Genomic DNA, 238,470 nt, shown 5'->3' with positions numbered 1-238,470 from the left:
GTGGAGAGGGGGGAGAGCCGAGCCGCTCCGGCTGCCCACGGCAAGGCAGTGGGGGGGGTTCCATGGCTGGAACAGGTCCATGGCTCCAGGATGGCCGTGGCCCGGCCCGGCCTGGCCCAAGCAGGGCCTGGCCGGGCCCGCTGGCCCCCACACGGGGCCCGCAGCCACCTGTGCCAGCGCCGGAAACGAGAGAGAGCTTGGAGGGGGAGTTTGCCTGTTCTTAAATGTGGATCACAGAGGTGTTCACAACTTTAAGTGGCTTAGAGAATTGTCCATATTCAAACTGGCCAGCTGATAGGTTCTATCAGTTCCCAGAGGAAACTGTAAGCACCCCTTAGCAAGGACGTCCCTTCCGGGACTATGCTTGCTAACCTATGACAATTATATTTGTATTATTATTTAATTTATTACAAGGGGCTAGTGAGGGGGACTTCTGGCACCTGTGTCGGTGTTTCTTAAGCCAGAGAGGCTGCACTGTCTCCCTGCTGATGCTACAGCAGAAGAAACAGCTCAGTGACCTTTCTGGTGAGTGCTTTGAGGGGGATTTCCACCTCTGCAGTAGCAGCAGCAGGTGCACGATGTTTCTGTCAACAATAATGAAAATAGTAGTGGGGAGGAAGGAAACCATGGGGACCACAGATGGTGCTTTGCCCAGGACCCCAGACTTTCTGAGGAGGCAAAGGCAGTTGCACAAAGGCTTGGGATGCACAAAATTCAGCTGTGGTACATTACAGCTCTTCAAATCAGCTTTTTTTTCTGTGTGTGGCAGCTTTAAGTAACTCAGCAAAGGCTTAGGAAGCCCTATCCAAGTTTGGTGTATTACTTTTTGACGAGTAGCTGATGATAGGTAGCTCCTTTGGGCTAGTTCTGCTCTCAATTACACACCCATGGTCTAAATAATTCAGCAGCAGCTAAAAGGTGTGTTGCCAAGCTTCTCGCTGCTGCAGCTCCAAGCACTGCCCAGCCTCCTTGGTGAATTTGTGTTCAGAGCTAATTTTGGACTGGTGTCAGAAGGTGAAATGTCAGTGGAGATAGCTCCTTATTTTATACAGGCTAACATTGGTGTACAGACAGTGGAGAGGAATCTGAGTCACTGTTTTTATTTTAATCGTGTAAGGAGCACCTCTCTCAGACCCCTGAGCTGTAGCTCTTCTCTGGAGAACGCTTGACAGTGCCTGCTGTGGCACTGCCTTCATTCCCTCCGCTCACTTGATGTACGGTTTCTCAGCTGATTTATACACCTCATCCCGCCCTTTAAAGTCAGTGCCTTAGTGTATGTTTCTTCAGACTGTTTCTTAGGAGAGGGTGAACTTTTAAGGTGTCCAGACCCAGGTAGCAGGATGGGGATTTGCCACGGTGCTGCATTATTAACCCCTTGCAGTTTCTGCCCTGAAACATGGGGGAGCAGCAGGAAGTTGGGCGGGTGCTGTGTGCCCGTTTAAAGATGTTATCTCTCGCAGTCAATGTTGTCAAGTTTCAGTTTTCGGTAGTATTTTTACTCTCAGGCAATTTTTTTCCTGCTTTTTTTTTTTTTTTTTTTTTTTAGAACTTAAAAAATTACTGCCACACAAATCACTGTAACATTTTAAAGGCCATTTCTTGTTCCTGTCTTTCAGATCCAGCATCTGGGATACTTTTCTGAACACAGTTCTCTTGAGGGCAAGAAAATATAGGCATATAAATCGGGGTGTGGGTTTGTTTCTGGTGCAAGCCAATGAGAGATGATGGCTATTAAAGCGTATTTCAGTGCCTGTGGTGGGCTCAGTCTCAGCGCCCCAGCAGGCTGTGTCACGCTTCCAGGTCATGGCATTTGTATGCACATTCAGCCACCTGGGTATCTGTGAGGCTGCTGCAGCCCAGCCCAGCTCCTCCTGCCTTCATTTTTGTTCTCCATTTGACTTCCCTTTGCATCTTTGGTTTCTTTATCCAGGTTTGAGCCATTTCACCTGTGCATTGTATGTCTCCTTGCAGCTGGAGTCTGCTTCTTATCCTTTCCGGTCTGGTCCTCCTTTATCCCTCTTCCCTGGCTGCCTTCCTGCCCTCTTCCCCCATCAGTCTGTTGGGCCCTGCCAACCCACATCAGCCCACCCTCTAATTTTCTCCAGCTGTATAACTTGGTGCTCTCATCCTCTCATAAGTAGCCTCCAGCAGTGCTCTGGGCATCTGTATGGAACACTTCGATGCTGTACCACTCTTGGGGCAGTGTGCTGGTTTTGGCTGGGGCCTAAGTCTTGGACTAAATGAACTTAATGGACATTCTGTGGACACTATGGACATTTAATGGACATTTTGCAGGGGTGGTCCTAAGGGAATGATATATGTGCATTTTATCAAAGGATGGGAAGGGGGTGGTAGTTAATTAGGATGTACTGGATACTGTGGGACCTAAGCATGACATAAATGGTGTGGGATAAGGAGTGGAGAATGTGCTCATTTTGGCTGGGGTAGAGTTGATTTTCTTCATAGTACTAGGAGGAAGCTATGTTTTGGATTTGAGCCAGAATTGCTCACTGTGCCACCTAAGCCTTTTTGCCTCCAGCAGACAGCCATGCGATGGAAGAGGATAAACCAATTCACGTGGATTACATAAAACACGCCATGGGGCAGCCCTGAGTCACCTGTGAGGGGCTTTCCCCTGCCCCAAACACTGCCCTGCTCCTCCCAATGCTGTGCATGGAGCACAAGCTGGGGGGTGTGCAACCACCCACCCGCACAGCCAACGTGCCTTCGGGGGTACTGCACCTTCCCATGGGCTGCTGCGGTTCCCTGCTGCGCACAGAAACATCCCTGCTGGCACGAGGGCAGAGGACCCTGCAGACGAGGCCATTCAAAATGTCTTTCCCTAAAAGCTGTTTCCCCGAAGGCTTCCGCTGCCCCAGCACATGTGGTGTGACTCATCCTTGTATTTGCACTTTGCAGCTTCCTTTGACTTTTGCCATACTTTGCTAGAGAAAATGAGATCATTCCTGTTTTGCTGGAAGGCCTTACAGTGCCATGGCTCAGTGCATTTTGGGAGAATATTGCTACTCTGGTGACTGCTGTTTGGAGACACAAGTTTCTTGGTATCACAGAGAGACTTTATGAGTATTTGATGTTTATTGGCAGAGGAAAATTTACAGGGAAAATGTAATGGATACGCACAAGCAAAGCTGATACAAGACCTCTTCATGAGCCTTTCAAAGGGTTCTTCTAAAATGAATTACATAGAATTAATTATGTAGAATAATAGAATCTCCTGAGGTCGAAGGGACCCACCAGGATCATCGAAATCCAACTCCTGGCCCTGCAAAGGACAGTCCCAAGAGTCACACCATGTGCCTGAGAGTATTGTCCAAACACTTCCTGAACTCTGTCAGTTTTGGTGCTGGGAAAACTGTTCCCATGTTCAGCCACCCACTGTGTGAAGAAACTTTTCCTAATATTCAACCTAAACCTCCCCCGATATAGCTTCGTGCCTCTCCCTTTGGTCGTGTCACTGGTCACCACAGAGAAGAGGTCAGTGCCTGACTCTGCTTCCCCTCACAAGGAAGTTGTAGACCACAAGAAGGTTTTCCCTCAGTCTCCTCTTCGGCAGGCTGAACAAACCAAATGACCTCAGTCACTCCTCACATGGCTTCCCCTCCAGCCCTTTCTACACAGAATGAATAGTTCTAAAATTAATTGTGTGTAGATGTGGCACTTAGAGATGTGGTTTAGTAGTGGGCTTGGCAGTGTTAGGTTAATGGCTGGACTTGATGATCTAAGAGTAAATGATTCTATGACTAAAATATAAGTGCAAACTTTCTGAAAGAAAAAAACATGAAATACCAGTTTAGGATCTGTTACCTAGAGATCAACAACCCACTCTGCCATGTCTGGCCCCTCAGCTGTTCTGGGGAGGCTGCCTGGGCACCCACATGCCCTGTGCCAGGCTGAGCACACCCTCCCTTGGGGAATGGGATGCACCCACATGTCCCAGCCAGCTCCGGCCATAGTGAGAGGGTGTCAGCGTGGTGCTCCCCACTGGCACAGCAACTGGTAAATGTGAGCTGGGGAGTTCAGGACACTGTAACAGTAGGGCTTCCTTCACACAGGCAGGTGGCCACCTCTGCTGAAGTGATCCTCACCTGAACCTGTTCATTTTATGGTTTTATACTTTCAGGTTCCAGATGGGATAGAAGAGAAGCAAAACCAGAGTAGCACAATAAATAGTAGGGAATTATATTTATGGCAAGTCCACATTTATTCATGGGAATCTGATTAACTAGGTTCTAAATTGTTTTACTTAAATCGCTTAAGTTTCCATCTGAATAAAGCCCGTAAAAGCAGACGGACGACACAAAATCAAGTTCACTGCAGGCTTAGCTGCAGGAACAACAAGCTGTCCCTTCCCACTGATCCACTCTGACTGTCTGCAGCAAATGCTAATTTGAGGTAACATAGCCTTGATGAAGGTAAAAAGGGCATTAGCTAAAGGAGCATCCATCCTAGTGACTCAGGGTGATGTGATTTTTATTTAGATGTTTTAATTAACCAAACACCATCTTCTTGTGTAAGAAGCTTCTTGCTGCTCTGTGGGACTCAGAGCATTTAGGACAGTGGTATCTGAGGCTGCTTTGTTAGAATTATTGCCCCTCTCATTCTCTGCACGCATAATCACCACAGTCCTGCCAAGCTGAAACAATGTCCCAGGGGAAGCCAACAGGATGTGCACTGGCTTCCCTTCCCTTGGCAGCAGCACAAACAGCCCCAGCGGCACACCAGGAGCCGGTGCCCATGGCCAGATGCGCACTGCCTCTAGACAAGAGGTGCTTTTCTTTATCCTGTGCTAAATGACACACAATGCCAAGCCACTCAATTGCCTTACAAAAGAAAGACTGCTTTCTGCAGGCATGAAGCTGCCTGGGTTATTTTGGTCATTCTTTGGATGTTTCTTCCTGTGCTAACTTGAAGTAAGTTGTTACAAAGACAGGCTTCAGCTTGAAAGAGCAGTGTGAGGAAGAGCAGGCTGCCTGCCCCAAGCCAGGTGCCCCCAGTGGAAGAGGTGAAGGCCATCAGGTTTGGCAGTCAGGTTATCAGATACAGCTCCAAAGCCCCCAAATGGATCTGAACCCTGCTGCAGACCACGGATGGAGGAAAGTGTGCTTGAGGGTTTCTAGAGAAGTGCTGTCATGGGGTCTGGGGAAGGATGTCCTGCCCAGCACCTCTGCTGCTTTTTCCAATGGCTTTTGTTGATCTGGAGACAAGAACATGGTTTGTCCCTTAGAGCTACAACAGCTCTCGTGGTATATCCCTTAAGGTGTGCTAAGTAACCCCTCAGGTTCCTCATTAGGACAGAGACAGCAAAAATATCCTCCAGGCTATCCCCACATCAGCTCAGGTGCTGCTGCCTGGGGTACCTCTGCATCAGGGGTGCAGGTCCTGAATGGCCATATCCTGACGTCCAGAGGGCTCAGACTGTGGGAACTGCTGTAATTCACAAGCCAATTGCATTTTTCCTAGACCCCTCTCCCTGCAGCAAACCAGCTCTATTTGGCCAAAGCTCAGGTCACTCTTCCGAATGCTGTGTCAGTTTGAAAAGAGTGGGGACCCTCTTTCTTAGAAGCATAAATCATGCTCTTGGGTAAAAATTCATGCCAAATTTATGCTGAGAATTTCATCTGCCTGATAAAATTTATATGCATTGGTTGAGGCCAGTTCTTCTGGATTTTTGTCAGAGGCCAAACTGATGAAGACCTTACTCTTAGCAGTGTCTGTGGCCTTCGTCTTGGTTTGAAGATCTTTTACATGCTCCTTTATTGTAACAGCAGCACCTTTGACAAAGTTCAGAGTCCTTCATCCAGTCAGTAATGTCCTTCAGCTGACGATCTGCACACCTTCTTACGCACCCAGAAGATGCCAGTAGCTGTTCTTGCTGCAGTGCTGCCCTGGAAACTCACACTTGATTGTTTCTCCAATGGGAACCCCCTACCATCTATCATCTCCACTTTCCAGGATCCAGGGCAGAGCCTTCCACCTTGTTCCCAAGCTGCCCACCCTCATGCTTACAAATAAAACAGTATAAATACTTCAAAACTTTTTAAAAAATGAAATATTATTTCTCTCTGACCCCATTTCTATTTAAAATCCTGCCAAACTGGGTATCTCCTGCAAATATGGGCGCAGTTACTGTCAGATGGGCAGTATTGCCCGACAGCATGGAGCTCAACTCCATTTTTGTCGCAATTGGGCAGCAGTTTTGCATAAGTCCAATCACATCTTCCACTGAGACTGCACCCTCATGTTGCATTTGTATATCTCTGGCAGGTGTCTCTGCTCTGCTTGGAATGAAACTCCTTTTTTCACTGCTTTCCCTGACTGAGTAAATATGTACTCAGTGCCATGACATTGTTCTTTGGGCTTGGGCTGTTTCCAGCTGATTAATTATTACAGCCATTTTTACAACAGGAGGACAGGGATGTGCGTCAGATTGCTGGCCTTAATGGACCAGTATCCTGTCTCCAAGATTTTGGACAACTATTTGGACAAGATTATTGGAGGCAGGGCAAGTTTAGAGTGAATTTGTCCTTGGTAAATCCCCCCACCGTTTGCTAATCAGCATTTTGGAGAGTTTATGAGCTGGAGGCTGTATCCAAATACTTATTTAATCCCAATGGACACACCTTGCACAAATGGGCACTCTAATATTCCCTGACGATGAGTTTCTTCATCCAAATACATCTTGTGTAAAAAAGTACTGCTCTTCAACTGCTTCAGAGCGATTGCCTGATAACTTAACTAATAAAACAAGCATTCTGATTTTGTCAGATATACAGGCTAGGAAAGTGATGACACACTGTATGTTCACATTTCCCAGAACCATGCATTCATATGGTTTGGGCACATGATAAATCTCAGTTACCTGGACAAATGCATTAGCAAGTGACAGTGTTCAGTGACACTCTCTGGGCACACATTACTGGTCCCACCTCTGCAGGAGCCCAGATGAGAGCTACAACAACTGGGTTTAATGGGTCACCAAATGGAGACAAGCGGTTGCCATTCCTCAGCTCCCAGGAGAAGGGCACCCAGGAGGTGTGCTGGGCACCACAGCACTGTGGCCATGATGACTTCCCAGGGCACCAGCCTGAGCTGGGGCTGACAATTGTTTAAGGGACCCACGACATGGACTTGAGCAGCATAACCATACTGAGAGACTAAAAACAGCAGCTAGCTGATCAGTGCTCTGCTAGGAGTGCGGGGGTTTGTATGAAAGGTGGGTTGGAGGAAGCACTGCTGATGCTGGGAGGCTGCTGGCGTGAGCTGGGGTGAGCTGGCGTGAGCAGTGCTTTCAAACTTGAGCAGCTGAGCATGAGCCACTGCATAACCCATCCCTGCTGCTTCTGGAAGCATTCTGGAGCTGCCTGGATTGTGCTCCCTGCCCGACCATGGGCTATGGCACTCTGCAAAGAGACAGCGCATGCAAACGTCTTGCACATCTGTACTTCCAACCATGCAAAGAAAAAAAGCCCACTGTGTCCAATGAACAAATTAATTTTTGAGGGTTTTTAAAAAGCTTTTCTTTCAGACCATTGTCTGATTTTCACTGGGGAGCATCACTTTCTTTCAAAGAGGAAGTGAGGGCTTAGAAAGGATTTGGTTTTACAGTGAAGGGGAATTGCAGGACACTTGGCCATAGCTCGGCCTCACTTTGCCTCGTTCAGAAAGCCCCGTGTTCAGCAGAGTTGTGTGCTGAGCATCCCTCCCAGCCTGCGGGGTGGCTGCAGACAGAGTTCCTTCCCCTAGCAGCCCGGGGGCACACGTGTTCATCCCTGTGCATAGGTGTGCCTGCGCACAGGCTGTCTCTGCAGTGCGAAGGGCAGCAGGCTGTCTTTACCTTTTACCACTTGATAAAAAGCAGAGATAAACAAGAAGTTTCTAAGGGGACAAAACGGGCCTGGAAACAAGTGCCACTGTCATTCAGAGGCCACACATGGTATCCTGTTCTTGGAGATTCTTGCAAGCTTTAGCCAAAGCCTAGACTTGACAGGGATGTGAAGGGCGAGCAGAGGAAGGCAATATTGACTGTTTCTCTGTCCTTCTCTTTGGCTGCAGACTTCTTCTACCCTTTCTTTCCAACTTGAGTGAAAGTGCCCACTGGGTTGAGAAGCTTTGAGAAGGATTTACTAACTGCTATGCCACCTGCTTCTCCACAAACCTGGCGGAATCTTTTTTTTTTCTTCTTCTTATTCACAGGCTTTTCAAAGAAATAAACACAGGTAATCAGTTTTAACCAGAGATTTATTTCATCTCATTGCCTCACCGATACTTTGACCATTTCATAATAGTTGTGGATGAAATGCTGTTTCATTACAGAGGAATTCCTCACAAATGTGGGGAGAGTTCCCACTACCCACCCCACCTTCCATGACAGCGGTTTGCATGTGTGCTGAGCCAGGCTGGCCACGGTGTCTGTGCCCCAATGGATGCTCCATGTGCCCTTGGGAACTGGCAGGGAGAAGGAGCATGCTGAAGAGCAGCTGGTTCCCAGGCTGTCTGCTGACAAGTGACCCTCAGGGCAAGGCCAGCACAGGGTTGAGGAGCAGGGGTCCGCTCCCTCTCGACACCTGTGTCTGGTATTGCTCAATGCAGGGGCTGCCTGGGCATGGCACGGGACACAGGAGCGCTTGCCCCCCCTCCACTCCAGCAGCCCTTTGCACAGACCTGCTGAATGGAAGGGAGGAGAAAAGAAACAGGAACTTCTTGGAATCATGTCATCCCAAAACTGAGAAAAGAAGTGAAAGTTAAATATAAGGGACTGTTTTTAGCAAAGGCCGTTGAACTTCCTAACCTCACAGTGAGCAGTTCCCATGCTGCAGTCCTTGGAGGCATGGCTTGATTCAATTCAACAGTTTCAGCTCCTTATTTCCTGTCACTTATTTGTATTAATTACCAGCTGGCATTATATGAAACTTTCCCTTGGTGTCTTCTAATGCAGAGGGAAATCTCAGACTACCTCTAGAGTGAAATTTAGCAAAAAATTATTAAAGTCTCAGTTTCTGAGTTACTAGGGAAGCATTAAATGAAAGTAAGTGCAGCTTTCTACACCCTCTGTGGTTAGCCTGCCATATCACTTACTTATCTTAGCCCAAAAAAGAAATAGCACCTTGACTATTTTTCTGTGCCTGCATCCCTCAAAAAACTCTGGCCCAGTAAAAGTGTGGGCCTGATTTTCAGATGAATGGTTTATACAATTTTCACTTATGAGGGCCAAGATCAGCATAGTGGGAACTCACACCAGACTTTCAAAAGTGGGTGGGTGGTAAGGTTGAACAGCAAGTTGGGAAATTTTTAGCACCAACTTTAGTGCAAATGCAGCTTGAAATTCTATTAAACTCTAGGAAGACAACATGTTAGCAGGTACCAGTGACCGCACAGGTATCACCAGGCACTTGCCAACTCTGCTCCAGTGTTAAAAAGATCCTGATATTTCCTTTTGTTTCATCATTGCATCTCCCAGATGTGGTCAAAAACAATTTTGATCAAAAGAGGAAGCCTTTTTTTTCAGATAGCAAAAGGGAAAAAAATGGGATAACCACAAGCATTGTTCTGTAGTGTATATGACTAATCCATGAAAGATGCATGGAGTTACAATTTCCATGGGAAAACAAATGAAAACTGTGGCATGCTCCCCCATAGCCTCCATAAAGTAAAACTTCAGTGTGATCCAGGGCTCAAAAAGCAGCGTCTCCTCTCAGAGAGAGACTCAGGATAAAGAGTTTCTTGAAATATCAGTGAAAAGTACTGTACTGGGCACCTGATAAGCTTCTCATCCTCAGGATGACATTCACATCTGTTGCTCTGGGAATAACAAAACATTTCATATTTCTTAGACAAAACTAGGCTAAGATGGAATTATAGCTGGGAGCAGATTAATAAACTCCAAGTAAAATATATCACAGGACTGTAGCAATTATCTATCAAAACAAAGTATGTTAAAACTCTAGAAAAATCAGACTTGCAGGTAAATTTAAATGGAAATGTAAACACATGAACACAGAGAGACATAGGCAGCCAATCATGGCAGGGATGATGGTGCCTCTGTGAGCACAGTGGCAGTCCAGCCCCACAATTTCTGGACAGCACCTCATGGCATATAACCTGCTTCATCTGCTGTGTTCAGCTGAGGGCCCTGGGGCCTTGTTCTTACACTGTTTTACCTCCAGTTAAATGAATGTATATGTGAAAAATTGTGCTGATTTGTTTTCATCAGGTCTGGATATTATCCTGGAACTCTTTCCCCTTAGTTGGTACAGACACTAGAGTATGTCAATCCAAAACCCCAAATTAATTATTAGTTCTAGAAAAGGTCAGCTACAGCAGCTTTATACAGGAACTAGAATTATTTAAATATTCCCTTCATTTATGTGGCCCAATGTGAAAAAAGAAATTGAACAACAGAGCAAAGCTTTAAAGTTAGCCACCCACTACCAAAAGAGGCATCAAGACATACTACATAATTGCCAAGCTGCCTATTATAAAGGTGTATTTATTAAAATAAAGGATTTAAAATTACTTCCAACAAACTTTCTTACAGTCCACCAAATCACTTCAGCCTGTCCTTGGTCTAATGGAAATTCTCATGTGTTGAGCATTATATGCACACCTTTGTGCTTGCCAGCATACTGGCTTGTCAGAACAAGCACCACTACGGCAAGTGGGCTGGTACTGGTGGCACTGGTGCTGCTGAGAGAGAGCTGCAGGACTCAGAGGCAGCTGGTTCAGATGAGGATATCACACACTGTTCTCTCCTGGAGATGGCCAAAATTTTAATTTCTTACCAGACATTGTATTTTATCACACACTGTAAAAGGTTCCTGTATGACTTGTTCTAATAGTCCTGAGTATCCCCTTATGTACTGAAATAAGGAGTGGATTACATCCAAATAATACTGAACAAACTTGTCAGCAACATTTGAATTATACTGAGTATGCTGTAAATGTGGGAGGGGAAAATACAGGATTTACCATGTAATATAGCCCTGGAAATTTCATAAACAGAAGGACTAATTGATCGTATTGAAGACTAGATTATTTCCAGGACCATGACTGTAAATGCACTTGCTCATATCCATATGTTTCTATCTGACTGGACCAGTGGTCCATTTGCAATACAAAGCTGCACTGTGTGGCCAACAACAACACAACAGGGCTGGCCCAGTACTGGTCCAGTCCCAGCCATAGCCACCTCAGAGGGGAAGTGTGCAGAGGATGGCTTGGGGATCCAAGCATCCGGTGATGAGTTGTCAAACCCTTTCTGTAACGAAAGAGGCAATGGTGGGGAAACATCATGCAGGAGGGGGAAATCTAACTCAGGAAACTGCCCTTATTGATGAGTACAACTGTTTGCCTTTGGTGGCAGGTGTTACCTGAAACATTAAAAACTACCCCAAAACCAACAACAAGCTTGTACGGTGGCACTCCACCCTCCATCAAGGATTCCTTCTTCCCATGAAGATAATTTGTGATGCCTTGAACTTGGCGTCATGCTTCACTTTGCAGAGAGTAAGGCCAATACCCCTTACAGAGCATGGCTGGCTGAGCATAGCTAAGACTGATCAGAGAGCCCCAAATAGCTGTGTCTCAGTGTCACCACAGGGCTTTGGCACAGCAAAGCACATGGCAGAAAATAAAACAAAATGCTTTTTCTGGCTATAGAAGTAACAGGCTGAGGCTGGACAAGAATACCTTGCAATTTTTCTTTCATCCCTTTCTGGCAAGGAACAGCTTCCTTTCCCGTGAAGTCCTACCTTCTTCCACCACATCTGCTTAAAGAAAACCTAAAACAAACAAGCAAACCCACCCACCCCCAGAAGAAAAAAGCACCACCAGCAATGGAAAATAACCAAACAAGCAAATCCTAAACTTCAACAAAAAGAATGGGGAGATACTGATGCAACACAGCTGAAAGACACAAGGTTTAGCTGCCATTGCTCAGGAAAGCTTGCCAGCCAAAATGCAGCTCTGCATGCTGTTATAGCTGTTCACCTCATGGCATCAGGCCTTGAAGGCATCAGTAGCTGAAGTCACCTTGGAAGAAGGATGGCTCCTGGTGGAAACATGCTCTGCAAGCCAACAAGGGCACCAAGTTAAACCTTTCAGCTACAGCCCCACTCCCTAGGCAAGGGCCAGGGCAGAGAGGAGAACTGTCCCTGGCTGCTCCATGGCCAGCCATATCTCCCTTTTCTTTGCTCAAAGTTTGTAGCTGCTCTCTGTAATTTCTCCATAACCTGGTCTTTCTCTGCAAAATATGCCACCAATATCAGAGGTATATCCTTGGTAATCTGTTCCCCACACCTTTCTGTGTCTTTCTAGTGGTCTCCATACCACCATAAGACCCTGCTTTACCCTGCTGTTACCTTTCTCAGCTTGCTGACACATTGAGTTTTTATAAGTTTATAAAGCAGTTATATCATCTCTTCATCTTTAGAAGCAGCTAGATCCTCTGGTATTCACGGGAAGATAGATACCAAATCTCTTATTTTCTGATGTCCAGACCCAGCTTACAATTGGTTAGATGACATGCCTAGTTATGGCTCCCTCACCCAAATATTTACTCTTGGCTGTAGTTACCAACAGCAATCCCACCTAATTCATACCTAAGGAGCCAGAATCATGAGCCATGCCCCTAGCTCCAGTTCTGCCTGCTGACTGAGAAATAACCTCTCCCCCTCACAGAGGGATTTCTTTAAACCCAAGCCTGTAAACAAGCTACTTTGAGCTTGGAGTTTCATGTCATTTTTAGGACAGACTGAAAAATGCTTCTAGTAACAATAAAAAACCTCCCCACCCTCCTTTCATTTCAGCTGAGTTTAAAAGGGATCTTGTCCAAGTTTTTCATGTAAAGAACCTCTTACTCCCTCTCTCAAGTGGTTTGATGGGGTTTTACATCTCTATCTGATCTGCAGGGATGTTTTTCCGGGCGTGTACATAGTGCCTGCTGTCCCTGGGGCGGGTAAGCAGAGTTGCTTCTTGACTGTTGGGCTTCGCTTCAGCTCCTTTCTTAGAAAGTACAAGCCATGCAGGAAACCTTGCTGAAAAGTCACTTCATGCTTTAGAAAGTGAAAAACCTGCTCTTGGGCAGGGCCTGAAATCTGACTGTTAGCACCGCGCTCCGAAAGCTCGGAGGCGATGGAGCTCCCAGCAGCCCTGGGGAGGCAGTGGGTGGATGCAGGGGTGGCAGAACACCCCAGTCCCACCCCTCTGGCCTCCTGCAGCTTCACCGTAAGCAATTAGTGAGTAACCATCATGCAGTTTAATCTCACATTATGTTATGCAGCAGAGACAGTTTAAAAATAGGTTTCTTGGTGCCAGCCCAAGCTTCCCATCCCCTGACAAGTGTGTCTGAGTCTGGCTGTGATGGACATGGAGACAAGAGCTTTGCTCAGCAGAACACGAACTGAGCAACTTTTTCTAACTAGTTTCTGCAGATATTTTGAAGGGTGTCAGTGAAGCTGCTGCTGTGGATTCGTTTCACCTGTATTCTGGAATTGAAATTTATCTCTAACAAAAGGGTACAGGGAAAAAGAAACACAGGGACCTGCACTACTGCAAGCTCTTTTACAAAGTGGATTTAGATGCAAAGCAGGTGTGCGAAGGTCTGGACCAGAGTATACAGAAATGAATCATGTGACAGCAGCAACTCCTCTCCAAGAGTCCTCAGATGAGGTGTAAGGAAGAATCAGGTATGGCTGCCCTGAGGTGGGGGCATTTCCATCCCCCCTCTCCACCAAAACTTTTTTACCATTTCTGCTTTCAGGCTGTGCTGCTCAACTTTTGCAGAAACCAAGTTCTTGTCCCATAGCCCAAGGACATCTTACCGTTCCCTAGTAGGCTGAGAGTGTTAAGATCATTCTGGCAATGCATGTCCCCATGGGAAGGTTATCAGAGAATACTTGGTTTTGCCATGTGAGTGTGAGACTACCCCATGACCCACTGGCATGCACCAAAACCAGTATACAGTTTGGAAAAACTGGAGTTTGCATTAGACTGACTTCAATCAGATGGTTTAATGAGAACAACTCACAGACACCACCTGTTCTTTCTACCTTCCATATCACATAAAGGTTTGCAGATGGTTTATGAAATGTTACAGTCTGTGCTCTGACAGCTGCAAGATGTTCAGGTTGTTTATAGAGACTAGAAGAGAACAAATTCAGCCCCAGACCCTTCCCCACCTACATGTGAAGCTATATGTGGAACAAAGTGTCTAATGCTTGCACTGAACCTCATTTCCACTTGCAGAGCTGAAGACAGGAGGAAAGAAGAGCAGAAGACTGCAGGACCTGAATACAAGCGCAGAGGTTCACTGAGGCTTCCTTCAACACCCCACTCAGCAATATGGCTTTAATCTTTTCACTGTTATTCTGATTGATACTTCTTTCTGACATGATCTTACTAGGGAGGAAAGGCACTTCCTGAGGGGATCTACAGCTGTGCATCCAGAACAGACCCACTAAAGTATCTGTAACCTCAACATGACAGGAAAAAACTTTGCTCTGCCAGCACCAGCCATTCTCGGGCTTGTCATCACTTGGCAATTTTTGGTGTTCAGACACACTGCTGACAGAAATTGTGTGAGTTGCTTAAACAGGAGAATCTGTGCTCTGGATAATGCCAGTGAATCATCATCAAACTTCTGGGAAAAGGTTTTCACCAAGGTTAGCCAACAGAGCTGTAAAGTCACCTGCCTCAGTGAAAAATGTCACATTTAAAGCAGCAGCAGAGGGGAAAAGTCTTGGCTAAGTGAGGGAAAGGCTTAAGAATTGACATTACTCTCTGAGGGAAGGGATAACTATCATGTGCACTTACATTTGCTGTGAAAGAAATTAGACACAGCAAATAGTAGCATTTACAGAGAATTCTGCCTGGTCCTGCAACAGCTATGAAACCCAAGTCTGCCAGAAAAGCAAAATCTGGAGCTTCTGCTCAGTGTGTGCCTGAGGAACTGCTCCAAGCTGCTGTCTCTTATGGGTCAGCCTTTCCCTGCCACAAGGTGTGCCAAAAGCTTACACTGCATTGTGAAGGTTGGTGTGGCTGAGGAGCTTCATCTGCAGCTGAGAAGATGACCTAGCTGGCCGAAATAAGAGCAGTGATGTCTGAAGGCTTGTGTTTCATCCTCCCAGAAAAGGTGCTTTGGTGATCAGGGGCCTGCCAACAGGCTGTCATGCTCTGAAGCAGGTTTCCTGCAACACAATGGGACATGCAGAAAGCCTGGGGAGAATTCTCTCTCTTGGATTAAAGGAAAAAGTGATCTTCACAGTTTCCAGGAAATAATAGTGAATGGTAAGATCAGCTAGGTAGATTTTAATGAGCATTTATGTTAAGGACATCTGAGAAGAGCAAAATGTGATTGAAGACACATCAACAGAGTGGCTTGCTCAGGATTTTGTAAGGGGCATAGCTTCTCTTGGGACTGACAACAAAATAAAGATCAAATATAACAAACCAGGACCCCATCTGACTTCAGAGCAACTGAAAGGTCCACATGGAATTTTGAACCACAGAGGTCAGAGATAGATTTCAGGGGACTGTATGGCTGAAGCCATGAAGAAGTGTTACAATTAACAGACCTCAGAGCACAATACCACTGCTCAAGTAAGGGATCATGCTGCAGAGATCAGAAATGGCATAACAGGCAATGAGCTAAGGTCCAGTGTTTTGCCTTTGTGGGTTCTTAACTCAAAACAAGTGCAAGTCCTGGATTCCAGGAAAAAAAAAGGTGGGGAAGGGGGAGGGAAGGGGAAGGGGGAGGAAAAGGCAGGGAAGGCTGGGGAAGAAGAGGGGAGGGGAGGATTTAAAATCTAACCCAAGGAAATTTTGTTGTGCTTGTTGTAAGTTAAAAGCATAAGAAAGGTACAGTCACTAGAGGCACAAAGATCAATGCATTAATCTTTATGTTATTTGACTGGGGAGGCCCAAAATTTCAGATGCACAAGGCTCCTGTTTCTACGTCACAGTTATGAATTGCTATGATATGATATTATATTATATTATATTATATTGCTATGAACCATGAATATTTTGTTCACTTTTGCACTGAGCAGATGGCAAGAGACTGGAAGGGATTCAGACAGCAGTAGACATGGTTTAAGAGATGCTGGAAGAACTGGCTTGAGAAACAAGCAAAAAAATGTAAAACAGGATGAGCAATGGGCTAGAGCGCTTTAGAGAGTATAAAACCACTGAGAGAGGAACTACTTAGTTTTATAGAACAGAATATAAACAAAATGAATGTACTGTGAGTAACCAAGAGCTCTGCAAAATTAACACTAGCTGGTCTCACTGCACTGATTTAAGTCATCAGTCCTTTTTCTTGCATCTCAGCTCCAACAGGGGCAGCAGCAAGATGGGCAGTGCAGCCTCCCCTCCACTGGCAGTCCACTGAATGGTGGATTTAAATCCTCACTTCTTCCAGGCTAGAAGTGCACACCAAACTTGCGTGAGTTTGGGTGGCCAGTGCAGATCTGCGCCACTGATCCTGCCCCAATATCTCCAGCAGTGCAGGGATGAAGAGGAAACATGGTTGGCAACTTCCACAGCTACCCTAGCAAGAGCTTCTTGTTGCTGTGAGTAACCCCCAGCAGCAGCTTCTCTGTGGGGGCATTCAACAAATCCGTATGGAGGTGAGGTGACAAAAGCAAACACCTTGATCTGGTGCCCCGCACCAGAATCCCTCTTTTCCATACTGCCAGCTCTAGTATGCACTGTACAAAACTTCACTTGTTCCTTACAGCTGCCTGGCCAGCAGCTGCTGGGCATTGCTTTCCCCTTTGGCCTTTACCTGCAGTGCATCAACAGACCAGTGAGCCCCAACAACTTCAGATGATCTCTCCCATTCCTTCGCAAGCCCTGTGCACAGCAGGAGAGAGGACCAACAGGAGGGGTGGGCTGCCTTTTCAGAGAAGCCCACTTCTTGAACTCCTGGGTGCTGCCTTTGGCTTTATCACTTTCATGACATGCACATGCACAGAGAGCTGGCAGTGTGTCGAACATCCGTGCAGCTCCACCCCCTCCCTTTCTAGCACTCATCCCTATTTCTAAAGCAGGCATAAAGCTGCAGATGCCCATACTGAGCCCATACTGAGCCCATGCAAAATATTTCAGCCCATTCACATCAGAGCTTTTCTGTGAGGCATGGCTTGCCCCCGGCTGGTGGCCCTTTGTGGGATGCTCATGTCAGCAAGTGACCAGAGGGATGCTGGGCCCCCAGTGGGATGCCTGCCCTTGCACCCATGCACCTGTGCGCTCCCACCCCCATGCACTTATGCTCCAGTGCAGTCATGCACCTGCACACCGTGCACCCACCTACCCATGCACCGTGAATCCGTGTGCCTGGGAAGCCGCAGCAGCTCCTGCCAGCGCTGCTGCAGCGCTGTTTGCTGCCTCCACTTCAGTGGCCATGGCAACTGTTGTTGTGTAATGAAGTGTTGCCAGGATCCAGGCCAGGAGCAGAGCTTTGCAAAGGAAATGAAAAATAAAAAAATCAAACCATGGAAAGGCATGATGTCAAGCCAATGAAATCCACGTTCCCCTTCTGCCTGGCGTCACACACACTTTTCCACACTGGCCCCTGCAATCCAGCCTTGCCACGGCTGACCCAAGAACCAGCAGCTGAAGAGTCACTCCACAAACCAGTGCATGTGGTTGTTTGTGCTACTTTCTCCCAGTGATAATCAAGAACAAATTGTGTCCACCACCCATCTAGTTGTTCTTTAAGGAAGTGGTTCAGACAACGAAACACATCTTACCGAGCAGCTAAGCCAACAGAACAAGCTACCTACTGCAGGATACCAGGCTGGAGCAGCTTAAATACTTGTTCTTTTGACCTAGAATTGTTTGCATTTGCTTCGCTGAAAATCCCTTCATTGAGAGAAGAGCTGTTTTTAGAAGTGCCAGAGCTTGAAGGTCTTTCTAGGTTTGTCTCCATGAGGGGCAAATTCACCAAGGAAGCAGGAGGCCTAGATCAGGGATGCCTGAGTCCTTTCTGTGCCAGCCAGTTCAAATGCAGGAACCTCATCCCTGCTATGGTGAGCCTTGCCGGGTCAGGGGTGTCCCAAACAAGCATGTGGGAAATACACTGCACCCTACAGGGCTGCAGCTCATCTGGGTTTTGCCTGGGTGATTCCTGAATGCTTCTCACTGCATAACAGGACAGAAGGAAAGACAGGCACTGGACAGGGAAACTCACACACATTTTTTTAAAAGACAGAGGGTGGAAAAGCAGGAACAGAGGCGAAGGAGCAGATATTAACTTCCAGCCTTTAATCCCTGGGTTCAACAAGGGCATTTCACCTCCACAGCCTGTAGTCAGGCTGGCCTGCCAGAGTGTGAGTTTGGGAGAATGAGAGGGAAATGGGGAAGGAAGGCTGTTTTCTAAACAAGGGAAGGGGAAATTGTCTCTGTCCCCAGACAGAGTAGAAATATGAGGAAATGCTGTTTGCACCGGGCAATTTCTGTTTTTCTCTCAGGGTTTTCAGTCAACACTAGCCTTGGCAACTGGTGTCTGTGAGCTAAACACTCTGGGACAACAATGCTGTGAGGTGAAAAAACACCAGTGAAGAAAAAACACTTGCAGAAAGTACCCTGGTGAGTGCTGTTTCCCTGGCACTGGTTTCACTCACTGTAAAACCTAAAGTTTAGCCCCATCTCAGTCGGAGCTCAGGCGAGCCCACAGCTCCTGGCTTCTTCAAGGTAGCAGTCATAGCTGCTTTCCCTCTCAACGGCAGTGAAACCCTGCAGCTGCCAGTCTTCCCTGGCAGGATCCTACAGGACAGCCTCAGCCTGCGGGAGGTGGGGGCAGGGAAGGGGCAGCTAATGGTCTCCAGGCCATGTTAGCTGCCTTCTGTCATACCTGGGACAAGGGCAGGAACTTCGGGTGAAAGTTTTCACCCCTTAAAATGTGGCTCGTTTTGGCTTGCAGAAATGCATGTTTATTATAAAAGGGAGTTTGTGCAAAGACACGAGAGCTCACCCTTCCTTTCCCCCCTTGCCATTGCAATGCCACCGCTCCCCTCGCCGCAAGGGAAGGTTGCTGGCGTAGCCCAAGGCTCTCCCAGTCTCTCCTCCATGGATTTGCAGGAAGGCGTTTGCAGCTCGGAGCAGATGCAATCGCGTGCTTGGGCTGACATCTAGTGTCGGCATGGACGGGGCCTTTCCTCCCAACATGCTTACGGTGATCTGAAAGGAAGAACGAAGAGGACATTTCTTTGGCTTAGTACTAATCTGGTTAGAAACCTGACCCGTAAGCCCGCGAGTACCTTTGCTCCATTAAAGACCAAAGAAAATAATAAAAGAACACTCTAAAGTAGAATTAAATATTGTTAAGGAAACTTCTCCACCCTAGATTTCCTGCAGCAGAGTCAAGCATCTGATTTCGGGGGAGGGACAAACATTAGGTAATTGAGTGGTACAGCAGTAGGAGCGGCTCATCCTGGGTGGCTACAGGGAGGGACCACAAACAAAGGAATCCCTGGGCTTTTATACCCTCACAGTCTATGTAACTGTTTCAGTGGTTATTTTGGGGTCTGGGGTCTTCCAGTTGTTCACTGGCTGGACAGTTGTCACCCTGTGTCACCTTTCACCTGTGTTTTTTCTATTTTTGGCTTAGATCTGTTCTGACCTTTTCACATGGTACAGTCAGGAAAAAAAAGTTTTTCAGGCATTTTATCTGAAGCTGCAGAAACAGACTTCAGGCTTATAAATATGTGAAGGAAGAGGGAAAAGTGTTTATGCTCTACTTTCCCCACAAAACTGGAAGGGATTCTTGTGCAAGAGGGCTCCCTAGGCCCTGTTGGTCAAAGTCCATAGTGTTTATGCAGGAGTTGGCTTTGCTAAAAGGGTCAGATGGAGTCAGGGAGCAGATCTTATCATCCTGACAGAGCAGGCATCCTGCCATTGAAGTTTCCGCAGGAAGTTTCCTGTTGCTATTTAACCTTTAAATATGTGGTTTTTCTTGTCAGCTTTCCCATCAGATATCCCATTTCAGACAACCAGGGAATTCATACCTAAGTTCAGTTGGTGCAGGGGATATTGTGGAACCATAAACTGTTTGCTCTGTACACACACTTGAACTCCAGAATGTACATGGAGATACTTTATATTTAACTCTGACCCATTTAAGGACAAAATAGTCCCTCATATTGTTTTAGTTATAGTATATTTTACTTAATGCAGCACTCAAATATATGCATATATGCATTTATGGCCACTGTTTATGTTTGATACAGACCCTCTCTTTATCTTCATGGCCTCATTGCTGCCATCAGACCACAGGCAATCTGCCTCCCCAACATAAAACCAAAATAGCAGAGAGTTGATCTTGGCATTTAGAAACAGCCACTGAAGACAAACCTCTGGAGAAGAACAAGCCCATCACTAACCCCTGCAGTTACTGAAAGCATCCTTTAGTGACAGGTTTCCTCCTGGCTCAGCCACAATGCTAAGGGGTAAGGATGGTGGATCCTCTAGGGAGGAAATGGTCTGACATAGCACAAACAATATACATCAAGGGTAATAGCCAGGGTCTGGGGTTTCATAACCCTCTTCCATTACACCAAGGCTATCATGGCACTTGAAGAATTAGAGTTTTCTTCCAGAAGCCTTATTCCTGAGCCAGCTGCTTCTGGAGGTGCTCACTTGGGCAAACACTGCCTCTGCCATGGCAAGCCACAGCAGAAGGGGCTGTTTGGAGATCACACCTCAATTATTAAATCTGATGTGTCAGCTCAAAAGATGACAAAACCCACTTATCTGCTACAATGTATTTTTTTAGAGTCAGTGCTCTAAAGCATTGCTGCTTTCACATTTCATAAAACCATATAATGCTTTTATTTTGAGGAAAGGGATACTGGCAACTGACAAGGGCCACATAAAAAACAACAGCTTTGGATGAGTAATCATGAGTTTCTGCCTATGGGCTATCCAGAGAGAAATGTGGTTCAGAAACTGATGCTTCCCTTCTTCAGAAGAGCTTTTCCAAGCTCCTCTGATCAGTACCCCACAAATGAAGTTGCTCAGTCCCGTGTTTTGGCTGCTTGGAAATGCTGACTTGCTTCCAGGGCACTTTTGAGTCTTGCCTTTTGGCTGGTGGCAGCAATGCTCTGCCACCCGCAGACAGCTTCCTAAGAAAACTGTCTCACACTGGGGTATGAGCAGCATTAACCTTTCCGTTTCTTTGGCTTTAGATGTGCCATCAGTAGGAAAACATTTAAAGGCTCATGCAATGTATGTTTAATTACCATTTATCCAATGTCTTGCTGACAGATGGTCATGTCATACATTTTAAAATAACATGCTTGTAATTAGTATTCAGAAAGTATTGGTCCAATCTACCACTTGTAGGTGACTCTTGTGGCATATTCCACCATGGCAGCAGTGCTACTGCTGATGAGGACTGAATGAGCAGGGAGTGGTACCTCACGGCACTCCCAAGGGATGTGCCTGACCCCTGTGGAATACTAGTTCCCAAAGGAGAACAGAAATTGGAAATCAGCTTCCCAGCCTGCCATGCAGGCAGAGCCATGCAGGCAGAGCCTGGAGATGCTGGGCCCAAGAAAGTGCCTGGGGAAAGGTGTGGTGACTGGCAAGGGGCAGCGTGAGCTGCCAGCATTCAGGGAGAGTCAAGCTGGCGCCAGCCACAGTGACACTGACTCTTTGCCCCAGGGAAGGGATGGGATAACTCCAGTACTGTGCACACAGTGTGGAGAGTACATTGGCACAGTCTGTGCTTCCACAGCAAAGGACCATCTCCTGGATTTGGGCCTCACACCCAGGTGTGAGTACCTTAATACTTCTCCAGTCCAGCCAGGGTGGACACAGTTTGAGATGCCCCCTTAAAGCACGTTGTAAATCCTTGCCTGCAGTACTGGAAATATTCCTGGTTTTCCTAAGACTCTGCTGCCTCTGAGCTGGTGCAACCATTTCCAGCATGTGGAGGAAACACCAGCTGTGAGGGAGTATAACAAAATAGGCCAAACTCCAAACAAGCTGAGCAAACAAGTCTTAACCTTATTTCTTGGAAAAAAGATATCCATTTCAAATGTTTCTTGCACCTGCTAAATGCATTAGTAGAGGTGTTGTATCCTGAACGAGCAATCCTGATGAAAGAAAAATAGCTTCTTTGTTGTGATCTGGTGTGCTTGTGACAGCCATTCAGGAGATGATTAACAACTCTGTGCTGGAAGCTGGACAACCACACTCAGTGCTCACATGGTTGCTCTCCATCGTTTCCAAACTTCATTGAAAGAGCTAAGCACTTTGCCACCTATTTTCTCTTTCAAAAAAACATCAGAGTGAGGTTTTGCATGTGTTGGCCATTCCAAGGAAAATAAGTCCTTACTGGGAATTGGAGGCAGCAGGCCATTGGCCCTGAAGGTTATTGCAGGGTGTCCAGTTCCAGCGACTGACAGCACTGCAGGAAATCTCAGACGTATTTTGCTGCCATGCAGTGGATTAGCACATCAGCATAATGTCAGGAGGAAAAACACAGAAAATATGAGCCACGTGCTATTAAAACAGACTGAGCAAAGTGCTTGGTTGGCGTCAGGCTGCCCCAGGGGACTGGTGCTGGAGGAACAGCCCATGCTTTCCACTCTGAGCCACCAGCTGCCTCTGCTCTGCCTATGTGGCCTCAGCCACGGTTTTCCACTCCACTGCAAGAGAGATAGCCAAGGACATGCCTAACAGGATGCAGTCCCGAGCCCAGTACCACAGTCCTGGTCAGCCCTGACCTGTGACAAAGAAGCCATTTGTTTCAAATAGGTTTTCACTCAAAAAACATGTTGGGGGGGCTGAATACTTCTGACACAGTATATCAAAGGAAACAGTTGTGGCCTCCAGCACTCACAGGCACAGCACAGGGTTCCCTGGAAACAAAGTGAAAATGAACTTTGGGAACATGAACCTCTTTGCCATGCCTTTCTGTGGTGCCTACTAAAAGTGGCACCGAGGGAACGTCATTTTGTCAAGATGCATGTACTATTTTCATGTGCTATTTGTTTTGGTGGTAAAAGAGGAAGGATGACAAACAAAAGTTTTTACTGGTTATCCTGAGCAGGGGAAAGGGCACATTTTCAACTGCTTCTCTGTTGGGGGTCACTGTGGTGCCTTCCAGCCCATCCCACTCCTCCCTGCCCTGTGTCAGCCTCAGGTAGAGCTACAGGGAACAGTATGGGGAAAGAGGACCCTGAAGTGATTTGGGTTCATGACAACCTTCCTTGCCCCCTGAACAGGTGATAGATCAGGCAGCTGATCTTGGAGGGCTCCCAGAAGAAAAGCACGTCCCAGAAAGAATGCAAAGCACTGTGACTTCTGGGATCACTGGGATGATGGTTGCCCAAGAAGAAGAAGAAGTAAACTTCCTACTGTTTATTTCTCTTCATTTCATTTCAGGTGATCAGAGCTTTGTTTAGCTTCTTCTCCAAGAAAGCCATGAAACTAACTCAGCCTTAACCTCTCTGAGTCATTCTGGCTGAAGGGAGTACTCGAGCAGCACAGTGCAGTGCCCAGTCACAGGCAAAGGGGGCAACAGCATGCGCATACAGAGATGCTTCACACATACTCCCCCTTTGCTTGTTTGCCAGTGTCCAGATGGGCTTATCTGGCCTAGAGGAAAAGCTGTGACACCAGAAGATTTGTAAAACAGCAGGACAAGCAGGATCCCCTTGGCTGGAGGCAGTGAGGTATCTGCACAGGCAGGAGATGGCCCCTGGAGTCTGGAGTCATTTACAAAACAAGGAGAAAAGGAAAGTGGGGGTTCTTCAGGTTTTCAGCTTCTCCTGTCAGCATGAAGTGTTGCTTTCTAGGAAAGGTGAGGTTGACTGAAAACCTATTGACTTCAGGGTGTCCATGCAAACAGAAAAGCATGTTTATATAGCACTAAATAGGAGTCCCCACACTGGGGCATATTTCAGGGAAAAGAAAAGTATGATTTCATTCAAGTCTATGATAAGGGCCTTGACAAAGAGCAGAAGAATGTCAAATGACACACTGTCTTCACCACTGGAATTGGAACATGTGATTATAAATCTCAGTACTGTGGAGAAGAGCAGTAATATAAAGCCACAATCAAGGTAACGGAAATAGGATGCAGATGTGGCAGTGAATTCAGAGCAGATTAAACATCCTACCTGCAACATCCAGATCCCACTGAAATCCTGCTGAAGCCTGTGCTGGCTTGCAGGAAGAGACAATGAGGACAGAAATTAAGGGAATTTGTCTCAGACAGAGACCTCTGAGTACTCAGATGGAAAAATCAGATCAGGTACCCCAGGACTTAGGGCTGTTCTAGCTCCTGTCCTCAGATAAAAGATTCCTGCCATTGCTGAGACCAGCTCCAGCCATAAGTAATATCTTAGGATTTCCCAACCTGAGCACTCAGCTAGTGAGAGAAAGTAGAGCTGATCCTGATGTCAAGATATGACCTTCCTTACCTTCCTACAGGGAAGGACGTCATCCGTGGTGCTTGGACAGGGATGGGACTTTACCTGTAAGAAAATCTGATGCAGACAAGGCTTCGCTTGAGAAGTTGTAGCTTGTTGATGGAGGAACACCCAAAGCTGGGAAACAGATATCATGTGAGTATTTCTTTACCCAGAACAGTGGTTGGGTTGTAAAACAGCTGTCTCTTCTCTGTGGGAACAAATCCCCCAGAGATGACTCAGCAGTCAGCAAGATGAGAACCAGACACTCATAGTTTCTGAGCAATGGGCAAAGTTGAGACTTGAAGCTGTGTCCTCCAGGTGAGGATTTCAACCTCCAGCATAGCCTTACAAATTAATCAGATACAGTAATGAAAAGCCAGGACTGGTGAGATCAAAAATATGAAAGCCAAGCTGAACAATTTGCAGTGGCACACCAAAAAAAGTAAGGGCAATTGTAGGCAGCAAACTCTCTGCAGCACAGGGCATGCTTGCTGCAGGCAGCCTGCAGAGGCCAGCCCTTGGCGCCTAATTATAAATATTCTCAGGTTAGCTTAAATAACTACTGTCAGAATAAAGACCTGTTTCTTTGTTAGATCACGATGCAAGCCCAACTCCCTCAGTTCTTAAGCACTAATGTCAAAAGTTAAAGCTGAACTCCATATAACCTCCAGGCTATAAAGGATGCCAAATGCCAAATATTTTTAAAATGACATTTTATGCTAGACCTGGATAGTTTGCTTTGTACATATACTAAGTTCAAGCTAATGTTTTAAGTCTCTTGGTGCTCCATGTAGAAATCTAGCAGAAAGATCAAACACAGAATTCTATTTTATTCTTGGAAAGTAGGCACTGGAACACTGATTTGCCAGATATTTTAAGCTCTCAAATTACCCCTCATTTAATGGGAAAATCTGAAACCCAAATACTTTACTTAAATAGGTCTGCATTTGACTAGCACTAGATGGCTGTAAGATTGTGCAAGGTTGTTAGACTTTAATCTCATACTTTCATCCTTTAAGGCTGATGCTCGAGCAAGGTCATAAACTGGCTTGTGTCACACGGGTGTGTGACTCTATCATATACATCTGTACATGACTGACAGCAAGGCACTGGTGGACGTGCAGAATACCCTATTGTTTTCTTGGAGGAGCCATGGCACATGAATGGATACGCTGAGTTCAAGTCCTGAGGAACACGTTAGTGTCACGGCACGGCAGGATTAGTAACACCTAGTTTGTTTGGCGGATTATAGTTTTATTTTTTATACTAAATAAAAACTAAGCAATCTTGATCAACCTGCTTAGCTTGCCAAGTTTCCATTCCCACTCACACCATTACATGTTGACCCCTGTTTCTAGAATAGCAGTAAAATCCTTCACCACAGTCCCCCACCATACAAGCCATGACCACACAGCAGAGATGAAGTAGAATATACAGTATCCAGGTGCTTAGGACTGATTATCTGGGTTTGCTATATAGCAAACTAACTTCTCTGATTTTGACAGAGAAATGCATTGCATAAGGTTTCCTCAGTGAGGTAAAAATCCCTGTGGTACAGGACACCAACATTCAGACAAGCACGGCCTTGGGCTAATTAAGTAGTAAAGTTGCAGAGACATGGGTTATAAATGCTGGGGAAATAGTGGTGGTGGAGATGGGTTGATATCCAAGCAAAACTCAAATTCTTTGGAAGGGGTGAAGACTGGTTTCAGTCCAAGACAATGACACCCTCCCCTTGAGCTGGACAGTCCTGTGCTCAGGCTGACACATCATGGGGCGAGGGGGGAGGTGGTCTTGTGTCACATGCAGCCATAAGCTGGTGCAGGCTTCCCAGAGCTCCTACATATCTTTCAGTGACAGAGGTTCCCTGTGTAATGAGCTTAAGCCCACTGGTGAACTGTTTATTTGCATCCTCTCCTTCCCAGCTCAGGCGTGCAGATGTGCGGCCTCTCCTGCTGGGCAGCAGCTGGCTGATATAGGGGGCTGGCATCAGACAGCGCTGACTGTGTTCAGTCCTGTTGGAGACATATTCTCCCTGCTGCTGTCCCCCCAACCCTTTCCTTCTCTTCTTGGCTATGAATGTCCAGTGCAGCAGCTCAGATATCTGTGTGAAATGGGTGAGAGTGGGCTGCAATTACTGCCCAAGAGAAACCATTAAGAGAAGGGGATCTTGGAGGTCTGGATAGTGATCATATAGCACTGGGTTAAGAGAAGTGCTAAGCAAAAGACTTGAAAGGTTCTTCAACTGAATAAATACTGCTGTTCACTCTCTAAGAACATAAAGTTCTAGGATGGCTGGAGTCAGTGCTGTTTGTGTTTACCACCCCTGGGTGCACTTTCTTCCTGTGAACTTGCCCCACCTATGCTTTTAACAGTCAGGTCTCCAGGGGAAAGGCCTTGCACACCCAAATAGTGCTATGGTGTGAAGAGCCACCCTCTTTGTTCATTCTAGTCACACTTAATGAAAGCACAGCCTGTTCCCCAAGGAGACCATTGTCAGGGAGCATTCACAGAGCAGTGCTGACAATGATGCACCAAGCCCATGCGGCTCCTTGCAAGGAAACTGGGAGCCATTGAGGGGTCTCCACTAGTTCGTTAAGTTTCTTCATCTCCAAGAGATATTCTTCAACTAGAAAAGTTATTGATATGACGTGTGACTGCTGCAGTGAAGGACAGAGTAAGAGATTTGGAGAGGTGCTCTCTAAACATCACAATTACCTGAATCGAGGCACTTCAAAGAGCATTAAACAGCCCCTGGCTGTCAGTCAGGGTGGTCACTGTCCCACTTTGATGTACTCATTATCCAGCATGCGAATGTTTTCAGTAAGACAAATCTCATACCAGATGGGTAGGTTAGAGGAAAACTTTGCCTCAGGAAACAGTGAAGGATCACTGCTTTTCTCCAGGAAAGCTGGAGTTTCTAGCTTTGAAATGTTCTGTAGCTAACAGGCATGTGACTCTATCTTATACATCTGTACACGACTGACAGCAAGAGCAACCCACTTCTTATGTCTAGAATTCCTCGTGACTGAACTACTGCACACCACAAAATCACAGAAATAATTGACTTGACATAAAGTATCATCCAGGAAGATCTGAAGGAGCAGCAGATGCCTTGCCTAATGCACACCTCCATGCAGAAGCATTTGTGAGAATGCACAGGGCAGGAGCAAAGAAACTGATACTATACTCCTACAGCCAATGACTTCCACCAAGGTTAGACCTTCTGTCAGCTCAGAAAGCTGACATATTGCCAAAGGTTTTCTGTGGAAGTCCCCAGAGGGGCTAGTATCACCTGTGACTTTTTTATCTTGGGTTTGGTGGGGAGAAGAGGAAGAAGAACTTTAGTCCAGCAGAATTTAAACTTCAGACTGGCACAAATCCTCTTCCTCTTCTTCAAAGAAATTCAAGCAGCTCAAGGCTTTTATGTCTGGATATGGCCTGCCTTCTTCTCTAATGAGAGAAAAGAAACAACCAAACTAATTAGTCAGGCCATGTTGGCCAAAGCGTCCAACTACTACTGTGTGTGAAGGAGAACAGGAACTGAAAAGGCATTAGAAGCTGACGATGAGTCATGTTATGACTTATTATCTTTCTTTCAGAAGAGCAAGAAGGACAGGTTTTCCTCTTACATTTTCTAGTTCACTGGGGAAAAGGGAAACCGTGTTTTACTTTTAGCAGCTCTTGTTCTTGCATGTGCTCCTGGACCCAAGAGCACAGATAGAGTTGCGCTGTCAGGAAGGCTGGTACATCTGACAAGGCAGATTGAACTTTTGGTGTGAGCCCAGAGAATCTTCTTTCATTTCTATTGCCATGTTTGTGATTTCTGTAGGATTGTGAAAAAAAGAAAATTTATTCAAGGACACTAGAGGCAGTTTTTGCCAAGAAGATTTCTTGAGCAATCTAAGTGGTTGAGGATCTTTCCTCAAACAATTTTGGATCAATGGGATATCTCCTCATGTACAATTTGAGTTGAGGGATTTTTTTCCTTTATGCATGCTTCTTCCTAAACCCTGTCTAACAGCTGAGGACTGTTGTCCCTGGACACCAGCTCAGGCTCTGATAGCTTTTGTAAGAGCATTTGTATCAAAATATTGTTGTGCTGGAGTTTCCACGGCCAGCTGGGGCTTTGTGCAGACAGGGTGCTTACAAATGAATGTGAACCAAAGCAAATCAACATTGCTTGGCAGGAATGAAATGTATTGCTAGGATCTGTCTCTGCCAAGCTAGACTGCTTGGCTCCAGTCCCACTCTTCAGGGGGATTGTCTGTCAAAACACAAGTTGGTATTATACAGCGTCATAGTTACGTGGCTCACTAGTCCTTTAACCCCTCTCAGGCCTTACTCTTATTTGTTGAGTGGAAACCTGTGAATCTCCAATTCTTAAGTCAGACTTTGAGCTATGGTACCTTGCACCAATTGTCTCTCATGCCACTCTGTCAGCTCAGATAGAGCTTTCTCTTAAGGAGCTGTTAAATAGAAGATTGCAACCCTTTTGAAAGGAAGGCATTATTTCTTAATGCCTTAAAATGTTAAGAAGACATGTATTTTGTACCATCTCATGATGGAAGCCTGGCTTCTTGGACTAACCACCTCAAAAACCTGGTCGTCCTTTCAAGGTGAGAGTCCATCTTAGACATTTTACTGTCTCTCCTTTATTATCCCATTCCTTCATGGGTAGCAGCTGTTGTTCCTGCTGAGCCCTTCTGGTAATTCCAGAAGCCACCTATTAGAGGACAAGCCAAGACATCATTGTGAACGTCCTCATGGGTCTGCCAAGAAGTGCGTAATAATATTTCCCTCCCCATTTCTGGACATGTTTCTGAGCTCATTCAACATAAGTATGGACATAATAAATTACCACAGTGGTTTGGCCGTGACACTACAAGTGGCTGCAAGCCCAAAACATACAGTTTTTGCTATAAGGAAAATCCACAGTAAGCACTGGTAGAAGCACTGTCTCTGAACACACATTCCGCAGGGCCAACTCCCATCCTGGAAGTCCGGCCAGGGTCAGCAGGAGAAGGATGTGCATATTCCCTTCGGGAGGCAGACAAAGTGGCAGATCCTTGGCTGAGACCCCATGGAGTCTGGGGAGGGCTGAGAAGAGTGGTGGCTGTCCATAGGTGTGACACGCAGCGCGTGCCATCCCTCAGGCAGGCAGCTGCCCACGGCACTGCCCAGGCTGTCACGTCGCCCAGCAGCCTGGTGTGCAGCTGCAGCCCCGTCCCTGCGGGCAGGGCAGTGGCAGCCTTGCACAGGCTGGGACGCTGTCAGAGCACAGACTGACTGCCTGGCTCACGCAGCCTCGTGGCTTTCCCTTGCATGGTAGGATTTGTGTGTTTTCCTTCAAACTTCAGGTTAGAGCATGCCAGCACCACCTGGCTGTCCCAGGCAATGTCTGCTCAGGGGACCAGGACCTGTTATCATCCCAGCAGACTGGGGACCACAGTCCAGATGTCTCTCTTGTGGGCATGAAGTTTTATGGACGGCCCCAGGGCTCAGCTGTCTCTGACATGAGGCGCAGCTGTGTGACCCTGGGTTGGTTTTTGCTGAGAAAACTGCTGCTGCGCTGTGAGAAAATAAATTAACTGAAGCCAAGCAAGATAAGAAAAGTCAGAACAAAGAATTAAAGTTGTCAAGATGATGATAGCTAGCAATGTAAGGCTTCAAAAGTAAATGTTATGTGAAGAGGGATAAAGCCCTGAATGGCTAGTTCCCTATGTTGCTTTAAAGATCCCTGAGATGGAGCTTAGAAATGCTCCTTGGCTCACGTTTAACTGATATGAGCCTATGTCCCAAGTACTGGACTCCAAGATGGGAATGGAAAAAGCGGCACATGAAAACAAAGGGAAGAAAAAACATGGCTGGGCACATCACAGAGAGAGAGATGTCCATGAAGAGTGCATTTAGTCCACCAATAGGGAGGAAGCATGAGGAATTTTACTGAGAAGATGAACACAAGCACAGGGATCTGAAGGGCCTAAGCAGTTCTGCTTGGCTTCAGGCTCCTACTCCATCCTCTTCCGCCTTCCTGGAATGACTACCTCCTACAAAAAGTCCCAGCACCCCTTCCCCTGACAGGGCATCGTCTTTCTTGAGCTGGGAGACCTGTGGGAGGAGGGCAGGGACAGCATGTTTCCAGCCAAGTCCTGGGAGCGGTGACCTGCATGCAGCAGCTCTGGCTCACAGGCACCAGCACGCAGTACAACATTGTGCGAAAGGCAAGCCAGGACACGAGGGGGTTTGCAAGGGGGTAAATAAGTGTTTGGGGCAAAGGGGGCTGAAAGCTGTCTTACTGAGCTTGCATCAGCCCAGTGTTTGGTAAGAGGTAACTGGATGTGCTGGATGTGCAATGGGGAGCTTTGTAAGGAGCAAAGAGAAATTCAGATGCCCACACTGGAATGGTGGCCAGCTATCTATTACAACTTTCCCCAGGTGTAAACATCTGTAAAGGCCATTTCCCACAGTTAGACAATGCTATGAAATTCTTTTATTTGGGAAAAAAGAATTAAAGTAAAGCAAGTTAATGTGCAGTTATGGTGTACAACAGACTCTGGCATTACATTAGAGGTATAGCCAGGTTCCTGTGAAGGAAAAGAACCTGGTGGTGACTCGTTACTAAAATGGGAACATTTTTTCATTTTTAATATGAAATTAGGCACCACCCAGCACTTAATATCTAAATAATATCAACAGCCAGAAAATAAATGTATCAATTATTATCTTGCTGAAGCTAAATTTTTCTACCGGTGCATCAGGACCTAGATTAGTCCCAGGACAGCACAGAGGAAGCAGAGAGGACAGGGTCATTTGCAGGGACTCGAATGCATGTAGAGAGAGGTGAGCTTGCTCAGCTGGTGGTCTGGGGTACCGCCGTACCATGGAAGTGCTAGACCTCAGCTCACGCATACTGCACTTCCCAGCTGGGGAGATGCTTTTGTCTTAATCTCACTCTGAGTTCTATCAGAAGCCACTGCCGGAGAGATGAGAAGAAAGCCCGCGTTCGCGCTGCTGGAGATGTAAGTCTGTGTTTCAAAGAGTGCAGCCCCTCTCTGCGAGACCCCTGCGAGCCGCAGCCCCGGCGCGGAGCTGGGCTGGCCGGGGAGCGGGCTCCGCTCGCTGCCGGCGGTGGGAGCGCGCTGGCGTCGCGGCCCCTCCTCGCCGGAGGCCAGCGGGCAGCGTGCCCACACTGCCTCGGGAGTGTCTGCGGAGTGTCCTGAGAGGCTCCGGTTACTTTTATGCTGTGTGTTCCCCATCGCTGCGAAGCATTTTTTCCTGCAGCTGGGAAGTACTGAGCTCTTTCCTCAGCTCGAGGTTAATCATCTGCTTGCAATTAACCTGTGACCTCCCACGTCTGCGGCGCGGGGCAGCGCTGTAGCTTTAACGCGGGCGCTGGAAGCGGGAGTGGTACAGCAGTGCCAGGTCCGGCCCCGGAGCTGCCGCAGATCCCTCACTGCCTCCTGCCATGGAGAGCCGCAGCCTCCTCGCCACCCTCCTGGGCACTGCCCTCACCGCCCTCCTGCTGCTTCCCGCAGCCTCCTCGGCCCACCGTAAGCTCCTGGTGTTCCTGCTCGACGGCTTTCGCTTCGACTACATTGATGACAGCGAGCTGGAGGGTCTGCCGGGCTTTCGGGACATTGTGAACATGGGGGTGAAGGTGGATTACATGACCCCAGACTTCCCCAGCCTCTCTTACCCAAATTACTACACGCTGATGACAGGTGAGTACGTGTATTTCTGTGCTGTGATGCTCTTCAGAGCTGCCAGCTCCCAGTGCTGAAGTGGAAAACAGCTCCCTGTGACTTTTTCTTTTGAAGAAGATGTAAAAATAACCCAAGTCGTGCTTTTTTTAGCTGGAAGTTTAAAAGCACTGTGGTATTACAACCCAGATTTTTTTCCCTGAAACCTGTTCCAAACTAGGAAATGCCACTTGGAGCTAATATTTGAAGCTCCCCTTTGGTTATCCACAGTGTAGCCAGCTCCCTACCTGCTAACACCTCAGCATCATGGCCAGCTGGGGCTCCCTGGTGCGAGCATATAGAACATAAAAACAACTGGGAATGCATGGAAAATGAATACAGAGACTGCTCAGGGGCTTTAATAAAAATGCCTGTGTGTGCATGCATTGAGTGTGGCTACACTAAGAACTTATTTTCAGTCAGCAGGTCTGTTTTGGCAAGTTCAGCATTAAATTTCTTTTTAACTCAGTAGATTTTCTGTTTTCCTAACTTTGCTCTAAGTACTCATATCTGTAATAATTCAAAACAGCCAAATGGAAAAAAAGTCAGGATTTTTGCTTTTACTCCCCTGCAGTTTTTCAGAATGTCCAGGGCAGGCTTTCAGAAAATTGAGAGGGCAGTCATAGTTTTCATGGTGCCAATTTGCTTTTAATCTTATGTGGAGGACACATGATTACAGTGACACTAGGAAGGTGCAGAGAGTACAGCTGACCCAATTCCTTCAGAGACAGACACGAAGGAAACAACAGTTAAGTAAAAAAAACCAACAAAACCCAATGAAACAAATTTTTTTTCTGGAGTTTCTACTTGGATTTTTCTCTGGAGTTATTGAATAAACAAGAGTTTCCACCTAATGAGGAGGAGTAAGAAAATCTATCCTCTCCGAAGATATGTGGCATCTTCCGCTATCCTTGGAACAATGCAGTGCCCAGTGATTCATATACTGCTTGCTGGGAAAGCAAATAGATGCCATTGTAAGACAAAAATCTGACGTCAGTTGTGCCCAGCTTGTTTTGAAACTGCTTAACCCCTTCTTCCCTCTCTTTCAAGAGAAATGCTTTTCTCTTTGCTCATCTCTGATCAGAGTATAAAACCGTCACAGGGTTGGTTTTGGTTTTTTTATTTTCATTATTTGGTGCAAATATATGAATGCAGAATAAATGTCGTGACTGAAAACAGAGGTGTTCCACTCCAGGTCATGTTTCAGGTGTACATAGGCAAACCGACCTAATACCTCATAGGTGCAAAAAATCTTTGGATGGAGCTGTTAAAGAGAAGAAGAAAATTGAGCAACATTTCACTCCTAACCACATTTAGTCATCACTCCTACTAAGTGTGTGTACATATAGTGAAGTCTATAATCAGCCTTTTGAGGAGTTTTGAAAATATCCTACTTTGTACTCACAAAGAAAGAGTTTTGTTTCAGGTGATGAAACACCACTACTGGACTTCTCATATTTTTAGTAGAGTTCTGCACTTCAACCTGTAGCAGTAAGATAGTCTGTGAGACCAAGCTCAACTCTTCTTGCAAGTATGCCTGACTTTATGATATCAATGCAAATACAACTTAATTGCAAATATCAATTCACCTTCCTAACACATGAGTCACAGTAGTATTAAGTAGGTCAGGAACCAATTGAGGACTAAGTTTAGGTGATGAACACACCCAGAGGAAGACCCAAGACTACCCTTGAGCCCTTGGGGTGTTAGTGGACCCTAGAACTGTGTCCTGACATGACAGCAGAGTAAATCCCATAGCTTCACTGTTCTTACCCTTTGGGGCCATGGTGCCATTTCCACTGAAAGGAGGTTTTATGGGGTGGTGTGGTTAGGAGTGCAGAGAACGTGGCAGACGTAGTGTTAAGCTGTGTTGAGTCTGCATCCATTTAATTTGCAGAGTTGGGACAGGTTTTGAAGAAAATTCAGCAAGGCAGGGTGACACAAGCATCCTGCTCTAATGACCTGCTTAGGGAATAGGAGGCTACTGTCTCCCTGGTGCTGCTGTATGGGCATGGGGAAGCTTTCATCTCATCTCACCAGCCATGCATCCCCTCTGCTGCAGGGAGACACAACTGCAACTGGTTTTATTTCTGTTTGCAGCTGGGACGTATGGGAATTAAATGCTGCCACAGTTTCTTCTGGGAAATCAGGAACAAATTATTCTTCATGTCATGTCCTACACTGCTGTTTCATGAGCTGCTAAGAAATTCAAATTTTAACCTCCAAAACATTGTATTTGTCTTCATAGTATATTGGCTTCTTTCAACTAAATCAGTTGAAGAAATTTCTGGCTCTACCTGCACATTCCCACCCCTGGCTTGTTCATTCTATCCTACTTTGGTTTTTTGTTTGTTTGTTTTGGTAAATACTCCTGTCCCTTCTTTCTCTGCTCATTCACAAGGCCTTATGGTTCCACATCCATTCAGGAGCATACATGGCTGCCAGGTCTTGGACAGCATGTGCATAAAAGTGTTGTAGTTTGTGTATATCTGACTTGCCTCTATTCATTCTTGTGAGCAAGGCCTTTCCTTTCTGCCTACTGCCCTTCACCCCACATCCATGCAACCTTCATGACTACCGAGCGGTTGAGTTATTACTAAATGAGAGAAGTTCTCTCTCATTTCTGTGGCTTTGGAGGAGGGCAGTGGACTCTGCCCCTCAGATACCATCATCATTGGGACAGGTCAGTCTCCTCAAACACGAACTCACCACCTCCTCCTCCTGCCCAGACCTGCAGGCAGAGGTTATGGAGATCAGCAGCACCAGCCTCAGTGCAGATGCCGAAGTTCACCCTTTGGCCCTGCCAGAGCACAGCGCTCCTCTGCACTGACAGCTCACAAGTAATGGCACGCAGCACAGCTGCCCAACTATCTGCAGGATCTTCTAGTCATTATATTTTACTTAACCAATGATTTCAAGAGGGCAGCCTGACTGAATTTAATATTCATGGAAAATGGCAAATGTACCAAGATTTTAAAAGCTATAACTAAAGAGATGCAACTGTAACTGTTGACCAAGAGCCACGTACCTAAAAGCAACTATCTAATGTATACTAATGAGAATCACACCCCATTCTGCTGAGATGAGGTGCTGGGTGAAGCACCAACACCACAGGACAAATAGGGTCCAGCCTGGTAAACTAAAAGTATAAATTTTGGAAGGGAAACATGGGAGGGAGGTGAATTGCCTGTGGTCATGTAGTGCATAGTGGTCATGCAGAGCTCTTCATGGGTCCCCCTCCTGTTTATATCTGCTGCTGCTGTTAACCTGTGATAAGATATTTGCTGGAGCTTCCCCAAGTCACACAGAAAGCCTCAGCCCAAAGCCCAGAGCCTGCTTAGAGGTCTTTTCCTTTCCTGCAAACCTACCACAATTATGAGAAAGAAAACCAGAGCATAGAAACCAGAAAAATATTAATGGTTTGGCTTCCTCATGTAAAATCACAAAGTAATTCAGAGCTTGGGATGAAGCTTCAGTCTTCTTGCAGGCCAGGGCATGGCATCATGACCTGATAGTTGCATGAAGAAGCATCAAACAAAAGCAAAATCAGTGCTGGTGCAAAGGGATCTCACTGACAAGCAACCAGAGAAGCTGTTTTGTTACAAAAACCTGGTGCTGTGCATGGTAGCTCAAGGATGCGCTAGCTTAAAATCCAACTCTTTGAAAGTCTTCCCCAACAGTCTTCTCTAGCAACTTCCTTCATGCCACGTTTCTTAGTATTGGCTTCTACTGTGGCATAAAGACTTGTTTTCAGGTGGTTGGGTTGCTTTCTGAGCTGCTAGACTGAACCCTACCTGGTGTTCTTGCTCTCCATCGCAATTACGATATTGCAACTGTCGCCCTGAAAAACATGAAATGGAGAATTAGGTAAAAGGAGATGTTGCTGCTGTGACAGAGCTTTTGCAGGACTTTTTGTGGGCTTGGCAAGGGAGGGAAGAAGGAGTCCAAATACATCTATTCAAAAGGCTTCCTTAATCACGCCATGTGCTGTTTGTTTTGAAAAGGAAGGAATTAAGACCACAAGCCACCTCGGATTGTTATCCTGTGGGGAGTTTTTAATTTTTCCCTTTCCCTGTTGTGGCCTGGTTCTGCAGGGAGTGCTCATGCCAAGTTCAGTGGAAAGTCTGAGGTCTCCCCTGTAACCGCTGCAAGCAGGAGTTACTGCTTCAGACCACTTCGTGCCGTATCTGTCGAGAAAAGCTGCTCATGCTGTGGTTGGGTCTCCCTCACCTGACAAGCTGCAGGTGTTGGAGCGGTGATGAAGGACTCCTTGCAGTCCAGCTCTCCTGAAGTCCTCCCCCAGCTGAGAGCACTCAGGGGTGCCTCATATTTCCAGCCAGCATAAACATGGACAGTATCACATCTGAGACAGAAATCCAGAAAGGATTTCTTTTCCAGGATCATAGCTAGAATTGAAGTCTTTCTGGCAGGTCTTCCATGAGGATGTGCCAGCTGCCTATGTGCAGCCCCACATCCAAGATACGTATTTCACTTGGCCTCCATGGGAAGCAAAGGGAGCCCCTGATTGCAGAGATGGCTGGGGAACTGCTTTGAGAGGAGCCAGCAAGGATCTTCCATGTGCCTCTTTGGACAGGACCTGATCTTAAATAAGTGGCAAAGGGGCTGTGAGGTCCCATGAAGATTGAGGGATGGAAGAAAAGATAGAGGATATTTCAGTCTCCTGCACCCAGAGTGAGGACTGTGGCCTTTGCAGGGCTGTCCCAGACTCTCTGCAACACAGTGATGGCACATTTAGGGCTTGTCTGAAATACAGGGGTGGTGTATGGTGTTTCCTCAGCCACTGCTGCTCATCCCTGCATATGCCATCACCTCCTCCTCTGCATGGCAGTAGGGAACAGGGCAACATGGCCGAGGTCCCAGGAATAGGTGACATCAAGTTCTACTCTGCCAGACTGAAGGTTTCACCCAACTTCCATGTTTCAGCAATCTTCCCTTCACTCCTCACTCTTGATGTTGGCATACTTAACTGCTGAGGGGCTTTGGTGGATGATGCTGAAGTCTAACAAACAGTCAGTCTACATCGGTTTTCTCCTGAGCACAGGAAATCAACATACACTGAGTCCTGTTTATTCCGTGTTTACTGGGAGAAAATACCATTTGGGCTCCCCACCCTGGAATCTTTTGGAGTATGGCTGATGTGCACACATACTAGTATATTTATTGTTTGCTGTGAGAGGTTTTCTGATTTAAAGTACAGCAGCTTCAGGCTCCTTCCACTCAGTACCTGAAGGAAGCCCATCCTGGTGATGGTTCTAGTCGATGGCTCTTTTCTGCTGCACAGTTAATGGCATCCTGACACCAGCCTGGTCCAGAAAAGGATGCTGACAATTTCTGTTCAGCTGTTAAGCAAGTTCTTAACTATGTAAGCAATACCTGTGTGTTTTCTGAGGTAAAAAAACGTAAGGAGTACAACAGGGAAGTTTATTACATACACATGAACTAAAACTATCTCTACTTCACTGTCCAAGCTTAGAAAAAATCCAGAAGGACAGAGCGCATGATGAGTCACAAGGGAAAAGGATTTTTTCTTTTTGGTCCTCTTAAAGAGCTACAGATGCCAGCAGCAGTAAAGATTTAAAAGATTCTGTTTGTGACATACAGCTCTGAAATCAAGTCTCTTACTTTTCTTGGATTCATTAGCTTTCCATTTCTAAAACTCTGTGTTGGGAAGCAAAAGAATAAATAAATAATAAACAAATAAATAAATAAATAAAATGAATAAGTCTGTGGTAATACTATTAACTGGTAGGGAAAGGGTACTATCCCAGCAAGAACAGGCTGGAAAAGATAGTAGGAACCAGGAGGATTTTCATTTTCACATTCTTCCTCTCACTTTATTTACTCACCACCTGCAGAAAGGCTGCAATTCCAAGTGTCAAGATTTTTCTGTTTCACAAACAAAATATTGCAAAAATCTGTGTTTGCTTTCTACCAGTTAAAAAAATGGAAATGCTTCTGAAATGTAGAACAGAAAGTTTTTCCTAACACAAGTTCACAATGCTACAAATTGAAATACAGAGTTTTTTTCCTTCTTACTAGCTACAACCTCACAACTACTACCTACTACCAGCTATTACCTAAGTGGACATTCACGTACCAAGGTATTTCTTAGCCTAGAGCTGAAGTCACTGCCAGAGGCTCATACTCTGTCTAATAGTACAGGCAGCAGCTTGTCCATTGTTCTGTCCAGGCCCTCTGTAGTGCTTGGACCTTCAGTGCCCTTGAGCCACGCCCAGCTCTGGGGGTTCAGGAGTCCCAGAGTGGACCCTGAGCCCACCACAATTCAGGAGAGCAACCAACAGCTCAGAGTCCCTGCTCTTCAGGACACAAGACCTGACTTCCCACATAAGAAAGCATCTGCAAAACTTCAGCTGAATGATTTATAAGCAATTTTTGTGCACCCCAGCCCTGGCCCCATGATGAAAGCATTGAATTAAGAGTTTCAAGCTCTTACTAAATGAATCCCCTTTAGGGAAAAAAATAATGCTGTGTGTAGCAGAGATTTTTTTTTCTGTGCTTTTTGATGTGATCCAACTTGAATTGCTAAGTCTTACCTGGTGCAGTCTAATGTGTTTATGCTTTGGCTCTGTCTGGTATTAGAGGTCATAAAAATTTGGAAAGACTTTGCCAGCAAGTTCCTTTGAAACATGAATTGTCCATGCACATTATGCAAATACTGGTTTTACTTGGGCAGATGGCAGGGCCACTTTGCCCAGGCCAGCATTCCCCCAGACTTCTCATGAGCTCTGGCCTTCTCCAGGCTACTTCAGGTTTAGCACATGGGTTTTGTTTTCACCCTGTGATCTTTCATTTCAAAGCAGAGCAGATGAGGCCCATCAGGGGAACAGCAGAGTAGGGCCTATATCAAAGCTCAGTTCCTGGGGACAACAACTACTATATCTGCTCCAGAACAGGAATATGGTGCTGGTGCCTTCTAAGTCCTGCTTTCTTCATCCTTATGGCAGGCAGCATAAGCAGAGCAGAGCACTTCCCAAGGCAAGTCATCCAGCTGTTTGCATGGAGGAACTTAACTCTTCCCCAGCCTGTATAGCCCATTGGGAGCTTGTGCTTGCATCTGCCCCCCCGACTCTTGTCACTTTCTAGAGACTGGGGACATCATGGTGGGACACAAGAGGAAAGGTCTCATCATAATGGCAAGGCATATGTATAATACTTCATAGTACATTTAGCTAAATGGATGTGCTGATGTTCATCATCAGGTTACGGTACCTTTGCTGCTTCGGCGAATATGCACACTGTGGATTCTCTGATGAATCTGATTTGCTCAGTGCAGAGATGGCAAATGGCCCAGGGGTGCACGCTCTGGTCTCCGGATCTCAGGCGCAGCCAATGCAGGGTGCAGAGCACGCAGCGTTACTGTGCTGCTGTTGTGGCTGGCCAAGTGGCTGTGTGTTTTGCTGGTTTTTTAAATTTCGTCTTTGTTTTGCAGAGATTCATTTGAATGCTGACGAAAGTGCTTGGAGACATGGAAATGTGCTTTAGACAAATGCTGTATGAAGTGTAGTGTCCAAGTAAGCTGTAGCATGCAGACTTGCAAAAAAACCCCCAACTTACTGGCTCTCCTCCAGAAGGATAGAGCAGTTATCATATTCCTGGGAACTATACCCTCTTTGTTTTCCTCTCTTGCTTGAGGAAGGAGTAATTTTTACTACAATTACAGTGAGTTTAAATAATGACATCTGTATGCTGAAAGTGCTTTCTGCCCTGCTTCTATTTTTGGAACTGTTAAGATAATGTTTGATTACAGAGGAAAGTGGCAGTAATGGAAGAAATAATAAATCCAGAATGTTATGGTGACTCCCTAGCACCATGTTGCTATTCTGATAATGATTCAAAAGAAGCACACCAAACGTAATTTTCTTAGGCTGGAGAAAACAAGTAAAAACAGGGGATATAAAGAACTGGGGTTGTACACGTGACCCAAAAGAAACTTGAGAAATGGCCTTAATTCTGTGTACAAGTATCTTGTGGGGGAGGGGGCAGGGGCAGAAATGCCAGTTATTCCAGGGCTTTTCAATCTAGTGAGCAAGGCTCAGAATGACCATGGTTGAAGATTAACAAAGGTCAAAAATAAAATTAGAGGTCAGGCATACTTTTTGAACAGTGTTTACTTGTGATAAATATTGGGAGGAGCGACTCAAGGAAAAGATTAATTAGTTGATTATTGATGTCTTCCAAACAAGTCTAGGGTCTGAGATACAGGCCTCAGGTGAGCAGACGTGAATGGCATTAAATGGTCACGTCTTTTGTTCCGTTGCTCACCTGATCTTCTTTTCTGACCCTGTGAACCAGGCACATCTGCAATGAAAACTGATGCCTTATAGTCTTCTAGGCCTCTTTTTCAATATTAAGAAAAGGATTTGGAGCCCATAGAAAATTGAACTAATCTAATGCAGAGAACAGAACACTGTCCTCTGTATTAGTTCAAACAGTTAATTAAACTTCCCTACAATACTACAAAGAACAGTCTCCAATCTCTTCCTTAAAAATGTGGATAAACAGAGAGCAGACCTTAAGTCCTATAGGATCAGTAGCAGCTAGAGCCCATTGTTTGTATATGAAGACTACACAGTACATCATACAGATACCTAATCTGTAGGTTTCACACTGACAGAACTTCAGCACTCACCTGCAAGTTTCCCAGGCTGGCACAAATTGCCTGCTGCAGTTTATCAGGTTGATAGATGCTTAGGAATACATGGACTTTAAGAAGCTGATGTCGTCCTGTAAATTGTAGGCCTGTGTTTTTGATGCACTATAGAGACTTCCTTCCTTCCTATCTCTTTTGAGAGTTACAGCAAAGAGAGCACTTGACAGCCTGAAGAGAACAAATTACTGCCCATCCAATCTACCAGTTCTCCTATATTAAACCTGTTTGCTAAGTATGGTAAGTAGTGACTGTCACAAACTGGGACCACTTTTTTCCTCTGGGAAGGAGGAAATGTTTTGCATAATTGAAATACTTTTTAGTAGGGAAGGAGAGTTCAAAATCCATTTCAAGATCACATGCACCCAAAGTATACAGAGTCCTCTGCTTGAAATAACAGAATAAGAATACCAAGGTTATTTCAGTTCTGATCACCATGCTCAGGCTCAAAATAATCAAAGCATGTTATCTGGATCCCTGCAATAATATGACTCACCAGCTAATGAGGACCATGTCTAACACAATCTTCTGTTGCTTTTTAAGATATGGAAATAAGGAACTTCTAGTACAACTTAATCTTCAACATTTCTTTTCCCATTTCTGTTAATTCATCTTCAGAATAACTCCTAAAATATGGTATCTTCTCTTTGTCAATTACAAGAAGTAGAAGACATATCTCAGTTATTATATACTAGTTTCTTGTAATATGAAGTTGCCCAAGGGCCCCTCCGATACAATAAGGGGCCTGAACATGTCTGATGAAATGACTGCTGTGCCCACAACCAAGAAACAAAGCATGATCATTACAAGAAAAAAAAGAAAAGCTAACAATAATGGAAAATAAAATGTGTTTGCCTAGTTTTTGCCTGTTTGCAGAAAAACAACGTGCCCTATGGATAAAGGAAGAAGAAATGCAAGTTTCCCAATCTTTTTTCTATGATTCTAGATTGTGCTCTTATCACCTTCTGTTCACAGCTTGCTTCCCACAGCCCTCTGGTTGTGAGTGCTGATGGGTACCTTAAAATGGCCTCAGACTTGGCAGGTGTTGGGTGTGTAGAAGGAACCAGGTGTCAGCCAAACTTGTGGCACCCATGGGCTGCTGCTGACATGGTTTTTGTGTGGGGCTGAAATGTTGAGCAGGCCATGGGGTGAGAGATTTGTTTCTTCTGGCCTCAGCTGTCTAAAATTTGGCTGCCTGAAGCTGAGAAAAGGCTGTGATCTTTCTCTACCAATAATAGAGAGTATATGCACCTCCAGATACCTGAGATGCCTGTCTTAGGGTGGCATGAATTGCTTTCTAGACATGACTCTTCTCATCCATTGATTGTGAGGGGAACACGTGGGGGATGAAAAGCTTCAGCAACTAACTTTTGGGTGTCTGAACCGGGGGATTTAGTGAGCAAACTGGAGCACCTCAGTAAAAGGTAAGAGTCAGGGAGATTTTATGAATGGTCACCAGGTAAGAGATCTCTGAATTCAAGTCACGGCTTTCCAGCTGATTTGCTGGATGATCCAGTAGTAGCAATGGCAGTGCTGCCAGCATCCTTCTACTGAAGAACACCAATCTGATTGTGCTGCTTTTTTTCTTCACTTTCAAAGGTCGCCACTGTGAGGTCCATCAGATGACTGGAAACTACATGTGGGACCAGAAGGCAAATGTATCTTTTGATATTGGTGTGAATAAAGAAAGCCTGCTGCCTCTCTGGTGGAATGGATCAGAGCCTTTGTGGGTCACAATGATGAAAGCTAAAAAGAACGTTTCCATGTACTACTGGCCAGGTTAGTATGTGAAAAGTTGCTACAGTGCATCCTGACATCTGAGCACTCCATATGCTGTAGGAATGGTTCTCTAATACAGTTCTGAAATACAGATAGGAATTTTATGTGCTTTACTAACCACACATAGAAATGAATTAGCTCTTCTTCGGTCATGATAATTTGCATATGCTTAGAAAGGAGGAGACTGAAGTATCACTAGAGGCAGCTTTCCACTAAATGCTAGCGTCAGGAGGGTGCTGGCTTGAAGAGCCTCCCTTCCTCTGTCAAGTGCTTGTTCCTCTTTCCACCTGTAACTTCTGCTGTGCTGAGTGGTTGCTCCACGAATGGTTCATGGTCCAGTCAAAGTTAAACAGTAACCACCCTCCCCCAAAGGCTTCTTTGGTTTTAATCTGGAAATCAGTAGCTGAGAGCTGAAGATGATCTGCTCTGTGGGGACAAGAAAATCCAGCTGAAAGCAAAGCCTCCTTGTCCTCTGGTCCCCCTTCATTGTTAATTCATCTGAGTCCCAGTTGTTCTGAGTCTGAGACATTCATTTGGAGGGACTTGGCCTTTCTGTTCCTCATTTGTTAGATATTGGACTACTGGAATGACTAGGGATGTGCAATAATGAGTCCTTTTTAACAAACAGAAGTATTATATCCCCTTAGGCTATACATTTAGGGATTCACATGGAAAGAGATGTTCCAGCTGAGCAACCAGACCAAATCCCTTGCAAAGTACCCAGATTCTCAACTTTCTAACCTTCTGACTGCTACCTACCCTAAGCAGTCTGCAGTCTCAATGTGTAAGTGCAGGCTGGAGGACCACAGAGCTGTTAGAAGAGCTGTACTGAATACAGCCAGTGCCAGCAGGGCAGTGGCAGCTGACTCATGCCATGGGCTCCTGGCCAGCTCGTCTCTGCATCCCAATGCACATGTGCCTGGCCACAGTCTTTCCATGCAATGTGGCTAATGGTGCCCTGGCAAAAAGCCCACAATTCTAAGGAATGGGAAGAAAGAGTGAACCAAGATGAAAAACATTGAAAAGCCATCCAGAGTGTTTCTACAGTACTGAAGAGCAAAAAGATCTGACGATGACAGTATTGCCTTATAGACTCAGAGGCAGTCAAAGAGTTTAGATCAGCCCTTAAAAAATGGTGCTTCCTATTGAAGATGTCCCAAGTGATCTAACAGCAAGGCAAATAGCGGGATATAGAAATTATACAAAAATGTTGGAATTCTTCTAAAAATTTACAGAAATCTCTCTTTCTGTAGACTATTAAATTTTAACTACTATTGTAATTGCTCTCAATAGGTATAATTATGTACTGAATAGATGTAACAGCCTACAGAGAGTTGCTAAAATCCAAAAAAACCAGTACCACTTTCCATTAAATGCTTTTGGACTTTACCTAGCTCCTTCATGTTGCCCTTTGAGCAGTGTTTCCCAGGGAGAAGACGTATGAGGTGTGTATATATATGTATCCCTGTACACATATGTATACTCTTCACTCTGCCTGCTATTTCTAGCTGAAAATTGCAAGAAACAATAGAGCCCCCCTTTTCCTAGTGCTTATGCTCCCCAGTGTATGCATGGACCCTCTTATGACACAGAGGGGGAATTTTTTGCATGGATCTGGTATTTTAGCTATGGACTGTGACATGTATCTCTGTTGGTCCTTAATTATTTATCTGTGATGGCTGACCTTTGACAAAGCCATCAGGGCTTCAGTTCAGCAAAAGCTGAAGCACATGTTTATTTTAAGGGTATTCGTGGTCTCAAAGGACACATTGGCCATACAGGGTCAGGCACAGGAAGCAGGGTGCAATGTGGAACTATTGAACTAAAACACAGGGTTGTTGGGCTGCAGTAGAACTCCAAGTATAACTGGGGTGAACAGAAGTCACTCCAAATGCAACAGCATTTATTACATTTTCCCTATATATTTTTTTTTACCATTTTCTAGTTCCATAGTAAGGACAAAATTCTTTCTAAAAATTCTGATCTATCATTTTAAAGCTTAAATTCTTAACAAGCCAATTGAATGAGGAGCGATACCAAACAAAATGAAAATAAAAACCCAAGACTTAATAACCAAGGTGAATAGAGGTCCCACAGACATTTGCATCACATATGATCTGCTATTGGTGATTAGCTTTCCAGCTTAAAGATTCACTGCTGCTTAGTAATGAATCTTGCAAATACGATAAAGATCCAAACACGAAAAGTTTGGGAAACTCTCAACAGGAACTGCAATATATAGTCAAATTCATCACACTTTCTTCTGGAAGATGCTATTTTCTCTTTAGGCAGCAGTGAAGACAAACAAGATCAATCAACTGTAGCAGGAATGCATTGGAAATGCCAGAGTGCTGATTCCCAGGACTAACTTTTACCACTGCCATTTCCTCCTCAGAGAGAGTTCCAAGCTTTGCAAAGTCTGAACCCAAAATCTGCTGCTTCCTTTTCTTCCCTACATTCCTCTCTCATGTGTAGTCAGTGCTTAAAGAAATAAAATCCAGACCCCAGCACACAGGAACACAGAGCAGGAGGGCTCTCGTATGTGAACAGCCATCACAACAGCTTTATCTGTGAGCCTAACATAAACCCTGCAAAGACAACTCATGGGCAGACTTCATCTGGGATCTCTTGACTCTAGAAGCAAAGGAGACAAACTATCACCATGCTGGGGGTCCCAAACACCACTTCTGCCAAAACATAAGGCCTTGGCTTGTGGGGACATTTCTCTCCTTTCTTCATGCTGTGCATGGGATGAAGGGCATAGCCTCACACCCAGGTTGCCTCTTGGAAGCACTGCTGCTCCAGCAGATGGAGAATGCCCAGAGGAGTGCATGAGCATCCTGGCAGCACCGTTGAGGTCAAAGCTTTGGAGTGGTCCTCACCCTCAGCCCAGTAAGTGGTGTCATCCCAGATGCTCAAACTCCTTCATTTCCCAACAGCCTATGCCACTGCTTCAGCTGAAGTGCAGTGACAACTTCTCTAAACACTGAAATGAGAGACAGAGGGGGGAAGAAATAATACTCTAACTCAACTTTTGCCATTTAAACACAATTTTTACCAGACTGTACAGCCAGTCTGGAAAGTTTTCAAAACCTTCTGTTATGACATGAAGTGTCCAACTGTTAAATAAATGTTTAGAAACGCAATTTAAAGCTGGCAGAGATTCAGGTCCCCACGTCAGATAGCTAAAGAGGGGTCTATATATCACTCTGAAAGAAGTCCTTATTCCTGCTCCAGCAGTTTAGGTTTTTAAATAAAAGTTTGGAATCATACAAAACTATGCAGATAGGTATCTAGCATTACATCTCAGTAAACACAGCTTAAGTATTTGTAGTTTAACCAAGAAAAACTTAGCATTCCCTTTGGCTGTCTCCAAATCTGTTTAAATTTCCTTTCCCATAATACCTCAATGAGAAAATTTACCATCTTTCCTGGACTCTACCAAAATGAAATTTAAATATTAAAGGGTCTTCATGGCCAGTATTTTGGACTTGAAAAAGCCTTAACATTAAAAACCCTAATTTAAGTTCTATTCATCATAGAGGTTAAAAAAAAAAAAAAAAAAAAAAAGGAAAAGGAAGTTCTCGGTGTCTAAGCAGCTTGAATTTCCAATGGTACTGTCAATGAACTGCACACTTGAAGATCGCTATCTCATGGCCAAAATGATTTCTAGTTGTTGCTACTCTGTAGTCTTTTATGTCATGCTCATCACTTGACAGTCTAGAAATAGCAAAGATATCTCAGCAACTAAAATATCCCAGATCCCCAAGAGATTAATACCCCCAGTTAAAATTATCTCATGACTAATTCTGAGGAATGTTATTTGAGAAAATTACAATCTGATGTCAGTATCTGAAGAAAAAAAGAGGCAAAATTATCATATTAGTCACTGGCTATGAGCAGTTATCCACCTGAACTAAAACGCAAGGCATTTCTAATGACTTTCCAAATGCATTCTTAACTTCTTGCCTGGTTTTGGAAACAATCTTGAGCCAGACTCAAGTATCAAAGGAGAAATTGGCTCCAAAGTTCCAGTTCAATCCTGAAATACTAGCAAAGGCCATAGAAGACTTCTGCTCACCTCTAGCATCTGAGGTAGATGAAAGCCCTTGTTTTGGTGCTTGTAGCACCCAGGACATCCTGCAAAAGACTGAAGCTCTGCACCCTTAGGGCAGGGGAATTCCTGGATATGACATCAGGCCTTTCGTGGAATACATTTTTCTGATGATTTGGTTAAGTATCAGCTGGAACCCAGCTCTGTTGCACAGTGTAATTTCTTGGGAATGCTGTGTGCAGATGTATAGAAATTTTATTGTGGGATGATCTAGACAGTCAGTTCTTGTCAAGTAATCTGCTGGCTGTTTATCCAGGCTCCAGAGAACTGTCATGGTGGATCATGGTGGAGAGATGAACACCAAAGTATCTTCATGCAGAAAGGGAAGATTACATGATATGTTTGGGGCAACAGGGGAAGAATGAAAAGTAAGCACCATCCCACAATTTTAATAGAAATAAAAACTAGATAGAGGTTCAAGAGTAGGCAAATGTATTTTTACAGGAAAGTAAATCAGTTGACTACATTTGATGTTTATTATTGCAAATAATTAATTAATCGTAATAGATGTGGTCCCTTGAAACAAAGCATGCGGACACTTGGGAGCTGCTGCCACAGGCGAGCAGACTGAATCTGTCATGTGTGCTGTGGCCCTTTACCTTTCAGAAAGAGTAATTTCCATCTGATTTATCTGGCTTTCTGCAAATCAGTGAAGATTTTTAAAATTTCCTAAGCTTAAACATTCAAATTTTTCTAATCTTTGGTGGTACTCCTGAACCGCCACATCAGAAGACTCTCAGCCAGCTTGGCCTGCAAGCTGTGTGCTTTTCCCTGTGTCCCAGTACTGCACCTCAGTGATGTGAGCTCATGGGAGCTCAGATGCGAGACTGACAGATTCTCTTTATTGACTGTCCCAGTAAGCAAACCACTGTAAATCACCTCTGATAGTAGCTCTGCTTGCTCTAGGGCCCTCTCTGTACTTACACATTCTCATGCCCCAAGCAACAAGTCAGCTTATGACAGTCCTTAATGCCTATCACTTTCCTCCCAAAGGAGAAGCAGAGGGACCCAGATATAGATAGATTCAGGCTTTGGCTTAGAGTTGCCTTTTTGACCAGCCTGTGTTGCTTTATGCAGAGGCCATTTTGCAAAAGGTGGGGTTTTTTTGGTTTTGATTCCTCCTTGTGCCCCAGGAATATATCAGAAAACACCTGTGATGGGAGGACTCTGGGGTACTGGAATAATAATTTGCATGAATCCATTGTTTCTGGAAGCATACTTCTTTTAAATATTAATATTATTCAGCAGCATAGTAACTGGAGAGCAAAAGGGCAAAGAAACCTCACAAAAACATGTTTTTCTATGTTCAGGGCCATGTTCTCCTGTAGGATTTGTTGCTATAAATTTTTAGGCCACAAAACAGACTTTATTTTGCAAGGAAGCCTGCAAGTTACCAAGAGCGTTAATTGGTTTACACTGTTTAATAAGACCTCCTGGGAAACAGATATAATAGCGGAGAGTTAGTATCACATAATAAAATACGGTTTATAGAGGATATTAAAACATAAGATACAGTGTGTCTAACTGGAAAGTATTTGCTGAACTTTCAGAGAACAATATCTAAATCTATTATGTTGGAAGCCTGAAAATGAGGCTATATGGCCACAGTAGTTAAAATATAAATGAGCTGGTGATTTAGGTGGAAATGGTCTGCCACGAGGGAACCAAGCATTTTATTGTGGGAAGGTCACACAGAGACCTTCCTTTAGAGAGGGAAATAAAAGGATCCAATGTGCAGTTTGCTACAAGCACTTGTCAAACCAGCCTCTCTCCCCTTTTCCCTTGCCAACCACATCGTTTCTGGCAGGGAAGGCATAAGGTAAGTAATGTCACAGGGAATTTACAGACCTGAACTTGGACCCCATGGTGTGAGGTCTGTGATCAAGGCGAAATAGCAGAGCTTACCACATTTTTTGCTCGTAGGTTGTGAGGTCGAAATCCTTGGAGTCAGACCAAGTTACTGCCGCGAGTACTTCAGTGTCCCAACAGACAAAAACTTCGCAGATGCCATCAGTGATGCTCTCAATTCTCTGTGGTACGTCACTAGATTTTTGCAGTGTGGGGTTTCCTCTCTCTAGGACAAGTACTTGGATTTACTATCAGGGAGATTTTCAGGATGGGCTTTCAGGTAGGAAGATGGGGGCCAAAACTGCTTTATAGTATCATCATAGAAACGACACCGTACCAGAAACAGGCCCTTACATTAAGAGTGGAGAGAAATATGTGCTCCTCTGTTTCTTTATAGGCCACAAAAAAGAGTAGCTGTCCTGGCTTACTACTTTTAATTTGCTGTTTCAAACTACTTCAGGATGAGCCTGTGCATGCCTATTCACTGACCTGCAAGAAAAGGCTTTGAAATGCTTGGATTTAGAGAGGGAATTGGGAAATTCTGAAATTCAGCTCCAGTCACTTGTTTATGAGACTGATGCTTTGGCTTTTTCTTCATTTTAGAATATCTCAAGCAAAATATTTTTGGAGAGGGCATTCATTTCGTGCAAATATGACTATAGAATACAGTAGAATAGAAGAGTTCAGTTGGAAGGGACCTACAACAACCATATAGTCCAACTGATGGAATGTATCCCTCAGACAACTGCTAGGAAAAATGTATGTTCCATATTCAGCTTTCAAGTTCCACCATCTCTCATCTGAACATTTACAAGAAACAATTCCACATAGGCTGTAAAATCAGGGAAGATTGCACCACCACATGCAGAGCCAATGTCTTACCTTGGCTATAACTAAGCTCCTTCTTTTAAAACCTTGTTGGTTCCATGATTAATCCAATCCTAGGAAACCCTTCTACTTTAATATTTGCAACTCCATAGCGATTCGCATCTGAAAAGTTTTGTATTCCGATGCTGAGTGTTGATTGTTCTTGAAATAAAGGCTCTGAAATGATGAGATACTGTTGGAGATGTTGCTCCCAGTTGCACACTGGGTCCTGCTGCACAGATGCTCACAAATCAGTGTTGTTTGCAGCATGGGCTTAGACAGAAGGTGTCTGAGACCATGTGAGAGGTTTTATCCTGAAATTATTTAGCTTAGATTTAAAGAAAGTTACCTGCACATGACATGAGGAAGTCATATGAGACACAGGAGTCTTTCTGGAGATTTTGCAATGCTTTTAATTCAGTGAATAAAAAAAGGAATGGAATACATAGTACAGACATCAGCTCTGACTTCTAGTGGAAACCCAGATTTACTGTAGAAAGCATTATGGTCTGATACAATTTTGGGATGGGTCAAGATATAGTTGAAGCTTCCTGCCTGGTTTCTGTGAAGCACAGTACATAAGGCTGCTCAGTGCTGGTTTTCAGCTCTGTAATTGTCAACATGGTTAAAAGTGAAGCATAAACTCTTCAGAGTTCCAGCCCTTGTAGCTGTTATTTTGGGTAGCTGGGGAGTTTCGATAGCTAATTCATTCCAAGCCACAAGGCTGTCTGCTGCTCTCTGTGGTGGAAAAGGAAAGGGACACAACAGTGCTGTGGAACAACTTGCAAGAGGTGAAAGCTGATGATTTCAAGGAAAGTGAAAATCCCTGCCACAAGATGTCTGCCATAAATAACATCTACAGCCTTCTGAAGTGCCCAAATCCTACAGATCATCCCAGTGCTGCAGGAGGTCCTGTCTCTGGTGTCTGTTTACACACCAATCCTGGTGAATTTCTTCCTGAGTTCTTTTTCTTTAAACTAAAGTGTCCTGTCTCCAACAAGGCAGGAAAGAGGAAAAAGGAATGATTTTAGATAAAATTAACAATCAGGTTTGGGTGTAAATGTTGCAGGGACTTAAAGTAGGAAGGGAGGGTAGAGAATGAACAGTTCAAAAATCTGGTAGGTTTTCCTTATTCTTTCTCTCATTCATCCTCTTTGTTTATTTCTTTAAGATTTAGAAGAAAAAGTTCCATGCTGCTGGGCCAGCCCATAAGAAGTAACACCTCTGAAATGCTTTTACTGTAGGCATATTCATTTAGCAGGATTTAGCATCTCTGAGTGGAAGAGTCTTGAACTTGTCATCTGTATCTTTTGGAAGTGCTTTTGACTTTTGAAGCTGTTCAAAGGCTGGCAAATGCAGTGTGTTTCCTTTCCACATCCCAGGTAATTGGAAAAGCCCATTAGGCTGAGACTGTCCTTAGCTATATGTGGGAAAACAGCCTGTGGCAAGAGCAGTCTGTTGCCTGGAGCAGTGCCTTGCTCACTTGCCCTAATGGCAGGTATTAGTAGTTAAAGAACTGCACTTAGGCTCCCACCATTAGCAAACCTTGCAGGGACTCCAGGGTAGAGAGACAGAGCCCTTTATTGTGGCATGGTGGCCTAGGGTCTGAGCAAGGAACGCCTGGACCCATCTGAACTTCACTGAAGTAGAAAGTTTCAGCAGCGCAAGGACAGAAGTACCTAACTCATCAGGGAGCCACTGAGCTTCCCTTGGAAAAGGAAATCATCCTTCAGGAATATTCTCCAGTCTCTTCAAACAGGTGCTTCAAGACCACTATTTAGACCAAGAATATTCAAAATAAGCATCTGTTTTTGGCAAGTGAAACAAAACCTCCCTTGTATCTTTTCCACAACTGTAACTTGAGGGCTGTTGTAATCTACCTATTTTCCTGGACAGGTGTCATGAAGTCTGCATTGTGCTTGCAAAGTGTGCTGGTAGAATATAAAACACTTTTTGGTATTGCCATCAATGCTGTCCAACTTTCTTCAGAAATCTTTTCTTAGTCATTTATTTGGAAAGTTACTGGTGATGGAAGAAGACAGGACTAACACACAGTTAGAAAGACAAAATACTTCTCCCATGCAAGCCAGGATAAGGGTTTTCTTAGAAAACCCTTTTTTTCCCATAGAAAAACAGGCAAAAATGGAAACAAAGTCAAACTCCAGATGTGCTGTACCAAATCCTGCAAACTCCTAAGCATGCTGCATTACTGGAGCTTGTCTCATTGAAGTTATTAAATATTCTTCCTTAAAGCACTGAGCCCTCACTGAGAAATCTCACTATGGCCTAAATGAGATTGCTTGTTTTATACAATAAATCTCTTTCTTAGCTTCTATCTTGATCGAATTGATCATTTACTTACATAAATTAGTTTAAGTAGCTCATAATACAGGCACTGCAGCAGAAGAGAACTATTTCAGTAGGTTCAATGACTGTGTATGCAATAGAGAAATTACAGGGTTACATTTTACAAAATAATTTTTGCCTAATACAGATGGAAAGTAACACTTAAAATGAAACTGGGGAGAGGGGAGGGCTGCTTCATTTAAATTATTTTAAAATCTTGAAGAGGGAGGAACAACACTGTTCTGCAGGGCCAGCAGTGGAGAAATTCCCACCGCAGCAGATACCTTCAGCTTCTCACAGGACTGCTTCTCTGAGGCCTTCTGCAAACTGAGAAATGCAAATGACAGACCCTAATCCATTCACTCAGTCCCTTACCCCTGATTTTGCCTCTTCTGTCCCACTCATTACACCAGACTACCCAGGTGTCTTTAATCAGAGACGCTGGACCTGTCAGGACATAACAAGTCTTTTTGTAGGGATCTTGATATGGATGAGCACATGTAATATGTATGGCATGCTCTGCCATATATTAAGTACAGCACAAAAAGACTGGGTCTGAACTTCATAAGCATAGGTTTGTGATTTTATCCACACAACTTCCCTCAGGGACATTTACAGTGAACAGTAAAGTGGTCATGAAAATGAAATTAAGTGCTGATGTGTGCACTATCCCCACTAATTAGGCTGAGAGCAATCAGTGCAGAAAAGTGTGATCAGCTAAACTTGTGCAATTCTGAGATTACCTTAGTTTCCCTTGCTCATATTCCTGAATAAAACCCCCTTAATCTCATCCCAGTTTATACTGCGTGGTATTTTGTAAGGAAGAGCACATCCTGAGTTGACCTCTGTGGTTTGGAAGACCTCACACAGGAGAAAGCCAGAAGTGCCAAAATTTAATTAAAGCACATTTGACTGGTAATTCCCATAATCCTTTTAATAAGGGCATTCAGCAGAGAAATCAGAATTTCTTTGTTATTAAAGGGGAAGCTGTCTTCCTAATTCAAAGAGGTTAGTAACAGACTGGCAGGCCAGCCTATGCTTGCACATGGCAGTTTCCACCTGCTGCCTGTGATGGGAGTCTCAGGCAAACTCAGGAGACTCTGGGTGTGAATAATGAGCCCAGCAGTGCAATAAGTGGTAGGACAGCACAGGCTGGCAGTAGAAAACGGAGGTTTGTGGCTCTACATGCTGGTGAAGATAACAATGACAGCAGCCAGGAGATCTCCATACGTGTCAGCCTTTCACTCCTTGCCCTCTCTCCCACGCCCAGCAACAACAGCGCTGAGATGGCCGCAGTGTACTACGAGCGCATTGATGTGGAAGGCCACCACTACGGCCCTTTGTCCCAGCAGCGGAAGAATGCTTTGAAGGAAGTGGACAAAGCCTTGAGCAATATGATCTCACTCATCAAGGTGAGTGGCACCCAAAAACCCAGCTCCTGGGTGCCTTTGGAAAAGGCTTTTAGAACTGGTCTTTTTGGCACTGCCAAGAGCCTGTTTAACACCTGTAACTGAATGCAGTGGCTGTAAACTTTTATTTCCTGAGAAACAGACTACTGAGATCATGTGGAATTCAAGGCACCATTACCCTGACTATTATTTTCATTGATGGCATTATAACTCTCCTGGTAGTAGGGTAGCCTACAGACCTACAGTAGCCCCAGGAAGCCACAAACCAATATATGTGTTGCTCTGTTTATGACTTGTGTTGCCAACTGAACTTTATTGTAGGCGAAGGAATCAAAACTGTGTTTCCTAAGGTTTGTGGAATCAGACAATTAACTTTTATAGTAGGTTTTATGACAGTATTCAGGACTCTGTACTTTAAACTTGGTTTTAAAAAAGAACATCATCTAAATGATTTTGCAGTGAGAAAATATTTTGGGTAAATGGAAATTCTATGAATATTTCTGACAATGATAAATGCATATTGGAGTTTTTTATGTGTTTCAGTGAAGAGAGGAATATGTATCTTCAATTTCACTAAATATTAAAAGCTCTCATGCTAAGTGCTTGTGTTTGGGAGGGAAAGAGAGAAACACCTCTTCCGCAAGTGGTATCACGGCAAAATTGCTGAATGGACTTATTTTGGAAAAACTCTGGTGCCAACCTCTCAGAGCAGCAAGTAAAAGTGGGTGTCCACCATTATGGGTGGTGGCAAAGCACACTGCAGGCCATTTGTGGACGTGATCCTTCTGACCAACTTCCACAGAATCAGTGGAGGTCAAACGGTGATTTCAATTTTCCAGCCAGCACACACAGTGCAAAGTTCTTAGCTGGTCCTAAAAGTTGTCATCCACTTGCTTCACAGAGCAAAGGCCTTCAGAATGATATCAACGTCCTCCTCTTCTCTGATCATGGGATGACAGACATCTCTTGGGCAGATAAAGTGATTGAGCTGAAAAACTACATCAATATGAGTGACATCATACAAATGAAGGACCGAGGTCCTGTTGTGAGCCTCTGGCCAGCTCCAGAGAAGCATGCAGAGGTGAGTACAGCCTAGTTGTACCTCTTAGGTTTGTGTTTTCTCAGTTTTTATGCCAATTGTGTCTTTTGTTTTCTCATAACATCCAAATACTGCTCTCAGAGATGTGTTCAAAAAATCAGCTCTTATCAGGAGTCAGACTTGGATCCTGTGACACCCTTGTGATGCTGGTTTCCAAAGGAAAATCACACCAGGCAAATCAAAAAGCACGAACTTTCACTGTTATATGGCAAGGACACATGCTTTTAAACCCCACCACTATTAACTTCTGATAAATAGCTAAAAGATTTTAGCTCAAAATGCACTTTCAGGATTTTATCTGTATTAGTCAATCTGTTGACACTCTAGCTGGGATTTTCAAATGATCCGGAGCAGGTTCAGTATTTATATTCCAGTAAACTCCCACAGAAGAATCAACTCCATTAGACCAGAATTACAAAATTTATTTTTTCACAGTATTTTCCTTTGTGGAATTTTTGATGAAGCATGTTGGATTGAGTCAACCATAAAAGCTCAATGCTAGAACTGCAGGATTTTGAGGGATAAATTAAAACAATAGAGAAAAATTTGAAAATCACTTGAAAATAATGAAAATTTAGTATCTCTGACTAATAGACTACTACACTACAGTCTAACCAGCAACCAGTGCATGAGAAGTCATTATTGCTCTCCTCAGAATATAGATGAGTGGATGTACAAAATGGGCAAGCAATTCCCCAGGCAAATCATTTTGGTTTCTACATTATATTTTATCCAGTTACATTATATTGTAGCCCGTGCAATTTTTTTAAAGAGATTATTTGCTGATTTTGCACCCAAACAGTCTTTTTAGGAACTGTGTATCTGTGATATTGTGAACATTTCAAATTAGTGCCAGAACTGAAAATTGTCTTAGAGGCATGCACGAGCAATTCACTTGCAAGTGCATCACAGGGGATCACAGCACTGATATGCTTAACTCAGAGCTCCCTGTTTTTGTAGGCCAGACCTTCAAATAAGGGCAAGTTGCAACTTCACATTGTCATGGGGTTTCATCCGACAAAGCTCTTCAGCACATGCTTCTCTCTCATTAAACAGCCTAATATTCCTAAGGAGAATAAAGTACAATGCCTTACACTATGGTTTTGTTTCTTTCCTTCATTTCTTTTTAGGATTTCTTGCTGGAGGGCTAGCTTTTTAAGCAAAATGAAGTTGAGTTTCAGTTTCCCAATAGCTAGATTCTCTATTTCTAATTAATTTTAAAGAGCTATGTTTATGAGTTGGAGTGTATTAAAACGTAATGGTTATCACCTCTAAGAATTACCCCATTTCAAAGCACCAGAACTACTGGTTACCACTCTCTAGCTCCAGTCACGGTGAGAGGAACTGTGCCATCACACCCTGGTGCTGTCCTTATGGTCACTGCACATCAGTGCACATATCTGGCACACATATACACACAAGGGCAACTTAGCTGAAAGGCTAGTGAAGAACCTATCACTCTTTGAAGAATTGAGCTATTTATTCCTGAAGATTATTTATATTTAACTGGTGAAAGAACAATATAGGGTCTGGGGACTCCAATAGCTGCCTTCTTTATGGCATATGAACATATTTTTCAGGCATTTGAAATCTATTTTCTGAATAATTTGGGGTTTAATGACATTTGTGTGATATTCCAGACAGTATGATTAATATTAATAAACGACTTGCATGACATTGTGCAGACTCAAAGCTGCAGGCTTTGGCTAATTAATCTCACATCAGATAACTAACAAAGCAGATAACTGAGCACTATCAATTCCTTGATAGTGATTGACTGGGTAAGTGCAAGAAACACAGGGGAGGTGACAATAATTCTCCACTCAAGAGCACAAAGAGGGAATGAGTGGCAGAGGCTAAAGACAATAATAACATTTTTTCACACCTGTACACAGTCCACATGGTGCCTTTGAGTGTCTCTCACCACTTCACTTACTGCTTCCTGTGAAGGTGTCGTTTCTCCTGGTCTGTTTCTGTAGGCTGGTATACTCACATGTATACATTTGTGAATGTGTGTATTATAAATACATATAATACATGAATTCACGCATTCCTACGTGTTTATGATCTGAGTTTTCAGAATCTCCTAAACCACATGAGCAGGTATTGTTCAGCCACGATCTTTGGACAGGCAAAGTCCTGGTTTGAATGATTAGCTATTACAGGGGATTAGCCATTTTTCAAATTCAGGTGTTTCCATATACCCGTGGGTGTATTTATCATCTTTACAGCCATATGGTGTTCTAACATTTTTTTGCTTTGCAGATATATCAAAAATTGAAAGCTGTGCAACACATGGATGTTTATAACATACAGGATATTCCAAATAGGTTTTTCTACAAAAAAGGAAAATTTGTGTCTCCCCTAACTCTCGTGGCTGAAGAAGGATGGTTCATAGTAGAGGTAAAGTATAGAAGCAAAATACTTACACAGGAGTGTGAAAAGGTGCAATATATTGCTGATCATTGAGTTAAAGTCAATGGGCTAACTACAAAACTAATGTCAATTTTTGCTGTGTACTTAAAAGAACTTAAAGAAATTGCAGCTTTCCTAAAGGCTGACAGTTAAATAGTCAGGATGACCCTTTTTTCTTTGTTGTCATAAAGCAGGAGTAGTTCTCGTGTTTCACATTCCAGTTTTGTTGCCTTACTCTTCTTCCCCCTGCCATCTACCTTCATTTCAGGCACAGAAAGAGTCCTTACTATCCCTCCATTCAGCAGTACCTTGTGGCAACTTTTCCTTCTGCCTGGCTTTCCACCTGCCAGACTGTCCTAAAAGCGCCCCATTTCTCCCAAGCTCTCCAGTCTCAAAAGGGTCAGACTGGGCGTTTACTCCTCAGAGATGCCCAGTGAACACACTGAAAATCTGGGAACTTGTTAAGCAGAGAACCCACGCATGAAGAGATTTTTCATACTAACTTATTTTTTTACTATAAATTGTTGTGTTATTTTTGCTTATGTCACTACCAGGCACCTCCACATTGCAGATACTAATTGCAGCTCAGCACATCTCAGAGGGTGAGGCAACTGCATATCTTCTAAGGAGGTAAACTGAGGAGTGGTATTAAGTGCTTTGCCCAAGGCCATACATGAGGTCAGTAAGTTGGCAACAGAACCAAGGAGTCCTGGGTTTCTTTCATGTCCCAGCATAGCCAGTGCACATCATTGCCTTGCAAGTTATTGTAACTCAGCCAAGCATCTTCTTTCATGACCTTCAGAGCTACTGCTCACCAAGCTTTGCTCAGGACAGTCCACACTACCACATTTCTCACTAGCCAACCTGAATTTAGCATAGTAGCTTCTACAGCTGAATAAAAATGCACCTCTAAAAAAACCTGATGTTTTTTGAGTACAGATGGGTGAGTACCACACTTCTGATTTTGAAAAAAAAAGTTTAAAAAGCCGAGTTAAAATTTAGACAGGTAAAGTAGGAATCTGAAACATCTTTTCCAAAATTATTTTTAAAAATTACAACTAAACTCTTTTGTATGAAAGTTCAAAACAGAACGTTTTTACATATTCTGTAGAAAATAAAAAAGCACTTAAAAAAATCATTGAAACTCTGACAAACCTTAATAACAGTGCAGCAAACACTGCTGCTATGATAATTATTTCTGTCTCTCTGCCCATTCCTTCCCATTGTTTCTGATTTTCAAGAATGTCCTCTCATTAATGCTGTCAGATTTTCCTTCTCTTTGGTACATTTTCATTATCTGTGAATGGGATATGAAAATGAAAGTTTCCTGTCATATTTTTAAAGAAATAATTGAGCCTTCTATTATACTTCCTGCCCAAACCACTGAAGAGAGGATGTGCAGCTCTTCCCTGTCATGCTCCCGGGGTTTTTTAACTCTCTGTTTGCTAGTGGATAGCTAAAAGCTGTTTGAAAAAGGGGATTTTGTTGGTGGTGGTGGTTTTTGAAAGAGACAAAGGGGGTGTATCAGAAAAGTTGTTTTCCTCATCAAGGAACATAGGAACTAAAGCCCATCTACATTTTGGTTAAAGCAGGATGAGGAGGGATTTCACTCTGTATCAAAGCTGATCTGCTCATGTTACCTTGTTCCCTTCACATTGAGTGAGTGGTCCCCATCCTTCAAGCAGAAGATCCCCCAACTGCTCTCCTGCGTGCAACAATGGTGTTAGCCCTCAGGGCTGCATGCTCACTCTGTACACATCCCCATTTACTTTCCCAATGTTTAGAGATCAATTGCAGTACATTTTCTAAACATGCACATGCAGGGAAAAGTCCATTGTCTGCAGTCCCAGATACGCCTGTTTCATCTTGGAGGAGGACTGCTAGCCCAGGCTTAGTCTGAGTATGAAAAATTACATCTTGTCCGAGTCCTCCATCCCATTTGGACTTGTCAAGCAGGCACATCAGCATGCTGCCAGCTCCCTGTCTCCAAAGAAGCCCCAGGAGTTTGTGGGGTTTGCTGTAAGGCAGAGCCTGATGCTCCAGAAGGGCAGTGCTGGGATGCTTGCACAGTCCTGTCCCTCAAGCTACTGCTGTTAGTGGTTCCATTTCATGAGCTGTCACTTCAACTGCAGTTATTAAAGTTAGTAGTATGTTTTCTGACTCAGCTGGCACCAGAAATTATGGAAATGACTGTGCCTTTGACTGCACATTCTGTTGGGAGTAGGTGTCTCCTGGTTTCTGGGTGATTATGGAAAGCACACTACCTCTTCCTGCATTTGATATTTCTGGAGAAGCAACTGTGTCCAGGACATCTGACAGGACCATGGAGGGGTGTAGGTATGGCAATGTCAAGATGCTGCTGAAGAACCACCACAAATTTAATGTGACTTCACTTGTCTGAAGTTGAGGCTGGTAAATGCTGTGCAGGTTGCCTGATGGTGAGCAGCATGCTCAGTCCCCAGGAACTGCAGGAACTACAGCATAAGGAGGAAGAGGAGAAGGAGTCTGTTTTCTCCTTGGCTTGCTCTGAGCACTGTCAGGGAAATAGATGGGACAGGAAAAGAAATTTGTCAGTTAAAATAGTTTCGTTTAATCTGGAACTACCCAGAGATGCTATGGAGTCGCTCTCACTGGAGATGTTCAAGACCTGTCTGAATGCAATCCTGTGCAATATGATCTAGGACAACCCTGCTTGAGAAGGAAGATTGGACCAGATGATCCACTGCGATCTTTTCAATCTGACCCATTCTGTAGTATTCTGGAATTATCTGGTACATCTGCTGAGTATTACATATGAAGAAACAGGGACTTCCCCTGGAAAAGAGTTGGAAGAGCTACACCTCTTAGTCATCACTACTGCTGTCCTCAGTGCAGTCAATTTTATTCCTTACGGAAGAAGACAAAAATCAGATGAAATAAATGTTTCTAAAAGGAAAGGGATCTTCAGTTAATCTGCTTCACCATCTGCAGGAGTTGCTGCACCACTTGCCCAAGGTGGGAATGTGGAAAACTCCTTTGGGGCATCTTCTGTGCTTCTGTGCCCAAGTGTAAAGGCCAGACCTGGACACTCTAGAGAACTGTGCAGCTCCTTCTCTATAATTATCAGAGAAATTATTGTTAGGGTCTGATGAACTGCCAGTTGATGTTCTTTGTTTAAGTGAAATTCCTGCAGTAGTTTTGGGGTAATCTGGAGTGCCACATCTGCTGCTATCTCTAAGGAGCATGGGACAGAAGAAACTCATGGACAAATTGGTCCAGCATTTTGATCAACCCCTAGGGACTGCTGCTCTGACATATATGGCACTGTTGTAGGTAAGAGCTGTTAATGCAAAGCAGGAGAAAGTAAGGAAAGAATTTAAAAGAACATCTTAAGGGCAATATGGGCAAGGAAGAATAAGATTTATAATGACAAATTAATGAAGTGTAGATCCACTGAGTAAGGAAATAAAACAGAGTCTAGGCCACAGAGAGTGGGACTGTCTTAGGTCAGAGCCAGTGTTCCTTGGAGCAAACCTCGTGCTTTAATTTCAAAACAAGTAGGGAGAAGAAATAATAATTAGAAAATACCTAGTAGGGGTGATATTTGTATTGTTAGGCTGACTAGTCAAATGGAGCAAAAATTACTTATTTTTCTAAGGTGTCAATGGCATGTGGGGCAGAACAACACACCAGCAAACCCACAGAAGTGCATGGCACTGGGTGGGAGAGCAGTGCTGCTGGCAGGCATGGGGAGAGGGACAGCACCTTGTTTACATGTGTCACATACGACTGTGGTACTTCGTGCTTGTGGCAGAAATTTACGTGAGTTGTCCTCCCCTTTCAGCTGGGAGGTGGTTACTCACTGACACAGCAAAGCCAGGAGTCACCCCTCCTGGGGATGAGCTGCTGTGCAGATAACAGCACAGTGTGGGAGCCTGATGGGGTGGTACAGCACATGGAGACACAGCATGGCATCCCACAGTGCCCCAGCACAGCCCAGTAGGCAGGCACTAACCACACTCTGCTGTTGCTACCCAGAGCAGGGACAAGCTACCCTACTGGGAGAATGGGACAGGGAGGAAGGAGGCCTGGCAGAATGGCTGGCATGGCTATGACAACGAGCTCATGGATATGAGAGGCTTCTTCCTCGCATATGGACCAGGTACAGTGCCACCATCCCTGGTGTTCCACTTCCCCTGCAGCCCCATGGTCCTTGCCCCTGCATCCCTGCAGCCCCTGGCACATCAGGACCCTGATGTAGCACTCTGCGACACCCAAAAATTACAAATAGATGGCAGGATTTCCTCACTGTGGAAGGTTTGTTGTGCTGCATCTATTTCATAGCTGAAGAAACAGGGCAGAGAATGTGAAGGGATTTAGTCAGCCTCTCTCTGATGTCCCAGTGCAGTTACTATCTCTTTGCTCTCTTTTCCCAAATTTTGGCCTAAACTTTTAATTCTATTTGAAACACATGAACCCTGCTTTTGTCAGGGGATTCAGACTTGCTACTGCAAGGCACTTTATTTGGGAAGGTTGCAGTATACCTCACCCACCTGTCTGACAGGCAGACACAAAACTCCTGGTTTCCATTTCATCAGGCCCTTTAAACAGGGCAGAGCACCAGGCTGCAGCTGCAGACAGGAGTGAAAGCAGAATGTGCAACACAATTATGTCAGGCTATTAAATCTACCAAGCACACACAGTAGCTTCTGTACTTAGAAATTCAGGGCTTTTTTTAGTTTTTAGAATAAAATTGGTCTAGAAGTAAAAATAATGAATAAAATTGTTTAAAATGTTTTTGCTGAGCTATGTTGTAAATTGTATAGCATGCCACATCCCAGCCTGGTGGGCAAGTCCCAGGAAAGGCAAAGGAGCCCTTGCCCTGCAGCACCCCACATTCCAAGGGCTGAGCCCCAAGTTGCATGATGCCAACTCCTCTCTTTTGTCTGCAGATTTCCGATCCAACTACCGAGCACCTCCCATCAGATCCGTGGATGTTTACAACATCATGTGCAGCCTGGCAGGAATACAGCCACTGCCCAACAATGGCTCCTGGTCCAGGGTGGAGTGCATGCTCCGAAACACAGCCCCCTTGGCACCGCTCCCCCCGTGCAGCAGCTGTGTCCCGGCACTAGCTCTGCTCTCCCTGTTCGCCAGGCAGATCTCCTTACTGTGATCCCTGAACAATGTCAGTCAGTGTCACCAGCAACTCCATCCTTCTCTGTTTGTTTTTTTTAAAGTTCTTCATTTGAATAATAGCTTCATTAATAGAGTGCTGTCCCCCACTCCTCCATTGTGCTCCACCAGGCATGAATCTGACCCATCCTGCATTTACAATGCTTTTAACATGAAGCCAGGTTTTGTGCTGCTCCAAACACAGCCAGGGACGATGGTGTTGCTCACGTAGATTTACAGCACTGGCAAGGAGAGCAGAGTTGGCTGGCTATCCATAAAGTTTTCTGGTGGGTGCACATGGGGATCCATAAGCATCAAGCATGTCCCACCCCAGCATCTTTCACTGAGGAGCTCACCCTGGCTCCCCGTACTGAGAAGCTCAGGAGTGGAGACCAACCTCTTTGCATTTAGCTGGGTTCTTCCTGATTCACCCCTTCATCTCCAGCTCCATCAGCAGCAGAGCCCCATCTCCTTACAGCACCAGCCAAGCCCTGTCTATACTGACCCAGTCTTCAAATGGCCAAGAGCTTTGCTGAGTGACCATAATGCCGAGGGAGGCGGGTCAGCAGGAGAGCAGTGAGAGCATCCTACTTCTCTCAGCCTTTCCTTCTTCATTTTCACCAACATGAGTACTGGCTCTGCCCATTTTCAAGGCCAGGCTTTCTTCATGGACCACAGCAGTGAGGAGGGCTGGGAAAGGGCAGAGTGACAGAAATCCTCCACTTCAAAGCCAGTGGGAAAATGAATAGACATCTGGACACACAAGGGTCAGGAAAACATGGGATGAAAAAGCCTGGCATTTAACACCCTCTCTGCTTTTCTGGGTGAAGTTAATATCATCTGCTCATGTTTCGATGTTTTATACCCAATTGCACTTCTGAAGGTTTTTCAACACTTAGTGCTCTTCCACCAGCTCTTGCTCTCTATCCCTCTGCCTGGTGACCAGCGCATTTCCCTTTATTCTGTAGCAGGGAGAGAGGTCTACACTGATAGATATCTCACCCTCCCAGCTAATCCTAGTGATCATTTCCACCATGGGCTATCAAGCACAAGCAAAGTTGTAACAGTAAAGTTAAATTAAACAGCAGGAGAGGATAGAGCTGTTGCCGGAGGTGCCTTCGGGTGTGCACAGTGCTTTATCTGATATACCTCTGAACCAGGAGCTTTCAGCAACAAACTGCCTTTGGAAGGATTGAGGTCCCTCCCCACGTAAAAACAAAGCTCTAGGACTTTCTATCTTCTGGATCCAGAGTTAAGCACGATCCGGGTATGTATGGTACAGTACGTTTAAGGGTGAATGATTACACTGTGGGGAAAAAAAAACCAAACACTAAATTAAACTTGACAAAAGACTTCTGTATTAGCTGTAAAGATTTATGTAATGTGTTTTTAAAGCTCAAGTGAACCATCAAATCAATTGGGAAAAAAATGGAAAAAATCAGTCTTTGTTATTAGACTGTTGAGTATAAAAGGCAATTTAGAGCTTTCGAAGCATTTGCAGTAGCTGTAAAACAAGCACCTATTGTTCAGAGTTCCCTGTTGCTCTTTAATGGACCAGGCTCAATGAAATCACTGGAGCACAATTTTAAAGGATAAAAAAAAAAGATCAGCATACAAGATAACCAAATTACCAAATTTTGTCTGAAAATCAACAGGATAGAAGCCATCAGTGCCTGCTAACCCCTCCACAACCTGCCATTTTAAATCTTACCAGCAAGCAGAACCCAAGGTCTTCTTACAGAATAAATGTTTCTAAAGGTATAAGGGTATATTCAGCTCCTCAGTTATACAAACAGAAATTGAAAATAACAAATTGGGTCCCTTGAGTTGTTCCACAGATGGGCCATGACACAGGAAACCAACACTGATCCTTGTGAGTACTTTGCGTAACTCATTTTTGTCAGTGTCCACATGCAAATACTGAAGGTTAATCCACTTGCAATATGATTTATTTGGCCTTAAGGCAAGCATTGTGTGTACAGTAAAAGATACTTGGTCTGTAAAAGGAAAATTTGATGGTAGACCTTCCAGAAGCTCACTAGCTTTAGGAGAACTACAGCTCATTATTTTTTGAAAAGTGCATCTTTCTTCCTCAGAAATGTTGTACCTCTGAATCAGTTCATGTTCTCATTCAAAAATCAAGTGTCTTAACTCTTGCCTATTTTTCTGTATACTATGCAATGGAGGTGGGTGTATTTTAAAACCTATTTCTGAATGATGTTTTTATACAATGACTGATTGTGAATGAGTGAATAATTCTAAAAATGGTGTTAGAAAAAACACATCTTTGTAAATACTGTAAGATTTTTGAAGAAGAAAACAGCCCAAAACCTTCCCTTCAACACTTTGCCTTTCTTGTCTAATTGCTGCATCAAAGTGTGATAAACAGTGTTTGAAGCTTGTGCTGATTAATTATCAGAAAGATGAATGATAACATTGTTTAGAAATGGCAAAGTTGTCAGCATGTGAATTAAGGACATTAAATGCATCACACTAGATGATGTATCTTGTATATGCTGTCCTTTTTTCCAGATGTATTTCATTGTTTAACCTTTTGAACATCCACTCAGGGACATGTAATTCCCACTAGCCAATAGACACGACAAAACATTTTGCACTTCTAAGAAGAGGGGTGAGCCCTGGATGCTCTCTCCAGACCCACTTCTCTAAGCCCAGTGTGTCACCATCACATCAGCTGCTTGCACAGAAATTAAGAGCACTGTCACTGGTATGAGGGTGCAGTAGATTCAGGCTTTGCAGAGCCCCCCTTTTCCAGTGGGAGATGGTGCAAATGTCAACAAGACCTCAAAAACCAAAGCTACAGGCCTGAAGGACAAGGGGGCCCTATTCCACTCTAAGCTCCACAAACCAACAATGTCCATGGAAGAGACTAATTCAATAGAAATAAGTCTCCAAGCCTACTCAGTGGAATTTATCTTCTTTTCCTTGTATTAACTGACCACAGAGCAGGGAGTGGATGATAGAAGAGGACCAGTGCAGATATGCCATCAAGTCCTTTAATTCACAGCAGGACTCCCTCTGAACCAGCAGAAAAGCCAAGGTCTGCTGGAGATGCTCCCCTCATGTTCCATGAACATGGGTCCTCAGAAAAGGAAAGTGCCGAGGGTCTGCCTGCACAGGAATAAGTCTCAGTCCGCTCCCCATAACAGTGCCAAAAAAGGAAATTTCACAGCTAAATAAGCTGAGCCTTTTTATCAATGATCTTGGTGGCCATGCAAATGGCATGGCTGGCCAAGACTCAGTGGATGAGGCCTCCAGCATCCCTCAGGATGCAGCCTGCATTGCCTGCACAGACTGCAGCCTTGTGGAGACACTTTCCCATTGGCCCAGACACCAGCCTGCACCCTTCACAAGTACAGAGACTTCACAAATAAGGGGCGAATGAGAAGATTTTGCGGTGCCAGTCATCTTCCATGTCTTCTAACTAATACATCACAATATATCACAGAACCACAGAGTATTCTGAGTTGGAAGGGACCCACAAGGATCATCAAGTCCAGCTCCTGGCCCTTCACGGGATCATCCCCAAGAGTCATACCATGTGCCCAAGAGTATTGTCCAAAGGCTTCTTGAACTCTGTCAGGCTTGGTGCTGTGGCATCTGTCAGATGTTAAACCATACACCTCAGGGGGAGGCACAGACCAAATGAGCTCTGTCCACTGGGAAGTAAAAGGCATTGGAAAAGTTCCTTGTAATATTTCCTCACCTTCTTTTCCCTGTAGGGTTGTGGCAGAGAGGGCAGGACACAGCAAATCCAACAGGAGTTTTTAAAGAAAACATCTAATGAAGAAGAAGGTTTGAAACCGTACATTTTAGCATAAGAAGTCTTTAACAGCTTTTAAAAGACAACTTTCACACACACAGAAAAACACATTTTGTGTAAGCATTGAAACACACCTAAGTTAAGGGAAGGTTCAAAAATAAGAACATTTCAGAATTACAGTTGACTGGACACAGTAATTCTCAAGTTTCATAGAGATGGACTGTATGGATTATATGGACTGTATGGATTATTCTGATATTTCAAATACACAGAAATTGCTATGGACTTAAAAAACTGTATGACGTTATCCCAAATCTGTATCAATTACACCAGTTCAGCTCTGCCAGCCCAATTTCATCAGGAAACCACTATGAGCTGCCAGGCAGCCTGCCCTGGTCTCTCCCTACCCCAGTCAGGTATCTGTCCGAGATGCGGGGAATGCCTTGCTGCAGCCACACCACTGCACGAAGGCTGCTGCCCTGGCTGGCATGACAGGGACCTGTCATTCACGGGGCCTGCAGATACACTCCAGGGTGGAACACACCCACCAGCATTAGCCCTGGAACAGTGCGGTGTGCTCCATTGGCTCGGAAGGCTGGGGCAGGGTGGGAACTGGGAGTGGCAGGGCAGGGGAAAGGCCCAATGGGCCCTGGAAATGGAAGTCACAGAATCGCAGAATGGCTCAGGGACCACACCGGGTTGTCTGTTCCAAGTCCCCTGCTCAAGCAGGGTCATCCTACAGTACATGGCATAGGATTGTGTCCAGTTCGTTCTTGAATATCTCCAGTGAGGGAGACTCCACAGCCTCTCTGGACAATCTGTTCCAGTGCTCAGTCACTGCACAGTAAAGAAGCTCTTTCTCACATTCAGGTGGAACTCCCTGCGTATCAGGTTCTGCCCGTTGCCTCTTGTTCTATTGCTCAGCACGATGAAGAAGAGCATGGTTCCATCCTCTTGACACCCTCCCATTGGATACTTACTGACATTCATGAGGTCTCTCAGTCATCTCTTCTCAAGGCTGAACAGGCCCTGCTCCCTTCAGCCTTCCATCATAAGAGAGATGTTCCGGTCCCTTGATCATCCCTGTTGCGCTCCGCTGGACCCGCTCCAGGAGCTCCATGTCTCCCTTGTACTGAGGAGCCCAGAACGGGACACAGATTTCCCCACACGCTGCTTCTCTCCCTCGCTTGCCCATTTTTCGTGCGGCCAGCCCGCAAGGTGGAGGCGGCCAGCCCGCAGCCCCTCAGGGCCGGCGGGAGGAGCCCCTGGAGCCCGGCCCGGCCGCGCCCCCTGCCGGCCTGCCCTCAAACAGCGCATTTGGGACAAAAATCCTTGCTTTTAGTGAGGAGACTAAGGATTGGGACTTTTCCTTCCTTCTGTGTCTCTCATCGCAACTTTTCCTCTTCCTCCCCTTTAGCTCTCCCTGTCACCCTTTGCGCTATGGCCGATTTCTCCCCACCCCAAACCTGCTGCTTCCATGTAGCACTCAGAGCAAGCCTCCCACCTGCTCCTGTTTCCACAGGAGGATGAATGGGCTCAGCAAGACCTTGGTGTGTATGCGGCCCTAAATGATCCAATTGTCAGCTGGATGTACTCCCCACTCTCAGGACTGAGGCTGCATCTCGAGCTGCCTCTGTTGTCATTAAAGCCTGATCCCACTCGTGGGAAACAAAATACATAAAAGCAGGAGGAGGAGGGGAGTAGGGGAAGTGACACAGCTCTCTGTTACTTGTGGCCAGTTGCAGCCTGGCTCGAGGTTGAACGCAGAATCCTTGGGTCAGATGTCCCAGCAGTGCCACACTGAGAACTCTGAGCTTTTGTCAGCACAGGAGAACTCCGACTAAAACGGTCACAGGTAGCAAAGAAATGGTGAGGAAGGATATGAAGAGTGGGCTGAGATGGGGGAAATTCAGTGCCCACTTTCCACACTAGCACAGATCAGGGCTTAGCTGAGCTCCGGGGAGCTGATTCTGATCCTCCCTTGGTCACAGCAAATGAGGCATTTTAATATCAGGATTGTATCCGTCTTCAGGAGCAAGGGGCAGATCTTTCTCTGTCCCTCACCAAGGGGTTGCAGGCAGCCAGCCCCAAAATGTCAGCATGCTCTGCTGGGACCGTGTGGGTATTTCCCACATGAGTGATTTTCTGTGGCTGAGTGGGCACTGACAGCTCTTGAGCATCCTTCTGTTTTTCTCAAGAAATTAATAATACACTAAAATGTAACTCATCACTCAGATATATTGTTTGGTGAACATTAATTAAGCCTCAAAATTGGCTGGAGACACTGTCATTGCTTCCTTGCCAGACAGAAAAAAGGAGGCCGAGGTGGCATCACTGTTGCAAAGCTGTTGCAAAGGCTTTGCAACACAGGTCAGGCTTGCAGGGGATCATCCACAATCCCTGCTGAACACCCAGCCAGCCTGCTGCTCTCACTGGGCTGCCTCCATGCAAAGGCTCTCCTGGCCACATAAGTGTATATAACTGGGCCATGTGTCCCTTAGAAGTAGTCTTAACCTTTCTTCAGTGGTCCAACGTGCTGCTCATCCTACATCACTGAAAAAACCAGTGCATTGGAATTCACTGTATCCCCAACTGAGGGTGGTTTTACCCCTGCAGGACGTGACCCTACAACGTGACTCAGCAGGAGCCTGCTTCTGATTTCTGAGAGGTGCCTCACACCCTCTACATGATCCCTGGGCAGAAGGAGGCTCTGACAAATCTTACATTAATTTTTTTGAAGGGCTTATTTGCCTCCCAATGAATTCATTCATCCATCCATCCATTCATCTGTAAATCGCACTCCCACTTGACACTTTATCCATGTACTCCACACAGGTGGAGCTTTGGGGTGCAAGATTTTGTCTCCTTGCTTGCCAGAGTAGGCAGGAATGTGGTTTTTAGCTTACAGCTCATTGATTTTCCATGAGAGTCCAAGGGCTGAGAGAGGGGTAAGCCCACTGACCACATCCCAACTGCGTAGATTCTGTAAGAGAGAGGGAAAGCACCCCTTGCCCATCCATGGAGAGATTCTCCAAGCACAGATATAATATAACAAGGAAATAGTTCTGGGCGTAAAAACTAAGATTTTAAAGCAGCCTTCAAACAGCAGCTGTGTAAGAGGAAAAAAATAAAGCTTAATGTCTTTTAAGGTGGAATTCAAGCAGTTTATGGGCTGGATTATACAAGGTTACACTTACACTGCTGCAGGGGCTGGGTGGGGTTATATGGAACATCCCCTCCTGCCTTAATCTCAAATGATTCCTTACAAGAACACTTATGACAAAGAAAAGTAACTGTTTTCCACCTTCTAAACAGAATAAACTTGTGAGGGCACCGAGCTTTCTTTGTGTTTCATACAACCTCTTTCATCAAGAACAAATGGGATGAACAAACCCAAGTCCTTCGGACAAGACAATATTTAATATCCATAATGTGGGGAGCTTTCCAGCAGAAGACAGACTCTGTTTTATGCAGAAATAGCTGAATGCAGCCTGTCAGGGCCTAGCAATTAATCACGCACTTGAAGAAATACAACACACTCATAGAGGCTGAATTTTAAATGCTTGCTGCTCCAGTTTGGACAGTGACAAATTAAGGCTCCCCCAAAAGCAGGTGTGGCTCTTGAAGAAGTCCACTGAGGGCAATTAAAAATGGGAAGCCAGCTGGTAACTGTGCAGATGTGACAGCTAGGGCAGCTCAGGAAATGAATACAAAGGAGGAGGATGGAGGATAAATAGTGTAGGAGCTGAGGCAGTAGAAACAGGACCTTCTCTCCACAGGGGGTTGCTCCATGTCAGGTGAAGCGCCTTACCATGTAGGATGGGCAAAGTGGTGACAGCCACACATCCCCATTGCCCTGGAGAGCTGCCACAGACAGGCTCCAAATGAAGCCCTCACTGAAGGACCCCCAAAACCAGAGGAGCTGCTGCTCTGTGTGTCACACAGCTTCCCCTGGTGCCCAGGGGACAGCTGCATTCGAGGATGTCTGAAAGGACATCTGAAATTGCCTGTGGTACCCTGTGATGGAAAAGGCAAGGGATGAGCTCAAGGGTGGATTTTCCCAAATCAGCTTCAATGACCTCCAATCCAACAGGTAATATCCAGCCAGGTTTCACGTACAGTGCTTCATTGTTCCTGGTCAGTTCATTGTCTCCAGTGTTCACTGTTCTAAATCAGTCAAGAAAATGGTAGTTTTTCCCATTGAAAACACAGATAATAATTCAGATACATGACAGATTATGAGGAATTTGTAATTTTCCATTAGGGCTACCATTTAGGAAGTGTGAGCAAAATTATAAATAGTGCCATGCAAAAAAACCCCATGAATCAGTACAAGCCAGAGCTCCTCATCCCATTTGGAAAAGGATGTCCCCATGATTGTCATCACAATTTCTCAGTGCTGTTCCTCACACATTTACTCCTACCCCACCTCTCTCCACATACCCAGTGTGTGTGAGGCATCACTGGGACAGAATTTTGTAGAATTTACCTTCCATCAAAGTGCAGGCCAAGGGACTGTTCCCATCAGTCTCTTCTTCTGAAGTAATTTGTTGATAAAAATCTCTTTCCTGTTGTGAATTATGTGGACTATTTCTAGGAAAAAGCTGTCAGCACAGATCACTATAGATTACTTTTTTTGTTGTTTTTTTCCTCCTTGTCCATAGGAAAGGTGCACTCCTCTTAACGTTACGCTTTGGCATCCTTCCAGGAAGCTGAGCAAAACAGCATTTCATTTGAGACTGCTGATAAAAGGACAGAGTGGACAGGGTCTTTACCAGTCTCAGCCTCTAAATAAAAAGATCTCTCTAGTGAAGAGTTTTTCGGCCACTTGCCTGACTCAGTGAAGCTGAGACTCTTCTAAGCCACTTCTCTCTTGGAAAAAAAATCTTGTTTTTGTTGGCCCTATTTCCAGCATAGTGTTGAAGCATAGGAAATTTTCCGTGTAAAAGGAGCTCTCTTCCTGTGTATCCCCTCCACCACTTGCTGTTTGTCACCAGTGTGGGTTGCGACAGCCCTAATAGTGCCATCCTAGCCAGAATGACAAATAATAAGGCAGGTGGGCAGCTTCACTGTGAGAAAGTACCATCCACAGTTCCTCTGTACCTGGGCACAGGTAGTCATTGCAGCATGGAGACCCTCTCTGGCCTAACAGCTTTCATATGACAAATGCATCCTAAGACTGAATAAATTATTTTATAACAAGCTCATCATCCACAGTCTCGGCCAGGGACAAGGGCCACAGCTGGCCAGGAACAAGCCCAGACTCAAAAAGCAGGATTTTTTTGCCAAAAATCCTGCAAGGGTGGGAGAAAGGATGTAATCAGAGAGAGCCAGGAACACAGTCTGAGGCTGTAGCGAGCACACTAACAGCAGCCACAGGGTGGAGATGGTCTCTGCCAGCATTTTTCCTCTGTTAGAAGGGATGGGAGTGGGCTAATTTGGAACCAGCAGCAGGTAAATAAAGAGAAAATATAAGTTGAATCTTATAGAATGATCTGAACCTGTTCTGCATCCCCCTTCCAGTCCCCCATGACAGTCACAACTAAAAATGGAGAAGCCTTCAGGTGATGTTTAAAAGGTTCCATGTACCAGCATGGCAAACAGAGCAAACAGCTAAACTTCCCCGCCTCCAAGAAGGGACAAGAGGAGAAGAAATTGCTTGCTGCTCATCCATCTCCTTCCTGTAATCTGTCGTGTTTGGCTACTGCTGCCACGTGCAAACATCTGGGATGTATCACAGACCTTCTCCTGCTAGAGAGAGGAGATGGTTTTTTTGACACAAAATAAGCTTGGAGGCACTCTGCAGCCGTTGCAAGGGAATGAACAGGAAGCTATTGCATGTATGATAAGAATGGGGGGGAAAAGGGAGAAGGTTTTATTCTAAGACAAATGTGGGTGCCTTGAGAGTGACCAAAACTTGCAGGAGCAGAAACCTCCTGCACACATGAGGAGGGGGGAGGCTGATGGGTTGAGACAAGCAATTACAATTTGTGTTTTAGGGGGCTGCCTGAGCAGAGGGGAATATCTCACCAGGTTTGCAAGATGTGCCTAGTTCCTACCTAGTGGGTGAAGGGTGGCAAGTTGTTCTTCAGACCAGGAGTTAACCAGGAGTGAGGAGGGTCATTGCATTTGGGTGGCAGAGAGGAGGAGTCCGCATGACAGGACTGCCAGATGACCCCTGCCAGGATCTCTCTCCATCCCTTCCCACAGGACTTTTTCCAGGACCCCACTCTGCCTTTGAGTGGGGCACCTCCAGGAAAGGCAGCCCCTGCTGCCCTCAGTGGCTGCACTGTCTCCTGGCCCCTGCTGGGCATCACTCAGGGACACCACATGCTTACAGTACAACCACAGACACGTCAGAACATTCCAGTATCAGCTGCTATTTATTTTAAGTCTGTATAAACCATGAAGGCAGGCACACATAGTTCCCCATCTTAGCTGGCTTTTGAGAGCTCAGGATCCTCTGGCCTCCCAATGATGCAAAGACTTTTTTCATCTCTCTTGAACTGATCTTCCTTCTTCAGCTGCTGGTCCCAACTATGACTCCCCTGCTGAAGTACATCCTCACATTCCTCTGTCCTCCAGTTTTCCTCTTTATTTTGGTGAACTCTCTTGGGATTTTAAGCCCTGATATTCCAATTGTCTCATTTTCCTTCTGGAGAACAGTATCCACCTCCCTTCTCTTCCCCTTCAGTTGCAGAGATCCCAATTTGGAATAAATCTGGGCAGAAGCTGGTTGCCTGCTGACCCCTCTCTTCATGGAGACCCATGCCAGAGTTGCACCCCTGACTGCATTATCCATGGCACAAGGCAGCACTCATGAGACACAGAATTCACATGCTACCTGTCAATATAGCCTAGAGAGTATATTATTCTTTTTCTTTTTACCAAAAAAAAAAAAAAAAAAAAAAAAAAAGCCAGAAGTCTCTGGTTTTAGCCTTATGTGTGAGACTAACCCAGTTGCTCTTCTCTGTCTTGAGACTGATGCTGGTGGTCTCAACGGAATGGACCTGACGACCTACTACTAATCCAGTGTTAAAAAAGGCAGCTTCCTCTTCAGCAATATCCCAAGCAACTAATTTTTGGAAAGACTAACAGTTCTGAAATCTGCAAAGGTCTAAATATTTTAAGGCAATAGTCTTTCAGTTGTTTCTGGATCAAGAAAAGTCCACTCATCTCCAGGCAAATGTTTTAAATGCAGTGAAAGAGCTTTTCAAAGCTGTCAGCCATTCTCTAAAGCTTTAGTTTTGTGGGATTTTATTTTTTTACTTCTGTCTGCAAATATAAGTGGGTTTCTCACTTAGGGGTTTTTTTTTCTGTACCAACTGTGATTTGGTGAAACTTGTCTACTGCCTAACAGCAAAGCATGAGAGATAATTCTCTCTCCATATCGGGTTACAGATAACAATAAAACCATGAAGGAAAAGGGTCTACCTTTAAGGAGAAACAATAAATATATTGCCTCCCTTAAGTGTGAAGACTCCTGAATTTCTTCATCATGAATTAATAATAAATATCCAGGGTCCCCTGGCAACTACTGACAAATAAAGCACTGTGGTTAGAAGATAAGAGTGACTTTGTTCATAAGTAAGAAGTAAGTGGGGAGGAGAACATGGGACACTAGTCCCATCTAGACTAGATGGAACATGGCCCACGGTGCCAGGGAGAGCTCTGGGGGGCTGCCAGCCTGCCAGACACAGGAGCCATGGGGCAGCAGAACAACAGAGCTGAGGAGCTTTTTAGGTTTCCTTTTCTACTTCATGGGCTGGATGTGTCTTCTTCCTCCTCCATGGGGCAAGGCAAGTGGACGAGGCTCCAGCTGGGGTCCCTCTGTGGACTTGGCACCTCTGTTCCTCAGGCTGGGCACCAGGGTGGCCTTGTGCACTTGCATCATGATGGACAAAGTGGCTCCTGCCCCTCTCCTCCTTGTGGTGCCTGCCCTGATGCTTCTGCCACAGATTTTATCTCACCTCTGCCTCAACCCAGAGTTCCCTGGGAATTTTCAGCATTCCTTTAGAAGAAAAGAAAAAAACATATGCATTTTTGAGGTTAAAAAAGAAGAGAAAAAAGAAAAAAAAAAAAAGGTGGTTACTGTTTTACTGAGCTCTGACAGGGTCATGCTTTAGGTGAGTGTTACAGCTGGACCAGTTACAAGTATCTGAAAGTCATCACCAGCTTCTGTCACGGAGAAGCATAAACTGCAGCAGCTGGATGCCAAACAGGACTTCTCTGGCAGGTTCACTTTGGGCCCGAGCCAGAGGCTTGCACTAAACTGGACAGAGTTTTCTCTCAGCACAGCCTCCCCATGATGGGGGTGAGTGGCAGCAAGGGGCTGGGGCCCCACTGCTCTTCAGGGAGGAAGCTGAGACCAGGGATTTGGTTCAAGGCTACTGAGCAAGGAACAACGGTGCGGAAGGAAGAGGGGGACCTCACTGTGGAGGCAGGGACATCTACCAACTGCCATAGCCAGAAAGTCAAATGTCCCTCTCTGCTGTCCTTGGCCCTGTCATTGCCCACCATCCTACGGCACAGCTAGCCCGGAGGTTTGCACTTCTGAGTCCTCAAGTTTGCAGTGTTGATGGCTGCTCCCAGCAGTCACTGCGCAGTGGTGCGTGCGCAGTGTGTGCATGGTGGAGACAGAGACAGCAGGCTCCAGGTACCTGGGTCATGGAATGGGGTTTGCATTCACACCCCTCCAGTGCACAAGCTGCCCTGTAAAGTTAATTACTTAGGTCTTCATTTTCCAAAAACCCAGCTAACAGGACCCAAAAAGGTTGTAGTGCTGTGGCTCTGCTCCTGATGTGCATCCTCCGGTACAGAAGTTTCATCAGCAAGTGGTACAGCCCATCTGTGCTGAGACTGAGTGACTGCAACTGGAACTACAGCATGGTGAGTGTGGGCAACCAGGACAGCCCTTGCTGAAGCACAGCCCCACTTGCAGTTGAAGTGCCAGTGCTGGTGTACCTTTTGATTTCTGCATGAGGAAAGCCTATATCCATAGGAGAGGCCACTGGCTCCTGCTCGTCCTCACACTACTGGTACACTACTGAACACACTGGAAGCTGCTACTTCTGCAGCTTCCTGCCAGCATGACCCTCTTTGGCACTTACAAGGCAACTGACCTAATTTTACCAGCAACAAGCAGAGGGACAGGAGGAGAGAGATTGAGAGAACTCAAAACAAAAGGCTTCAGGTTTCCCTAAGCAGGCAAGCCGCCCAGGTACATAACTATTTCAGTGTATGCACAGTCATGTTGGTAAATTTATTTACTGTCTTTGCTTACTTTCACATAGCTGGCAGAACAGGATTGGGTTTTATGTGCTTATTAGGATGAGAGAGAAGAAAAAAGATGTTAAAAAAAAGTACTTGGGATTTCCCGTTCCCTGTCCCCATTCATCACTTCTGTGACAGCTGGGCTAAAAATACTACACTAAACATGAGGACCTACAGGCATAGAAGGAAGTTGCTTATAAATGCAAGCTCAGCCATCTCCACACAAAACCACAGGCAGTTATCAAAGCCCTAGCATCACTGACTGCTCAAAACCCTTCTCTCTTCAAGTACTAGCTACAGTAAACAGGAGTGTCAGAGCCATGGGCACCTTCCCTGCAGTTTAGGAAAGGCTAGTAAATGTAAGCCATTTTCTTCATATCCATTCCGCAAAGCACAGCTGAATAAACTGCTTTTTTAAGCATTCACCTGAGGCCTTGCTTGATGGCCTGAGGAAGACAGATGTGACCTGATGTTCCAGTGCAGTTTGGGGTTTTGTTCTTCTCTTTGAGCCCACAAAGCACAGAGATGCTGGACAGAAAAGCACATAGTCTTTAAAAAAATCAGGAGCAGCAGACAAAAGAAGAGAACAGAAAGGACTAAAAAGTGGGGGCATATTTACATTCCTAAACATTTTTAAAATGAAAAACCTGCAACATCATGGTTTGAAGGGAAGTGCTGACAGGAGCAACTATCCTGAAGCAGCTGACCACCTTTTCTTCTCTAAGGTCTTTCTGATGAGCAGGGAAAGTGAGAAAGGGAAAGTAATGGAAAAGTGGGAGAAAGACACTCTAAGATTAGGATGACCTTTTGAGAGGGGAGGATGAGAAATGGGCCAGAAGAACTCTTGTGTCAAGTAACATGTAGGGGGAAAAAAAATCCCAACCTGAAGGAGAATAAATGTCAAAAAGCAGTAGAAGATGAGGGGATTCAATAGAAGAATATTCTAGAAAGCAAGTTGTGAGGAAAACAAGACTAAAGAAACAATTGAGAGGCTGATGGAGAAAAAATATGGAGAGAAGATCTTTCAAAAAAGTTATCTTACAGATGTAAGATATCTGTAGATGCAGAGGGATGTAAATCTACTCAGTGCTCTCAGCAGAAAGGCATGACCTAACAGCAGGAGAAGTACTTCCTCAGCCACACAGTGGCCCTAGACATTTTCAATACGTTATAGGCCATGTTTCACCAAAAAGATGCCACTTGATCAAGATCTTCAGTTTACCTGTCAGCAGAGTAAGTACAAAGAGAATTCAAGCCAGGCTTCCAAGCAAGTTTTAAAGTGCAAGGTGTGGTAACTTTGGACAACAGTAGCTCCTTTCTAGGTAATGAATGATTAGCCTAATTTAGCACCTAAAATACAAGCACATCATAAGGATAGAAACAAAAACAAAGCACTCTGTGAGGGGGAGATCGTGCTTGCAAACTTCTCCAGTAATAGTGAAAAGGCCTTGAAAATCTGAGTTTACCAAAACCCAAAACTGACTTTGCCTGTGCAAGGCACTAGGTCAGTGATGGCATAAAACCCTAACCAAACCCTGTCTGGCTTTGGGCTTTTTCTCCCCTTTAAGTCAAAATGCATAATTTCATGGAGATTGATTATAGTGGAAGCAGATGGATGAAGGGGAATGAGCAAAGACTAGAAATAGCATGGTAGTAGTATGGGCCACTAGTAGGTGACAAGCCAAGGTGCTTAAGACAGCACCTATTTCCAAGAGATGCTTTGTTTTTTATCTTGTAAGTGTTGTAAATTCTCATAGTAGACCTTGGCAAACAGCAGTTCTCATGGCACAGCTCTGGCAAATCTCCTGGACCCTAAACTTCCTCCAAACCTTCTTCCAGGTGGTAGAGAGGGTTGGAAAATGGCACTTGAATGTTACATTGTCCACTTGGGCCTTTCCACTCAGCAGCTATCAGCTTTCTTGAAGAATGTGAAAAAAACTCCTTGCTAGAACCATTTCTCTTGGGTGTGTGCACCAGGTCCTCCTTTAGCTCATGAGGATGGAGAGGAGAGGAAAAGAGGGACCTGACACCTGTTGCCCTTGGCATCAGGATGTCCTAATAGACTTCTCATTTCCTGGATTATGGGTGCATCTCAGCTGGGCACTCAGTGGAGATCGCATTCCCCCTGCAGCTGTCAACTTCATGTCCCATCCAAACCACAAAAAAAGGTGTATTTTCTCCCTTGCACTCCTACTTAATGGCCCAAAGAGCTTTTATACAGCATAGGAGAAGACAGCAAGTTGATATGATGTTTGTTTTTCTGAGATTTCTGGTTTGTTGTGCAAGGTTTCCTAAGTGAGGGAGAGAAACAGCATGTTAAACGGAAATACAAGTATACTCTCTAAAAACCACCGATGAGTGCAAAGAATCCACTTAGAACATATAACCAAATGTTATTTAATATCTTAAAAAGTAACACAATCCAAAATGGATATTTCACACAACACTACATAAACAACATGAACACAATATTACCATATGGAGGGACTTTCAAATATAGACTTACAAAAATCCCTGTCCTTTTTTTTCCTTTAAATTATTATACTAAGCATGACAAGTAATCATCATTTACAATATGGTACACTGACACAATAAAAACCATGTTACAAATGTGCTGTTATAAATCAGTAACGTTAGGGAAGACATTTCATGAACTGCAATTATTTCATATGAAATACTATACAATATAAACAGAACATCCATCTTGGATGACCTTTACAGCAACCAGAGACCAAGTAATTTTTAAATTTTTTTTTCAGTGCAAACACATTTATACAAGGCAGTCTTGGCTGCAAAACTCCCTTCTAACATACAGTAAGTCCCACTTGCATTTATTAACTCATTTAAACCTAATGCAACAGCCACATTCAGTCACTCACAGAAAATTACCTGCAGAATTATGATCCCTTTAAACTTAAAATCTCCTCCACACATAAAAGTAACATCTGTGCCAATTACTCCAAGGGCCCTTTCATACTTCTGGGTGGGTATCCTTTGGGTGGCTCTAACCGCTATACAACAGGAGGGCAGTGCACCACATGGAAAATCAATCACCCTTCCGAGGCGGGGCACATTGGCAGCAGTCACGGATCCCGGCTGGGTGGCTGTGCGTTTCAGCAGGGACTCAGCCCAGGCTGCCCTTCCAGAGCCAGCTGCGTGGCCTTCGGCTCCTTCTCTGCATTTAGTGTCTTGGGGCGGGGGAGGAACACGGAAACCCTCAGCTCAGAAATGAGCTTCAATGGAGTTAACGACCCATTCCCATCTCTCTCAGATCCTCGGAGATCAGGGCAGTTATGCCAGATTTACACGCGCATAACTGAAACCAACGTTTAGAGCGCCATAAAAGAAGTGTGATAGTCCCGTTTTCTTCTAGCACCAGCTTGGCTTTTGGTGGGTCCACTGCAAGTGTCTCATGCAGTAATGATGCACTTTACTTATGCTGGGGGGAACATTTTAGATATATACCCTTTTTTTAAAAAGAATTTCGTAAAAAATAGAACTTTTCTCTCTAATACTGTACAGTTTTCTTCAGAAGAGCAAAGATAATTGTAAACTGTGGGTATGACACCAGATTAGGAGTGCTATTTGCTTTCTCAGCAAAACAATTTGAACAATTGTGTTGAGAAAAGCACTGCAAAATGTATTTGAAAAACAAATTTTTAATTAACATAACTGTTTCTAAAACCACTGCTGCCAGTACTCGTATGACTGCAAACTTGGTTTTGGAACTGCTAATCCAAGAGTGTCTGCAGGGCTGTAATGTAGTTTCTTACTTAAATAAACTGAATGCATCAAAAGAATAATTTCAGAGTATAAACATGGAACACTTTGGTTAACTGTTAAACTTACTTCAGTAACTTTAAAAAAGCAACTAGTCAATAAGTTAGTCTGCAGACTCTCAGCCTTTGCTTTTTCCAAGGGGCCCAGACAAAAAGTAGGGTCAGCGAACTCTGCCTACCTCACAGGCAAGTGCTTCAAGACCCTCAGGCAAAAATGTGTGATTTAAGTGCAAAGTATTATCTGTGTTCATGATGGCCTCTGAATACTGGTTTGCTTGTTCTCTTTTCTAACAATGACTACTGCTGGCAAGCACTTAGGCCATGGTTTTCATTAAAATATTTGTTTTCCAATACATTTTTATTTTTAAAGTTGAGTGAACGTTGTTTCGCATGTAACAGTCATTTTACGGTGGTGCAGGGAGTCAAATGGCTAATGATTTCTTCTAAATTTTAACTGAAATACTTAAAATGGCAAAATTAGCTCAACTGATGATTGTATATTAATTTGCATAAGGATAACGGTACTAGGTTTGCTGAAAGGTGTTCATAAATCGGGATTTGTATATAATGCGATCTGCTTAGGTTCAACTGCCACTTTCTTCCCTTGGTTTTTGGAAAAATCTTTCTTTCTTCCCTCTTGAAAGGTGGCTTGTTGCAGCTGGCTACTTTTCAAAAGCCAGCTTAATTTTTCTTGGAAACTTGCCCATGCTCTTTGAACAATAGGCACATACCTCGAGTAGGGACCCTCATACTGCTCCCAGACACGTCAATTAAAGGCTGTTGGTAATTTCTATAGGAGCAAATGTTTTAGATGCACACAATCTAGAGACCAGAGTGTGTATCATTAGAGAAAGAGCTGTTTAAACACCCTTGCCAGTTCAGAGAAACCATGATGTACTAATGTTGACAAAGATGGAGGCAGAATAGGGCCCCAAGTATCTGAAGGCTGCCAAGAAAATACCCAAAGTGTCTTCTGTTAAACCCTAAACTGTCAATCGTATTTCACAGACTGTAGATGTTTCTAATTTGCTAAATTACAAATACATTTTCAAGTTCTACCAGGCAGAAATTTTAGCAGTAACTGGGGAGAGGATGGAAGGTTTCATCCTCCCTTTCACTTTTATCCCAATTATGCAGCCTTGTCAGTCTTTAAGTGACTCATCTGAAAGCCATCTTATTAACATTGTAGAAGGAAATTGTGGCAATGGAAACATGATGACTTCATATGCAAGCTTTGACACACAAGAGAACGCCATGACCTAATGCTTCAAAGTTTCTAACCTTGCTTTGTACAATACACTTTTCATGTTGCTGCATTTCATCAAATTCATGGAGGTAGTTATATGTGTAAAAAAAATTACCATAAAAGTAACATGTTGTATTATAATAATACATATTAAGTGTGCAAAATGCCGACAGATTTGTGTTGACCCTTTACAGTTGAACACAACACAGATTCAACCTAATCTAACTCTGTAAACCTTTAAATTGATACATTAGAAGAATGATAGATAAGCAACCACATAATACAAGGCTATGATTTCATCAAAGGATTAGGGTGACATAAAGCACTCAAGCTCCACTCTCGTGGTTTTGTTACCAGAACCTCAAGATGGAATTTTCTTATTTTCCATTGTTGATTTTAAAAGGAAAAAAAAAATCAAGATTAGAACGTTTCTATTTGAAACTTCTGTTTACATTCCATATTCCAAGAGTCACATTAATATTGGTACAATGCCATGTCAACATTAATATGACATTTATGTTGTCTGCTGGTCTCTGGGAACTTTAGGAAATAACATACTATACAGTTTATAGGTATGTACTATCACATTTTGTTGGAATGATGTCTTCTGTACAACCAGCTGCCTGCACAAATTCTGACTAGCTTATGACAAACAATTATTTCCCCAAAGGTGAAACCTGTTTCTGCTCTTCACATTTTAATACTGCCATTAGTACTTCAGATCATCACTGTAAGTTTTTTTATCATTTCGACATTTTTATTTACTGAATTGATACATACTACTGATGTCAGAGCTCATCTCAGAAACAAAATCACAGTCAGCCACTGCATAGTATATGACAATTCCCCACAAAAACTCTGACTCAACAGTTTGCATGGAATAAGTACGGCTGGAGTTACATATCGAATAATAAGATGCGTCATGCAAAGCATTATATGGTAATTAGAGCACATCTTGGAAGGTATGATAAGGCAGAAGGCTAAAGGCCAAGTGACTTTGATAACCAACCAAAAGCACAATAATTTCCTTTATGTGCACTGAAAGGTCTTATTGCTCCTATGAAATGGAAATTATACACTGAAATCAATGGAAACAGACCCGTGCCTTGACTGGGTATTCTTGACAGAACTGGAAACCGATGGTGTGCAGAGTTAGAAAGCTGTTTTGTAAGTAAATGAACTCTATCCGACGGTGTAACATAAGGCTGAATCTTCAGTAAAGACTTCTGATGACAATAGAGAACATAACTGAAGCTCAAATAACTTTGTATACAGAGTAATAAATGTCACCAGAACCTGATGAAAATACTGGGGTTTAATATGTACAGTTGGGTTTCATACCTGTGTACTACAAGAGCTAGACAGGGTAAATGGCCCTTTTCTATGAAACAATTTGGGCTGTTGCACATTTTAGTATCTGTGTTATCCTTCCACCAATTCGTCTGTTCTGATAAAAAACAGTTTGTTGCACTACCAGGTTGCATGAGTAACAGAGCAGAATGCGACCCTATACCTAAAATTACTCTTGGAGTTTAACTATCTGTAGAATTTACTCTGCAGTAATTAGCATAGTACTAATTACATTGGAGTAACAGTTTAGGGAGAGCAATTAGGATGTACCATGCCTGCAGAACTCAGATTTCTACTGCAAACCAAGTGGACACATTGAATTTCTAGAAACCAGACATGTCCATAAAATGCTAAATTGCAAGTAACATCCACGAATAAAAAGGCCAGAAGTTTATAATTCTCTAAATTTTGTTCTCTGATAATCATTACATTGTATGCTATTTTTAATAGCCTAATTTAGGCACTCTATTTAATAAGCTACATAAAATAGATTTATGTCCTTCCACTAGAAAGAAATCAATTCTTCAGGCCATACTTGTCATTTATATCATAAAGGATATTTTTGTTCCAAGAAATTAGTTATCCTGATTCCTATATTAATGGCAAGTTGCAATACCAGAAGTGACACAAGAATTAGATTCTTAAAATATGTGAATTATACTGAAGACATTTAATATATTTCGTGTCACTCCACATTGTGGCTCCATGACAGTTACATCTTTCCCTTTCCTCCCCACTCCCCCCTCTATGCAAAGGCCCACCTCCTCACTGGTGACTATGGAAGGTCAAGTAGCAAGTCTCATTAAGTAAACATCTCTCATATTTTTGAAACAAAAGGAGGAGCCGCCTCCCTACCCACCCTCCATACCTAGAAAAAAAGCAAACCAAAACAACCCCCAAACCTCCTTTTACTTGCTTAACCAGGTATTTGTAAAATTGTGTCACAAAAATGCACAGTGAAAATGACTGATCAGTATTAATAATTCACATATAGAGCTGAGGTCATGACTTGTCATGTTTGGCATTGTTTTTCCTCATGGTGATCCTGGCTGGTTACTTTCAGCAGTGGCTCAGTTTTTGAAGGAAAAAAATGATGAACTCTGCAGCAGAGTTTAGCCTCTGACCAGGGGCATCACACATCTGTGGCATTTTTTTAAATGAAGTTGGCAACTGCATGGACATTGAAAATGCAGATTACACTTACAGTGTCTAGACTTTCATATATGTGCTCAGTTACAATTAAGTGAAGCAAAAAGTGTACATATTATCCCTACTGCTATTCTGTTGCTACAGAGCCGCAAATGTGAAAAGCAATACCTTGAAATAAAGATTTCTTTGTTGCCCCTAGTCTACATAGCAGCACAGTTTAAGTAAACACTAAAACTGTGGTTGAGATGCTTGTTTTATTTTTCCCCAAAGATGTAAACATCAGTCCCAGTGTCGTAAACTTTGCTGTATAGGATGAGACAGACGATCTGAGGCAGGCTGACTATCAGACACTAGTGACAGAAGCTTGCAGGCAGTTACCAGGTTTCTGGAGTTTCTCAGCTTCACTCGTGGGTGGGTCTGCAGTGGCTCGAAAGTTGAACGTTGGGCCTGCGCCACCATGTGCAGGGCTCAGAGCGGGGTTCTGACGTCTGTTGCTTTCAACAATACTTGAAGTGTTGGATGCCAGGCTCTCACGAGTACTGGAACGGAAAAGAAATATATATACACACTCATATATGACATGCCTATATATCTATCGACCAGACAGGAAAGGAGAATAGAATGTTTTATAGCAGGTTTCCTGTGTTTGCATGTAACGTCACACCAATAAATCATCTCTTTTTGACAGTACACATATGTTCCTCCAAAACTTGTCCCAGAGGTGCTCAGCAGTCATCATACCATAACACAGGTATAGCACTAAGCACAGCTGAAACTGTCACACAAACTGTAAGCTGAACCAGTATCAAGCATCTGAATTTTTCACCCAAGGAAATAGCTTCCATCTTGCACTTGGAATGTGCTAGTTTTTTTTCCTGACTGGTGCAGTTTTGCACAAAGCAGCTTCATCAAATAAGCTCTGTGAACTAGGCAGACCTAGGACAGCAATCATGTAACACAGCATCCTCTGCTGTCTCCTCTTCTACGTATGTTTTTGTAAACAAGATATTAAATAAAAGTTTTACCTTACATTAAACCCACAATGCTTCTAAATGCAACACTTCAATTTTGCTTTGCAACTGAGATGATTGCAACTCACCAAGACAAAGAGAAATCTTAACTGCCTGGTCCGTGATGTGCCCTGAACAACTAGTGCTGCTGTTTCATTCAGAAAATGGACAGTGTTCCTTTAGGTCTAATGTATCATTTAACCACAAGAGTAACAGGACACTTCACTTAACACTTTTAAAGATTAAGCCTTTTAACAATACATCTAATTATGAATGCAGAGAAGCCTGTATTTTAGTCTACAGCTTTTAAAAAACTCGGTCATGACGTGCTAAGGCTACTTTTACCAGTACTACTCTTTGTGTTGTCTTTACACTACTAAACAATTTTTGATCTCCAAGTAATGTGTGCCTGTTCAGAAATGGATTTGCTTTCAAACAGCCATGTGGCCCCCTGGTTATGTATCCTTCACCTGTAGCCCTGCTTCTTTGTAAAATGATATCATCACTTGCTATGGAGATGTTTACAGAATACATTTAGAGGACTGAATGCAGTTGTTAAATAAGCACTAGAAACAAGGATACTAATGACAAAAGTTTCATAGTCAGTTTAAAGTCAACCTAAATTTACCTGCTACTGAAAGGGACAGCTCTTGCCTGCCTTGTGTGGACCTGACCCTGCCAAAGGTTTCTGCTGCTTCCCTGACTAAGCCTTGCAGGCAGCCAGACAGATCAGGGACTGCTCTCAGTTAAATACCAGCCCAATGAAAAAACCCCAAAACATTAGTGCTAGCATTAGGGGAAGAGCAGGAATGCACAGCTTTAGATGTGGCAGGGGAGAAAAGTGTCAGTGCATGGCATAGGGGAAGGAAAAAATACTTTTCCTAGTTGTAGGGCAGATTTAAATAATCTTAAACTGACTGAGTCTGGAAAATCAATGAGGCTTTTAGGAAAACTCTCATAGATCTTTTAAACTGGTCAAAGTGGTACTGATATTCTTCTGCCAATGATTGTCTTATTTTCCACAGTTCCAAAGAGCTATGATGGGTGACACACAGAGTAAATGATTTCTGTTAGCTGCAATGATGTATGGTGCACTTCTCTTGCTCATTTCTTGATTCCTCTACCTCTGCTTTTTAATGAAAATAGATGCAAATCTTAGTTTTCAGAGATGATTTAGTATTGTATCATTCTTTAGGGGACCACCAATTCCAGATCTTCAAACATGCTCAACTCTGATATTACAAACTGACCGTTACAACATGTATACATATAAAAACTGCATTGAAAAATTTGCATGCCGAGTAATGCCAAAATTAGCTTCTTTAGGTGACAAAGGAGCAACAGTATTATATAAACTCTAAAAATAAAGGAATAAAATTAATCTTGACAGCTAACATTTACTATATATAACTTGCAAAAAAGCAATGCACAAAATATTGTGAGGCTTTTTCTCCCAGTGGTGATTAGTATGTTCACACATTTTGCACAAAAATACTTTGCAAGTCAAATGACCATTGCACATCTCTTTAACTACACCCATTTCTTTCTTAATTTTTTTACTGTCCTTTTTTCCAATTTATCAGACTTTAGAAATGTATTTCTTCTTTTATAATGTGAAATTGGTAATTTTGATTCCCCAAACAATGTTGCACACTTCAGCTTGAACGAAAAGATACCACCCCACCTCAGGAAGCAGAGTTACATCATCAGTGGAGGCTACAAGAATATACCTGTGGAACATCACTATATGCACAACCTGTTCTTCTGTTCTTCACTAGCCATCTGCTAAAGGACACTGTCAGACCTAGGTGAATATTACCAGATGGACGCTGGATGGCTATTTTGTATTTCCTGGAAAAGGGCTGTGGAGTGCATTTTTTATTATAAGGTAGAATAAAAATAACAGCATGGTACTTTTAGCCAAAGGGCTGAATTCACTCTCAGTTCAATTTATTTTTAGAGACTTATACCAAGGAGTGACCAGAACTCAGGAAAATCATCAAATTTAGTAATTTTGATGCAAAGTTAATGAAAAAGCTTTTAAATATCCAGACTATATGTTGGTCTCACAAAACTAAATACCCTACAGAATGTTTCGGTTTGGGTTTTTTTTAAGCTTACTTTATGTGGCCTTGCCAAAAAATGGTATTTGTTAATAAGTAAACAGTAAAATTTAAAAAAAAATGTGTGGAACACAAACATTGTTGAAAGCTGTTCATCTGTTTCCCTTTTGATTTAAACAAAGTAGTATAGCAGCACTAAATCCAGTATGCTCACCATATCCTGTTTTCTTGCTAGCTAAGTCTAACATAGACAGAAATTTTAGCTTTTGTGTAAATAATTAGGGAAGAAAATGTCTACCATTGCATTAATCAGAAACACAAGCTTGATAATCAGCTAGCATACAAAACAGTAGTCCAAGAACTGATTTTTAATGCAGTCGATATCCTGTCCTGGAGGTGATTCTCATACTCTGAGAAGTAGGACAGGCTGAGCAAGAAGCAAATACCACAACATACTCCCCCACAAAAACTGTCTGCAAGTATAGCACTTTAACTACAGGAAGAGATCACATTTAAAAAAGAAAAGTGCCAACAGTGTCATACAACAGTTCTATGTGAGAAAGATGTCAGGCATCTGCAGAACAATCAATAACACAAATTCAAAACATTCTCAAGCTTCCTTTTTAGGATGGACTCAGTTGTATGATTTACTCAAATTATTTTTCAAATTTTTTACTCAGAAAAACTATACATTCGCTAGAAGCCTGCTCTAGTTTGATACATCTCTGTAAGCTGCACCAAGCTCACTAATTTCTGTCGTCATTAACATCAAGTGGGAGTAACCACCAAATCCAAAGGAATTTCTTCCAGAGTAACAGGACTTCAACTGAAAATAAAATTTAGTCCTGTGCAGAAACAGGAAATCCTTCAAATGCCTCTCTGAGAGCCTTTGCTACAGATGTAAAAAAAATATATACTTCTGAGGAATAAGAACACCATTTACAGGGGAAAATAAAAAAAGTCACAAAAAAAACCAAACAAAAAAAACCCCTTTTTTTTTCATGTAATACGAAATCAGTCTTGGAGGTTTTATTTTTAAACATAGACAATAAATAATTTAAGCTTAAGGAAGACACTCTAAGAGAACTACTACTGTAAATTATTTCTGTGCTCTTAGAGTCATTGTTCTGAACTCTGATGAGTTGCTATGCAGGCAAAACAAAACTGGTCAAGCTCCATTCCATCAAGGATCTAGGACTGCCAAAGGTCAGAGAGATAAGGAAGAAGGCTCGAGTAAAGGAATCTTAACCTGGAAATGAACTCGTGAAATCTCCAGGGCAGGGATTGCACCAACTCTCTCCTCCCTACACTTGTAAGACTTCTAGCACACTGAGACTTCCACGATGCCTGAAATCCCTGGAATAGTAATTACTAACCAGCACCACCACACGCAAACATCTGGACTCTTTTCCCAAGTATCTTAGACAAGGCACCTCTCTCTCAGCAGTGTTGTTACATCTGAAGTTCAAATATCCTGAGCACTTTTAACTTGTAGGGGGAGTGGCTATTCCAGTCTCACCAGTCTGGAATGGTGACTAGATACACTTACAAAATTTTTGAAGAAAACAAACAAGGAAGCCCAAACACAAACCAGTATAATTTGTTTTTCTTTTTGTCTGAGCCAAAGATTATGCCACCTAGTCAGGACTAATCTTTCCATTAGTCTTGTTGATGGTATCTTAGAGGGAAAGGGAAGAGTTTGCAGGAGCTCATCCCTTTTATTCTAAAAGCAAACACAAGTTTAATACAGGAAAAAAAAGGATACAGGGAGGTTTTCAGCAAACAGAAAATGAACTAATACAGAGTCAATGCCGCAAATGGTCATTGGTATCTTACTGCATGGTGGGAAACCTACACATCTGAATAGAGGATTCCAGAGCTGTAGAAAACACAGTCTCAAAATGTGTGAAATTTTTTAATAGAGCCCTACATTCTGTCACCAATATCACACACCCATAAAACCGCAAATGGAACTTCCTAGTCTGTAAAGCTGCAATGAATGTGACAGTCCTACCGTGGAGAGTTGAACCCGCTGTCCACAGTAATGCTGCTGCTGTCCATGCTGTCCAGGCGGGCTGAGTGGGTGGCTCTCTGGTTGTTGCTATTTTCTGTTTCCTTTGGGGTGAGAAGAGTAAGATTCTTCTCAAACTTTCGCTGCAAATCCCTTTCCTTTTCTCTCTCTAGGAGCCACTGCATCGTACCAACATCATCCCTGTTCTTTTCTTCCTCGGCATTTTTGTTGGCTCCTTCCTCTGAGTCATCATCATCAGATACGTTGTAGTAGTCAAAGGAGGCCTCCTGGTTCCCGGTTGTCTCCTGCTGTCTCTGAGAAACAGGCATGACTTGTGTGACTGAGGTTACCATCGCTTGTTCAAGTTTCTCACATCTGACTGGCAATGTGTCAGAGGGGGTCTTTTGATGGGGCTTTAGCAGAGGTGTGTTAGACTTATGGTAACTATTCACAGAAAGAGTGTTGTGTAGAGGCTTAAAGAGTGTATCCTTGCTAAATATTTCTTTCCTTTTATCAAGGCTGCTTGATTCAGTGCTATGGTGTTGAACCAGCCGCCCGTTTGCAATCACCTCTGGAGTTTGGCCAGCAATCACTGAACCACTGCTTGGGCCCTTTGGGGACTCCTCCTTGTGCACCCCAGGCTCCCTAGCAATATGTTGAGACTGTCTTTCTGTGGGAGTAATTTTTTTTAGCCCATCTGTCCCTGTTAACGTATCATGATCCTCTTTATTCTTTCCCAGTGGTGATGGAGCAGTAAGCACAGTCTCACTGGATGTGTTGCACTGAAAGTAGTCATCAACTGCAGATTTTGTTGTGCAGGAGTTGAGCTCACTATATGATGGCAAATTCTCTGTAGGCTTGCCTTGTTCCAATAGGCTACAAGAACTGGGGGTTTCTACACCGCCACCAGCTATTTCAGGGATGCAAGTCTCTTTGTAGCTTGCAGATGAAATCAGAGCCCTTTGATGACTGAGAGACTGAGATGGCCTTAAGGTACTATCATCAATGTAGGTTTGGCTAGTTGTTTGGTCATCTGGGCTACAGCCTTCACCTATATCTTCAGGTGTGCCTAAAGTAGCTGAGCCCAGAGGTCCCTTGGAGTTATCCATGGATCTAGACCTTTCTTTAGCCTTACTGGACCGCTCATTCCTTGATCGTCTATCCTGTGTATGGCTGTGGCTCCGATGGACCTTGGAGTGGGAGCTTCCCCTGGAAGGTTCAGGGAAAGGCATTTCAGTTCTTCTTTTGGCCAGTTCACCAGACACATCCCACTCTGGTGTCATGGGAAAGTGAGATTCAATCATGTTAGGATTGCTGTGCATTATATAATTATCTCCCTTGTGTTCTATTATAAAACAGCCTTCCCGTGGGGATCGAGTCAAGGGATCATAGAACTCATACTCCCTTTCAGCAGGTATATCCAAATGAGAGCCATCTGATGGGTCTCCTTTGGACACCCGGGTCTTGCTGTGAGACCTCGATTTCCCATGAGACTTTCTGTGATTCCTGCTCTTTTTACTTCGCCCACTGTGGTGAGCTGAAGATCCTGCTTTGCTTCGTTGAGCTTTTTCTTCTTCAAGTTTCTTCATTAGTGCAGTGTGTCTCATGACATTTTCCACAGTCAAGTCCGGGTTAATGCGCCTAATAATCTCCATTTCTACCTCTCTAGGTATAGTGGTAGGGGTGTCCTCGTCCCTTAGCGGCCACTCCTCTGGAGGAAACTGGGCAGAGAAATTTGCCAACTGTTTGGTCTTATCCTTCTTAAAACTTAATCGGAATAATTTGAGTCCAAATTTCTTAGACTGCTTTTCTACATCCTTAGGCTTTGTGAGTGTCTCTGCTTTATATGAAAAATTGACAGTACTTTTACTTTTCTCAGTAGGTGGGACCTGACATAACGAAGGAGGACAGTATGAGTCTTTACAGTCTTTTGCTGATTTCCTCTGTAGGGTAGATGCATGCATGCTGTGCATGTCTTCTCTGCAACAATGGCAGGAGTCGCAGTGGTTTTTGGGTAGTGTTCGGTCCCTGACACATCCCGAGGTGGAGGGAGTTATTGTTCCTTGTTGTGGAGAGGTACATTGAGACCTGTCAGGTATCCTCTCATCCAAATGGTACCATTTACTGTTAGTTCTTATGAGAGATGGTGTTATAAAGTAAGTCTGCGGGGTTACAATGAAATAACCATCCGGAGTTGGGTATATTTTCCTCTCCCGTACAAGCATATTCAAAGTATGTCGAAGGATTTCTGGACTGGGTGTTGGAACTCCTAGAAATGATAGTAAACACATATCAGGAAGTGCACAAAACTGTGTCAGACACTCTGGTTTCCCCCTCCCCAACAAAAAGCTAGTTTTTGCAATGTGCAAGCTGGAATATGCTGAACAAACAGCTCTAGTAAAGCATTTTGTTAGGCATTCTCTTCTCTGTTTATTTCTCCACTTATCTCCTACACTTCAGACATATCAATTATTAATTAAATGGAAAGGAGGCCATTAATAAAATGCAAAAAAAACCCCAAGAGAACTTCTAGTCACTTCCAATGTGCAGGTGACCTTAAGCTACAAGATGGAATCACTGAAAATCAGAGTGTCAGGGGAAATACTCTAATTTTATACCTCTTCCAACTAAGTATTTATATCCAAATTCACCAGAACTAGTCTTAAAATACCTTGTCACATATAAAACAGTAGTTACTTGTTATTTTGGATGCCTAAGCTGCTTTTTCCACAGAATACTACACAGCAAAAAAAAGCAGTTCCTCAAACTGTCCCTTTATCACAATCCTGATTTAACTGATTTGCTCTCCCATTAAAATATGTTTCAACTACATCAGCTGCTACAAAACAGAGACATCCTGAATAATACAGTTCATCTTACCTAGAAAGACCTTTCCATTATGCTGGAAGTTACAGATTTAGGTCCCAAAAATTTACTTCTCAGAGTTGCTTCTTTCATGTGAGATGTGAGGGATGCTATCTAAGTACATGTATTGCATACTGAGAGAGGGAAAAATATGACTACCCTGCATCAATGGCATATGGTAGAACTGGCATTGTCTAGATTGAAGGCAGATCCTTCCCACTACCAGGGCACCTGCTGGATTCAGTGGCGCTGGACCAAGCCTTCAATACTTTACTAGATAAAACACTAAGTTGCATGTTGTGTCTAGGAGTAAGTTCCATCTAGAGCTAAGGAAACAGGAACTTCAGTTCACAAACTGGTTTTAAAAACTCTGTTTATGCTGAATAAAAAAAATTAAAATGCTTCCAAGTTATCAGTGGAAAAAGCTATCTTCAATCAATACATTTTGTTTAAATAAAATGTGTTTTAATTTTGAGTACTAGTCTGGTTTACATTTTTAGAACTAGAGACATTTCTTTAAAGGTTTGGATGGTCTATTTTAAACTGAAAAGGTTATTATTATTTATTCTGGGTCTTAGTTTTCTCTTAAACAAAAGTAATTTAGGGGAAAAAAAAGAATCAGAGAGCAACTTAGGTTGGAAGAGAACCCATTAATTCATCTGGTCAGCACCCCTACTCAAATCCTGGCCAATTTAGATCAGGTTGGCCAGGACCTTGACAAGTCAAACTCTGTCTTGAAGAACTGAATTTCAATGCATGCAAAAACGTTTCAGTGAAGCATACGCTTTTTACAAAAACTCTTCATGGAGAAATCCCAGCCAGGGTACCTGCCACAAACACAGTATCTCCAGTAGCACACAGTGTCTGGTCACCAACTCATCTCCGACACGTCAAAAGGTTGGAGCCTGCAAGGTCACTGATCTCCTTGTGACAGCAATACCCATTAAAAGCAACAAGAAAAATTATGCTAATTCCTCAACTCATCCTCTTTCTTGCAGCTGGGTTGCAGGCAACATAGTAAATATTCTTATGTCTGACTTTGAGTGTTGTTTGAACTTAGTGACATGACCATACTACTCATATCCATAACTAAAATCTTAAAATGGAAACAGCAAAGGGTTAGGAACAACATGGACACGGGTGAAAGCAGTTACAACACAGAAGGAACCAGCGAGAAGTACACAGGGACATGTGCTGGTTTTGACTGGGGTAGAGTTAATACATTTCATGCACAGTCCATAGTGCTGAAATATTGGGGCCACTTCGGATGTGAGAGGCCAAGATAGGATATAATCTGAGAGCATAAATGAGAATGAAAATTGGAAAAAATTATGGAGAATCAGGAGCTTGCATTTGCTCCCCTTTTCATGCAGGTGTCCATAATTTCTGTAATAATCTGAGAGAGAGTAACAAAGCCCCCCAGAACCTCTGGACGAGCTAATATGCCAGAAACAGCAACAGGTGGGGAAAAGCTGAAATCCAGAGAGCTGGGGAAAAAAAGGACTACTCTTACCTAGCCCAGAATTCTGAATCTCTCTGGACTGAAGTAAACAATATGGTGAGCTTCCTCTGGATTGTGAGGCAGAGCAGGCTGTTCTCTGCATGAGCTTTTGATAGCACACAGGAACATGAAGAGTGATTTCAATCCCCATAACAACCAGTGGTCATCTAACTCTTCATTCCTGCAGTGGAGCTTCTATGCTTGCTTGGGCAACGCCACCCCTTTGACATCATGACAAGACGTGGATGACTGCTAATCTCAAGCTCATTTGCTTCTCCATCCTGTGCTGAATATGCACTGCAGGGTCCAACCATGGTCCAACTCAGCTGCACCTGCTCTGCAGCAACCAACCTCTCTTCCTTACCCGACAAAAATAACCTGCCCGACCCATTGCACTTTTCAGAAGCTTACAAGTAAATACTTCAACATGTACTTACCTTTGTGAGAACTTGGTTCTTCATCCTTATTTTACTTAAAAGACTTAACATACTGTTTCAAAAACACCACAACAAAAATAAAAGGGATGAAAGTTTTTCTCTTGGGACCTTAAAGAAAAGCTAGGGAAAGAGACTGAAATGGGTGTACTGACATTTTACACCAATTTAGGCAAAAATGCACTGCAAATACATGGTAAAAATAATAATAAGTATTTTTCACCCAGTAAACTATAAGGGCTACAGTGTGTTGGGTGAGTCTCTAAACACTGGATGCACAGTAGTTACTTTAAGTGAGTAACTCCTGTGAATGGAGAATGTGCAGATGAACACCAAGGAAAAAAACAATTAGCACGCCTGGCAGTCAATGATGCTATAAATTTAATCGTGTCAGCCTTCTCTCTGGAGTTGAAGACTATCACTTTTATCACTCCCAGCATACAGTCCATGCTGTGGTTCACTAAGCCAGCAGTGATGACAGCAGATGCAAATCTTGGGAGGTCAGCATTGTCAGGTACGGGTAAGCTATGGGTTTTATTCCAAGCTCTTTTAGGTACTTACAAAAGCAGAAACAGACCCAAAGTCAACTTAGGCTTTCCTGCATGGCAGACAGGAGCAATGACATTAAAAAAAGAACAGTGGGATATAGAGTGAATACAGATTTCTTGGCTTTCTCAAGACTTTCCTCTTTAAAATAATCTGCCCACATAATGTCTATACACAACCTATCCCCTTGCATTCAGAACTCTCCTTATGGTCTCCCTTCCTCCATGAAATAGGAACAAAGGAGAAATCCCCAGTAGCTTAGATACTCTAGCACATAAAATATTGCATGACAGCAGTGGTGTTATTTAAGATTATGTAGTGGTTTAATAATTCAAAAGCAGAAACTGTCTGGACACTGAATCATCAGACATGTACGTTTTCTGTATCTCAAGAGAGTCTACTATGCCATCCACTGAGCTTCCAGACAGAAGATTATGTCTTGTTTGCTGCTCACAAAGAACACTGACCTAGAGTGAACTCAGTTAATGTAAGACACTTCTTTTAAGTGCTACACATATATTTCATATATTTAAAGAGTCAAGTTATAAAGGTGATTGTTGGAGGAATTTGCCAGCTTGCAGAAAACTGCTTGCTTCAAAAGCAACCTAGTCCAATACACAAGTATTTTCTACACTGAAATTTTGAACGTCATAAAATTATTTAAACATATATGTGGACAAAATTGGGGAGAAAAAAAAAAAGACAAACATCCTTACTAAAGGCAGCACAGACTAAGGCTTGATGTTTTCATACAGATAAGAGGGTCTGGTTGCCAAACACAGAACAGGGGTTACATTCTTAGCTCCTTATACTGGATTTCAAAGATTTACATTTAATGTATGGGATTTAAACCATGGTCAATAAATTACAAAGTAGGGCTGTACAAACATCTTATTGTTTAATTCTAAGTTAGAATAATGGAAGCATGTGCAGGAGCAGCCCCTCTTGCTTTTTTAAAAACCCGAAAAATAACAAAAACCACAAATAAGATGTGCATTATCATTACAAACTTTTTGAATAAAATAAATTCATGAAAAATACATCTGAAGTAGTACTTAAATGGTGTTAAATCTGCTAAAATGATTTTCTCCTGAGCTGATGCTAAGGCTTAACAAGGGATAAAAGAAATACTCTGATTGGCTCATGAAATACTAGTTAAAGATGTGGAGTGGTTGCTATGTGATGTTATAAATAATTAGCATACCTTATTTCAGATAGAGCCATGGCCCAGATTTATGCCTGCACAATGGCTCAGCAAACTAGAGGGCTAGATGGCAACTGTAAGACCCTGCACTGAGGAAAATGCTTATTATTCTTAGGCACTTCTGAGAATAGCAACTGGGGTCATAGGAAATTTATCTACATCATGAAACGTGGTGAAGCATCTGTTCATTAGAGCACAAACAACACACGCAGACAAGTGCTGCTACAGGAAGAGATACAGAGAGATTACGTGATAATAACAGACACATCTACAGTGGTAACGCTCTTCTCTCCCTCAGAGCATGAGCACCTAGTTAGGAAAAATAAACTATCAGAATATGAGAGGACATCAGGTATTTTTCAATAGCCACAAAGAATACAAGGCCTCGAAAAGCTACAGCTGATTTATTAGAGGGATTTGGGCAGAAAAGTGAGAAGTGTCGGCACAAGAATTTCTGTTTATTGGAAAGGAGAAAAATTTTGGATAATCCTCATACACTGAGAGAACATGTATGCTTACTATGTTAAACATGTCATGGCTGGGAGAGAAAGGCATTTCTCTAGAGAAGGGGAAAAATTGGTCAACAAAGGGTGGATTTTTTTTTCCTTCAAATAACTTTCTCTACATTTTAGGAAGTGAGGCTCTCGGCTTTTATTTTTTTAAATCTCAGACTTGAGAAATTCACATGTTAATGGCTAGTGGGAAAAAAAAAAGGCAGCAAGAGACTATGTGCTAACTTGCCTCAGGCTTTGTCTGAGCAATGTCTACAAAATAATCCAGCCAGTTGAATTATTTTTCATGTTTGGTTCTGTCTAACAAGAACTGCACAACACACCAAGTGAACTGATAATCATGCTTCCAGGAAACTCAAGGGATGTCACTAATAAATTATCATTTCCACCATGCAACAATGTTTATATAAAAATATTGATAGAATAAATGAAAAAATACTTGCAATCTATGAAATTCTTCTAGTACACAGCATACATAGAAAAGATAACTTGGAAAAAAGTCATCAAAATGAATTAAAAGAATTACAATTGTGAACTTTGCCTTCTTTGCATTCTAACCCTTACAATTTTTACCACTACTATCAAAATCAGCCTGATAAACAAAACTACAAATAGGGAGAGAAAACCAGTATTTACAAAATATGCTTGCAGTATTTTTTTCAAAGTGCAATTATTAAATGTCAGACAGAATTGTTTATTCCAAACACAGCTCTCAATTGAGAATTATATTTTAAATTCTCAGATCTTAGTACCAGTTATAGCAAAAGACATGTAAATTTCAAGGGTTTAAGTAACTCTTGCTCTGAAATGTAAGCAAAAAAATTCCAGACATCAAAACATGGCTGTGGTTAGACTGCCTAGATGAGACAGATGCATCAGTAGTTTTTGTACTGAAGCATGTTTAATTAGCTTTTTACAGCTATAAAATAGGTACAATGGAGAAATTTCTCAACTACTTTAGAGAACTGTAAACTCAGATGCAGAATATGTAAACATCTTGCCCAGGATCAAACAAAGCATAAATGAAAACGTTCTGCTCTCTTGAGCCGTAAACCTCTGCCCAATGCTGTAGCGCCTCAATGTAAAATGTCTCTACAAGATGCCTTTTGCATGATTCACCCACTCCAGATACAGATGGCGAGTACAGAAGCAGCATATTCAAGAGTACATTCTTGCTACAGGATTCCCTTCTTGTGATGTTTCAGTATCTTTAAACCAAGACGTTTTCCATTTACCATTTGAGAAATATTATCAAATGCTGACAAGAATATCAGATGAGAATTCTGAACAGTACACCAGCATTTGTGAACATAGCAAGTTTATCTACAGCTCTCCAAAGCGCTCAGTTTAGTGATGGAGAGAGTTGTCTTTTTTGTTGTTGTTTTTCAAACAAGGGCAATTAAGGAGCAAAAGCCAGAACTGTGTCCAAGAAGGATCTGAGAACTCCTGGAAAGTAGGCTTACACAGCCCTTTCACTTTAAATATAACCTCCCCCTGAGGCAGGCACATCACTGTCACTGGACTCTACTACTTGCATCAGACCACACATTGAGAGTCTGTCCTAGGTGAAGGAAGACACGCAGTTGTGTGGGAAGCCTGGTCTTTAAGAGGGAGGTCTCTACAGAGACCTCCATGGGGTTACCTCTTTGGAGATTGGACAATGACACTTGGACTGGTTGAATGATGTCAACAGGACTCTTATGAGTTAGCTACAAGGGGCTTGAAAGCCACAAGTCAAAATGAGTTTGCTCTGGCTATGACACATCATGCTTTGTTCTCCACAGCTACTAAAGAAGCCCTGTACTCCTTTGGCAATGATGATAAAAAAGGTTATTTTGTGAGAAAAATCACAAACAAGCTTATTCTGATACTGTCTGAAAAAAGGAAATAGCCAATATTTTGTTGTTTAGTACTCCAAGTAGTTTTTATTACTTACATAAAGTCAGGAATTTGCCCTGCAAAATGCATTTCACATGAATGGTCTTATCAAAGAGAACTCAATTCTCCATATGTTTAAGAATAAAGATTAGAACCCTAATGTCTCCTTTTACTTTTGGTTAGAATGTCAGGATTCGTCAATATTCCCATCCAGAAGGTACTGAGGATTCTTTAACTGCCCTTCTGCAGACATGTGCTCATCTGACTGATGATTTATTAATGACCGGTTACCTGGGAAGCAGGTGGTTAGGTGCTCCATTAGTGCTTCTTGTGTGACTTGTTTTCGGGCAGAGTTCATTGCTGAGATGGCCAGGCAAAGGATTTCCCCAAGTGGAATAAACTGTGACTGAGTGATGGGAGACATGCTGATGGGTGATACATCACCTGTAAAAAGACAAAAGATGTGCAATGAAGCGTTTTGTTTCAAAATCTACTCAAAGAACAAGGATGTAGAGATACAGCTGGTGAAAATTCACAGAGATCTCTCATTCTTGAACTGAGCTGGGGATAAAACTCTTACAACGGAGAACCATCCAACAGCTTATTTCAAAACTTAAGAGACACCGAGAACTTTGGAAAATGGGAGATATACACTATGCAGACATAGTTTCTCAAAGGGTACAACAGACAGACTTAGAAAAATGACAATAAATTAGGACTCATGGTTGCAAAACCTCCTGCTTAACTTTGTACTAGGTAACTGCACAAACAAAATAGTCCCACATATTTCTCTGGACATAAAAGGGGAGGTTTCACTCCTCTTTCAAAGTATACATCACCCACCATTTCAATTTGATATAGTATTTTTTATTAATAGTAATAAAGATCAGAAAAAATGTTGCTAACTTAAAGAATAACATTTTCACTCAGCTGATAAAGCACAGAACACTCCTTAAAAGACGCAAAAGCATCAAAACACCTTAAGACTGATACCCTGAATAAACCTCTCCTGGATCTACACGCCAAATGTCTTTGTACGAACTACATATTTTTTAGAAGAGAAGTTTTGATGGTTTCAGGATGGCCTGAAAATTAAGTTTGTTGTAACTTTTCTCATGTTGTCTTACAAACTATTTATTAATCTATAGTTAAAAAAAAAATCATTAAAAGATCTTAAAGTTATAGGAGAAACTACAAAATTATAATACTAGCATGACTACACATATACAAGTACACTTTAACATACTTTATCCAAGTACATAAATCTCTGATTCTGCTCTGTAACTCTTCTTGAAGTAGTAACAGCTCCCCAATGATCTCAAAGAGAGGAAAGCAACAGGTTAAAAGAATTTCCTTGCCAGTAGAAAAGGAGTAGAAAGCGTAACAGACAGAACAACGGGTGCTTGACCATGAATCCTATTCTGGCCACAGGTCAGTCAATGGCCAGGGATTAAGTTCTACCTAAACAGCTTTGAAATTTCAGGAAAATCATGCTATTTCTGCTGTCACAGAGCAACACCTTGTGATCAAATCAAGAATCAAATTACTAGAAATTAATTCAAATCCAAATTTTCATTCTCAATTCAGAAGATCTAATATTTGCCCTATTAATTCTATATTCCTATTATGTCTACTAAACAAGAGCAGCAGCTTCTAAAATTGATTATCAAAATGCATTTACTCTAGCATTATACTCAGCTCTTCAGGGGGAAAAAATTGGTAGGAGTAGTAAACTGCATAGCTGTCTCAGCCAGACTTACGAGCAATTTTTCAATCACAAGCTCTACAATCTGTTGTACAACAGTGATAGATGTTACCCAAGACACAAGAATGATTTAAAACTACACATTTGTGCTGTGCTATCTCCTGATTGCTTTTGCTTAACCAGGCCTGACCAGATCAATGCTGCATTCCCTTCCCAGCACGGCAGCATTCTTCCAGCTGCAACACAGTGAAGCCCAAGACCCTCCTCATTCTTATCTCACCACAGAATTATAACCTTGAAATATAACATTCTCTGGACATTTTTTATTCAAATACACCTAAAAGTTCCTGCCATGTGCATTACAGACAACGGCAAAGAAGATGACACACAGCTTACAGGGAAAGTTTAGAGATATGCTTCCATATGACTTGGGAGCAAACACCATTTGTTCCCTCATCATTTGAGTATGGATAAAGAACGTCACTAACCCGTAATGTTTACTAATAATTATATCTGCTGTCAGTTTAAACTTGTTCATAGACAAATCTTTGTAATCAGCCAGACACGTAAGTTTACCAACTTTGATCACCAGTCACCATGCACTTTGTACAGGGGATCAGTTTCTTTAATGATTAATTTCATGTCTAAGAAGCATCAGAATTACAGTAAGAATTATGCAGATTTAGCTAAGCAATTTAAGAAATTACTGTCTTTAACACAAAGATTATGTGTCATGGGTATCATTGTGAGAACTACTAAACTGAGTTCAGTGCAATGTCAGACAGATTGGCATATATTGGCCACAGCTGAGGTTTAATCTTACCGGGCACTGAAACAGGCTCTCTGGTGTCCTGGTTTTGCCTGGAACAGAGTAGCTTTAAGGACATCCAGGTAAAGGGCAGCAACCCCTTAATTGTTTATCACCAAAGACCTGGCAATTTCTTAAACCTAAGCAGCCTGGCAGGAGTATCCCTGTGCCTGTTCCCAGCCATGCACTCTCACTGCCAGCTACACATGTGCCAGGATCGGAGAGTGGGAGGAAGACCTCTCTCTCACCCTTGCATGGGAATGATCCATTCACAGCTAACCAGAACTATACTTAGGATGTAAAGAATGGGCCTTAATACCATAATCAGATTCCTGAAGTGGGAAAGCCACTCAAGGAGTTTTATACCTGAAGCTTTGCTCTGCAGCCTTGTAGCTGCCCCCAGAGGGATGCTTGGACAAGAACTCAGAAACCAATTGCTCTGCTCCTGCCCAGGAGCAGCCCATCCCTCTCCTCTGACTGCCAAGAGCCTGCAGAGATCCACCTCTGAGATCACTTCCAGTCAGGACCTGTTAACTTAAAACTGGCTACGTTCAAACTAAGAAATAATAAAATTTGCTTGATTTTAGTAACATTGCACAGTTCTTCCTTTTAAAGTAGGCCTTCAGCATGGAATTGCTTTCTAGGTTAGTTAGCAGAAAACATTCAGTCTGCACTGAATTTGACCTCCTGCCAGCAGGACTCTTGTCACCAGGAAGAAGCCAGGAATTTCCACTGAAATACTAACTATACTTCACATTAATTCCTCAACACAAAACATTCAGTATTGGCTCCTTAATGTTAACACAATTTCTAGCACAGCACGTTATAGTTAGTATACCAGGGTAACACACATCCTGCTTACAAATATTTAGGAGCTAGACAACCATTTAATTAACTATAAAGATGACTATAATTGCCCATAAAATCATAATTTAAATGGCTTTAAATGAAATAGAAATGCTCAACAAATATTGGTTTATGGAGGGCCGTTCTTGTTTGTAAGGGAGTATCGTGAGTTAAGCCTTATTGTTTTCCACTGAGTGCTTTTCAGCCTTCTTCACAATGACAAGAAAACTGTCTGTTTCACCTCTGTTGTGACAGAATAATCTCCATAGTTTGTTGTTCATAACTGTCTGCTAGAGATAGTTACTAGCTCTTGTTTAAAAAGGCTAGCACAAATTTTGAGCAGACCTAGTGATAGAAAGCCAAACTCCCCTCACTCAGGGAAGTTCTGATTTGCCAGATTTTATCTTGACTGTCCTGTGGCTTTGGGAAATTACACGCACTCTGTGGTTATAGTAAAGTCAACAAACTCCTTTGATGCACAATAACAGCAAATATCTTGCAACTATAATATAATATATTAACATCAATTACGCACATAAATACTGTTAGGCTGTTGAACAGAAGGTTTACTACAACTTCTTTAGGAAAGATCTGCTTAAAAAAAAAGCAAATATGCTTTTCCTAATTTTTTGAAGACCACATCACTTACACAAAACATCTAGCATATGGCTCCTGTTAGCTCTGACTGATGCTTGTCTCAAGCAGCTTTCTTTTGAAATCAAATTGGTAGCCTCAACTTTCATATGTTTGTGTTCCCAATTAAATGAAAACTGGAGCTCAGAGAGCAGTTTTCACCAGCTGACTGCATGTTTTGTTTAAATATAAGATATATACGTACATATATAGCTCTAGCTCTGTTTCTGCAATGTCTTTCCAAATTTCTCTCTAAACAAATTTAAAAAAAAAAGTTTTCTAGATTTCTTGTATTAAGTGACACTCAATTTTAAAGACTGTCTAAGCACATAAGAAACAGTGAATGGGAATTGTACTAATTTATGTCTTGGGGATTTGTATCGCTAGCCTGGGGGGAAAAATTATTTTTATTACTTAGAAATTAAAAACATTATGAAGAAATTAAAAGATCATGTAGCACATAAAATAAACACTTAGCTCTTACATAGCACTTTTCTTCAGTGGTTTTCAAACATTCTGAAAAACTGGGAACCATAACTATCCTTAACACACAGATGAGAAATTAATGGTCTAACATAGCTGGGAATGAAAATTCCCACATCCTGAGCCCATACCAGCCGGAACTTTCCCTGTGCCAGTGTATCAGTGTGTCTGTTCTCTGAAGGTCTGGGTGTCACCATGTGGGGAGAAAATGAGGCAGACTACATTCTGTACCACGTATCAGCAATTAAACTATCAACTACACACTGATGACAGAATTTTTATTAGTGATTCTACTGCTGGAAAGAAGTTACCTAGTAGTCAAACTCTTTGTCTCGTGAACTCTGCATAAAGATTACTTGAAAAATCACCTCTTGACTTACAAATGGACCAATTCAGTACAATCATTGTGAATGAATTAAAGAAATTACAGTGCAAAAATCACACTATATTAGAATTTATACACCCTATTTCTCTGAAATAGGGAGGAGACCCTCTGATTCACATTCTGTGTCCTGTAAAGTACAGGAAGTCAAAGCCTAGTTTCACTTCTTCAGACTCTCAACACCTTTTTAATCTTTTGTTTCTTACGGCTCAAGATAACCTCTAAACATAACTTTTAGCCTGGTTTCCACAGAAAATGAGGCTTGAACAATCGCAACCTGTGTGTTTGCATGTGTCAGGGAGATAGAGCCTCACCAGACAAGAGTGATTCTAAAACAAGGGTACGCTACATGTTACATCTGTACAGAGCTTCAGGCATAGCCACCTCCCACTAGACAGGGCAGAATCCAGTCAAAAAACACTTGTCAAGGGAAATGACTTCACTATTTTTGGTGCTTACAGAACTACATTATTAATCAGAAAACATCGAGCTAGAGTACCATAACTTCATGGCATCTCATGATAATAGTGGTGGTTGCAACAGAAATCCCCCACAAAAATTTTCTTGCCAACAGCCTGTTCTGATCAACACTTGTCTATGATTTCACCCTGGGAAGAACTACAGAAAGGTCATTTTCAAACAAAACTACTTGTAATGGGCAAAAGAGGGCCTAGAATATTATCATTTTTTCCCAAGAATACTGTAAGCAAAAAGTCTCTTCTAGAAAAAGTACACTTTCAGATTTACTTCATGAAGGGACAGATGCTGAAGAAGTTAAGATGTCTGGCCTGGGTTGCACAATCACCCCTTTTTGCCCCAAACTCCATCTCGACTGAATTATGCTAATTAAAGAATTCTTACGTAGATGTAGCAAACCTATTCTGATGCAAATTTGCCACACGGACATATAATTGCCATTTCAAGCTAGATGTTCCCATTTGATTGAACAACAGGAGGGAAAAGGAAGAATATGTAGATTTCTTTGGTATTAACCAGATTACCATAAAATACCTTGAATCTGCACTAGCATGCTAACACAGAAAAGATCACATTTCACTGGCAAAACTGGAAACAAAGAAAATTAGAAGAAATGTTGCTTGTGCTGTTTCCAGACATACCCTAAATCCTCCTTTTAAGCTACAATTCCTGGAGTATTTTATGAAATAAGCTACAGGCTGTGTTTACTGGACAGCTACACATATCAGAGGACTGATAACAACAATGAAAAAATACAATAAAGATTTTTCCATTTATTCCTGTTTAAGAACAGCTTAAACAAAGGCTCAACAAATGCAGTAACACATTCATTCACTAACCAGCAAGTTCCTTCGGCATCTCTGAAATGCACACCCACCAAAATAAAGAATGAACGCTTCCAAGAAAGCAACCACTCCAAATCTATACAGCCTGAAGAAAACACGTCAAACTTAGTATAACCAATATAACAAACCTAAACAAAGTTCTAGTTCCTTGCTAGTTATTAACTTCAACTATGTAAATTGATCTTTTTAATCATTCAGACACAGCTACAATCATGATCTTCAGGTTCACCAAGTGGCACTAACTTTCAGAAACAGGTGCTAAATTACCCACAGTCAGCAGACTCGTCTTACACGCATTCATTCCTGTGATTTAATTTTCCTTTTCTTTGTTCATGTCCTGTGGCCAGCTGCCTCCTGATCCAAAGTGATATCCCAGCACGTGTTACAACTATGATCATAAAAAGTTTCTGCTGGAGCATGGAACTTTCCCAGAGGATTCAGTTGAGATTTCTGTAGCATTGCTTATCCTGGGAAGTGGGGGGGGGGGGGGGGGGGGGGGGGGGGCCGGGACGGGGACGACTGTGTTTTTTTAATATATTGTGTGCTTTAGAATGTGTTTCCCCAAACAGTACTTTTCAAATGCATTTTTTAATAAATGTCCATGTCTATATTCCTGGCACACAATATGTTAAAAAAGGGGGACTTACCTGAACCCCTATGGTCTGGTTCCATGCTCCAGTACAGTATCCAGAGAAGCTGTGATGTAACAACAATGTGCATATTGGGGCTTTATACCACTGTGGAAGGTGGCTGAATGCAGCACAGGTCAGTGCCACAGGACCTGAAAGAAGAAAAACAAAGCAGGCTTTTAGGCAGGAATATGCTGAACACCCACTTCTTAAATCAGGAAATAGGGACACACTGAAGAAAAAAAAATGCAGTTATCTATGCAGGTCCACTGAAAGGAACACTATTTCACACAATTCTCACATAAGCATGAGAAATAAATGGTTAAGAAATTACAGAGGAGGTGGAGAAGAATCTAAAAGGGACTACAAATATAACTCCCACACAGTGTTTTGAAAACATCTCTCTCTTTGCCCGGTTTCCATGGAATGGCTGAAATCACATTCTGATACCACCCCCTGTTCCGAAGGCACTCACAGTCTTTGCAAAGCACCTCTCCACTGCAGTGCCTCAGGATTCTGCAGTGTCACTCCTCTTCTCCCTGGCTCTCTGCAAAGTGAAGTCATAGGAATGGATCAGCCAACCTGACTTCTCACTACCCTGCCCAGAATCCTTTGTGAACTGAAATGAGTCATCGCTCTGAAAAAATCCACAGCGCAATGTTCCAGGTTTCTCCCTGTGTCTGCGCTGGCTTCTTTGTCTTTGAAATGAAGTGCCTATGCTTCTGGAACAGTGCCCAGCTGCATTGTACAGGATAACAAGCCAGCCTTCTCATTAAGTGGACAAGAAAGCTATTTACATGCATTAGCAAAGACAAGCTAAAGCTTTAACCCTCTCGTCAAGATAAAAAAAAAATCATCCCTAACATATCTTCTTGATGTAATGCACAACTCCCCCTATACACAGAAACATAAATGCACAGACATTTGTGGGCACAAAGACACTTACACAGATCAGTATTTTCTTAAACTATTCACTATTTATCATGACAGTTACCAGTTTTAGGTCTATTGATTAAAAAGAAAGATTTACTCTCCTTTGTCAGTCCTGAAGAATGCTGCAGATCTAAATGTAACAAGCAGCTCTGCTGTACACTAGATCAAAGTTGTGCTGCTGCAAACTGTTTATCAAAAAATTAGAAGCAGTGGACAAGTTCTTGTAAGCTTATTTCTCATTATCCCATTCACCATTTGGGCTTAAAACAAAGTGATCCCTGAAACCATGCCAGACAGAAAATGTCAAACTGCTCCAGGTGCTGAGGGCCAGCAGAGCTGCTTCAGCTTCTGCTACCACTGACAAAGAAGGTAATGCTCAGAACGAGGTCACTGTGTCAGGATCTCATTCCCAGTGCTAGGTTTTCCTTGGCTTGGTGAGGATATGCTAAGCTACAGCATCAAGGAAACACAGAAGAAATAGGAATAATGTGTGAGATGAGAGACAGATGCTGTTGTTCCATAGGAACATTTTCAGTTGTTTGGAGATTTTCTTTTAAAAGAAGGAAACATTTAAAATTGCCTTTACTGAAAAAAACCTACTTTAGTCATGACCTCATCATCAAAATCACACCAATATGCCAAAATGGAGGTGCAAAAAGGAAAAGGGAGTCTTGCCACAAAACATTTCTTTAAAGGTTCCTACATTCCAAGCATTCTGAAATATGCATATTGAAGCACAGAAGGCACATAATCCATAAAATTTTGAAACACAGCACTTTAGGGCTCACCTGTGCTATGCTGGAACAGGCAGTTCTCCTAGGTGTTCCCCCAAATGAACACACCAGGTGCTTAGGAGGACTGAACGAAATACAAGTCACCACCTCCCTATGCCGCAAGCCCTGGCCCTACAACAACCCTGGCAGTGAAAGAGTCCAACCAAGCCTAAAAGGTCTTTGTGTTTTAGGAAGACATGTAAATAGCTGGGTTATACAACTAACAAACATCACTTGTGGTTACAGGTCTGTGGAGGTTGTTATGCAGCAAAGCCATACAGCAGATTAATGTACAAGTGCAAGGTTAATGGGATGCTTTGCTACACTGGTAGTTACACAGTAGCCATAATCTCAACATTAAAAACTGGGGGGTTGCTATACACACAGTCAACAATTTCTGTTTTCCCTGAAAGGCCTCCTTCCAGGAAATCTTCCTTCAACTTTACAGAAGTCTTGCCTTCCCTGCAGCTGCAGGATCAGCCACAACACCTCTAATGAATCCAGCTTGGCATTTACAATGTTTGGATCCCCTAGGATTGTCCCTGAAAAATGTTTGTCTGCTAAGTACACACCCACTTTACAGAAACAAGACTCATTACATGAAGAAAAATTTAGAAGTGAATTAGAACAAGCACTTATTGAAAGTATAAACAACAGCTCCAGTCTTCTTCCCCTTTGCACCGGACAACCTTCATGCAAAGCTAAATAGCTGGGCTCGTGCATGCAGCACTGTTTACACACATATGCACAAGATCTTGCTGCCATAGTCTTGCTACTAACACCTAAGTTAAAACACTGGCGGAAGAAAGCTACAGGTAATACTGCACTCTGAATACCTTTTCTCTCTAACAAATTTCTCTAGGACTTGAACCCATACTATATGCGCAAGACCAACCCAGCTATTCTGAACAGACTGATACAACTGCAAGCTCTTTCAGTGAGACAATTCCTCTTGCATGTGTGATGCCTATGGCTACCTCGAATGCACCAAGTATGCACATGTGTCTAGGGTGCACAGACATCTTGTGTACATGCACCTAGGTGTGCCTTTACTCAAATTCATCCATTTACAGCACCATTACACAGTCCTTTCATCAGTATTAACAACAGCAAGAAGTACCTGATACCTCAAACATGGCAGAGGGCAGAAGTGAGAGACCAGCACTGGGGAAAATATAAATGAGAATGTTTAGAAGAGCTGAAGTTGATGGACAAACCAGTGCTGCCATCATCAGTGATGTTACAGCAGCATGGCCTCACAGGAGGAAGGCCTAGCCAAAATACTGTATGCACTTCCCAACCAGGGCAGCTACTCTGTTCCTCCACCCCCCATATCCCCCCACAGCACAACAGAGGTTGGTGCTAAAACAAAGCTGCCTTATTGACAGTGTACAGTACAAACACGCCATAGACTTCTCTCTGTGTAACCCCATGCATGCACATGCGTCCAAATAGACCAGTACTCAAAACACAGTATAACCTGAGATCAATCTCCATCATACATGGAGCAAGCAGATGATCTAAAAACCCCATTTTCTTTCTTTGCATACACTCCTTTGTCAAACTCTACATTAGCTTGCATATATCCTTCAGTCCTCCTGAGTCAGGGCCTGGGATTCCTTTCCTTTGCCACAGCTCTTTCCACATCACTTGAGAGGGAAACTCAAGAGGAGGAAAGGAATATGCTAAAACAGGGACACACACACACACACACACATATGACAGAAAACAAAAAAGCTTAAAAAAGAACATGGTCAAAAGAGTCCAAGAAGGTTATCAAGAGTCTTCAGTCTCTCCTGTACCAGTTACAGTGGATTCCCAATTTCAGAGGCTAAAATCAGCCATCAGTGCACAGCAACTGGAGTCTGTAGCTGCAGAGACCATAGTCATCTACCACAGGATCACAGAATATTCTGAGTTGGAAGGGACCCACAAGGATCATCAAGTCCAACACAAGTAAATAGCCCATACAGGGATCAAACCTGCAACCTTGGTGTTACTGGAACCATGTTCCAACCAACTGAGCTAATTTCAGCGTTGGTCATCATTGACCACCTCTACAAGAAACAACTTCACAAAGCAGGGAGCACCCAGAAACTACACTAGGAACACAGCCCACAAACCCTGTGGCCTCAGAAGAAATCAGATTAAGGAACATCAGAGAGATACCAACTTACACTTACGGTTCTTTAAGAAATCTCTTAATACTAAAAATTTTGACATATTAGTGCTCCACTAATAACAACTTACTTGCAGTATGCTAATAAGTTCCGCTTGACTTACCTGAACAAATCTCCTGGTTCTTTAAGAAATCACAAGAGGAAACACGATCAGGGTATTAAGTTCATTAAAATCCCAACAAGTAATGCCCATCTGTTTTTGTTCTAATGTTGTCTAGGAGTTTAAAACCCCTTCTCTTTTCCTGCTGCTTACACCCCAAAGTATTAGCAGAGAACACACCTCCCCTCCTTCAGATCTCTTTCCATTGGCTTTAAAAAAATCACACTCTTCTAGTGTTCTTTTGTATGTCTGCCTTTCCTGTCCCTTTAATCCTGTTAGAGGACTCCTCTACATTTACTCTAGCTTACGTAACTTTCTTTTAAAAGCAACAACCAGAATTCTGCACCATATTCTAGTGTTCCAGCTAACCTCCCACCTGCATCAGTTACCAGGAAATTGGAATTCCCTTACTTTTAGTGGAAATACCCTGCCTTATAACCTGTTTTTCTCCCCACAGCTGTATTTTATTGGTGGCTCGCTGTCACCCTACAACTGAGCAAGCAGTTCCAGTTATCCTTTTTATGCTGACTGCAACTAAGTATGAAGCAAGTATTCCTAGGTTTGACTCCCAAGATAATGATCTTTAACATCTCACTCTGTGGATATGATTAAGGATCTTTGATCATCCAATTCTTCTCAATTGTTATCCATTTTTAAGCATCTCCTCTTACCACATTCTAAAAAAGAATCTCAAAACCTAAGAAGAAAAACAAACAGTACTCTAAGTGTTACCTAATGCAGGACAGAATCATTACCCAGCGTCACACTTGCTAACACAACCACCCAGGAAACAGCATATGAATGAAACCATCAAGTCTTAACAGAAGAACCAAGGCAACCAACGCAACTCCCTCCCTCAAAAGCCCAGTAGGTGAAACAATTGTGTCTTTTTAGGATTCAACTGCTAAAAGAGGCTTCTTTAAATTATAGCTCACTGTAAAGGATGTGATATTTTAAACCACACAGAAGAATTCTCTGTATTTTGTCGCTAGGACCACAAAAAGAGAAGGGAGGAGGGTTTGGGTTTGGGTTTTTTTCAAAGAAATCTGCTACTATCAAATTAATTTGACTAATGTTAATGCTATATTGTAATCAACCACACCAACACCCCACCCCCTCAAAAACAAAACCTGCCTGTTCTCTAGCAGCAAACAGCAAATGCAAGGAAAGATAGACGCATTTAAAAAATCTGACACTAGAGGAGGTTTGGCAAGAGAGAGTAAGCAAATGAGAAACAAAAGAAACAAAACCCAACAAACAATGATAAACCTTGATGTTTTCTTATAGGGTGGAAATTGTAAAAACACAAGAGAAAAATACTCCTTTTCAAACACTGCTGAAAGCACAAAACACGGCTGTTGAAGGTCTTAACCACACATTCTTCACTATCCTCTTCAATTTAGCCAGAACACATTTGCAGTGTGGCTGGAGATGCTGCAGCAAACATTCAGCAAGAATCTAGTCAGCAGATAAAATTCTTGAAAGGTGAAGTGATAATTAGCAACACAACCCAAAGACATAGTGCACTCTCTCTCATTTATATTGACTACTGTAACCATCAAAAGATTTTCAGCCTGAAGAGAGTACTGCAGTGGTTACAGCTTTTCAAACCAATAGTGATGACTGGCAGATAACATCAGGTTAAAATAAGAACCTGCAACACTGAACACAAGTCCCATGGTACTGCAGCAGCCTTTAACAGCCCAGTTTTTCCTGGCTAGAAGAGAGAACTGATGAAAAGGCCAGGCATGGAATCAATTAAATTAGTGCCAAAGTGGTTTTAAAAAGAAAAGGTTAGATGCTCCAAAGACTTAGCAGTTGAGAGTTTACTGGGTCATTTTTTTCCCTGTGGTAGAAAGCAGAGTTTTCAATATGGATGGAGTACCTTTAAGAAGGTATACTTCAAAGTGAAATCTAAATATTTTACACCTCAATACATGAAGAAGTTATATTAGTATATTCTCCCCCTATGCTCTACCTGCGTGAGGTACATGCAATGACCCCTGCTTCCCACAGTGGTTCAAAACTCTTTTAAATTCCATCCTTTGGTCTCACCTGTGTGGGGATTAGCTGTGAGAATGGGAATAAAGGAAATGCCATGGCACAACAGTTCAGCAGCTCACCAAATCTGTTGCCTCCCTCATGCTCGTCAAGCATCTTAGAGTAAGCATTGGAAAACCAACTGCACACATTGCCACCAGTGTATACTGCACCGTAAAGGGAAATGCCCTTATTCCAGACAGAAACAGTTCTTTTGAGACCCTCAGGGACTGGCATATTTTGATTTTTTATCCCAATGAGTATGACTGTCAGCAAACGCAGCAACGAAAACCTACCTCCCCAAATAAATGACAGCACCTAGAACCAGGGGTTCCCACAATTAAACAACTCACTGGATGAAATACTTCCTCCTGTCCATTTCACATATTTTTTACTTTTGAATTTTACTGAGCACTTATTTACAGGAAGCAGTAAACTAAAACCTACAATAGATGTTTTATTAATGTTAAAACAGTAACACCTCTCTACCTACTGCTCTGTCATTTTAAAGCGAAATTTCAGGAATCTGAAAATTGCCCTGTATATGAGCCATAAAACCAAACACAGTATTCAAAAGGATAAAATTACAAATTTCACAGAACCACCTCTCTTGCATGACTTCTTACGTATCTCATTTAGAGCCATAAGTTTAGAATTTTAATTACCACTCCTGACTCATCTAACGCATTCACCACTGACTCCAGCAACGTGCAGAGACCGTGCTCCTAAAAAAACATAAACTTAACAAATTTAAGCACTATTTTGTCAGTGCTCACTGCACTGCTTTATACTACAGTGCTGATGTCACTATTCTGCAGAATTGCTCAGCTGTTCCACTCAGCTGTCGCTAGTCCCTTCTGAAATCCTCCTCAGCAGTCTTAATGAACCTGAACAACTGCGATCTGACAGACAGGGTTACCACTTCATTATCCATTCCATCCTTCAGATTTTTAATATAGCTATTAAACCCCAAACATTTAGTATTGATCCCTGCTGCACAAAAGACTTTTAACCATTTCCAGGGCCCAGAAGGGGCCGTCCTTCTTCTTTCTCCTCTGTATACGAAACTGAGCTTGACAAGACTTTTCTTTTGGACTTTCACCAAGCATTTATAAAGCACTAGAGCGTGGAAGAGTTCTTGTGCTCCCTGAGTGTCGCAATGACCCAGTTTTTGGAAAGATGAGAGCACATAAAAATAGTTGTCTCTTTGCCCTCTTATTCAGTATAGAGAGACCTAAACTAGGATATCAAGGCTAGATTCCTGAGATGATCTCAGGTGCTGCTGATGATCTCAACTTTAATTAAACTAAACCAAAAGGTTAGCAAAAGGAGAATCAAGATAATTTCTTTAACAGATTTCACAAGTAACCACAGGACACTGGGAGAAAAAAATCATATATACAAAAATGTTGAGATCAAAGCATAGGGGATTTACAAACCCAAGTTCTAAATTACTACATTTAATGTCATAGCAAGATAGTTATTTTCTTAACACACATTAAAATAACAAAATAAGTCATTCCTTATATCTTGTCACCATGTTGTAATTCCTTACGCCTGGCTGTAAGAAAAAAGCCCTTATAGTTACCATCATATTCTTTCACGAAGCAACCTCCATAGGCAGTACTTTAACTCACCCAGATCTTATGGGCCTGAGGGCACCTCCTACTTAGACAGGTAAAAAATGTCTCAGTCAGAACCAGAGACCGAGAAGGCTCTCTGCTTCAAAAGCCTTTCTGATTATCAGTAAACATGGCATTGCACATGGTGAAGGGGATGGTACATGCCCCTCTCTCACGTGGCCACCCCCTCTGTGAGGCTGGAACCACTGCACAGACGAGCCCCCAGAAACATCTACAGGGGATGCAAGTAACCCTGAAAGCTTACTTTTTCAAACCCCTGCTGTTCTTCCTGTTTGATTAGCTACAAGTTTTAGTCTTAAAGAGTTGATGTAGAGGCTACCTAAACAAAAACCTAGGCTATAAAGATTGAATTAGTAGCAGAAGAAGATGGGAGAGAAAAACAAGAAACAATATAAGAAAGAAAGAACACAGGAAAGGTTAAAAGGAAATGTGAGAAAAGAGCTGATTTTTGTTTGATTCCTAAAGCAGGCAATGCAGCATCCGAGATGTTACTTCTGAAAGAAGACTTGTTAAAAGAATCCAAATGCTTTGCAGGGCTAAATGGAAGCAGAAATAATAACCAAATGGTAAGAAATAAAATTAGTACCTCCAGCTGTAGGAAGGCTGGGAAAAAAATTAGGGTCTACAGAATTGCTGGAATAAGCCAAGTGGGAATGGCTGCTTGTATCAGTGAAGAAAGAAGTGAACAAAGGACAGTTGTTTTGTGACAGCTGATCTGCATGTGCTCTGCATCCACTCGGTGCTTGCTTTTGTTTTGTTTTCTGGGCTGACCTTCACCCCCTGCCACACAAAGGATTCAGTGAAAGCCTCTACTCAAAATCTCAATTAAAAGCCCAAAAGAACAAACGTATCTTGGGCTGCAGCCCCAAGCCTAAGCCCAGGTGCCAATGACCCAGCAAAGGCAGCATCCCCAGCAGAGCACCGGGCTCCTGCCGAGGGTACCTGCATACTACTACACCGCCTTGGAAAGAGCCCTCCTCCCCTCCCAGTGTCTGGAACAGGCAGAATAGCTAAAAACAAACCTTTAGCTTCTTCTCCAAATGGCTGCTTCTAAGTTGTTATGACGAAAAATCAAAGCTAGGGGAAGGGCGGGTGCTTACAGGACAGTAAAGAAAGTTGAGAGTAAATTAGTAGTGTGCATACAAATACACGCATGTAACATCACTAAGGGAGTATGTTAATGGTTTGGGCAGTTTGAACGAAAACATGTGAAAGCAGTTAAGCATGTCATCACCAACACTGTCTTTAGAAGTGTTCTGCTGCTTTATGAGCAGCTCTTCAAACACACATGCACATTTAGTTTCATACAAAGATGGTGTAATGCACAAGAACTTGAAAATGTGAGGCTACCCAAAGAGCATCCTGCATGGTCTGCAAAGTCTATGCATAATGCGTGTGAAGTTCTGCTTTAAACTGTGGTATTTCATTTCGGGTACTGCATTTAACTGACTTATTCCAACATAGATTTGTTATGCAGCATCCAGTTTGGTACATGCTCAGAACATAATTTGGAGAGCATCGGTGTAACAGGGATAAGACAGAAACTGACCTCAGGGCTTTGGTCTAAAAGACTAATTTACTGTCAGAACTATCTTGGTGTAATTATACCTATGTAAATACCCATTTATTCTGGAATAAGTGTTTTGTTTAACCTGATTTAGCTTATACAACTTCCAGAAGTTTTATCAATGGGGTTGGTAGTACATGCATAATCCTGCTAAACTCATCTGCATGACCTTTTGTATCATGCATAAAAAGATGAAAGTTAAAAATGGAATAATCAATAGTAAAAATATAATAGTAATTTTGTTACAGGCAAGCATATGTCTTCCTGTTGTTCAATCATATGCTCCCTAATGCATTCAAAAACTAAATGCTTAAACAAAGGAATTAACTTTCTACTAGTACTTTTTTTCTGGGTTCTGACAGCTTCAGTCTTCAAGAGTATATAACCACTGACATTTAGAGTTGCAAGTACTATTTCTCTAAAATCTTCCTGTTATGGAAAAAGGCAGAGATAGTAAAGGAGCCAAATGTGGCTCCTATTGCCATATGTTGTTTCTAATAGTCACAGCTTGAGTTTCAAAACTGATGTAGATTTTCATTTCCCTTTATTTCCATTCAGTGCTGCTGTACTATTGGTACTTCTTAAAGTCGAGACTTACTAAGAAGCCTAATTTTAGGCACTCATTTCTGGAACATGGCACAAAAGCTCACGCTCAAATGTGAAAAGAATCCATGCATGTAAGATATCCGGAAATACCTGAAAGTCTTGGTCACATCTCCTTCATACCTCAGTTTACAAACAAGAGCCTAGAGTCTACTTTACGGCATAGAGGTTTGAATGTGATTTACATGTCTGTTGCCTTGCTCCTGACAAACATTTTTCGATGGAGGTTTCAATGTAATTAGTGTTTCCAAGAAAAGTTTGGGGGTTGCAAAATTATATTCTTAAGAGGTATACAGAGTAAGAAGTTCTTGCTTTTAGAGAATATAATTCTGGTATTCTTCAGGATATCTTTGGAGACTGAGGATGCAAAAGCCTAGTGCAGCTTCCCAGTGATATTTTTCCTCCTGATAACATAATTTCTTTCAAGGGCAGAAATTACCTTGTAAAACATAATCACCACATATTTTCCCCTCAAATGCAGCCTCTGATTGTCTCATTCATCACCCAGGTAGACAGACATTACGCAATTCTGTTTGCCAGATACTGCTCCTTAGGAAGTACTTGCAGAATACCAAAAGGATAGACACTGCCCCCCAGGCCTCCAGAGTGGGTCATCTTCAACTGTGGCTTCCACCAACAGTGAAGTCACAGCGCTGGCTTTCTGATATCACAGCATTCTCTGTAGCAACAGCCTATGAGGTCACAAATAAAGGATTATCACTTTGTTGCAGGATTAAGGGAACTACGAAGTTGGTCCATCAGGAGATGCGTTTTACTCCAAATAATGGGCATTAGGGGAATGCTGAAAATAAATGGGTTGTAAATTGTCTTTGTCTGGCATGCACCCTTTTTTCAATAATACTGTAAAATAAGGTATTGCTTTCATTAACAGCTCCTAGGCAATGGAATGAACTGCAGGCACTACCTCCTGAACTATTACATGGAAGATGAATTCTGAAACACCTTTCATATCTTAGGACTCCTCAGTCATTTGATTTTGCAGAGGTAGACATCAGTCAGACCACTCCCCTCAAATGGTCTGCTGGTTAGTTTATTCACAAGTGTTCAAAGCTAGTAATAAGTTTCAGAAAGTGACTAGAAAAAAAATACAAAAGGAAGTCTGGAAATATCTTGCCCTAGCCCATCTTATTGTTTAGACAAGGATTTGTGAAGATGATTCCAAACTGAGAGTCTATGTTACTAACAAAGACCGAAAAAAATATGCATTTTAAGTTACAGCAGAATAAATACTAGATTAAAACTCCAGAAACAGTGATTACTTAGAAGAACCTTCAGTGCAAAATAAGTCTGCAGTCACAGGAATCTTTGCTACAAACATCGCTGTTAGAATAAAACACTTGTACAAATAATGTCATTACATTCTTAGTAGTTTATTTTTTTCAACAATATCTGGTTTACTTCCCAGTGAATACTCTGTTTCAAAGTTTTGTAAAATACAGAATTCCAGAACCTGTTTGAAACTATTCCAAAACCTTTATCCACCCACTTCCCCACCATGGAGCAAATCAAGGATAGCACAAATACAATCACCAAACGAATGCTTCCTAGCCTTTCAAGGAATGACTGTGGCTTTCACATAACTATCCAGAGCCCAAATTATTTTCAGCTTTTAAAGAGTTATAGTCTGTTGGGGAAAGGAGGGATGAAAGGAAGGATGATAACAGGTGACAACAGAGTTACTACATTATTCACAGAAATCCTATGACACATGCATGCTTGCACATGCAGAATTTTCCCATATTTTTGAAGTAATTGCCCACTTTTCTAGACGCCTGGAAACTCAGGCTACCTGATGCCTGGAAACTAGCTACTATATGCATACAGTCTTACCTCACATGTGCAGCAGGTCCAACACATCAGGTTACTATGTATGCATAATTTATCTGTCAGGGACTGTACCAGATTTTTAGATTAAGATCTAAAAATCCTAAAACAGCCTGGCTTGTAATTTTCAATCTGACCTGTGATGCAACCAGTACAAGCAATTGTACAGTGTGAGAGTATCTTGCAACTTCAGGAAGATTTTTGAGTAAGGCCCTACTTGCAGCTTATAGAAGATGGAAGGAGATACTTTCAGCATTATGAGTGTAGGCACTAATAACAATTTCCATTCTAGAATTGGAAGAAAACAGTGGGCAGATTTGCAGATTCACCTGGAGCCTCACCCACCAGTCTGGAAAATCTGTATTTCTATGTTGCAGCAGGACAACTATTAAAAACGCTAGAAGAAACAACACAGACGGACTAACGAGATGTTTCACAGTGTTTTAAATACGCTTTGAAATTTTGCAATCTATTTAAAAACGTTGTTTCTTTTGCCCTCCAGCAGTAGCACTGAAGAACCTCAAAGGAAGTGCTTAGATAGACCAGACTTACTCGCTTTGCCACTCGGCTCTGCAGCTTTCTAGGGCTGTCGAGAGCGGCCGGGCTGATCCGTGCCGTGAGACACGAAACCCCGCGCTCAGCCGCGCCGTGCGCTGCCAGCGCCGGGGGCGCCCCGGCCGCCTCCGCACCCGAAACGCTGCAGAGACGCTCAACCTTTCGCAGCACCGTCACTGCCTAGCGGCCCGCTGCAGCCAGCCCGCGCTAAGCCCGAGTACCCAGGGCAAGGCACCATCCGCGTCTCCCGGGGGAAGCGCTGCCCCGCCGGCACAACCCGCCCTCCGGCGAGGCGGGAGTACAGCACAGCCTCCACCGCCCGTGCTGCTGACGAAGATTTTATCGCGCAGCAAGGCGGGCAACGGAGCCAAACGGGGAAGGACCGCCCATCCCATCCCGGCCCGGCGGCCCCGGGGGGCGCGGTACCTACCGAGCGGCACCTCCGGCAGCGCCGAGGCGCGGCAGCCCGCTCGCCGCCATGGCAACGCGGGGCCCGTTCCCTACACCTCCCTTCCCGAACCCCTCACGGAAAGCTGCCAACGCTTTAGGGCCCCCGAAACAGGGAGAAAAAAGCAATATGCGCCCAGTCGGAAGATGGGGCCTTACTCCCACCTTTGCACGACGTTTTCAACCAAAACCCATCGCAGTGTTCTCCTTCAGCAAAGGCCACCCGCGTCCCAGCCATTTTGGATGCATGAGCAACTCCCACAGGACATGCACCCCTGTGTGCTGCTGCCTCAGGAACGTCCAGAAAATCCCAAAGAGGGAGAGCTCAGAAACAAAAATAAAAGAAGGGGGTTTTTATTGATTGGTTTCTTTGACCTTGAGGTCGTGGGGCTTTGTGTTTTTGAGGCTGTTGATTTTACATGATGGTAAAGCAGATTTCCATCCCATTCATCTACTCTGTCCTCACAAGAAAGTGAGGGCACTACCTGAAGTGAAGGCACAGTGGGGGCCTGATACTCCAAAAAAGCAGTATAAGTATGAAAACCCCTTTGCCTCCTGAGGGCACTGGTGTGATGGGATGTGTGCTGCTGATGTCAGAAATAAATCTGAATGGCCACTGCAACTAAATCACCTCCCACTTCAAAAGTACTTTAAAATAGCCATCAACTATTTTACGCAATTTTACAATTCAACATGGCTTTATGACTGATACAAGGCTTTTGTTGTTTTGATTTTAGAGTTTAAGGGGGTCAAGCATAGGACCAACAGCAAAATACTCCCCTCTGGCTGCTATTGAGGTAGAATCCGAACTTGTGCAAAAACTTCAGCTGATTATTGCAGTTATTGTCTTAAAGGACAATTGTAAGGGAAACTTTTTGCACAACAAGTGTAGAAAGATCCACTGCCTCTATCTTTAATGGATGCAGAAGGTTTTATGACCAAAATATGGTTTGTAAAAACAATGATCAGAACACATACTGAAAACCACGGCTATAGAGCAAATCAGAAAGCTAAATCAAACCACATTCTCCGTCTCCCTTGGTTTCATCAAAAGCAAGCAGGAGAATTAGTTTATGAAGGCAAATCACAGGGTAACAATAGGTGCCTGCTGTGGATCCTGAGAATGAACTTTGCTCTGAAGGGCTGATGGCTTTCTTCACAAGTGTAAATGGGCATCTTGGTTTTCAGGGCTGGTATATCTCATGGTCCACAAACATCAGCAACATGCGCAGCCTAACCACACATAGCTGATGGATATTTAGGAGAAAGCTAAAGCAGTATTACTGTCACAGTAATCTGGTGTTTGGGACACAGCTGGAGAAACACTGGTAAGACACAGGAGGTCTGCAGCATGCTGTGGTCAAGAATCAGCACCATGACCTCATCCTCCTCCAGCGCTCAGGCACAGAGGGAGCTGAGATTGGACTAGCAGCCAATTAACCACTCATTTAGCCTGAATTTCAATATTCCTCTCTTTATGAGCTCACTCATTGTTTTAATTACTTCAGGAAGCTGCATAAATGCTTTAATTCCAAACTTTGACATACAAACCATTACTAGAGCTAAAGTGAATGAAACAGAAACTTTCCACTTGAACAATGAAAAAAAAGATCAAGACGGTAACTCAGCAGAGTAATATCAAGTTTGAAAGGCAATTGCCAACCCCTCTAAGCAAGACTGAGAACTCCTTGATGGCAGCACATGTGCTAGGATCTTCCTCACCCTGCAACTACACACTGGAAATGCACACACAATATCCACAGGACCACTGGCACTGCCCTTTCGTAATAAACAAAGCTGAGTGGGAAAAAAAACAAACCCCAACCAACCAAAAAATTCTTCTATAAATCCAATTTCCCCATGCCAGGCAGTACAAAAAAGCAAGAGCAGATTCCCATGATCATGCAACCTCTGACATCCAGGAAATCCCAGGCCAAGACTCAGCATAGAAGCTACAATCTTCAGGACCTTTACATGCTGGCAGTTGTATTTCCTTCACTAATGCCACTGACATCCTCGCTTTCTTTACAAGTCAAATATGAGGAAATGGTTCTTTAGTGGGTGACAACAGCTCTGTGGCATTTTACAACAGCTGGAAGACTGGCACTGCCCGAAGGACTTCACAGCCGAGCTCAGACAGAGCCAACATGTTTCAGATACAATCGTTATCTGTGAGGCCATGGAAGCAATAAGATCACTTCCTCCTTGCAATCTTCAGCTTTACATACTCATCAATTATTGCTATTTTTAAATTTCCTTTGGAAAAATAAGAAAAAAAAAAGCTCATTATGATTTTATCAGTTTTGGTGTCTGACTTTGGGACCAACCACATACATTCAGTTATTAAACAAAAAGCTCATAATGATTTTATCAGTTTTGGTGTCTGACTTTGGGACCAACCACATACATTCAGTTATTAAACATTTATGATTCCCTTTTCCCTCAAGTACAGGAGGAAGAATTTGGCAATCAATGAGGGAGAACAAGCTGACTGACAATAGCTTACAGCTAAACTAGCAACTGCTCAACCAAATTGCACAAACCATAGAATATGTGCCATGATTATTACCTTGAGGATGATAAGCTTATAATCAATAGCCATAATTTCTATTGGCATATCTTGTTCACATTTCAAGAAAATAACAAAATAATCTGGTGCTCACATATTTCTGCAGTATCTGAAAGCAAAGGATTCCTTAGCTTTCTCCACATTGTTTCTGTTAACTGAAATCCTGGAATCATCTAACTTCTACCTCCATATACAGGATTTCCCCAGATACTAAAATTCTGAAGCTGTAAGCTTACAGATGTTTTTGCTCTTTTCTCCTTCACTGCTAAATAGGAAAGATTATGGCAAAGATTAAACTAGACTAGGTACTCAGTTTGTTCCAACTTCTCACCCTCTCAGATGCTGATTTAAAAAGGTCAACCTGAACTGAACCAATAATCATCAAGCAAAACAATTACAGCAAGAACCAAATTTGAGACCCTACACTTACCAGTAAGAACTCCAGGAGTTCCTCAAGCAGTACACTTGGATTCTTCCAACCACCAGGAAAAGCTCCAGGACAGATCTAGCACACCCCTACACTAGTAACTCCTGAAGGCTAGGTTAGTTCCTAAACGGCACCAGGAAAACAGTTTTGATTCAAAAGCAATGGATGGTCAAGATGTTGGAAAGCTACTCAAGACAGCTGCATTCAGTGCTGTGACTGGAACTGACAGAAATGTATCTGGATTGGCTTCACACTGCCCATGTGAGAAAGCTCACTGACCATTCACATAGTTTTTGTGGTCTGTGTTGAACAGTGTGGTTCAGCAGTTACTCAGCTCACACTAACAGAGCTGACCAGGTCAGAGAGAGCTCTGGCCTGCCTATACAGCCCCTAGTACCTGCCATATCCTTGATATAAGTTTGGCCCCCTTAGACTTCTTTTCATTTATTTTGAAAATTAAGTATCTAGAAAACCTTATTGAATAGTTTATGCAAAATGGTATCTCCCATTCCAGAAATCTTTCATTTATAGGGTTAAACAGGAAAGACCAAGCATACCCATACTGTCCTTGAAACACTCATATCAGATCCATGATGGAAATTATGTATTCATCTGTGCTAAAACCTTACGAGAAAATCTGGAAAATACTGTTGGATATCATAATTGCTGCTTCAGATGGCCTGAGGAATCCATCACCATGCTGGTGGTATTCTGTGGTATTTCTTTGTTCATGGGAAAATGAAAGTCCTTGCACAGACAAGTCATCATTTGCCAAAGCATTCATCATAGATGCCTAACTGCACAACAGAGCTAGCCAACCTACTGCTTGATCTGCTCTCATGAGTTAGTTTAGGGAGCTAACCTAGCAGAAGGCTAGTTCTGTCAAAAAAAAAAAAAAATCATGCCAAACTCTGACTGGCTGCCCTGTTAAGACAGAGAAGGTCCCGTCTCAGGGCTAAGTAGGAGGCAGTATGCCACAGGCAATGGAGAAGCAGGACCTCCTGCTCTGGGAGCCAGCAGTTACAGGTAAGAACTGCTCAGTTATCACAAAACTGCATGGTAATATGGCCATTCACCACTAAAATGACTGACACAGTCACCATCCTGACAGCAGGTCCATGTGACAGCTGGAATTTTCAAAGGGCTTTAAAAAGGCTTACTAAATTCCATTCATTTTCATGGCATTTGGGTTCAGGTCTATCAGCACTGGTTTCAACTACAAAGGGCCAGTTTTTCAAAAGCAAGCTTTTGCTTGTCATGTCCGACAGACCATCAAGACTTGAACAAAGTAAGGACACGCAGCTGGAATAAACAAGGATGTAAGTAGCAAGCACACAATCCAAGAATGTGTTTAAAGATAGTTCTTACAGAGACAGCATGTACCCATTTTCACCAGTAGTTCCAAAGATTTGGTAAAAACCATCACCTACAATAATTGAGTTTCCCAAGAAATATGGTCTATTAGACATCAGATACTGACCATTCTAGTGGAAAATAACATGCAGAAGACAGGAAGAATCCTGCATTTCTCCACCCACTGCTGGAATATCTCCCCAAAACACAGATGACATAGTCACAAAGAATGGCAGACATCCTACTGTGTAGAATACAATTCCACTGATAATAAAATGTATCAGAAAACCATACTTTTTTGCATATTAATTTTAGAAAGAGGGAGAAATATTTTGACAAATGTCAGAACTTCCTGTTACGGCATTCCTGCAAGAAGTGTTTCTTTCTCTCCCTTCAAATTAGTTTGTTCTGAAAGACTGCATTAGGTAGAGCAATATTTAAAACACTTAAACAGTCAAATTTGAAACAAACCAGTCTGATCCTGCTGGAATTAAGTGTTTTATGTGATCTAAAAATACTGGGTTTTGGATTTTCTTCCACATGAAATCTGTCTACTTTGGAGCTCTGTTTCAAATCAGAAAACGATTTCCTTAGAATCCCAAAACCTCCACAAAATAGAGCCTCTGTCTACTAGTCAGCTGTACACAACCCTCAAATTTTATAAAACAAGTTTCAACATATGCCCTTACAAGAATATCCAGTATAATCTATTTCCTCATGTGAAATTTGAGAACCTTAACACATTACTTTCAAATGAAAACTTTCATTAGTCTGAGCAGGATTGGAGCATTGCACCTCAATCTGTGTTTTATTAATTTATCTTACAAACACAAGTCTTGATTGATTTGCATATGTTTATAAATATGTATGTGCAGCTCAGAGTAGGAAAGCAGCAACAGCATTACATCAGCCTCAACACCTGCACCATGTTGACTGAAGCAGAGAAGACTCTCTATTGTTTCTCTTTCTTATTAATGTCTACCTTCCCAGCCCTACAAACTTCTTACTGCTCTGCTAGCAAACATAAATCATGCTGACTCTCTCTGACTTGCAATTTCCACTGTGACTGGAGAGGCAGGTCTTAAAAGAAAAAAAAAACAAACAAAAACCAGTGAAAATATCGAACAAATATTCTTATGGTTTTTATAATGACATTTGCCCCAAGTGCCTGTTTGTGTGGAAAATGTTTAAATTGCTCCATTTTAAAAAGTCTACAGTCCTAAGGGAGTTTTTAGAATTATATACAAAACACTGTTATGCAGATGGAGGGCATTAAGTATTTCATGCAAGCAAGAAGAAAAAAAAAGCTTGAAGAAATGTTTCAAGAAAAAAGCAGGAATATTTTAAGTCTGAGACAGAGATCTTGTCCATCTCACTCACACAGAAAACAAACTGAAAAGAAACCAAAAGGAAAAAGCTGATATACTACAGAACAGATTCTATCCAAAAACTTAGTATCTAATGTCACTGCCTCAAGAATTCTTCTTCTAACCTAAAATGTAAACCTTAAAAAATACCTAGTTTTGCACCACAGAAGTTTACTATTCTTTAAGCTAAGCTGTGCATTTAGGCAGAACAAACAGTAAGGATCCAAGTCAGCCAGCACTGGGGGAGACACTCACCATGCATCACCCAGAAAACAGCAGTTTCAGCAAACAGAAAATCGAGACTGGAACTGAGACCAATACTGCTAGCCATGACAGCAGTGAGTAATGGCACAGTCTTCTAAGAGGAACAGCGGGGACAAAATCTGGTTTAAAAATGGATCACTTATGGAAAGGTTTAACAGTCACCTGCAGCAGTTGCAAGAGGTGAGACTCAAAGACCCCAAGTGCCTCTGTCTTCAGAATCAGGCCCCTACCAGAAGGCAGCTGTGGGAAGGATGTTAGCTGGAGCAGCATCTGAATACCTGGAAGACAGGCTACAAAGGAGCAAGCATTAAGAGAAACCCCTGCAGGGCAGTAGGACTGCTTTGAAAATGTTTATTTTTAATTTCAAATCTTGATTCTGAACTGATAACGTCATGCCACAAGCAAAGGAACAAGAATGGCAATGTTGTCTAGAGCATGATTTCATCCTCCCCACCTTGCAAGTTGCTTATCAGCTCAGAAGGACACTGTCAAGCTTATCAGCAAATGCTTGCTTCTGGAAGAATGTGGAGCTAGCAGGGTTTTTCAGGTCAGGCTGGACCTGGTACAATGCTGCAGATTAAGCAACTTCAGTGAATGAGGTGGGAGTCTCAGGAACAGACAATTTGCTCCTGGGAATAAGATCTGGAGCACCTAACCAAGCATTTAGGTAGGAAGAGACTACCAGCCCTCAGTTTGTTCCTACTTTGATATTCAAGGGATCAGAAAGGGTAACCTTTCTGGAAGTGAACAAATCATACTAAGCAAAGCATTCTGTATCACCCATTTCTAAAGCATACAAAAATACCCTGGAAAAACAAGTTTTGGTTCCTGCATGGCAAAAGCTCCCAAACTGTTTTAAAGATCTGCTGTGGTTTTGTCTTAAAGCTCATCCACGCTCAAAGCCTATGAAAAGCTGTCATTTTCTCACTGCTCATGAACATATCAAATAGCAATAATAAACAAGAATTGTGAAAAGAGGATTCAACTGGTGTACAGGTTCTTGAAACCTGGACACAACATTCAGGCATTTGTCTGTCATCTCTGTGATGAGAGCCTGAGCTCTGTTGTCAAGAGTACATTATCTGCAAGTCTTACTACTGCCTCTTACTGGAGTCCAGATCCTTAATAGCATCGTTTAATATTCATTATCTATTACCAAGATGTAAAAGAAACAAGTCTTGTGACATAATTCCTGCCTCTCACAAAGTGAAGCACCTAACACCAGCTGTTTTAAATGTCAATTTAATGATAAATAGTGTCTCACAAAACAAGGTAGACATACCACTGGAAATGTCCCCATGCCTCTCTTGTATTGGATGCATCATTCTTGTAACCTTGCAACAGTCAGGGCTATTCATTAACCAGCTATTAGCTGAAAAAAATAAAATGTCCATTAAAAAGTAGCACAAACTTTTTGAAAGTGCAGTAAACTAAGACACAGGTAAACTTTCAGAAGCAGAAAAGGATTTTAGCTAGAAACTTTATCCTGAACTTCTGCTTTATCTAACTGGATTTTGTACTTTTGTAGAAAGCTGCCACAAAAATCCAGGTAAATTCTGAGCATATGAAAAGGGGAAAAAAAGAGGAAAAAAAAGAGAAAGAAAATTATGATCTTTCAGGAGTACCACAGATGTTGCCATGCAATCTCTTCAGAAAGAGAATTCCTTATACTGGGAGTTAATTTTGTGCCACCTTCTATTACAAACCCAAAGGATGCACACAACAATGTATGAGTGGAAGTGATTTAAAATGTGTTTCTAATAACGCTTGAATGAGGACTTGCTTCTGGAATTATTCACACAAACTATTTCCATTTGTTAAAGCCATTATCCCTATTCTCTGCCTAACCCCCTTGCACCCCTTTAAAAGGAGGCAAAAAAACCAAACCGAAACCCAACAAAACAAAACAAAAAAAAAAAAAAAAAAAAAAAAAAAACAGAGAGCAGTTTAAATGTTTTGGTGCGACAAACACCCAACTCCAAAGCACATAAATATGCTCGACAATGCATTTGAAACTCTCATTCCAGCACCTTACATCTTCAAATAATCTCCTGAGCTCATTCAAAATGCAAGCACTTTAAATGTACAAACATGGAAAGAACCTTCCAGCTCTTGTAAAGAAGATAATGAATCACAAAGTTAACTTTTTACTTTCAAGATGACTCTCAATTATTGCTTCAGTGATTTTACTTTCAGCCTCACCCTGTCCCGATCCTGGCATGTTCTGCTCCAGAACACACAGAGAGATCAGAAAAGCTGTGCTTAAGATTCAGAAAGAAGATAAAAAGTACGGGTGATTAGAAGTGTGCTCTATCCTGCCTGAAAGGATGGAGGGAGGGCTGATAGTGATGGGGGACAGCAAAAGAGCACATACAATATAATGAGAAAGGGGAAATGTTCTTCCAGAATGAGATGGAAAATGAAGGAAGCAGGGGTGGAGGGGGAGCAGGAAGGGATCTAAACAGTTATGAAGAAAAAATACAGACAGTTTTTAAACTCATGAGAGAAAAAACATCTACAGCATTAGGGAAATGGGTGCAATTCTTTTAAATTTAAGCTAAAAGGCAAACAAACAAAAAAGTAAAAAGAGAGAAAGAGGGCCCTCTCCTGAGGGGCTTCCCAGTAGATGCTGATACCATGCATTATGAAGTCCTGGATTTTAAAGGGGAAGGTGTCTAGAAAATTGTTTTCCTTCAAAGCAAAACTGGACAAGTCTATGACCAGGGTACACCTACAAGCAAACAAGCATCATCACCCTTGGCTATCCAGACCAAAGAGACAGAACTAACAAGCTCTTCACCTGGCCATGGGAAATGAAGGTATGGCCCTTTGTGGGTGGCACATGAAAACCACTGCTAAATAGGTTGAGCATCCTGAACACATTTTCCAAGCATCTGTTTGGATACAGGCCCTTGCTGCTGGCCTGGAATATGCCAGGACTGGAAGCAGGGTGGAAACCACAGCCTCCAAATGCTGCTCAGCACTCCAAATCAGGGGATAACCTGGTGGTGTGGAGAGGAAGAATTTCTACCCAGTTTACTGAGGAAGTCAGAATTCCTACCAGGCAGCAGCACTTCGATTCATTGCCACAACCCAGTATCCAAAACTGATTCTCAAAGACTTTTTTTGGGGTTGGATGTTTGGTTGTTTTCAGGTTTTTGTTTGTTGGTTTGGAGGGGGTGGGTGAGGTTTGGGGACTGTAGGATTGTTCTGAGGGTTTTTTAATATTTTATTTTTCTTTCTTGGTCCACTTTCAGGTTGTAATTAATCTTCAAAGTCAAGAAAGAAAGGGAACCAGCTCTGTGTCAGCAATTAGCTCAACATCCTGTTAATATCTATCCATTATCTCTCCCAGTCTAGGCATGTAATCTACCTGAGAGATAGATTAATTTTCCAGTGGTTGCCTCCATGGGTTACCAATCTCTATTTCTTGTTATGCATTTAGTTACACAGGCATACTGTCTCCTGAGAATACACAACCAGGTATTACACTTCACCTCCATGAACTCCATTGTCTTCATAGCAGAGCTTGTACCTCCACACAAGAAATATAAGCTTAGTTAGAGATGAGAAGCCCTATTTCCCCATGCACTAGGACATCCTTTACTTTACATATTTAAAGAAAAATACAACTGAGTATAAGCAGCTAGAAATAACCTCAAAGGCTTTTGAGGTTTTCGTTTCCTTCCAGTGTTTTTACTTGTTAAGAAATCAAGCTAGTTTCACGGTCTCTAGGTGTCAGTTCTCAGGGAAAAAAAAAGATCAGCAAGTTATAGCCACAGCTTTTAACAAGTTCTCAAAGTTCCATAACACCTCATAAAACAAGTATCACTTACATCCCCACCACCCAGCACAGATCCATATTGAACATGTGCCACAACAGCGAATGCACACCATTTCCCTTACAGCACTGTTCAGTCAAGTCAAGCTGACATGAGAGAATATGGTACCCCACATTTCCATTTTTTCCCTTTTCCCATCCTTAGTAATGACAGGTATTAAGCCTGTAACCCAGCTTTGTCTTAAAAAACCCTCAGGCAAACATTACTGAGTCTCGCCTTGCAGACGTCATGAGGAACTTCACCTGCCACTAGGTGAAGGACAGTTCTGGAGATTTTGGTAGCACAATGATAGGCAATTCCCATTGCTCTCCCAAGGTCTTGGGAAAACAGAGACTAACATCAAAACACTAGAAAGAGGTGACCTAAATGCTAAACAACATCCTACATCCTCGCTGCTGACAGGACTATTCATTTCAGAGTGGACAGGCCCTATCATACCAACAGTTTTCTCCATTTATATACACACTCTGTAGTGCACACACACACACACACACACACAGGTTCTCATTATCAGACAATGGTTGAATGACCGAAGGTTAAGAATCACTCCTATCTCTTTTTGCCTTGTTGATATTTTTTAAACAAAAATCAATTCAATTTCTGTATCATTTCTAGAAGTTGTTTTTAACACAGCTGTTCCACACAGGGATTGGGAAGGTAATGGCTCTTCTGCAAAAAGAGGCAATAAAAGCTCCCAGGCTCCCAAAGGATGATTTATTCCATACTCCCCAAATTAAAATGTGATGTTTTTCTTGCACACAATAGTTAATAATCTGGATTCTTCTTTGCTGCACTATTATTTCAGTGACAGAATTTACTGGCAGTATAAAATGTAGGAGAATATTTCATTCTGCATATATTTTACACTTCCATCTCTCTTGCATCTTATTTCTCTTTCAGTACACAGAGTTTAAGGCTTTGCAGGATTTACAATCCTTTATTTTATGTGCCCAACTGCAATAAAAAATAAGTAAGGACAATAAGAATAGAAGGACATCCTCTCCTCAGCTGCACATAAGGTACTTGAATTTAGGTGAATCTGTGCTTGTAGAGTCAAGACTTGAACTTCTGGTCATGGACAGGTCACTGACCATACAAAAAAAGAGCAGTGTTGCGTTGGGATAGGGAGGAAGAGCCAAGTCCAAGACTTACCCAGCAGAGGTCAGGCTAAACCAAAACTTCACTATTATTATGGGTCCTAAGAAATTGTCCCTTCCCACTCTTTCCCCTCAGAATCAAACAAGTATTTTTACAATGTGACAGACACCCAATAATTACCCTGAAAATCAATTTAAAACAGCAAAGACTTAAGTTTGTTGGACAAAATACCCTTGAAAAAGACTAAGACAAAAGCATTTGACGCTAAACATTTGAAGAACTCAGTATTATTGTTGGGCAAAAATGTATTAATTAAATGAAATAAGAATAAAAATCCACTGTAGCAACATAAACAAAACATTGTGCACGCTCTCCAAGAGTATTTCAAATTAATTTTGCTCCAATACACAAAGCATAGTAAATACTTCTAAAAATATACATTGATATAAGTATTCCTAATGACCAGGGGAATCACAAAGGGTCTCAAGAGTTTGGGAGTCATCTGTCCACAAAACCAAAACAAAAGCATTATGTATGTGATTTAGCATATGAGCAAAAAGCAAAAGACACAAAACACTTAAGACTCATGGAGATAGAATAAAGTAAGCCTGATGATGTGCATGAGCATGATGTGCTCATATGCATGACAAAGAATCTACATAGGCCCCCACATCTTTCAATTAATAATGTAAAAATACTACAAAAACCTAACAAAGGAGATGAAGTGTTCAGTATCCCAGTAAGTCACATTGAAATAAACGAAATAGCACAGAATGTACAAAAATCACACAGAAAAGTTAAAAAGTACAGAATCAAACATGTGTATTTGTGATATGTATACATACATGCAAACATGCATTACTTGTTAAGTAAACTTTTCTTCTACAGCCAACAGAAGTGTTGGGAGGGAGGTTCGAAGCATGTGAATAAGATTTTAACACAGGTAAGATGTTCAGTAATATTTCTTATGACAGTTAATACTAGAACATTGCAGACAATGCTAATTACACCCTGAATATTGTTTGAATCAAGGGGTTTGACACATCATCCAACACTAAGTATGGCAAGCAGCTACACTGCATTCCACAGGGGAAGACATCGGAGCTGTTATGCAGTCTCTACCTTAAGGAAGCAAAGCGCCCTAAGTTTGACCTAAGCAGTTGGTAGGCAGTGGGTTGTTTATGCTTAAAATGCCTAAGTTTACAATCCAAGGCAATGGATTTTATCATCTTTCTTGTTGCAGCACAGACACCCAGCTCTCCAGGTCATGCTCTGGTCTCCTTTTGCTGCTGCTTACCAGAGAACGTCAAGATTGGTGGAGGCAACTTTGGATCACCTCTGGGCTTCTCCCCTTGCCCTGCTCTGTGGTCTCAGAAAGGTTCGATTACAGCTGTCTCCCTGAAGCTGCAGCATGCAGAAGTCCTATCCCAGAATATACCTTATTTTTTCCTAATAGTCACCCTACTCTGAGCTTGTGCACTGTCCTCTAAAGGCATCCCTAAAACTGCTTTATGGTCTCTGCACTGAGGACAGTTTATCTCCAAGCAGATCCCAGGCTTTGAGATGCAACTCTGTTCCTCTTGTTCCACATTAAGGGGACACATGCAGTCCAGATTTTTCAATGACTATATTTACAGCAGAACCAGAATTGGCTTGCAACCTACCTGTATTGATATTTACACTTTGCCAAAGGGCTGCTTTCAAGTCTTGACTGTGCAGAAAGTTTAGAAGAAAATGTCTCACCTCAAGGGAACTATATAATGCAATACAGAGTTCCCAAATCACTGCTACATTATTATAGGACAACGAATTTTATCCACGTAACACATGCACAAACCTCTCAGCTCTGATTAAGAAAGAAAACGTGGTCACAAAAAACATACGGCAGGGATGCCAAAAATGATTCTTTTCTAAATGGAATCCACATTAAACATGGCTTCTTTAGCATGCAACTTCTGCAAGGATGGAAGTGACTACACCTGATAGCCCACAGAAGTAACTGAAGAAGAGCGTTGTATTTATTAGTTCAACAACAGTTTCAACTGAGGATGAAATGAAATACAAATGACTAGTAAATACTACCATTACACTTTAAATACCTCTTCTGCAAAGCCAGAATCAAATACAGTGATTGCAAAAGCTGGAACAGCCTCTCTCATGACCTGAAAACTGTCTACTAGAACTCAGGATGAAGTCAAAAGGGAGACACAATTTGTGTCATGAAAACAAGATAGACAATACCAATGCTCCTCCAGACATGGCCCATTCATCTGTGCATCCTGCAGACAATTTTTCTTCTATCTGCTATGCCAGCCACCCTTGTTCCATCTTGCAGCTAATGATTAATTACACTTCAGTGCAGCAATTCATCCAAGTCAGACCTTTGAAACAGAAAGACACTGTGGGAATCGTATGCTTTCCTTTTCAAGTGCTTTCTTCTACTGGTAAAACTAAAAGTAATATGGTATCAAAAGATAGTATTTTTGACTGTCTTGTGGTACAGAGAAAAAAACCCAACCTGTTATGCATCTTCATAATAAGTACTTAGCTGTCAATTATCATATCACTGCCCAATGAAAGTTTCTTCGACTGAAGAGAAACACTTTTCAAATCTAAACCTGTAACACATGATACAAGCAACACTGCTCTGCAACTATGTGTGCTGATATACCAGCTTAGTTCTCATTGCACTTTGCCAACCATGGAAATGTCTAATTGGGTTCTGCTTTTCAAGTCCAGAACTCCTTGTACTGCTGCTATCACCACTTTGTTGGATTCCTCCGTGCTCATTTCGTGTGCTGGTTTGGACAAATTTGGAGGAAAATATCATCTGATAGAAGGCAGGTTATAACCATACCTCCCCAACCAGGTTCCGGAAAAAATAAATTTTCCTTGGAGGAAAGTGAAAGAGGTAAAAACTATTTATGTAACAAACACAGAGGAAAAGGATAATAATGCTAAATAATAAAACCTCTCACTGCAGAGAGAAACCTGGGAAGATTTCAGAGTCCTTCTGTAGGTGTGGTCTCTCCCCTCCTCCTTGGAGCTGGGTCGTGGTGGGCCCACCTCTGGGGCCTCGGTGGAAAATTCCCCTGATGTATTCTGATGTTGAAACAGTCCAGAAGAGAAGAAGGGAAAAAACCAAAGTCCCAGGAAAACAAAGTTCAACTCTCCGTCTCCCTCCAGAGAAAAGGAGCTGAAAGCTGGCTGAAGAGCAACAAGGGTGCTTCCTCTGCTCTTGCTGCTGTTAGAAGCAGAGAGTGTGGGTCTGTGTCCTTGAAAAAACTGCTTTGAAGAGTTTGCTTGATTTTTTCCTCTCCCCCCTCTCAGGCTCAGTTTAAAGGCACAGAAAGGCACGAAGTTAATTTCTGGGCATAAAGCAGTGATAGGGGATACAACATCATAAAGTCACCCCAAGACATTTCGACAGCTCTTGTTAAAGACTAGCCAAAATGTAAGCCTGGTTTAGACAGGCAAGTCACCTCACTCATACAAAGACAATCTTCAAGCCTGCCTCAGTAAATGAAATTTACAGTTATAAGAAAATAATGAGAAGCATTCCCATGGGCTCATCTGAAATGTGGTGCTAGCTATGAGATGCAGCCCTGAATAATTCCAGCACAAGTCCACCTTGGGAGGCAAAGTACAAAGGATTTGGGAACAGAGTGATTTTTTCCCCTTCTGCTTTGTTTATTCTTGCCAATGTCACTACATACTTTCTTGGGTTATTTCATCAACAAGTCACCAAACTTCATGAAAAATGTGAACAAAGATACAGAAGTGTTATGCAATCAATAAAATCATTGGGTTTTGCAACTAAAGCAATAAATGGCTAGATTAACAAAATACTCTCCTAGGTAAAATCATTAATGACAAAATGAGTAGTCCTTGAATTAGGAGTGCAATTTATTTTACCTTGGGCTAAAATTAAAGCCAGTGTGATTTGCATGTACTACTCCTCAAATAAATTAACAGCATTTACTTTGATTTACTTTGATTTAAAAAGCATTGTTTAAGCACAAAGATTCAACTCCACTTGAGAGGAATGGCATGGCCTCACAAGGAAGAGGTTGGACTACAATCACCTGGGATCCCTTCCAGTCTGAATCTTTCCTATGATCTTGACACTCAAGGTGTTCAATCAGATGCCAGTCTGTACAGGCTATTGGAATGACTGGAGGCAGGGTCTGGAATTCAAGACCTGCACGCTCTTACTGAACGTAATATAAGTTCTCATGCCAAACTTCTTACACATGGTATGCAACATTCAACAGCAATCAGTATCAGTCTCAAATTTGCCAGTTCTGATATACCTGTATCCTGTGACTCATGTTATCACCTTGTATGTGTTAGCAACAGCTGTTCAACTAACAAAAGTGTAAAATGTGGCCTTAATGCCATTAACTTACATATATTTTGAATAGAATACTTATAATGAAAATCAGAAGTCAAATCTAAGTAGAGTTCTTGTTATCTTTCCTAATGCATCATTAGATTTTGATAGTGATGCTACACAGTTTGTGCATGTTTGGGATTTTCTCCTTTGTTTTGCTGGCAGGACCAGGGAAGTCCCAGGGCTGAGACTGGTGGAGAGGCAGTGTTCCCAAGGACTGCACAATAGAGCAGTGTTTCCTAAAGTAGGTTATGTGAAGGACGAGCAGAAAGGCATCAGAGGGAGGGGTGACTGTGGAAAATATGGATGATGTCATCCTCAGCATGAGTAGATCTTTGAAAATACATGGCACTGATTTGTTTTCCTAGCAGAAGATAAGGAGCTATGCTTCCAAAGTTGGGAAAGTGCAGATCTACCCCAGTGTTTCCTTGTTTCACTGAATCCTTTTAACCAACTAGTTCTGGAAACATGGACAACTTGGTTATAAATGGCCACGTGCTCAGCCTTTGTCTTAAGCCTGTGCCCAGATGACCCATTTTGCACATTTCAACCAAGAATAAAGTGACCTCATTTTCAAAAGTGCTGAGCACCAGCTGTTCCTATTGTGTTCACAAACCACACTATAGGTTCCTGTTTTCAAATTCTTGACCTCAAAAGAATTTTGAGGCAACAGAGTGATTATATGTTCTTCCACTTGCAATATGCCTATTTATTTTAATTCAAATATAAAAGTCTGAGTAATAAGAACAAGTACTCTTGCCACTAGAACGTAAGTGCAACGTAAGTGAGCCATGTGATCTAAAAAAATATTTTTTGCACAGAAGAATGACTGGACTGAAAATCAGAGCATTTTGACGTTCACTCTTAGTTTCTTTTTTATTTTCTTTCTTTTTAATGAATGGCCTAAAAATGGGGGAACAATAGCATCCCAGATGCTACACCTGAATTTATATTTCTGGGATTAGTTTCTTTGCTACCTGCTACATAAAGTTAGGTCAACAAATTCAAAATCACTTCACTATAGTTTTTGGCTCCGTAATAAACAGGTATGTTGTATTTTAAACTGTTACTTAAGCAATTTTAAACTGTTATTTGAACATACCACTGTCATCTCCAGACAAAATACCACATTGCTTGTGCAAACAATAAATACAACTACCTTATCTCTCCACCAAACCATAAAGCTTCAAATCAGCAAAATCAACAAAACAACTTATCCACAAATCACAAAACGAGTCATGCTAATGATCAGTGCACAATATTTGTTTTTGATTTTTAAATTAAGCTGTTTTTTAATTAAAAGATAGCAAGAAAACCTCAAAATATATTGAACTTGCTATGATTTCTTGTTGATCTCTACTGAGAAGACACTGATTTGCACTGCACTGCTTCCCAGTAAAACATCCTGACTATGTGTGAGGAAAGCACCACTACCTTTGGGCATAAGTAAATTAATCCATACAGAGACAATATATAAATGCACACAACCTAGTAAAAAAACCTCAAAAAACCATAAATATTCTCTCTCCAAATACAGTATTTTAATTTTCACAGTAACTTGAAGAGAAATTGATTGTACTCCCAAATCAAATAGATCTTGATACCTTGCTTATGTTGATTAGTCAGAGTTCTGTTTTGATTCCCTTGTAAAAGTAAACTTGATCTTGCTTTGTACTTCTAGCTCTGCCTGTGTTTTATGACAGCAGAAAGCACAGTTGTGGGAAGGAAGCTTTCCTGAAAGCAGGGTCATTGTGTAGGGCCAAGCACCCAGAAGAGGGGAGGGTGAGATAAAGGCAGGAGGGTTCAGGGTAAAGGCCAGGAGCAAAAATGTTTTACTGTTGCACAGATGGACTCTCATCTCTTGAGAACCAGAGGTAAAGCAGACATACTAGCAGCTCAAAATCAGTGGTTTAATACAATATTCTGAAATTCTCCTCATACTTGCTGACCTTTTACAGGTCAAGCTACCTATAAATGCCACAGGAAACTATCTGAAAGTTGCTGGTAAAGTGCACATGAAGAGGTAAAACTTTTATTTTATTTTGAAAATAATTCAGAATAGAGACACTGTCAGATCCTGAGATGTATGAAGGTGTTTGAGTGGACACCACAAGATAACAGTAAAGGAAACAAATAAAAATGGTCTCTCTCTCTTGGTGACACAGTCTTTGAAAATACAACTCATTTCTTTGGTGTGAGGAAGATCTGTCAATGACTTTTTGAGAAAAAATAGCTATAAATCCCATAAAAAACAGCTTCTAAATCCCTTCACACATCAGTACTTTTGGCTTCACTTGTTATATACTGCTGATGCTTTGAGAATCACCAGAAAGCACATCCCACCCTTGACCTCCAAAGCCAGACAGCAGTATTTCCAAGCTTTGCACTACTGGCAAGGCACAGAGATTTGCTAATGTCACAAGAAGAGCTGGCTGGTCTCATTTGATGAACTATCCTAAGAAAAGCTATAAATTCAATATTAATTTGCTCCTTAATGCTATTCTTCCATGTAAACTGTATCTGCAATCACAATGAGGTCATCTTCTATAATCATGAATGCAGGACAAGCAATGTAAGATTCCAACTTCTGTGATTCACACAGTAAAAGAAAACACTATACAGCAAACATGAATTTCTTATCTACGAAGCAGGTTATGCTTTTTGCTTTACAAAGAACGAAACCAATACAATAAACCCATCCATATCAAGAAATATCTGAGCATAACTATGATTTCTAGAACTCTTTAAACAAGCCATATATATATTCTTTATATACTCTCACTACTGCTTTGAACTGGTTTCAGGCAGCTTTTACAATTTCACAACACGGCAGTAGCCATGAGACATTCAACAAATTAGCCTGCACTACTCCCATCCTTTCACAAATGCTTGGTCAGACAGGCTTGGTGGCAGGCCATCAGCTCCTTGTGCAGGGGGTCTCAGAGTACCACCACCTTACCCTTGACTGTGTCATCCAAACCCTTTTTGGCCATGAAAGAGGTGACAAGAGTGAGGGCAGAGGATTTACTCTCATATAAGTATTTCTATACAAAAGACTTCCAAAAATGGCAAAGTTGAGATGCACGTACTAAAAAGAAGGTTTAAATGCAACTACCAACATCAGTTCCTGCAATTAAACTCATTAGACTTTGGCCTTTTCCTTCTGACTACTTTTGTGTCTTCAAAGACAAAAGTAGTCAGGCCAAGAAAAATACCCAAAATGCTCACACATAAAACCCAGCTGCTTAGCATATTTCATTACCACACTGACTTCAAAAATACTGAGCAACTTAAACCTGCAAGCCACTTGGCTCTAGCTAGAGATAAATGCCTGAGATAAGAGAGGTATAATTGTTCAATGCAATACTGTAGCATGTTTTATATAAACATTTGCTAACACTGCACTTCAAATATTTCATTTCAGTGTTGTGCTGCTGAATGTTCCAACTTTATTTATGGCCTGTTCCTTTAATATTTACACATCCAAGGTTCCCCTTGATGCCGAATTAAATATACTATCCTAGCTTCAAAGTAGAAAGGAGTACTTCTGCTTTGCAACAGAGGGCAGAGCCTACAGGTTTTCTAGCAGTTACCTAGCTTATTCCACTCCACTGCTGAAAATAGGAAAGGGGAAAATCTGAAAAGAATGTGCTAATTCGTTAGTGACGAGAACATGAAATTGGGATTAAAAACAGGTTTTGCATTTAATAAAAGCTTTGGGTTTAATCATCATTTTTCTACAAGCTAACTCTTAAGTGAATTAAAACACCTGAAATTAGGGTCCCCACAGAGGAGACATGTTTGTAGACTTCCTGGAGGGTTTGGTTTCATGACAGAATGCGTGGTGTGACACTGCTGTCTCTCTTAGCACTGCACTGTCAGTTCTTCCACATCATAGCTCTTGAACAGCCTCAAGCAAACTTGACGGAGAGGGGAGCAACCTCAAAAGTTTTATGTTCCCACAAGTCTTGGTGACCCACCACAAAGTGTACTGAGGAAAGACTGAAGCCAAAGCCCAGACATACAAAGAGACATCAGACTACCTAGAAGGGAGAGATGAGAGAAAGGGATGGAAAACAGCTCACAAAGATTTCCTGGCTTTTTTTTTTGCTTTAATAGCTGGTTGTGAGTAACTACCAGGGAAAAGTCCTGCAGCCCCCACTCAGAGAAATCTCCCTTTGAACACTTCAGTTTTCTGCCTGCTTTTCTGCTGTAAAATCAAGGGGAGGGACTGCCATATTGCAATGACAGCAAGGCACAGGTCAGGATCATGGGAAGAAAAGGTAAACTCTGTGATGTCACACCAGCACACATTTCAGCAAGGCATGACATCTCACCACAAAACCTGGCATCTTGCCCTGATTTTATGAAAGTCTACAAGTAATACTCAGCAGTAACCACTTCTGGCTCCAGTTCTTCCCCTTCTGTCACCTACATGCTTTTGAAATAAGTGCCCCAGGGTCTTCCCCTCCACATGAGCACCAAGAGCTGTAGATCCCCCCTTTCATCATTGTGCAAGCAGAGGATCACCAGCCTACATGCACATGAGAGACCACACCGCAAGCACCACTGCCACAGTAGCAACACCACTCATTTCAATGATAGCTACTGCAGAGATAGGTATGGTACTACTCCATGTCAGCATGATGATCTCCCTTTAAGTTAGACAACTGGGAATAAGCTAACACCACTAATAAATGAAGGACTAAAGCCTGCTCACTTTCATACTGCCAATGATCCTTGGTCTTCCCTGAGCATCATCAAGTGAAGTCCAATTTTTGTTGCCTGGCTCTGTCTACAGAAACTATTCTAATGTTGCCAGCAATGGACTCAAAGGCCTTGCTTTTGCTCTCACGCTACAATAAACTAGAAATAACTGAGTTAAAAATCAATAGAATTGTACTGGTATACAAAGAAGAATCTGACCCTATGGCCTATTAGGTCGTTTTTAATGATCCTACAATTAGAGAAACCAAATTAAACATTTAACATTTGACCTTTGCTGCTGCTTCTAAATTAGCTAATAGAGATTAAAACCACATACTTTTTTCAAGAGTTCACAAAATATAGGTTCCAAATCCTGTAAAGTACATTTGATATGTTTTCACTGTGCACTAGAATTTAAAATGCTAATTTTTTTTAATGTGGAATTGTAGCTTCAGACTCTAAAATCATGGATTTTGGAGGTACTCTGATTAAGCACCCACTAGACAGTTAGATTGGATCATGGACTAGAGTGAACAAAAGTCAATGTCCTGTGAGAATCTCAGTGCTACAACGGTGTTTAAAAACACTTCTGAAGCTAAAACAAGAAGTGACAAATTCAAAGACTGCTGAGAGGAAATTCTTCAGTTTCTTTTTAAACTTAGGTCTATTATGAAAATTTCATCACTTTTTTATCATATTTACTGTTTTATATCCTATATTTTCTACCATTTGCATTGTTTTTTCAATGTTTATATTTTCGTCTTGCTAGGAAACACATCTCCAATTACAATTACTAACAGCAGGCACATCTAAATAAACACCTGCAGATGTACACAAAGCATAAACAAAATACACTCATATTAGTATAAAACCCAGTCTCCTCAAATAAAACATATTAAATGGATGTGCTCTGATGTTATGTTAACAAGCAATACATAAAACCTTCAGAAGGGCAGAGATTAAAAAGAGCAGTTTTAAAAAGAACATACATATAAACATATACATATAAAGTAAAATGATATATAACCTGTATGAATATGTTATGGCACCCAGCACATGCAGCAAAGTTATTTTGTACATACACAGCAAAAGGATGATTCCTGTGAACATCAGTGAATGTGCACAGAGGGTCTCTTGGGAGGGCTTGACCATGTGCATACACAGACAAATTCTGGAAAATCACCACACACAGTTGCCTCCCTCCACATCTACACAACACACCTGAACTTTATTTCAGGAAGCATATTTCTGTCATGCTCGTCTATGAATTGACAGGGCATGGGGACATAATTTTGATGGATACTTTGGCAGCTCTGCAGAGAGACAACGGTGACTGTACTCAGCTCTACACTCCACCAATGTTTTCAAAGGCAACCCATTAAGCAAATGGATAGGGTCAATTCAGGCCCATATGAAAATTCAGGTATGTGGATTTTGAAATCCAGCAAGTCCAATTTATCAGCCTTCAGAGATGCTGAAATTTGCCTCCTGCAAAAAACAGCACTTTTACAGAGACACCCAATGTGTCACAAGCTCAGGAAACCATGCTGGAAAGTTACGGCCTTTAGCTATCAGCTGAACCAAGATTGATCTTGTGAGCTAGCCAACGCCTCCAAAATAAGGAAAGGGGTACCTTGGAGACATGAAACATTAGGACGCACTTCTGCAGCATTTTCTCAGCTCAGCTCTGTCTTGAAACAGCAGTTCTGCTTTACTAATAAGCAGAAGACTTGGAAACAACTAATGCCTTGGCACCAGATCCTGCTTGCAGTTTGAATCAGGAGATGACACTTTTGGAATGTCAAGAGTTGATATAACAAGAAACTCCTGTTTAATGCAAGCCTTTCATCTAGGCATGTGTCACCTTCAAGATGAGACAGTTCATGAGGCCCAGAATTCAGAGGGAAAGGGAAAGGGGAAAGGAGAAAGGGGAAAGGGGAAAGGGGAAAGGGGAAGGGAAAAGGAAAGGAAAAAGTAAAGGGAAAGGACTACAGGAAGAAAACTATGTGAAAGGAGTAAATGGAATTACAGAAATAATTAACAAATGCTTCTTTCATGACTTCAGTGAAGAATGTGATGACATGAATCCTATTAATATCTCAGTTACAGAAATCTGGAATGTGTATGTTGTGTTTGCAGTGATGGGATTAATGTTGCCTCTTGACCTAACAGCTGATCTGCTGTTCTTCTACAACCAAAAATACCAAGAACTTCAAAACCTCCTTCACATGTGCATATATTCCTCATTATTAGGAAAAGCAAAAAGAGGAAGCATGAGACCTAATGCTAGTTTAGTATGACAATGCGCACAACTTGGGGCTGCCACAGGGCACCTCCCCTCATGCAAGGCGAGCAGTTGTCACTCCCCTAACACAGCCTGGTATCACAGAGTGTTCCTGCAAGTGAAACATGATGAGGACTGCTGAACAAACTGTATTGCCTGAACCAACTGGCAAAGAATGGGAAGCATGCCGGGGGGAGCACCACACGCACTTGCTTTCTACTTCCACTTCCTTAGCCATCTGTTTGTGGTTATAGTTGCACACCTCAGAGTGGGCAATACAGACCTGGGTCTTAACTGGCACAGGCACTCTTAGGTCCTTACTTGTTGCTGGAAAAACATAATCCAAAACTGCTATTGAATGGCAATGTATACCAGAGCAGGTTTTAGATTTTTTTTTTTTCCTCCTTGCTGGTCCCCCATAACAAAATAGCCCTCCCAAAGTTATGCACAGCAATCACATACATGCATCCATCCATTCAGGAGTACATGAGAGGTCAAATGTTCTGATCTGAAAAGCTGGGTTTGAAGCTAATTTGCTACTAGAGATAAAATGACACTTCCCATGGCAGCTGTGCTGTCAGACAATTTTGACACACCTAGTACTGACAAAGCTTGGTTTGACACCAACCCACTAGTAAAATTCAGTATCAACACTTTTTTGTATGCTTTCTCACTCCTTGATACACACCATCCTATTCAAGTGCCACATTAATTAGTGAATGAATTATGATGACACAGGCATGTTGAGCTTTTCACCTCAACTCTTTTAATTTACTTTTTTGTGATTTAACTCTTAATGCAATCTACAGTGAAACACTTCACAGTACTTAAGTATATTGCTGTGGGTGTGAAAAAGGGATTGCTGTTAGGATAAAAAAGAATAACCATGAAAAGCCAAGAGTACTGTATTGTAGAGCCTGTAGCTCTGTTTGGAACAATCAGCACTGCAATGAAAACTGAACGAGATTATCATCTGGTAGGCAGAAAAAAAGTTGTATCAAATTTGAAAGGAGCTCAGAGACATGCAAGTGAAGGAGCAATGGTCCTGATTTAAATACAGCCAGTTTAATGACTTAAATGGAAATCTAAGGGTGAGCTGGTGAAAGTGAAGCATAGTTCTCATGACCAGGACACAACAACAGCCTTCTCTGGCAGAACAGCAACTCTGCCCACGACTCCTCTTTTTGTGCTCTGCCATCACACCCGCCCTTGTCTCTGGTAAACCTGCCCCAGTTTCTTTAGCTGTCCAATCTGTGGCCCTAATTCAAAGGCAGACCTCAATTAAAAGGGAGCATTACTCAGCAGTTACAGCTACCTCCTCCTCAGCCTTTCCAATTCTTCTACGTAGGGAAAGAATACATGCAAGAGAGGTGGGTATGTGCATTGTTCGTGGAAGGAGCACTGCTGTGTGTTAAGGTTTCCTACCTAGACAGTCAACCAAAACTTTGTGCACTTTTCCCACTAAAGGACAGAATCAGACCCTTGGGCACTTAAGGTACATTCTCATGCAGAACCATTAGCACATGCACACAGAGCACAGGCTCACTACATATCCAACTAAATACACTTACATAAATCATATTTTACTGTGCTGCACAACAGGCAGTATGGCTGACCACATCTGGTGAAAAGTTATTGTGTGTGGCTCTAAAATAAACAATACCTCATATAGCTACTCCAACCTCTTGTGAAAAGAGGTCGTTAAGAATGTGATTTTTAAACTGAGGTTTCTAAAACATGCCTGAATTTTACCCCCATGGTTACTGAAGAATATTTCTGCAATAATTACACAGACTGAACTTAAGATTGACTCAGAGGAAAGTGCCTCCTGATTGTACAAAAAAACCCAAAAACTGCAAAATGTTTCATTTAGAGATGGCTATGAATTTTTCGAGAGAAACTGGAAAAAGTTTTTCAGAAACTGAGACTTGATTAGAGCTGGAAGGAAAAAAAATGCAGAAAACCATTTTTTGCTTCTCTGTTCTGTGAAAACATTTCAATCAGATCCATTCCTATGCAGACATCTCATGCAAATACGATTTCAAGGTTTCACTCTTGAAATTCAATGCTTATGGAACACTTGTATCTAAAGAGGAAGAAAATAACCTACATCCATCCATGATGAAAGCGGAGACTAAAGACCTATTTGTAAAATATTACAAACACCTAAATATTCCCCAAAGATAGACTTGCTTTATTTAGAATTTTTGACTGGACTGCTGCAAGGGGAGGAGGTCAGTGCATGGACAAACAGCTAGCCAATCTGCTCCCACTGTGATCCCATCTCTTCATCAGTGAAACTGCCCTGAAACCAGAGGCCAAGGGATCACTTGGGCCTTGGGTGAACTTTCCATGGCCACTGGTATTTGTCCTCCATCTCACAAAAGAGATGTGCTGCAGACACGCCCAATTTACAGATGAAGGTTGCAGCTCTTCCAAACCTTGTGTTAAAGCCAATAAACTTCTTCTCTGAAGTTTCTGGCACTCTACTCACCCAGCCAGCAATGCAGTAATTACACCTAAAAGCACACAAATCTGAAGAAAACCTTGCAAAAAATGTTTCCGCTTCACTCTGTTTAAAAAATATTTCGTTTAAGGCTTAAATGTAGTAAAACAGGTCACAGTATGGTCCAAGAATGCAAATTCTCACAAGAGCAGAATTTAGAACGTCCTATGAAAATGAAGAGTGGTACTTCACTCTAAAATGCTGTGAAAATTTAAGAGGCAAAGTTAAGTACCACAATGAAATTTAGTACATCATCTTTACTGGCTTATAGGATAAACAGTCCAATTTATGGCATTTACAACATTATCACATTTGGTCAGAAGTTCATCTACAAACTAGGTCACAGGTCATCAACAGGAAATTCATAGGAAATTATGGAGGAAATTAAAAGAACACAAATGGGCAAGCAAACTAGTTTATACAATCTAGGTTCTCCCAGCACAGCTTCCTGTGTTATGATGAACTCATCTTTCATACTGAACTTTGCCTTTTCCAGGCCGCACTAAGTAAGTATTTCTGAATTGTCTATTATACTCTCCAAGCCTCAAAATGTGGAGGTCAAATTCACTAAAATGAGCCACTGAGGTTTTTTTTCTTTAAGCAATATAGCTGGGAAAGGAAATAGTAACTAGAAAAGGTGTTTTGAGATGATTAAATGCAGATTTCTCAATATTGGCACTTCAACAATGGGCGTACAAGATCCTTCACTGACACAAATACCACAGTGAGGACAGTATCCTAAGACAAGAAGACATTCTCATATTCCTTCAGTTCCAGCATCCCAGCCAAACTGCACCTGCACTCCTGATCTTGTTTGGGAAGATGATAAGTAGTGTCTGGGAGCCTGTTCTACTTTCACGTTAGACATGCTTTCCAAAATAAAACCCCTGGCCAGTAAGGCATAGGAAGAGAGAGGGCTGCAGTTCATCTAGGTTATCTGGACAACTTTTGAAAAGAAAAACTGCTTAACAGAAGCAGTTACTGCTTAATTGTTTAGAGCTGAATGCTGAATGCAATGTACTCCCTATACCTCTAACGTATCACACAACAAAAGTTAGGAGTAACTTGGCAAGACAGATAGAAAATGAAAGACTTGCAAGATGCCTCAGCTGTCTGTCTTCTTGCTCCTTAGTTAAATAAAAAGACCTAGTATAAATGTGATCAACTTTCTTTCATTCTTTTTCACAATACCCAAATACCCACATAAGGTCCACAAAATAAAAGCAGTTCAAGTTCATTCTTACTCTGGTGCTTTCACACCCTATCAAATTCAATAAAAATACTGAGATCTGTTTTTTCAGTATCACAACTTGAAACTTCTAGTAAATTGTGCATTTGTAACTATCTCCTGCAGATAGTATTTCCCATTGAAGCAACAAGAAACACTCATATACTTTAAAAGTTATAGGAATCACATCATCTACAATTTGAAGAAAACCAGAACTATTTTTGGGTTGTGAGGAGATGGTTGACAAGGTAGAAGTGATAACAGTACCGAATAACACTCATTCCACATCATTTACTGCTGATATTATAAACAGGCTCTCTTTTTTGGCTTGCAGGAAGGTGAGATGGAAAATTCTAAGAACACAGTGTTGATCTGAACACAGGATTTCACTTGCAGAATGAGGGCTGCTATGTTTACACTGAACGCACCTATTACTGGATGTCTGTTCTTACCTACCATTACCAAATCAAGGCCTGGGTTGAGAAAGGCTCCTTTTTTGTGAGGGGCAGTATTACAGTATAAAACAAAGGAGGAAATTCTCCTACTGAACAGATTACAATCTAAGTGCAGAGAACTGCAGAAACAGTTAAAAGTACCCACGAAAACAAAGTCAGTGACTGATACAACTGGGAATACCTCCCTCACCTACTAACTTTCAAACCCAGAGATTTTAATCTCTCTTTGAGGGAAGGAAAAGGGAAAGTTGTTATCCTGTTTATAATGAATACAAGCCTGTTAAAAATCAAGTTTTCTAGTTTCGGTTACCTTTTGCAGCCTGTTTAAAAGCTGCCAATATAGATCAGGATTCTGTCTAAACTAGACTGCTCTACCCGCTCCATCATGCTGCACACCCAAATATACTTGCTGCACAGCCAGGTCTTCCTTTTTCCCCACCCCCCTCCACAGCCAATTTGGGCAAGATAATTCCAGCACCTATATGTCATCCAAGAGTGAGATACAAAACAGCATCAGTAGAGCAGCCAACTCAATAAAATATGCTGAAAAAAGGAAGCCAGTAGCTATAAACAACTTCCATACCCCTTCATAGCTACAGGCAGTCACTCAGGAGCAACAAATACTAGTTTGGGAGATTTTTGCAACTTCAATATTCAAGCATTTTCCCTAGGACTACTCTGGTTGCTACTGGCCTTGATACCAAAAATTCTGCAGGAACAAGTACAGAAGCACAATTTCCTGAGACTTTTAAAAAAGCTTTTAACCCTTGTTTCTGCTTCCTGTCCTATTTAATTCATCTACAAAAAAAGACCTATACATGAAAGTGTTCAGTTTAAGTTCAGGCACTCAGGTCTCAGTTTTAATGGTCACTATCCTTTTTCCCTCCTCTGATAAAAATTAAACCAAATGGTTAGACAGAATTGCCTGAAGTATTAATTAGATACTTCTTACATGGGTCAATCTATATTTCTAAGCTCAGATTTACATCTCCACTACCAAACCCATCAGATATCCAGTTTGGGTAATTTAATGGCAGTTTTGTCATTTAAACTAATGGAAAATATAATGTTTTTCAAGGAAAAAACCCAATTATCATTAATACTGTGTTATTTAGCAATTCTTACACAACCTCTAAAGTAGTTGACAATTTTGGATCATGACTCTGATGCTGTCTGGCCACTTCCAACCACGTAAAAGCATGCTCAGGGGGATCCAAGAGTAACAGTACCTGAAACTTTTTTTCAGCACTGCTTTACTTGACTCGCAGCCCAGAATGTGGATGTTGATTCTGTTTTAATGCTGTTCACAGAGATATTCTACAACCTGCTATAGGTTATAAAGCAGAGACACGCTAAAGAAGCTTCCCAGAAAACTGAAAAGAAACCCCCAATTTTTGGAGGAATTCTACAACATGCTTAGCAAAATAGCATCTTTCTGGTCTTCATACCTGATTGCACTTATATGTCTTTAAACTGTGCAAAGAATGTTACAAAGATGGTAGTTTACTCTGGGATGAACTCTCCAGCATACAAATGAAGGCCTATCGTTGCTCACAACTGAGCAGGTCATCAGGCTAACCCAAGGTGATCTGCAGAATCCTCACATTTCAGCCCCCTCCAACAAATAATGCATTTTGCAAAGATGTGGCTGCTATTCAATTCCAAAATGGCAAGATATTCAACACCCTTCAGGTTTATCAAGTGTTGCCAACAGAGTATAACTTCTACACCTGTGAAAGACTGGGAGCTACTTGTGATGAATCAGTACTGTGTTTGTGCTGAACACTTGTCTATTCTTGAAAGAGGAGCCTCCTACTGTATCTTCAGTAATCTATCACTATACCTAGTGTGCATATAGAAAAATTACCTCAATCACAGAACTACCAGAAAACACACCTAGAAATGCATTCAGATGCAGACTGACAGACACCTCAATACAAATGTCAATGATAGCCTTCTGTGATCTGATCCTGGAGCACCTCTGTGCACCCCAACCTGGCCAAAGGTCCAAGCAAACCAGCAGAGAGAACATGGAGTCTTTGAATGCAAGCAGGAACAAGGTGCTAGGAAGGAAAAATAACCTGAAACTTAGCCCTGCAGAGATGAGTGCTTTGAACTGAGATAGACACATCAACAGGTCTAGGTAAGATAGGCACACACAGAGTCTTCTTTCTTTCTTGTATTCATTCCTCTTTGATTTTACTTTTAATGCCATACAGAAAAGAGACACTCTGGATCCCCATGCTCATAGGTCACAACAGCCAGGGAGAGCTGGTACTCAGCTACTCAACTGCAGTTTGGTCAGCTGAATGCACAATCAGTGCTCAGGACACTGCCCACAGATTGGTCTACAAGTGAACTCATGGGTATGCAGAAAATGTCTTGGTATCTGGTGGGCAGGGACCAGGCATACATGTGACAGAACACACAAGCAGAAGCACAAGCACAGCACTGCATGTGAGTTAACGGTGCACATAAACATGCAGGAATGAAAAACAGGGCTCCACAGAAGGAGAGAAAAACTTGTCTTTTGTATTCTTTTAGGCAAGAAAACAGGGAGAAAACAAAATGAAGTAGAAACTGCACAAAAATGACTGGTCCATGAACTTGAAGCAAGTTTGTGGTCTGAAGACAGAGCACATTTAGATCCTTCCCCCATATCAGGATGCAGTGAAAGTTCCTAATCGTCTGTCCAGGTAAGTGGATGCCACAGGGACCAAAAGGGACGGGAAAGACACAGTGAGTCCAGTAGCAACTTCCCAAGCAATAAAGCAAGCACGGCCCCAGAAGTAACTGAACAGAGTGACCCACTCGGGGTTCACCAGTTCACTATAGCCTGAAGCAAAGAAGACAGAGCAGGATCCAGGAGGTAACGCTGGTCCTACTAGCCATTGACACCCACACACTCTCAGTTTTATTGTCCCAGTAACGGGTCTAGCCCAAGACAACACAAAACTACTCAGAATTCAGGGAGGCAAAGAGATCACATTACTGTTAAGAAGATGAATGGGAAGGTGTTTCCTAATACCACAATTAAAAAAAAAAAAAGTGATGCAATACTGATTGTTCCATTAAATATTAATTACAATACAGCTGCTTTCAAGCTACAACATATTCCTTCACATAACTGAATTAAGGGACAGGAGAACCGAATGAGCTTTGCATGTATCCAGCACTTCTCAATTACATTAAACTGAGTTCTTCAATTTACGTGTAATTATCTCCAAATATTAATCTTTAGAGCTAGAGGTTCAAGATTAAAAAATAATAAAAATAATTAGGACTCTCAGATTTGCTCAGGTTGACTCCCAAGATGCTTCTTACTGTTCAAGGAGCTTGAAGAGTTTGTCCTAGACCTTTCATCAAACATTCCTGAAAAAGAGAATGAGGTTATCTTTTCCTCCTACAAATTTTAATTTGCATACAGATACCATCAGTCAGATAGCAGGGTTACACACTTCTCTCCTTTCCCTTCTGTTTGAACTTGGTAATCAAACTCCAGTAACAGCAGGCAACACTGAGACTGAATTTTACTCTTCTATTTTGAAGGACTGAAACCTCTGCAAGGAAACCATAAAGCAAAGAGCAGTAAAGTAACTGCATACTTTTCAGAAGGTAACCTCCAAATGACCATGCTCTGGAATTAGTTTTCACCATTGCAGAAAGCTCTTCAGACATTCCTTCATGCTGTGTATGTTACACTGTTACCCTACACCACCTCCATCTCAAACTGACAAGTTAGCTCCAACACCAAAACTGTTAATTAAAGTAACTGAAGAAGGTTGCAGGAAAAGTTATTTCTTTCAAGAGCATTATTCAGTTCTGGTAATATTTAATGGCTGGGTCAATCACAGGGTGCAGCTCCTCTCTCTGCTAAAACAAAATCCAAGATTTGCTTTTGTATTTAGAAGGGAAAAAAGGTAAAAAGGCAAGAAGCTTCCAATATTTGAAAAGCTATATATATTATTTCATTTAACTGTTTGGAGACTTCCTAAGTTGCATTAAGTTTTATCCTGCTTGGCAGTTGCATACAATTTCTTTATTTTCCCTTGAATTAAGCAGCAATGTATCAAAAACTTCAAGTATATTTCCCCCTTTTCAGTAACACGTATATATGTACATGAATTGTATTGGATTCAAACTTTCAGCGTCTCTTCTCACGCAAGGTCAAAGCTTTACATTGTTGTAATTTTCTTTTTCAGTGTTTTTTCTCTAAGACAGTCCTCCACTGGGAAATTAATATTCTGCATGAACAATGAACTCCTTGCATGGCCTTTGAACCTAGTGGTTGCTAGGAGGCCTAAAGAAACCCTGGAGTACAGCCTATTTAATAGCACGTATCAAGAGATTATTCAGAAGCAAAAACGTGTGATTTTCTAAATTGTCTGCTTTTTTCCCCTCCTTACTTCCATCTCCATTCATCTGTCAAACAATCTTTAGATTTCATATGAATTGCATCTGCATCAATTTTCTATAATTATGGGCAGTTTGTTCCCTGAGTATTGAAAATGTGACTGGCCAGCCACCAATGCCGCTTAAATCAAGCAAATATCAAACTGCTCCTTACTCAGTTTTACTGAAAAAGCTGCTTAAAATCAGATGTGCTTCACCACTGTAGCATGAGGTTTGCACTTCCATTATAAACATGGTTCTGCTTAGAGATTGTATTTTCCTCATACAAAACACCATGGCACTGACTGCAGCACCATTACTCAGTATTTCTCTGTGCTGAAAGAAATATATATAGCTTCTCCATGCTCAATTCAGGCATACTTGAATATTAACATTTCAAGCTTTTTAGCATCTTACTGAAGGTTGGTTGGTTGTATACATTTCAGTACTTCCCCAAGCATAGTAACTGAGGCAAAACCCCAAGGTTTCTTTCCCACCCTCCACCCCCATCCCAAACAATGAGGCATTTAATTAAAAGATAACCACAACAATGCTAATGGTGATGAGGTTAAATGGTTGGATAAACAGAATGCAGCCCTTTGAAAAGCCCATGTGTTTCAGGACACTTTCTCCCCTACAACATTCTGGGTGACAAAGAAAGTATTTGTATTCCTGATCCCCACAATTTTTATCCCAGTGGACTTCCTACAGATTTCCTGCAAGGAAGAGAGTTTCCTTCAAATAGTGAGAAGTGTTTAGACACAGTAGCTATTCCTCCCAAAACTAATATTTGGAAAGGCAGTGGACAAGGATCCTTTAAAAATAAATGAATGTGGCAACTATCCATTATGAGAGAACAACTACATTTCCAGATATAAGCCTATTAAGTTGTTGTAGTTGTAGTTAAAAAAACAACAAAAAAAACCTCAACAAAACCAACAAATATTTGCTGATTTTAATTTCAATGCGTTCTTCCTCCCAAGAACTTTAGCAAATTAGTAAAACTTAACATTATATTTGTCCTTCATCTTCAGTGGCTGCAATTAAAAATCAATGCACTCTATATCATAAACAAGTGTTCTTGGTCTAGAGATTACTTTAAAACATCTACAGCAGATTAAAATTCTGTGCCCCCTCCTACCCCTCAAGGACATAGGTATCTGCCAACAAATGCAGTGTGACACATCTGATTCTGCAGATTGCTGGTGTTTGACTGTCTGGTTGGATTGTACCAATCTTGCCAAGATAAAGCTTTTACAGAGCCAGACCACTTTCCTGAAGAATTAAAAACAAGCAAGAATCACACCATTTGGCACAAAATGCTCACGTGAGCTCCTTCTCTTTTAAACATGGGCTTTCACACTGAAAGAAAGGCCTAAAAAGTACTGACTTCAACACAACTGACACAGGGCATCTTACAGTGGGACTATCAGGACATCCACCCAGAACAACAAAAATCTTTTCAATATTGTCAGATTCGCCTTTCCAGAGACTTTCTGGTCCTGCAGTACCAACGGAACAAATCAATCACTCCACCACCACAACCATTCTCCTCTTCTTCAGCTGTTCAAGCATAAATTATCCTTGTCATTTCCACTCACTATGTGACTTCCCAGGAACCAAAGCACCAATTGCCAAAACGGCACAATATTCTTACACAGGCAGATTTTTCAATAAAATGCATATTATTTCTCTTGCACTTAGGCATTAAAGAAAAAACAGTCACGAGACATTTTTAAAACATGAGAAACCAATCCTGACTAAAGAGATATGTTTATTAGGGCCAGAGAAAGGAAAACGAGCATATAACAAAAAACCACAATCTTTGGCTCAACCTTTACAGCAGAAATGGGGCAGAAGAGGACAGCATACAGGGCTGGAGACGTTTTCAATAATGCATTATAAATACCTTCATTTTCTCCTTTAAAGGAATCTGCCTACTCAACCTAAATCGTGCCTCAGAGGAAGAAACGTGCCTTTGTGATAAATTGGAATTTGCCGTCATAATAATGAAACGTTATGTCCTATCATCACAATAAACAGGCAGCAGAACAACAAAGGAGGTTTCCAGGATTTTCTGCCCTCAGCCCCCTCCCCATCAGCATTTTCCCAAGTCTTCTTTTGGGTGTTTTTGAAATGCCTCAATTCCAAGGCCATTAAGATGCATTTCTGGATGGAGCAGATTCTACTAATAGTACCGAGGCTTTCCAAAATCTCACCAGCACTCCATCGGAGGCCAACCCTCTCCCTGATGCCTGCCTTTCCCTGCGCTGTTTTTTGTTTTGTTTGCGCTTTCTCTTTCCCATGCACAAACATGTTGGTGCAGTGTCCATTATTTCCCCACGGCCTTCCTTGAAAGCCACCGACAAATGAATATATATGCACGTGTGTGTTCCACCACATACACAGGTCTGGTCTCCTTCTACATCTCAAAAAACAAATGCAAATGTGTTTATGGTCATTTTCACCAATACATGCCTTGCCATTGCAGAAACATGCAGCTGAAAGCCAGGGAGTCTGTAACAAGGCAAGTGTGTTTGCAACCAAAAGTAACCCTTTTCCTTTCCAAAATGGAAAAACACGAAAGCCTGATGAGTTAACAAGAGTTAACTGCATTTAAAGAATAATCTGTGAGGGAGCAGTAAATATCCAGCACATGCTTTTACGCACAAAAGGCGCAAAGGGCTCTATGCTCTGCACATCCAGTCATTTTTGTCTGCTCTTCCACAACAGAGAGATGGAACCCTTCTCTCATACATTTATTTCACTCGACTAATAGATTTTAAACACCATATTGCGAGGACCCCGCTGTGAATCTTGCAGAGGTACAAAATGGTGGATGTATGCTATTTTTTTTTTTTTTTTCATTATTCATAACAACTCAGCCTCCCGATCGCAGGCTCCCCTCCGTACCCACCAACACAGCCTTCCCGGCCAGACACACATCCCGAAGCAGCCTCGCAATAAAGCTCTCTCGCATACACAAATTATGTTACAAACCTGATGTCATGTAGCCCCGTGATGCCTGGGAAATAAAAGCTGGGGGGAAGTGCTTGTGCAGTCGGTAGTCCTTCTCGCTGCGGGACCTCATGCGGTCTGAGGCCCGGTCGGAGAAGTCGGAGCTAGGCCAGGCCCGCCGCAAGGTCGTACTCCGCGTCTTCTTCATCCTGAGGATGCCCGAGCCTACTCCTCCCGCCGCAGCATGGGTCAGGGGTGCGCGCTGCCGGGCATCAGCCTAGCGCGGGCACCGCCGGGGCGCAACCTGCGCGCATCTCGCCGCTCCCTCTTCTAGGACGCCAGCCGCAGGTCCCTTCCTTTTTTTTTTTTTTCCCCCTCGAATGATCCAATTTTACACACGTCCCACAATGCATTACACTTCATTTGCAACCGGTCCGGCTTATAGCTCCCAGAATTGCGTGGAGGAAAGGCACGTTATGTGGCTTCTCAGGCAAAAAAGGAATGGGGGGAGGGGGCTGGGGACGAGAGATGTGCAGCGTGGGAGCTCGGGGGTCCCGAACAATGGCCCAATTCAGCCCGGCCGTGCTTAGCCAACTGTGAGCCGCGACACAAAAGGCCCAAACAAACCAGGAAAATCCCGCGGCCGCCGGCTGCGACTCCGACCGCGGCGCGCCCGGCGCTGAGGAGGAGGCGGCAGCTCCCGGCGCGGCGGGAGGAGCGGCGGGAGGAGAAGGAGGAGGGAAAGGAGAAGAGAGAGGAGGGAGGGCCCACAGACGCCTCTCTCGGCCGCGGGACGAGCGGATGCAGCCGCGACCCCCCACCCGCCCCACCGCCACTGCCGCCCCCTTCCTCCTCAGGCCCGCGGCGCCCGAGCGGCCGGCAGCGGCCCGCGGCCCCTGGCAGCGCCGCGCCTCGCCATGGTCGGCGCCGACTCCCGCCCGCCTGTCCCCGCGGCTGGATCGCCGCCGGCTCCGCGCTAGGGGCGGCCGGCGTGGGGGGCGAGGCCACCGGGGCGGTCGCTGGCCGCTCCGCCCGCCTGCCCGGCCCGCCCGCTGCCCGCCCTCTGCCGCGCCGCGCCAAGAGCAGCCGCTGCCGGAGCGCCGGGCGCCGCGCCGCCGCCCGGGCTCATGCTAGTCCCGCCGGACCCGTGCTAGTCCCGCCGGGCTCCGCGCTCCCCCGCGCGGCACCGGCTTGCAGGCGCCCGCGTACAAAGCCCCGCGCACAGCAGGGACCCGGCCCCCTCTCGCCCGCTCCGCCTCCTTTCCGTCCGTTCGTCCTTCCTTCCTTCCTTCCTTCCTTCCTGGCGGTGGCGGCGGAGCGCTGGGGCCGGCTCCGCAGCACCGGGCACCCCGCACCGCCGGGCTGCGGCCAGCGGGCAGGGAGAGCTGCGGGCAGGGCGGCCTTGCGGGCCGGGCCCTGGCCATCGGCCCTTCGGGCACCACTCCCGCCCCAAGCCAGCCGCGGGGCGAATGGACATAGGCGAGGGAAGGGCGCCGGGAGAGAGCTGCATCCCCGGGGCACCCCTGCGCAGAGCCTGCGGGGTTCACCCACGCATCCTCCGCCGCCTTTCCACATCGGAGCCTGAAGAACCGGCTCTCGCCAGGAGGGTCTAGTCAGTCACACCGCCACACTGAAAACCCACCACACTCTACAAAGATATCCAGGACACCCGGCCTGCCCCCCTCGCTGGCGGTAAGGGTGTTGCCCACCCTCTCACCACCGTGGCTCACACATCTACGCCCAGAGCACCCTCTTAACTGGGGCCCGGCCACCTGGGCATTTTATGAACTCTAGTTAACCAGAACTGTGCAAAGGGACTCGGTTCCTCCTCTGCGAGACAGCTCTGAGCACGCCTTGTGTCAGGCGCTGCCACCGTTACCAATGGGGACAGCTGCAATGCAGGGATGTGAAAATGTTGCTTTGTGCAACTTTGTGAAATTACTTATATATTTGCATTTTTATAATTAATCTTTCTTACAGTGGTTTGTGCCACATTTCTAAGAGCATTGAAAAACAGAGGACTGTAATTTTGTAATTGGAAAATTTCAGTAGTGGTGAACCAGTAAAAGAATGAATGACCATCAGTGAACAAATTTAACATCTAAGCCAGTGGACCACGCAATATTATCGCTTAGCTGTCTTGCTGCATGGCTATGGGTTAGTCACTTCAGTAGCCATCTCAGCCCATCTGGCTGTGCTACTGTGGACAGCACACACACCTTTGAGTTATTCAGGGGTTCGTATATGGCAGTCCCTTTCACATGAGTAGAATATACATTAATGAAACTCAGCAAGAAAGTTGAAAGTTAAATGCTACGGGGTTCTCATTCAACCTCATCTTTTTCCAACTGTGAAAAGCTATCAGGAAAGACATGTTTCCACTGATGCTTTGTATACTGGTAGCAACAGGGAAAAGTTAAGATGAGAAAAAAGATGGCCTAGAGCTCCTCTAATAAAAACATAAGATTTTCCATCATGCAACTTACTCATCTAGCAATTTACTCATCAACCTACGCAAAGCTTATAATAGAGCATGTTTTTACCCTCAGACCAGAAAAACCATAAGGAGAACTTTTAGAATCGTTCAGTTTTTCTCCTTGAAGGCTGAGGTTGGGGTAGATGGGTTAGTACTACTTAGCTAAGTCAAACCTAAAAAAACCATACCTATTTTACCAGATGTAGAAGCAAATTAAATTCTATCTAGGAGCATAAATTCTCATTGCACTATCTGGAAGTTGAATGAATGATGGGTTTGCCTTTCCAGCGGTCAAGCAGCGGTTGAATATAGCTAGCCAGCTAACTTCAACTTATTGCTGAACTAAACTCAACTTTTCTCCCAGTCTAGACATAGCCCTAGATATCAATCTGTTCCATTAAAAGAAGACATGAGGGAAGAGACAAATATGAAACAGCAATGAGGAGGAAAAATGAGGTCAAGAAGTAGAAAGACAGAACAAAGCAGGACACACACACACAAGCACTCACGACGACAAACAAGGCCACCGTGATCTTTACACTGGCTTTCTGTATAATTATTCCCAGCTAAAATATTCTAGCAAGTATCAAATAAAAAAAGATGAGATGGCTCTGCAACTGTCAGATAAAGCACACGTCCCAGTTCTTTTCAAGCAATTTGCTGTGCACTAATGAACTGGTGACAGCACACAGAAGTCTTTCAAGTAGCTTTAATTGACTTAATTTGTACACTTCCATGAATTGTCACAAGAGTAATACAGTACATACAATTAACACATGGTATCTTCTACTTATCAGTTGTAGGAATTAGACTGGTTCATAGTTTTGGGTACAGATAATGATGCATTTTCATTGTGCGACAATTTCAAATTAATAATAATTTGCTCCTAGAACTATGAAAAGAGGAGGGAATGAGAGAAAATAAGCAACTGTAGTGGTTTGACCATCTATTTTCCCTTCCCTTCCCAAATGTGGGGAGATTTGTTTAAAAACAATTTTGGAGGCCTTCTCTCAGTATTGAGACGTTGTTCCTGTGGTCAACTAAAATTCCTTGTATTAAGTCTTCTCACAGTTATCTTGTTTGGTTTCAGCTCAAAGTCTTCTGACATGGTATCTGATAGAGTACTCCCCTTTGAAGAGAGGAATTCAGAGCAAGTTTTCTCCTGCTCTTGAATTGTTTGAAGTCAAGTGTTGTTACTGGGATGAATCAAATATATAATTAAAGACCAAGTTTAAGTTTTGGCTGTTTTCTTTGGAATAAGAGCTAGAACTGTGAGTGTAATTGATTTTTTTGCTTCAGTGGCCAAACTGAAATAAAACTATTTTCTTCATGTAATCTGAAAGCTAAAATATGAGAGCTTTAAAAAAACCAAAACAAAATGAACAAACAAATCCACAACATTTTATTCTGAGACATTTAAGTTTACTTTTTTTTGTAATAAAGGAAAATAAATTTCTGGGTTCATATGGCTATGTCAGATCAGAGTAAGGAAAGAAGAATTCTCAGCTACGGAAATCATCTGATAGAGCTTGCTAGAAGTAAGGAAAAATTATTCTTTGGGCAGGAGTTACACTAATGGGAATCTGAACACTTCCTACTGATGAAAAAAATGGAGATGGTGTCAAAGCTTTTTGCTTGTGCTTTTTTTTTTAATTTCATCCCTAATTGTTTGGAGGAGGTTTTGTTTTCAGTTTTGGTTTTTTTGTTTGTTTGTAGGGAGATTTTTTGTTTAATAAGAGCAAGATTAATCTCAGGAGCTTTTTACTGAGAATCAAATAAAGCATTCCTTTTTATAATTTGGTATTTAAAGTCCAAGAGGAACCATCTCTCTCTTAGATTACTAGAGGGAGAGGTGATGCTTGGATAAATAGACCATAGAGATCTTGGGGAAAAGGTCTGAACTAAACAAAAAATAGGCATCCTGCCTCCCTCATAACCTGAAAATTCCTCTTCAGGAATTGGCAATATAATAGTAGCCATTTCAAAGGTATAGATTTAACATGAATTTCAAAAAACAAGCTTGGGTCCATATCAGACATTATAAAGGATTCTTATATGTTTATGTTTTCAGTCACAACCCTCCTTCAGTCCAAGTTCATAAGGAACCTGAAGTCTTGGAGAAACAATTCAAAATCTTTGCTTCTGAAAACCTGTTTTTATCTTTTAAAAAGTGAGAAAACAAATATTTCTGAGAATAGCTATTTCATTTGTCTTCATAAACACTTATTAGTTGCTAAGCAGGTCTGTTCCCATTTTGTACATGGAAAATGTATAAAAGAAAAGGACACAACTGGCCCAGAAGACTGTAGGAAATCAGTGGCAAATGCACTGTTAAAACTTTGGGATCTCAGCTCCCATTTCACAGGTTTATTTTTCCTTATCTGAAAAATAATTATGTAGAAGAGTACAACATAGTGAGCTGTACATATATTTCTCTGCATGTGTATGTGCATGCATGCTTGTGCATATATGGTAATTGCTCTCATGTAATGGGGTATTTCAAGTTTCAGCTGGGAGTACTTTTTTTTTTCCTCCCTATTACAAACAAGTCTCCATAGGGACAGAAGCAGGCTTCAGTAAGAGGGTGGGCTGGTGTTACTGCCTTAGCTACTTCCTTGGCCTGGGGACTGGCTGCATGAGGTTTTTCAAATTAAATAAGCACATAAGCCAAATACAAAAATAAAAATGGCAAAATAATAGGGCATGCAAGGAGGAAAGCAATCCCCCTCTTCACTGAGACAAGCTACACCTCTAAAATCATTTTCTCTCAAACTATGCATTCAAAGCCTGGGTTCTCCCTTACCCTGTCACTACCTTGCCTGTTGCACACAGCTTGAACTGGCTGCCTCGTGGAGGAAATTAGAAGGGCTTCACTTTATTACTGTCTGCTGAGCTGGTGCCTGACAAGCACCCAACACCACCGGGGGAGCTAACACTCACAAGATGCCAAGTGCCACACAGAGTTTTGTGGCATCACACTCTGCAGGTCTATGATAGGGGTCCTTTCCCTGTTGCCAGCTTTAGAAACAAACATTACAAATAACACTGGGACACACGGGAGACTTTGCACTAAGGAAGGCCACAGTCACAGGCAACCAGGTAAAACAGGGGACAGAGGGTCATTCTGTGGCCTATGAAAACAAAATCTTCACATTCTGTAACATTTTAAAAGGGAGAGATAGGATGCTGTGAGATTCTGGGAAGGAATTGCAGGGTCTTTGAAAGTAAGAGAGGGAGAGCAGAAAGGAATAAACAAAAAATAAAGTGGGGAAAAAAGCCTGTAGTACAAGCAGTTGTAAAGCAGTGGAGGAGGAAAAACGGAGTGTGAGGTCTGAAAAATGTAATTATGAACTTGTGGAAAACCCCAAGCTCATATATAATATCACAGGCCTTGATAATCTATGGGTTTATTAGATTTACAGCTCTGCACAATAGTCTTCCTGAGAAAATACATTGCCAGCATTTCTAATATTAATAAATCCGTGAAAGAGAAAGTTGTCCACTTCATAAACTCACCATTTTCATGTGTGGATTCTTGTATCTCTGTATTAACAAAGGTGCAGAACTCAGACTCTAAAAAACATGCTTTTAAGCAATCCCTTACAGGTTAAGGCTGTCTGGCAGTACACTGTAACTGTCTTAGTCTGTAGGAAGCACTACTTTTCCCTTCCAGATATTTGTAATCAGATATACTTGCAAGAACAAATCAGAAAACTCACTCACACCCTTTCACATCAGTCCTTAGACTTCTGACACTAACACTATTAATTTGTCACCTCTCACTAGTACTTGTTACTCAAATATGCAAGAGAAGCCAAGTACTTGTAATCTATGCTTGTGGTGCGGGTCACAAAATGAGGCAGCCTTTCTTGATGGATTTATTGGCAAGGGAAAAGTTGGGCTTGCCCAGACAACTCTCTTCTTGAAGAGAGCATTTGAGAAACCACCAAAATGGGAAAGAAAAAATCCCAAGGGCAAAGGTGTAAGTGAAAAAATTTCCAAATATAAAAAAAGAAAAATGTTTCAGAGCTTATCACAAGCAAGTCTTCAGTCTTGCTATCAGGTTGTGTTATACCATGGTAGTAATCCTGGCTTACTTACAGCACCTCTTAAACTAGTTTCAGATCATATTTCTCTCAGTGTTATGCTTTGGGAATGTGTGATGACAGGAATGCAGTGCTGCTGCTGCACACGTGCTGTAGTTCACCAATTCATTTTTCTGTGTGCTGCCTTATGTGCTGTGGTATTTATTTTAACTTGCATGACTTTTAAGAAAAACCTGTCTGTGTTATGAGAAGAAAGGCTCCCCTGTTTTGGTTCTTTTTTTTCATGCCAGACCTTCTGATTGCATTTGTACTTCCTCGGCACAGAAGAAAACTGATGCAGGTTTTTCAATCTGGATACTCAAATCTACCTTAAAAACCAGTGTACAAGCAGAAACACTTGTAGAATACAGCTTTTGTTTTGATGCATGCTTTTCCTCTCCTATTATCACTGACTCAAAACTAGTTAGTTAACAAGGGTGGAAGCTGAGCTTGTAACTCCTCAGTGTATGAAACTAACAAGAGAGGGAGACAAGCCATGAATCCCACAAAAATTTCCTCTCACATATAACAGAATTCTAAAACTTGGAGAGGTGGGCTTACAGCAATTCAAATCACAACTCAATTCATTCACTGGCTGTTCTTCCAAAGGATGTAGTAGCAAAAGATATGGCAAAAATGTTGGCCTCAACTTTCTTGTTTTCCACTGGTGTCACATATCATTAGTACCCTGGTATTTAAGTAACGTACTGATATATGGGGGCCAGCTGTACTGTAAGTTAGAATAACAGCCTAACCTTCTGCTTTGGGAGTTGCAACAATGGAGAGCAAGAAGTGAACAGCCAGGGTAGATCCCACCAGCAGTGAAAGCCATCACAGATTATCTTCCTAGAGACTAATTCCCACATCTCTGTGTCTATCTATTCCCATTCCTCCGCAGAGCCTATGTTGCAAAGATGGCACCAAGCATGTGCAGGCCTTGGCCTCTTGTGAAACTTCTGGGTGCTACATCAACACAAACAAGGAGATTCTGTGTGTCAGGTAGGTACTTTAAAAAAAAAAATCCATTAAGAAAAGAAAGCCCTTGGCAATAAGAAGTGGACAATATTTTGCATCTTGCATGGCTTGCATTGTCCTGCAAAGAGGACAATGAACAGATTTGATGGGCAGTCCTAAAAGCAGCATGCCAAGGAAACTAAATCCCAGCAGCTGCTATAACACCACAGAACATTTGCTGAATAACCCAGTACTGAGGGCTCTCTCAAAATTCTTGCTTATACAGCTGTGCAGTATAGTGAGTGTATTTTATAGTTGCATATATATAGTACGTACAAGAGGCAGAGATCTTTAAAACCTTAGAAAAATTGGGAGGCCTGAAAATAGGCTACTCCACCCTTTGTAAACAACTTCTTGTCATTCAGTTACTTCCATATGTGCGTGAAGCTCTGCCTAAATTAAATAGGCTTTCAAAATAGTGGTTTAGTACTGAAAAAGTATGGTTTCTACCCATAAGTTTGAAAAAAATGCAAGGAAGAGAGAAACCTCACAGTGAAAAAAACACCAATTTCTCACCTCACAGAGAAGTAATTCTATCATTTCTTGGATATTTTATTATAGTCTCAGATTCAGAAGCTGTCTTGTTGACATATACATTTGGGCATGAAAAACTCTAGAGAGGAATCATAAGCACAGACAGAAATTAGATGACTCTACACACGCCTGACTCAAAGACTTCTGGAAAATCAAGGCAAAATCATCAGTCTGCTTGTTCTCTGGACTAGACTGTTGCGCTGCAGAGTCAGTTTGTTCCTGTGAAGGTGGTACTCTTTAGTCATTGGTTTGCAATGGGACCCTGGAGCTTGTCCCTTCTCTTCTGATTCCACAGCAGCACCCATCAGAAGGCAAATTCCACTCCTGGGACACCTACGCTGACTGGCCCTGGTTACCACAGCTTGTTGCCATCCTCCACTTGGCTTTTGAAGCTCTGATATTACCCACCTGTGTGCAACCAGAGACAATTTCCCATTGCCCTGTTCAGATGAAGGTTTATGCAGGCACCACTTGCACTTGCCTCTCTGTAGAAGCTGTTCTTAGCATTTCTCCTGAATGCAGAGATTTTTGTATTCTAGTAGAGGAACAAGAAAAAAACATTTTATAGCACTGGGTCTCAAACTTCTCCCACCACTTTGTAAGTTAAATTCTTCCACAGGGGACTAGTGCAACAAAATAATTTTTGTCTTACTAAGTGACACCCTACATAACAGTAGCAATCTGCTAAAGCAAATGTCTCAACCACGGGGAGCTCTACTACTTTCCTTTTCTATATATCCTTCTGTATTACTGTGCGGCTGTCAGTTGCTTTGTTATTAATTAATTTGGTTTTAAACACAAAGAGGGGCTTAAATCCAGGAGAGCACTGTTGCCTCCCAGATTTCTGGAAGTCAGTGCAAGATCTTTGACTCCTCTGTGGAGCTCAGCAGAAGGGAGAAACACCCAAAGCCTGACCTTAGCAAAATGTTTCTAACACAACACTGAAGTGTCACACCAAATATAGGAACAATCTCTGGTGTGAATTTTTCAACCTATAACTTTCTGATCAGAGTCAAGGATAAGAACAACTGAAACATGTAGATGATATGAAGAAAAAAATTCCCTCATTACAAAGGAGTATCATTATGATAATCAAAATAAAATTGTGACATTAGGAAAAGTAAAATAATATAAAATTAGAAAATTTAAGAAGAAAATTCCTTTCTAATTCTGAAAAGTGTACTCCTCACTTCCACCACAAAACCATACTTACATCCTTTAAAGCATGTGAATGGCAGTGGCATAGGATAAGATTCCTTTCAAAATGCTTTATGTATTATAATGAACTTTTGTAAGGCACAAAGAACCACTGACATTTAATACTTCCAGAAACCTAAAAATATCTTTCTCAAAAGAAACAAACATGAAAGTAAAATTTCCTAGCATTAGAATTCTATTTGAAAGGATCACATACACAATTAAGAGTTAGAAACTCTTTAATCTTCATTAAAACTAATCACTATTGAGCTGTACTCAATACCTACCCAACCCAACTGTGGTAAATCTTATTAGTTATGGTGCTCATCTCAGAAACTTTAGCAAGGAGTCACCATGTTCCCATACATAAAAATTCCAAATGCTTTGTACCCCCAGCTATTCCAGGAATCAACAAATACTCAGGACAAACATTTCACAGATTATAATACAAAGTAAAAAATCTCCACATGCAAGTGCTCAGCAACTTGCCTTTGATCTTTTTCTTAATGGGGGAGATGTTTAGTAACCTTTCCATCTCTCAGACAGTGTAAAGTAGATCAGGCAATCTGCCTTCACAACTGGCAGGTTTCAGATTTGCCAGAGCATGATGCTTGTGTCAAATTGTTTTTGTCTTCCTTCCTCCCTAAAGATGGATCTTACTATTATCCCAGCTGATGGAACCAAGACAAAACAAACACAGACATCAGGACTGAAACAATGATATCTGAAACTATCTGAAAAGGCATTTAAGTGCCCACAGTCATCCAAGGAGTAAAAAGTTATAAAAACAAGTACTTCTTTTTATTGCCCATATCCCCATGTCATTGCTGAGGTACTTAAATAAACCCACAAACCCTATGGATTTCTACCCACCACACAGTAATTACTGAAATAACAAAGAATTGGAAAAATGTATTTCCAAAGCCTGATGCTATTACTGAACTGCCAGGGAAAAATTCACACTAACACCCCTTAAGTCTATCCTCCTGCACTCCCTAATCTGAACACAAAAGGTTGCGTTTAAACACCCACCCCCCACCCTGAGATTAAAACCGCCTGCAGTTTTGAGCTTCAGGCCAGCACTGACAATACTTTAAATCCTTGGCTACTGGCTTCGAGAAGACATAGCCTACAGAGAGTCCCCCAAAGTTCTTTGAAATGTTAAATACAAAGCAGGAGGAGGTCATAAAGGAAATATTCTTTACAAAAGGAATGGATATCATACGCAGGCTTTTCAAAAACATTTCTCAGTTGCTTTGCTTCCAGCCACCATTTTCTCAATCCTGCATTGTGTGAAGCTTTTGAAATAAAACTCAGGAATTAAATAAATCACACAAATTGGTGTTGTAAACAGCCACCAATATACGCATTTGTTACCTTTTAGCTCCCATAAATCTCTCCAATTATATATATTGTATCCTACTTCTTCTCTGGAAAAACTAATTATTTACCTAATAAATGGTCCTACAGCAATTACCAAAAGCCCAGCTACATAGAGGTAACATGTAGGTTGTATTGCATCATCTTCTGTAGCATCTGCCCAATTACTGCAATAGAAACCACTGTGGTTCCCCGCTGCCCTAGAAATCCAGCTATCTTTCTGCCAAGAGCATTCTAGTGCATACAAAAGGAACAGGGATTGAGAAACCTATTTTATCCCCTCTTATCCCATAAACTAACAAGCCTTTTTTCCACTGCAGTTTTTCTCAACAAACACAGGTAATTACACAGGATGGGATTTTCAGTGTAGGTAAAAGAAAAAAAAGCAGTCAGTTTAGTATACCAGCTTTGCCAAGTACTGTCACCTTAAACTCTGAGAGACTTGCTTGCAGGGTGGGAGAGCAGGCAAAAACAATGGTGCCCTGCCACTGACATTGGGCCCAGCTGTAAGCAATGAGCTTTGTGGTTCAAAACTGTGGGTAGGTGGTTACATTTTCCTGTCCACTTCCATTCCGGTGGGGGTAAACAGGATGGTAGAAGCCTTATTCTGTCCCCTGTCTCACCATGAACAATCAATGTCACTCCTTTCTCATTTGGGCATCATAAACTTACTGAAAAAATTAGTTTTACATTCATTTTGAAGAATTTGTGTTTGGTTTGCTTGTCTCAGAAGGTCTTATGAGCCCTATCCATACTAGCTTCTGACAAGACGTTCCACCAGACATCCATAAAAACATCCCTGTCTGAATTTACAGATTGCATACTTGAGGAGAAAAGTAACTGGTTGTCATAGTGATGTTCACAGTCTGAGGAGCCTTTGGACTTCAGTGTCATGAAAGGTACTAGGAGTTTAAAACCTCCAACTAGATGAAGTGGTTAATGGAAGGAAGTACTCCAGCCAGCAGCAAATGCATGCTTAAATCACTGGTGATCCTGAAGAACCAGGCTGCTGCACTTTGAAATTATTTAAGCTGTTTAATGTTGGGTTATTTGCAAATTAGTGTAGCCCAGCTCACAGAAACTGCCACTGCTGTGACTACATGCATGTCTGACAAGCTGCTGTCCTCTGCTTCTAGACATCAGTATAATATTTGGGTACCTTCACAGGAGAGAAAGCCTGTTCACGGAAATGTTCCAGCTACAAAAAAGACTGAAAGGTTACAGCAAGCTCAGGAACATCACATGCTTTTGGCAAGGTGCGATAGAGGAGGATGAAAGGCAAAGGACGGTGAGCAGAATTATTGTTCCCCGATGATTAAACAAGCACAGAAACTATGATTACAGATCACAGGCATCTTTTATAAGATGCCAAACTAGCACACAGAGAAACATGCCGCAGTAATTCAGTCATACAGGCAGTATTGGCTCTCCACAGTTTGAAAGAAGATGTGGGTCTTCTGAAACAGAGGCTCTGCCCTGACTCCCTGCTTTAGGCCGTGAAGCAGCACAAAGCCTTTGAAGTATCTGGAGAACAGGCACTGCTGGATACAGCCCTGGCAGCCAAAAATGCTCCTTGCATTCAGTCCTCACTCTTCACAGCAGGAATCAACTCAAGATAAATAGTGATCTCTGCCTGTCTGTTGGACTCCTTACCCCTATAAAACAAGTAAGAACAAACTCTAGGAAGTTGTAACATGAACCTAGGCTTCAGCAAAGCATACAGCTAAAAAAGCATCCCTAAAGAAACCCTAGTAGGAAGGTAATTTATTGTTGAAGGAGATCAGATCCACAGAACTTCCTAGGAATGAGAAGCAATGATTCAACAGACACAGTTCAGTCTTGCCTTGACTCACACTGCGCGTAGTATCAGCTACCATCAGTCAGCCTGGTTTAGCCAAGAGAAAAAAGATAATATTTCAGTATGAAATGAAACTCCTAGTTCTCTATGTACTCAACTAAAGTAACCAACCACGCATTGCAAATTACTTGCAAAAGAATGTTGGTGACTCAATAGTAATTGGGGATTTTTAAAATCACGTATTTCTGATAAGACTTGTCCATTTTAATGAGACCTATACCACTAACATATAAAAGCAAGATTTTTATCATAAGTGTATGCTATCAACAACCCATTTAAATATTTAGTTCTACTTTTTGTTTCTGTGTTACCAGTCAGAGAAGTTTCCAACACATTTTATTTTGTCCCTATTTAAAGGAAAAAAAAAAAACCTAAACCAAACAAGAACACTGATCTCTGAACATGTGACTGAAATAACATAGATTTCTCTTTTAGCAAACTGTGCTGTTGAGAAGGCCATTTCAAAAGTGGCAAGATCTTGGTTCAGAGGATGTCTGAACATAATCCTGTTTATCTTTACCACTTCAGAAAACTGCATCCTCCTTGATTGCTACACCTTGAAAATCAGTGCAAAGCTTGGTGATTTCAGAACCAATAGATTTCAGTCCAAGAGAAGATGGCTAGAAACACAAATTTCACCATATCCAGCTTCTAATAACAGTATTCCACCACTCTGGAACAATTAGGTAAGAAATTGAAACCTCAGCTTGTATAATAATGTTTAAGAGACCTAAGCATACCAGCTGTGAGTAAATTCAGTGGTCAAAATCAAAAACAAATTCAGAAAACATTCTGTCTTTGCCTTCTTGAAGAAAAAAAGATGACACTAGGCACCTTTAATGGCAAGAAGTGCCCAATCCCTTTTCAAAGCAGAGGCATAGCTTTAGAGTCAGTTATAAAGATGTATACAGCAGTGTAAATTACAACAAGAACTACAAGCAGGAACACCTCCCAAGTGGTGGAGGCAAGTTATCAGGTACTTGATGCTCCTATTAATTATGTTTACCCAAGTTTCAAGCCATTCCTGCACAAGGTAGGGGTTCACATTTACTGAAAATTTACTCATTCTGGATGAAAATTAAATAACTCCAGTAATGAAATAGTTATTCAGACAAACTGGAAAAATCATGTTCATAATTCGTGTATAAGTTCATGTTTTGTCTGGAATTTCTGAAGTCAATTTTTTTCTGGATAGCATGATTTTCACAGTCAGAAAAAAAACAAAGACACCCATCATTCCCAAGGATATCTGCAACAAAAGAATTACGTGAGGATAGCAAGCTGAAGCTCCTTCGTTTGGATACATTTTTGTATTGAGCAAGCAACAAAAACAAAGTCACAGAGAGAAACAGATGGCCAATGAGTTATCACTCTTGGTCTGATGACTTATGTGGGCTCAACTTGTTTATTTACTCACATATGCAAAAAAGTAACTTCTCTTATGTTAGCAGCAGTGATATTATATACTATGTATATATTATATACACAGTACATACTTCTACCTACACACAACACAAGGGCATTTACCCTCTAATTATGGGCTCTCCTGCAACGATAAAGGTCACACTTGACCCTTCCCAGGGCCAGGGAGTTAAATGACTGGTATGTCTAACACCACAGATCAAGAAAGGGTTAAAAGAGGGTTACAGCTGCCCTGCTCACTGGCTTGGAGACAGGACAGAAGTGTCCAGGTCCTCGGGGGCAGGGAAGTGAATCTGTAATTCCTGTCTATATCCTTTACACTATTCGGGAACTGCTACCTCTCTCTCTCTGTTCACCGCTCCTTGTTGATGCATCCCCGATGCTAACCCTGCATGACGCATGACAAAAACACTATCATATGGTCCTGAAGCAACAGGCACCATTTGTGTGTGAGTCCTGTCAAATGAACCATCCTTGAAAATACAGATTCTTCTTAGATCATCTCACCCCCTCTTTAGGACTGATCTCATTATCTTCACTTTAATTGTTCTCATTATCTTCTGGGCATAGAAAAATAATGCAGCCTTTCTAAGGACATTAAATCCAATTACATAAAAACACAGTGTTGGGAAAAGAATTAAATATTTTAGCTAATAAATTAACTGCTGAAAATTAGGAAGGGTCAGTGTGTGACCATTTAACCCCCCTGAAAATCACCAGAAAGTATTTTCTAGCAGCAATTACAGTAATGCTGCTGCCCTCAGCTATGGTTAACCACCAGTCTCACAATTGTAAAGGCTACTGATAACCACCTCCTAGCCTGCAAAGAGCAGGCAATGGACAAAGAGCTTCTGCATTATTTTCCCACTAGCAGAAGTTTCACTGTGTTTGTACGACAACTGAAGTGAGTAAATGATTCAAAGTAGTCAGTGTCATTTTATATACTGGAAGAGTCCTGAAAGTAGAGCAAGACATTTTTCACTAGATTCTTCAAATTGCCAGGATGTAAATGTGATGCAGAATGTGTGTATAGGCACCCTCACAGATCAGTATGTGCTGGTAAGATTGGTGCAGGATGGTTGCATTGATCAGCTGGTTAAGGATCAGATTCTCTTCATAGGTATATTGCCATGGGGATGTGCAAGGGAGCACCTTTGAATAAACCACTGAGCTCCAAACAACTCCTGTTACAATACCCCTGCAGTCCTGAGGACTTCAGTGGAACCACAGGTACAGTAGATCCCACAGCAGCAGTCCAGAGACTGAAACTGGAAAGAAGGAATCAGGTACAGTGAAAGAAAGCTGAACTCCAAGCAGGATGTTCCCATCTGACCCACCAACATCTGGTGCAAGACAGCCTGGTGCTGTATCTGGTGCAGCATCTGAGCCTTTGTGACAGTGCAGAGAAGTCTACTTCCATCGTTCCACCCACTCCATGGTGTAGGAAGTGCTACACAGACAGACTCATGAACACCATCTGCTTAAACTGTGGCATTTGACTCCCTTCCTCCAGCATGTAATAGTCTGAGATGGTCTAAGTGCACTAATACAACCCTACATTTTGCATGTTTATATGTCATGAATCAAAAAAGAAAGTAAAAATATACTTTTCATCTCCCTCAGCACTGCATTTAGTTTTCTACCTGGATTTGCTTGCAGTGTTTCTTAAAAGTAAAAAAAAACCCAAAACTCTGGGGGAGTATGAAACTCTTATTTCAATAAAAATTAACAGCCATAAAGACATGCAATACTTACATCTGCACAGGAACATAAAGTCTACAGAGGAAACAACTTTTTTTTCCCCCCATGGTACCTTTATTCATTCTACTACAAAGAAAGAACACTAAATTTCAGACATTAATGGAAATACGACAAAACCTCAATCCAGACCAGGAAAAAAATCTTTTTCCTAAATATGTGAAATCACTAACCATCATTTTCCTATTCACATCTGCATTTTAAAATGAAAAGAAAAAAAAATAACTTCCAAGTACTTGGGCTGTCATGTCACTGGGGTTTATTAATCCCACACAACTGTACGGCCTATTAATTATAGAACAGATATATATTACTTACAGCATTTCTGTAGCTTGGAATGCAAGTAACTGAAATAGCCTCCCAGTGCTCTTGGAGATACGACAGCTAGTTAAGTAAGGCACACAACACAGCACACTCTCTTTTTAAATGCTATTCGGTGATTTGTACCATCTTTCACAGTGAAAAGGATGATATTTTTAAATTTATTTCTCATAGAAGTCCAAAGTCCCAGAACTGAAAAAGTGACCACTTAGCTCTCACTAGACTTCAGCATCCCAGGGAAAAAAAAAAAAAGGAGGAGAAAATCAGTTCCCAGAAGGCTCCAACGAGAGTCCTAAAGGGGAACACTCCAGCACACTGCTTGCCCTCCAGAGAGTCCCAGGAACTCACCCAGCACCACGCTGGCAGCAGAGTTACGAAAAAGTCCTCACATCTTCTAGTGCCCACCCCACATCTTAACAAGAGATCAAAAACATGTTCCTCATGCATATATTATCTGTGGGATATATATCAGCTTTCCCTAAACCAACAAGCACAAATAGAAGGACAAGGTAGCTTTTGACAAACACAGATACAAATGATCCCAATCTTTCATTTATCTTTAATGCTAAAGTATCTGTACAATGCCCTTTTAAAAAAATAATTGAATGGATTTAAATTTTTTGCTCAACTTCATGATAAAACTGTTTTGTTTGACATGGGGAAGAACGGCGTAGGGAAAAAAGGAACATACTTTTAACACAGCGGTGATTTAAGGCAGGAAGAAGAATGAAGACTGCTCACTTAGCTCAATACCACACAAAAACCTTCCACCTGTCAGAGGAAGCCCCACCAGCCCCAGGCTCAAGCTGCGATCAGCTTACATCTGAAAACTGGTTCTGCCCCACCTCAGCCCAGTTCCCAGTGGGCATGCTTGCACGTCTCTAGGCCATCCCAGCAGGCCCACCATGGGCACTTTCTGCTCAGGGCTAGAAAGAATGAGAAAGCAGAAGAATATGAGATACTGATGCTTATCTGAAATTGTATATGCAAATAAGCAAAAGGGCCAACTCCAAGCAGAGGGATTGTTTCTGATTCTCATAAGACACAGAAGTTGCCAAACTGAGAAAAATACAAAACTGTTACATGAAACACAAAAGGATGAAACAGTTTGACACTGAGTATTTGCATGTGGACAGGACTGGCTTGTTTGGGATGATTAAAGCCGTGCAGATCAAACCTCAAGCTTGCACTTTTGAGCTCCCTCCAAGCCCAGGCAGGTCAGCCGCCCAGGGAAAAACCCAGACAAGAGAAAAGATGTTCCTCCAGAGGCTGGCAAAAATATGGCACACACCACCCACCAGCCCCTAGTGCCCGCTTGCTCCGAGCATCCACAGCATCATGGTACCCCCCAGCATTTCCACACCCTGCTCTGCACCAGCACTGCCTGGCAGAGGCGGGAAGAGGAGCCCTGCCCGGGCAGGGGAACATCCATCCCGCTGACAGGCTGGCTCCCCTGGTCCTCCTGTGCAAAGCCCTGCACGGGCCGCAGCTGCGGTGAGATGGGCTCCCCCCTCAGCGACAGCCGGCGCGGCAGGGTTAGGGAGAGCAGCACACTGAGACAGAGTGAAAGGCTCCCTTCCAAGGTGCCGGCCCGTGCCTTTGATACCGGCACTGCTCTGCTGGACAGAGATGCAGCAGCGTGTGAGACGTGCAGCTGTAACTCCCTGCCAGGACTGGCTGCCTTTCTGCTACAAGGCAAGACTGGACTCGCTACTGTGGCCACAGGACTTGTGCAATGAACGCACATTAATTTAGTCCAGAATTCCATGTTTTGGTCATTTGAATAGCAGATGGCATTTGTAATCAGCTCAAATACCATGACTGTCAGGATAAGACATTAAAGAAAGCAGCTATTCACCTCACTGATCTAACATTCTGCAGACCGGAGATCTATTAGTGAACCAACTGAATATGGGAGATCAGGGATGAAACACAAATAGCGCAATTATTCGGTTCAAACCATTTTAGGAAGTTATTCAACAACAAAAAAAGTATAAGAAGGTAGCATTTGAAAACACTTAGAGAAACACATTCTTAAGTGAGGCTTGAAAGCCATCTGAAATAAATACAGCAGAAATCTTCCAGAGGTGGCGGTTAATAAATATGATTTATAGTCTAATAGCTAAGCAATGAATGTAGTCTGTCATGCACCTGAAATTGCTTTACATTGTGATTCATTTGCACAAGAACTACTTTCAACGGCCTGATTTTTTTTTTTTTAATTTGAATTATAAGTCCATTAAAATAGAAGAAACACCCCAGCAATCCCCAATACAATCTTAGCCCAATATTTAGTCTCCTAAAGAGGCCATCAGCACACAGCCAGGGAAGAATAAGATGGCACTTACGCCTTCTCATAAGAATCTCTGTCTCCTTCCATTTTCAGCTTGAAGGATTTGCTGTGCCTCCTCTGATTCCTCTATTGAGTAGTCTCTGTGAGGCCTCTCTGCCAAAGGCTTGCCCAGTCTTTCTATCAGCCTATGTAAACTTTTTGCACTCACAGCATCATCTGAAGTCCTGCAAGTCCTCCCTCTGGCCTGAAGAATTACCTCCTTTTCCTTTTAAATCCATCTCCCTCCAGTTTCCCCTCAAATTATTTTAACTGAAGAAGCAGTTCACCTCCTCATCTCTTACCACCAAGAACACTTTCATTCCTGACATGTTGCATGTAAATGCAATGAACTATAGCCCTATTTTAATTTAATTTTTAACTAGGCAAATTGAATGTACTCAAAATATGGTAGTGATATACACTACTTTTTAGTGTAGGGCTATGAAACTTGTAATGAACCATCACACACACTTTTTGTATCGTACAGCTTCCAGAAAAGTTTAGATTATTTTGATACTGAGGAAAGTGGTTATGTCACTGTGCAAAATATCACTGCTGTTGAAATCATCAAAATGCTTCTGTCTCCAACCTTGCAGTGGTTGGCAAATTCTTCAGACTTTAGCCCTGATTTTCTAGGAGTTCACCTACATCATCATTGTAGGAAGAGAGATCTGTCTAGGTCTTCCCCAGTTTCACCATGATTGTGCCTGGACACTTATGAGGAATCATAATGACAGCAATGACTGCAGATCCACTCAGAAAATAACATAACATTTGATTTTTTTTTTTCAAAACGTAAAACTGCTGACTGATTGCCCTTGGATGGGCCGTCTCTCTAAATTTTATGAAGACAAAATGGAAAGAATGTGACAAAGGCACACAAAAAAAGTAGTAGTCAGTAACTGAGACATGTGAGAAGTACTCTTAAGGCAGCAATCTGGGTAATGAAGAAAAAAAATGCAGTTTTCCCGTACTTTAAAAGCTAAGCACCACTTAGTGCCCTCTGCTGCATACAGAGGTAATAGGCAAAGCACCACTGAACAATGACATCATCTGATATTCAACAACGCGATACGTTGCATCTATGACAAATATTTATTTCCTTAATTACCCTTGTTTTCTAAAAATAATAATAAATTATGCTAATATCTTCAGTACCAGCTTAGAGCAGGTGTTTTTTACATTCTCTCTTCCCATGTAGTATCCTGTGTTCTGCCTGCAAGCAAGCTGTCACCTCGTCTCCCACATCTTACATAGTGGGAAATTCATGCTGGGTGAGTCGAGATGCTGGGTGGGGGGAGCGTACGGCACCCTCAGCATGAGATTTACTCATGACACGCTCATGACGGCTAAACAGCTCAGTGGGACGTGGTCTACACACCGCCCCTGCCACTCCTATTAAACTCAAGGGAGTGGGAAGTGCCCATCTCTCCCTATTCTCAGCTAAAAGAAACAAAACAAAGACAAACAAACATAAGCGAAGGGCAAACCTCCCATGTAATTTTCAACTTCCAAATAAATGTGCATTAAGAGTCTATAAAAAGTCCTTCATGCACAACATGAAAGAGGTAAATGCAGACCGGAGCAACTGCGACCCTGAAGAGGATTAATTGATTGTCAGACAGAACTGAGGAGGTCTCCTAATGTGGAATACAAACATTTAATCTGATTCTGAAATCTTATCTCCCGTCTTTAAGAAGATTAACAGAAATTCTTTTGCAGCAGACTATTATTTCTGATCCATTTCATGAACTAAGAATATTTTCCAGAAGCAAAGTTTGAGCATTTTAAATAGTTTATTAGCATTCTACTCAAAATCAAATTCAACCAAGTTGATCATGATTAAAACCTGTTCAAGGAAGTTAGGTCATAAAAAAAATGTCATTTGCATGTATTCACATTGCATTAAACAGGCATGTCACACACATGCACAGACATGAAAACGTAAGACATGAAAACGTAAGGTATCTAATCTTGCATGAGACATGAAGCATTCAAGGTCTCCACACTGTACTTGAACTGAAACTGGCATGAAGATGTTATGGCAGTAAAGTTGTTCCAAGAAACCTTTTTCCAAACTGATAATCCCTGTTCTAGCCCGGTTAAGGGAGATATTCCATAGGAGGAGGAATTAATTCATACATCCTTTTTTCTATCTTACACAGACTGAGTACAGGCAGACAGTTAATATCATTGCTGTGCTTGGTTCTGCCTGAGGAATCTATGTAACTGGCCAAGTTTCAGGCTTCTCCTTCATTTTTCCTTTGAATAAAGTGACAAGAAGAAAGTACAGCCAGCCGGCTTCCTTTGTCCAGTTTCCTTCCCCCTGGAGGAAAGCAAGGGAGCCATCCTTCCCATTTCTCTCATTCCTGCCCGTAAGCTAAGCCGGCATTGTGCCAGATAGCCCAGTCCTAAGCTTTTGGTATGTTTTTCCCTTGAAATCCAGGGGCTCCAGTAGGGTCTGTCTGAAGCAAGAAGAGCATGGTAGGCACTACAGTGGAGGAAGGGAAAGATCACTGCCATCACTTCTGCCTCCTACAAGTTCCCCTGATGATCCAGAGTGAGACAAGATGCTTGGGGTTCTGCTCCACAGTCACAAGCCACTCCATCCAGCTTGGCCTGCAGCCCTGCTGAATGCACAGCATCTCCGCTGGGTGACAGCAGTAGAGCGATGGTGATGCCAAATACCTATTTAAATCAGGGCTGAGAAGCATCACACATCAGGCAACCCTCAAGAATTTGGCAGGTCTGCTTTAGATCTGTGTTGGCTGGTTGAATTCAGCCTGCTCCTGTTTAAAACAAGCTAACCTGCATTTCATTGCTAAGTAAGGCTTTATCTGGGAGTGGTCAGCACAATGAAACCAACCCAGCAGCATATAAACCAACACTCCTGCTTTTTTCTCAATAGTCAATTCATAATGAAGCTACCAGGCATCAGCTGAACTTTACAGTATTAACCCCAGGGCTTTTACTTGAGATGCCAAATAATTCAAATAACTTTACATTTGTCATGAGCAAAGTATGCAAGCTTTTGCAGTACTTCACACGACTCAGCTTGAGCCTTTAATCTAGACAGGACCTTGATCCAAGGGCAACTCAAATCAGTCCTCAAGTAGAACACTGCATGGGCTTCTGCTTGCTGCCTGGGAAGGTAACGTAATGCACCACTTGTACACTCTAATGCCTGCATCTTGCCTGTAGTCAAGGAAACATTTTAATTATACTTTCATTTTTAAAAAGTCCAAAGGACATTGTTCTTCTAAAGCCTCTTGTTAATTCTTTGTATTATCTAGAGCAGAAATACCTCTCTTTCACACAGAACAGTACAGGATCACAAAGACATGGGCACATTGTCTCCTGAGCCCATGAGAACCACCCCCCCCCCCCCAAAACCATCCTCTTCAGCAGGGTTTAATGAGTACTTCACAACCATTATTTTTGCACATAATAACCACAGTCACGAAGCAAGTCTCCCCTACAGCAAAAAGAAAGCATTTAATAAGGATCCTTGCATAATTTCAGGTAAAGCATGTTAGTTTCCAGTTCTCCCTGTACCTTCTTATGAAAATATCCAGTCAGTGAGAAGATGTGTGAACCCCTGAGGTGATGCAATAGTGCCACAAGTGCATTGCCATAGGACACCCTTCCTGGCACAACAGCTCAGATTCAAGTGTCCCTCACTTGAATGCCCAGGTATTTTCCCTCATGTACCTGTGTAGCTAGTAGGAAGCAGAAGTCCTGGGTAAAAATATGATATGTGGTCATGTATTCTGTCATGCTCTCAGCTGTAAAAAGGCATAAGTAACATATCCTTCCCTAAAGGGCTTCAGTGATCACAGAGACAGAAAACTGTCACATACATTCTGGTACAGAGATAGCAAAGTCCATATATAGACCACAAAAGAGGTTTTGTCCATCATAACCCACAGGGAGGAGAGCATCAAAATTTTAGACTGTAGCAGAAATTAAGTACCTGCCTTTTCTTAAGATAAAAGCAGTTGCCCTCAGAGATTTTAACTTTAGGTTTCAGCTCATAAATTCCCAAGGTATCTTAAGAAAACTAGAAAGACTGTTAATTACATGCACATCCTACACTACATGCACACAACCCTAAATACCTGCTTTCTTACATTGGGGAAAGCCACTATCCCAGAACATACTGCCCTGATGGGCCACATGTTGCTTCTACCATTTTTGCCCCCAAGAGTGCTTTGTGCCAAGTTTACAGACTTTAAAAGTTATTCTTTCTTCTTTCCTGATCTTAACCCAAAACACTAATTTTCTGTGCAATATACTCAGTAATAAATATGCAGAATACCTGTTGGCACCAGCAACTGCTACATGACACTTACCAAAAACCTAAATTAAATAAAAAAGTTTTTCAGATTAGACAGATTATATTGGATGTTGCTTATGGAACTTGATCCTGAACTTCAGCACACGTGTTCTAATCTTGAGCAGCATGAGATGATAGGGAAAGGCTGTGGTTACTTTGTGAGGAAGCAGGAACAAGAGAGAGCTGCATCCCCAGCAGTAAATGTAAGGCCTGGAGGGTGCTCCTGGGCAGCTCCCAGCTGGAACTCCCTGCTTTATCAACTGGTGTCCTTCAGCAAAGTACCTGAGGGTTACACTGGGTGCTGGGAAGTTCTCCTTAGTCTTGCAGTTTCTTAGGCAATCCCAGAACCTTTCTGCGTGCCGCTGCTTCAAAGGCTGTGTGGTCAGAGTACATATTTTCTGACACAACTGAAGTTTCTCAAGGAATGTAAGCCATGGTAAGAAAATTTTCATTTTCTAGCTCTCTCAGTAAAAGCAGAACTTCCCAAGTCAAAGAAAAGATACTCCCTTAAGCCAAAGACAAGTTGTGTGCTGCTGCAAACAAAACCAATTTTAGAGTTCCTCTCTCTCACCTCCTGCTTCCCCTAAAAAAAGGAAAAGCCCCAAATGCTCATAATGCAGTGCATCTGGTGGCCTAAATATGGCTTCCCCACTGACATAAAGAGGTCAGAATTCGAGAAGCTGAGAAAATGACTTAAGCTTTCACAAGAAAACTTGACCTGGAACAATTAACCTGAGAACAACAGCAGAACAACACCGCAGAAAGCTCATTTCCAAGACAAGCTTCTGCTGGGAAAAGTTTAGTACTTCGGGACTGCTGAGGTAAGTTCTCACATTTACACCTGACAAAACGAATTCACTTGGACATGCAGCATTCTTAGAACTCATGTGAAAAAACAACTGCCTTTTGCTACACAATTTCTTAACCTCCTTATAAATTGCTAGGTGTAACATGCCACCATATCCAGTACTTTTGGCATCTGCCTACTATAAAGGAAAACTTTGTTATGCAGTTGCAAAACCATTAGGCTCCTTTGAGAAACGTCCTTATCTTCCAGGATGCTTCTCACATGGAAACCTAATTACCAAGGATCACTCCTGATCACCTTTACAAGTTCTGATACACTTAAAAATGTTTTCTTCAACTATAGTCAGTGTTTTTAACATATTCTTTTCCTCAGATGTGAGAAGTAAAATAAAATACCATGTTCTGTCCTTAAATAAAATTGCCTACACAGCTACTTTTGATCCATGAGTGCTTGTTCTCCCTCCTAATTTTATCTGCCAACCACCCCCCACAAGACACACTTAGATTATTTGATTGGGGTTTTTTTTATTAGCCATCTGCTGTGCAGAGAAACACATGAAAAAATTTCAAATCAAAGAAAGAGAGGCAGATAAATGGGCTTTCACTAACCTTTCGCCAGGATAGGGAAGCTGAAATGACCTGTGGAGGCAGAGCCAAAGGGAACTAAACCAGGCAGCAGATTTGCTCCAGTCGGCTGGTGAGCGACTGAGCAAGCAGGGAGAGCTGGTGGCTTGGGAGGGAAGGAGGAGCACAACAGGGCAGATGAGTCATTAGCTACTAAATTAGAGAATAAGCAGCTTGGAATTGCAAATAACTGTATGCAGTCTGGGAAGTGGAGAGCTGTCAAACTGCCCTGAACCGTCAAACATCTGCATTTTTCACTCAGTAGGGAGTCTGCCCGCGCCTCATCTGCTAGCCTTCCCTGTGTGCCAGCAGGAGGCTTCTCCCCAGCAAGATTTTCATTGGGAACACCGGCTTGGTTAGCAGGGAAGCGCAGAGAGCTGGCGTGTATGCACACACCTGGGAAGGAGCGCTGGAGAGCCGCAATCGCTCCTGGGCACCGCTCATTCCTGCAAACCTTCCACTGCGGGAGGTGCTCTCTGCACCAATTACAAGCCTTTTTATGGTCAAGATAGTTGCAATGTTGCCAAAACGCTGAGATTGCTGAAGCTGCTTTGATGGCCTAAGAAGGTCTGCAAAAGCCTGAAGCAAGGCAGACGTGATTAGTCTCCACCATAAAATTTTCAAATACTCTGGTGAGGAAAAGTCAAAGAATAAAAAACAAACCACAACCTCTGACCTACACCTTTTGCTACCTAATTTTTTGTAAGAACATACCTCTGTTGACTGTAAAACCTAAAACTTATAATTATGAAGGTGAACCCATTTTTATTATGGATGGATGGTTATGGGTGAAGTAACCTTTAAAAGCAAAATGACTGGAGACCTTTCACAACCAGAATCTCAGATGTCATTTGAAAAGCAACAGGATTCAGATCCAAACCCAAGAGTTTCAGACCTGATCAAGACTGTGCTGAAGCCACAACAACAAAGACCTTAATTTTTCCAGTCAACACTTATAAAGGAGAAGAGATTGGGGGTTTTGCAGTGGGGTCAACAAACTCCTCATTGTACTCAAAACATTTCTGGTCCAATATAATCAAAAATTTGTGAGAATAATCAGATATTATTAATATATTATTATATATTCATTTATTTTCGCATTGTATTTTATTTATAGGTGATATATATTTATTTTTTATAAAACCTTGCAGGATATGCTCACAAGATTTCAACGTCGTTGCAGCAGATTAATCAGGGTCTAGCCCTCAGCCCACATGAAAATAACATCTCCTCACGCTCCCTCTGAATAAAATTATTAGCCTTAAAGCACCCCATCCTATTTTGACTGCTTTTTTGTTCACATTTCCACTCACAAAATAATTCTTAATCCCTCTTTTTAGCAGGCTGTTTCTGCTTTATTTTCTGTAATCCCGAGTTACCTCACAAGGTATGACAAGGGAACAGGTCATAGCATCACTGTGCCTCAGTGCCCTCTCCAGCAGCATCCTCTGCCCTGCGTTGTACGTGAGTCCTTGCTGAGTGGTTAGCATTAAGCTTTCATGTTAGTGACTAACCTAGACTTCTGAGAGTCTTTGGTGCCTTGCCCAGGCTTAGCAATTACGCCCTTAGTGTTTCTGCTTTAGTTGCTGCTAAGACTTGAGTTCTTTTCTCCTACTAGAAGAAATGCAAATACATATTAAAGTAAAATGCATCTTTTCCATTACAATTTCTAGTTTTGCAATCTTTTACCAGCTAGTTCCACATATTTCTGTTTCTTGGGCTCTTTGTAGCTGACATTTTTCTTTAGACACCTACAGCTCTATAGCACAGGAACACCAAATTTCTTTCTATACCCCTCTCAGATGACTTTTTGATGACAGAAATGTTACGAACAGTCTGGCACACCTTCAGTCTGCAGCACATCTATTCAGTGAATATTAAGGGAGACTTTGCTTTCCAGTCCAGTCAAACCAACATATTTAAATGAGTAAAGGGATGGAGAAAAAAAAAAATAAAAAGGAATACTTCTATAACATAACTGCACATTTATAAATAGCTTTCCATGTGTGTCAGATATCAAATAGCTTAATGACAACTGATAACTGGCTGATTTCTGCAATCTGCCATCAGCTGCTATTTTCAAGAGAACATGAGCTATTCCTAATACTGTAGTTCAACTCTACTTAGTTGTGTAGGAAGCTTACATTTTTCAACCAGATGGCAGGTATATACTATTTTAACCAAAATCCTGTTTTAAGAACAGTGGTTGACATAATGACAGTGCCTGACAAGCCAAGAGGCATTAAAAAAAAAAAAAAAGAAAGTAGATAACTACATAATACCATTTAATATTGGCCTTTAAAAATGTAACATACTTATGAACAGCAACAGATGGGCCAGGCAATCAGGCTGCATGACCTCATTTGCTGGGAAAAACAAGGTGTTTTGTTTAGTTTTTTTAATTAAACTTCAGCTTTTATTTTCAAAATATACTTCATAAAACTTGGATGTGATTTTCCTCATGCATGTATCAAGCCAAAAAGCCTCTTCTCCCAGAGTCAAGCAGGGACAAGAGCTGTTTGGCTGCATTATAGTGTGATTAATCCATGCAACTGCTTTAACACCCAACAGAGGGAAAAACCCACCTCTAGAATACAGGGCTTGATATGATACAAAAAACTTGTTGTTAAATATCTCTATCATTAGAGCAATGTCTACTAATTAGGAAGTAAATCTTTTACACTGGCATTTCTACTGTAGCAGAAGACATTATCCTGCTCTTTTTCACTGGTGTCTCCTAAATAGCAACAGACATAGTAGCTGTGAAATCCACTTTATATCTCACAGAAGTGAAGTAATTCTGCATTTTTTAGAATTGCAGTAGCCTGAACACATTTTTTTTCCTCCACCCCAGTAACAAACATCAGTGCCTTTTGGGATCTGACCCACTGCAGTCTCATTTTGCTGCCCTTAACATAGGACATGGTTTTCCCCTCTGTACTTACATTATATCTGGAATCCTCTCTTCAAGCAAATGGAGAACCAAGCGGCAAAGTGGAGTCTGGGTGACAAAGCAGCACACAAAAACACCCCAGGTGATCACTGTGGATTCTCCTCTCTGCTGTGTCAGAGACTTCCCTTGTATTCAAAGTTCATTTCAGTGGGGAAGATCCAATGTCCTACCAGTCAAACACACTGAGCCTTTAGATCCTTTAAAGCCCTACCAAAGCATCTAGCAGTAGATGTCTCTATATTTACTGCTGTCTTTTTTTGGATATATGCCTATGCAAGAAGGAAGCAAACTCTCTCTGTATTTCACACCCATTCGCACTACATTTTTTTCAGGGTGTTGCTGAAAGAAAAAAAATTCCCAAGCTAGCTCAGCTCCAAATGGCCAACCACACAACCATTTATTTTCCTCTGGTTATCCTGGCTGAGTTATTTTCCCACACGTTCCTGATGTGGTGAATGACTTGTCTGAGCAAGTAAGATAATGCTTTAGGCAGCAGATTAGAAAATGCAAATGCACAGGGAGTCCAATAGGCACCTCATGGGTTGCCTCCTGCCAGGGAGGCTTGGTTTTCTATCCCCAGCTGAAGCTGCAGGAGGTGCCCATGTCTCTGAAGGCTTACACTGGGGATCTCAGGCCCTGAGTGAGGTGCTACAATGTCCCTATGTCCCAGCCCTGTGTCTGAACATAAACAGCTAGAATTATTTCTGCCAGCAGCAGACACCATGGCTCAACCCTGCTATTAACCGCAGTGGCAGTGACCAGGTTGCCAATCCAGAGCAGACTATTTCAGCCAGGACAGATGTATCGCTTACTGGGGAGAAAGGAGGACAGCCCAGGAGCACCACCATTCCTACTGCATCACTTATATGTGGCTGCGGCAAAAAGGTCAAGGAAAACCAGGGATAGAAGGGGTTGGACAGGTTTCCACCCCCTGGATCAGCAGGATGGCTTTGCCTGCCCCATGCCTACTCCCAAAAGAGGACAAAGCAAGCCCTCATCCCTTGCACCCACCTCTTCGTGGCATGGAGCACCATGTAGGAGAAGTGTCCTAGGCACTGCCTCCTAAAGAAAGAGGCTCAGGAGTATCATCTATGGGGAGAACAGTGCCACATTTTAACCTCTGACCGTTCTAAGTACCACGTGGTAACAAACATCAAAATACCAAGGGTTTCCTGGAACAGGTTTCCCAGCAGGGATGCGCTATCCACATCCCTGGAGACTTTCCAGTCTGACCTAACTGGATCAAGCCTTGAACAACCTTGTCTGATTCATAGCTGGCACTGCTCCGAGCAGGAGCTTCTGGAATCCTCTTCTGTTTGACTGCACTCAAACCAATGTGCTGCTGACCATTTACTCTCCAGCCAGTAAGTCCTCACAAGCTCAGCACCCTCACAAGGATTTTGGAGCAAATTAACTACAAAAGTACAGCAGTGTACCCTCCTCCAGCCAGGAAGGTCTCCAGACCAGGGTTCTCCTAATGACTAATATCCCCCACTGAACAGCTTCTAACACACACACAGGGTGGGGAGCCTAAAAGTGCAGAAATAAACAATGTCTCAGTTACGAAGAGGAATTTTCTAGATCTTTCTGTAAGATTTTACCTCTACCACTTTGTCTGTAAGCTTTCACTGCATAGTTTACTCTTTTTTTTTTCTTTTTGCATTGATAGAAAATCTATATGGAACTAGCAAGAATAAAGATATCACTTTTTTAGTATTTAAAATAACTGAAAATTGGTGTCACACTGAAATCTTTATTGGAGTGAATTTTACACATGGTAACAATGAAACAATGCTGAGAAGGAACACCCTGCACCTCTTTTCACAGGCTCTTTACTTGAAATTGCAATTATAGCGATCTAAGTAGGAAGACAATTCTGACATTAAAAAAAAGTTGTAATAAAAGAAAACACTGTTTTCAGTTTGCAGGGAGATGCTGAATCACAGGAATGCCTGAACCATGGAGCACGCCCCGGCTGCCGCAGGATGGGTCTGTCAGCTGCACCTCACCGTCCTCCCCAGCTTACTGGCTCAGACAGTGCTCCGGAGCATGGCTGAGACACCCAGGGTCACATCCCCACCACTCAGCAGTGCAGAGTGGCATGACAACTTCTCCTAGGCAGGAGCATGCTTAGGGGCAATGGCAAGGCAGGAAAAAAACCTATTCCTGCTGCAAAGACATCCCAAGATCTTTGGGATCTCACAATGCCAATCAGTCTGGTTCCCTTCCATCTGACTCATGCCCACGTCCCAGGACAGCTGGCACATGGCTGTGCAGGAAGGGAAGCCACGTTTTTCCCCTGAGGAGAAGCTTGATTCGTGCTAAAATTCCAGTCTGGATCTCAGGAGCAGTATCCACCTGTTCTCCCTAACATCAAGGTTTTTAGCTCATTCCCTGGGCACAACCCAACAGCCTCAGCAGTTTGGGCACACCACACCTGAGCAGCAGTGGTCCCACGAGGGGCAGAAAGGTTTATGGACTGAGTGATGTACTTCAGATATTCAGAGTACCCAGATCCCATTTAAAGTTTCACAGCAGGAGAGGAAAGGGAAAAAGAGAAGAAGAAAAAAACAAATTAAAAAATACAATAGCTGTGTTCCCAGAAACCTGAAACACAGACAGACAGTAGCCCTGTTATTGCTGCAGCTGGTATAAAGACAGCACGTTTTCACACTGCAGTCACATTTCCAGTTTCTTTGCAGACCTACCTGGAGGGACTGAATAATTTGCATCTCTCTTTTCCCCATATTATTTGCACATTCCACATTATTATTTGCATTTATTGTGAAAGGGTGGAGAATAATAGTGCTTAGTGCAAGAAACAAATACATTTAAAAAACAAATCAGTCAGTGCTGCCAGTCATACAGATGCAAAAGTTGACAAAATACAGCCTTTCATTATTTTTTCATTCCAACCAATGCACAAAAATACATGAAATATAAAAGAGTGCCTCACATAGATTTTTTCCAGCTGAATGGAGCTTTGACAGCCAAGAATACTGCATTTTTCACATAATAAAATGTGATTTTCCATCAATTTTAACAGTAATGAAAATGTAACATACAGCACAGTCTCTTGAAAGCCAAGAAGTTGAAGCCAAGGGTGAGGTTGAAAGTTGCAAAACTGGGAGCCTCAAGGGAAGTGGTGGATAGACAAGAACTGGTTCTCTGCCATTCATTTACTTTTCTGTAAATGCCTCCCCCTCCTCGCAAAAGGGCTCTCCCTCCTGCTGTTCCTGGTGCTCAATGGGAGGGGCAGCCAAAGCAAAACCATCCATCTGGTTCCCATCACAGGAAGGACTGCCTAGGCTAGCTCCTGCCAAAGCCTGTCATTAGCAATCAGCATGAGAGAGAGAATGAGAAAACACAGCACAGCTAAGACAACAAACCTAATACTTTTAATACACTAATCATAACAACAGTACTCAATTTTGTTCTTTATAGAAATATCACAGGAGTCAGATGGGTCATCCTGGTAGCCTCATTTTATCAGGGAAATTAATGTAACAGGCAACACAAATGTTATTTTCTAATGCCACAGTAGATCCATCAGCACCTATTAGAAGCATCTACAGGAGTGAAATATGGCAAAGAAGGATAATTTGATTACGCAGGTGCAAAACTTTGCTACCTATTAATACACTTGCCTCCTTTTAGCTACAGAATAATAGACATGGCATTTAAATCCTGATGCTGCCACTGTAATCCAAGATCTAGTATTTTATGAAAGCTTGGAGAGATGACCATCAAATTGCTCATGTTCTCTTGCCACAGAAGTTCAGCACAACCCTTCCCAGCTTCCTTAGCCTTGCCAACCATGCAGAGCAAGGCCAGCATTTTCACAGTTTCCACAAACTGCCCGCCTTGCATATCATCCTTTAAAATCTACTTTATTACTCTTTCATTTCAGATGGCCAGCGGTGAAAAAAAACCCAAACCAACATCCAAACAGTCTATAGCAACACCTCCTGCAGCTGCTGCCATGGGAATGAAGACCTACAGGGATATTAGGACCTTGTACCACTGGACACTGCACACAGATGAAAGCAGAACTGCCAGCTAGACTTTGCAGCTACAACTTTCCCCCCACCTCAGCAATACAATCACACACTCCCCTAATTACTGAGTAAGAGTGGCTGTTAATTACCTATCCAAAGTAAGAAAGAAATCTGACTGGGGTCAAAAATTATCTGACAGTAGGGAACAGAGAAAGGCAGCAAGCTCTAATCCTTTGCTGTTCTCCTGACCTGCCTTAAACCTGATCCCTCAGGAGCTTGTTCTCCTCCCCACAGGCTACACACACTCCTTGTTTAGAGTGCTTGTCCAGGTCTCTGAGAGCCACATTTTCCCCATCACTTTGACAAGAGCTGCCCCTGCTCCACTGGCACAATCCTGCCATCCTGGAAGAGCACACTGGAGCAGATGAACACTGGGATCTCCAGGAGAGCAACCTGAGATCAGCTTTGCATCACAATGCCTCCCTTGAGCTCCCTGCACCAGAGGAGCAACTTCACAACTAACACACAGCAGCAACCAAAACTGATGAGTTTCTCTGTAAACACCTCCCTTCCTACAGTTCCCTGTACTGAAAGAAGGGGACCAAGATGGGAAATAAAGAAGAAACCTCCTTCAGGAAGAATTACCATGTCTCTGCCTAAGGATGGCATGGCTCAAACTCCCTCAGGACTGTCCCAGGCACATCACTGTCACCTGGCTTGCCTCTCTCTAGCTCCCTCCTTTTGTTAGGCTGTTCCCACGCACATCTAAGAATATCCTGATGAGTGAATATGAATAACAGCTTTTTCTTCCTCCTTTCAGGAAACTATTTCCCCACTTGTTTCTCTCCTCTCCCTGCTTAGGTATTTAGCTGCAAACGTTAATGACCCATTTCAGAAGAGGAAAGCACCTTCTAGGAATGACTTGCCCCAGGCTATTCCATGGGCTGCTCAGAAGTAAATCCCATAATTTATATCCTCTTTGGTCAAAGAGGAACATTCCCAGGACCAAAGAAAAGCACAGGTAGACAGAGAGATGGAAAGGGAGAGGAAATTGTCATGTTCTCTCTTGCACACTTTTCTATGTTTCTTATTCTAGTGCTTTAAAAAGTAAAGATCACTAGGATATCAGGGCTGAGCCCCAGGCCAAGTCTGCTCTGACTTGCTGCCATATAATCAATAAGAAACTTCGCAAAAAGTCTTCCTTCTTCCCTTCAGTGCGTTTATGTCTCAGCCTGCTACACTGAAGCTGACACAAGCCTCCAGAGGGTCAGACAGGCATCAGTGCCACACCCCAGGATGGGACCACAGCTGAGAGCAAGGAGGCAGCACTGCTGCAGGAACCTGGCAGTCCTTACCCCTGACCTAGCTGTCTTCATCACACCTCCTGCCCTTCATTCCTCCTGTCTTGGCTTGACACTGCACGCTCACCTGTGGGTTGGTAAAAGGCTGCATGCGGTTTGACTCCTTCAGGTCACTTGCTGGATCCTGGTGACCATTCCCCCTCCCAGGAACAAGATGCACAACCATACAAGCAGGAACAAGCCATAGAGCGCTGCACATCCAAGACAGCTGCAGAGCAAGACGAGATGGAGAATGAGAACAGACAGCTCTGTGAAAAGCAGCTTTGAAGGAAGAGATATGGTGGAAACAGAAGCTGACCCCTAAAAAATGGAAAACAAAGAAGGAAACAAGGAAGGCTGTGGAAGGGCAACCCCTCTGCTGTGAACTGAGCAGTTGGGATTGGGAAAGAAACAACCAGGTTACTGCTGATGGATTGATGAATAAGCAGGTCAATTTCTCTCCTAGACCTCTCATCATAAGAAGATGGGAAATGGTGTGTTAAAACCTCCAGGAAGTATATATTTCATTCAGCCCTTGGAAGTCATGAATCAAGAAGGGTTTTCCTCCCTTTCACCATTCTTCTCATGTCTGAAGCATTTTCCCTGCCTCTCTGTACTTTAAATTTACACTATAAAATAGTAGAAGATACTGTGTATAGGAAGCCAGCCTGTTGTTTAGACACAGTCAAACCTAAACAATATAAAGAGGAAAAAAAGCAGAGGGGAAGAGACAAGCAGATGGAGTGAGCTGTGTAGACTGGCATTGCAGCCCGAGTGTTATTGGAATATGCTGAAGCACCATTTGCACAACGTTTTAACTCCCTAGATTTTACAAGCTTAAAAATGCAAATACAAAGTCTGACTGCAAGGCAGAAACTTGGGAGCTCAAGTTTCACCTCAGAACTACATTCCTAGTGCTGTTGTACCTAAGATTATAAAAATAATGCATCTATACTGAAAAGGCTGATTTGGCATGCCTCTAAATTAAAAAAAAAAAAAAAAAAAAAAAAAAAAACCAAAAAACCCCCTGATATCATTTGGAGGCATGAAAAAGGAAAAACAGTATAAAACATGCTTTTTCATCAGTTGATCACGTATCACTTCTTTTTAAGTGACTACATATATGCCATTTTCACAAAAGCGTTTGCCAAAAATTCAATAAAGCTTCTGAATGTGAAGGAGTACCTCAATACTGTTTGGTTACCTTACATTAGAAAAACAGCTTTGGACAGATTTTAAATGCATATTGCTTGCTATTACACATACTATGTACACTACACTTAAGAGAATAGTACCCAAAAACTGTAAAAATATATCCAGGAGTATTAGTGTTAGGAAAAAAAGTACTTCCCTTCCCTTGCACTTGAAATTACTGCAAGGCCCAACGAAGCAGGCTGCAAGGAGAGGGCAAGCACCCAGCAACACCTTGCTTGAGAACACACCAAGTGTGCAGGCTCTGCTCTCTGCACCCATCCCAGAGCCCATCTGAGATTCCTGAGTCTCAAACTATGTCAGGGCAGCTGAGATGAACTATCCTCATTAATGCTGAACTTCTTTGTTTTGATGAGGTGAATGAATAATTACGTTTGTGCCCTAAGTGGACTATAAATCACCAAGGCATTTAGCCACTTAGCTTAGTACTGTCAAACATACTTTGCAATGGCCAAACACAATCCAAATGATAAATTTATGCAGCTGAAGTCTTCAGACCACCAGTAATTTCTGCCTTAAAACCCTCATGACTAAGAGGAGAGGCAGGACAAAAAAGAAAATAGGGAATAAGTAAGTACCAGTGACCTGAAGTGGCACAGATTTCCCAGAGAATATGACAAGCGGAGGCAGAATAAAATAATCCATAGCTGAAAAGGCAATAGAGGTAATACTTTCAAATAGAGGTAATACTTTCAACTTTGCATTTCTGCCAATCTCACATTGTATGTCAGCAGAAAGATAGGTGCTTGCAGAAACTGGTGCAAAACATGGGATCTGTGGAGGCTGAGTCACAGATCCAATCTGGAAAGGAATCTGCTTTGGTCCACTGCTGGGGCAGACATGCACCCATTGATGCTGTTTCAGCTCAGCTCAACTCCTATGGGATTTGTCTGGGGATCCACTAAGGGGACTGGTGCCAAAGATCTCACAAAAATTGAGGGCCACAATGCATTGCCTCCCTTATCACAGAATCATAGACTGTTTTGAGTTGGAAGGGACCTTTAAAGGTCCAAACCCCTGCCATGCGCAATGACACCTTCAACTAGATCAGGTTGCTCAGAGCACCATCCAGCCTGACCTTGAATGTTTCCAGAAATGGGGCACCTGCTACTTCTCTGAGCAACCTGTTCCAATGTCTCATCATCCCCAATGTAAAAAACTTCCTTATACCCAGTCTGAATCCCGCTTTTAGTTTAAAACCACTTGTGCCCTGCTAAAAAGTCTGTCCCTATCTTTCTTCAGTTAGATATTAGAAAAAGGTTTTTCACCCAGAGGGTATTGGGAAGTGGTCACAGCACCAAGCCTGACAGAGTTCAATAAACCCTTGGACAATACTCTCGGGCACATGGTGTGATTCGTGGGGATGGTCCTGTGCAGGGCCAGGAGTTGGACTTGATGATCCTTGTGGGTCCCTTCCAATTCAGCTTATTCTGTAATTCTTATAAGCCCCTTTTAGGTACCAGAAGGCTGCTCAATGGTCTCCCCAGAGCCTTCTGTTCTCAAGGCTGAACAACCCCAGCTCTCTCAGCCTGTCATCACAGACGTAGTCTAGCTCTCCAATCGTTATCCTGGCCGTCCTCTGGACCCGCTCCAACATGTCCACGGCTTTACTGTGCTGCGGATCCCAGAGCTGGATGCAGCACTCCAGGCGGGGGCCTCACAGGAACGGAACAGAAGGGTAGAATCACGTTCCCTCTTCCCTTCTTCTGAGACGACGTTACCCCTTAAAGAGGCCGGACCCGATTGCGGGACCCTGCCTGCCCCGCCCGCCCGGCGAGCGGAGCCCGGGGGCCGCGGCGGGGGCGGTGCCAGTGGCCATCGCCGCGCCTGGAGGGGCCTCTAGCGGCTCCCGCCGGCCCCGCTCCGCGCCCGGCCCCGCTCCGCGCCCGGACCCGCTCCGCGCCCGGCCCTTCCTGAGCACGCGCTTCGCCCGTGCTCACCCGCACGGGGAGCGCCTTCACTGGGTACCTCTCCCACCCGCACACCCGTGGGCTCCGCTCCCCAGAATCGGCTGCCGGAGCTGGTGAAAAGGCAGCAGCAAAACCAGTCGGTGCTGGCGAGGATGCCGAGCGACCCGCGGCTGCCACCCACGCTGCTGCTCCCAGCCCCGCGCCCACCGGACACCAGCTTTGGTCGAAAAGCCTCCTTGCCGAGGGCTTGCCATGCCCAGCCATGGAGGGCCCGGCCCCTGACCTCTGGAAGAGACACTCCAACAACCGGAGGGCCAGCATGCTTGGGGTGAGCAAGTTCCAGACAACACAGAAAACTTTAATCTTATTTTTCTTCCAGTTTCCTGCAATGAAACCTGGATTTGCAAGATCATCTGGGTCAACTCACACAATATGTCCACATTCACCCATCAATTTGGAAAATGGGGATAACAGCGAGGCTGAAGGGTCGGATGACCTCAGAGCTGTATTTGCTGCATCACAGATAAACACCCCACTCGCCCTGCTAGTGTTCCCCCACGGGGGATGCAATTAGGCAGGTGACAGTCAATTGCTGGTGGAAACATTCGCTGTGACAGAATTTCCCACTCACACCCAGTTTAGCACAATCACATTAGAGTAACTTTTTTAACCCCATTTAGAAGTGGAACACCAAAGCAATGCAAGCCCAGGCCCCCCTTCATTCCAGTCACTTCCAAGCCCTGTGTTTATGGGTAATGTCACTAAATAACAATGTTCAGGTGGGAAGGGACCTTGGAAAATCTGCAGCTTCCTGCTCAAAGTAGGCCCAACCCTGACTTCATGTGATGTTGCACAGGTCTTGGTTCACTTGGACCTTGAAAACCTCTGAGAACAGAGCTCCTAGAGCCTCTTTAGGCAAGTTATCAATGCAAAATTTTCCTCATGGAGATTTTCTTATCTTAGTATTTTCTCAGAAAATCCCACTCCAGTTTGCAATCCTTGTCCCTTGGAGCTGGCTCCATCTTTTCATTAACTTCCCCATAGATAGGGGTGGGCTGCAGTAAGGTCTCCTCCAAAGCCATCTTCTCAGGGCTGAACAAACCCCTGTCCCTCAGTCTCTTCTTCCAGAGCACATGCTCCAGGCCCCTGGCCATCAGAAACCCAGCCATCTGACTGTTTCACACGATGTGCCACTCATATTTTATTAAAAGTAACAAAAATGCTTAAAATACGTGTGAAGCCATAGGTCCAAGTTTCAATAGTTCTCTAACAAAAAGGCAACAAACCTACCAGCTATGCATTTATTTAAAGGAAAGGCAGACAGTAGAGACCATCTATATTTCAAAAAATAAAAGCAACCCTCCTTCAAGGCAGCAGAGGGAACCTACTTACCATTTTTTACTCGCCTCTCTGTGAAATGCACATGAACATACTTAACTCCTTGAAAACTTAATGCCTTCAAGAGGACTCATGCTCCAAAATGCTAGCATGGTTTATACCAAAAGAGTCTTCGGATTCACATACCAACAGGAGTATAAGATCATATGCTGCAGGTAAATTATTTGCAGGAAGGCAGATGTCATATTAGAAAAACACACGCTGCAGTCCTAGAGACTGTGCTTATTGCCCAGCACTTGGGGAACACTACAAGAATGATTAGGACCTTTGTATATGTTGATGGGAACAGCAGCAAATAAATATCATGAGCTCTGAACACAAGTCCCAAGTGAAGGAAGCACAGGAGGCATATCTGGCCAGCCTGGGAGATTACTCCCACAGCAGCCCTCCTCCTTTGCTATAGTCACAAGACACATCCTTGGGCAGAGCTGCTACTGCTATATCCAGTCAGTGCAAGTACTGAGCCCAAGCCCAACTCATGTACATGGTCAGATGCCCTGGCAAGTCACTGCTGTATAAGTACGAAATCCAGCCTCTATGCAAAATTACATTTGCACACATATTTGAGTTGAGACTGTCAAGAGCTGCCACCCAAATGCTGGCACAAACAGCACCCCAGCTCAGGGACACCAAATAAAACAGATTCAGCTGCCTTTCTGAAAGCCAGGAAGCTGACACCAAAACCACCCAGCCAGACTGGTTAGCTGGCTATTCCACTCCTCTGCATCAGAATCAGGATTTCCAGCCTCCTCCCCAAGTGAGCTGGAAAGACGAGCTGTCACCATGGCAGAGCTGCATGGAGGTATGATGAAATCCCCAGCAAGGCTCCCATTGACCTCAGGTAAACTCTAACACACACCATGACAGGCTCCAGAGAAACTCAACAAAGGCAAAAATTAATAGCGCTACCCTTTTGGATGAGAAGAAAAGAAGTTATTTCTTGTTCTTTTCCCGTACATTTCTGGGGACATCACTTGGAAGCTTATCTCCAACTAATGGCTAATCACTTTTTTTTTTCACCCATTGGTTATATTTCAAAGGTAAAACCATCACACTTATTCAGATAAAGAAGGTATCAGAACAGTCAGTGAGCTGTGCAGACTCTTTGAGAACTACAGTTGATCTGGAAGACACGTCTTTATTGTTTCAGCTGCAATCAGTTGCTATTTTTCAAACTAACCAACATAGGAAAAAAAATCTCCATTACTACTCAGCATGCCAAAGCATACTTGAACTGCTTCAACATGCTATGCTGGAATTAAAACAAAGAGTTATTTCAGGTTTGTTTTAATTCATTACTAATGTGTCGACTGTTTTAGGATCCTTTGCCAAGAGCAGCTACCCTTTGCTGAGAGCTAATGAAGTTAAGATCAAAAGCAGTTGTGTCCTGGACCAGACCAATGTCAGGGATCAGGTGAACGGCAGGGCTGAGCAGGGCAGTGCACTGTGCCTGGCAGAGATGCGATATTTAAAGCATGGACCAGAAGTGAATTAAAGTTCAGGGTGTTTGCTCACTGTACAAGATTGACTTCTCCAGGTTAGCTACTTTCTGCTTGGCTACCCAGGAGGGTGTATAGAGATCAGTAGCTGCATCTATTGGCAGCAGGTTAATTTCTAAACTGGTGTTAACCAGTACCTGTCTGTTTCTGAGACGCTTACAGAAGTCAGCTGAGCATCACCTATGGTTACAAACAGGGAGTGCATGATATGGATACAAATGTTATGTCCTGGGTCTGTAAGGGTGAGCTGCAGTGCTGGGGAGCACCAGGGAGCCCTCCTCCCTCTGACTCCAGAGATCTCTACCTCCCAGTATCACACAGGCTTGCTGATCCCCTGTCACCCCTGCAGCTCTGCACTTCTTCAAGTGCTTTGGGAAGAGGCTGTGAGGCACTGATGCCCTGCCAGCCTTGGAGGGAACAGCTGAGGTAATGAATTCTGTGTTGAGGGCAGCAGCAGGGCTGGAGTGAGCAAAGATGAATCTCACCCAGTGTGCAAGAAGCTACCAAAATGCTTTGGGAATGACCCAGTGCACCATGACAGGGAGACAATCCGAACACAAACATGACGGATCAATGGAGAGACTCCCACCTGCACAAGCATGTTCACAGCACGAGAGGCATCACAGCACCCAGCCAGAGCTGGGACCTGGCTACAAAGGGCTGGCAACCAGGATGCTAATTCATAATGCATCCGTAAACACCTTTAGTTCTCTGGAGCTACATCAAGGTCTGGAAGCAGAAAAAACAGTTACTCCAAACCAAAATTTGGCACAGTGCCTTCGCTTGTGATTATTTAAGAGCCAACACATTCCCAGAACAGTTAATAGCTCTGTGCTCTGCTTAGAAAGGAGGACTCCACCGAAACAAAAGTGTAATAGAGAGAGGCAGCAGTACCACCGAAACAGCGAAGTTACAAACAGGTTTGGACACAGGTCAGGCATCAATGGCACACAGCTTGTGCAAGGACCACCAAAGCACAGACTTGGAGGGTATCATAGGCACAGTTCAAAAGGCAGCTATTTCTTTCTGCTCATCAGCTGGAAGGCTTCAGATGGAGACTTCACCCAGTCTCGGAAATAACTCTTTCTAACAAAAGACAGGCACATTTGGCATAGAGTCCGAGAACCAAGTAACTAGAGCCAAAAGACATTTGGAATCATGATCTATAGGGAAAAACTCAGATGCTTAAGACTTTACACAGGTGGCAGATCCATCCTGAGAATACAGAGACCTGAGGCCAGGTAACTGTTTGAAAAGGATGGACATCAATTGTTGCACAAAGAAGAACAAAACCTTACTATACACCCAATAATTTTTGAGGGTATCATGAAAAAAATTTTTGACAACATGGAGAGTAAAGGCCTAACATAGGATTTGTTGATGGGTTGTGAAATCACCCTCATCAGAGGTTTTGAAGATAAACATCTAGCCCTCTTGGGGGCAAGGAGATGGATTAGAAGATACCTTTAAGTCGCTTCTGGCCCTGAATTTCTAAGAGTATTGCAGTTCCACTGGTATACCCTTTCTTGTCAGTAGGCTTTGATTATTAATTTAAAAAAAAAAAACCTTATCCTTCATTGACTTCTGTAATGCCAATTCTCTTTTTCTTCCTTCTTATTTTATTGAGTCAACAGATCATACACCTCTGTATCAAACTACAGGGAACAAAACTACATGCTTTCATACATATCATGAATATGATGGACACAGAAAACACCAGCCCTGCCAGCTTTAAAACAAAATACATTGATTTACTCCATGGCAACATACCCTTGAGTTTTGCACAATACCCCCAGATACTAGCTTATCAAAAATAGAGAATTTTGCTGAGCAGCAGAAAGTCAGAGGTGAGGGGCAGCATGGGATAATTGAAAGATTTACAACAAATATGTAATAGTCAGACCTGTTTCCTGTTTCCAGAGGTAAAGGAATTTCCTGTTTCCGGAACTGGCTATTTAAAGAAAATCCTGACAACAGAGGGTTTGGGGTTGGGTCTTTTTCCTAATAATGCCAAATAAAATAAATTAGTAGGGCCAGTGTTCCTGAGCTCATTCTTTGGAGAGGAGTGGCCTCTCTTTTGCAAGCCACACAGATCACCACACTGCCAGGTGCCTCGGTGGCTTAGCACCCAGTGATGGAGGATGAAGACAAGGTTGTGGCACTGGAAGGCCCAGCAAGCACCCACAGCCTCTGCAAGAGGGCTCTGCCACCAGCCTCTTCTTTCAGTTCATGCCATAAATTCTGAATCCAGACTGACTAGTAGGAGCACAGGAACAGCAAAGGGCCCTACAGCCAGCTAAAAATCTCATCTGCTGCAATTATTTGATGAAACACCCAGAGACTTCTTTCAACCAAACATGAAGCTGGATTCTTTCCATTCCAGCTGTTTTTACAGTCAGTCAAGGAGCGGAAAATAAAATTAAAAAAAAAGAAATCCTAGATTGTTCACTTGTGGAGTATTTCTGTCATGTTGTCATTTTAGTGGTTTTCATCTCTGCTCCAGGGCAGTTCAAGCATCTAAAAATATGGGGGAAAAAATGTGTACTGAAAGGTACAGCCCTGCTGGAAACTGTAGGAGAGCTCTGACCTCCTCACTACAAAAGAGGTTGGACACTGAAAGTGCACCTGTGTTGTACACTGTGCATTTTGAAAATGTGAAGGTTTCATGGATTTTTAAATGGCTAGAATTGCTTTTAATTTTTTTCTTTATTTATTTAAGAAAAAGAAAAGTTACATTTGCAGGTTTTCAACACTTAAGAAGCAAAATTCTGTCCAGGTTTGGTCTTGAAGAAATAAAGCTGTGCAGCCATTTGTACTGTATTGCATCAGGATTTCATGGCGATTTGCTATGGAAAACCAAACTGATTGGTTTGCAGAGGGGTTAGCTGGGCCCAGGACTTCCACACGGGAGATCATGAAGGTAGAGGGAAGCTGGTACAACTTGGGGACAGAGCCAGGTGGTGTCACATCCACCACTCTGCTCAGCTCACACATGCACAGCCTTGCAGCTAGGGATCCTTCCAGGGTAGTAGAGGTAAAAAAATACACGACGAGGTATTTCTAGGGATGGAAGCAAGGAAGCCTGTGACCAGTGTTCTGCTTCCTGCTCTCCAGGGCCCACTTTATTCTTCCATACATGAAACAACAAAGGGCTCAAAGCTGCACACTCCTAGTTTTCATCTTATGCAATCAGCAAAAATGTTAGGGCTCTGAAATTGTCCTGATCTACAAGTAGAGAGCAGAACCTGAGAAGTTTCACCAGTCTTCATAACACAGGAGTTTCCTGATGCTGCTCTTACTCCTGTCTCCACAGGAACACACAGTCTTGCCCATCTGCCAGTTAGGCAAAGCACGTTTAAGCAGAGAAAGGGAATTGGACAGGACTGCCACTAACTACCCTTCAACTCCCTTGCATCACTCCTGTGATTAAGGGAACTGGAAAGATTTGTTATGGGGAAATGTGAGGGATACCCAAACAGGGGAGCAGGTGGCAAAGACAAATGGGTAGAGGAGAGAGGATAATGCTTTCTCTAGCTACCACTTCACATGATGCAGGGCTACACATAGTGCTGGTTTTGCAATGCCTGTTCCGGATGGAGGCAGTATTTTAAAAAAATGTTACTTCATATTTTTGCAACATTGCAATTAAGCATTATTTTGTTATTGATATTATCTCAGCTGTGAAATACTTGGAGCATTTGAGTCAATGCACAGACAAGTGTCACAAGGATTGAAAAAACAGATTTCCTGCCATTTTTCACATTGAAACAGATGCTCAATGGAAACTGGCCTTCTCACTCCAGCTGCCAAAACCCGAACTGCCTGTTGCAAAAGCCTGGTCCAATTTTCCTAGACAATTTTCCCACCTGTTTCCTGGTAGGTAATGACACCCAAGAGCAGGGAAACAGTAATGTTTAAGGGTCATGGTCATAGCAGTACCCACATGGATCTGTGCAAAGTCTGTACTTCAGATCCATTCCCATGGCAGATGCTTTCACTCCATCACACTCCCAGTTTGCATTTCTGCAGACCCAAAAAACCCATCCTCACCACAAGCTAGGGATGGCCTTCCCGAGGCTGTCACCAAGGAGGGCTCACATGGACATCAGCAAAATGACACTTTGGCAACATGAGCTTGCTGAGCCTCCTCAGAGATGGCCCCTCCATGTGATGGTCTACTCAAAGGCTGCCACAGGCAGCCCCAAACATGAAAACTCCTGGGTTAACATGAGACTCTCTTTCTAACATCCTCAACAGCTCAACGATTTTTTCTGGTCTGGAATTCCAGAGTAGGTCACACATAACCAAGCTAAGGACACACAGCAAGGTTTACAAAAGATTTTCACAGTGGCATTTGAATTTCTTCCCGCAAGTTACAAGACCTACTTGCAGACAGCTGCTATCATAGAGCTTGCCAGAGTTGTCATGATGGGATCAGGCAGAAGCTGCAAACATTACTGTATGCATTTCACAGAGAATATGGTATTTGCCATGATGCCATAGGACTCTCAGTGTGCAACCACAGCAGCACTCCCAGGATCTCAGGACTTGAAAAGGCATAGAGTTGGGGTGTGTTAAACCAGCTCCAAGCCATCAAAAATGCTAGAAGGCCAATTCCTACCTCCTCACTCACTCTCCCTGTAGAGGAATACCAAGATGGCCACATCAAGCCCCCAACGGCATCACCGAGAGCCATGTGAGACAGGACCGAAGCTGCCTCCTGAATGACTGACCCTCAGAAACAGAGCAGACATTGAAACAAGCCTGCAGAACCATGACCAAAAGTCAGGATTAATACAGCACAAGCAGCAGTAAGTTATTCAGTAATCTGAAGCACCAAACCTCCAGGACCTGCAGTCATTCAGAAAGTCCGGAAAAAGGCAAAATTAGCTCATATTTCAAAAGCAGCAAAGCAAGTGCAAGCTTGACAGCAAGCATTCTGCAGTTCCTGACCTTTGGAAAATATAGGAAAAGGTATTAAGCAGGGCAAAAAAAACTTTAAAAATAGTACATGCCTAGACTGCCTCTACCCCACTGTTTTTCAACTTCCCCAACATACCTCTCCCATGAGGTGGAGGTGGCTGGCAGGGACAACAAAGGAGGGCTCCTGAGGTCAGCAGTAATAACCTAAGTGACATGACTAATGAGAGCAGAAATCAGTAAGCCTTGCTTACATGCTCACCTTCATCACTGCTAACACCAGTGGGAAGCATTTGCCAAGGATAATCTGGTCTAGACCACAGCAAGGCATAGAACTGTCTACCAAATGGGGAGTGCAGCGATTGAAGTTCAGTTCCATTTCCCAGTCACGCCACCAGACCCGCTCCACTGGGAGAAATGTATGTAGAGGAACCAGAAATTACATTTTCTGGTTTTCAATGTCAAAATCATAGACAAGAGCAAGTTTCCCCAGTTCTTGGCATGTAAACTGTCCCCACATAAGACAAATTAGGACATCATGTATTAAACTGAGGGCTTGCTGAATGGGATATTTTAAGTGTGGGATGGTGCAGGGTTTTCTTCCCTCACCATGTACAACTAATGGTCTGGATCCTGCATATTTCTGGCTTTTTGCACTGTGATTTAATGCTACAGTGACTTCAATCAGAATTAGTAAGACAGCTTGCACACCAAGAAAATATTTAGGCAGTATTTAAAAACAAGTTCTGGGTTTGGGTTTTAGGCATAACTGTGGAAAAAAAAAATCACAGTATGTAGGCTAGGTGCTTGGAAAAGTTAGTGCAAGATGTTCTAACACCATTCCTGTAAAAACTTCATGATAATCATGAACTACTTGGTGCACAAATAATTCTCAAAACCTAGGTATCTGCACACCACATGCAGAATCTAAGTTATTCAGGCATTCAGATAAAAAAGCAATTGCTTATGGCATAAAACCAAATACAGGGTCACTGCCCTCATGTTCTTTTACAGCTAAACCAATTTCATTGTATGTACTTAAACTTTCAATTCCTGTTGAGACACCATTTACATTTAATAACTTCCATTTCACATAAAAGCTGTGGTGGTCAATGGAAGAGACAACAGCTCTATGGAAGGAAGATGGTGACTTACACACAGAGAGAAGATATAATTAGCATTGTCTCCACAAAACAGGAGAAACAGTAATGAAACTGGAAAAGGAAAAAAGCAGAAGGGGAAAAGCAAATAATATGTCAGGTAGGTCACCCTACACAGGAAAATTGCTAGGCTGAAACTAGCTCACAGACACCTGGAATGCTCCAATAGTGAGACTTTTTTCAGATCACATAAAAAAATTTCTATTTCAGCTGCTTAAAAGAGAAGTCTGTGTTTTTCATTCTGTCTGGAGGACTTAAGTTTGTTACTGGGAGATACTGCTATTGGCAGAAACTGGATACAAACTATGAAATCAAATATTTATTTGCTTTTAAATTCAGGGGCACTAAGAACCACTTACACTTAATATTCATTTTACCTGTGTGCTTATATTTGTATCTGTGAAAAACTTTTGGACCACTGCTATCTCCCCAAAATTTTCATGGAGTAACATGTGACTCTGCAGTCAGGTTTTTCCTTGAAAACATTAAAAAAGTCGTATGACTTTGAAGATCAGCTCCAACACCCCTTAAAATAACATCATTGATTGCCTGTTGCTTTCAGGTGGAGCAGCCTTAGAGTCAGGAGACTGAGGAACCACTAATGACAACAGGTCTTGCAATGTCTCCTCCTACATGTGGTTTCTACAGTGAGACCAGGACACACTGGATACTCTTTAAATCCAAGGCATAAGCATTTGCCTATAGGCTTGGTAGAACTGATGTCATGCTGCGGCACAATACAATTCTTTGTATAATTGCTCCATATTACACTTTTTTTCTAAATTATTGGTTTATTTGCAGGGTTTAAACATTTCCTTTTAAATGGGAGATTTAAAATAGGCACAGATATTGTAGCTATATTAGCTATTACATGTCTATCTATCTATCTATCTATATGTCTGTTTTCAGAAAGCCAGGACACCTCTGGACAGCACACACATTGCTATCAGCCCTCTGGGGCTGCTTTAGCCTGCCTCCAAATTTCAAAGTCTACTCAAAAGCAGATTCTTCCTGCGATAAGTTTAATCCTGTAAAAAGTAGTAAAAACATGCTATTCATGCTCACAGAGCGTGCCTTAGGACCCTAGGTCTGAAAAGTCATTCATCAGTGAATTGCTAGGGAAAGAGAAATCAGTATTCCCACACCCTGTGACCTTGCTTGCCACACTACTCAGGTAAACAGGGGCACCAATATGCCTTGACCCAGCCCCACACAGCAACTGCTCAGGGCTGACAGATATGGATTTCACCACATACCTATGACAACAATTCACATGGATTAGCTGGTTTGACTCACTTCTCTTTTGAAATATGAATACAGCTTGAAATTACCTGTGTATCCAGGCTCCCTGGTCAGAAGAGAAAAAGGTTGCTTTATTCAGGTTTGAATTTTCATTCCCTTCTCCCCCTCACCTTTTGAAGTGGCCAGCTGGCTAATGCCAGTTGTATTTGCCATGCTGTAGGTCACGGCCCAACTGGGCAAGCTGGCAGCACTGCCCAGACAGATAGGGGAAGTCCAGATTTCCCAAACATGGGTGTTCCCAGTGCATTGTCAGACAAATTGAGTACAAGTAGTAGGCCCAATAATTAAATAGCAAGCTCATATTTGATGCTTTTCATCTGTGCACTCCAAACACATTTAAAGAGAAGCAGTGTATTATTACTATTATTGCTGTTTGCTGTATGGGGAAACTGAGGCATGGAGAGATGAATTTCCCTACTAGGTTCACCTAGTGGGTTGAAACAAAGCTTGGGAGGGGACCTGTTAGCACAAGTTTGAACCTAAATAGCAAAGAAAATGAAGTTATTATCTGCATTCCATCAACTGCTGTACCATATGGTTAGATGAGGGCATGAGTCCAAGCAAAGCACCCAAATGACTCCTTCAGCTGTAACGCAACAAACAAAACCCAAAATGTACATCCACATATTAATCAGTGTAATCCCTTAAGCTTTGCCTGCGTTTCTGCTGACACTATGTTATGAGGATCTATGCTAAAAATTTAATAAAGGATAAACCCAGCAAATGAGCACCATCTCTAACACTACATATACCTGATCCCATCTTTCCAAAGCTATCAGCTTCCAAGAGGGTTTTTTTTCCTTTGACTACAGGCTCTTTCCATTCCTGGTAAGATGGTACTTTAAAGTATACTTTAAAAAAGAATTCGCTAAGAGCACCTTGGTTCCTGATTACATCTCCAGCACGTGTTAGGAAGATCCTGCGCACACTAATTACTCTTTATCTAAATCAGAGATTCTTTTAATAGTTTAATAGTTCAGAGTCTGATATACAAGAATGAGCAAGTCTTCTGTTATTAAATATTGTACAGTTTACCAAATAGAAGAAAAAGGAAATGAAAACCAGATATAAACTGTCTTTGTTCCCTTTGAAAACTGCTTTGTTCTGCTGCCCCACTGCTTGAAGTAGATTAACTCATGTACACCAAGAAATGAGGAAAACGAACCAAGGGATGAAGGACAGGAGAGGGAAGCCTTTACCAGGGTGCCATGTGCTGATGACTGGATATGCAGGGATTTTTTTGTATGTTTAAATTACATTTCCTTGGGCTTCTGCTCTCAAATCTTGAATCAAGCAATCCTGGATTGCAAGTTCTGCCCTTGAAGACCTGCCAGAGGGCCTCCAGAGAGAAGCAGGGAGAAGACAAAAGGACATACCATGATTGCTCCAATGGCTCTGAAATCAGACAAGCATGCCCAAAACAGAGTGAATGCAGCAACACTACTTCATATCTCACATCCAGGGGCTTCTTCTCCTCTGTATTTTAATGCTTTGAGCATTTAACCCAGGAAACAAGTGGTGACAATGTTCACTGTGCATTCAGGGGCAGAAGAAGCAGGTACATGGACAAAAGGCTGTTTCTCCATGAAAACTTGTTTTTTATGCCCTCCATAAATTTGCAGACACCCTGCAAATCATTTCTGCAGTGGTTGGGTTTTTTAAAAATTTTTCTTACAAAGATCAGCATAAGAATTTAGCCTCACTGACAGGCAATGTCACACTAGCGATAAGTTCACCAGAGCTGTTAAAAAATATTTCAGTACCAGATTAGGATGCTGTTTACTTCCTAGGCTACACTAAAATGTGGAAGCACCCTTCTCGAGAAAGGTGCTCACCTGCCTTAGACCAGGAGGGCAAGACAAGGAGAACTAAGGGGAACAACAGAATCAAGCAGCTGTGTCGAGGCTGGGCACTGAGGAGCTGGACATGCTACAGAAATGGCATCTCCATGCAAAGGTATAAAGGTATCCAATGGAGGCAACCACCGGGGGTATTTCAGTATAGCAAAAGTAAGGCCCAGCCAACCCAGAAAGACACTGCAGACACACATAAGCGAGCCCTTCCTCACCAGCTTGATGGAGAAGGGTAATGCGGGGGACAATACCTGGCAGACAGGAGAAGAATTAGGTAGAGCCTGGAGCAGCTGAAAGTTGTGCCAAGGGGCAGCGACAGCAAGTATCCAGTGCGGGTGAGCCAATGGTTGCACAGGCCAAAGAGCTGGGGGAAACAGGGATGTGCTGTATGTACGCGTGTGTGCATGCGTGCGTGCCTGCGTCAGGTGAGCCGGCAGGAAGGAGGTCTCAGTGATGATGGCAAGAGGTAATTATAGCCTGCAAAGGTTGGAGCTCGTAAAAACAAAATTAGAGTTCCTCGAAAGTTTGTAGCTGCAGATTTTGTGCGTAGTCTGGACGCATGGGATGAGCAAAAGACTGAACAACTGCGCGCTGTGTGTCCAAGTGGGATAGGGCAGGCAAAAATTGTGATGGGATTAGGAAAAGGTGTTTGGGAGGGAGGGTAAGGAGATGGCTCATACCACCAGCTACTGAGAGGAACGTCAAGAGAAAGGCAATGAAAGGCTAAGTGGGAAGTAATGAACAAGGGAGAGCAGGTGAGCAGTATGGAAAGGGTAGCTGAGACCATGGAGCAGGCTGATGTACAGGAGGCAAGGGACTGGACTAATGAGAGCCAACAGGAATGTGCAGGACAGCCCAGGAAAGGGGCAGGAAGAACTGAACCACGGAGATGCCAGCAGGACAGCCAGAGGGGTCAGTGAGGGTCAAGGGATATGAAAGGAAGAGAGTTGAAAGCAAAGCAGCCTAACATAGATGGCAAAAGGTCACAGTGACCTGGCCAAGAAAGGGTGTTGAGACAGAAAAGATGTGAAGATAAATCAAAGTTCAAGGAGAAAAATTTCCTCATGTGCAGTAGAAAGACTATAGGGAAGACAAAGGAAAAACCCAGAACTTTTATATATCATCAATATCAGAACCCCAAACAGACATAGCCCACAGGCACAAATCAGGAGTTTATACAGGTGTTTTACCTTCTGCCTGAGCCTGAAATACTTCAGGCCAAACATACACATTTTACAGGGTACAATTAAACTCTGCTCTCCTTCCCACCCCTCTGCAGAGGAAAACCAAAGCCTGCCAAGATCCCTTTTACTTCATAATTTCCTTTCTTATTGCACCACGAAGCTAAACCAGCACAGTGACGGGATTCAGAGAGATCCATGTTTATTTCCCTTTGCTGTGTAGGGCACAGTCCAGCCAGAACAATGATGACAATTATTTCCTAGAATTATTACCACATTTCACACCCTTTCCTCTGGGTTATGAGAAGCAGCACCCCTTCCTCAACAACACCTACAGCTAGTTTCCTCCCTCACCAGAGACCTGCTGATGTGCTCATCTTTCTGGGTTTTTCACTCTGCCCCAGCCCCCTTGCCCCTTCATAAAGACATAGGGTTTCATTTTCTACCAGAAACAACTTAGCCCTCAATTGCATCGAAGAAAAGAATTCACTTGGCACTTGTTAAAATAATTTTAAAAACATTTCAAAAATCTCATTTACACAATTATTGCCCCATTCAGAAGCAAAATTTGGTTCTTTAAACCCTCATTAATTTCTGGCACAAGGCCCCATCTGGCCCATCACAAGTAACACAAAGCTGTTTTTCTGCACAGCAAAGGACACTGTTCTGCACGCTCTCTGCAAAGACAGCTTCGGTTTAATTGCCTCATCACTTTAGGATGCTACAACACCACTCCCTTGATGACACTACCAGTTAGTTACTTTTAAAGGGGTGGTCATTTTACCCCTACAAACAAACTTCCATCATTCCAAAGACACTAATTTAGACAGAAGGGATTTCCCAATGTCTTGGTGCAATTCTGAACTGGCTTAGTGTCCTCTACCCACAGTTCTTCCAGGGATGTATAAACAGTGAGCCAGAGGACACCAGCCATTTTCAAGAGCTTTCCGTCAACCTCCCTGTCAAATTCACTCCAAGGGAATGCCGTAACAGTAGAAGGACATGCAACAAGATCTTCAACTTTATTTTCGTTTTGTAGATGAAGAAGATTGAAACAAAAACACAGCTTGTTTCCCCGAGGCCTGAAGAGTCAGTCACAACTCACAACGAAAAATATAGTCTGTGTGAGATCCTAAAACGAAATACTTCAAGTAGATACGCTTCACAGGTCACATTTAAATTCCATGCACCTTGTCACTTCTCTGTATGGGAAAATAAATAATTTTATAGGAGGAAAATGCTTGATCTCATTTTGACTGAAACACCCCGTGCATTGATGGGGGTGACTTGCGGAGAGTTATTCAGAAGTTTGCACCAAGGGGCAAGAAACCTCTTCAAATAACAGTGTAAATTGAATGTTTTGGAACCAAAAACCTTTTTTTTTTCATTATAAAAGTAGTCTGATAGGTAGAAGACACTTACAGGCACATTTTTGTCAGACACTTCCCATCCACAGGCCCAAACACATCCCACCTTGGATCTGGCTTCAGCTTCAGGAACCTCCTCTTCCTCCTTTCCTGGTAACACTCTTTTAATTATAACTGAGATAAAATAGCTAAACGGCCACTAGCAGTCTAACAAGCACAACACACCTACGTGCCTAATTTCAGAAGATTACATCAAGCATTCCTTGTCAAGGTGAAACTGCTCACAGGACTGTAGGTTCAGCACTTAAACAAAGTATGTGTATTTTGCAGGAGAGAAAAAGCAGGAGGAGTAAAGTCCTGTATCACCTTTAAACAAGGTCATGGGATAAAAATACAGCTATTTCTTAGCCTTCTTTACCTGTCAAATAGGTCTAAAGCACAGCCCAGCTTGACAGCAGCACTTAACCACCCTGCATTCTTCACCGAGATAATTACACCCCTAATAGCTGACCCCTCTGTTCTGCACTGCGTCAAAGGGGTTTACCTTTTGTAACATAAACCCCAGGAATGGCTCAGAGCAAAATGAGTTAGGCTTTACTAGTCATCCAGCAAGACACACATACCTTCGCTTCCACAAAGCAACTAATAAACTGGACAAAGCCATGACAGAATCACAGAATCAATCAGGTTGGAAAAGACCTGCAAGATCAAGTCCAACCTACGAGAGAAGCAAGAGACAGGCTGAAACCAGTACATTCATGTAGTTCAATGCAAGTGAAGATGCAGGCTGCTGGACTGCTGCTCTGTAATAAAAGTTTACCCAATGCAAAGATAAAGGCCTGATTTTACAACATTCTGCCACTCTTTTAGGAGCAGAGAGCGAGTACCATAATGCCAACAGAACACCACAGGGATAAATCCTCCAAAATACGCAGCAAAGCAACTTTACACAATGGCAAGGAAAGCCACTGGATTCCACACTAATAGGTCTTACCTCATCTGGCCTTTTTAATGGGGAAGAAAAGTTTGGAAGAAGAGAAGAATGGGAATCGAAAATGCAGCAATAAAATCCAGCTCCTCAAGAAGCCACTCCTTGCCTATTCTGTTCATATTTGATCAATAAATGCTCTACATTCAATATCACATTATGCTTACAAATGACTTCTAAATCTTCTAGATAGAGAATCTTTTTGACATCCTGCTTACACAAAGGCCAAAGCCCTGAAACCCCAGCCACAATCAGGACACACTGCCACCACCAGAGCACAATGTACACACATACACATATAAGACCCACAGGATGACTTACATTGGATTTCCTCTCTAAATGAATGCATAACCCAGCTGTTCTCTTCACTTTGACTATTTCTGCCCAATTTCTTTCTTTCCGCTTTTTCTTCCCTCTGTTCTCCATAACACTAACACCAGACATAACCCATACAGTGATGATGTCTCTCTGCCACCAATCTGGTTGGCTGGGCCAGCCAGATCATGCAAGAGACTAAGCTCTGGTATTAGGATTTGCTTCTGAAAGTTTTAGTTTTCTAAAGCTTGAAGACCAGATTCCCTTGCATGCAGTTGCAGCTAAAATCCTCCTTAATACACAATCTTACTTCGTGTTTGCAGGTATCAGTGCAATAAATGTTCTGTCAAAAATCTGTTTGGTGCACTGCTCAGCGGATTGAAGCATAAGGGAGTGATTATTCCAAAGCACCCATGGCATTTAAAGATTTCTCCCAGGATCTAGCATTTCACAAGGTGCCTTGCTGATGTAGGACTTGGCCTGGCTGAGCCACACTAGCAGATACAAGTAAAGATTTTTAGAATAATATTCAATAATGCTGAAGCCACCACAGCAAGGAAAAACTACTGCAAAGGATTAAACATTCCAAAATTTCTTCTTTCTCCTCGGTCTGCCACACTAATATCTGCAAGCTTTGTTCCTAAAGGTGTCATCAGCCTGGCTTGCACACAAGCACAGCGACTAAGAGTTCAGTCCCATGCTCAGCTTCCCCTCTCACTACCCCAACAAATTGCCAACACCTGGCATGGGCTGAACCTTGCTCCCCAACCTGTGGAAGTGAGCCCCTCCTCTGCCTCCACCATACCTGGCCATTTTGGATATGCATGGCTCAGCTGTTTTTCTCTAGGCCTGGCAAAGCAGAACAATTTTTGGAGACACACCATTATAGGTTGTGTCTACTCTAGGTAAGTCCCAGGAGCCCACTGACAAGCTCCTGCTTCAGCTCATTGCATCCCGTTCAACCCGTCCTTTAGCAGATTTGGGCAGAGGAAGATTTCCAAGTAACTGCTTCTCAAGCCATCACATGAGATGGTGTAAGAAAGGCCTCTCTCAAGTGAGCATCTTGCCATGTGGAAATACATTACTTACAGAGGGCCCAGCTACTTCTGTCCTTCCTACTACCTGTTGCATATAGCCCTATACAACAAGCCAAAACTAGGAAGTCATTCTTACTGCCTGACCCGACCATAAGGAGTGACACCAATAGGAAAAAGAGCACTATGACTGTTTCATGCTATGTCATTTGCCATGCTGAATTGTTCCAGTAGGAAAAATAAAAAAAAAAAACAAAAACCAAAAAATTCCTAAGCAACAATCAGAAATGAGCCTAAATGAGACCCTGTGTGAGATCCTATATTCCACAGAAGTTCAGCAAGTATATTTTTAATTGCCAAATAGTTTCACATCACACAGGTAAAAATAAAGTATTTTTTTCTTTTACTGGAAGTGTTAATGAACTGTTATCCTTGTCTTGCTCATGCTATTCAACAAAAGAATTCTCTACACTTCCCTAGATTTGCATGTTATTCCAAATATTTGGACTTCATGGTCATGCTATGGAAGATATTCACATGAGTAAACACGACAGTCATTATCAGTACCCCTACGAAGAGACATTTCATCTCCTCTTCTGGCATTTGCAGAGATCAGGACCCAAAAACCACTAATGTGCTGCACTCAGTTTGTTCCAGGCTCAGCATTTTTAAATAAAACAGCCCATTTTGAAATCAATACTGTAGCAAATATCTCCTTTTGTAAGGAGCCCCTGACACCAAGAACCCCTGGCTTCATGTAGGTCTTTACAACTCTATAATGAGCTCCTGGGAGGTCCCCAGGTTTTTCTTTCAGCAATGGGGGCAAATTCCTTAGACTCACTTTTCTGGTCCTTGAAGCAAATTATCAGATGAAGAAAATGATGCGTCTGTAAAAGTAGAAGGAAGATTTTATAATAGGCAGCATACCAGTGCACTGACCCCCTTCAACCCACGATGGGAATTCAAACCAGCTTTTCCAGGCTGGGATCTTCTGCCCAATGCGCCCATGCTTTGGTTTTCATCGAGGAGGGGCCCCTGTCTCCAGTGCCTACTGCCCACCTCTCAGCCAAGTCAAAATCTCATGGCTCTGAGACCACAGGCCAGGTGCTTACCCTTGCCCTTGAGACTTGGTGGCCACTGGCACAACACAGAGCAGAAAAAGGCGCCATCTTCACACACACCTCCCATGAGCTCCGCTGGGAGCCACCTGTGGCTACAAAAGCCAGCTCCAAATTAGTCACAGGGGGAGCCAGGAATGGTCTGGCAGCACACAAAGAAGTTCTTGTGTATGCCAAATTTTTCTTCTGTGAATGTATCTATTTACTTTTGAAGAGAAAACTTTCAGGTTTGGGAGGGAAAGACTGTTCTGTTGTTTGGGATTTTTTATGAGAAATCTTTCATGTAAGATATGGAGGATACGAAAAGTCTAAAACATTACTTATTCATTGTTTTATTATGTTTTCTGAAAATAATCTCTTTTGTTTGTTTCAGACTTACCTCCTAATAATTTAATTTGATGCTCCCAAATCCTTACATCAGAAAAAAAAAAAAAAAAAAAAAAAAAACCAGAAAAACATAATTGCTCAACTCATTTTCTCCCAGAACTCAATTCAATCAGCTTCCACAATATAGCTGCTACATGAAAAAATAATTCTCTAAACCAAGAATACCTGTCCTTGCATTTTTCCTAGTTCTCTGGCTTTTTTAAATTGGTATTCTACCACCTTCCATTTTATTTCCTATTTATTAAACCATCAGTTCATTGGAAAAAAACACGCAAGCATATATTAAGTTCAAACCAAACTGGCAAAACACTGTACGTTTCAAAAAGCCAAAGAGGAAGCTTAAGTTCCTGCCTTTGTTCTATTTATTTCTATTCTATTTATCTTTTTGTTATCAACTTGAATATGTTCTCTGTTTCTGTCTTTAGACAGAAAATGTCCAAGTACTTTGCTGCCTAAAGAAGGTTGAGCAAAAACCTTTGGTCCAGTTGTCTGGTCAGCCAGAATACATACGCAAGAACTCCTCCAGCGGAAAAGCTGTGACCTTCAAAGAAAAAAATGAAGCCAACTGTAGTTATGAAAGTGATTCACACCCTTGTCTTTAAATATACCTAAGAAACGTGTTCTTAAAAGCAAAAAAAGACATTATAATTGTGTTTGTTGTGCATCTGCATTCTCTGCATTGTCCAGTCATCAGCATGAACTCCTAGTCATGAGTGCCAGGAGTGTGGATGTCCAGGTCACCACCACAAACAGTAACAGACACCCTGACATCCAACAAACATGGCATGGGGAAGGAAGTTATTTAAATGAGTGGCAAGTGGACTGAAAGAAGGAAATACAAACTGCATCAACAATAATCCTTTTAACATAACCTCTATATTTTCTCCTCCTTGGTTACAATGCACAGCAATAAACTTTGCAAATTTCTGAAGAAACAGAATGATGCTTTTACTGTCAAGAAGTCAGGAGCTAACAGTGTGAGATAGCTTGCCCAGACACTGTTGGCTAGTCAGAAAGAAAAAAAAAAAAAGTGCCATCTAATAAAGCCAAAACACAGACTCCTATATTATAAAGTCAGGCATGCCCTTACCCATGTATTAGCCAGACAGGCAGCTCTGGATTCTACATTTAGAAATATAGAAAATCTTGTATATATTTGCCTGGGCTTGCAAATGCCACTATATCAACTTCTAGAGATGCTTTGGGCAGCATATTTTGTATGAATTACACCATCAGAAAAGGTTTATAATCCTGTTCAGTTGACAGCAAACTTTGCTTACACATATAAACTTTTCAATTGTTTAAGTGTAAAACAGAGTGACTAGGACACATGAGCAGAGAATTGCTTGATTTTATTCCATCATCCCTTCTACAATTCACTAAAAACAGCCACTTAGAGGACCACAAAGAAAGCTACAGTTTGTGCAAAAGACAATAGAAAAATAGCAGGATATTTACTTCTGCTACCAACTAACATGAATATTCAACTTTAGCAGTAGCCTTCATAGTTACCCTGGAATAAGTGTAAGAAGTGGGACCTCCCCTCTTTACTGAGTCCAGGGTGAGTTTAGCTCCAGCAATTGCAGAATAGTTTTACCAAACTGTCATCATTCATGTTACCTTCTCAACCACGCTGAAAGCTGTAAATTGTTTCTGAAAGAGCACTCCCTTTCTGAGGACCAAGAAAGTATTTCCTGGCTCGACCCTTAGAGGATGATCTGTTAATAATTCAACAGCAAACCATATCAGGTAAAAAGTGAGGAAATGGGTATTAAAGAATCAGATAAAATGCAAAATCTACATTTCATACATCCTTTTTCTCCTGTGTTCCTCTTAGTTTGAGGCATTTCTATTTCTCATTTCACTAGAAGTACCACCTAACTCCTACTGTCACTGGGAAATTCCCACTGATGGAAATAAAAGTTAGATCTTAAATGTAAGACGGGATGGGAAGGTCTATAGTTACCAAGCCTGCCCCTTTCAGTAACCCACCAGGGTTTAAATAACAGCTTCTAAAAGCACAAGGGTCATCCATCTGCTTTGCTTCTTCCTTTAGCAAGTCCCTTTGCAGATCTGCTGTGGTGCAGATGCCCAGATCCGCTGACCAGGCACACTGAACACAGCCAGTCTCACCAGAAGCAGGTTAATGGATCTGTTGTATTAGAAATTGTAGCAGATGGGCCAAAATGCTCACAAACCTTGTATATTTTCTGTGGGTTTACTGACATTACTATGCAAATATATATATCTAGGGTATTTTTCTTTTTTTTTTTATAAGTCGTTTATTCAGACAATGAGTTCTCTGCGAGTCATGAATGACACATTTTCATAGCCCAAAAGGTATCTGTCAAACTGCAGAAACACTGAAAAAAAAGCATGAATGGTCAATGTCTCCTCCTCCACTCTATTCTGAGACCAACTTCAAGGCCTGCAACCTCCATTAAGCGCTTTCTGCCACAGTTCAGGTAAGAATAAAGTAAGTAGATAAGGAAACAGTGTCTAAGAGTTGTTTGACAGTCTAAACTCAGATAAAAAACATGATTTAATGAGCTGAGTAAAAAGACTGTGGTTGCACAAGGAGCAGATCAACTGCAGACAGAGAAGTCACAAAAGAAGTGGGAAAATTAGGTTATGAGAGGAAGAAAAAGCACTTGGTTGATTTGTTTTCCATAACTTCCAGTCACCAAGTCATTACAACTTAACTTCTCAGCATTTAAAATTAAAGAAAGGGCAGGCTTACCAGACATTTCAAAAGATCTTTCAAGATTACCTAAAGCAGCCATTGCTGGGACTTTGAAAAAAAGTTTAAACCACGGATTAAGTGGTTCCAAAAAAAAAAGTCTTTCTCAAGACAAGCATGGTAAGAAAAGCTCCTATAAAAAGCTGCTGGCAACTATAGCTCTGTCAATCACCTTAAGGATCTGTCAAAACACAGAAATATATCTGAGGCAGGCTGGGGAAGGAGTTACACTTTTTTTTTTAAAACAAACACATTTCAACTAAAGACAACAGCTGCCTAATTTTGTTCAGAGCTGTGCATTCAAAAAGGTATCCCATTTGCCTCAAGAAAGCTGGTGTCCAAACAGCGTGGGTGGAAGAGACAGCCCGACGGCACTGGGTGCTTCCGGGTCCCCCATTACACAGAGCAACTGGAGGCAGAAAGACCAGGGGAACCTGTTAGGCAGGAGCCAAAGTTCCAAAACGACCTGTCCACAGCAAAATATGCGGGAATTTGGGAAATCATCCACAAGATCCACCAGAGCTGCTGTTAGCTGCTGCTGTCTTCAACAGGGCATTACAGGTTAGACGATGGGAATAACTTACCCAATGTCATGGCTGTAATCAGGAGGTCAGACAAGAGACACATGGAGTCTCTTCCTACAAAAATTACCTTATGATCCCACACATATTTGTTTGAAGACTATAATGCAAAGATAAGGCAGCAGCTCCACAGTAATTTATCCTGAACTCTCTTTTCCTCTCTCCTTACTCCAGGTTAGGTTTTTGCCTTTGTGATGGCTCATTGTGGGCTCCTGTGTCAAAGCAAAGGCTGTGTGACCTCCCTGGTGAGGATGCACACCAGCTCAAATCACTGTGGCAGTACAGATACAGAAGGAAGTTCAGTTCCTGCTAGGTATAAGGAGGGACTATAGTTCTGCAGTCAAACATCTGAAAATGGACCTGTGCCTTCCTCAATGAAGTGTAAATAGAAAGAAAAAGGCCAGTTAGGGACAGCACTGGCACAGATCGACTTAAGCACTTCCCATATCTATCCTAGTACTTCCCAGCAGTCAGCTTCTCAACCCCATTTTTCCCACACTGTTCAGCATCTCGCCTTGCCTTAACCATATCATGGTTTTAAGGATCAAAAACATGCCCTTTACAAAACATGTGGTCTGACTTCAAAGCATAGTATCACCATATCCACTCCAAGAGCCAGCTTTTGAAGGCTCAGCCCCAGCTAGCACCAAATGCAGCCAGTGAAATTTCTGGAGCCATCAGGAGAGACAAGATGTCTTCGAAGAAGGCGGATTTTGTAGAAGCAGGTAGAGCAGAGCCAACAGAAGAACGATGATGCTGTAAGCAATGAGGTAGGTAAGCTGAGATGGGACAGGCTGTTAGGGGCTCTTTACCAGACTGGTGTGATCCTGGCACAAAGCCATTGCTGGAGAAAATGACAAGAGCTTACATGCTGACATGAGCTTTTAAGCAGAGAGATAGCATTAAGAAAAGGTCAGTCATGGATAAAGGTAAAAGCCACACTTGCTAAGTTCACAGAAAAAGAAATTCAAAAGGCAGGAAGCAAAAAGCCCTGAGGAATTCACTGCAATAGCTCAGTTTGTAAAGGAGAGTTACAGTATCCCAGCGCTGCGGTCTGGATAAGCCCGAGCTGCCTTTAATCTAGGAACTCAAGTCTCTTACTGCAGCAGCTCATCACAGGCTCCCTGAGTGGCAAGGGGAGTTAGAGACTGCTGAAAACCACAATTATTGCTGGAGTTGAAGAATGCAAACCATACCTGAGTTGGCTACTTCAAAACTAGCTCAGATACATTTATGTTCAGCTAAAACACATGCAGGAAAAATCAAGGAGCCCAAGGCTGAAAGAAACCTTAGTCATCTTGCAGAAGCACTGAGACCTGTGGTTTCAGGAAGGGAAAAGAAAGATACCCCACCAGATACCACTTTCCTCTCCACCTCTGCTTTTCCAGGACAAGAGTAGGTCACTTCCACAGATGTACTTCTGGGCATTGCCACAGAGAGAAGAACCTACTGACAAACTTGAAAAGGACTGTACTGACAAACATGCTTCAGTAGAAGATGCAGAGTTGCCTTCAGGGGCAAATTTCATATTTTCTTACCACAATTAGGAAAGAACAAGCCTGTGAGAAGCCATATACATTTCTAAAAGATACAGGTACCGTCACACAAGAATCACTATTTTGCAGTTGATTGATTGAAAGAAACACTATATAAACCATGAGAGGCTCCATTTCCCTTCTGTGCAATCACAGGTAGTGTTTACATGTCATATACCAAGAGTGCAAGACCACAGACTGGGACAGTAGGACATGTCTCGTCTTACACCTATTGACCCATTGGGCCCTGCTCTCATTTTCTTAGTTAACAACCAGAGCAAATAAAGTAAGGATAGCCATTTATGAGCTATTATGCATTTATGGCTCCAGATTCAAGCCAAACACATATCTAAGTATCTGTGATTGCAAACTCACAACAGCTCAACTAAAACCTTCAAAAAATTTATGCACTCAACTCATTCATGAAGCAGAATGAGGACTGCCACAAAAAGTAATTACTATTGCCCAAGTGGTTAGAAAACAGGTAAAGCAGATCCTAGCAGGTTTTGAGCAAGAATTCTTTGCCTGTCTGCCTATTTACAGATTACCTCTCATTCACAAGTAACCTCATAAGTGTGTATTATTATATAAGGTTTAGCACTGTCAGAGCACCTAAGGACTTCAGCCCCAGCTCAGCACTGCAGTGCCCAGCACATCAGTGTGACAAAGCCACCAAGTTCTCGGCTCCAAAACACTTGTGCTCTCAAACACAAGGCAAGGAACAATGTTTGGAACAAGCTTTCCAGCCTGCAGCCATCAAAGTGCCAACCATCAAAAGTTACCACCACAGGTGTCCTTGAAGAAAAGAGAAGAGGAAAAGTTGCAGAGCAAACGCTGAGGCTCAGGGTAGCTCTCATAAATAATAAATTGTGAATTATTTCAAAGGAAAGTTTGGTAAGTCCGCAGCATACTGGTAGGGGAGCACAAGCTTCAGCTGTGTAGGAACCTGCACATTCAGGTGTAAAATGCTGGGGTTGGAGAGGTCAGGGGTTTTCAACTTGGGGTTTGCAGGTCCCCAAGTGATCTGTGAACTCTTTTCCAAATGGTCCATAAAAAGATAAAAGCAAAAAGCACCACTTACATTTGCTTTGTTTTCACTGGAAACTCAGCAATCTGCAAACTAAAGAAAGGTAAGGATCATCACACTAGTGGATTGTTACTCACAGGGACAGGAGGCAGCATAAATCACCCAAGTCCTCAGGAACTGGGTGTGCAAGCCAACAAGCAAAAGTGTTCCCAGCATAAAAAGAAAGGAAAAATTGAAATAGCATATCCCAGTTGTTAAATATTGTTCTAACTAGTGGGAAATGTTCTGTCAAATGTTCTGTTCCTTTTTACCCCAGTCACTCATCACAAAAATCAGCACTGAAGACTGTAGCTCACTTTTCTTCCATCTCACCAGATGATTGGTTTCTAGTGGTTCCCAATAGACAGGATATGTTTTGGCCTTTTTCTCAACGCAAACACTGAAGAGACTGGAAACACAGCACTGGGATTAATTTAAGTAACCACTGAAACCTGAAGTCCAGTGATTATCTGAGCAGAAAAATTGAAAAGACTCATGTGCTGGCACACAGATAAATCTGCTTTCCCCCTTTAAAAACAAATATGTCACTGAATGAGACTAGTTATTGACAGAGAAAAGCAGAACAATGATAGATGTCATGATTCTGACATGAAAACATTTTACAGCCATACCGCACTTGAAAGGCAGCCGAGAAGCAAGTCCCTACAGACCTTCCAACAGCTATTTGGCATCAGCTTCACTGAGGAGCTCTATATGTACACCTCTTGCAAAGACAAATTAACAATAAAAAAAAAATACCTTGGAAACAAAACCAAAGAACCTGAATTAGAAGAAATCTATAAACTAAGGGCTACAAATTAGTAAGAAATCTATAAACTAAGGGCTACAAGCCTTTATTTAGCCATAAATAAAAAATGACAAGATGATAGCCACTAATTCCTATCCAAGGAAAGAAATCAGAATGATTGTAGGTCAAGTTGCCTACTTTTCATGACTTTATTGACAAAGTATTAATTAATACTTCCTCTTCATACTTTTCCTGACAGCACCTACAAAAGTTGGGTAAGGTCTTCCGTTATTTATTTCTCAGCGTACTGTACACACCAAAATAAAAATGAAAAGAATACTAATCTTGGATTCCCAGGCTTAACTCTCAAAGGACCCCTGGTTTAGACACAGATGACCCACTCTGCAATTAACCAGGAAGAGATTCCCCTGGCAAATCTCTTAAAAACAGCCAGGCAAATACAAGAATATATGACATGCCTATATTCAAAAATGTGAGTCCTCCCACTAGACTTAACATAAAAGCACATGTGGGTATCTGTACCTTGTTGAATCAAGACCACTCAAAGTAATGGAAAACCTCTGTTCATACAGCACTTAAAACACTCTATACACTCTCACACATATGTCTATATGAAGCAATTCCAGATGAAAATTGCCCTAAACTTCCAGCAGGGAATGCTTAAGCACACAACATTTCTTTGAGAAACAAAGAAAGTGAGAAAATTCCTTCTCCCTTCTAGTTATTTTTAATAACCCCTTCTGCTAACAATGTCTACAATGTGAGATACTGTATTTGCTTTAAAATAGACCTTAAAATCCTGGTTTTCAGCTGGTTAAACCACCTTGTAAACATGTGACTAACTAAGACATCCCTATAGCCCATGTGAGTTGCTGACTTCCTGCAACAGGACCAGGGCCACTCAGGTGATATCAGGCACTTGTAAACATCTGTTCAGGTTCATCCAGCTGTCCATAATTTTCTCCTCCTTTGAGCCATATAAACACTGAGTAAGGGGCAGTCCACCAGGACCTCCTTCCTCTACTCTCCTTCCCAGTGCTGTGGATGTTTCACCCTCTGCTCAAGATTGCCCACATCAGCCTAGACCACCCCCCTGGACAGGGCTACTTGCAAAGCCTTGCCAGGAGCAGCCGGCACACCAACTGGATGGAAATCTTTACATGGGTGCTGACCTACTCCTGACTTCTCAAGCCAGAGCATCTCAACAGCAGCCTCACATTTAGCAATATGTACAGGTTTCCCTGAGTGGAGATGGTGGAGACAAAAGAGGCCCTTCAGGGAAACCCAAAGAAAATACTCAGCTTTCTCTTAATGCCAGGTTATTTCATCTGTCAGTGAAAAGAGAACATGTTTGGGCAGTAGCCCTGCAGTATGCACAAGCAGGAGAGCAAACATTTAATGATGGTCTGCTGGAGTGGGAGTCAAGGGCATGGTCCAGTTCCACACATGCTGAAGAGTGGCTGGAAGACTCAAGGGCAGGCTGAGGACTACTGATACCCAAAAAACGCATCATTAATACTTTGAGTAAAACACCTCCCCTAAAAGAAAAGCAATTTAAAAAACAGAAACAAAAAACCAACTCCCTCAAAAAACCGAAACCCCACTCCCAAAACTACAAAAAAGCCCCACCAAACATACAGAAGTTCACTGCAGCATCACATGGAGCTTACAGGACTTCAGTTACTTCATTAGAATTCAAACACAATAAATTAACAGGCAATGATAAACCCTATTTATATCAAGTTGATCTCTTTGTAAAGGGACATAAATAATAAACTGTTTTGCAATTGGCACAGAAGCAGGACTCTGTAACCTCATGCACCCAAGGATACTGTAAACACAAGGTAAATAGACATGATATATTTATTAGGCCATTAAGTCTTTCTCCCAATGACCTGGAGAAAGGCTGCTGCATCCAGAAATCTATTTCTTCCACATTCTTTGCATATAGAAAGATATCCACGGATATTATCATTAAAGTGGAAAATACAACTATAATCTGAAAAAGTTAACATCAATTTTTCTTCTTTAGCTAAAAGTTTTGCTAGATTCGCAATAGGGCTTTTTTAAGGAACAAAAAAAGTTTCCATTTTAAAAAAAGAAATACTCATTTTATAGCCCTCAATAATACCTAAGACTCTGCTGCCAAATCTCAAATACACAGCACCCAGCTTGTTCTAATGCTAATAATACATTGCAAGTTTTACAGCTCCAGTGAAAACACGGTCCTTGCAGTTCTGCTCCCTCCCAGGAGCCTCTGTACACCCAGTGAGAGAAGACGTTGCAGCACATGCAAACATGCAACTGTAAGGCAGCAGATAAGCAGGAGTTACTGGAGCTGCAGTCACTGATGACGATGGACATGGAAATGCAACTGCCCTGCTCCCAGTGCAGGAACAGAGACACTTGCTCAGCCACAGACCAGCCCCAGCACATACCTTTATTCCCCTTCTGCTGACACCAGAAGGAGGAATCAGCTTGCCACATGGCCAGCCCAGTCCTGCAGGCCACTGTGTTTTAGGCCATGTTATTGTGAAAGCCATTGGGTCACCATCCAAGAGCCCATTGTGCTGTCTCAGTGGGATTCCCCATACCGGGGCCAGCCATGGGTCCTTCAGCATTCTCGTCCTCCTCTGAAGACATGCATGAGCCAGCACATGTCCCCTCTGAAGCACTAACAGTTAGCAAAAATTGCTTTAAAACTAAAGCTTCTGGAATATACACAAACCAAGCTCTTTGGGTAGAAGCATTTTCCACAGTCACAGCATACAGATTTTGTAAAGAACTAAATTTGGAGTTGTTTCCCAGAGTTTAAGTGAATTGGTTTGCACTTCTAAAAGAGCAATCTTTGATACACCTGCATGTCTCTTTATTAATTATCTGATAGTGGAATTCAAGGTTAAGATAAAAGGCTGCTGTGTTTTACTCCAACTTCTGCTGTTTTGGTATCCCATCCTGTCCTCATGTGGAAGAACAAAGTCTCATGTTAGATGGATTAGAAGTATATCCAGCTCCAGAAAATATGCTACAGAAGCCATTACTCCATGCATTAATTTAGTGCACAGAATAGTAACTTGCTTTCATAAGAAAACCTAAAAGAGCTTAATAAGTGCTGATGGTAATGTTACACTATTGCTTTTCTGCTACAGAAAAAAAATGCAACTATTCAGATTCCCTGGGTAGTTACTGACCTTTGAACGCGGGCTCAATTGCTATTGTGGCTCAGAACAGGAGCGCAATTAAAAAAGGAGGCATGAAGATCTGCTCAAATATCAACATGAAAACGCTTTGTTTCATCAAAATATATGTGTTTGTACATTCTTTACATTCAGATACTGCTCATCACAGTTCTCAGGTGAAGTCCCAGGTCATAAATAGAGGGATCAAGTACAGCAGACAGAAGAAAGCATGTTTATATATTAGGTGAAGGGATTTTATTCCAAGAATGTAATATCCTTAAAAATCTTTCCAGATTTGGCCCACCCAGGGAGCAGTTTCAATATCGGAAACCAGAGACTGCAATAACATTCCCAGCAGTCAACATCATTAGAAAATAATAAAAACATTTATGCTTTTGTATTTAAAACAAAGAAAAAAGTTTGGAGACAGCTTGAATTTTCAGAACCCTGTCAAAATTCTGTTATTGCAGAAAACTATTAAGAAGTTCCTTCCATCCTCACATTTCACAGCCACAGCTTCTGCAGGGGAAACCACCATATGGTTGCAGTTTTTATTTTCTTTGAACACTTCAGGTTTTCCTTGACTACTAAAAGAAAAGAGAAGCCTGCCTATCATGTTTGCTGTAGCCAAGGGACGGAGTGATGTTGTTTAGGAGGCAGCATTTGATGCCAGGAGTTTTGGAGGCCACCCAGTCCATCTGGGTTGCACCTTTTCTGCTACACTCTCCAAAAGGATGTCTCAAATGCAGACAAGAACATGGTAATGCTTTGGCACATCCTGTTGGGGGACAAGCTGTGATTCTCCTGGCCTGCAGAAAGGAGGACAGGTTTACCATCCAAAATCATGGCCCCAGGAAACAGCACCAGAATCGCTGGGAGAGAGTGCCAACTTTGTTATCATTCCCTTTACAAAAGAGCTGAAACAAAAACCTGCCAGTCAAGCCCAGGGACAGAAGTGTTTTCAGACACAGCTGACCTTCCTAGAGCCTTTCTCTGCGCACATTTCTCCAGGCTTGGGGTCTGGAACACCTCTCTTTTGGAGACAGAATGAGAAGACTCTGGGAGGCCTTCTAGTACTTTTCAGTACCTAAAGGAGGCACGCAAGAGAGCTGAGAAACAGACTTCACAAGTGCATGTAGTGACAGGAAAAGGGAAATGGCCTTAAACTGAAAGACGGTAGGTTTAGAGTAGATACAAGGACAAAATTCTTTACTGTGAGGGTAGTGAGGTGCTGGGTCAGGCTCTCAAAAGAAACTGTGGGTGCCCCATCCCTGGAAGCACTTAAAGCCAGGTTGGACGGAGCTCTGAGCAACCTGGTCTAGTGGAAGGTTCCCTGCCCATGGCACAGGGGTTGGAATGAGATTATTGATAAGGTCCCTTCCAACCCAAGCCAAGTTTTGATTCTGTGAGTCAAAACTCATATAAAGCAGAATTTTAAACTGTGGCAACACACACAGAGGATCTGCACTTAGTCAACTAAAATCATTACAGCTTGATAAGTAAAATATTTAACAATATGCCTCTTACTGGCAAATCACAAAGACAGGACAAAAGGGGAAACACAACCAAGTTTACATGCCACAAAATGGTAAAAATGAGCAGGCAGGATGGAGGTGCCTGTGACTAGCAGCTCCATGGTTATCCATTGCATGGCCCCTGGACACCTCATTCACCTCAGTCTTCTTAAATACAAAAATGACTAAGTAAAAAAGGAGAGTGGGACAGACAGAAAGGTGATTTAGTGACTGGCCTAGTGGCACATGATGCTGGCAGCCCAGCAGCCCATTTAAGAGCTGGGAATAACACCTGACAAGGGCTTCATGCAGTGCACACCCACCGTGCTGCTCCCTGGCAAACACAAGGGCCCTTTTGAGGAAGGGAACGAGGAGCATTTAATTAAAGACCAGACCCTCATGCACAAAGAAAGAGTTGGAGAGAGTGAGAGAGCTCTTGCTTTGTCAAAGCACCATGGCCAAGGGCTGCTCTCGGCCACCACGGTTCCCTTACAGCATTGCTTTTCACACAGAGCATACACTTAACTTGCAAGGCTGGATGACTTATTTGCCACCGGAAAAGATGCTTTCCTATACAATGGTGCTCTTTGTGGGGAGGAAGGAGGTGGGGAGACAGTACTAGCTGGCTATTAACCTTATAAATCCTTCCCTTGAGCTGCACAATGAATACCACAGATCTGTGTATTTGACTTTGCTTGTTCAAGAGAAGCTGCTTTGAGTGAAAAAATGAAATTCAATAGGCCATATCTTTCCTTCCTTTGTGTTTTTTTACTTTCACAATATGTTTTTGATGACTAGCACTAGCCTTGCAGGCCATCCACAATTTTCTTTAAAGAGCAGAAAGCAATTCTGACTCTAAGACTTCATTCCCACAACACAAGCACAAACCACATACTGAGAAATCAGGCACTTTATATGCAGTCCATACTCATTTAGCTCTTGTCTCTCTCTCCCCAGCCTCTGAAAGCTGCTTTTACAAATTACATTTAAGGCCCAACCCAACACTTGTGAGCAGTGAAGTTCTTTACTCAGAGTTGGGAGTAAATTCATAAGCACTTCAGCCTAGCCATAAGCTTAATTTTACCCTTTTTTTTTTTCAGGCTGCAATAACCACCTCACAGATATAAAAAGTGCTTAGTGAATCTATAACTGGCTCTAGGTTGGAGTGGTAGAGAAGGAGAAGAAAAATATTATCATTTAAATCCACTTAAGTTCCCATGGTAATACCACAAGGCATACAAAAGGTGTAGTTGAGTGTATGGTAAAGTCATCGGAGGTTTTATTACTATGAAACCTCATGCTCCCTCACTGAAAAGAAATTTTCATTATACAGAGGAGATAATTGGGAGGAAAAAAAGGAACTTATGTTTTATAAATGTCTATAGATGAATAACATTTAATGTCCAACAGTCTACACCATAATCATCCACTAATGACTGAAAAATTTATTGTGAAAATTACCAAACCTAAACTGGTGGGGTGTTAATTTAATTTTTTGGTGGCATGAGAGGATATGGCAGGGAGAGAAAAGAAAGGGAGCACTTAGCTCCAACTCCCAGCGCGGCAAAAAAAGTTTCCCCCCTACGCCTGGCCAAGCAGGAACAATGCACAACAGCCCGGACCTGCCGACTTTGCTGAATTATAACTCCTGCTAGTTAGTTTAATTATTGCACATACATTTCTTAAAAACTCCATCTGAACATCAGCTTCTAATTGGAGAAATTACTCTGGGCATGGCCAAAGGGTTATTATAAAGTTTGGTCACTTCTTTTCAAGCAATCTCTACAAAAGGGCATGGCCCTTCTGCGAAGCGTATGAAAACCTCTCAAAGATGCCCATTGTCCGTGACACAGAAATCAAGTGCAAGAGATACAGAAGGAAGTCTCATCTGGGAACACAAGAGGCGATGAAGACATGAAAATGAGGTGGAACATCCTCCTGCACTGACAGCACCTTGCACAGAAGAGCTTGCACAGAAAGGCAAAAAAAAAAATCAGCTTCCAGGATGACAAATACTAGCGAGTGCAAGTGGAAGGTGTGTCAAAAAAAGAAACTTTATTAAAATACTAACGCTCATTAAAGACTTAAGTTGCAAAAGCCTTACAAAGTTACAAGAGAGCTTCCGAAGACAATGAATTTCATCACTGGACCTATAGATTTGCATAAGGCTTCCTTGACCCCCTAAATCAACATATTAAGCAAGTGCTGGTTCGGGGATTTTGTTTATTCAAAGACTGCTTATGTTTCCCAAAATTTCTCCTTCAGCCAACTTAAAAACCTAGGTACACCCTAATTTCCTAATATCCAAATAACTTTGATCACTGCAAAACTGGTCACTGAGCAAGCTTTTATGGTGTAACCATTTAGCTTAAGAAAACTGCCAGAGGAGTAAGTTTAGAAGTCACACATGAATCACTTCATCCCCCGTACCCTCCAGCCCTAAGATGTCAGTGCTATAAGCAAATTTCTCATGTGCTTCATATTCCTGCTGTATTAAATTGTAAGGTCTAATTTTATAATTCAGATCTTCAGACACTGGAATCTCATGTGAATTTTAATCCATTCACTTTGTGGCTCAGGTACACCTGCACTGAGCACCATAGGACTGTCCAGTCCCTGTTAACTACAGATTATACTTTCATGAACTTTTCATTATCAAGCCAGGGTAACTTAAATGTGGAAAGACTATCCAGCAATGAGTCTCTCCTGGTTTACATTTTACAATTCCAGCAACAGAAAACATGCTATGCACACCAGAGGTTTAGTATTTCCTCCTCCTCACCAGCTACTTTTTCCTCCAGTTATTATCTCCACAGCCATCACAACCCATCAGAGCCAAGGCTCTGGACCACAATGAATGAGAAATACCAGCAACATCAGCAGCGGTTTGAAAGTCAGGCTGCAGTTGTGATTTCTGGGTCATGTTAATACTTAACAATATAGAGGAAGGGAAGTGTTGTCCAAGGCTCTCAGCTACCTGTGCATGGAGGTTGTGCAGCTGAGGAGACCTTTCTGTCCCTTGTCCCATGCTAGACAGCAGCAGGAGGTTGGCATGTTCCCCCCACATCACCTTGGGGAAGGCAGCTGGTCATCCCAGCTGGACTCCAGGCGCAGGTGAGGCAGAAATCTGCCCCCACCTTTCTGCAAAGAGACAGCCAGCCAAGAAACGAGACAAGAACCAACTCAACAACCTATCACAGCAGTGTCCAGATATTCCAACAGCCCTGGGGTGCACAGAAAGACCCCCTGGGTCAGTCCCCCATGCACCCCCCCCATTGCCCAGCCATGGCAACCCCTATTACCACCACAGTATGGGGACTACCAGATGGACCAGAGCAAGAGAAAATAGCAGTGTCACCTTCATCAAAAACACTGTGCCACTTTTTCCCCTTGACCCCACCAGTTATTTATTAACAGGAGTAAAATATTACTATTCTGCAACTCCCAGCAGGCAGGTTTTCCTATCAGCCTAAGATACCAACCACCTTTTTTTTTAAAGCTGAAAAGCATTGGGGCTTTTTCTTTTTGTCTGTATGTTGTTCGCTGCTGTAATGAAACAAAGTAGATAATAAAGTGTGAGAGAGTTCCTCAGTAAGTCACAGCCATTTACACATTAGGTACCTAGTTATGTTGAAAATACAATTACATGCATTTAAGCAGATGCTCATGCCTACAGGCCAAGGCCATTATTTTGACAATTCTTTAGCTACCTAACTTTACAGTAAGTGCAAGTTGAATCTACTTAGATACATGACCTGAATTATCAGTCTGGGAGTGGAAAAAAAAACAATGGAAAAAATAAAAATCAATCAGTTCCTCCCATCATATTTAGCACAGCTAAGGCTACACAACAGGCAAGACTCCAATGGGTCCCTGCTCTTCTGTCATAGCCTTTAATCAAATGTTGAGAGGCATTTGCTATTTTTAAAGTCAAATGAAACACTGGCTCCAGTCTTTTGTAAATTTGCAGCAAAGATAACCCCCCAAAGGAATGCATATTATTTGCACATCAGTGAGCTTACTTATTAACGTGAACTTCTAGCAAAAGTTTTGTTTCCATATTTTAAGATAGGCCACAAAGACTTGTTTACATTCCTTGGGTGGCTTTAGTAAAGTCAAGGTCACTATGCACCTTTCTACAGCCCTCCTGGGCAGCAGGCTGAGGAATATCACCCAATAAGCAAGGTCCAGGAACACCCCAAAAATCAAACACTGACCCTGACACTCTGTCAGGTGACAAGGCCAATTCAAAAGCTCTTCATCCTCAGTCCAACTGCAGCCAAAAAGCCCAGATGAGGTAGGCTGAGCAGCTAGCACTAACCACTGCCTAAGAGATTTCTTACCTTCTCCAAATAGTGGTGGACCACAAAAAACTTTTCTATCACAGAACAGGATTAAACACCTGCTCTGCAATACTGTCTTGTCATCTGAGGTTCAGAGGAGAATTTGCTATTATGAGGAAAAAAGGTCCATCCATTCATTTTTAACAAGGCAACTTGTCTTGACCCTCCCTCTCAGCACAGAAAAAAATGGTAACATTCAGGTAAGTCTGATAGGGAAATAGTGAGTGACAGACAAGTGTCTGACAACTCTGCAAAGAGACAAGACTGCTAATAACTAGAAATTATAGGAGTCTTAATTGCTTGCTCAAAAGGGTAAAGGCAGCTAAAAACATTCAAAAGCCAGATTAAAAACAGGACACTGGGAAACCTCGAATATTCATGTTCCATTCTTTTTGGGAACCTTACTCAACTAATTTTTTAAAAAAAGAAATGCATGAAAGCATCCTGTTCTAAGGGTCTGAAACTCCCAGCACAGAGAGAGCTTCTCTAGCTTTGTGACCTGTTCATGGTGCCTGCTGCATAGGACATAGATGATACAAAGTGTACATGAGGAAAAGACAACATCACTGCAGCAGCCACGGCAAGTAATTAAGCCAGCAATAGAGCAAATCCTCACATTTTTCCTTCTCTCTATAAGAGAAGCTGCATGTTTCAAGCTGTGATGAATGTTGAGTTGCCTTAAATCCTAAGAAAAACTTCTGCTCTGTTGTTCTTCACAACTTGCCACTATACCCACCAAATAGCCACAGCTTTATATCTTAGGGTTTGGGGGTGGTGGAGGGGTTGGGTTGCTTTTTTGGCTTTGTTTGGTGTTTTTCATGTCAAAATAAGTGCTGAAACATTCGTGCTCTCCATGCTAGGATTTTTTCATTTCCTAAAGAAAATTCAGGATGAGGTGTGCTTTGTCCTAGGCCAGTGCACACTGATGGGATTCCCCTCAGGGAATCACACTGTAACTTGAACCTTCAGCCCACCACGGCATAACAGACTTGCCGTTTACAGCTCCAAAAGTCACCTGCCTTGCACCACTAAAAACCGTATGTTACTCATCTCCTCCTGCTACTTCTCGCTGTGGAAGACACCTTCACAGTAACACTGTGACACAAGTTTGATCTAGCAAGTAGAGCCGAATATAAAATAAAATATTGTTTTAGCACACCTGGAAATACTAAACCCAACTTTTAACTCCCGCGCCAAGCGGCCCCAGGAGCACGCTCTGGGCAGAGCCGGCCGGTAGGAGGCCAGCGGGCATTTCATCCTCCAGGGAGTATATTCCAATACTTCCAGTTTATGTTTTTACCCTCGCCCGCTGAAGGGAACGGCGGGACGCACCTCTCCAACCGACCCAACAGCCGTGGCCGGCAGCTCTCCCGGAGAACCCCACTTAGCCGCACCCCTGTAATGCCACCGCTCCCTTCCCGGCTCGCCCCTTTCGCGCACATCCACTTTGGGAGCTAAAACCCCGCGGCGAGGAGGGCCCCCCCTTCCCGCCCCCGCTCCCTGAGCCCGCCGGGCACCTGCGGCGAGTGCCCCGGGGCAGCTCCGCGGGCCCGGCCCCGGCCCGGCGGCACCTACCCAGGCACTTGATGTGGAAGCCGCTGGGGGGCTTGAGGGAGCGGCGCGCCCAGCCCTGCCGCAGCACCTCCAGGTGCTCCTCCTTGCCCTGCACCAGCAGCACCTGCTCGTCGATCCAGCCCAGGAAGAAGGTCTCGGCCACCGCCGCCGTGGCCCGCCGGTCCCAGAAGTGCTGCATGTTCTCCCGCTTGAAGTCCGCGAAGATCTCGTAGCCGATGCGGTGGCGGCCCAGCTCCGCCGCCGGCCCCGCACAGGCGCCGGCCCCGGCACCGCCGGCACCGTCGCCCCCCGGCCGCCCCCCGGCCGCGGCGTCCAGGACGATGGCCAGGGAGTGCGGGGCGATCTGCAGGCACCTCTCCGCCCTGCGCGGCATGGCCGCTCACCGCCCGCCGCCGGGCACGGACATGGGCACGGACATGGGCACGGACATGCCTCCCCGCGGGCGCGCTGCCTCCCGCGGCCGCTGTCCGCGCTCCGCGCCGCTCCGCCCCCGCCGCGGCCCGGCCCGGCCCGGCCCGCTCCGCCCCCGGCACACCCCCGGCGCGGTCCGGTGCCGCGGGCGAGGCGGGGACGTGATCCCGCCGCTGCCGGTCCCACAGCGGGTGGCGGCCGCTGTCTCCCGGTCGGGAAGTCCGCATGCCCTGCAACCCGCCTCTCCCCGCCTCTCCCCGCCTCACGCTTCCCTGTCCCGGCACGGGAGCACCATTCCCAGAAAGAAAACGAGCCCAGACACTGTCCCGGCCCGTGGTTTAGGCTTCCAGGCACCATTCCCCCTCCCCACCTTCGGGAGATACTCACCCTTCCCTTCCACGAGTGAAGCACAGGGGCATTCCCAGCCACATCCAGATTATCCCAGCAAGTCTTACAATTCCTTACAGTTTTGTTTCCTCCAGTGGCTACACATCTGTATGTAACACACCCAGTGAGTGGCATCGACCCTGCCATGTCCATACGCCTTTCTCTTCACTCGCTGTAATCCTGTGTCACTTTGTGTCTTAGTCGTACTGAAACGTGATGGTGATGGAGCAAGGGTAAGGTTCACTCCTAACTTCTGTAGCTTTTTCCCAGCAATTCAATATTTTGCCTCCTCTGTGTTCTGGATCACCAGCTGCCCGTGAGGCTCAAGGGAGAGCTCAGCAAAACTGAGCAAGGTGCAAGCAGAACTGGAGGGGTCCTTGCTGGCAGTGCAAGGCTGACAGCTGTGTTGTGCATCAAGGTGGTAGCTGGCTGCTGAGCTGCAGGTGCTGGCAGCAATGTGCTGGTTATGCTTGTAAGAAGGCAGATTTAGGAACTTCTCTCCTGTCTTCTATAGGAACCCTCTAACCCACAGCAAAACAGGGCCACAATTCTGAAAACAGGGCTTGAGTTTCTGAAAGGTCTGTAGCTGTTTGACACCTTGGTGGTGTGTGAACTGTGGGTGGCCTCAGCAGCAAACCTCATCTTGCCCCAGCGAGCTGGCACTTGGGCCATGGGCAGTGAAGCATGAGAATGCACCAGAAAGGCAAATGACAGAAAGAAGAAAACTGCTGAAGAGAAGCAGGGGCAAGGGCTGAGGCAGAAGATAGGTGAGTGAGAGGAGAGAGCAGGCAGCAGCTGCTCTGCCAGGCAGCAGAATGAGAGCTGCTACAGCCACAATACTCCATGCTGTGCACAAATTACAGTGTTTTACCTGTTGCTTCTGAGTTCACTTACATCAACCTCCCTTGCCACATGTGGTCCCCTAAACTATCACCCATTCTGTTCTAATCTCGTTCAAATCCTGTGTCACTTTCCAGCTGGTTTCACCCAATTCCTTCTCTGGGTCTCACCCAGTGCTGTCACAGTATTGAGGAAGGTCAAATTTACCAGCATCCCCAGGAGTTTTGCAAGGAAACAAGTTGTACAAAACCCACTTTTCCAAAGGGGAAATCAGAAGTTAAATAAATTATTCAGAAACACTGTCAGTCATTTTGAGCCAGGAGCAGAAAGTATTAATATTCAGTTTCTATGCCTTCCCAGGTCTCCAGCACAGCAAGATCTCAAGAGGCCCCTCACTACAGCCAGGAATAGTTATAATGGTGCTGCTGTCAGGATTTCAAAGGAGCTTGTTTATTAAGCTTTGCAAGAGGACCCCCCTGGCATCCTCACTGTCCTCCAAACTGATTCCCAAAGTTCAACTGAGCCACTGGTTGTCTGTTGAAAGAGCTAGTCCTAGTGTGTTGAAACTACTGTCAGGATCTTGTCATATTCATGTTATTCTTACCTTGTGCCTTCCTCCTCTGCATTATATCAGCGTTTTATCTTGCCCATCATCCATGCATTTCAGTTCTCTGGGCAGGGCTCACCTTTGTGTTGCCTTTATGTGGAGCACATCACATTGACATCTCAACTGCTGATCAGAGTCACCAGGTAACTTCAGGGCTTGGATGAGTTTTCATTTTTATTCCTACCTGCAAGAATAAAGGAGCCAAATGAAGCCCTTTAACTGTTTTTAGGCTTTTGCACCAGATACATCCTGAACGCTTAGATGTGGAGTCCCACACTTTGCCTACAGCCCCCACATCCCAAGTGCCAGCCAAATCTGTGATCCTCCTGCTGCCTCTGACACAAAGGCATGTTAAGTGTGGCATGCCCGGCAGCCTTTGGTCATGGCATCAGTGTTGCCCTCTCCACTAGCTGAGCTCTTTTTCCCTTCAGTACTGATTTCTGAAGCAACTGATGTGGCGAAATATGCCGCACAGTCATTTCCCTCCTCCTTGCAGTAACATTTGTGGGCTGCCAACCTCTTCCCTACCCCTGGCTCGCTCTCCTGTAAAGGCTAGTCCTCAACCTGCTAATTCTCTCCCACCCTGCTTTCAACACCTTTTCCCTCATGCCACTTCAGGCCTCTGTGCTCACAGGCTGGCCCTTCGTCCCTCCCTCCCTCCCTCTCCTTTTCAGCATGCTGCCCCTCTCCGCAGCTTGCACATAAGTAGTGTCACATACAAGTGTGATGACAAGGCAATGAAAGAGGGCATGCAATGATTTGTCCAACCCTTGTCAGATGAAGCTGTGGCACAAACAAAAATACGCTGTGTTCTAGGGGTTAGGTGCTGTCCCCACAGAAGCCAGTGCCAGGATTGCCTAAGCAAGATCTTGAGGGCCTGGTTAAGAATTGCCCCTTGTTTCAAGGGCCAGGGGATAGGCTGTGAACAACAAATATGTAACTGAGTAAACTGTTCATCATTCATTTCTTCCATTTATTTCCCCATCTCCTTATTGAGTCAAACATTTTTTATCCTCAGAATTTGGGGTGTTTGGTTTATTTCTGTTTATTTACACTTCGTTGCTTGTGGGTTTGGTGTTGAGTAGCATCTCTTTCCTTTTCATTCACTCACTTCAAGGGACTTCTTCTGAACAATCAACATCTATAGCCAGACTAAAGCTCATCTGGTGTTTCCCAGGAGAAATATAAGCAAGAAGACAGAAGACAGCCCACAATCTTCTTATGGCCAAATTATGAAAGCGGGTGAAGTGGAACTCCTAAGTGCCTCTGAAATGTTTGGAAAGACAGAAGTTTATGTTGCTAGCAGGATGAAACCCCTGAAGATTTGGACACGTCTCTTTGAAATACATCAGTGGTGCAGGAGGTCTGCAGCAAATGGTATTCATTCTGGGTGGGAGTAGAAAGCCAAACAAACCTGACAAAGCTTTGTTCTCTGGCTGTCTGTACTGACCCATAACTCAGGGGTAGCATCTCTGTCTGCTGCAAACATTGCCTCATGAAAAATTCTCTGGGAAAAGGGTACTCCTCCAGAATTCATCCAAGGCCACAGAATGGAAAAGAAAGGCTGAGGTGGAATATATAGTGTTTGTGCATTCCTGGCTTGTACATAGTAAGGCAAGTTCCACAATTTCACAGCCTATGCAGTATGTCAGCAAGTGATCTGCTTCAGATGTGGTACTCAGGCAGTTAGTCAGCAAGTGCCTCCCAGGAAAGGTTTTGAAAGACTATTTCCTATCAGAAAATTACTTTTAAATCTCTCTAGTCATTTTATTCAAGAAGAAATTATACCTTCCCTCCCACTGTCCATCCAGTGTTGCCACCTGTCCAGACAGTCCTGGATACTTCCCAGCCCAGTTGCCTCACTCCTGGGAAGAAGCTGCTCTTATCATTATGTGGGTTTTCAGGTGGTTGAAGTGTGTTTGGCACAAAACTGCCAGCTACAGGATGGTCTTTTAAGATATTCCTGGCAGGACATTTTTTTGAACATACCTGCATGTATTGCCATGTGGAAGGCTGACTGAAGCTTGAGACTCACACTGGTGGTGCAGAGTTGCACAGCTGAGTGCGACTGCTGTCATCAGAAACGGCACAGGCTGCAGATCTAATGAGACCATAGCTTACAGACTGCAATAACAAATTTTGAGAACTGTTACACCCGCCTCCTGCTCCATTCAAGACCTACATGAGCCTGGCTAGACTTTCCTGGACATGGAATCAATGTAAACTGGGTCTGGCTTTGCTGCTGCAGGTGTGCAGGAGAAGGGCCAGAAGCAGGTATGTTGGTAACACACAGGCTGGACACTGCTCTTCTTGTCATACTGTGAGAAAAGCCAGGAGCAATTTTAGAAGAGTGAATGCTCTAAAACAACAGATCCTGAACAGTGGTGGGGACTTGCACCTAAGGAAAGCAAGATGGTGGAAGGGGCATACTAGTAGTTGTTCCTTAAATTCTTCCCAAAAATGTGGACCCTTTGTAGGTAAATATAGCTCTACATTCACCTAGTTTACATCACATGATGACACTTACTTGCCACAAAGAATTCCTAAAACACTACCTGTTTAGCTTCACCCTTATGTTTTGGTAACCAGTTTTTGTAATACAGGGATAATAATACTTCTCACATTTGTGAAGTCCCTTGAGGCCTGCTATTAAAAATCAGGAATGGCTGTTTGACTGTCTCTGCTCTGGTAGGAGCCAAGTACTTCTGTGCTCAGTCCTGTCCTGCCATCCTCCAGCAAGAAGCCCTGCTCAGAAATCCTTGCTCAGACAGTATTCCCAGTGAAGTCAATGGGAGTTTCCCGCGTGAAGAGTGATGAGCTGGGTCCAAACTAAACACCCAACTAATAAACAGAGCAGGAAACAGCTGACTCTATCATTTTTAAGCTCTGTGCTTTTACCTGACTCAGACATGCTGGCATCAAGAAGGATCCTGGGGGCAGGATGCGACCCAAGGGAGGAGAGGAGAGCCCAGGTTATGGGCAGGCGTGCCTATCTTCCTCTTCAGGAAAATCTTTGGCAACAGTATTAAACCTTTGCAGCTAGGTGAGTGCTGCTTGGATAGGTGAGCTGGTAGGTAGACTATTATCTGTTGTCTGCTTAACAATAGCCTACACATACTAGGGAAGTTACAACTGACTAGGAGGAAAATCACCTCCCAGCAGACACTGAAAACAAGTTCCCACTTTACTCACAGAACATGCACAATACAGGGTACAGGTTTCTCACATTGAAACTCAGGTGCCCATGTTTAGACATGTAAATAACACAGTGATAAAACACCTGGATTGGAAGGCCCTTTACTTTTACCTATGTATGAATTTGCAAAGAGGGAAACAAGACTTACAGATATTTTTGAAGCAAAAAAAATGGTGCGCAGCTTACAACAGCACTGCGGGTAAAAGGGGCCAGAATAGATTCCCTGCATGGGAAATTCTTGATTGTAAAATAACAGAAGCAAGAGAAGGATATATTTATATCTTGACTTTCCAAATATATTTTCTAAAGATGTTTTTTATGTGCCTTCCAACCTATGCTTGTCTCTTACCTGCTATGGTATTGATGATTGCTTTTGGCCAGATTACAGTCAGACACTAAGGTGGGGGCTTAGATGATGTATTTGACCAGGACAGAATTTATTTCAAAGTCGGCAATTGTATGCTACTGAAGCCATAAAGGACTAATACTTGCAGGAACCATGCAATTTTAATTATGGAAATGGCACACCAGTTTGCCTTCAAAAATATCTGCTTGTCATGTTGCCTTGCAAGAACTACTGAAAATACATTGAGGCAGCTCAGGCACTGACATGCAAAAAGAACTAGAGTTTGTTCCTACCTACCAGTAATAAAAAGAGCTTGTGAATTAAATGGCCATTAATTTTCATGAGAACTCTGGAAGAAAGAGCAATAAAATCTATTTCTCCACCATTTTTCATATTTCCTTTTACAGCCCATGGCCTGAGCCAGCCTAGCAAAGGCATATGGTTAATCCCTGGCAGATCTCATATTGCTGAATTATTGACTCCAAAGTCAGACCAAGGACATCAGAAGTTCTTCCTCAGCCTTGGCATTTTAATCTGAAATTTCTCTGCTTTGAATAGAATGCTTTCCTCCTACAGTCCCTTCTCATGTAGTACAAGGCAAGTCCTGTAGGTGCTGGCGGCAGTGCAAAACTTCACTCAAGAGAAAAAATTCCAGTGAGATACCTATAGCCCTAAGAGTATGCAAATATAAATGGCATACATAGGCAGAGTGAGGTAAAGGGAAATCCTTGTTCATGTAACATGCACAGCCAAGAGCTCCCACTCATACAGGCTCAATTTTCCTGTAGGGACCCCATTAGACTGTGGGCCAAAATGAGAGAATGATGACCTGTGACTCCACACTTTCATTTGGGAAGTACATTTTGTGCCTAAGCAAGTAAGCAAGGTAGACAGAGCTGACCACTTCTAAGTGAACAATTAAATTAATTCTTCTACCTTCCAGAAGAATTTAATCAGGGGCTGCTCTTACAATGACCACCTGGGGTAAAAAAAAAAAAAATTAAAACAGTATTCTGTGCCACAAGGCACTCTGCAGGCAGGCTGATCAGCACTCAGGGTGAGAGAACCAGAGCTGGGCATGGCTCTGTAAGCAGCCTTTGCTCTGCCCTGGCAGCAGAGCTGTGGGTGACTAGTAGACATCGGTCTGAGCTGAACAGCTCTGATGTGAGCTTGAAAAGGGTGGGAATACCACGTCTCTAACTCAAACTGCAGCTATAAAGGACTGCATTGGTGGGAACCATACAGTCCATCCCTGCAGGTAGAGGTGAGGGACCTTCACTGCTGCCCACTGGCATGGGGGCAGCTGGCACGAGGTCCTTGAAGGACAAGTTGGTACATGCTGGCTTCTCTGAGAATCCTTGGTGGTGCAAATCTGGGGAGGCTTTCCCAGATCACAGGATGGGAAAGCTCTATAGTCATTTGTCTTGCCAATTTTTGGATGGCAGCTTCTCCTTTCTGACTGGGGAAAGGGAAAGTGCCCAGTGTTGCTGGTTTTGGGTAAGAGCCCTTTGAGATTTTGCCTTGCTCTTCTGACAGGCAGGCAGACACCCATACTGATACACAGCACAGGGATACAACATATCAAGATACAAGGAGGCTCCATCTGTCCACAATATTCTTGCTCTTCCTGCCAGGAAGCACAGGCTGAATCATGGGCTTGCTCTCTGTACCCAGCCTGTGACATCTTTCCACTTTCTGTGCACTGATCCACTGACCATGACTGAGTTCAGAAAATGTGACCCAGCCTTACAGCCTCCCTCTGGGCCCCCCTAAACCAAGGACATGTCTTTCCAACCCACAGAGCTTTGCAGGAAGAGGATTTCTGCAATCAAGCACAGGAAAATGGCTGTGGGAAGAGGGACTAACCCCCACCACAGTCTTTGCAGGTAGGGAAAGGCCAGAGGCAGCAAAGAACTTTGGATAACATGCCCACCTTGGGTTGTAATTCTCTGCTCTTCTTGCTTCTCCAGCCACTACCAACCTACCAGCATGCTTTTAACTCATCTGTGCCTTTTCTTGATCAGAATACCAATTTTTGATGTTTCCTCACTTGATACAGATGCCTCTGAAAAAGAACAAAGTACCCCTGAGAAATAAATTGCCATCATGGGTTTTTTTTTTCTCTTTTTCCTTTTTACAGAAATTTCTTATCCAGTTTGCTGAATTCAATAACCTTCTCTCTTTTCACTTCACTTCAGGCCTTCAGTTGCTTGCCCATGATGAGCTAGTTCAGTCAAAGCCATGCTTGGTTTACAAATATGAATGTAACAAGCACCTTACAGCTGCCTACAATAAACAACTATTACTTTTAAAAATAGACCAGTACCTGTTACACTGTGCTGTGAAACATTCCCTTTTGCTCTTTTAACTGGTGAAGGGTGGTGGAATAGCCCAGCGAATGCTCAAGTGCACAGGGAGGGAGGTAACAGACACTTTCTCCAACAGGACCTGCTACAGCTCTTCCAGCACTGGTTTTGTGCCTGTCGGGTGAGTGCCAAGAACTGGCACACATTCAGGTTATGGTGTTGGCCAGCCACTGGTTAGCTTCTTCACTCCTCCATCATTTTCATTTCACTCAGAGCAAAGAGACAAATATGAAGGTTGATGGGCTAGATGCTCACCTTTAGGTCCCCTTTGGCAACAAGGAATTGGTGAAAGGGGTGGTGGGGTGGATGTAAGAAAATTTATTCCTGGTTTAATAGCCCTTCATTATAGCTAAGCCTTTTGCGTAAACAGCAATTTGGCTCCCATCTCCTGAACACTGCTCCCTTGTATTAGACCTTTTATAATAGCTGTAATTACAGTTGCAAGCTCTGCTTTTATTTTATGGGAGCCGAGGTAAAGCTGCCCGATGTCCCAAGTGCTGATCCTCAAGTACAGCCATGTCTGTGAGGCAGTGTCTCCAAGCAGCAGGATATAATGGGTGAGTCACAGCAAAGAGCTGCGGGTTTCCTCACTAGCCCTGCCTACTCTCAGGACTGATCTCTCTCACAGGTAATCTTAAACAGCCACCATGCTACTCTCCTGCCTCTTCTCTTTGCCTTGGCTTGTCAGGATTAGACAGTTTAACCAGTGACCCTGGTTATCATCAATCTCAATATTGAGTGCACCAAGATAATACAGGCACTTCTCTTTACTGTGAAGACAGGCATTTATGAACTATTTGTGAAGCCGTTTTAGCTAAAGAAGACAGACAGCTCTATTTCGTGGCTAATATTGTCTGACAGGTGTGGACACACCCTGGGATGACTTTCTTGTCATCCTGACTAGAAGGTCAAGAGTCTACATTTGACAAAGAGAATTGCCTTTGGCATTCCAACAAAAAATGAAAACACAGCAGCATCCAGAAAAAAAACAACAAACTCCTTTGTAAACCAGATGTGCCAGATTTAACATTTCCCAGAGCTTAATTCCTTTTAAATTTTGTAGCTCCTCTTTGAAGATTATCCATGGACCCAATACCAGGTTAAACCAGAAAGTTTAGCTTTTGTTCTTCTATTAGCCATTATCGGCTTACTGTTTTAAACATCTCAGGCATGGTGGGCAGTAGCTCTCCTCTCTCCTCTCCCCTCTCTCCTCTCTCCTCTCTCCTCCCTCCATTTTCATGCTTTCTCTAGGGACCTCTATGCAATACCACCTTGTGCTTCCCTGCAATCCCTAGAATGCAGCTGAGATCCACTGTGGAAGAAGAGAACAGGAGCTGACCTCAATCATGGCAGCACTGCTGTGGGTCTGGGGTGAGATTCCAGTCCCACCAGGTTAAGAAGGTTGAGCTCAGAAAAGAAAGCTCACCAAAAACTCAAGAGCTCCATAGTGGGACCATAAGATAAGACATATCCAGTAATGGTCTAAGCTCTCCTGGGTTATTTCCTTGGCAATGCACATTTCAGCAACTAAATCTGAGCCCCCTCCATTGGCAAATGTCAGACCCAGGAGAAAATACAGTTTCCTGCTAAGGTAATAAAGATGACTCCTATAAATTAATTTTTTCTTGGTTTTGAAATGAGGTTCCCTGTTTTTTTATAAAAATGGACACATCACTGCTTCATATTTGTGCAGAAGAGAGTTACATGTTAGTAGCCAAGAATCAGATCATTTCTTTGCAAGGAAGGGGTGGGAATGAGTAGTTTTTACCATGGGTTTTATGGGAAGAGCTTTGCCATGGTATGTGGTAAACTTAAAAAAAACTCCTTAGGCTTTTCCTTCTTTTGCCATAATAAATGCTGCAAGTTACAGACCCCAGCAACCACCTTTTGTACTACTGCTTCCACACACTGAAAGGGCACATTCAGAGATGCTGCAGCAACCAGCTGTGGTCAACCCATACTTGACTTTGTGACCCTTTCTGAGGCTGCTTTCAAAGGCTGGATGGTTTCCAGGAGGATCACACCAACCCAGGCATTGGAAGCGGGGGAAGGAGAGAAGAAATCTTAGGGTTTCCTTGCTTCCTGTTTAGCTCACACTAACTCATTTTACAAAACACTTGAGGCAGTGTACCTGGAAAGACCCCTGTGGAGAACAGAGCTGGAGGTAACCCTGCTCTGACTGGCTGGTGGCTGTGGCAATCCCACTTCAGCAGGTGCCACTGGACAGTGCTATACAGAGGGGAGCAGGAACAGTTGGGTTTGCTGCTAAGCTGAGCCTCAGCAGCATTTGTTTTCAAACTTGATCTTTTTGACATTGCAGAGCAATGTGCATGGAGTCCATGGGCATCTGCGGGGCTTTGGCAGAGAGTCCTGCGTCTTGCCCCACATCCTTAGCTGTGGGCAGCCTTGGGGGAAACCTGAAAGCACAAAAGAGCTGGCAGCAGAACATCAATGGGAGCACCCAGCAGGCACTGAAAACCAAGGATGGAAGAAGTTCATTTGAGAATGTCCTGGCAGACCCCCTGCTCCACCAGTGCCAGTTTAGGTAGTACTAGGAGCTTAGCTCCCATTCCAGTAACTTCCTCTTCTCCAGGGCCAAAGGATCAGAGGCGGAGGAGGGAGGTGGCACCCAGGCCAGGGTAAAGAAAGAATGGCTGGATCATCCCTCTTCTTGAGGATCACAGCCCCAAGCAAGACTTCTTCAGGCTCCAAAGTGGGCAGCAGTACTTCACAGTCAGGGGTCATCACTACACCTGGTCTAAAGTTCCTCAGGATCCATTGCCTAGTCCTCTTTCCATGGCCTGTTGGGTTTTTCTTTCATGCTGTTTAACCATTACAGACCTCAGCATTCAGTTTTTCCCTGCTTTAATCTTTCAACCAAACCAGTCTTCCTTCCAGCCTGTGGGGATGAGGTAGAGGAAACTCCAAGAGATCCTGATCCTGGTTTGCAGGAGACAGTCTTTGGTTTTACAGCTTAAGAAAGCAGGTTACTTCCAGTACAGTCATGCAGCAGAGTTCAAACAGCCAGCATTTGTAGATCTCCTCACATGGATAAGTAATAAAACATCAAATTAATTTACCTAGAAATAGGACAGCAATCACAAGCTAAAGTTCACCACAATGATTTGCATTACAGTAACAAACACAAAGCTTAATCATAGCTGTACATCTCTATTTCCCTTCAGAAAATACTATGCCCTCTGCTCATCATAGCTTATAACTGATCATGCATGTAACTAATGCTGGTTTTCCTCTAGCAATTAAATCCCAGGTAAATCCCACGTGCTCACAGCTCAGCAGTTCAGGTTTCGTCTCATGGAGTAACCATGGCACAAAGAACATCATGCCAGATTTCCCCAGGGGCAAATGGGCACAGCTGCTTTCCAGTCAGTGGAGCAACATCAGGTTGCTCCTGCAAAAAGCATGACCTCTTAGGGAAATTTAACTAACCCAGGAATTAGAAAAACATTTCTGTAAAAATTAGCTGGTGTACACAGTAGTACCTGGCTGAGGGGATAAGAGCATTCCTCTCTCACTGCCTAAAAACTCCTTCACTGAATTCATTAATCATTCTTATCAGCACCCCTTTTGTTCCTGGGCATAAGAGTACTTGAACCAAAAGTTTTTCAAGTCCAAATCCACTCCAAGTGATGAGTATCTTTGAGGTCATAAATTAATGCAAGCAATTGTTATGTTACCCACATGAAAGTCTTCAGTGGAAGAGCAGTGACCCCAAGAGAGAGTGAGATTTCACTAAAGATAACTTTTGTCTGACCTCTCTGCAACCTCCTGGCCAGGTAAATATCTTATAAACAGGTGATTTTGTAGCAGATAGAGAAGAACTGGCATTTTTTTGTTATAAAGAGGCTGGTGCTTGAAAACTGGACTAAGATGTCTTTATTTTGCTTTATAACTTCCTAATGTTGGTCCACAGAGAAGCCATTGTATGGAAAACCAAATAGGGAGCATTCTGGTATCTTTGAGTACATTTCTGTTTTCCTGATGTCTGTAATTATCATATATGTTTTGATATTTATTATTACAAGTGTTTGCACAGTCACTTGTAGACTATTTTGAGAAAGCAATCCATTATTGAGCACATCTGTCCCAGTCCCAAGCTTCCAGGAGATGCTGAGGTGGGATTCCTTGATGTCAGTTACAAAACAGAGGATGTATGTATCTGTATACCTCTATGTGTACATATGTGCTTATGCTCAGAGCTGTGACTCTGGAGGGAAAAAAGTACTGGCTGCTGTAAAGCAGCTCCATGGTTTTGTTTACACTTGGAATGCCCCTGGCTGAGGTGCAAGACAGCCACGCCTACCACTACTGCTCACGAAAGCAAGTGGCAAGGAAATTTCTATTATGGCATCATAAAACCAAATGGTGAAGAAAAAATAGGCTAAGTTCATCCCAAGCTGCATTTTATTGGAATGTCTTCTGTGTGGGACAGGGAACTGAAATATAAGGGGTTTTATCCTCATTTGGGTATTCATTGTTGTTTTACTGGAATTTATTTATTTCACTGGCATACATAGGTATGAGTATGCATATATAAAAGCTATATAATGAGAACCAACTGGATTCAACATATTTCAGCTAATTACTTATTAAAATAGTCTGGGAAAGGAGTAGTTTATATATTGGTTAGGGAAAAAAAAATCAAGTATAAAAAAAATTACAAGTTCAAGACTTACCCTTACCTACTTTAAAACATTAAAAACCCCACAGTAATTGCTAAAGAGTACAGATAGGACAGAAAAGTTAAACTTTTGTATGCAAAATTATTTACGTGGAGAAACTATGTGCATACTCTAAAGTAAAAATACTGATGGAGGAGGAACAGTTATACTTTTAGAAAGATTAACTGAAACTTGGGCCTTCAAGTCAGCTTTGAATGTGCCAATGGAATCAGATACTTCTTAGCAAATCCTAAAAGCAGGCAAAAAAGTGTCAGCGACATGTTTGAATTTACTTTCCAGGGATAAATTTCTGATTCTCAGATCTTCCCATCCCACTGGCAAGTTGAGACGATGGTAACCAGCATGCATAGTTAACATAGTTTTGCATTGATACAACACATCCTACAAGCATGGCCACACAAACTTGATTGCCTTTGCACAGTAACACGTTCCTCAGCAAATTATGTAGAGATCTAGCACGGAAATTTGACATAATTTTCTTGAAAAAACTAGAATAAAATATTTACATTTTGTTCAGGTGAGGGAATTAATATTGTTTTGGATAAATCTTAAGGGTATTTTAGACTTCTATTTAAATACATAAATGCCTGGATTTACTTCTCCAGCACTTGCCATCTCTTTGGCAGAAAACATTGAGACATGTAGTTTCCTAAAATCTGGTTCATTCCTATTATTATTTGCAGCATATATTCCTTACCTACCCCAAATCAAAACTGACTTTTGCAAAGACTGCTGTCCCCACATCTCATCTGTGGGAGACAGAAGAGTAGAAACTCCTGCAATTAAAGGAGGTTTTGATTTACAACCCTGGAAGAGACTAGGTCTGGCTTAATTGGCAGAGATTTATAGATCTTAAGCAAAAGGATCACAAGCCTGTGTCCCTATAGTTACAAGTAAATGGGTGCTGGTGGAGGGTTTTCAATACAATAATGTGATTTTATATAGTTTAAGTTAAGAATATAGATGATATAATAGAGACATCTGTGTGTACGTGACATGAGAAGTTATTGGTCAAAACGCAGCTGCATTGCAGTGAGAAGTGCCACAGGTGGTAGGTTAAAAAGTCAAAACAAAGTGTCGTTTTAAGTGTCTATTGGATTAGAAAGTTATAAATGACAATGTAACTCTAAATCTTGGGACTATCCACCATTACTTGGAGGTATTGTAAAATCTTCTGCTTCGAGACTGATGCATTTTGTTATCGTAAACAATAAATCCTGAGTAATTAGATAGTCCTGTCTCTTAACTGAATAATCCGACGGGAGACCTGAGGATTCGGGATGCGATACTCATCCTGCTGCACTGCCCAGTCACAGCATCCACCGCCCTCTGCGGGGTAAAAGAAGACAAGTCTTAGAGCTACGAGAGGATTGGAAACTTCCTTGAGTCCAGCACCATGCCTAGGCATTTCTACAGCAAAAGGGTGCATATGCATGTTCCCACATGGGACAATGCCGAGCAGTTTTCTCTCCTAGTCCGAGGCTGAGGGAGCTATCTCACAGCAGGCTTTAATCATGGAAATCCATGGGCACAATCTCACAGGAGGTTCCAACATGATCTGCTGTAGAAACGAAGTAAGGGCTATCCCAGGAGTACTTTGCCCTGAACAAGCAGAAATCTAATGCTTGTCTGGCATCCAAGGTGCCAAAGACATTCCAGCCATAGATTTCTGGGGCCCAGGAAAGGTAGGGACCAGTTAGTTCCCTGACTAAATGCAGAAATGCAAGTTCATTCTAGAGAAAATCTGCAGAGCTTTTTGAGAAAAGAAGCATCAAGAAATACAATACCATACGGACATCAAAGAGAAGGTCCCAGTGCCCTCTGGAAGCCACCACCTATGTGCACGGGCAAGCAAGCAAGCAGGAGGGCCAGTGCCTGAGCGTGAAGGGAGCCTTCAAACAATCGTCTTGAAAAGCAGTGAGCTCGCTCCTCTTGAGCCCCCTCTGGCAGCAAGGGGAAGGGCAGCGAGTCACATGCTGCATGGATGACATTCTTGCCAGTAGAGAGATTGCTGGTATCCAAAAGCAGAGCAGAACAGCTGGGCTAAGTTTTGACCAGTTTGCGTAAGTCAGGATGAGTCTACGTTATTTGAAGTCAGCTCTGTGGTTTTTTACCAGCAGACAGGTGTAGCCCAGCAGACATGCTAGCCCTTAAATTTAGCAGGATTAAACAGGTTCCAGGTGGCATTTAACACTTCTACTAGGTTTCTTAATCTCTAGGGTTTACTCCAGCAGAAACCTCAAAGCAGATGGAACTACTTTTACCCTAATCTAATCTTATCAGACTACAGTACCCAGAACCATCCCTGCAGAGAGTTCTAAAGAACCTGCTCCCTGAAATTATTTTACTCATTATATAAACTTATTTTCTGGACTTTCTTTAAGCACAATAATTAATCGGGATATACAACTATTTTTTATTGACAACACAACTCACTTTACAGCTACTCAACAACCATATTCCTGGTAAGAAGTGTTATAATCATGAATGGTTTTACAACCCAGAGTGGCAGGGCAATGGGACAAAGTTACTGGGCCTCAGTAGCCCATCAAGCCAAGTGTCTGTCAGGGCACACCTGATACACTGAAAGCTGAGAGATGCAAAGCACTCTGCATGGTCATCCTGAATCTGAGAGAGCTGAACACAGTCACAAGTCCTTCACAGTTCCCTATCCTCCACTTCAGTTAACCAGGTAGCATGCCTAAATCCTTGGAATACAGCAGAGATTGCTCCTCTTAGCCCTAAAAGTTTCTTGTCAAAACCATCCCTGGAGGAGGACTGGGAAGGTACTTTGGTGTAAGATATCCATGTTCGCTGTTGCTCTCCTTTAGCCTAACTTCTTCCCTGAAAAGACGTGAAGGAGCAGGAGCTCACTGTTTTTAGAAAATGAAGCAGCAGAGGAAGTTTAAAAAATGAGGTGGGATTTTTTTCTTCTTCCCATTTTAGACACAGTAACCTCAAACCTGAAGGAGGGTCCTAGCAGAGGTATTCTTACTCCCAGGGACTTCTAATCTCCCAGGTGAAGGCAGAGAAGGCATGAAGAGCAACAGCTTGTTCACTAGGACACGCAAAAAGGAAGCCAGTAGAATCTCAAACTCCTCTGTAAATCAAAAATCTGAGACTACTGTAAAAATGAATCTGAAATTAAAATCTTCCTTTTAAACCTTCACTTTTCCTTAACTTCTTATAACTAGAGTTTAGCAGTAGGAAGCAATGAAGAAGGAATACAGTATTTTCTCCACTCCAGACTTCACTCTAGGCCAGATCAGAGATGATGAGAAATGTTCTCCTCCCAAGCACTGAGATGGGACAAGCTCTTCCCCTCTCATGCACCAAGTAGAATAAAAGGGGAGGAAATGACAGTGCTAGGGCTAGGTCTCCAGCTCAGTAGCAGTTTGAACATGTTCATCTCAATCTTTTTTCCCCGAAAGCGATTTTTTAAACTAGTCTATAAGTAGCTTCTGTTTCCTTTGATACTTAATTAGTTCCAATTAAAATAGACTATATTTATGTAGCATACATTGAAGTGTGAATGGTGCTCATCAAAACACAGTGAATAATAAAAAAATTGCAATTGCACTGAAATATATGTGAGTATATCTCCTTAAGACTTCCAAAGGGATTTGGGTTATGAATCACAAACATTCCCCTCAGCATTAGAACCTTATGAGTCAGAAAGATAGTCATCATTAATCACTTCTTGAGCATTTTTAACAAGGTGGCTCCTGCTTGCTGCATGTTTTCATTCACATCAGTCATTTACATAGCATAAAAGGTGTGCCTAGCACTTTAGAGACAATTAACACCAAAATATTTGCTTTGTAGTGTTTACAGCTATAGTAAGATCATACAAAACAAGAAAAGATTCCCTTTGCAAATGAAAGAACAGGAATTGCAACTATGGCAAGCTTTTTCCATGGTGTGGGATATGCCTGCATTTCTGTATTATTATTTTTACTACTCACAGTTTTAAGTAGGAACATATTTACTCCATTCCCTTAAGACTGTAACATTATTGTAACCATGAAAGTATTTTATGCCCTCCCCTTTCTCAAAGACTCTTCGACTGTTTTGGGGGTGGGGGAAGGCACCCAGTTCTCCATCGAACACTTACACTACTTGCATCAACATGTCTTTTAAGAAGCAGTAACAGAGGTGCCAGCATTGCTGCAACCTGAGTGGCTACTTGAAAGAAAAAAGTATCTGGAAAAGAAATGCATTTTCCATTCTTGGGAAAAAAAAAAAAAAAAGAGAGAGAGAGAAAGATAAGATACCTATTCCATGACTGCCACTTAGTTCAGTACATTTAAGCAAAGAATAAGGAAGGTTTCATTTCTTCTTCCTGGCACAGTTAGTCAGTCATCTTCTTATCCCCACCTATACATTGCA

At 42.7% G+C, this 238,470-nt stretch overlaps 2 protein-coding genes across 4 annotated transcripts; one reads left to right on the top strand and one right to left on the bottom strand.

The window, feature by feature from the left end:
• Positions 1-31,908: 31,908 nt before the first annotated feature.
• ENPP6 (ectonucleotide pyrophosphatase/phosphodiesterase 6) lies at positions 31,909-61,903 on the top strand (the record flags this gene model as incomplete). Its single annotated transcript, XM_082281968.1, has 8 exons — positions 31,909-32,164; positions 42,471-42,650; positions 48,688-48,799; positions 53,096-53,237; positions 54,136-54,315; positions 56,599-56,736; positions 60,766-60,889; positions 61,680-61,903. 8 exons carry the CDS (start codon positions 31,909-31,911, stop codon positions 61,901-61,903), a joined length of 1,356 nt encoding a protein of 451 aa, XP_082138094.1.
• A 20,134-nt stretch (positions 61,904-82,037) lies between these two features.
• On the bottom strand, positions 82,038-221,598 carry STOX2 (storkhead box 2; the record flags this gene model as incomplete). 3 transcript variants are annotated; one of them, XM_082281300.1, is made up of 4 exons in its annotated part: positions 82,038-83,022; positions 87,571-89,836; positions 96,799-96,951; positions 221,226-221,598. In XM_082281300.1, the coding sequence occupies 4 exons, from the start codon at positions 221,596-221,598 to the stop codon at positions 82,827-82,829; spliced, it is 2,988 nt and encodes a 995-aa protein (XP_082137426.1). In that variant the 3' UTR covers positions 82,038-82,826. The 3 variants fall into 3 exon arrangements, with proteins under 3 accessions (XP_082137426.1, XP_082137427.1, XP_082137428.1); XM_082281301.1 differs by lacking the exon at positions 221,226-221,598 and adding an exon at positions 149,887-150,052; XM_082281302.1 differs by lacking the exon at positions 221,226-221,598 and adding an exon at positions 103,334-103,449.
• Positions 221,599-238,470: the final 16,872 nt, after the last annotated feature.

Source organism: Coloeus monedula (assembly GCF_965178545.1).
Source record: "Coloeus monedula genome assembly, chromosome: 5".
NCBI lineage: Eukaryota > Metazoa > Chordata > Aves > Passeriformes > Corvidae > Coloeus > Coloeus monedula.
Note: the sequence above shows the minus strand (reverse complement) of the source record. Positions and strands in the feature narration are given on the sequence as shown.